The sequence below is a fragment of the Chaetodon trifascialis genome, chromosome 11, assembly GCF_039877785.1.
Source record: "Chaetodon trifascialis isolate fChaTrf1 chromosome 11, fChaTrf1.hap1, whole genome shotgun sequence".
In the NCBI taxonomy this organism is placed as follows: Eukaryota; Metazoa; Chordata; class Actinopteri; order Chaetodontiformes; family Chaetodontidae; genus Chaetodon; species Chaetodon trifascialis.
The window spans coordinates 7,778,806-8,030,000 of record NC_092066.1 but is presented as its reverse complement, the minus strand read 5'-3'; the positions used below and the strand labels follow the sequence as shown (position 1 = coordinate 8,030,000).

Sequence of the window (251,195 nt, the reverse complement as noted above, 5' to 3'; positions counted from 1 at the left end):
TACAATGAATTAAATGTTTACAGACTAATTTCCTGTCAATCGATGCTTCGAACTAATTGTTTTAGCTCTAAAATCATTCTGCATTTGTTGTCCTATCAAACTAGTTTTCGCTGTCTATCCCCATTTTAAAATGCTACTATGGCTACACAATTGACTAATATTATGCATCTACTTGCCATAATTATCATGGAGACGATTAGTACTGATTGATTAGCTGGTTGGCAGAGTATTAATCCATGACAGCTCTGATTATTAATCATTTAGGCCATTTATCAAGTAATATAAGCAAATTGTGGTTTCAGATTCTCAAATGTTGAAAATAATGCTTCTTTAAATATTTGAGCAGAAATTAAAAATGATTTGGTGTTTTGACTGTTTGAGAGACAAAGGAAGCTATTTTAAGACACTGACTTGTATCCTGGTAACTCCAGAAGAACATTTGTCATTTACAACATGATTAATTGATCAACAGTGCCAGACATAATTGGGACTTAATGAGACATTACTCAAATGCTTGCTGCAACAGTAAGTAGACCAGACATTGCATCAAGGCAAGAAGCACAATGAAATGATGTCACCATTCAAATCATCAACCTCAACGACTATGATTAAGTCAGGAACGGAGTTACGTTGCTACATACGATAATTTTAACCTTTATGAGAAAGCAAATAAGGTTCAGCCTAGTAAAAGACAGGCACCACAAGCAGGGTGAGAGATTTATATCAGAAATTTCCTGTTTGCCCTCCCAGCCACAGTAAAGAAAAAAGCAAGTGTATTCTCTTTCTAACCAGGTCATTTCGCTTTCAAAGCAATGTCACGACGGCATGAGGACTCTTGAAATCCATATATCTACTGTAGATTCGCTCTTCCCTCAGTTTCTGTCATTAGGTTTGACACGAAGCATTAAGAGGCCAGTATCAAACTGGGGATGTTCATCTGCTGTGCATGTGCACGTATGCACGAGGAAACGGGAGAGAGTTTGAGTCAGTGAAGGGCATTTAAAAATCATCCATGCGCAAGAGAGCATACTAGCTGCATATACATGTGCAGCTTACTGTCTCCAGCACAGCAGCTCAGCGTGTGTGTGCTCCACTTTCCTTCCCCAGTGCCCCCCAGAGCGTTAATTACCAAAGCTGTCGGGGCTCACCTATGTGAGTCAACCAGGCCATCACACACACACACACACACACACACACGCGTACATATGCACATGCAAGCGAACAGACATCCCATCAAACAACTGCTTCATCAAACAGCAGTGTAGGAGGATGAGGAGGATGACGTAGTTTACCGCAAGCAAACTGTCGTGTACACATACGCACACAGACACAAGCAGACACACTTCAGTCTCCCAGGAGGACACATTGACTGAGAATGAGGCCAGTGGGCTCTTGTCTTGTCTGCGGATGACTATACTCATCATTTGAGTTTCATCTGGGGCAATGTGTGTGTATGTGTGTGTATGTGTGTGTCCTTCACCATCTCTAAAAACGAAACAGAAAGTCTCCAGAGAAGCTTGCTGCCTTGAGATGCTGTTTGGAGGTGGGTTATTGGTTCAAATCCACAATTAGGGAGAGAAACACAGAGGCGCACACACAACCAAAACACAACTCGACCGCTTGGTTCCCTATATAAGGGAACTCGGCTCACTGTTCGGGTGGATGAAACAACCCAGAGTGCTTGGAGACAGAGGGGAGTGAGAGAGCTGCAGAGAGGACGAGCGTTGCTAAGCAGACTGAAAGCCGAGAGAGGCTGTCAGCAAGCCAGCAATGCACTGCTATCACTACTGAGAGAAACACAAAATGGAGACACTGCCCAACCCCCTGGCTTCGCAATAAATTACACAGCATCCACACTAATGCCTCAAAATACAGCCATTCAGTAGCTACATGTGCTTTATATTACCCAGTAGCAATAACCTCAGCATAATTTGGCCCTGTCGCCATCGTAAGACTAGTCTTACAACAATCAGGCACTAAGATTCATTCATTTCAGTGCTCCATCTCTGAAAACAAGTCTTAAGAACAACGGGCTGCACAGTTAAATACGTGAGTGTCTAGACGAGAGGTTTGAATGTTTTAATGCAAAAGTTGGAGTTGCCCCTGACTACAACACTTCTTTACTGGCTCTAGTATGCGGTCATATATTGATCGGTGGTTTGTTTACTTCTTCCTCAGCACAGGAGGCTGCTCTGCTGTAATGTGGGATACTGCAGTAGATGTCAACGTCCGCAACGAGGAGGAAGACGAGGACGGAGGAAGAAAAAGGGAAGGGTGGAGTAAGAGAAAAGAGAGAGAGAGAGAGAGAGAGAGAGGGGGGTGAGGGGGCTGACCCACGATACAGTCACAGCCCTACAAAGAGAAAGCTCCACCTGGCCGAAATGGCCTGCGGGGTAAAACCTATCACAGACACATGGAGAGAGAGACAGTTAAATCCAAACAGGCCCTGGGTCCTCTGACTGTTCTGCAGGGAGCTCCGATCTCATCCATATTACATGCAGGAGCTTGTTTGAAGCCTCTGCTGCTCGTCTCTGCATGGGCAGCTTGGCTTTGCTGTGCAGGCCCCTCGGGCTCGCCTGTCTCTCCCACACAAAAACACACACACACACACACACACACACACACACACACACACACACACACACACACACACACACACACACACACACACACACACACACACACACACACACACACACACACACACACACACACACACACAGCTCCCATAATGCAAATCCATCAGCTACCATGACCCTCCCTGTTCTCTCTGTCACAAGCTCTGCTTTTCAAAACAGACACTGAAACTACCAGCAACCAAGATGTGTATTCTGTGCCACCCCCCAGGTGGGAGGGGGGCGGCCGGGTAGATTTATACAGGCTCAATACAAGTCAAAAGGTGAACTGAATTCTGGGCTTCCTGGATAAAGCAGGTTACACTTCAGTGTTAAGATTGCTATTGTAATGACAAAAGACCAAAAGGGAGAGCAGCTGAGATTCTGGAGCAAGTTGGGTTCCTGCAATGGTTGAGGTGTGACTGACCTGGGCTCTCCACACAATATAAACAAAAGGTGTCACTCAGGGATCTGTTACTCAGTGTAAGGTAGTTTGTCTTTACTGCATATAGACAGGCAGGCAATTAAATCAGAATGCACAAACACAATATCAAATAAAAGTACAAGTATTTTTCTTCTACACTCTGAAGACCGTTCTCTGTGCTTCCACAGTGGCTGCAAAATGTACTTGACACATTTACTTTTAATCTGGCAAAATCGAAATTATTCAAAGAACTTCAAAACCTACACGCAGACATCTGCCAGCATTTGGTCAGTACAGGCAGGACGGATTCATTTTCATCCTGCCTGCACTGATATTAATGCACCAAACCTATAACAGGTGAACTCACAGTCCACACACTTGCTCACCAGACTTCCTTCATTAAAACAGTCAGTCGGAGGCAGGCTTGACAACAGTCCAAGAAACGCGTGGCGGGGTTTGGTAAATGTCATTACGGTTGAGTCAGAGCTCTAAGTGAACACACCTGGGTGTAGATCAAACAGACTGTGCGAGACCAGGATGGTGATAAATCTTTGTCCTGGCTCCACAGTGACGCTGATGAGTGGAGAGCAGACTGCAGCACTGATGGAGCACCGTGACTCACGCTGCAGGATAGGGTTGGCGTGGTGACGGGAGGAAGTGGCTGATGGTGTTTGTGTTTCGAGTGTCTGGCTGTGTTTCTGGCTGTGTTTGACCCTTTGACTTCCTTTAATCATGGACTGCGGACTGTGTCATCTGCACAGTGCCCCGTGCTACTGTGTGTATTTGTGTGTGTGTGTGTGTGTGTGTGTGTGTGTGTGTGTGTCATCTCTCTCTTAAGAGATGTCATCACATGAACACATTCAAAGCTCACATCAGCGTAAAGCCACAGTCTGGCTTTCTGTCATCCGCCTCTGATGAAACAAGGGCAAAAAGTTTGACTTTTGGATTTAAAATTTAAACAGCAACTTTCATTGCTGTTTGAGGCACGGAACAGAAAAGAAGGCTGCTTGGTTGTCTGCCAAAGCAGCTGACAGGAAAGGCAACCTCGCCAAAACTTACCATCATTTGGCTGGAGGCTAGACTTCTCCCCTCAACATGAGTCAGTCTTCCGAAGAACTACTGTACATATGGCCTCATCTGGGATCAGGATGTGTCTCAGCCAGTGAATTTTCAGAGTGATGACAAAGAAAATGTCTGGCATGACAAACTGCTCTTGTCATAGGAACCGGTTAAAATGCAGCCAGACTGTAAACCACAAGCCAACGCTCCACTCTTCAAAGGATAAAGTCAAGGGCAATAAGCCTCCACGCGGGCCAAGTCGCCCCAGCAGCAAGGCTGTTTTAATACGAGCCGCAGCAAGGCCAGAAAAAGAGCCGGACACGCGAGGAACGACAATCGGTGCCACATGCTCAACATGAGTCGCACACACACGAGCACACGCCACTGCTTGGGGACGGTTAAGGAGGACTTGACTATAAGCTTGCATGCAAGGATGCTGAAGTGCAGTTAAGGAGTCTCAAAACATGCAACCCTTAATTAGTCTTCCGCAGCTGAAGTGTGCTCAAATAAAAATACACCATATAGGTTTCATGAAAGCTATTAGGTAATTAATTGCATCTGGAGGTCAACGACCTCAAGGATTGTCTACTAAAAAGGTGCAGTGGGACTGTGAGGACCCGCAGGAAAACAGTCTTCTATTTCCAGATCTTGATGAGTTGGTATGGACCCCTGAGGTATATGAGGCAAAAAAGACTGCATGTTTGCATGTGTGTGTCTGCCCTAAGCAATATCAGGGAGACGGATGATTCCCACGAGCGGCATCACTGCAGGTGGGAATATCACGGAGATAAACACATCAGCATTTGGCAAGGCAGAGGCAGAAAGAGGTCTGAGCAAATCACAAAATGTCACTTGTTTCACCTTCACTAATGCGGTCTGTTTCCCAGTTGCTAACTTTATAGCCTTGCCCTGAGCAACATCAGTCAGGCCCCTGGTGAGATAAGGATTTACAGGGTACAGAGGCTGCGAGCGGCGGAAGGGAAACAAAGAGCGACAGGTATTCTGAAGAATGTCTGGTGGTTGTCGGTTTTCTTCAGATATCACAACTGACCTGTGATGTTACCCACTGATCCCTTTCTGCTCCTCCGCCTTTTCTTTGAAAATATTGTGCTTTATCCCTTGTACTGTCCACAGCTTATACATCAAAACATAAGATATCTTTCAGATGTGCTTATTTAAACGACAGAACATAGTTTTTGAAAGTTCAGCCTCAAAGCACCACACAATAATTATCATTATTATTATAGTATTATTAGCATTAACTACATCCTCTTAATGATCATACTGATTGATATGTGTGTCTCCAGTGAAGTCATGTCTTACATGCCTGCCTCCTCACATGAAAATATTATCTTGATTTACATGAATGCAAATTCTTCAAATAAACTGGCAGCTGAGTGTACGTACGTCAGTGCCTGCACACCGATTAGCAGAGCTATGAAAACGTAAAAACAGCATATGCTACGTTGCCCGTTGCTTTAATCTGGTGGAAAGGCTGAAGGTCAAAACTAGCATGGGCCACAGCAGCACTTAACTTGGCTGCCATTGTTGTGTGTAGCTAAGCACGTGGGTACCATTTGATAACCACTTTAAAGCACCTTAAACAGACAATGTAAGCAGACTCGCCTCCATATGGAAATGACAAGCCATTACCAAACGCGCAAATAGATTACTGGCAAAGTGGAGAGATGGGGATTCCTTTAATCGTACAAGCCGACTATTTCCCCTGATTTCTCTGTGTTTGCAACATGCATAATTGATCACTGTAGTGGCTGGGCTTAATGTGTTGTGGATGTGCCGTTTGGCAGCCCAGCGGGACTCATGACACGCCTTTGATATCCTGTGTTTATCTCCCTGTCTGGGAGACTGTGGCTGTGGGACAAAATATGAGAGAGGGAGTCCAAGTGCTTGTGCTGTGTATATGGTGCTCCTATGGAAAGTGCCGTCTCTGGGTCTCTCCATTTATATCTTCATTAATCACCGTTCCCACCGGGAAGGGGGCACAGAAGAGTCTTTCAAATGCAAACGCGTTCTCTCTGGTTGCACAAAACACGCACAGGCTGGCTGGCAGTCTCCCACATCCCTTTTACAGTATACCTCCCTTGCGTCCGACTCCCTTCCCCCAACACACACACCCCTCTCGTCTGACTGTCTCCCAGGGAGACCAGACAGTGGACAGTTAATCTTCTCATCAACACATCGATTAATTAATACCAAGACTCCTCATTATTCCGGTCTGATGGAAAACAACCCAGGCAAGCAGTCAGACTTGTTACGATCCAAGCCGCTGTCTCTTCTTACAGTCTTGTTTGAACTCGTAGCCCATTATATTCCCTTCTCTTTCACTTGCTCTTGCTCTCATTTTCCTTAGAAGCAACAAACTGGTCTGACGCCCTCAGGGGAGAGAGTCAGAGCGCAGTGAACATGCAAACAGGCTGTCAGTCCAGGACTCTTTTAAAGCCTGCAGGACATTTGGCTGGGAGGGGTTTAGCCAGTTTGTTTAGTCTATGAGACTGCTGGCAGACGTGGCAGAGGCTGCACTGTATCTGGACTGACCTATCTCCGCTGCCTGCTGCTGTGGCTGGTTCAGATCAGTCCCATAGCAGCGCATTATCTTCTTCTGGTGGCGAGGTGGGAAAAGAGTCCAAGCCAAGGAAACAGTCAAAAATAAAAGGCCACTGTTGGGGTGGGAAATTGCCACCAGCGAGCCAGTGGTACATTTTTAAAAGCGTGGTTGTAGTGCACAGGATAAGCAGTGAGTTGGCATACAAAAAATCCAAGTGGTGAATTGAACTGTGACTGCAGCCTGTGACCATTATCAAATGTTGGTTCTGAAATTAAAAAAGATTCTTATCTATTTAAGAAACAGACTCAGAAGTAATGACTTTGGCGTTCCTCCAGTAAGCTGCAGTACTGTTACAGAGCTGTGATACTGGCACTGACCTGATGGTGACATACCAGAGGCCCCTCGCCTCAGCCCCTCCTACCTTGTGGGGCCCCATTTAGCCCTTTTACAACAGGCAGCTAACACTGTCCCAGGCAGAGCCTGTTGTGCACAGGGAACACAGACAGTCCCACTCTGAACTACATACAGACGTGATAGACTGCACTTAGTCTGGGCCAACGTTCAAAGAAGCTGCTGTGTGTTAAGTGGATAATTGTTGTTTGGAAAATGCATAGACGTAGAAAAATAGAATAAAATATGTGTATGGGTGTCTTGGGGTGGGGTGGTGAGCAAAGGAGAGTGTTAGCTAGGGAAATGCGAGTTAGACAGCATGTGATTGGCCAACCAAGAGGGCTGTTCCAGGCTAGATTTGTGGTTCAGCTCAGGTCTTGGAGAGGTTAATTTTCAACTTGGGGAAAGAAGAGCTGGGGCCCAAGCCCCCTTTAACAACCTAGTGGCTGTGAACACGGCCAGTTAAATGGAAGACGACCAGTTTGTGACTGAGACAACAGCCAGACCCCCCTGTCCTGGCCTTCCCCTTACATTTTCTTCACTTCATACTCTTTACTTTACTTCTCTGCCCTTACCACATTTGCTCAAAAGCCTCCCGCTGTGGTAGTATGTTTTCTGACCGCAGATACCCTTTTAGTGTCTGTCTGATGCTGCTTCTGTCTGGCAGCCTGTCTGAGTTACAAAAATGAAAGCACGCGACAGCAGAGGCAGAGGTGAGGTTAACTTGGGACTGGTGCACATGTCTGAACACAGACAGGAACTTATGTAACACCAACTGCGGTCCCCATAACCAAGTCTCCTTATTTCACTCTTCTTCTCTTTCCCATTGCCTCCCTTTTGGTCTCCTCCTTTATTCAGTGTCCGTGTCACCCGACAACTCACCACATCCATCAAGGTCGGAGACCTGATCAATAGCCGCTGGCTTTCCTCTCATCCGCCTTGCAGATACACACAAGTGGTCTTATTGCTTATGTAACGATTGACTTATCGGGTCATTTGGTCGCTTATTTTGTTACTGTCCACTGATTGGGGCCCAGGGGGTATTGACTGTTTACAGCCACATGTGTGCAACAGCAGAACTGTCTGTGAAGACAGGAATAATGTTGAGTGAAGGATGGTAAAGTGAAGACCAGACCGAAGGCCACGAGTCTGGTGAGGACATGAACCCAAGAGAAGAAGGCAGATTGAAGACGGACGTCAAGACAGAGGGAGAGGGAGAGGTAGAGGAAGAGATAGCAAAGGCAGCACTGTGAGCGATTAGCATGCCTGCCAAAATCCAATTAGATACAGCCCAAGAGAATGACAGACAGACAGAGCAGACAGCCTCGGAGACAGCCAGAGAGTGCAGCTGCACTGGTCTGCGGTAATGAAGTCACTGGTTTCCAAATAGCAAATAGAGGAAGCCAGAGAGATGCAGCTGTCTGCCGTCTGTGCCGCAGCCACTGTGTCAGCCCAGCCAGGGAGACAGACAGAGGAAGGCTGTTCTCTCAGTCTGACACTTCTGACTCTGGGCCAGCATAACGCAACAAACAAGGCTGAGGCAAATAAGGAACACACAGCTATGTTCACTATGCTCTGCCATGTGGTTATGCTCAGTAGGGTGGGGAAATACCGCTATCGGGTCATCATGTTTTTTCTTATTTTGAAACAGCATACTTTTTCTACCTTAGACATAGTAAAGTTCAGGACTCAAGTAAACCAAACCAATCGAACCAATGACACCACACAAAGTCATACAGTGTCCTTTTTTTAGATGGTAAAAATTCCCTTTGCGTATCTTTTATGTTAAAATACACCTTGACCTAATGCAACTACAGGTGGGGATTTTGAAACTCGGATGTTTTGTAATACACTGCTTTGCTAGAGCCTGTCTGATGACATGCCATGTAAACAACTCAAAAAAAAAAACTTCTTCAGTGGAAGTTTCTGTTACTTCCCGTCTCAACCAATAAAAATGACGACACATGATCTTGTCTTGTCTCAGTGGAAAGTACAAGTGTCCGTCACAGCCCCTAAAGGCAAAACTAACTCATTGTCTGTGAGATACGCTTGAGATGAGGCTTTAGCTTGTTGCTGTCTGTTGGTGGCGTCTGTCTACCAAACTATTTACACAGCAGGGATCAGGAGACAGGCCAGCGGTGCCTTTGGGTACAAAGCGCCATTTATAGAGAGCAAGTCCTGGAGTTTTTAACTGCAACTTCTCAAACCAAACACTCCGAACAGGATATGGGACTAGTAGCCATTGGAGATGGTGGGGTGAAAAAAAACTTCCAGAAGGCTCCCTTGTTTGTGTCTCTTCTCTTTTAGCGGTCCCACAGCTCTCCGGGAAAGCCATGTAAATGTGCACATTGACACTGTGTGTAAATAAGGGCCGCTGGGAAAAGGGTCTGCAGCCGGGGTTAGACCAACACACCGAGGCAAGCCATCTTTCTAAGAAGCATGTGTGACTATAAGCTGCCTGACCGGCCTTCCACTAACATCCACTGGGATGTGGAAAGTATGAGTCACACAGCCAGTGCAGTGGAGGCGGCTGGACACGGAGAGTCTGGAGGATGTTCTGGGTGAGAGACATGTCCGTCTGCCTCACTTCCTGTTCAGTCAAACACACATTTTCATTACACAAACACACACACACAAACAGAGACTGGCTGGACATGGAAGGTAACCCCTGTGTCCTGACTGACTGAAGCAGGACACTGCCAGGTCACCTTGTTCTCTGGCCACTGACCTTTCGCACACCCTTACATCCGCTTAGTTGAAAGGGGGGGTGGGGGTGGGGGGGGCATCCTCTTTTCATGCCAAAATCACCTGCTTCCTGTAGACTCACAGGCAACTGTCTTTCCAGGAATTTGGATTTGTGACTGTGTCTCTGTAGACACGAACATATCTGCTTTTAATTCCACAATTAATTCATGTCCGATCAAGCCAAACTCTCATGAACAACAGAACAAGGGAAAACCTACTCACTGCCACCAAACAATACCTGCAAGTTACAAAAAAAGATACAACAACAGAGCAACAAAAAGGAAAAAAACAGACTGAGAAATCACCCCACAGAGAGACGACAGCACCTGAAACTGTGGTGAGACAGACGCTCCAGAGAGCCTGGCAAAGTGTGAGACAGAGAGAGACGAAGATGTGTCATACTAGCCTCCAGTCAGTAGCTCATTACACACACGTAGGTTGGCAATGTCTCCCACACGACGACACACAGAAAGACACAAAGATTGTAGGACACATCATCCACCTTGAGCACACAGTTTTGTACATGTCTGTTGTGTCTGTGGTGTGTGTACACTGCTGCTTGCGTGTGCCTGACACTGCATTTATGTTTCCTCTGTGCTATTACAATAAGAATGTCAATGTCCTCCAAGATGCATACCTTAAACCAAGGCAGAGGAAGAGGAGGAGGTCAGTTGGGAAGAGGCGAGACAGGAATGCAGTCGGGATCACTAGACGAGACAGCAGACGGTATTTCCGGCGCATTCACACACCGAGTTAACCAGACAGAGAAAAAGCAAAGCATCCCTCTGTCTGAGCTACACAAACAATATAAAATGTGTGTCTTGTGTTTCAGAAATGCACATATTCACACCTGCACACACTATAAATACATAATGCAGTCACTCACATTAACCTGCTGTGCAACTATCACTAATAAATCTTGCCAGCAAGAGCTGTGGTAAGGCCCTTTCCTGTTTAAAACACACGTTTGCTGGTTAAAGGCGGAAGATTTTTCTTTTTTCACACCAAAATCAGCCTAAAGAGGTGGATGTGAGTGTGAACAAACCACACCAAACACACAAAAGCACAACCCCACCTTTACCCACAAAACAATACAAAAAGGGCAGTCCACTGTGGTCAGAGGGAGGTCATGAGACATAAACCAGTCAATGGCAGGGAAACAATCTAGAGCTTTTCTCCCAACTGAATGCTGACTTTTCAAATAGGCTGGTTGCCGTTGTGGCTTAGATACTGCATTGACATGATTTTTTTTTTTTTTTTTACACAGCGAGGAAAAAGAGAATCGACGAAATCATTTGGAAGACTCTGCAGCATTCTGGCTTTCGGTGATAGCTGCTGGTAATGCAATGAAGCCATTTCACTTTCAGGTTTGCCTGAAGGTAGGGGGGTCACTAATGATGCCTATGTTCCAGTCCTGGAACTGTGGCGAACACTTCAGCTTGACATTTTCTTCAAAAAGCAACTCTATTTCATCCAAGTTGCTAAGCAACTCTTGACAGGATTTATAAAATAATTCCCGAGCTGAAGCCATACAACAAGACTTCCTTTGCATTTACTCAAATTGTGTAGGAATGTGCAAAAAGACAAATTCCAGTTACCCTGGGCAAAGTCCAAAATGATTTTTACTTGACAGTCAGATAAAAGGTCTAACAATTAACTGCTGACATGAAGTTTTAATACAGGAGTTAAAGAGGATTTTCCTGAGCCTCCTACATTGGCCTTTTGTTCAATGACATTTCCAGTGCCCTCCACGTGACCTGAGGGACAAATGATGCACTTCCCCTTCAGTTGTGGCCAGCTGGCCTAAACTTGTCTGACCAGACCTGGCCAGGCAGATGTCACCACCTGTCCCAGGCCTCTCTCACACAAAGTAGCTTAACACTGGTTAAAGAAAACACCAGCCGTTAGGTAGTCTAGTCAAAACCTGCTGAACACACAGAATGTGGGACTGGGCCGTTAAAGGGAAGAAGGGCCAACTAACCAGCTAATATCGCACACTTTAAATGCAAAACATCCAACAGAACCAATACTGTTTTAATTGGCTTCCTTTCCAGGATGACGAATGACATTTTATTGCATGCAAACAAGCGAAGACAACGGTATTATTGAGAACTGCACTTACTTTTTCTAGCGACCTCTTGAGCTTGTAGTGGAACTTCTCTTTGACCTCGTCCAGGAGCTGCTTGAGCTTTGGTTCCTCAGGCGTGCCCTGGTACTTCCTGGCAAGCTGCAGGTAGCAGGGCCACTTGGCTGAGTCAAAGCCCCAGTGGCAGGTCCTCTTATCAGGTGACTTGTGTGAATGCATGACAAACTTCTGTGGTGAAAAGAGCAACTGGCACTCAACACACTGGATGCAGGGCGCCTCAGGCTGGGTGTAGAACTGGGGCACAAAGAGACCCTGGCACTTCCCCAGACACTGGTGCTCCACCTGGAAACTGGCTTCACTCTCCTTCAGCAGGCCCTGGGTCGACAGCTTACCACTGGGGTCGGTAGGCAAGGCCGCCCCAGGACGCAGAAGAGCGTTGCACAACCGTTGTGCATCTGTCAGTGTAATGAGGCCACAGGAAGGTGCGTTGAACGGCAGAATGCCCAGCACCTTGAGGATGTGCAGCTGCTCAGCGTCGCAACGTGAGCAGTAGACATAGAGCTCGTCACACACAGTGTTGATCTGCTGCAGCGAGAAGTCGCGGAGCACGGAGTTGAGCACTTGAGGCAGGCAAAGCCGCTTCTCTCCCCCGACGACAAAGCAGGAGATAGATTCTCCTTCCAACAGCGAGTGGGTGAGTTCAGTGGAGCTGTCACAGGGAACCAGCAGAGGGCCCCCTCCCAGAACAGGAGGGGAGGGCAGGGGGGGCATGCCGGCTGGGGAATGTTCGTGGCCGGTGCGGGCTGAGAAGGCAGCTGGGCCCCCGAGGGAGCTCTGGCTGCTGAGGGTGAACTGGGCCAGTGTGTGTTTGAGCCCAGGGCTCAGGTCCAGGGCTTTAGCAGAGCCCACCACATGCAGTTCAGCCCGGCCCTCCACGTCCACGTCAGAGTCATGGCACAGATCCTCTATCTGCTCCCTCTTCACCTTGGGACTTTTGGGGAGGGAATCCAAGTTGCGGCGTTTCAGGTTGATCTCCGCCATCACTCGTTTCTTGATGGGAGCGTCCTCCAGTCGCTCTCTGTACAGCCGTTTCATGTTGCCCTTGAAAGAGGTCAAGTCTTTGAAAGGGGTTTTCAAACTGGTCTGGGTGCTGGCCATGTCTAAGCACTGGGTTATTGTCGTTTCTGTCTGCTGACTTGAGTTCTTGTCGTCCTCTGAGTCCTTTTTTCCTCCTTAAGTTGTTTCAAATGACACAAATCTTCTGGTAGTTGGACACATGCATGATGGTCAGTGAAGTTTTCTATGTTCTGATCCGCGTCCTGAGCATGAAAAAAGAGGAATTTAGAAAACAGAGAGGAGGCGTAAAAAAATAACCCAGTCACCGTTTCATCTATAGCTAATCAATGTCTTTGCTGTAGAGGAATAAACAAACCGAAAATGATCTCATAAAAAATGTTGTGGAGCATGAACATCCATGAGGAGCTTAAATGTTTTATGGCTGCTGTCCCGGCTGGGGGCCGAAGAGGTCAATGGCTGTTTGCATGGACCACTAAACCAAATGGTCATTACCATACTTCACACAAACACGAGGCTTTTTTTCAGCCCTTGTAATTGAACCCCAGGGGAAATCTGCATCAAGGTTTTCACCAGATGTTTTATGACAAACTTTCCAGCACAACGTGAGAATATTAACAAGCAAAACCAGTTGACCAGACATGAGGAGCCTGGCGAAACCCCCCTCCCCACCCTGCCCCTCTCCCATCACACTCTTAATGTAAGCCTATTACAATGGTCAAAAACATTTCAATTAGCAAATGAAAGTCCCCTTCCCAGCCATACTGTGCCTTCCCCGTTCCCCCACGCTGACCCCATCAACTCCATGAAAAACAATTGATAAAAGCGTTAACAGCGGTCGCCCCCTTCTCTCGGTCCTTTCACAGCTTGACATACAGCAGTGAGGAAAGCGGCGATCCCCCCCCTTTTTACTCTCAGACTTTACTGCGGAATTACTGAGTCGACTGTGATAAGAAAACAACACTTAGCTGGTATTAAAACGCAGTGTGGATCATAATGGCTCCTGCTGCAGTATGACACCAAGAGACAGCAGATTGAGTGCACTTCAGCTTGAAAGCGCAAAATTTACTGGATCATTTGCGCTTTCGTGAAATGCATTTTAATTGCACACCTACACTTAATGGTGGGTTCGGCTTGTCAAAAAGGCAAAAACGCACATTCGGTTAATTGACCACGGTGAATGGATTTGCATGCTTTTGCAAAAAATTTTTTTCCATCGAGTAAAAAATGCTGCGGCGGTGAAAACCTCAAGCTCGATTCCAGAGCGGGTTGACGTTTGTGGGCGTTTTAATGGCAAATATCACCGTGGGCCGACTGAGGAGGTGAAATAAACGCTGCGAAATCAAACCGGCGAGCAATAACGAATGAGGGTCTGCGGGGAGGCAGCTTCTACCCCGGTCTGCCCGGGACTCGGGTTTGCCTGCTAAAACCTCCAACCAGATCGGTTTATTTCCGTCAGAAATCACAACAGCCGCATTGCTTGGCTAAATAACATCGCGGTGGTATTTCTCCAACAACCTCGCAGCCATTAGGACATATTTCTTAATGTCACCCCCACGTCCGGTATCCTTTTTTTTTTGCTGCTGCAAGGACACCGCGTATAACAGCGCTCCCTGCTCTGCTCCATCCCCAGCTACCCCCCTCCTCCCTTACAGTCTGCAAACTGTACCTCGCCTCCTCTGCTGGCTCGCCACGACGGCACTGGTATGCAGACAGCGCTGATAATGACATTCACTGTCTACACTACAGTCTGGTCTGGGAAGGCACCGCGGTCGAGCGTTACGCACACACCGACTTGGTGAGCGCACGTTGGGGGTTTACAACCGCGGCTTGCCCTTCTGTCAAACACACAGGTAGCGTTCAAGTGCCCGTCCGATATAACGCTGCCTTAAATATTACTTAATGTTCATTCTTTTAAATCCTAACCACGATATTGACTTGACATCAGGCGTGTGCGCAAAGTGAAAGCGTAAAAATGTGCGCATCCGCCTGGAAATCAACTGAGAAATAACAGTTATCGTTAGCTGTCTTGCCTTGAAATGGGTAACGTCCGATACTAACCGTGCTAGCTAGCTTAGCTACCCCCATCTTAACGTTACCCAGGTGCAGTCGACTATGAAGCAGCTTAACCAGCACGGTGGGCTATGAAGCAGGCTAACCCAGCTCCGAAGAGCACAGACAGGCTAACTTAACCCGATTCGCCCCAGCAATGAGAGCAATAATAAAAAACAGACCAACTTGCCTCGGCTCGCCCAGCACATACAGCTATAAACAGCAGTGTCCCTTGCGACGAACAAGAATAACAATATTAGACAGGCTAACCCAGCACAGCAGGCTACGCGATGAGCGAGAGGACCGCAAGCGCTAACATTACAGCAGGCTAACCCCAGACAGAGAGGGGCACAGCAGGCTAAACAAGGGTTAGCTTCGCCTCCCCCTCCGTCGGCTGCGACTGAACTCGGGAATTCAAACTCAAGCATTAACCGTCACATGCCAGACTCCGCTATCAACAAACTGAACACACTAGCTACCGAAAAACGTCCGTTTAAAAGCCCCATATTTAAAAGAAATCACGTTAAACACTTGCCTGAACGCTGCGTGTGTGCCGTCCTCACTCGCCCGTGGTCTTCTCAGTACTGGAAAAGCCTGGCGGACCGTCAACAAGATGCACCTAGAGGTTCCACTACAGCCCCGCAACGTCACACTGCACACGGGCTGAGAGGCGGAGACGTCACCCGGCTGACGGAAACTATGCGGGGGTGTCTCTCGTGTGTCTGTCTGTCTGTCCGTCTGCCTGTCTGCCTGTCTGTCTGTCTGTCTGTCTCGCACCGCTCGAGAGAGATTTGTTCCTCCAGCAGCAGTTCTTTGAGCTGCGAGCAGAAGAAAGATGTCGACAGCAGGCAGTCAGTGGACCCGAAACTGGGGTCTTACAGAGGTCCTTAAAGGGGTCCAGCATTCGGTCATCACTGCCGTGGCTCTTGACTGCACATTTGATTTTATCTCAATCAAAAAACAGGACATGTTTGATGAGGAAATATGCTCTGCCATTTGATATGAAGCATGATAACATTTAATACATTTTTAGGTGGTATCTCCCTAAAGATCTGCATGTCCCTGGCTGTTTTCGGTTTGAATCATGTCATAATGTTGTCAGTTTTAATTACCTGTGTTTTATTAATGGTAGGTTGACATTTGCAGCTTTATCTCTCTACTTTGCTTTCCATCAAGTTTGTGAAAATGACAGGATAAAAGAGGAAAAGCTGGGCCTTTTTTATGGATATCCTTTGCAAAAGGTCAAGAGGTTAATCGGATGGTCTGCTGTCTCTTTAGTGATGGTGGGAGTTAATAAACACAGAGTATCAAGAGGTCAGGAATGAGATTTTATGAATTACATGTCATATATGTTCATTTCAAGGAGGCTGGATTCCCATAGCAGCTCCACTATCATCTCTAATTCTTGGCTGACATCCTAATCTATGAATGTCATCATGCTCTGTCGACATAATGCTGCGGTTTTTCTCGGCTGGAGTACACCCTGACTGACTGACTGACCCACAGTCTGATGTCACACGTCTGTGAGAGCAGGGAGGCTTGATAAAGCTTTGATAAACAACACCGTCGGCCGTTTCGCCGCAGCCTCTCTCACTGGCTCACTCTCTGGCAGCAAGGTCAGCAGTTGTATTATGAGAGCAGATGTGCGTACACCCTGTCCGGCCCTAGAGAACAACAAGAGGGACATTGATTTTCCTGTAATAACATCACTCCGTGTACTGCGGGGAGTAAATTAATCTCATATCTGCAATATTGTGACCAGCACTGATTGTTCATTGGAGTTAAAGCAAAAAGCTGAGGGATGAGGGGATGGTGGACGGTGGTGGGGCAGCTGGGACTCACAGACAGAGTGGAACAGACTAGCACACTGATAAGCCTGGAGACTGTCTAAATGTTATTGGACTTATTGCTAAGTGGACCCTGGGGGCAGACGCCTCACAGTCGTTTTCATACATCCTGTCTGGGATCAATGGGAGATATTGAAATATGTCCTGAGCTGCTGAGTAGATGTATCTGTAATTTGGGGTAATGATGCTTGTTGAAGTGCTGGTCTGAGGTCACACACCTTCACCACGGAGCCTGAGATGTCAGATGGCGTGAGGTGGAGATTCAGCACATTTTCCGCTCTCTGATGAGTGTGTGTCTAATTTGGTTTGTCATGTATTTGAAAGGGTAGTCATCATTTGGCCCTCATAATTACACTTGGTCTGAGCAGGAGGCAGACAGAATGATGCAATGAAATGATGTAAATTCCAGTGTAATCCCAGCACGGTTACAGGAAATGTTCAGATCCTTTCTTTAAAGTCCAAATACCATACTGTAAAATGACTCCATTATACATTAAGTTCCACATTCAATGCAGAAAAATGACCCCTGTGGATGTGAATAGTACATCTAATGATATCCTATACATGTATTATTTCTATTATTATATATATCATTAGATTATTATGACTCATGCATTAATTCTTGTGACACATTTTGTGCGGTGGGCTCAAGTGGAGCTCATTTTTATCTATTTTCTATAAGGCTGCAACAACTGATCATATGCCATTATGGATTAATCTACTGATTATTACCTTCAAATGTCTTTTGTTCAACAGTCCAAACTGTAAAATGGTTGCATTTGCTGTCATTAAAAGGAGCAAATCTTCATATTTCTGAAGCTGAAATCACAATTTTTTACAATTGATCAGTTACCAAATATATACTCTTAATTAGTTTAATATTATTACAGTTTAGAGGAAACTGAATATGCCACCTGGAGCACTCTGATAGAAACCAGGATGCTGTGACAGGTAAACACCTTATCTGGTTTCTAGTGCTTGCTGTTGGTACAGAGCATGGCGATAAATCAAGACACAGATGATCAGAAAGCTGGATACTGTTACAACACACACACACACACACACACACACACACACACACACACACACACACACACACACACACACACACACACACACACACAGGGATATGAATAAGCAGTTTTATTATGTTCCATGTAAACATCACATCCAGAAGAAGATCAAAGCCAGGACAAGATTCAAAACCGGGATATCAGTGCGCATGTAAACACACTAAATGCATTTGCAGGCTATTAAAGATGTCTGGTAAGTTGCATGAGACATCGATCCAATTCATGGGAAAAGAAATGGAACACTTCATGTTTTTACTGCTTTTCCATTCCAGAAAGATCAAACACACACACACACACACACACCATCCATCCATCCATTATCTATACCGCCTATCCCTTTCGGGGTTGCGGGGGGCTGGAGCCTATCCCAGCTACAATGGGCAAGAGGCGGGGTACACCCTGAACCGGTCGCCAGCCGATTGCAGGGCCACATGCAAGGACAAACAAACAATCACACTCACACTCACACCTACGGACAATTTAGAGTCATCAATTAACCTAATGAGCATGTTTTTGGTCTGTGGGAGGAAGCCGGAGTACCCGGAGAGAACCCACGCATGCACGGGAAGAACATGCAAACTTCACACAGAAAGGCCCCGCCTGACCCGGGGATCGAACCGGCAACCTTCTTGCTGTGAGGCACGCGCACTACCTGCTGCGCCACCGTGCAGCCCACACACACACACACAAAAGAAAAAAAGGAAAGGTGTGGATTGCAGTGTCTCCACCAAACCTATTTATTCCTGTGACATATTCAGTCGTTCATACTCTTATCTTGTCGCTGACATGTAAACATCGTCTATTTCTCCTGATGTTGTTCCTCTCGAGCTCTCATCCTATTTCCATATCATATATTTAATTCAGAAACTCCCTCTCTTACATAGTATCTCCAGTCATAATACCAAAGTACAATACTATACACCACAGCCCAGAATCCTGATACTAACTCATGGATATTTCGGGACAAAGCCAAAATGCATGTGAATGGTCTCCATTGATTGCCCCACGTTGCCTCATTGGAAGCATTTTTATGGAGGGTAACATGAGAGCAGAGCTTGCTGAGTCAGCGGTCCGCAGTGACTGAATAAATGCAACTGATAGCGGAAACACAGAGTTTTACTGTATGATGATAACACTCACAAAAATAAATACAAATACAGATTTATATAGCAAGCTCTAAGCGCTTCAGTCTCATGTTAGCTTCAGCTGAACCGGGCATGCAGTGGCCCCGTTGTTGGCAGGGTCCTTCTGATACTGGGTGCTGGTGAATGGTGTGTTTAGGTCCCTCTAAGTGGCCCCTAGCATGTCCTGCTTATGCATATTTTCTTATCATTTCACATGAGTTAAGCCTGCTCTGTGACTTCTGAGATGCATCTCCTTTTTGTGACAAGTCGTCAGTGTCTTTTCTGTCTTTTTCTCTTGACTTAATTGGGAGCTCACGTTTGCATGATAAGCATTATAAGAATATATCTACTTTCTTCTCTCTCTGTGTGTCTTTAATGCAATGTAAATGTGATTTTTGTGTGGCCGTCCCAGTACCTCAATGATTGGGTGTGTTCTTGCTATCATCCATTGTTCAATTCACAGATTATACACACTCTTATACACATGGTTGCCAGTTTATTAGGCACACCTGGCTAAAATGTATGCAGCCGATGCAACAGCCATGCAATAAATCCGACCTTCCTGGTGCAGTTTGTTGTGACTTACATTGTGCTATAATGACAGCTGCTTCTTTAATTTACTGAAGCCTCATTCATATAAATATGCCGATTGGATAAAAACTGTGCAAGAACAAAAAAACAGGAGCAAGACACTGCGACATGACAATCAACATAATACAAGCCACCTTCATATGTGAGATTGTAATTGTTAATTCAATTCAATTTTATTTAATTAAGGCCCATATAGTTTTTTATTCTCAATTTCATCTCCTAAAGTGTCATCTCTCTCCCACTGGTTTATGTTAGATGCATAAACAAATGTTTCTCTCTAGTTCTAATCAACGCATGTCATCACTCCATTATTCTACTGGTGAGTCTCATTAATTTGCACGCAGTATGAAGGTGTTTCTGAAGTCGTGGTCATGAGTAATCATCTCAAGAGTCCACTTATGAAACAAATGTTTATATGTCTCAAGATGCCTGCACTGTATCGCTACAGTCACTGAAGTAGCGCACACCAATTTGAAGGTACCTTACAGGAGAGTGGTGTAAGTATATTTGATTGTATAACAACTCATTATCTCACCACTACAGTCAAGAGCACTGGTATATGTAGTGTGACTGCATGCAGACTGAGCCAAGTAGAACAACTGTGCACCTTAAATTACAGTGTGTGTTTTACTAAAGGGTTGCATTTAGCACCGAGTATGATTCTTCTGCTGCTTAATTAATCCCTTCAGGGACGGAATAAAAAACCCAACAAGATAAAAGCAATTAAAACAGGATGTTTTTCAGATCCTCCTCCATTTTACATCATTAATTATACAAGGTTAGTTTTCCCTGTGTCTTCCACAAGGTGATGTGGAGCCACAGTGCCTGGGGAGGCTTACCCCCGTTCTCCACCGGAGAGGGCACAGGAACAATGTCAAACATACCATCATGGGAATACAGAATTATGCAAAGGCATTTATCCTCGTCCTGCGTGTGGCACTGCTGAATTTGTCTCGTGCAGTCGTACAAGGGGAGTAATTTTCCGCGAAATTTGCTTCAATTGAGACAATATATAATGGTTTAGTGGTGCAGGATGTGAAATAAGCCTCACACAATGGGTTTCTATCCACCATTGTGCCAGTTATTGCAGCACACAAATCAGTCGGTTTTATTATTTCTGACACATCATCATTTCCATGACCCCTTTTTTTCACCTCCCAACGCTCAGCACTGTGTGAGGGCAGAGGGGAGAGCAATGGTGTCAATGACCTTTTCACCTCTGGGGACGCCAAGGGCCTTCTAAAAGCCAGGCGGGAGTCACGTGGCCGGCGGAGACGCAGGCAGATGGAGTGGAAAAGCTCAAGCTTAACGACTCAAGCCTAATTCCCTTTGCTGGAGACAGCCATGTGGGTCTGAGAGCTCAGGTCTGCTCTCAGCTGTGAAACTCAAGGCTGATGGTGGGAGTTTGGTCAGAGAGGTGTGTGTTTTGCATGGTCTAATCAAGAGTGCACCATTTTTTGCCAACAACGTCCGCTTTCTAGTAGCGAGTGACTGCCTGTGGCACATTACAGCTGTTTTTTTTTTCTTGCATCTTAAAAGGTCGACTCTTTAAGCCCACTGCCAGCGGGGGTCCAGGGATGGAAATGTCTGTCTGAATCTTTGCAGATATTGGTGCCCTGTGGATGAACCCTTCTGATGTTGGCGATCTTCAGATTTTTGCTTCAGTGCTACCATGGGGTTGACATTTTTACATAACCGTCATGGTGCCCAGAGGATGAGTCCTGGTGCCTTTAGCGACCCTTTCAAGAGCAATCATCATGGCAAAACTTCAATTCATCCTATACTTTGGTTTATGATTAAATAACTAAAATTATGAACTTCAGGGTCAGGATCAGCTGTGTGGGCTAATTAGGAAGTGTTGGCATGCTGCTGAGATCGTGAGCACGATAGCATTGTCACTGTTAGCATGCTGACGTTAGCATCCAGCTCGATACGCCGCCGCACCTGAGTGCAGCCTCTCAGAGCTGCTAGCATGGCTGCTTGTTGCTAAAGAATTCCAGTTTGGAGTGGGACTGTAAAACTGCTCCAGTGGGGCATCTTCCCAGTTCACCAATGTCTCGTCACATTGGAAGGTTTTTCTTTTAACTGTGAAACTTGCTAAAACATAAATTCACACGACAAAACACCAAACCACTTTCTTTTTTTTCCTTTTCGGCAAACATGAAATACGCTGAACAGGATCTCGACCAGGAAGTTTCCATTTTGGTCAAAAGCATCAGGTTGGGTTTCATTTATGTAGTTTCCATAAACGGTAGTTATTCTCAGCATCTGCCTACAATGAATGGAAAATAACCACTTTCTCACTATAAAAAGATTTTATATCAGAGGAAAATGAATTTACTGAAAGTGAGTAAATTGTACTTTTTTCATTTTAATGAACAGACTCTATAGATTTAGTATTACACTTGCATAATGCACTGAGAATTGTGAGACTGAAATACAAACGGTCAAAATTGGAGCAGCAGAGCAGCTCAGTGATCCTCACTTTTAATCCTAAATGAGGGTCAACCTCCAAAAACAGTGGATCCTACACTTCCCACAATGCAAAGTAACAGCATCTTTTATTAGACCACTCCAGCCTGTTCAATGCCCCCAGTTTATACAGCAGGTTTCAAAGTCTAATTCAGTATAACCCTGATGGCATCACTATGACATCATCAGGGTTATTTTCTTCTTTGGCTCATCAGCACTCCTCACAATGAGTAAACTGACTTAAGTGTAAAACAGACACTGACACAAGCACATATTACCACAAGAAGAGAAATAAAATGTTTATTTTACCGTCTGTGTTTTTTTCTTTGCACACTAATAATAAAGTTCAGCAGAGTCCTCTGGGTGGTAAACACCCCCAAAACACAACAAGTACAACAAATAGTGTTTCCATTGGGTTCACCCAGTAACGTTTTGGAATCAATGTAGTGATAAAAAAAAAAAACAAATCAAAATTTATTCTGATTCACAAAAGAGAAACTATAAAACAAAAGTAACGCGTGTAACAGATGAACATGTTCTTCCGGTCACCATGTGAGCCCAAACACATTTTCCAAGTAGAGAGAAGCTTCGATTGGACGAGAGTCTAGAGGTTCATGCACCATCACTTAGTGTCAGGGGTAGAGAACGGCTCTACAGAGCCTCCATACGCTTTAAAGCAGTTTTACAAAATATATATAATTCAAAAAAATGAAGTGTGGGTTCAGTGTGGTAAAAATGGAGCACAGCAGACACAGTTCACAGTTTTCAAGCCACATTTTAGGACCAAACCCGAACTGTGTCACAGCTTTAGACTTCTAACCGAGCTCTCGTTTCAACAATCACTTAGTATTTTGATTCACAACAGAAGACAGACATGGAATGGAGAAAGTACAAAAAAAATCATAACAGACCATACGTTTCCAAAAGGCATAGTATTAAAAAATATCAAAAGAAAATCTGAATATAGAAATTCTATGACTCAGGACAGCACATCTTCCTTGTGTATACTGTACCTTCTAATTCGTACCAGCAAGACATATTTCAGAAAAATGTTTTTTTTGGTCCTCTGTGAATGTTTATTTCATGGATGGTCCGCACAGCAAAATGTAACCCGTGCTCCAGCGTTCAGGTATTATGTGCTTCTCTTCCAGCCCATTTCCCCGCACAGCGAGCTCTTTCATTCACAGTTTGAGAGCATTAACTCATTACTAGTGTTGGTTGGATGCTGCTGTATATGTTCCTTCATTCTGGGAGAAGGGACTTGAAGCTGACACCTTCGGTTTTCCAGATGTTGTGTATTCCTCTAAACAACAAAGCCTGAGCCAGTTTGGTTCTGTTACTCAGGCTGGACATTTAACACTCAGAACAACATATATAATGACTGCTGCTATGTTGTTAAATAAAAAAAAGAGAGAAAAATATATAGATTTTTATATTTTTGTGTTTTTTTTTAAAGGCTAGTGTTATGATTCTCTTTTTCTCTACAGTGGGGGCGTTGCCACAAAGCCAAATTCAAAATGACTTCAGGATGATTACATTGCCAGCTTTGTCCGACTGTGGCTTGAAGCTAAAAAGGCCTTTCTAACATTTTCCTCAAGAGTAGATTCATATATATACAAATAAAATATGCATTGAAAGCACCCCACCAGCTGGAAGGAGAGCCTGTTCAGTTCATGTGTCAGGGGCCGTGCCTCACCCCCTACCCGTCCCCGAGCACAGCAACCTTGGAAGAACTTTGTAGCCTTGCAGGCTACCGGTAAAGAGGCCCCGATGAGAAAATTGATATCAGTGCAGATTTACATGATATAAAAATAATTAAGAAAGAAGGTAGGCTTAAGGGCAAGTGGTTATAAATGGCTGAGTGTGAGACTGGTTTTGGCAAATAAGCGTTCTACTGTGCATGTGCGGCCCTCGAACAGAAGGTTGATGTCGTCAGGTTGTCTCGTAACCATGCATCTTGAGGACACTGGGACGCCACGTAACACGTGCATGAGTGTGTGTGTGTGGGTGGTGTGTATGTGAGCACAGGCGTCGCGTTTCTCACACACACTCCTCCGCCGACATCAGGAGTGGGTTGATGTACTCGAACCCTTCAAACTCAGACTGGTCGATCTTCTTCACCACATCACTACAGTGAAGGAAAGAAAAGTGTGTTTGTTTTACGTAGCTTCAATCGATGGAACAGTGACCTATAAATTATAACAAGATGGAAGAGAGACAGTAAAAATGGAGCTCACTCATCGTCAGGTGTGAGCTGGATGGGCTCGTTGGTGAACTGGGCGTCAAAGTTGTCCAATCCGAATTCTCCTGAGATGTTGGGCTTGAACGGAGGCACCACCTGCTTCTGCTCCAGCTGAAATAACAGAACAGGAATCAGGTGGGACCACAACAACAGGATCTGCCTTTACTGTCATTAAAAACATGCGATGACTCTCAGGATATCTAAACTGAAGAGTAAAATTCATTAACAATGATTATTCAATCAATCGAAAGACAATTAACCTGCAAGTACTCTGATATACGATTAAGAGTTTCAGTAATTTTCAAGCAAATGTTTTCTGCTTTCTGCTCCTCAAAAGTGAGGATTTGCTGCTTTTCCTTGTCACATGTTATCGTCAATGAAATATCTTTAGATTTTAGACCGTTGTTGCCCCGGAGGGTCACACTGTAATCTGGCCTGGTAGCCCGATCTGTCATCTGTGCAGACTGCACAGAAACGAACACAAGCACTATAATCTTTCATTAGCCATCCCATCACAGGTTTCCATGCATAAATGATAAATATCACGACTGAGTCACAAACACCACCTCCGTAAAAACGCTAAAACCTTGATCTACTTCCACTCCGTGCCTCTGAATGCATGCATCACAGTGCAGAGGTAACTCGCAGCGCCTCATCAGTTTTCACACGACCTGTCTGAAAACCCACACTGCCCCCCCTGCAGGCCGCTGGGCGCACTGCAGGGCAAACTTTCAGGTTAGTGTGTATGTGCGTGTGTGTGCACGTGTTGGGAGAGGGAGAGGGCTGGAGGGTGGGAGGGGTGTAAGCTGATCCCTCCAGACACTGTGACCGACTGCTGGGTCCCTGCTCCAGACCAAACAGGGAAAAAGAGGTCATGGTGATCCCTGGTGAGCTGCCCCGTCTGTCTGTCACGTCATCCACCGGTGCATGTCTGTTTGTCAGTTTGTTAAGGTCATGTCTGTCTGTCTGTCTGCCGAGGACATGAAATGTGCCTGATCATTTACATGTGTGCAGAGTTTCAGAAGTACACGCTGTTTCCTTCAGACTTTTGGCAATACCTTGATATCAAGCTGTCGATTCTATTTCTCTCAGTTTGAACTATAATAATCAAGATTAGACATTTGTTCCATGTTAACCCCTGCACACACTCTTAATCCCTAAAAACAATCATGCCAGACAGCAAAAAGTTAACTTCCTTTAAATATAATGTGAAAAACTGGCTTTAATCAGAGCAATACACAGCACTAGATCAACTTCAACTGGTGTCAGTCTTCACTGAGATCAAATGTACTTTGTCATTTTTTGCTGTTTTGGTCAAATATATTTTCAGCCATTATCTAATTTTTCATTTGAAAATCTCAGGTTGAGATGATCAGAAAATGAATTGTCAAATAGTTTGGTAATCCCTTCATTCTTGCTATTTTTAAAGCACAAAAGTCAAACATTTGCTGGTTCCAGTTTATAAAACGTGTGGATGTGCTGCTTTCTGTGTTTTATTTAATTACAAACTGAATATTTCTGTGTTTCTACCCTGATAGAAAACGCAATTTGCTGACGGCTTTGGGCTCTGGAAACTTGCAACGTGCATTTTTCACTATATTTCTGACATTTTATCATCTCAAAAAAAAAAAAAAAAAAAATCATCTACAGATTGATCAATAAGGAAAATGGCCGTTGGTTGCAAGCCCACAAAAATGATGACTGGATCAACCTGTCAGTCCTCTGAATGTGTTGACAGCTCGAAACAACTACTGAGAAAAACCATAGGACATCAGTTTCATTTTACAGCTCTGACATCCATCATAAAAGAGGAATGTCATTCACTCTTAAATTACAACGTCTACTCATCACTGAAACCGAGAACAGGAAGCTTCATAAATAACTCTAACTCGTATTTTTAGGCCTCGTTTAACTTTCAGCTGGATTCCTGTAAGTTACTCGGTGATGCTTAATATAGTCAAGCCAACCCAGTCTTATCTATAGTGTTTCACAGTCTGTGCGGAGAAGCTGCTGTAAATACAGCCCATATGTTCCTTTCCGACACCCTGCTCCACATTCATAATCACACTCACAGTTTTACAGCATTAACAATATACACAATTTACACTTAAACGCAAACACAAGCCACAGCAGAAGCCAAGAAAGTACTCAAACATATGAGATTTTCAATGCCAGTGACCAAAATTACCGGAGCTTCACTGAAGCTTGGTGTCGTTCAGCATTTCACAAGGACGTTGGAATAAAACAATTCCTTAACAATGAAGCTGAAATTAGATTTATCAGGGGCTTCCTTATGACAACGAACAGCTGTCTCACAATCCAATGGCTCAACAACATCCCTGTCAGACAAATGAAAAGGAAATGTACAGCCAGACCTCAACATGTCTATACACTTCCATCTTTGTCTCCCATCTTGGTTTGTCCATTTCTGCTGTGGTCAGTCTTCTTCGTGCTTTACACACATGATATGACCCTCATCCCATCAGTAATAACAGAGCTTCTACGCCCACAGGGCAGGAGAGAGAGGGTGCCCTCATGCACTTAGATTTGACCTTCCGCTATCTGGTAGCAGCTTCCTGTTTTTCCTTCTCTGCAGCATCACAATATTGATCGATTTTGACCTATCTGGCAACCAGCATGTACAGATTTCCTTTTTTTGAGGCTGTGATGAAAATTGCGATGAAATCAACGAAAGAGGCAAGAACAGAAGAAGAGAGAGAGACGCGCAGAAACACAGAGAGAATAAAAGTGAATGACTCACAAGTTCCCAGTCGACGTTTCGGAAGAATGGATGGCCCATGATGTCTGCAAAGCCTGTCTGAGGGTGGCAGCCTAGACGTTCCTTGGGATCCTGAGGGGGTGAGGATGAAAAGAGGTTGAGAGACGGTGAGGGACGGCGGTGGAACAGGCCAGCCAAAAAGTCAGATGACAGCCAAGAAAGGTGGAGAAGGTGAGAAAGGAGAGAGCTCACAAGAAAGGTGCAAAAGAGGTGAGGGGAGAAAGGAAAGTAGAAAGTATTACGGATAGGTGAAAAGGTGAGAGACACAGAGAGGGAAAGAAGAATGCAAGACAGTGAGAGACGGCAGCTGACTCAAACAGCCATAATAATGATATTCTCAGGGGCCGGCAGGAGCCAGCACTGTCTAAGACTGAGCCAGGCCTGTCTGACCCCTTCGTACCTTGTTGAGGAATCCCTTGAGGACACTGGCGGCTTTGACTGACAACGAGCGGGGGATTCTGATCTGTTTTTCCAATATTACTGCAGGGGGCGAGAGGAGGAGAGGAAAGGTGAGACAGATGGTCCCTTCAGGCTAAAGTAACAGTTATGAGTTCAGTCCTGTCGGGTGAACTTGTGTTCAACATACATACAGATGCCTTTAAATTAAGTGTCAATGCCTTTTGATAGGAGTGTATGGAAATATGGCTCTGTCTGTCAAGTGGCAACATTTTAATTCCCAACTATCCCAACACTTTCCAGGCAGTTATAAGGGCACACTGGCACATTTTGAAGGCGTATTTACGATGAAAAACAACAGGCAAAAACACACATGCATTCACACATCTCCCTGGAACAGATGGCAGGTGCCCGTTGGCCATTAGAAAGGTGTTAATTCAAAGGTGTTGCTTCCACTGGGTTATTTTTCCCTCCAGTTACAAACTTCATCAGTGTGTGTGTGTGTGTGTGTGTGTGTGTGCGCGCGCGTGCGCATGCGTGCATGCGTTACCTTGAAAGAGGTAGTCTTCTGTGTTCTGGTCTGGGTTGTCGGAGCTCCCGACGATGTCAAAGGGCGACCGGCCCGCCATCATCTCGAACATCAGCACACCCAGCGCCCACCAGTCCACACTGAACCCTGAAGAAACACACACAATGTCACTTACAAATCCTATTTCTGACTAGAAGATTTTAAAACAGCCCAAAATGAACAAAACTGCCATTTAATCTCATGAGCAAAGCAACCAAAACAAGATACAAAGAACCTTCAGAGCAAGTTTTTCCATTTTTAAGCACAATCTCATTAACTCATATACTTTAAATCACTGCTTACAACTGCACAAAAGCTTACCAGTATTTTAGGGCTACTATAGCAACCACTCCCACATACACCACTATTTCTGCATGCCCTGACCCCTTGACTATACATCCCATACTTTACTGCTCTGACTTAAAAATATACACTGATACATGATAACACTTCTATCATTTGACTAGACATGGGCAGCACTTGCAAGACAGAAATATGATTTATTTTTGCTCCAAATCATCTTCTTAAGATCAAAATAACACACGGGATGAGATTCAACAACATTTTCTCCAATTCAAATCCTTCATCGAATGTGAATCCTTTCAAATCCCTCATCAAATCTTATTAGGCTTACCTTTCAACGTGTGCACATAAACTGAGGCTAAAATAACTACAGCTCAGAGATGTCTAACGACCCTTTGTCAGCTGGGAAAAAGAATCACACAATCTGTAAAATGTTACAAAAAGAGTGAGGAGAGATAAAAGGTTTGATCAAAGATCTGTTAGCATCTGAGTTTAAGAAATATTTCACTGACACCAACCAGATCCTAAAATTTTTGCTCACCCTATTGCTGTTCCGCTCTTGCAGGCAGGACCCATGTGAAACCAGCAGCACACGTGGAATTCAATGAAGCGTAATTGTATTATTTGTCAGATAAACTAAACTGTTTGTCTCCAGCATCAGTCACCAAAAAGCAAACTTGGCCCGCTTCCCAACAGGAATAATGCTGCAGTGCTCCACCTGCCCAGACAGGGATCCTCGCAACTTTCATATTATTGTTCTCATTTGAGAGCAGCATCCCAGATATGATATCACCTCACAATGCCTCATATACTGTACGATAGCGAAGAAAAGGATAGCTTTTCTGCTAAGTGCTCGTGTGATGTAATTCTCACCGTAATCCTCTCCTCTGAGTATTTCTGGGGCGATGTAATTGGGGGTACCACAGAAAGTACTCGTTGTATCGCCTGGTCTCAAGCCCTCCTGCAAAGACAAAAACACCATCAGCTGTGAGATCATCTGAGAGGGCTGTAAACCGACACTTGCGCAGCTTTGCGGGCGCTTTTATCCAAAGTGCATTGTGGTATCAATCTTTCATGCGCAATAAAGTGCAAACCGCACCTTGCACATGCCGTAGTCTGTGAGTTTGATGTGGCCCTCAGAGTCCAGCAGCACGTTGTCCAGTTTGAGATCTCTGTAGATGATTCCCCGCTCGTGGAGGTAGTTGAGCGCCAGACTGATCTCTGCTGAGTAGAATCTGAAAAAGACATTCAGGTGTTTTCAAAATTACAAACGTCTACAAAAAGACATTAAGTGACATCAGCGTCACTCATTTTGATGAGGCAAACAGAGCGACGGAGAGCTTGGCTGTACCTGGCGTGTTCTTCCGGGAGTTTCCTTTGTCTCTGCATGTGGAACATGAGATCTCCACCGTTCACATATTCAATAACAAAGAAGAGTCTGTAAAAAGGAGCAAATGTTACAGAAATGTAATATCATGTACTTCCAAGCACCAATCAGGACTTAGAATCAAAACGCAGTGACATTTATGGGGTTGTTTGTGCACGTTAGGGCTCATCCCATAATGTTAATCATGTCCATGCTCTTTCTCTGTATTTTTCACTTCACTCATACAGATCATTTTGTCATGTTTTGCTGGCAAATGACCTTTTTTTTGTCATGTGGTATGACTTGGAATCCCAGAGTGTCACATGTAGCCGGTCACACTGCGCAACACGTGCCTAATTTTTACATTCATGACATATTTAACAGACACCAATATCTGACTATTTTTCCAATTTCTTGCAGCCTCTCCCCAGCCCTGAACCACCCGCGTGATGCTCTCACCTGCTTTCTGTCTGAAAACAGGAGTGGAGGCCGACGAGGAAGGGATGATTAGATGCCTGCTCAAATACGTGCTTTTCTGTTTGGACCCAATCGATGTCCTGGAAGAGAAACAAACAAAAACACACAAGTACATCAGAGATCATTCTGACATAGCACCCTTGAACTTATAAAAGCTGAATAAGCACAGCGCTTGATCGACCATCCTCCACGGATAGAGGTTCACTCCTGTGCACGGTGGGCAGGAGGAAAAGGGCTGAGCCAGTAGAAGCGGAAGCAGGTCTCTATCGACGCTCTGGATGATAATGTGTCTGGACACGGATGCTGCTCACGCCGACAGGACAGGGACAGCACAACACTTCACCATTGATCGAGAGGCACTTGTCAATTTGTCAATCACGCTAAGTGCGTCTAATCAAGGCTAACTACTCCCATCGCCTCTGGTTGTGCTGCTGCATGTGTGCGTCGAGATCAATTTTTGATGACATGATGGTTTATCTACACCTTCTCAGAAAGACGGATGGCTTGAAAGAGGTCTGTCAACTTAACTCAAAGTGTTTCGGACAAGATACACAAGATGGACGCTCAATCACATGAGACAAACACTCATTGTGCTGTGAATAACAGCTCCCATTGATTCTGCTAATTGCATTAATTATACACGGCGGTGACAAGAGACCAATGACTTCACTATTAACTAACCTTTTCACATCTCAATAGATGGAGGTGCGGTGTTACTGTCGCACCGTACAGACTTAAAGGGACAGTTTTGTTTTTGAGATCTTGCACATTTTTCCTTTGTGAGTAGATATCAGACTTATTTGCATCGTGAAATGCTTAAATTCACTTGTTTCACACTAAACAAAAAACTAAGATTATATGAAGCATCTGAAGCTGAAGCGATTAGTCGATTAATTGATAAGTTGATCATCATTAACAAACATTTTCATAACTGATCAATCGTTTAAGTTGTTTTTATAGAAAATCATTCTCTGGTTGCAGCCTCTTTGATGTGAGGATTTGCTGCTTTGCTCTATTTCATGTCACTGTAAACTGAGCATCCCCCCTTTGGGTGCTGGGAAACAAAGATTTCACTTTTCACTATTTTATAACAGTTTATAATAATGTTTAGAAGTTTATAAATGGTTGATTAATCAGTAATGAAAATAATTGTTAGTTGCAGCTCTAGAAGCGCCCTCATCACGTTCTTTTTGCTGTGGAAACTGGTTCAAATGCTAATCTTGTATGTCATCGTGAAAATCAAACTTCAGCACTGGAGAAGACTGTCAAGCTGATTTTTATCTTTGAATTTATATCAAGTAATGCAAATTCCACTCTTGAACACAGCCTCAAACTGCCCGTATAAATACAATTGATGGAGTAAATACATTAAAACCAGGGATGGGGTTTGATAGCATCTGATCAAACGAATGAATCCAGTTCAGAATCCTCTTATTGAATCTTTTTGGGTAGTTTGTTTATCATAGCTTTTAAAAATGTGCTGGTTTAATTTTACTGTAATGAAAGGCTGTTGGGCTCTGTGACATTCAGTAACCCTGTCCTGACTCACTTTCCTTTTGCTGTGAGGGAAAACAGCTGCGCCACAGCAGCACAAGCTGTAGACGCTACAGTGAAAGAAGACAGCAGCAATAATATTAATCCTTCTTTATCATTCAGCAAATATCAACCAAATGAACTGCAGATTTTTTTCTGCATGCTCAGTGCATTTCATGTGATCTAAGAGGCGAAGGAGCTGTTGGTGTGCTGCAGGTTACAGAATCTGACGGGTCACAGAATACAGCGTAACACTCGCGGTGGGCTGTCGGAGCACTCGTCATGTCATCACAGTTGTTTCGTTGACTTTGCTGAAGTGTATCCACACTTTGGAGCGGTTAAGTCATAACACATCTGTGGTTTAAGTTAAGGCGGTCTGCCATGTTCAGTCAGTCTTGTTAGCACGTGTTTTTATGCCTCACCAGTTTTTGTTTCTTTGCAGACGCCTGTAATGCCAGAAAGAGGCAAAAGAGACAATCCAAGAGAGATTGAGAATGAGTGATTTGTAAGGGATTCATAGATTGTGGAGCTTAATGAATTGGGGGATTTTACCCAGCTATCAGAACCCATCCCTGATTATAACTCTGTACAAAGTAATTGTGTCAGGTTAATCAAAATCCACTAACTGTGTCAGAGTCCAGGCAAAAGCTGACCTACAACTCAGCATAATACCAACATTCTGCTTCTGATGGCATCGGCGTTGTTTACCTCGTCGTCATTGACCAGCTCCTTCTTCACCACCTTCATGGCATAAATGCGCTCTGTCTTCTTCAGCTGCACCAACAGCACCTTGGCGTAGCTGCCTCGGCCGATCACCCTCAGCAGATCGAAGTCTGCCAGACCGAGGCTGGAAGGCGATTTTCCCGTATCTCTGCTGCTCCGCGCCTGGGGGGGGGGGGGGTGTGAGAGGACAAGCATGAGAGAGCATCATATAAACAACATAATGTGATGAACATACAGTCAATCTGTCATGCAACACAGTCCATCAACCTTTCTCAAGATTTTCGATGAACTATTGATTGAGCTGACGATTTGGTTGGTGCTCGAGTGTGATTTCCTTTGGGTGGTTTGTAAATGAAGTTTAAAGCAGCACCACCTTTTCACAGTAAATCTTGGTAATCGCTTTCTCATCTGTATTAAAATGTTGCCTCCATTAGATTAAGCACTTGCTGTATTAGTCCTACCTCTCTGTAAACCTGATCACCACCTCCAACATCTCCTCACCTATCTTCCTCTCTTTTCTCACCTGTAATCTGTTCTGTAGTGAACTGCTCCCGCTATCTATCCATCTAACCTCTATTCACATGACAACCTCCCTCCCCAGAGTGGGCCAGGGAACCTTAGATAAGATCATCTGGCTTGGCCTCTTTTATCTCTGTCTATCTGTGTCCAACTCGATCTATTCTTTTTCCCATCTTCAGCTCTCCTGCTCGTTCCAACAACCCCCCTTCAACCCCAGCCTACATCCCTGGCCATTAATCAGCCTGTGGTGTTAAGAGCTGTGATAAAAGGTTACTTTATTAGCTCCACCGAAGGAATCAATACCCACAGCACTGCAAGGGCGCCTACGTCTCTACAGACTACAAAACCTTGCCTCCAATTACAGGTGATCTTATTCTTTCTCCCTCACACATAAACAGAACCGATCCCTCTCTCTAATTATATGCACATACATGCACACATATCCATCCCGACAACATGACAGATTGACAGACTATGAGTCACACATCGACAGCGTCTGAAAAGATTTCTCTCTCACCTCTTTCTCCTCTCCATCGTAAGGCAAGCTTTCTCTGGAGTCTTTATTCTGGGGGCCTGTGAGAGAGGAGAACGTGACAGACAGACAGAAGGAGAGGGGGAGGAAGGAGAGGAAAAAAATAGGAGAGATGAAACAAGAAGGAGGAAAAAGTAGGTGAGAGACAGTCACATGCTTTGTTCACAGCCCTGCAGTTTGTTTAGAAGAGAAAATACCCTTTTGTATATTTAACAATACAATAAAAACCCGAATATTTAAAATAACAAGTATGAAAATAACTGTTTTCTACATATCTGCAGAGAAGAAACACATCTTCTCATGTCATCAAGTCATCATGGTCGATACAGATGCATTTCAAACATTGCTTCCATGGCTGCGCCCCACAACTTCCCAGGTGGCCAGTGAGTATTTTTAGCACAAGGAGTTTCAACTGCCTCACCAGCAATAGCAACAACGATCCTAAGCTCTCTCACACCAGTCAGCCTCTCAACCACCTGACTGGACTTAAGTCTGGTGCTGTGGGTAAACCCCAAATGCAAGTGACCAACTTGTAGTCTGGGTGGCCACTGCTACACCGATGCCACCAGGAATTATGGGTAGAGAGAGGGCTGGAATTGACCCAGGAATGATGCAGTTAATTGGTATGTGTGCTAACCGCTAGGCTACAAGGATTCTTCTGCTTTAGCCATTTTTTTTAGACATTTTTAGCAGCCTATGGTTTGCTTTTAAAGATTTACATCCAAACAGATGAAGTGGTGTGGGGGTTAGAGACATACAGAGTATCAGGAGACAGACTAACTAGCTAGCTAGCTTTTTTGTTTTTCTGGTTAATTGGATTAGTTGACAATTATAAAAATAAATCTTCTCTTTTGAGGCAATGGGTCAATATAAGCCCTCATGTCAAAAAGAACAGTGAAGTGAGAGAGTGAAATCAGGGAAGTTGAGAGCCTGATGTTTCAGAAATGCATAAATTAACAGCAACCTGTGATTTGATAAATAGAGTTTTGTGCTTTTTTTTTTTTAATTTATGAGCATCTAAACAAATACACCTTTATTTTGTGCAAGGAAAAACCTTTTAATGTTTCTGACTTCTGATGAGTGTGTGTGTGTGTGTGTGTTACCTGGCTGTTCAGTTGGGTCTAACGGACTCGATGGTGGGCCGGGCATCATTGGGTCCTACACAACATCAGTTGCCAGTATAAGTATAATCACAGAAACAGAATATGTGCATATGTATAAATCAGGGAAGGTAATGATTCACTTTATACCATCAAACTAATGACATTTGTCACCTGGATCATCGGCCTGCCACACTCCACTGTGACCAGTTTATGGCACTTCTTGTGCACCAGCAGTTTGCAGTTGATGCATTTGTAGCCTTGTCTTCCCAGGCCCCAGATACGGTCTGCGCAGATGGCACAGTGGGCTCGCTGTTCAGGAGGGCAGACGGAGACACATCATCATCGCAAACAAGCACAGATTATATTCCAGGAGATGACAGAGAGGCTGTGATGGCGTCTGAAACGTGTAGCCCTGCTAATCTACGATCAAATTCTAGCAGAGCCATCGTTCTGTGTCACCGCCATCCCTCTTACTCCATCAATCAATACAAAGACAAATTACTTTAGGAGTGGTGGATGTCTCACTCTCCTTTAAATACACATACAATAGGCAAGCTTTGACCTGTTCACTGTGTTTAGGATGGACTTAAAACAGCAGATATTTCCCTCATTACAATAATTCAAAAGTGATCATGTAAAATACGTCAAACATACATCTAAACATAAAGTAAAGAAACATTTAAAACCAAGAAAGCACATCAGTGAAGAGCATTCAGGCGCAAACAAAATTCAGTGTGATGTCTCACCCTGTTAAAGCGCTTGGCCTGAAAGGCGTGACCGCTGGCATAGTAAAGCTTCCTCCAGCGCCGGGCCCCACGCCGATATATAGACTCTGTGAAAAGATGAAAAGGGGGCTCCTGCGTTGGATGGCATCGATTTGAATCGTATATACACAAAGCTTGCATGGACTCATTTAAGATTTTGAGTTTGTGATGACGTCCAGAAATAATTTCAAAAGCTGTGGTTGTACAGAAGGAATTGGCTAGGTAAAACTAAAGAAGGAAAACGTTTAACTCACTGTCTTCTCCCGGACAGGGCATGCCAGGTTTCTCTGGTACACATGGGAACACTGGGAAGCAAAAAACAAACAAAAAGCAGATACATGTAGAAAATCAATTTCATCCACGGGAGGTGAGTCTGACATTATTCACGCGAGGCTGTTTTTCACTTCCTCTCATCATGACGACAATTAAGAACACCTGTAGCAAACCTGTCGCCTTCAGGAGTTCATGATCAAATTGACTCGTGCTGTTTTTATGAAGCGTTTCCGTGCGTGCAACATTCAGCAAAGTGGGCAGAGACACAATCTTAATGAGGCCGACAGATTATTTGTGCATGCATGTATGTATGTATGTAGGTATGAACGTGTGGAAGAGAGAGAGACAGATCGAGCTAGACGGGGGAAGCTTGAGTCAGAGGCGAGGCGTGGGCTACAGCCGACAAGCTCGTTAACGAGCAGACCTGGCGACCCCCCTGCGGCACTGTCACATCCTCTCCTCCACCCTCCACCCCCGTTCATTCTCTGTCGTCATGCTAACATCCAGTGTACTCTTGACCCCTCACCTCTGATTTGATTAAAACTTTACATTACCCATAGAGCCCCTGTCCCTGCTACCCCCAGGTTACAGGCTTCCACATCCAGAGCCTGCCAATCAAATGTTCAGTATAACTCCACATATACAACCCTCGCCCCTCACTCCAAACCCTGCGTCTGAGTTTAGCCCTGACCTCCAGATTTGTGAAGTTGCACAATTATTTGTCAAGAACGCCGATCTTAGATGGGGATGTGAACTAGCTCAAGGGCCCAGGGACAGACGTCAACAGCGGAAGTAATGTTGTTTTCACAGGTCAGTGCAGCATGAACCATATGTTTTGATGCTTTTTTTTGTTGTGTACAGTGTCGAGCCGTCTCTGCTCAGATTTAAGCAGAAATGCAAATGCACGGAGAAGATCTAAAAGAGAAAAATTAAAAGCTTGTCATCAGATTAAAACCATTTTCAGACAAATTAACAGTTCCAGACTCCAAGAAATCAAATCCAAAGGTCTATTGTGCATCATTGTTTGACTGTCCTGATCAGGTTTCCTATATTTGTACTATTATTCAATTCCAGAATGACCCTGTCAGCCATCTTTGGGCTCAGGTTCTCTGATATCACAAAGCTGGCTCATTTTTAACCAACGCAGATTAGCATGCTAAGCTACACTGCACGGCTAACCTGCTCCAGGGCAGGTTAACTTCAGACTATCAGATCAAATCCTGTCAACAGTCTGACTACTGACCAATCAGTCATCGCTCCTACAGGACATTTGTACAGCTCAGCGGAACGCATATGTTTTTATTTTTAGTAACTGAGCCTTTATCTAACCTGGTACAGTAAGTCTCACTGAGATCACAAAACACACGTGAACATTAAAAACAGAGACAACTTGGAACAGAGTGTTTCAAACCACCAACACACAGACGTTTAAAAAACCCAAAACATGGAGTATTACCTCACAGACTCGCATGCCTCAGAAGACAGACATTACAAAGCCTTGCTAAGGAAGTAATTACAAATTCCAGTCGAATCTGCCAACAAACAGTTCTCTACATTTTTTAAATGCCCTAATTAGGACCATCCTATCGAGCAGCAGATCTGTCTGCAAGTGGTTCCAGGCCGCAGAGGACATAAAAGCCTCTTTTGCAGTTCCAAGAAACGTGTCTAACAAACGGAGGGATATTTTACGACACTGACTACATCATGAAGATTATAGCTGCATTTTAACTGCACAAAGATTCTTTCATTCCCAAACCGTGTTGATGCTTTCACAATCTAGTTTAATTAATCAGCTCCCATCATTACTGATGCAACGTCAGACAGATGGCTCTGATCAATAGCTACTTTTCGTAAATTACTTTTAACTTTTTTCATGTGCATCACATATTTATAAGAGCTTGTTCATCATCCGACAATAATGTAACAGAATATTCAATTTTTAAGACGCATGCAGCACAGTATAATAATCCCTGCACTTATTTATAGCCCTGCTCTGATATTTGGAAATGATCTCTATTGTTTCTACTGTTCTGACTATGTTTCACCTTGTTGAGCATCACTTTTTGCCGTTACTGTGACAGAATTCTCCTGCAGGTATCACATTTCATCTCGAGTCAAATTAAGCACACCAGTCATGGTCCTGATGATGTCGCCTGCAATTAACAACTCCGCCTCTTCCTCGTGAACGTGCTCATCGCTGGATGTGAATGAGTTAATAGAGCCACCACTTAGCCTGGATCACCAGTGAGGGGCTCAGTGAAGTCATGGTACACGCCCCAGGTACCCACTGCTTTACTCACTGTTTTTATTTACGCCTACATGTTTGAAGTTATTATACTATATATGAAATTTAACTAAATTAATGTGAAAGATGAATTGTCTTAGACTTTGTAAGGAGAAGTTTTGAATCAAATGAAAACATTTTGCATGATTACTGCTAATATTAGGAGTAGAGACTAATTACTTGTACTGGCGAGCAGTTAACTACTTAACAGTCATGTTTTGTTCTTGCCAAACTGCTTGGATGATCTGTGGTTGGCACAGCCCGTCTGCAGCTCTGGGACCAGAAATGGAAGATGCTGTCCTGATTGGTCACAAAAATATCAACAGAAGCGAGCGGACCATTTGTAGGGCAGAAAGTCAAAAGACAGCAGGCTTCTCGTTTGGATCTCTTACCGACCGAACACCTGGTGCGAAGCCACATCTTCCTGGGCACAGGGCACCAGAACATCCTGTGACTTAAACCTTGAAACTGTCTGAATTATGTTAGAAATTCTGCCTGTGTGAGGAACAGGAAGGCTCACCGTGGATAATGAGCTCGGAGTCTTTGTTGAGCTCGTAGAGACGCAGAGCTTCTTCCAACTCCAGCTGAGATGACACGGTGCAGGGGTCACCTAACAGCACAGGAGACACCAGATGTCAGTCAGCACGTTGAAATGCACACAAGAAACCAGGCTACTGGAGGAAACCAGGTGGAGGACGGCAACCACTCAATGTTTCTGTAGAACCTACATTTACTTTGAATTAATTTTTTTCTCGATGATATAATTTTCTGAGGAACCAAAGCTGTTACACATTACGTACAGTAGCAATATACAACAATGCATCTTGAGGACAATATTTCACTTTTTTATGTTTGAGTATTATCCTGACTGTGTGAATAAGAAACTGTGTCTGCCATGGAAACAAACGTACATACCTACATACAAGTAGAACTGCAACAGTTACCAGCAGATTGACAGAAAATATATTTGAAATAATTTTGATCGTATAATGGTTTCATGGTTTTTCTTTGTCATTCATCATAGCAAATTAAATATTTTTGGGTTTCAGACTGTTGGTTGGATAAAAAAGACATCTGAGGATGTGTTTATCTAGTTTTTTGTGCTCCTCACTGGGCGACTGTACATGTTCTCACTCTTCTGCCTTTGATGGCTCAGATGAATATTTCTCTTCTTTGTTTAATCATTTTAACTTTCACATGTTAACATGTTAAAAGCCTGTTAGAAATCCGATGAGGGGAACCGGGTTTCTCATTTGCATGATATTTAAGAGATCGGGTGATTGCAGAAAATCAACAATAGCCAAGTTATTTTTTAATGCACAGAACAAGACCAGCACTAATGATGCAGAGACATACAGTAGCGCAGCATGTCATAAAAAAAAATAAAAAACCCCCTGTAACTTTAAGTAAACACTGAAAAAGTGTGTGGGTGTGAGTGAGAACATAGTCAGTGTTTTTATTTCACACAGTTTTTAAATTGTACAGGCCTGTTTGTACAGCGATCAATCTAAGTCAATAATTAAAACACCACTCAGACGCAGATCTAATTATTACTTATCATTAACAGGTAGCCAGGTGTTGGCGTGACACACCCAGAGAGGCATGTGTGAACCAACACTGAGGTCACCGACTCTATTCTTAGTGCTCTGCCTTAATAATCACAATCACAGACCGCTGCTTTTATAAATATCTTGATATAGAAACTATGACACACAGTACATATCTAAGATAACAGATCTAGATTACAGACAGAGGACGTGGGTGGACCGTGGCAACCGTCACATTAGAGGTAAAAGTAAAGTCTGCTTTTATCTTTACCCAAAAGTTTTGGTCATTAAGAGGTGTCATTAAGACCCCATCTACCCCTGGTATCACCATGTCATCTGTATGCACACATGCTCTCCGCCACCTGGAGGTGGTCTGGCTCGCATTGTGTTCAGATCTGAGGTAGATGTAAACGCAATCCGTACAACATGCTGGCATCTGTACACAACATCAGGCTGATACAGATATTTGTTTCTAGCTAACATTAAATACAGGTTGTTGTTCAAATTTAGAGGGCGAGGAAGCGAGACGGCTGAAAGAGACTCGCCTCTAATTACAGATTATGCATCTATTTGGTGGCCTCAAAGTGCAATAAGATGCATTATTCAACACAACTGTGTGAAAAAGGAGAGCGATACGGTTGGGAAATAAATGCCATACAGTAAGAAATGACTGTGTGTGCTGCACTCATCTGCTGTTAACAAAGCATTTTCACAGTCAGAGAAGCCTACACACCAGAGCTGAAACACACCGGGACAAACTGACACAATACTGACAGTGTTTCTCACAATTTCCTTTTTTTTTTTTTCTTTTTTTTCAAATTTCAAAGATTCCCCTGAACTCAAAAACTCACAAAAGTCAGATTTTTTAAGGTAGTATAGGGCTGATTTGCCACCACATCAAATTACTCACACAGGTCTTGCTCTGGAGGAGAGATTTGATCTCAATGAGGATAAAGAGAATGCATTAAAAATACCAGATGTAAGCACAAAGGATACAGATGCCATTATCATACCAGCTGTAAATTAGTGTGCGCACCCACTCATAGAGAAAATACAAACAGGAAGAGAGACAACTTATTTAAATTAGTATATTAGAAAAGGGATGAATCACTCAACTGTCCTCATGCCAGTAAGTTCAGTAAGCAAACGTTTTACAGCTGAAAAACTGCTCTCTGCTGGACAAACTATCTAATGATCACGTTTCTAAATGACCTCAAACATATCTTTCTTTTTCTGTCCTAAAGATGGCTAGATGATAGATAGACTGATTACTAATTGGACACATACCTAATGGATCTTTTTGTCTCCCTATGTGATATTTTTCCTTTTGTGTCAATGGATTGTGAATTGCTTTTGTAATATCTTATAATCATGGACGCTAAATATCAGTAGATTTCTTCTCTGTGCGATTACTTGATCTGGAATTAAGTACAATCGCATGACTGCTAGACATGTGAAAACGTGAGAACTAACATCTCTATTGTGTGCTGCAATTTCCTGCTACATATTGGGAACCATACATGCCAATTTTGATCTATATCGTATGCGTGAGAAGCCAATATTTGCCAATACACTAACAGTGGGACCGCAACTAACAATTCTTTTCATTAGTGATTAACCTGTCGATTATTCTCTCAATTAATGATTCTGGTCAATAAAATGACTGAAAATTGTCAAATATACAAGCTATGGTGATTTGAAGAGGAGAGAACAGACTATGGGAGAGAAAACCAATCAGTAATGTGAAGACATGCTGTCTGAAAAAACTGAAATAATTAATTTATTATCCAGAATAATTATCTGACTAATCGATTGATTGTTCCAGTTTTAACTGACAGGCTCTTTTTTGAACCTATGCCTGTTACTACTGGTCCACCTGTGGCTCCTACAGTTCAGATGTTCATTAAACATTCTTGTTTGTGTGCACATTAATTCTATTTAAACTTTTTCTAACATGTGAGATAAGCTACAGTAAGTGCAGCATCCTTTTTTTGTAAAAGTCAATTTTTAAAGTGTTTGATTCAAAGCAGATCACATGACGCACAGACCTGGTGGTGTTACTTGGTACCTTTGAACCAGGGTTACCAGATAATTAAACAGAGGTACATTTTCCAATTATTGTGATAATAATGTCAGTTCACCTTGCAGAGCTGTATGCATGTGGTTTCCATGGAGGGGGCATTAAGAGACACATCTACCACTGAACACAGTACTTCATTATGACCATCAAGCATTTTTCTTCCTCAGACAGACTAATGAGTCCTGTGATTGTATGTGGGAGGATACCAGTGCGAGCTGATCTGAGTCTAATGAGTCTGGGCAGGCTGACCTTTTCCTGAGCAGAGTGATGTGACAGATCCATCTTTCCTGTGACACTATTACTGCTGCCTGACTAACTGGCAGACAACAAAAAAGAACTGGATGGGGGGTGGGTGGGCTCTACCCTTTCTTGACTGACAAGAGACTGAGTCTTACAGTGAAGTGACGAGGCAGTGTGTACTCATGTGGGCATGTGTTCATATTAACACATGGCATCACCAAATGTTTGGAAATTTAGCCATGGCCTCTAATTTTGTTTAATCCACTTGATGATGTCATATGCAGCCATGACTGATTTTTGTTTTGCAAACAAATTTCTTCTGTCGGGCAAATTTTGACGCATCCCTGGCTGGTCTCTTAGGCCTCCTCTCAGAGTACAGATGGAGCGAAACAGTGAAGGATAGGGAGGAATGGGGAAGGGAGACGTACCTTCCTCGTCAATCCACTTCATGGTGAAGAGCTGGTCATTGTCCATGGAGCACATGTCCCTCACCTCCCCGTACAGGCCCTCGTATGAGATGGACGGCTCAAAATGTGTGATCATGATGTCCCTGCAGACAAGACAAATAGCACTTTATTGGACTTTTGTGATTCCACATTAAGTCTTTTCTTTGTCAGTGTCATTAAAAAATGTGAATGGTGTATCAGTTACATTCATTCAGCCACATTAGACTCAAACCATATCAATGTGTTACATATGAATGATTCTCATGAGTTCCACGTAATGAGGTTCACATATTTTAAATCTGGAAAAATGGCAGCACTGGTAATAAATCAATACAATCAATCGGCAGATAGCCACAGCTGAGGTATGGCAATCAGCAGAAAGAGAAAAAGTCGGATGATACAAGCATCACTAATGACAATAGTCCAAGGGCAAAACAAATGGTAATGAAAACACATGTAACAAATAGTACTACAGCACAAATTTGCTGTATTGATGTTAAAGCAAATACCATTAGAAACATTTAAATGTTTGTTTTCAGAAAGAGGATTCATAAATTAGCTTATGGAGTACTGAGCACTGACTGAGAGCTGTCACTGTGTTACGACACACCAAGGAACCAGAGAATATTTGGTAGTTTTGTTTGATAACTGACTGATTAATCTGCTGATCGTGTGAGCACTACTCATTTACTTCAGACATTAAGCTAAAACACTCCCTCCCTCTCTCTGATGCACTCCAAGGAAAACTCTAGAGAACGCCAGACTTTTGATGAGGAGGGAAAGAGGTGAGAGAGCGTCCTTTTTTTTCCGAGCGCTGCTGTGTGTGAGTCACAGTCTCGCAGTCTGTCACATTTGTGTGTGCATTCATCTGTACAGCATGGTTGTGGGTGGGAGAAAGAGAGCAAAAACAAGAGTGAGAAAGACCGCAAAATAGTGAGGGAGAGAGCCACAAAAGAAAGCAGAATGAATCACAGGCGATGGTGGTTGTAATTGTATTGTGACCGCTTTGGTTAAGGCTCGCTGTCCATCACTGCACTCCATCAATTACTAGAAAGCGGTCAAACCCCTATATTACTCTCTGTCTCTTCAGTTCACACAAATACTCAAACATTCCAGTGAGACACGGGATAAGGAGCGTAGTGGAGGGTGACCGAGAGCATCTATCCCCGTAGATGGGATCATTTGTCCGTCATCATTTCATGGAAGCCTTAGGATTGATGTCGCCAGCTTCGGTGGTGTTTACAGCCCCAAGATGGGGGATGGAGACGGTACACACATTAGCTTTTACAGGTCTGCAGGCGACAGCGGTCTGCACTCAGGCGTCTACATGTGTGGGATCAGCAAAGAGTGGGGAGACAGAATGAGTCAAAACAAGGGGATAAGTGTGGTAAAGAGGTGAAGTAAAAAGGAAAGTAAAGAGGACAGTAATGTGTAAAAGCCATCCCACCAGGCAGGGAGTGACCCGCAAGGACAAGGACCTCTTACTCCCTTTACTGCCGTCGTCAAAGATGGACCCCGTTTTTCATCAACTTGAGAGCTTTACAGCAGGATGATAAAATCCCAACACATGGAGTTAACAACACACACTTTCAAGGACATCTACTGTACAAGTCCAAGGACAGCATGGAGTGTGTAAGGTCACTGCGGGGTCTGTCCTTGCCAGGAGCAAACACAGACATTCCACCAGACCGTGATTTACTGGGTGATGCTTCAGTTTCACATTATTGTTGAGCATCCGCAGAGTGTGGCTCGAGATGGTGCAGCTTCCGTACAGCACGTATTAAAAGTGTCTTGTCTGAAAATCACACGTCAAGAATGAATAAAGCACTGTGAGGAAGAATAAACTGACGTAAACCTCCGACGCCTACTCCTCCCTCTCTTTTCTCACCCTCTTCCACCATCCTGCTGGTGTTAATGATTAGAAGGGGGAGGGAAAGACTGGCAGTTTCTCTCCCACAGTCTGTTCTCTCCTCCAGGACCAGCATGGCAGCCCTACTTCCTCCTAATGCCTTGATAACATCAGAGGATAGAGTGCATGAACATACACAGGAAACGATACGCTGAGGTTCCCACACTGCGACTGTAGACGATCCAGGCGGTGTGTTAATGCCAGCAGGTGACTTTAACTGTGTCACGTGTAACTGGACCTGAGCCGTGGGTGTTCATTAAACACTGTGAGTCTACACTGTAGTTAAAGTTTAGCCACGTCTCAGGTGCCTCAAACAACACCCTCTGTGACACAGAGACACGCTCAGCTAAGCTGCAGCAGGTACAGGAAAGTGGCAGAAACTACAAAGTGATAAAAAATATACTGCAAGCAGAAACACAAAATACTTCCACCCAGATTCTTTTGTTTTTTTGGATGGCTGTTTCATAGGTTCTTACTGCTGAAACAATTAGCTGATGAACAGAACATGATTTTAAAACCATTTTGATAATTAATCATTTCAGTCATTTTTCATGCCACACATTGACCATGACCAGCTGATCAACTGTGAGGATTTGCTGCTAGTCTTTGTCATATGACATGTCTCTGGGTTTGAATATCTCACTTTCAGCTCTGGGAAATTGTGATAGGCATTGTTAACTATTTTAAGACTATTTTATTGATCAATTGTCAGATTAACTGGCAATAAAAATAAACGTTAGTTGCAGCAATCGATTTATCACTTCAGCTCATTTCTTCTAGAAAAAAATTCTGAGGATTCTTTGGTTCAAGCTTCTCAAATGTGATATTTTGCTGGTTTTCTTAGAAAATATTCAGCAGATTAATTGATAAATTAATTGATGCAGCACTAATAATAACTGAGCTTGACAGTATTTTCCCAACCACGCTGATGAGCAGGCAGCCGTTTGATGACTTCTGATGCTTCCTTGAATTTGAAAAATGCATCATTACTAATGAGACATTAGCCAATAAATTCATTTGAATGAAAAATGTATAATTATGTTAAAAACAGAAAGGCGTTGTGTTAGACAAGGGAAACTGAGCCGTGTGATTCCTCGCGGTGACTAAGGCTGAAGAATTTCACAGTGACCAACTGGGAGCTCATCACTGGTGAGTAACTGGGAAGAGGTGGCATTCCACACAGACCTGGCATTCCTCTGCTCTGTATCGCCCTACAGTACAGCTAAATTAAAGAGGGAGGAGGAGGAGGAGGAGGAGGAGGAGGAGGAGTGCTGGCCTCTGCCCCTGGCATCTGAGCTGCCGTGAGTAGGACTCAGCAGCCCCATCTGCCCAGTGTGAAGCCATTCGTCACTGGTGAGCACTCAAGCAGGAAGAAGGGTCTGGGCGCCTCTCTAGGCTTCCTTGAGCACCTAAGACCATCCATCTCTCTGTCATCACTGCCTGCCACGCATGGGTATGGCTCCCGCAACACTTTCGCACAACCCACGAGCACGCACGCGGATCTCCAGAACTGCATGCTAGCACACATACGCTAATGTTTGAAGCAGCACACTGAAGCAAATACAGAAATGCACGTCAAGTTGAAGTTACCAAAACAGCCCCCTAGACACATCCAACATCCGGAACTATCCCACTGCACCCAAGTAAAACCAGGGTGAATGAAACGCAGACTGCAGGATGCTGTGGTCTCCGGGCAACAAGGCCCACCTGTGGTGCTTAACAGGAGGGAGCCTCGCTCCTCGCAGCCAACCAAACGCATTCCTGCTGAGCCTCAGACAAGGTCACCGGTAACAACAGACACATGCGTATGGAAATACCTGAGTTGTATTTCAAACAATCTGCAGGAAGTGTGGACGCTGCAACACACACAATTCTTCTCATACATGTTGGTAGCTGCTGAGAATCTGTGATACAATCATGAGCGAAGATGTGTGTCATTGGGTGGGTGGGTGAGGGTGTATGACTTTGTGGTTGAGTGCTTGAGGGGCTTTCAAAGCAAATGTAAATGGCAAGACAAGGAACGCTTGCCATATTTCAAACAAAGCCAAGCCTTGAAGCACTGATGCAGATGGCAGAGTCTTAGAAAAAGAAGAGCAACTCCTTTCAAAGGAGTAAAATAACTGAACTGCTCCGTCGAGCCGGTATAATCCCAGTTTCCTGCCAAACAACATGCCTTGCAAAGGAATCCTGAAGTTGATCTGGCACATAGGAAGCCCTGTGTTAGTTGGTGTTGGCAACTCTGCAAAACAATGTTTTTTCTGGCCTGACATGGTGACACACTGGCAGCGACATACAGAATTCTTTTCCCAAGAAAATCTGCTACAGTATAAACAGCTCAATATTTTGTAAACTACAACTCTGAGTTGCGTGTAAACTTTTTCTTTTAAAAATAGGCTGGCAAAAAAGTTTAAAACTTGATTGCCAAACAGGACCAAGACAGGCTGACAGGTAAACACAAAAAGAGGAAAGTGTCAGATGATTGGTCTCCTGAGTCCAGAGTCCTCCAAAAACCTGACCAGCTCACCAACAAACACAGGAGATGCATTTCACTCCTGCTTTGTCTTGTTTCTAGAAGGAATGGACCATTCAGGAAAATCAAAGTACGAATGCATGTATGAACCATCAATTCATACAACAAAAAAGTATTACTTAAGATTAATTACTTGCTCACATTACAATAACAAACATCTTGAGAAACGTGCTCTAACTTTACATCATGTAACTAAGCAGGGAGTTCCAGAGCCAACTTGCAGGATCAGGATCAAGCTTGATGCTGATTAACTGTATTGTCTATATAAAGCCCTGTCTGTTTTGCATTCCTTTGTTTGTCAGCTGTCAAAAACTCTCTCTTGGGCCCAATTAAAGACTTGAAATACATACAAAGACTACAGCAAGCCATAGATAGTGAGCCATCAAGGGAAATCTGTGATGCCAGTTATATATGTTCTTTAAGGAGAGCTATGAAACTGTGAAGCATTAGTTACTTTAATAACTGTAATGTACGCCTACAGAAATATAAGTGAGCAGCTGCCTTAGGTGGGAAAAATATTCTAAATTAAGAAAAAAAAGTGAACTATAATATCAGTGTAATGCAATGTACAGACTCCAACAGTGTAAGGTTTATGCAGAAGTCCCAACATGGCGACACCTTCTAGAGCTGAAAAGATAAGTCGATCAATCAATCAGTAAATCAAAACAAAGTTAACTGGTAACTATTCTGATAACTGATGAATTGTTTGAGTCTATTTCAAGCAAAAATGCAAATCTTTGCTCGTACCAGTTTCTTTACTGAGAGCACTTGCTGTTTTTCTCTCTCTCTGTGAATATTATATGAGGCAGGAAAACAACCCATTAAGATGTCACTTGGGGCTCTGAGAAACCAGGATGGACAATTCTCAGTTTTCAAAAAATTTCTAAACAAAACAATTGAGAAAATAATCAGGAGATTAATCGATAACAAAATCTAAAAAAAAAAAAAAAAAACGTTTGTTGTAGCTCAACTACGTCACGCTTTTATTTGCAGTCCATTCACTTCCATTGTGCAGCCTCACTGCCAGTCTCTAGTCATGTGGTCAGTGCATTTGCAGCCTTCTCCATTGACCATCAGCCTGAGTGAGAGCAAAATGAAGACGAGTCAGTGACAGGCTGAGGCTGCTACAGGCTGACACCAGTCTGCTGCTGCTGGCGCTGACTGACAACAGACATGCAGAAAGGAGAGAATGGACTCAAAAAGGACACTACACTGAAAAAAATATGGTGAAACAGTGCCACAGACTAAGGCCATTCAGAGGGTCAGCTTTCATTTGGTACATTTCTGGTTTAAAGGATGGACAAATAAAGTGAAACAGTCAACAAATCAGCTGATTTCATTGATTAGACACATAAAAACAGAACTCATCAGGATGACCGGGAAACCTGCAGAATCTTGAGAGCGCTTGATGTCACATGGTGGATAGTGGCGAGCATTACATGATTACTAAGGCTGCAACTAACGTTTACTTTCAGTATTGTGCTGATTAAACTGTCTTGTTTTTGTCAATTCATTGATTAATCAAGTTGAATAATTAATCCTGGTAGTCTTCAGTTTAAATGGATTGTACTGTCTTTCTCACCTTTTTTTAACTGAAAAATAACTATTAACTGATGGTAACATCTTTGCTGATTATTTTTCAAACAATCAATAAATCGTCTTACTGTTTCAGCTCTAATGATTACATCACGTATTAACTAGTAAGGGTGGAGATGCATTCATTCATTCTTTGAGGCTTGTGCACATTTTAATTATACTGTTTTAGAAGATTTACAAAGACTGTGTTGTTACAACACAATAAAAAAACAGGGAAATAATACTGAGGTGGCCAATACCTGACCTGTCAGTAGTATGAATGTGGTACATTGATTTGGTGCATTTCTAACTCCTCAATCTTCCACTCCTAACTGCTGAAGACAAATAAAAACAACACTTTTGAAACCCAGCTTAATGAATCTCTGGTGCCTAACAATGACACCATTTTACAGTATTCCCTCTTTGGTAGCATAGCTGGAATTCCTCAGCAGCAACCTCATAAAATACTTCACATGCTTTGTTCTGTGAGATGACACCTAATCATCAGCACACATTACAGCGCTCCTGAGGTGTGTCACACAGCCAGTCAGAAATACAACAGGTCTGGCTGAGGTGACTTGTCCTTCACGTTTTTCAAGTCTTGGCTGGGCTCCAATCACTGCCTCCATCAAACAGAGACAGTGGGGCAGGGAGTGTCGTGAAAACAACTGGATGACCAATGATTTCCATCATCATATCCAAGTGTGAAACTAAAACAGGTGAACTGTTGCTGCCAAGGTTGGTATGAGACAAACTCAAAGCACTGGCAGCTCCATAACCCGTGAAAGACGTTGTCAGTGATGGATAATACATTCACTGATATTTCTGTGTCTATAAACTACTGTTTGTCTTGTGTCCAAGCGCAATTTAATAAGGGCTTAATTTAGGTTAATATTAGGCACCACAGAGATTACGGATGAACTGATAATGACACTAACCACTAGTTGTAGGTCTAGTTGGAGTTCATTGTAGGTTCAGGTTACAGTAAGAGGAAACAGAAGAGGAAACACATACAAATGAGGAAACCGACGAAGTGTATTGTGAAGTTTTTTAGGATGTGTTGTGTTGTGTTGTGTCATTACATCATTATCTGTGAAAAATTAGCTGAAACTGACTGATCAGCTTGAGCTCACATTGTCAGGCAGTCCAACCTGATGAATATCAACCACAAAACCTTATTTTATTTGATTGTCTATATCTAAACAAACAGTGACAGTTTCGACATCGATACTCTAATGGGTTTGATTTCCTGTTGTCAATAACTACACATCATAACATTAATCTTTAATCGCCAATTAGCTTGTCAAAATTGTCAATGTGAAATTTATGTTAACCAATGTATATCAGCATTACAAGCTAGTTATAAACCTCATTAAACGGGCTAATGAAGTAGCAATCGGTATCATCTACCTGTGACAGTTAGCAACGATAGTACTAACAGCCGCTGCTAGCAACTGATAGCTAGCTGAGCTGACAGACTAGCTCCAAAGCTTTGAAACTGTGTCAGAAATCGGCTTTTAGTACGACAAACTACTTAGACTGAGTTCAAACCACCTGACAACTTCAACATACTGCTGGCACAATTCTTTAATAACAGAGAGCCGGCTTGTCACTGACAACGCGTCTGGACAGTTTCACCTGTCTGTCTGCCTGGTTAAGTTTACCTAAACCTGGACCCAACATTAGCAAGCCGTTAGCTGGGTTAGCTAATGTTAGCCAACTGGTTAGCTGCCTTTCAGAGTCTAAAATTGCTACTAGTTGGGTTGTAAAGGACATCGATGACATACCGGGAGAAACAGTGATTTCTTACCCTTTATAATAAGCTTTCACCCGGACTTGGTGGGAATTCTCGCCGGGGTGGGACATGGTGCTGTCCCGCAACGTCGGCATCATAAGCTCAGCTGTGGTCAGTCCGACTCACCGATGCCTTCCTTCCTTCTTTGGCTGTCTAGTTGTGTACCACACCCAAAACACTTTGACTTTATACTCCGTCGACACACCGAGTAAACAACGAGGCAAGTGATAATAAAAACGAAGAATTTGCCCTTCTTCAGTGAAACAAAAATAACATGCAAAGTAAAGAAAAACTTGCGGGATCCGCCAAACAACTCCCTACTGCAGAGGCCTAACGACGGATTAGTTCATTGTTGGAATGCCTGGGGTGGCGCATACAGACATGCAGGCATGTAAACCGACGTTCAACAAATAGTGCGTTAAAAACATGACACTACGCTATTTCATACGTATTTTAAGTTAACAACGTGTAAAAAATCAATAAAACGTGGTTAACATCTCTTAAAAGTTAAATATATCTCCTGCCACCATTCCGACTGTACCAACTGATGCGTTTTGTGTGGGTGCGTGCTGCTTTCATGTTCAAACATATGAGCTCGGACATCGTAGAAACCTTCAAGACATGCCGCGCATTCAAGTGCTTTCTTTCGGAAGTGACAACAAAATTGACCAGAAGCAGGTCTTTCCTCAATTTATAAAATGTGTGCGTGTGTGTGTGTGTGTGTGTGTGTGTGTGTGTGTGTGTGTGTGTGTGTGTGTGTGTGTGTGTGTGTGTGCTAGAATGAAGATCAAAAAAGAAAATAAAGGAAAAGACGCTGTGGTTCAAACATTGTGGCAATTGTGGCAACCCACTGAAATGGAAAATATGACCAACCAGAAAGAATTTTTCTTTCTTTCTTTCTTTCTTTCTTTCTTTCTTTCTTTCTTTCTTTCTTTCTTTCTTTCTTTCTTTCTTTCTTTCAGTAGCTTCAGTGGATAGACATAGATTCTAGTAATATATTTCCTAAAGATTGCTTAAATTGTCATTTTTATTCTAAATATGATATGCAGACTACGTGCAGATGTTCATGATACAGTTTGCAAACATACATCAAATTAAATCTGCAGAGCAACAATCTATTACAAAGCATTATTCACAGTCAAATATACTCATGAAATGGGATTTCTTCTTGTTTTGCAGGTAAGTGGTGAAACTGAAAGGTGTCTTCTGAGAAAACAAACCCACAGGAATGAATAACTTCTTTCACAGCAGCCCATCAGCGGCTTGTGTCTTGCATTTTGAAATAGTCTCCTGTCGCATCTTTTCCCTCACACAGCTTATGGAGCTCAGGTCCGTGTGCCTTTCCTCTTTTTTTGCGGGAATCTTTTAAAACTTCCAGACAAAAGCCATTTAAAGCGGTTAAAAACATTTTAACCCGTCAAACACCCCCGGCACCTCCATGCAGTGACTCCCCCGGCTGTGGAAGGTCCTCCCGCACTGCGAGCGGTGCTGTGTCAGGGCTGTTTTTGATCGCCTGCTATGAACCGTCTGATTTTTTTAATCTCCATTTTAGACAGCACTGACGCATCAGTAGACTTCATGACTGGGACAAAGTGCCGGCGTATGGTCAGTTCCTGATGGCCCATGTCTATCAATACCAGGCAGGTAACGCCGACAAGAGGTGACTGTTTGTGCATGCATAAAGCGCCGTCTGAGAAACGAGAGGCAGAGCGACAGGGAAAGACATCCCGATGTGTTGAATGTATTATCCGAAGGCTCCTTAATTATATACTGTGTATTTAGGCTGAGACTAATTTGTGATCGTTCAGGGTTTATCGAGATTATCCTGCCGGCGTTTAATTGGACAGAACCGGCTCTGCAGCAAAAAGCAATCAATATTCAAGATGCTACAGCAGTGGAGACCACCAGTGTCAAACCTTGTGAAATATGGCAAAGAGCATCACTATTTAAGGCTAGCTCTTTGAGATTATTAAATCAATCTCATGAAAATATGTTACTCACATTTAGCTGGTTTTATTAGCAGTTGAGAGGAAAATAAACCCTCCAGCACTGGAGCATCTTTGTCTGTTTGCCTCTTTACAGTAAAGTAACCTCTACACCCTTCTCTGAAAATCAATCAGTAATAAGGATGATTTACCTTTTTTATACATATTCATTAGTTCTTCATAGAGATGTTTTCACAGGTTACATGAAATAATCCCTCTCTGTTTTTCTTCATGTTGTGGTGTTATTGCTTATTCTAACTTGTGTGTAGAGCTACAGTATGATTTGATGATTCACTTATACTTTCTGCTTTAAGATGCTCTGAAAACCACAAAGTTTAGTTTGTTTAATTTTTTTTATATATATAACACACACTTTTCAAGAATATTGCTAAAAAGGGAAACAAACTGTACATTTTAAAATGTAATGACTTGATATGTATTTTATTTGTATGCTTTGTGGATTAATTTCCTTCAGGGCACAGCAGACTAAAACCAAACCGAACTGAACGAATGAAGCAACGAATGATTTGTCCCATTTCAGTCAGACATCAACATGTCTGTACTATACAATACCCCAAGATCAGAATGGGCAGATTTTACACTGCAGTAAACTCTGTCATATCAGTTAATATTTTCAAAACAAAATCACAGAAATATTGTTGAATAACAGGCAAAATTAAACATGAAGGTCGAGTTCAGTGTCCTCTGTGTGATGGATATTCTGTTGATGAATATGTGTGTAGATAATCTGGAAAGGAAAAACCACCTCTTCAATTTTGTGTTCGTGTAATATACTGTAGTTTAACCATTTGAAGCATTAACACTGGATGGGTTGGGTTTTTTTTTTAATTAAATTAACAGTTATTCAGTATGTAAATCTCCAACAGGTGTTTAAAATCTCTTTCTATTCTCTTTTTTCTACACTAAACTAAAAGCTTTTGCTGCAGACAGGCAGTTTAGAAAACTGTCAAACCACAAACGAGCTAAGCAGCACGGGTCCGACCAGCCAGTCAGAACTGTTTAACTACCTCCTTTTAATTAATGTCTATTTTACCTCCACAGTTTTCCCATTGCTGAATCTGTGTGTGACCTGGGAGATGGATAGGCAGAGCCCAGGAGAGAAGCAGGCAGACACTAATAGGACCCCCACCCCCACCACATCAGCTGCCGTCACCATGGCAACAGTCAGCCCCAGCAGCACCACGTGCACCCAGGCGCCCTCTACTTCCCTCAGCATCATCTCACCCGACAGACAGGCAGTTCAGGTAATAGACAGTAACAGGGACCTCTGCAGGTATTGTTTGACTTGACTGGGGGTCATGGTAATAGACTGTGCCTGCAACATCTGCATGCATTGTATACCGTCAGCCAGTCGAGGTAATAGACATAACTTTGGACCTCTGCATGCATTGTTTAATTTTACGGACAAGGAGTCCAGGTAATAGACAGCCCCAGGGACCTCTGCATGCATTGTTTGACCTGCCAAGCAGGCAGTCCAGGTAATAGACAGTACCTGGTACCTCTGCAGGTATTATTCAACTTGACCAGCAGGCAGGCAACAGATGAACTCCTCTAACTCTCACTAAGAATGAAAAATAGGCAGTACAGGAAATAGACTGTCCTTGGTACTATTGTGAAAGTTTAGGAAAGAGGCTACTCAAACACATATTACAATACAATTGAATCTCCCTGGCATGGGATAAATCAAGATGATGTGTCCATCGTGTGATGCAATAGGTGATCCAGCAGGCCATTCACAGACCTCAGAGCATGGCGGCCCAGTACCTGCATCAGATGTACGCAGCCCAGCAGCAGCACCTCATGCTGCAGACAGCAGCCCTGCAGCAGCACCAGCACACCCCCCATCTGCAGAGTCTGGCCACCATACAGCAGGTCAGATGGTGTCTCTGTCACGTGTTAGCGCGAGCAAGATGAGTCATTTTCACCTGATCTACAGACTGTGTGATATCTCTCAAATGCTTTTCAGGCTTCAGTCTGTCAGAGGCAGTCACCTTCGTCATCCAGCGGCAGTTTGGTTCATCAGCCTGCTGGTGTTTCCCAAAACTCAGTAGGTATCTTTGTTATTACTACCATCAATCTGAGCTGCTCTCAGCACAGATATTAACCTCGGCATCCTTCTTTTATCATTATTCATTATGCTGCATCGAATCCAGATTACTTTACCAGCATCTCCAGTCACAGCGCAGCTGATTGGCCGAAGCCAAACGTCCAGCTCCACCGGTTCTTCAACCACCATATCCCAGCAGGCCATGCTCCTCGGAAACAGACCAGCCAACTGTAACCAAGCTCAGATGTACCTTCGCACTCAGATGGTACACATCTTTTCACCTCAAGCTTTTTGTCATGCTGGTACTTTAAAACTGCATGACTGGTTTGCCCTATTTCTGTTTTTAATGAATGCATTTTCTGACAACATGGAATTTCTTTATTTTTAACCAACGAGCTACCTGTCTCTCCCTGCTTTTTGCTTTTCTTCTGTTAGCTCATTCTTACCCCTGCAGCCACGGTGGCTGCAGTTCAATCAGACCTCCCCGCTGTCACCTCCTGCTCCTCTTTACCTACCTCCTCTCAGGTACAAGCTTGGCCAGGCATCAAATTAGAATAAACCCATGCATGCCACAAGACTGTAACATTATAGAGTTCAGGATGCACTATGAGCATGAGCCGTGTTGCAATATTGAGAGATGTGGCCGCAATAGTGCGGCTTGGGATTTTGATGAATGTTGGAGGAAGCACTAATAAAGTTGAATTAAAGGCACTGAAGGACTGTCATCCCCACAGCCCATGGCATTTATAATCAGTGTAAAAATGACTTTCTGTTGCATATATTCATGTGCAGAATCTAGCTCTGCGTGCCCACTTGCCTGGAGCTCTGGCTACAGCCCACAGTGTGATTTTAAAGCCATCCACACAGTCCCAAACCCTGACTCCGGCTGCATCTTTATCAAAGACGTCAGTCTGTACGCTGAAGACCAGCCAGCTGACCGACAACTCAACAGAAACAGGTCCGGCTGACGTCAGCCGGCTGGCCTCAGGACCCCAGATAATAACCCCAGGTGAGCTAATGTGTTCAAGTACTGAAGTTTAAAGGAAAGATTACGAAAGCCCATGTTTCCAGATTAAGTGATGAGTCACAACGTAGTTCTGTTCTATGTCTGTCTATGCTTCGCTCTACTTGCAGCCTACTCTCCGGTGCAGACCCACGCTCTGGTAAAGCAGCAGTTGTCCTGTCCACCGGGCCAGCGGCTGGCCCACCACCAGCTCATCCTCCAGCAGGCTGCAGGAGGAGCTGCAAACCCCAGACAGCTCCAGCCCATCGCTCTAAGAGTAGCATCTCAAGAAACTAACTCCAAACCTCTTCCTCTCTCAGTTAAAAGACTGACCACTCCCTGCACCCAGTCACAAACCAACAATGAACCCCAAGCCCCTTCTTCTTCTTCCTCCTCCTCCTCCTCCTCCCCTCCTTCTTCATCTGTCACCACCGTGTTTGCATCATCAGCTCAGACCTCAATCACAGCTGCCACCGTTCAGCCTCAGCCTCCTCCTCTTGTGGCAGCTCCGCAGCGTCGGACCTCATTCCCACAAGTGCAGAACCAGCCTCCTCCTCCTCCTCCACCTCTGGTTCTCCCCAGGCTGCCCCAGAACCCCCCTGCCTCCCTCCAGAGGCTGTCCCTGCACTCGGTCCAGGCTTTGGCTGTCCAGTCGGGTCGGATGCTGCTGACAGAGCAGGAGCTACCTGTGGCGGAGGCACTGGTCCAGATGCCTTACCAGAACCTCCCACCTCCTCAGACGGTGGCTGTTGATCTGAAAGTGCATCCAGTCAGACGCAATGAAACTCCATCGGTGAGTCACCGTGTGCTGTGCAGATAAGATTAGATTAAGATTGGTCTGTTCTCAGTATGTGTTATTTTGATCAAGGGTTTGCTGTGATTGGAATTTCAGTCGGGGCAAACATGCAAAGTGAATGGATTGAGCTCAGAGGAGAGGAAAGATGAATGTTCTCCCAGTCCACAGAGAGACAGGACCACAACACCTATCACTGGGACCACTAAGCAGAATGGTGCAGGTAAGATATGATAATGCAAGAATAAAATATAGAGGAAAAGAATACAATACAATAAAACCTCTCTAACCCTGCAGACTCTCCTCAGTATCCAGAAGGGTGTTTCCTAAAGGTGGCTCAGAAAATCAAAGCCTATTGTGAAAAGCTTGTCTTGAATGAACCCAAAAAAATCTGAACCAGGATCAGTGTGATAAAGCTGGTGTTGCATAGCTAGTTCACACTATGTTCAGTTCACTCTAAGCCACTCACCATCAGGTAAATCTGTGTTTCTTAACTCAGGTGAGACTTATTTAAAGCTCCCTTATGAAACTGAATATCCTGAAATAAGCCTGGTTTAACTGTTGATCTTGCTTTATGAAACACGCCTCAGTTCTGTTATCTTTCATGCTCTCTTGCTCTGCAGTGATGAGTTCATCCCCCATCATTTCCAGTCGCTCGGTGATCAGGTCACCAGTTGTGGAAGAGCCGTCGCAGCTCACCAGCAGCAGCAGCAGCAGCAACAGCAACCCCCCTCCTCCATCTCCTCCTCTACCTCCTCCCATCCTGCCAGCAGCAGTAAGAGGTCCCAGCCAGCCTCCATCATCTCCAGCTAGCCTCCCAGGGAGCCCTGACCGGATACTTACAACCCACGTCCTTACGCACCTCATAGAGGGCTTTGTCATCCGAGAGGGCCTGGAGCCATTCCCGGTAATTTTGACTTGAAATTTTATCTTGAAACCCTCCAAACTGACACTGTGTCTTGCGGTTTGTTTCTTGGTGGTTAATATGAACATACACATACTGTTACAATGTTGTGGCTAGGCAAAAAACAAGAAAGCAGTTCCAGGGAAACACAGCAATTCTCTAAAAAATGGGGTAACCAGGGACTAGGCTAGAAATACTCACAGGAATCTCAGGGAACAAGGAAGGGAACACACTCGCTTAAATAGACAGGGTTAGGAGACTCATCGGACACAGGTGAACGCAATCATGCAACCACAAGGGCGAGAGGAAGTAAAGGAAGTAAAGTAAACTCTGACACATGAGGGATGGCTCCAAAATAAAACAGGAAATAGCAAAGCAGTCCAGATCCTAACACATATTCGCTATTAACTTGTTGCTTATTAGCATGCATATTAGTAGCATATTAGAGACACATAAGAGTTTTCCTCAATAACCTCCTAAATATTAATTGTAGGTATGGAATTTGTACATGAATTACAGTCTTGATAAGCCGAAGCCCCAGAATAATGCATGAATAAGTGCTTTATAGTGACTACTAAAGAGCCAATATGCTACTAATATACATGCTAATAAGTAACTTGTTAATGGTGAATATATGTAAAGTGTGACCCTATAATCTAATGAAAAATAACACCCTATCTGTATCTCCACAGAATTCATTTCTTTCCATGTCAGTGTGTGAGATTTTACTTTTATAATTGGTCCTCTTAATGCAGGTGGTCCCCTCATCGCTCTTAGCAGACCAGCAGGCTTCACTTCCTGAATCCCAGGAGATCCAAACCAATGGTGACGCAGCGGCAGAGGACAGTCCTCTGGATGCTGACCAGTCGGACTCAACAGACTCTGAGATGGAAAACGATGGCCCTGCAGCAGATGGTGAGGTGATGTGTGTGTGTGTGTGTGTGTGTGTGTGTGTGTAGATGTATGACTAACAGCTGGTCTTGTGAAGTTGCAGAGCTGGAGCAGAGTGTGGCAGGTGTGCTGCAGTGTGAGTTCTGTGGGAGCAGAGGTTACGCTCACACGTTTCTGCGCTCCAGACGCTTCTGCTCCATGACGTGTGTCAGACGGTAAATAAATCGCTCACGCATCCACATGTGATTGCCACGTTTCTGGTTTTCAGGTAGTGCACTAACAACAGCTCAATTAATAAGGACAAAGAACATCAAGCATCGCTCTGGTTCAGTCCAGTACTGAAAATGCATTTTGATATAGTAAAACTACATTTCACGTGATGAAAGCTGATGAAAACATGTAAATTGGATGATGTTCTTTATTACCATGGACGAACACACTGGAGTTTATTTAATTCAGAAATATTAATTAGAGTATTGAATGTCTATTAATCAACCGCTAAAAATAGTCCCCAACAAATCCACTAATTACTCCTGTTAGTGATGTTTGCTAAAAACTACAGTACCCAGCTGCTTTAGGAAATTAGTGAGCATGTTAAAAGATAAAGCTATGTATTTGTGATGTCCTCACTGATGTATGATCATGGACAGGGCAGGGAAGCCAGACATTATTTGGTCTTTTTATGTAAATATAGAATAACGCCACACTTATCATTTAAACAATGACTGATGATTTTAATGACTGATTAATTTCATAGTGTTGGATTAATATTATTTTAAAGAGCAGATGCTGAATTGGGTATTTCAGCTTTGTTTTAATGTAAGTTTGCTTCCCAGCTGCCTCGTCACACTGCCTGGTAAATTATGTGCAAATAATGAGTCTCATCCCGCAGCAGCTACATGTGCCCTTGAACAAAGCACTTTACTGTAGAATATAGTGCAGTGGAGCAGTTCAGAGGTCAACAAAACATGACTGCAAAAGGCTTTTACCACAGAAGAACACCCCACCTTGTATAAATAAAGATAAAAAAAATGCAGCATTATGTTTCCTCTACCGCACAAGACAAGTACATGAAAAGACATGTTGTTTGTCTCGGTGGTGGTGAGACACGTCATCTGTCATCTGGAATCCATTGCATTTGGGTAACAATAAAAAGTCTCAAGGGTATAATCACTCCCAGGTTTCCCTTTTCCATCCAGGCATCAAAGAGGGCAGCTTTGAGTCCAGATGCACACTATCAGCTCAGTGGCCAACAGCTAACGGCCTGTCTGCACTCAGCAGCACACACAGGAAAATAAAACCTCAGACGCGTTTGTGTTTCACAGATGATATCATGACTGCAGTGCCACCACGACACAGATGTGACCATCTGCAGCATATGAATCCAGTTTAAAGTGGCAGTTCAACCCAAAATCAATCTTTTTTCCTCTTACCTGTAGTGCCTTTTATCCATCTAGACTGTACTGGTGTGAGGTGCAGAGTTCTGGAGATATCGGCTGTAGAGACGTGTGTCTTCTCTTCAATATGATGGAAGTAGGTGGCACTCGGCTTGTGTTGCTGAAAGCACCAAAAACTCAACAGCAATGTCTAATTCCAGAAATCATGACCCGGTTAGTTAAGATAATCCACAGACCTTGTCTTTTGTCTACCGAACTACACCCACCAACTGTATCACTGTGCAGAAGGAAGCATCCATCCATCCATCATCTACTCATGTGACTCGAGCTCGTGGCAGCAGGGGATGTAATCATTAGTGGCATCCTCCTCAACTGAGCTTTAACTAATCTCCACAAGCCAGCACTGACAGGGGTTAGGGGAGTAGGTGATGGTTGGCGGATGTAGCCTACATCTCCACAACTCAGCAATTCACCCCAAAATCATCTAGATGGAAAGATAGCTCAGCAGGTGACAGGTAGAAAATGTATTTTTGATTTAGAGGCGGACTGTCCCTTTAATGTTTTGAGTCTGTCTGTGTTTAGGTTCAGTGTGAGCTGCACCAAGCGTATCACCATGCTGAGAGCAGGTCGCTGGGGTCGCAGGCCCATGGGCAGGAGAGGACGACCCCCCAGCAGAGTCAACGGAGCCTCCAGAGAACATTTTCTGAGACAGGTCAGTTAGCATCACTGACCTGGCGCACAGGGCAAAACGCTGCAGCGCTGCAGGGATCACTGGACCCACGAGACAAGCTGCTCTCTGGGGAGCAGCTGCATGTGACAGGAGCAAAGCGCTGAAGGAGACCCCTGGCTTGTGAGCATATTTTCAAAATTGTGCCGTTTCATGAAAAAAAAACAAAAAAAAACAGGAAGCCTGGGGTTCTTTCAACAACTGTTTTTTTCCTTCTTTTATTTGAGTCATATCAAGTGGCCTGAAGAGATAAAAACAATTTCCAGAAACCCACAAGAAAAAAATGGAAAGAGGAAAGTCTGAAAAAATAAACTTGTGTGGCAGAATTTATTTTTCTGCTCTCCGTATCCTGATAATCATCAGATTCATCTTTCAGTCCCTCATGGGGGTCCCGACCCCAAAGTTGGAAACCACTGGTCTATAGCTTAATAACAACTGTTGTCGATGAAGAAAACAAAAACAGAGTGGCTAAGTGTGTTACGGCCAAACTGCAGAATGAAACAATAAAATATACTAAAATGACAAAATAGCATGGCAGGACAAAAAAAGTGAGAGAAAAAGAAGCCTGTAAAACAATAAATCTGATCTTATCTGATCGTCTTTGTGCTCCACAGGCTCGGGGCTCGTTCGGCCGAGAGGAGGCCCAGGATGACCAGGAGGAAGAAGAGGAAGATGAGCCTCCGGTTCCCATGACAACCCGGCTCCGTAAACAGGCTGAGAGGGAGCGAGAGAGGGAGAGAGAGCAGGAGCGAGAGCAGGAGCAGAGGATGACAGAAACGAACAGCGTCTCCGATGGAGAGGACGACGTCGGCTGTCCGTCTCAGTGGAACGTAGAACAAGTGTGTTCTTACATCGGCTCCCTGCCAGGTACTGCTGCGACGTCGACACACCTGTGGTCACTGAAGCGCGTGGTCACTTATTGATTTCAGAATAGAAATGAAAGTACTATTTCATTTAAGCAGCTCTTAAAGATTTCTTGGTCAGGTGGTGCAATCGTGAACATTTTATTACTTTTAAAAGATTATTTTCTTTGGAAACATGGTTGATTTTCAGTGTCATCTCCAGCATGCTCATAAGCAGCCAAACAAGAAAAACTCCATGTCTGTCGCAAACAGGCTGCGATGAGCTGGGCTCCATTTCCTGCCTGTGACTATTTGCATCTTATAAATGCAAAACAAATGATGAACAGAATACAAACAACCATTGGGTTATTTCTTGCATTTGAATTTATATAGGTAGTTATGCAGCACACATGTTTTTTCCTCCTGCTAAGTGATGGTGCTGCTCGCAGAATAAACAGCTTATTCTTCATTTATATTGCAAACGCCGCTGCTGCCTTCAAGGACATAAAGCGAATCACCTCCCGTGTATCAAATTAATGCCACCAGATGTTCAAAGCAGCTAAGGTACCTTTGCTTAAACTGCCCCATAAAAGCTGCAGCAGGCCCCCGTTTTTGACATTGTGAGAATAAATATGTCATTGCATAAGCCTGATATTTGTGTTTAAGCTTGTGTAATCACGTAGAGATATGAACACACTCTGTCTCTCCGTCTTTTCTCCAGGTGGTCAGGATGTGGCCGATGTGTTTCGCTCCCAGGAAATAGACGGACAGGCTCTGCTGCTTCTGACAGAGGAGCACCTGGTCAGCACCATGAACCTTAAACTGGGACCTGCACTGAAGCTCTGTGCCCACATTAATTCTCTGAAAGATGCATAAACAGGGAACACTCCCACCCTCAAAGAAGGGATTCGTGTCCATCCGGATCAGGATGAAGAAGAACATCAAGCTGTTTCACCTGGACGTAGAGAGCCGATCATGAATGAACAGGCTGCAGTTTTTCCTGAGACCACTGCCAAGGACTTCACTCCCGAAGCCTCCAGCTGTTCCAGCTGTTCGTCTGTCACAGAGGGAAGTCCACCTCCCGTCGCAGCAGACTTTAACAGAGACGAGCCGCTCTTTCGCTCTCCTCTCGTCATTCATCGTAGTGATTGTAGCAGTTTGGCTCCGGTTATCCATTTGTTTCAAAATGGTTTTAAAAGCCCTTTGTATCATTTGTAAACAAAGAAAACAACTTTACACTGACACTATTACGCATAAAAGTTAAAAAGTACAATCTCAAAGTTTACAGAACAGATTATTGCCCACTATCTTACAGATGAAATTTGATATGCTGATCATCAGCAAGCAAACAGCTCTAATGACTTATGGAACCAAACAGACTTCAAGGTTGTTATTTATGAATTATTTATTATTGCCATAATTAATATTCAAATAAAACCATGCAAATAATCTGCTCTATTTTCTGGTTTTGTGAAACATTTCAAAAAAGGTGTTAAAACACCAAGAGACCCTCAGCGAGTCAGGATGCACTTTTGTTTCTGGACAGCAAAAGAAAACGTGACCTTGTCATTTATATAAAACTGAGTCAGCACGGCTCCATCAGAAATATTTGCAGGAAATAAGTGAGGTCTGCTGAGCAAAGCACAGATAAGAGTCAAGACTGCAGCAGATAAACACCTATCTTGATGACATATTTAAAACCATCCTTTAAAAGGCCTCATCAGGCAGGTTCAGACTCAGCTCCAGACAGGCTGTCTGTTTAAAGGTTGTCTGTTCATTTCAATTGTTCAGAAATAAGATGTCTATGCGTTTGGGCTAGTTAATCTTAAGGTTTGAAAAATCTCATCTATGTCAGTACACTGCCAGCAGAGGGCGTCTGCTACACAGTTACTGCTGCTGTAAAGAGTCCAGCACAATGAGACCCAGCTGCAGGCTGTGGGTGGCAGTTTGTTGCTAAATCTATAAAGAAGAAGAATCGGAAGGACACAACAACTACATCACACACACGCCATGCAGATTTTGGTGAAATTTGTCCTCCGCCTTAATCCCATCTTGGTCACCTTCCTCCACGGCAGACCAGGAGCGGTGGGCTGCCATCCGACCGGCGCCCGGGGACCCAATCTCTTTCGTCACCACTGGTCAGGTGGTGATCTTCTTGCATGTTTTTAGTGGGGGTATTTGAAGGAGGATACCCCAGGTGAACACGGGGAGAACATGCAAACTCCACACAGAAAGGCCCCTTTCCTCAAGCAGCAGGCATGGTGGAGGACACGCCCCGGTGCCACCTGGGAAAACTCATCCAGTGCCAAAAATTTTCATGCTGTCTCTACTGTACACAACATTTGACAGTAATTTTGTCACATTTACATACATTTCACATTTTTGGTCACTTTTTAATTCATAAATCTGCAATTAAATTTTACTTAATAGCAGCAAAATGTATTTTAATATAAGAAAAAGAAAAAAATATGTTTTATACGGAAGCCCTGAAAGGCCATGGATCAACATATTTTTTCACTCCGTTTTACCGTGATAATGAGATAATATTCCACTGTTTTATCGTTATAACGGGATAATATTCCACCGTTTTATCGTTATAACGACATAATATTCCACCGTTTTAAATTAACTTCACGGGAAGCATGGCGTGAAGCATGCAGTGTGCAACATGATGTCTGATGTGATAATAAAAAGTACAATTCTTCTTCTTTAATCACAACAATTACATCACATCATGGTGTCACAAACTCTCCATATTTCATATGTAAAATTTTAATCTGTAAAGCATATCTGTCAAATGTAGTGGAGTAAAAAGTGGCATCAAAGGGAAATATTTGAATACAAGTAGCTCAAAACTGTCCCTAACTGCAGTACTTGTGTGAATATTCTCCGCTGCTCTGCCTTACTGGAGAAAATGGGGCTTAGATGACAAACAGAAGCATATTCAAGCTTTAGGTGAGGATAAACTGCACTGTTAATCTTGTACAATGTGCTACAGCCTGAAAAATGTTGTACTGAACACACAGAGTAAAGGCAGAATGAAGTTCAGGTGAGATTAGTTCCCGCTCTCTCAATAACAACACATGAATACGACTCGCTAACAGCGATAACTCTGTTTATTTGAAACTAGCCAGTTCGGTTTTACAGCTCTTTCTGACACCTAAGAGACAGATTAAAAGAAACTTTGGAACACTGCTATAATCATTTAAGTGCAAACGATACGAGGATACATTTCTCTACTGAAAAATACTACAGACTATATAATACACTCTCTATGCTATACATGGGGAATGTGTTGCCTGGATGTGAAACGGATCGATGGAATGTTTCGAGTGTGCAGAGACGGTCAGAAGGAAAACAGAAACATAACAACAAGAGTTACAGCATATAGAGAAAGTTTCCATGCACACTATTTGGTTTACAAGGCTACTGTGCAAAAGTTGTTGCATTTAAGACATTGAGCGAATATCAATGTGATAGAAACATCATTGACTGGATGACAGATGAGTGCTCGCAGAGGCAATACGGTCGATCAGTTTACAGGCACTGAAAAGATGAGTTTATACATTCTGAATCCGGTAACGTTATATTCTACAGCTCTGTAACTTCACATTCATTTCCAAATAATGTCCTTGGAGGTTTCCTGGAAAGAACCATGTGATTTGGTGCCAATTACAGGTAGACTGTGATCAACGGTTACACTTCCCTGTAATTCCTAAACAATAGCTAAATGCTAAGCTAGTCAGAAGATTGCAAAATTCAGTATGCATAAAGAATAAAGTTTCAAATAATGACTGAATGATGAAAAGAGATTTACTGAGGTTTAAATGCGGCAATTTCATTCATAGAAAGTCCTCAGGAAGCTACACACGCCGTTTTCCCTGTAATCAGAACTAATCTACTTTGTTCTTCGCAGGAAGCTTTCAAGAAATCCTTGTGAAATTATACGATTATTACAATAATAACTTCAATGACAGAGCTGTGACAGAAAGCATTACCTTTCTTTTCTCTACGCTGAGGGTTTGTTTATTGCGTCCTTTATAGTCACCACTCTGTCCCAACACATGAGAGGACTTTAACATCAGCTGCAACTGAATCTAAAATGCAACCGGATCAATAAATACCCCGGATCTGTGCAAACCTCACACAATAAGCTGAATATTGTGAAGGTTTGTCACGTGACTGGCCAATAACCTGAGGCAAGAGCAAATGAGCAGACATCTAAACCTCTTACAGCACTGGGAAAATCAGACAGAATTAAGAAAATTAAGAGAAATGAATGAACATGTCTTCAATCTGCAATACTGACAGCCCCAAAAAAAAGCCAATATAAAAGTTTGCAAATAATTGTGTTCACTACGAAGCATGACGGACAAAAAAAACAGAACATAAAATCTCTAAAATTATAAATAAATGTATAAAACACAGGAATGAGCCTTGTCCTGGGGGAATGGGTTCAACGTTTTGCCTCTCTGCTTCTTGCTGGTTCTCTCAAGCGTGACATAAAAAGGGTGGAACATTTTTCCCGATGGGCAGCAGCAGCAGCAGCGTAGCTTATGATAACAACTGACCCACTCCACCTCCACCGTGCGGGACACGTGCAGAGAGGACGGGCAGGAAGATACTTGAGAAGGAAAGTGTCACTGCTGGACGGCAGCGTGGCTCAGGGCATGCTGCCGGAGCCGAGGACGCCCTTCTCTGCAGATATGGACTTGACCAGCTCCTCCACCCAACGCACCTCGGAGGCCACCTGCTCAGCCAGCGCCTCGTAGCGGTTTTCCAGGCGACCAAACTTGCGCTTGAGGATGTTGGCGGCCTGCATGGTGAGCCGGGTCTCCTCCTGGCTCTTCTTGCGCTGGGCTTGGGTGCGCTGCAGCTCCTGGCGGATGTGGCTCAGGTCGCTGGAGATGCTCTGGTTCTCCTCCTTGTACCAGCCCTCCTTCTCCTCATATATGGACAGCAGAGCTGCCACATCCTCCCGACACGAGCGCTGATTGCGCTCCAGATCCTTCAGGCCCTCCTCCGCTGCTGCGATCTCCTCGAGGACCTGGGAGAAGCGCTCGAAATTGACGTAAGTGTTGTTGGGTGGCATGCTGGAGTGGGACTTGATGGTGTACTCCTTCAGGCGAGTGGTCTTCAGGCGGCGGCGCTCGGGCTTGTGGTCTCTCTCCTCCGGGCGGACGTTTCGCCTCTTAATCACCTGGAGAGGGGAAAATGTAAAGGACCAATGTCGGATTTTTGAGGCAAATACAATACTGATATTTGAGAGCTTAAACATCTGATGATGACAAATCAGATGATTTACAGAAACATATATATATATACATACTTAATAAGTATTTCTGATAACTTCATTTCTTACAACAGTTGAACTGGATGATCTGTGAACTGTAAGAGCTAAACTTTTCCATGGTGTGGGAGCAAAGACAGCTCTGCATTTTAAGTCGAGCTCAGCAAACCTCAAGTAAACACTGGTTAACCGACCTCAGAGAGTTTATCTTATGGCACAACAATTCAGAAAAAGGGGCTTCACCACGTAGACCCTGATTAGTACATAATAACTGTAGAACTTTAAACCCTATCGGCAGCCAATGGAGAGAGGTCAACACTGGAGTGATGTGCTCTCTCTTTCTGTTAGACGATTGGCTGCAGCATTTTGAACTATATCTCCATGAGCTGCAATGTATACTGACTAATAATAATCTAGTCACCAAGGCACAAAGCAATTTTAATATCAACAGGTGCTCAGCAGCCGAGCACCTCACCTCAAGGTTCACGTGACCCTGAATGTTACACTACATCACGGGACGTTAATGCTGAATGAAACACTCACCTTAATCCAGGGGTGTTCGAGACTGTCATCGATGGTCATTCTCTTCCTGCAAAGGAAAATAATCCACCAGTGAGAAAACGACACTTCTGCGTGTCCACCCAACAGAGATTTCCTTCTTTACTTTTGGCATAAAATCTGAAAAGGTTCGTACTTGGGATCCTTGACCAGCAGGCGGCGTATGAAGTCCTTGGCCAGCTCGCTGGTGTTGCTGAAATACTCCTCATCAAAGTCATAGTTGACGGCTGAGATGTTTGTCAGGGTCTCCTGCTTGGTCTCGCCCAGAAACGGTGAAGCGCCGCTCAACCTACGGGGTGACAGATAAAAGCTTTTGCTTTATAAAACACGTGGATGAGGAGGGGGCTGATTAACGTTGCTACAGATGTGAACAGCCAGTCACAGCTGATGTGACACATCACTCACAGAATGTATGTGATCACTCCGATGCTCCTGCAGAGAAGAGAAGAACCAAACGTGAATGAAAACTGTCAGGTCAGTAAACAGCTTCAGAGGACTAAAACAAACATGTTGACATCTTACCACATGTCCGCCTCCAGTCCAAGCGGCTCATAGTTGACTATTTCAGGCGCTGTAAAGCACAGAGGAATGAACAGCTTAATTCAAACCAGATGTGGAGATCTGAATCGTCCGCTTAACTTGTTAGTGTGGGCGTGCGCCAGCGCAAAAACTGAACAATCTCACTCTGTGAAACGGACATTCAGGAGGGGAAAGAAAGACGAGCTCACCGACAAACTCCGGCGTTCCAAAAATGTTCTTGAACTCATTTCCCGCTTTAATCTGATGAGCAATCCCAAAATCAATCAGCTTGATCCTGGGGTTGGGGACGTTCTTATCCAGCAGCATGATATTCTCAGGCTGAAAGAGAACAACAAGATAGCAAGACATCCGTAAGAGAATCAGGTTCTGACACATTTATACATACATATGAAGTATACATGTACACAAAGTGCTAAGGAAGCTCCCAGGACACCAGCTGAGGTCTGCTTCTTTAGATCCACTTCAACAATATTAGTTGCTGTCTTGTTATCTCATCATGTTCTTGTGCAGCAGCTCAGAGACTGGACAGGTTATACTGATCTAATACAGCCCACAGCTGCGGTATAATCAGTGATACATGCTTATGGAGAGGGATATCTGCCAGTGGAGCATGCCACAAGTAACAGGCTGCTTCTAAGTGCTATATGCCAGGAAAGCAGCAACAACAGAAGCACAACACTCAGAAACCATCAGTCACTGCTCTATCGTGGCGTCACTGCACTGAGCTTTATCAACCTTCTCACTGACACGTCAACTACGACTGCTGGACCGGCGCCTCACAAACACGCTGTCTTAACCACACAGACCACTGACCTTGAGGTCAAAGTGCGCGATGCGTTTGGAGTGTAGATACTGAACACCGTCCAGGATCTGCTTGAGAAACTGGGTGGCCTCCTCCTCCGTCAGAGACTCCTTCTCAGCCAGGAAGTCAAACAGCTCTCCTCCGGACACCAGCTCCAGGATCAGGATCACGTCGGTCTTGTTTTCAAAGATGTCGTGGAGGGTGATGATGTTGCTGTGTTGGATCTCCCTCAGGATGTTGACCTCGCGCTCGATCTCTTCGCGGCTCACCCCCCGCCGGCTGGACGACAGCCGCCGCTTCTTGATGAACTTGGCGGCGTACTCCACACCTGTGCTCTTCTCCTTACACTTACGAACGATGGCAAACTGTCCGCTGCAGGGAGGGGAAGAGAAAGAGGGGTTAAAAAGAATAAAGATAACACCTTTTTTTTCCAGCTTTGTGTTATTAATAACAGAAATAATTATTTTTATCTATAATTCAATCAGAAAAAAACAAATTCAAACAAGTGAAAAAATCTGCCAGTACAGTGAGAACGTTTTCAACAGAAATCATTTTGCTTCAAGGTGTTTCTAGAAATGAGAGTCTGCGTCTTTAAAAACCACAGAAGAAGGCAGGTTGGTGCACAAGAACGATGAAAAATGACTTTGGAAAATACTTGAGACAAACTGATCTACATAGGAAACAAGTGGAAGTATCCCTGCTGCACTGGCAGTGATTTTTTCTCCCGTTTAAGGAAACTTTAAGGACTCAAGTTACAGAAATAAGTGTCTTGGCAAAAGGGAGATTTTGGCAGTGATCTTGTGACCCCTCAGATTTATCATGGGGACCCACTGGGGGATCCTGACCCACAGGTTGCAAAACACTAGACAAAGAAATGCATTAATAAAGTCATTGCAATGAAATTATTAATTCATTGTCTTAGTTGCAGGCAGGTAAGCTTGAAAACTGACATGTCACTGAAAGAGTACATGTGCACCATAGGACAGTCTTCACCATTGTCAACAAAAGTAATGAAATATATGTAATGCAGATTTTTTTGTATTATAGAATCTGGTTTTAAAGGAAACGAATAAACACCATCACTGACAAGAACAGCAAGACCAATGTGCACGTGGGGAGAAAGAATTTCATATTGCATGACTGTGCAGGGCGTTAAATGTTCGCACATTTAATGTCTGCCTACCTTTCTATCTCAGCACACACACACACACACACTCCCCTCTCCTTTAGAGCATCTACACCACAGCAGAGGTGGAAAGGCACACTGAGAGGCAGTGACGTCATACTTTTGCTGCATTACTGCAGAACACAGCAGCTCAGGTAAAGAAAGTTGCATTTGAACTACTAAAATTTGATGACTTGTTCACAAACTATGAAACAGCATAAAAAAGGTATTTAATACGCTGTTGACACATGCTTAAATATGTTGACCTTCGTTAGGTTTAATGTTTTGGATGGCTCATACTTGGCATCCAAATGCATCTCAAACACATCTCAAGTGTGTGAGATTTGATTATGTCTCGCTCACGTCTGCATTTATTTGTGACAAACTACAAAGGCTGGTAATCAGAAAATTGCACATTTGTGCTCAGCTGTGCAGCTTGAAAAAAGAACTGCTGCAGCTATCCAGCACCTTGTTTTAAAAGTTTATATGAGTGTTTCACAGATGGAAATTTACTGTCATGCTATGCACATACTAACAACTACCTACACAGTTTCTCAGTGCTATCAGGTGGGCATCTGTATTCACACAACTCTACCTCTCTGACGGCCTTCAAATGTGGCATAGATGAACAGATCCTAAATGCCATGAATGATAATAATGATGATCCTACCATGAATGTGTTTTGGATGCATTCACACTTGTATGAGATGTCCCCCACCCTGGACATGTTAGAGTCGAGTGTCAACAGTGTCTGACTACATTCGAGGTATGGGAAATGTGTTTTGTCAGAGAAGAAAAGACAATAAATACCTGCCCAGCTCCTCTCCCATCTCATAGTACAACTCAACATCCTCTTGCCTGAAGCCAGCCATGGTGAGCTGACTGTGATGATGGGAACAAGTGGTTTAAGATTCACTGCAAAGAAAGAGGAAAAGGTATAAACACATGAAGTACGGGCTGCGATTGTAGCGACAACACGGTAACCAAAGCAAAGGCATGTTGGCAGATCTAACCTGTGATAAAAGTCTTAGTTAAAAGCTACAATTATCATCTACCACCTACATTGCAATTCACCTCTGAGTACCTGGGCTCCTTCCTCCTTATTTGGCCACAGCTTCAGTTTTCAGAGACTTTCTGGCTGATGTCAGACCTCCGCATACCAGTCCTACTGACATCATCCCTGCCCCGGACCGGCTATCTCTGACTCAGTTAAAGGGACTGGGATCTAGCTACCCTAGCAAATATTTTTCACATTTAAGCCTGGTTTAATGTCGCTGGTGTATTAAAAACACGGTTACAATAAAGTCTATTTCTGATTGTGGCTTTTGACGCATGTGGTCAGCGCTGTAAAAGATGCTGAAGAGCGACTCCGTTTATGTTACGAGCAGGCAGCAGAGACATTTTCCCTCGGTGAATATCAGGGGAAACATCATAAAGGTCGAGCTTATTGCCACAAAAGCGAAAAGGAAACTCGTGCCATAGGTACAACCTATTAACTGACTGAACATGAAGGGAATACAGAATAACTCAAAGATAGAAATAAAGGGAATACCAGCGACGGAAGGTAGCTAGCTTAGCTGGCTAACTAGCTAACGTTAACGAACTGGGGTTATAAACACCGGCTTTCGCGGTTTGTGACAAGTACTACTTCAGTCAGGAAAACATACGATTAATAAAACTGATATGCCGACAGAAATGCATATATTTAACCAAATAAAATGTGAAGACATTGCTATAACGTATACTTACAGTGCGGTTGGCTACGAGTGCCGCATTCCCAACCAAAGTAGTTGTGTGTGAATTTCCAGACTCAATAGCGTCAAGGTAGCTATTATGAACAAGGAACTTCCGGATTTGTGGTTAAAAAATAAAAGCCTGGCCAATCGCGTGGTCACTTAAGCAGTCGGCCAATAGTGCTACTTCTTTGGATGTGTTCTAATAATACTAAAACGTTACTTGTATTGCATTTGTAACTGCTAATGACGAATAATGGGGGCCAAGCGATTGTATGTGTGCTAGTGTTCACTTAGTGTTGTGGCGTTGGTGGTATAGTGGTTAGCATAGCTGCCTTCCAAGCAGTTGACCCGGGTTCGATTCCCGGCCAACGCAGTGTCTTTTGGTGGAACAAGTGGTAACACTGTCGCCTCGCAGATAAAGGGTCCTGGGTTCGAATCTCGCTGTGGGCGAAGGGCGCGTGTCCTCCAGAATGCCCTCGGTGCCTGCTGCTCTAGGAAAGGGGCTTTTCTGTGTGGAGCTTGCATGTTCTCCCCGTTTTCATCTGGGGTTTCCTCCTAAAAAAAACAACAACAACTGACCAATGGTGACGAAGGAAACTGGGTCCCTGGTGGGATGGCAGCCCACCGCTCACCAATTTGCATGGCGTGTTCAGCGTGGCTGTAAAAATGTGTGACAAATAAAGGGAATTGTCCATCTGCTTCTTGTCCCTCTGCTTCTCTAAGACATCACCAAGAGTGGTGACTACTTGGTTGTCATTCAAAAGCTGCACAGGGGAATGGACTCTTGACTTCTAAATCCTGGATATGGCCCTGAAATGTGTTAATCCTGGATATGGCCCTGAAATGTGTTAATCCTGGATATGGCCCTGAAATGTGTTGAGAAGTGCTAGGTATACTGCTGAAGTTTATTTGCAATTTCAACTTAGGAAACAAAAAACAATGTTCACAGTTAATTGAAAGAATACTTTTTTATATGTATATGCCACAAATAAAACTTGCATCTAAGCCTTTTTTTTATTTTCGGACCACATAAATATTTACACTCAAGACAAGGACAGAAAATACTTGTGATATAGAAACCAGATCTTCACTGGTTTTCTTCCAGTGCAATGCTTTTTACAACCAGAGGACAACTGCAAAGTTGGGCAGGCTGTTAACGAGCACACTAAAAATCTCTCTTTTTATTCTGGAGGTGGTCTTCGCTTAAGTTCCGGTGTTGTGTCGCTTGATGCAGGTAAATAACCGGCAGAAGGAAGAACATATGGAATGACATCATGCTGAGTGAATCAACCCGCTGCAGTACGTCAATGATAACAAGATCGAGCATGCAAAGACCAAAGAGGGACTGAGGTCATTCAAATAACACTCGGTACCATTACGTGAAGTGGACACTAAATAAATAGGTAATAATAATAATATCAATAAGCTTATAAATCTTCACCAATTTTACTATTTTGACTTGTACAATAAGTGTGGTTATGATGCCAAATGACCCCAGCATGAATGGATGAATAGTAACACACAGTAACGCTTCTCTTATCTTTGGTTGACCATTTTCATTACACATTAATTTCATTTAGACCGAAATCAACGAGAAATACAAATTTTGCAAGAAGCCCGAGTCACTTAGTAACCGTTAATATAACATGAAACACAACCTTGAAAATGTATAATGAGCATATGAGAAGATGCTGAGAAGCAGTTATTCTGGAGACTGTCAGTAAACTGTAATTATAGTGAAAATACAGGGTTATGGATGGAAAGCATAGCTACCGCCTCACCAGCCGTGTTAGATCACGTCTGTCTTCAAGAGTCAAGTCATGTGTTCCGGGTCCACAAGACCTCTGTGTCTGTAATGTGCAGCACAGATGTGGAGCTGTAAGAGCTTTGACAGGATCTATTGCATGTAACATATACCAAACTCCTTTCAGCGTTAAAAAAAACAAAAAACAAAAACAAAAACAAAACTCTCGATGAATAGCAACAATAAATAATCAAATAAATACATTAAATCAAATAACAAAGCAACACACATATAAATACATAAATGAAAACGTCATTACGTCATATATTATGTTTTGAATATTCCCCGAAATTGTATTACTCGCTCAAGTCGTCAACGGCTACTTGTATGACATATATTATTTCTAAAATATTAAATGAATTATTATTAGGTAGATTGGTGTTTTGAAAGCGATGTTGGTCAGAAATTACATATACATACACAAGTTTACTTACTTACTGCTTACTTACTCTTTTAAAGCTCAACCACGTCTGTATTATTTTGAGCTACCATGTCAAACCCTGGTAAAGCAGACTAAAATGGTTCGTAAACCTCTGCTGTAACGTGAATGTAGATTAACATCCAGACTTTTTTTTTTATTTTGACTGACATACATTTAAATCAATCAGGGGCGTGTTTGCTGGCTCGTGACGGTCACAGCCAATTACAAATCCCACACAGCAATGTGGGCGTGACTTGCTAGAACAGCTGGTGGGGGGCTCGTGCGAGGGGCTCGAGCCGAGCGGTTGGTTGGTAGATGGGGGAAACAACAACAAGCTAGGCATCATGAGGGTCCCTGAAACACTGATTTGGGCCGCTTTTCTCATCCAGAAGGTGAGAGAGACCGAGTGTATTTCTTCCAGAACTGCGTATTTGTGCGTTTACTTCGTATTGCGGCACGTGGCTGACAAACAGTTTTTATCTAACCGTGTGTTCTGGGATTATTAGCTTGGATGCTATGACTGTTAGCTTGCGGAGATCACCGTGGGCCCTGGACACCCACACATCACTCATCTTTTTGATGTGGCGAGTTAACATTCACAAAGCAGGATTATTGCTGATTCACCACGACACTGAAACCACTTCAAGGTTCATGACAGACTTAATCTTCGTAGCGACTGGTAGATATCGGGTCGGTAAATGTTAGCTAACTCACATCACGCTAGTTCCAACGTAAAAATTTTAGTAACGCATCTGAAATTGGCGACTTATTGGTAAAATATTTCTCGGCCGATCGTAATGTCAAGCTGTGAATTATTGAAACCGACCAACCGTTGACCCGTTGAGTCAAACCATAACCTTCCTCTTTGGTGTATGTAACAGTAGAAAAAGACCGGTGTTACAAATAGAAACTTTGAGATCACAATTACTGAAGGCTTGAATAGTGCTAACGTAGGCCATCGTCCATTATCTTGCCAGTTTATTATGTCCACCGAACTAAAACCAATCCGTATAATAAAGTTAGAACAACCCTGCAACAGCTCCTTCCTCATTCAAATGTTCTGTTTGACTTGAAAATGTTTATAGAGGTGTTGATTCAACCTGATTGTAACCTCGGAGGCTGTACTATGTTGTTGAACTACATATACTGAAAGGTGTTCATAATATTTTGTCCACCTCAATTTAAGAGCACTTCAAATTCCAATGTATATACTAATATTCAGTCAATATGAAGAAATAAACAAAGAAGTGTTTTCTTCATCTGGAAGCATCATTAGTCTTCTACTCTGTTGCACCTGGGTTAGCAGTGTGTTCACAAATGTACATTTCATTTTGAGTTGCAAAATTCTGCCTTTAGTACATATATTTGATACTACATTGATAAATCAACATAAGGGATCAATGCTAACAATGATTGTATAATATCCTCAGGCTCATGTTGCTAGAGATGAATTCGGATGTGTGGCACTGCTACCTGTGCAGCTCAGGGTTGAACAACAACAACCCATTTTCTCTGCCCGAATTTATTTAATCCCAAATGTCAGCATTGTCTTCATCCCCAAAAAGTCCATGATGCTAGTCCACTTTTTCATTAATACTTTTTTATTTTATCTTGTTAAACTACTTCAAGTGAAACAGCAACAGCAGTTAATGTGCAGCTGGAAATAATGTCCAAGTCTATGATCCAAAAAGTCCAAAAGAAGCGTTTCACTGACACGTGGAGTGATACAGACGCTGTTGTCATGTTGACAGGTGGTGGGAGAGTACGGCATGGCCCATTTCAGTGACAAGGGCAAGAGCAAAGGGAAGGATTACTGCATCTTCTTCAACTCCCAGTGGGCACGTCTACCTCAGGACCTCAATAAGGCAGTAAGTCACGAGTGAGCAACGAGGTGTAGCCAAGTCAGTGTATTATCTCACAATAATGACACTTTCTTTCGAAAATGCTTCACAGCCGCACAGAACAGGGGATAAACTACAGTGGGCACTTATCTGATCAATAAAATGTTTTTCAGGAGGCCTCGTACAGGATGCTGAAATCTGATCAGCGCTCTTAGTGCCTGTTAGGACTCAGGCAGCTTCTTTCTGTTCCAGCGGCAAATGTCCGAGATCTTTGTGACTGATATCAGAATGTGATGAGCTGCAGTTATCCACTCTGCAGGAAATCAATGCACAGATTACAGTTTCTAGGTCACGAGCCAATAAATAGGCTTTCATTTTTTGGATATAATTGTATCATTAGAAAAAAAAGGAGCCTTGTGTAAGTCTTCAACACAAAGCTTTTTAGAATGCAGAAACAGACTCATACATCCATTATCAAGGAACAGACTGCATCTGTATTGACTGTAGTAGTGACAGGCGTGACCCAGCTTATTTCCACTGATTGTGTTTTTGCCCGTTAGATGCTTTTAATATGAAGCTGCAGCAGTAGGAAATTCTGCAATAATGTCATTTATTTAAATGAAAATCTTCCAGATTGTAACTTTAAGCGTTGAACCATAACAGGATTCCCTCCAGCTCTCGTTAATATTGCAAACCGTTTGTCTTGAAGTCACGTCTTCAGATCTACGACCTGACAACGTCAGTACTGTGCTCGCCCTCTGAGGTCCCAGAGGGAGGCTTCCCAAATCGCATTCCCATGGTGATGAGAGGCAACTGCACTTTCTATGAAAAAGTCCGACTGGCCCAGATTAACGGCGCCAAGGGCATCCTCATTGTCAGCAAGGACAGACTGGTAACCCTGCTTGGAGCTGTAAACATCTTAAGGCTGTTGCTCGTAGTCACAGAGCATCAAGATGAAATTGATTTTGTCACTTTTATTTCCACTACAGACACCACCAGCGGGAAACAAGACTCAGTATGAGGAGATTGATATTCCTGTCGCACTGCTCAGCTACTCTGACATGCTGGACATCAGCAAGGTGAGCACTGACACAGCAGACGAACACACCTCTGTCTGCCTGTAGGGTCAGTTTTTCTCTTCCTGGTCGCTCAGCATTATTGGACATTTCTCAGACTCCTACGCCTTCATCTGACTTAATGCTGTTTCTAACCCTTGCAGACCTTTGGCAAAGGAAGACTGGTTGCCATGTACGCACCCAATGAGCCGGTGTTGGACTACAACATGGTGATCATCTTTTTGATGGCGGTAGGAACAGTCGCCATTGGAGGTTACTGGGCCGGCAGCAGAGACAGCAAGAAGTAAGTGGGCACGATGGCGGGATAGAGCTGGAAAGGGATGTTTGATGTGGGCTGTTTCTCCACAGTTTTGAATGCTTAGTTGGGTTGAGTGTTACAGAAATACCTCATTACAGGCAGTGATGTGCTGGAGGGTAAATTCATTAAAGTCTTTTGTTTTCAGAACAGACGATGCCCCTATTAAAATTAATGTTTTTAAATCTGAACTGACAAGAAGTGCATGGAAAGTAGAACAGAAGTAGCTTAATTTATGTACAGATAAAGTCTTTTCAGGGACAAAAATGGTCATTTGTTGTCAGTGATGATACAGCTTGCAGTGAACAGTTTACCCGACTTTGCCACTACACAACATTATCACAGTATTCAGACTTTCCTTCTTCCTGTGCGCTGCACGCCATGCTTCCAGTCCTGACGGCTAAATTTAAATCAAAGCTCATTTGTCAGGGGAGTTATCTCCGGGGAAAATGAGTCATCCTTTTCTTGGCAAAGAAGTCAAAGGTGTTTGACTGCTCAGTCTCTCCTCGTCGAGGAGCGAGCGTTTGTCTCTTCTTTCCGATCCGCACAGCCTGCATTGTACCGCCGCAGCTCCACCAAAGGGCACTGTTGTTTATTTGAGGCCGAATGAGTGATTCACTCACTTCAGTTTAAGCCAATCCCTGTCTGTCCTTCCTGACGGAGTTGCCAAGGTGACTAAGGGCACAGTCAGACGGGGTCTCTGACGCACAGGACTGCGGGCAGAAACCATTTTGGAATATGAGTTCTGTGTTTTGAACTTGGGAAGGAAGCAACTGCGAGCCAGCCAGTGAAATGATGGCAAATATTGAGTGCGGATGGTGATGATCATCCTGGCTGCTTTGGCAAGTCACCAATAGAGTTGGGCCGTGTCCAAATTTTGAGACCGTCAAACCTTCCCCGCATTTTCCCGGGGTATACGGTATTACCGTGACTAATTAAAAATCACTTTGCAGGGCAGCATGATATGCGCTCAGTTCAAACGGTCAATGCTGACGCGAAGAAGCACCAGTCCTAACTTGTAGCATACCAGAATGACGAGGAGATACTCAGCTAAAAGCCTCTACCAAGCATTGCCACCCAAACGAAACATAATTCATACCCCAAGAAATTATATGCGTGTGTAACGAAAACACGGAAGTAGCGCACGTCAAAGGTACAGCATCTGCTGATCTCACCACTTCACGCACACCACAAAAGCCCGGTATCATATGAAAGCAGAGAATCTGATGATCACAAAGATGTCTGCCTCCTCACTGTGCGACAAAAACTCGGCAAGCTAGCAGCCAAAGAGTAGCAGAAAAAAACTTTGCTAAATGTCTTATCTTTGCTGTTTTGTGGTCAGAAGTTATTTTCCAGCTCGAAAAAAACGCTGCTAATTTCTCCTTCTATGACTCTGTGTTAGTTTGAGACCAATCGCGAAGGTCCTGGTTGTTTACATAAAGAGGAGGGGGTTTCTAGAGTGGAGGGAGCGCTCTTCGTGCAATAACCTATCTCTGGGGTTACTTTCTTCTGGATCGTCATTGGTGTTTCTATGGTGAATGTGGGCGGGTCGCTGAGCTATTGACCGGCGTAACTACGCAGTTAGTTTCACCGCTCCGTCTCATGAGTGAACAGAGCGCTTACAGAGGACTCAGCTGAACAGCCCGTAGTGCTATTTCACTGTAATTTCTTGCATTTCTTCCTTTTATGAGAGCTAAGAACAATAGCAAGCAGAAAGGCTGAAAAAGTGTTTTCAACAGAGGAGTTTTTCCGTGTGCTTGGACGAGATAACGGTACTCTGCTCAGATGCGCCTAAATGAGCGCCTGGACATACCTGTGTTAAAACATCTGTACGACTGCTCGGGTTCATTTTTTTTAGCATGTACTTTTGCACAGTCACCTTTTTCTCAAGTAAAAATTCAACCAGATACATTGAACGGAGTGGACTTCATTTTTGATAGACCTATACACGCAGCATTTTTTTTTTTTAATGACGGTAATGAAACTATTTTTAGATACTGCGGGATACCTTATTAACAGATTACCGCCCAACCCTAGTCACCAACGGTCAGCACTGTTTAATAAAAGAAGTGACTGACAGAACCCCAAAGGCTGGCTAGCTCTGTTGCCTAAGATTTTGCTTAATAAGCCGCCACAAGCAGATGAGTGCACGTCGCTGCTGATCATTAGCAGAGCCGTTGAGGTCACAAACAGGCCCTCCCAGGCCGACATGCCCCTCTGAATTTACATTTCTTCCGCAGACGCTACATGAAGCACAAGCGGGACGACGGCGCGGAGAAGCAGGACGAGGAGACGGTCGACGTCACCCCCATCATGATCTGCGTGTTCGTGGTCATGTGCTGCAGCATGCTGGTGCTACTCTACTTTTTCTATGACCGCCTGGGTATGACAGAGGCACTCACACACCATTGATCTGAACAAAATGTGTCACTCAATGTGTTGTTCTCAATCAAAGATTCTCATTCATGTGTTTCTTAGAAGAAGAAAAAAAAGCTCTTCGTCAGATGATTCACTTTATGTGACCAATAGATTAATAATGGTTTCAGTCCTGTCTGCCCAGCGTTTGTTGCTGTGTGGGGGATGCGTCTCAAAGCCAGTCTGGAATTCTTCCCTCATTCATTGTGGTCTGGCGTGGTTCAGTGAGGCGTTTGCTCGGTATACGTTCTGTGAGCAGTGATCGCCGGCGCTTTCCTCGGGTGGCAGATAATCTCAACTTCCACTTGGCTTTTTTTCTGAGCTTTCAGCTGCAGCTCACAGGCTTCCTTGTTTACCTTGACTTAGACATGAGAACGAACCCTTTCAACAAAGCCTTTATATAAGCACACCACTTACCAGGCTGTCATTTGCCTTTTGTTCTCATTTCTAAACTGGATAAATATAGTGGTTGTTTTGGAAACTTTGCTGAATTGCTTCTTAGAAATTGTCCCCCGATGCCAAGATATATTTAAAACGATCACTCACATGTCAATACTGCCCCACAGTGTATGGATAATATGGTTTTCAGCAGCTGAGAAGCAGGATTTGTAATCAGAAGATTGCTGATTCAATGCCTAGACCATCTGAGCAAATCTCAGACAACAAAATGAGTTAATGATCCCTTCATTTAGCTCCACTCTAAACTCTAGATTCCTCCAAGCTACTGGAGATACAGCAGACTCTTTATCCTCATTTCCTCTGGCAGAGCTGCTCAGTGTCCAGCTTTATGAGGCAGTAGATCACAATCTGGGAACTTCTTGAGCGTAAAGGCTGGCTGTGATGTGAAAGGGCGTAATGGCTCAGATCACATTTCTCCAACAAACAGATAAAAAGTGGCAGCTGCTGACAGACCATCGTTTGGCATCTTTGAAAAGCTGTTGCACGGTCTCCCAGCAGGCTTAACACTGGACACACAGCGGTGAAACCGATGCCACTATTCAGATATTTAAAGACTAGCTTTGTCAGAGCACAAAAAGTGCATTTCCTCAATTGAATGAGTGGATGTCATGTGATAATATGCACTAATCTCCCTCTGGCCTGCTGTTTCCTCACTGTTTAGCCATTTGGGTCATTGCCATCTTCTGTGTGGCGTCCTCTGTCGGCCTCCACAGCTGTCTGTGGCCTTTTGTCAGGAGACTCCCGTTCTGCAAGTGCAGGTGAGATACATCAGTATGATTTGCAACTCTAGCTGCCCAGAAGTCAACCGTCAACACGTGTTGTATTGTTTTCTGAATCTTTGTACAGTTTCATAAGTTTTGTAAGCTTTGTCCCGAGTTCAGATTTTGGACAAGCCTCTGTTTATGTTACGACCAGCTCTCCTGGGCAAAAACAGGAGACATGACAGAAAGTTAGGTTGGTAGGAAGCAAACTTAGATAGAACAAAAGGAGCTGAACTACAAAAGAAAAGGGCCTTAGGGGAACAAGGGCCTCAGGTGTCTATTCACTCAAATAGATTAGATTTAACAAGGTCCACCAGACTCTAAATAAAGCAAACCACAAAAAACACCTCAGCTACCTGGCCTGCCCCGCTCTTGCCTGTCCAAAACCAAAAGCATCTAAAGCAGCGTCCCTGCTCTCAGCGTTTCTAAACTAAGGGACTTGTGAGTGTGTGCTCAATGAAAAGCTAACTCCAGGCAGGTTAGTAAACGACTCAGTTTCACATTAAAACAAACGGCTGACCTCCTCAGCATTTCAACACAAGCTGGAAACAAAACACACTTGATAATCCTGATCGGCTTTGTGTAAAATGATTGTAAACTCTGCGAAAAGATGAACCTCGGACAGGCTCTTCTTTGTTTCTTCTAGACATTTTGATGATGTGAATTATAAATGAGGAGCTTACTCTGAAGAGATAGTCAATGGGAGGAGGTAGGATGAAGGTCATTCCAGTAGGCCTGGTCTGTTAATCCATCAAAAATCTCGTTGACCGAGCTGGTTCCTGCCTCTCACTTGTGAGGATTTGAACCTTTTCTATGTCATCCATGAAAGTAAGCCGAGTATATTTGGGGTTTGAACTGTTGCTAGTTTGGGCTCTAAAAAACAGGCATTTTCACTATTTTCTGGCATTTTAGAGACAGAATGAGTAATGGGGAATCTGCAATCATGTGATCATCAGCTCAGTCGATAATGGAAATGGCCATTAGTTGCAACCTTACAGGTGTTTTGAGTCAGCTGTGTCCTGTTGGCGAATAATCTTGCTAACTGAGATCTCATTTTCCTCCTTGGATGACTCTTAATCATTCCTGACAACCAAATGTCAGTGGGGAGTTACAGTAAAGATAAAATAGAAACAACATCAAGGAACTCATCACTAGATATTTAAGTCAAAACTGTTCATATGCTTCTAAAATATATTTAAATAGTCCAGAAAAAAACATAAATATGATAAGAATGGCTTGTGGTCAAGGACCATGCTGCTGACAGGAAAGAGAAATTGCAGTTTGAGTGCAGGGCTGCTCACATCAAATCACAGCCAAGTTGACCGGGAATACGAAGACATTGCATCCTCTTGATTGGCCCGGCCTGGGCACCTCTCCAGTCAGGGTCTGCAGGATAGCAGCGTGTCGGCATCGAGACCAATCACGGCTAAACAAACTACTGTATAATTTTAGATGTATTATTATTGTGAGTGAATGTTGAATGAAAAAAAAAAACCCTGTCCACTGCTGACATGAGATGTCTTTATTTGGGTTATTTTATTGATTTGTGGACCATCTTCTGACCACAGGGTCCCAGAGAACAACTTGCCGTACTTGCACAAACGGCCGCAGATCCGCATGCTGCTACTATCAGCCCTCTGCATCGGTGTCAGCATCACCTGGATGGTGTTTCGCAACGAAGACCAGTAAGTGCAGAGAGAATATGTGTCAAGAAAAGCAGCCAGCTGCTGCATTCAAGTCTTTCTTGAATCTTTGTTTCGGGATATGTTGGGTTACGTGTTTCCTACAGCCAGTCGAACTTTGATTCAAATAAAGCTGATGGATATAGAGAATCATTAAGGCTGTATGTGCCATTTCTATTAACAGGACTCATATTTGTGACTGTAGGGAAAGCGTTTTCTGCCTGTGCGTGAGAGCATGTTGGAGGCACATCATGATGTTGGCGTGGGCTGACTCAGTCTTGTTTTGTACCCTCCAGGTGGGCGTGGGTGTTACAGGACGCTCTGGGGATCGCCTTCTGTCTCTACATGCTGAAAACAGTCAGACTCCCCACATTTAAGGTCGGTCAGCGCTCTAGTAAACAAGTGTAGGAGTGTGTTTTTAAGGTTTTAATTGTATTTTGCTGAATAATATTTGGAGCTTATGCAGTGTGTTAGCTGTAAACTCACCTGATGTGTTTCTGTCTCTGCAGGCTTGCACCTTACTACTGACAGTCCTTTTTGTCTACGACGTCTTCTTCGTATTTATTACACCCTTCTTAACAAACGTACGTCAAGACTGCTTTCACATGTATGTCTGCTGTCCCTGTGACTGTGCGTCATGCTTACGTCACCCCTGGCCTTCTGTCCACAGAGCGGGGAAAGTATAATGGTGGAGGTTGCGGCTGGTCCCTCGGACTCCTCCACACATGAAAAGGTGAGCTTGTTTTCAAACTCTGCAGCTCCGCTCGGCCCAGAGGAACAGCGGTCCATCTAACGTTTGTGTTTCCTCCAGCTTCCCATGGTGCTCAAAGTGCCACGGTTAAACTCCTCTCCCCTGGCTCTCTGTGACCGGCCCTTCTCCCTCCTGGGCTTCGGCGATATCTTGGTACCAGGTGATTAACTGTGACATCATACCACGGGGAGCTGAAAGTGCTTAAAGCTCATTATGTGTTTTTTTTTTGTGTGGTCACAACCAGAAAATGATTTAACCACAGGCGGCCCATTTAGACTGTCCTTGTTGCCAGCGTGTAAACACAGAACTACTCAACAGCCACACTGTTTATGGCTGCTTATTTAAGGTCACTGTTCCCTCCAATAAGATGAATTGTGTCTGACGTCTGAATGTGATGAAATGCCTCGTTGTCTTTCTTCCGTCAGGTCTGCTGGTGGCGTACTGTCACAGGTTTGACATTCTAACACAATCTTCCAGGATCTACTTTGTGGCCTGTACGATCGGTACGTACGCAGGGCGGGGGGCGGTTGGGAGGGTTGTAGCTGGTGACATGTTGCTGTACTGTTCTGATGAGCCCCATTTGGACGGGATTAACGTTACAGGGGGAGTCGGGGGATCGAGCATTGCAGGACGTGGTCTGTAATAGACCAGTGCTGACCTGTAGCAGACATCAAATTACAGGGTCTTACTCAACTGCTTTTCTTTATTCTGTTGTAATTGGTTCTCCAGCTAAGCCCACGTTGGTATTCATGTTTCCATCCATCAGATTGGCAAAAAAACATTCTTGACTTCCTGTTTTACATACAAGTCAAATTTCACACTGAGCTGATGAAAAAAAAGTAGGACTAGCAGCTCTTCATGCAGGAAAGAAGCCAGAAATTGACTTTAAAATACAAGGATGTCGCTCTGGAGGAGATTTAAATCACAGGAGGACCCAGGAGTTCATGAAAGACAGTAGGAAGATTCACCCACATCCCCATAAATCCAGTCCTAATGGACCTTCAGAGCGAAAACCTGCTTTGTGTTAAGTGTTGGCTCTTCACGGCTGGACTTTGAAAGTGTTGACCCTGCGTGTCCCGTCTCTCTCCCGCCAGCCTACGGCATCGGCCTGCTGATCACCTTCGTGGCGCTGGCCGTGATGCAGATGGGTCAGCCGGCCTTGCTCTACCTGGTGCCTTGCACTCTGCTCACCAGCCTCGCTGTAGCGCTGTGGCGCAGGGAATTGCCCCAGTTCTGGACTGGAAGTGGATTTGTGGTGAATACCAGTTTGATATGACTGCCTACCGCCGAAGAACACAAAGACTTACAAAAAAAAAAAAAAAACAACAAAAGAAAACACAAAAACATCTAGTTAAATAACATGCCGAGTAACGTAGAGTTTTAAGTTGAGTAATCCCTTTAAATAATTCCATCCGTTCCAACTGCCTCTTTCTGTTTCACTGTCCCCCTCCTTCCTCCATCGCTGCTCCTTGCCCTTTATTTTACTGTGGGTGTGCTCTAGTCTGCTGCTGAGGGCTCAGCTGTCTGTGAATGTCACTGCAGGTATTCTTTCTGGGCTTGCTCTTCTACACTCTACCATTAAAACATCCTGATCTTACTTAAGCTTCCTTTTTTTTGGTCGTTTTTCCCTTTCCGGTAGTCTGTTTCCATTTCTCTGCATTCACACCTGTGGTAGAGTCATACTGGAGCTATTATTAGTGGTGCTGTTGATGTAGATTAGCTCATGTGTTTTCTTAGATAATGATGGTTAGCATGTGTGTGCTTTAGCGCCCCCTGTGGCGTTTTCTTTGATATGTTTCTCCTTTCTTTGTACATATGTGGGCCTTTTTAATCTTTGTGTACAGGAATACCTCTGACAACATTAAGCCTCCTTTAAATGGGGTTGAAATGGTAAAGCAGGATCCATTCAGCCTCAGATCCACCTGTGGACAGAGGAATGACTGTATATTCTTTGGTTTTGTCTTCTCTCCAGCTGTCCTGTCTTCTGCTATCATCATTACATTTTCTTGACTGCTTGGCACAATTCAGCCATCTCATATCGACACTTCTTTTTGTCCCCTACAGCCTGCCATAGCGCTCGCACCCATCAACTGTACACAAACTGCAGCGCCGCAGATAGAGGGGCCCTCGACGAAACCGGAGCCACAAACCACAGAAGCCACCAATCAGAGCGAAGACTCAGCCCAGCACCCGCCTCAGGAAACGCCCCCCGCTGAGAAAGAGGAGGAGGGAAACAAATCTGACTGAAAGGACGTCCAGTACGGCATTTAACATCTTACTTCCTGTTTTATTTGTTGAGAGTTTTTTTTTCTACATTGTGTCTTAGTCATTGGACATTAAGTACGGACGTTTATTTGCACTTGGTGCGAAGGGAAGAGCAGTGGAGATCTGTGTTTTCTGAGTGGCTGGCTCAGCGGGGCACCGGGATTGGACACACGAGGTCGAGATGTGAAACACCTCACACCTTCTTCTACCAACACAGTCTGTACCACCTCTGAGGGGAACGGAAAGCCAAATCTGGAAGCAACACAAGCTGTTGAACACTGTAAACTCCCATAAGCTGAAACTCTGCGCAGCCCAAAGGCCCTGTCACACCAGCAGAGAAATTATTTTGTGGCAAGAAAAAAAAATTAAAAAAAATTTCATGTTCATTTCAATGAAATCTCTGAATAGTTGATTCATTCAGGCTAGATAAATTCAAAGAAATTGACGATTTGCCAACAGTTATGAGGTGCTGCAACGATAAGTTGATAAATTTAAATCTGTTTTGATAATCAGATAATTATTATTTTTTAAGCAAAAATGCTGAAGATCTGCTGGTTCCTGCCTCTCACTTGTGAGGATTTGAACCTTTTCTATGTCATCCATGAAAGTAAGCCGAGTATATTTGGGGTTTGAACTGTTGCTAGTTTGGGCTCTAAAAAACAGGCATTTTCACTATTTTCTGGCATTTTAGAGACAGAATGAGTAATGGGGAATCTGCAATCATGTGATCATCAGCTCAGTCGATAATGGAAATGGCCATTAGTTGCAACCTTACAGATGTTTTGAGTCAGCTGTGTCCTGTTGGTGAATAATCTTGCTGAGATCTTATTTTCCTCCTTCGATGACTCTTAATCATTCCTGACAACCAAATGTCAGTGGGGAGTTACAGTAAAGATAAAATAGAGACAAGCTCGGGGATTAATCGTGACTGACTGGTGCTAATGTGTGTTGAGCTGGCTAATGTGTTAGCGGTTAGCTCATCAGCTACCATAGTTCAGTCACCAAATCTCTCAGTATGCCACTTTCTGGTGTGACAGGGCCTTAAAGGTCTTGGTATGCTTGACGTGAACTTGTTTGAACAAGATGGGTTGTATGACTACGTTTGAAGGCAGATGTGTTGAAATAGCTGCGTGCGAAGGCAGAGTTAAAAGACTGCTGTCAGAGATGCAATGCACAAATGGAGATCACGCGGCCGGACGAGCTCTCCTCGAAGGCGTTTTAAGTTGTTGCACTTCGTTGTACAACACGTGTGATTGTCTGTTGTCTGACTGTCGGCTGCAGCCCCCCAGTCCGGTGTCAGAGAGGTGTAGAGGAAGGCAGGTTTAAGACACCGTTGAGCACTTCATTTCAAGCATAGCGAGACCTTTTTTGTCCTCAAAAGCACACTAATCCCATGTTTCCACCGAACACACGGCTCAACTCGGCCGTGTCATACAGTGGAAACATGGCAGAATACATACACACTACATAACAAGCCATTTCTGCTGTCTTCATCACTCCATCTCAGTACAAAGGACACCAGAGTCAGAGTCACTTTAAAATGTGGTTCTATCATGGTTGTTGACTGAGCCAAAGCAATTTGATCGACTTAATTTTTTTAAACTGAAGGACTTGTCGATGTCATTGAATTATAAAAAACGAATAGTTTCTGCAACTGTCATGTTTCAAATATTTTCCTTTGGTTTCACCAGCGCCAACATGTTCCTACCAGGCACCGGTAAAACTTGTGTGGCACATTCACTCGGGCTCTTTTCCACACGAGGGCAGTTACAGTATTTGCAAAAGTGCTGCGAGATGGGCTAGATGCTACTGTACAAACAGGAGAAACTCCAGCCAGCAGAGGGCAGGGACCCTTCCCCAGCTCAGCACTCTGACTAGCAGTGTCACCAACGTAAGTTTACTGGTAGAGGTGCAGAACAAACAGCAGCCCTCATCTCAAACATGACAGCTGGAGACAGGCTTCCCAACAGCTCTGTCAAAGGCGAGGGACTGACGGCATTTGTTGAGCCCGAGTTCACGTTCCCATTAAGAAAACCAATCGCCACCATTGTTTGTGTGCGTGCACGGTGGATCTTGATGAATGGTCCAATAGCTACCAGTAATTATCGAATAGTATTTTTGCCTGAAACGCCCACTCCTACTTTTGATATATTTTATTTTGCATGCTATGATTTTGATTTTTACCCTTTATATAAAACCAGTGTATAATCTATAGCACAGACTTTGTATTCACTGTCGGTGGTGTGACAGTTGGCCACCATAGATTTGTCCCCCACCAGTAGTTACTCATATTGTCTTAATAATTGGTTTTGGCCTTAAATGTGTCCACGTTGGGAGCCACAGCAGAATGTGTCACGTGTAAAAGTCGCTTTATGAAACACGAGTACTGTAAACGATGACGTGCTGCAGTTTCATGTATGAGCTGAGGCGTGAGTGACGGGTTGCGTTACCAATATTCATAGTTTGTATGAAGCATTTGCACAATATTTTTGAAATCGTGGGCCGACAGATGTTGGCTCATGTCTGTGTATGTTTATGTGTACTCAAAGAGGCGGAAACCAGGGTGTCAATGCGTCAAATATTCATCCTGCTTTTGTTTTGCAAGTCCATCTCTTACTCATTTTTGATGCCCATTAACCAAGTTCGACATTTCTTTGTAGAAGTTGAGGTGAAAGGTGAAAATAATTTGGTTGGAGGTCCAATGAGAGCAGTTTAGTTGGATGTGTGCCCTCGCTGATTTCCAGGACATGAGATTATTCATTCACCAGTATAGTTTGATGTCACCAAGTGGTTTTTAATACCTCTGTTGAGGAATACATGTAATAAAGAAACATTGTCTCTGATATTTGGTGTTTTGTTTGTTTGCATAACATTACATAAAACTCCAGTTTACAGGTTTTGAGGTCTGTGATGTGTCTGAATGGCTCTTAGTGAGACGTCTCAGCAGCTTCGCTCAGGATGCTGTCTCTTGGATGTGTTGATGCTGAGCAGAACTCAGCCCCTCGCAGTGGTCTCTCAGTCTGAATGCGTCTTTTCATCGTGGCCCTCCAGCTGTGAAAAAGGTTGCTGCTGTTCAGGCTCTGCAGAGATGAACAGCAGTCCGACAAAGAGGCTCTTTGTCGCTTCGGCTCAGTCACTCAAAGCGGAGGGCTGTTCACACTGGATCACTATCTGATCGACTAATGGGCTGTTCAGTGGATTGGTTTGCACACAGCACCGTGTGTGTCTGCGCTTATTATTGTAAGATTTGACCTGAATCAGTTTTTGAGGGTTTATGGAGGTGGTTTGTATTGAAGCTACTGAAAAAGCCACTATATTAAACACCTGTACAATTAACAAGGGAGACAAAGACATAGACATTTAAATGAAAAAGTTTGTGTCGATGTTTGTTTAATGAGCAGAAATCTCCTTTGTGTTTGCTGAATGAAGTACAACATGTTTGATATTTAAAGGCTAATAACAGCTGGGTGCAGCAGTCTCACAGAGCCCCTTTATGTCCTGAATGATAATATCTTGTGAACACAACATGATGTGTGCAAAAGCTCTTATCTTGTGTGCACAAAATTATATAAGATGATCATTGTGCTCGAGTGTTCGAAGGAGAAGTTCACATTTCTTTAAGCCCGTGTTGAAACAACACTGGCATGCCCAGCGTATCCACTGAAACAGTATTTGCTTGCTCCTCTTGTTCATACTGGCCATTAAATGATCCCTTACACCCAGTGTAAGAGCCGGGGGACAAAAGCTACAAGCTAACTAAGATCACAAGTTCATCTGAAGTTAATATGAGGCCTCAGCAGTATGAGTTAATCGAATCAAGTGGACATCATCCAGAGTTACAGTCCTGCTCGTACAAAATCTCCCATTTTTGTTTCTCTGTAGTGTCCCTGCTGAGCTGCAGAGAGACGGTAGTAAAAAGAGGGAAACTGTCCTAGATTTAGACTCTAACTTTTGAAGATATTCACATGATTTGTCACACTCAGACTGCTGAAGCCTCATGTTAGCGTCAGACGAACTTGAGGACTGTACATTCTGTCATCACTTCAACAACAAACTTGTTTTAAAGCAGACTCAGAAAAAGTGAACTTATCTTTAACTTACAAGTTCTGCATTCACTTGATTTTTTTAGCTTCTATCAGGCAAAGTGAGATCATTCAGTTCAATGAAAAAGCAGCCTGTGCGCTGCATTTAGATGTCATACTGGATTAAAGGAAATGATCGGAGCAGCTCAAGGTGTATATATAAGGCCACGAAATCCAAAGCCAAGACCTGAATTCACCATGAAATCACTTCTTATTTTAATTTTTATCTTATCTTTAAAAACCGTTTTAGGTTTTCTCCAGCCTCATGAAGTCAGTCCACAAAGCGCTCAGTGTCATGTCCACCATCTTTTTATTCCATGACCCAGCGGCTGGGATTTGGAAGATAATTCACATGGAACCAAACAGGTGACGCCGGTCATTGTGTGCGATGCTAAACATTAAGTTATTCCACATTATTTAGCAGTGAACGACAATTCTGCTACATTCTTACAAATGCTGTGTCTCCAGTCAGAAAGTGCACAAAACAGCTGATAGTATTTACAACCAAAATGTAGTTTCTTCCACATACCCCATTAATTCTGATTTGATTACAGCGCATACTGAGGAGCAGGACCACAGAACAAATCATAAAGTTATCTGATTCCTTCTGGAATAAAAATGTTGGGCTTTGCAGCTCATATCCAAACAGATGTAAACTTTGCAAACCTACAGCTTCCTCACACCATTCATTAAATTAAAAACAAAGCTCAAGAGTTAAGACATGAGTGCTGAATGGTTAAAGACAACCTACATTCATTTAAAATAAAAATGTTAAAAGAACTTCTCATTGGCAAGTCTTTGGCATCATCTTCATTAAAAACATCTTTTCCAATGAACAAATAGGCAAAGATTTTGATATTTTTTGACCCATTTGTACCCCAAATACGACTTTGCGTTTTTTCAAGTTCAGCTAATTTGAAGGCAAAAAGCTCCACGAGAGTGACGGTCCTCCTCATACTGGACACACATGGACGTCATGAAGTCCTGTCCAATGTCTTTCAACAGTTTTTCCGTGTGATAGCCAAGGCCTCATCCAAACTCCAGTCTGAAGTTCAGGATTAAAGGAAGATTACCTTCTCTTTGCCCTTTTCGAGAATTTCTTTGGGAAAAGGAGGCGGAGCTGGCGGTGGAGCCTCGCTGCTGCCTCTGTTGGATGTGCTGAAGGACTGAGACATTTTCACACTGCGGACAGATCCTGGTGGGATGAAGGTACCTGAAGGGAGATTGAAAAAAAAGTAAAGATTGCTGAAGTGTTTAAGTGACTTGCCCTGTTTTTTGGTTGGCACCATTTCATAAAAGTAGCCTGTACTCACAAACCTCTTCACTCATGTACGGGAGGTAGCAGATTCTCCACAAGGGGGAGTTGTTCAGTCACTAACCAGCTCTACAAATGCCGGCCTGCACCTCTCACAGGAAAGGAGCAGCTCAGACCTGCAGATGCAAACTGCCAGCAGGCATACAAAGTACCAGCTGCTGCTATTTTAATCCTCGTCCTACCTGCAGGCGATGAGGTGCAGCAGTTTCCAAGGCTCTAATTAAACTTCTTAAGACACTTAAATGTCAGACAGATGCAACACCAAAGTTTATGGTTCAATTATCCAACATTAAAACAGACCTTTGATCAACCTACATTCTAGTATCGCTGTTTTTCCTTTGCCAATTTTTTTTATTTAATGCCAAATTGGCTTCACTTCTTTTCTCTGAAGAAGAAGACCGCACACCTTTAGAGCAGCCTTGTAAGTCTACAGGGGACGGTGAGTGTTTGTCCATCAAATCAAATGTGGATTTTTGTCTTTATGCCTGAGTGAGAAGCCATTTCTCTTGGTCCGTACCTGGCTGGAAGATTCTCTGAGGACTGCCGTCCCTTTTGGCTCTCAGGCTGCCTCCTTCTTTGCCCGTCACTCGGATGGGCAGCACCTGGTTCACGTCTATAGAGGCTGGATGTAGACGGACAGTTTTAAATTAGGGCTGTCAGTTTAACGCGTTAATTAGATTAATTAATTACGCTGCAAATTAACGCGCTATAAAAATTAACGCAATTAATCATGAGTGGCAAGTCAATGCGCAAGCATTTTAAATTTGGCCCTTTGAGTGACCCGTAGGCTGCATCCTACCTGCGCTACTAGTCAAAAGCAGGGTGACAACAGACGTGGATGCGACACCAGAGAGCGAGGCAAGCCTACTTGGACCTTTGAACGGCAAGTTTATTTATAAAACGAACAAAGACGGGACTATTAACAAGAACGCAGTGATTTGTACTTTGTGTAAAAAAGAATTTTCCTATCACCGTAGCAGCTCCAGCCTGAATTATCATTTAAACGCTAAACATGTAGTTGCTGCTAGTGCCGCTAGTGCTACCGTGAGCTCACTCCGCCAACCCACACTTGCTGAGTTAGGAAAACGAATGAGCAAAGCCACGACAGAAAAACTGACAAACTCAATCGCAAAGTGGGTTGCTGCTGATTGCAGGCCGATTTCAATCGTGGAAGACGAGGGCCTAAAAGAGGCGTTTCAGATAGCGTCATCTGACTCTAATTTCCAGCTACCGTCGAGAACTACAGTGATGAAAAGAATTCACCAGCTGTAATGTGAATGTCAGCGAATTGTAATGTCCTAGAATTCAAAATCTTTATTTGGGGACCTTTAGCAGATATGAGATTAAAATGCGATTAATTAGATTAATTAATTACAAATCCTGTAATTAATTAGATTATTTTTTTTAATCGCCTGACAGCACTATTTTAAATACAAAGGTTTAAAACACAAGAGCATCAGAACCCAGGTTAATCCAACAGGCCTGTATCCTGACCTGCACTGTGCGTTCTCTGGTGGGACGCCTTCGTCTTGAAGCCTTTGTCCTTTCCTTTGGGCAGAGTGGCCAGCTTGGTGGGGATCTGCTGCTGCACGGCCGCGGGCTTGTACACCTGGTTGGTGGTGCTGATCAGCTGGATGGGCAGCTCGGGCTTGGCCGGCTGGGGGCTGATGCTCTCCCTGCGCGGTGGAACCTTTGGAGGAATTTCCAAGGTTTCGGCGACGTGGAGCTGTGGAGGTAAGGTCAGATTCCCACTTCCGTTCACTATGCTTCCCCTGAACGACGGGTAACTGGAGAGACTCCAGTACTGGGGAGAAAGAGGAAAGCCTTAACTCAAACTCTGTTATGTAAATAAAGTGATCTCACCTTTGACTTCTACCTCTGATTATGTATTTTACTGCAACATTCTAATACTTTTTGTATTTTTTTTTTCTTTTAATATTCTCACATAAGAATATTTGTAGATATTTACATTTTAAATTTCAGTCACCCTAGACAGCATATGTACATGAACAGACAGTGCTTTTCCTCACTTGTGCAGGGTCATCATAGTTGGAGAGTCCTGGGTTTGGCATGCACTTCTTCAGTTTCTCCTGCAGCTGCTCGAGACGCCCCTTCTCCTGAGTTAGACGCTCCTTCTCCTTGTCGACTGATTTGGTGGACTCCCTCAGCCTCTCCAGGCGCTCCTGGTAGTCTTCCCTCTGCTTCTCTAGCTCGGCCTTCTCCTCGCCGAGCTTCTCCTCCCACTTTCGGCAGTCCTCCTCCCTCTGTTGCAGCTGAGCCTCCAGAGCCTCGATCTGTATCCTCTGCCGCTCCCTGTCCTTCTCCCAGTGCTGCTGCTCCTCTCGATGCTGGGCCTGCAGCTTGTGCAAGTTAGCAAGTTCCTCCTTGTGCTTCTCCAAGTTGCGCTGCTTCTCCTGCTCAAGGAGCACGCTGCTGTAATGACGAGCGGGCTGCTTGGTCTTTGACTGAAAAGTGTGCTGCAGCTCAATCAGGCTGTCCTGCTTGGCAACGATGGCCTGCAGGAGGAGGAATTTAATATAAACGTCTGACAGTGACAATGAAATATACCGCAGGCAAACTCAATTTACTGCTACAGTAGAAAACTGAAGGTGCACTTGGCTTCATAAATTTAACAAAAAGCAAAAAATTAAAAGACATCTTTGCAAGAGACTTGTAGAAGTGAGATGCCTGCTGAATAAAATGCAGATTTCAGAGTAATTTAAATGTCTTACTTGTAAACTGTAAAGCCTCTGTGCGAGCAGTATCACCCGGTCACACATCTACAGAGAAAAAGAATTCCAGCAAGAGATACCAATACGTCTGCATGAATGAAAACAGATGGAAAAAACAGGAAAATAATTAACAAAACAAGTATCAGAAGGGTTACCTCTGCCTCAGGGAAATAACCGGAGCTTAAATTGCTGTCTGGCACGTCTCCGTCGTCATCAGCCTTCAAGCAAAACAGCACAAACAATGTAAATGCTTCATATTTCAATCAACAGCATGGAGGTGAGGTTTAGATCCTCCACATCGGTCTCACTCACAGACTGTTCCAGACTCTCAGAGCTGCACATTTTGTGGAGCTGAGGGTCACAAGTGGTGTGACTGCTGTAGACTAGACTGCCCTCGCTGCTGTCTGGCCTCGTAGCTGCTTCACCATCTGAGAAAATGATGGTGATAACATTTACTGTAGACGTACACACAGCAGGATGGAGCTACAGTCACTACCTGGTCTTCAGTTCAGAAAGCTATGTTTTTTAAAAACAAATACTTAAATACAGTATTATGTACGGTATATATTATATATAAACCTCTGATGTGTGATCTAAAGAATGTTTTCCGCTGCCTCTGTTTAAATGCACGCCATAATTTCATGATATAGATCCTGGAAGTTGTACATAAATAAATACGTAAATGAAAAACATACTTTTGTTTGATGGTAAATAAATATTAGTCGTTTATTGTCTTTCTGCTGTCCTCACTGTCAACACACTAACATTAACGTGTGTAAAAAGAGGTAATGTCGTGACCATGTTCGCTTTAAGCCAGCTTACTTCTCATGGTGCTTGCAGCAGAGTTACTATCAGCCACTCCAAACGTCTCGGCCCTCCTGAGCAGCCGCCCCTGCATGTTGCTCTCATCCTTAAGCGAGTTTGGGTCTCTTATCCTTGAGAACAGCAGGTTCTGCAGGTTCTCCACTGCAGACAAAAGACAATAACCTCCTTAATCTCCTCCTTACAAGACACCATCAGTGCTCTCTGAGTCATGACTTGGCAGTAGTATATTTACTTCAAACCTGGACTCATGACAATGTTTTCAAAGCTAACTAATACAGAAATCACTGCCAGTACTGAATACTGCTTCATCATTCCACCCATGATAAACAAGACTGACTCACAAAACCGAGGCCAACTCTTGAAAACTGATGTGGACGTCTCAGCTCTTACCCTCATCAATGGCTCCTTTGAGCAGTGTCTCCCCCTGCTGGAGGTCGGAGGCATCTCCTCGGAGCAGCAGCCCTTTGTGGGGGGTTTCCTGCTCCATCACGGTCTCGTACAGAGCAGCGAAGATTTGCTGTTTCTCAGTCAGATTTTGAATTATAAGGTCATCCCTCATCTTTAGCACATCTAAAAGGGAAATAGTATCACATAAACATCATGTTTGTCGGGTTAATGCAGAGGCGAGTTGACTGAGCATGGCTGCTCTTTTCCAGTGATTGCTTTATGTAGAGGAGAGAACCACCACCGATCATGTCGATCATCTTGGCTTTCTTACCTTGATACTGTTGCAGTTTAGTGGTCAGTTCGCGGTACAGCTCCTCTTCTGGATAGCTGAATCACATAGATATCTTACTCAGTGCTGTCAATGTCATATTTATGTAATATTAAATATGTCATTTTTAAGTTTTGACCAGTTATTTATCTACTTAGAATACTTGAACGATGTACTGCCCTTACACAGAAGTCAATTACGATGCTCTTACTTCAGTCCTTTTTCAATTATCTTCAGTGTTATAAACAAAGGCTGTTCTATCAAACATAAACCATTCTCCTCCTAGAAGTCCTCAGCTTACTGGTTCACAGCCTCCCGAATCATCGCCGTCCATGTGATGCGCTCCTCTCTGGAGCCCGTGTGGATCTCGTACATCTCCGGCATGCTGGTGGTGCATGCACAGATGAGGTACATGGCTTTGTCCTCATGAGCCACTTCCCTCACTATCAGCCTTTGAAGGGAGATGACTGGTGGTTTGTTATCCTGCGAGAGCCACAATAACAGGCAAAATGTTACCATGTGTGGTCCTGGATTATTACATCATGTCATGTAAGAAACAAGCATATCCTGATGGAACAATTTAAAGAGGTCTGTGTCTCAGACTTTATATTGTCCATGTAGAAGAACTGATGCATTAATTATGCAGAACTCACCATAGCAGCAAAGACAAGCTTCTGATCTTTCTCTTGTAAGAGGAGGAGCACGTCTGACAGCAGCACAGCGTGGATGTCTGCAGGGAGACAAATGCTGCTCATTATCAAAACAAACAAAGTCCTTCATGTTTTTGACTCAAGACATTTCTACTGCACCTTCCCTCATGTGTGACTGTTAATCTTTGACGCCCGGGACACACCGTCTACCTCAGTTATGTACCTCGTAGAACCTCTTAGTCTTCATTACGGGGCCCATGTTAGCAGGTTAGAAGACCCACAGCCTGCATGAACAGCGTGATTCGCGAGATTCAGTGTGTTGCCTATTTTTTGACCACATGGTGTGTGCGGTTCTCAGCAAAAACAGTGTGAAAACTGTCTGTTGATAGTCATAGTGACACCTTTTACTACAGTTTCAATGCCTCTAAATTTTTTTTTTTTTTTAAACTCAAACTCTATTCTGTATCCCTTTGTTTTATGAAATTTCTAAAGACATGACACACTCGATGATTGATGGCCATTATCAAAGTCAGCGTACAAAGGCTCACAGTAGCATTGCTGGCTCTGTGAACACACGCAGCTCAGTGAGGCGGGCGTCACAGGCAGCGTGTCCAGGGCATAAATAATGACATATAAATATGCTGCTACACTAGTTCTCTTAATCTTTCGGCATTCACAAAACAACGTTGCCCCGAAGTTGAACCTTATAAACTAGAATCATCACATCAAGGTTGTTTGCTCCTGCCAACAAGTCAAGTTGCATTTGCATCCATGTTTGTCCAGATTGATAAAACATATGTAGAGAAGACTTTGAAACAATTCAATAAAAAGGTATCAGGTATATTTTTGGGGGGAAATTGAAGCCATCACTCTATTGACATGTATGAATGCATGAATGTTGACCTTTGACCTTTTGGATATAAAATGTCATCACTTCATTATTTTATCCAATGAGACATTTGTGTGAAATATTGTCATAATAACTACATGAATTCTTGAGTTACAGTCAAATTTTGTGTAGCCACAGAGACCTTTGGCCACCAAATTTAAATCAGTTCACCCTTGAGTTTAAGTGAAAATTTGTCTCATATTTTAAGACATTCCCTCATGTGTTCCTGAGTTCATGAGAGTGGGATGGACAGCCCCTGAACATAATGCTGGCATGCCCAGATAACTCATCTGGTAGAGCCTGAGCCCCAAGCACTATGTCCTTACTGCAGCGGCCCAGGATTTATTCATAAGACAAAAATAATTTGATCTTTGACGACATTAAGGAAATATGAAAGGATAGCTGGAGAAGAACCTGACTGAGTAAAGAACTACAAAAATGGATGTTTCCGTCTCAGTCCATTTTTAACTTGAGAATGTCCAGGGAAATGTTTAACATACGCACGTGAGCAGTGGTCACTGACTAAGACAGCCACAGCGTCTATAAAGTCGTCACAAACCTTTTTGTCTACCAGAGGACTTCCAGGTGACGGCGCCTTCGTGCAGCAGCGTCCTGTTTCCCTGGATCAGATCCTCCCTGCGGAACAGGTGACCCTCCTTCAGCCGGCCCTGAGATTTCGGCTCCAGGCGCAGGGCGATCTCTCTCAGACGAGCAGCTTTCTCATATTCACTGACATTATCGTTGACCTGAGAGATGACCTCTTTGATCAGCCCCAAGCCCTTTACCAGAGATGCGTACTCATCTGTGTCAGCTGAAAGGAGCACGATAAATATTAATCCACCTTGTCTTTGTCTCTATATATGAAAACAGTTTCCAGCCTTCATTTGTGTTAGCAAAGAAGGTAGCCAACTGGATGTCAGTAATTTCAGTTTGAGATGCAGGTGAGTGATGAGGTTTTACCTTCAGTGTTCTGAATGAGTCGCTCCACCAGGGTGGGATATTTTGTGATGCGTTGAGTCACCAACAGAAAACACTCAGGGATTCCTAACCTTCGCACTATGGACAGCTGACCTATTTTCTGTTATAAAAGGAAAGGTTTTGTTTTCAAGACTTACGTCATTCCTGCTATTCTCCTCTCAACAGTAAACTGTCTTCGGCTAAGCAGACATTCTCTTTTTCTGAGAGGCATCACTTTCGCTTGTGAAAAGGCTTGTCTCTTAGCTACTGGTACTGATACTCCAGGCATGCATCTAATTCACTTCAGTTTCTAGTTTCCATTTCCAGTGCACTTTCTCTGTCACAAACTACAACCACAGGCCTTGAAGAAAATCACATCCATGTAGATAAACTGACCAATGACCGTGGATTGCTTACCCTGTTGAGCAGCTGCAGTTTCTTGTTGTTCTGTAGCTGCTCTTTGTAGAAGCTGATGGCTTCGATGTGACGACTGCAGAAAACACTGTACCACTCCACCATTCCTTCTCCCAGTGCACCTGAAAACTAACAAGAAAGGAAAAAACATGATATTGAAGTTTTTAAGAAGGATACAATTTAATAGCAACACAGGTGCATGTTACTAATAATGTATAACTGAAATAATTAAAATATGGACATTGTATTTATTTCAGGAAGGGGAACAATGGAACAAAGACAGGAGAGGATCACAAAGGTCATAAATTAGATTTGTACACAGGATATTGAGGCTTTATTGCCCTCACAATAGAACACACACCCACCATGCCGAGAAGCATCGCATCATATGACAGGCTTGTCACACAAACTGGACAAGGCATACAGACAGATGAAACAGTATGGTAGTAAAATAAATGCCAAATGAGAGAGCATATTTATAAAGATGCAGCTTTCTGCAAGAGTGATGATGTGTATCAACCTTCAATGATGCACATCATGATGCTGCCCGTGAGTGGGTTGACATAAAAAACAACAGGAGCTGGTCTCCATTATTTAAAAATACTGTCATTATTAAAAGTACATAAATCAGGTGGAAACCCTAGCATACTTCATATGACTGTGTTTCACAGTGGTATTTCACATGTGAATGTGCATACAGCATGTTAACAAATATAAATACAGCTACAACTACTGTATGATCTTGTTATGATTTACAGTTTGTCTTGCAGCCCAGCCCAAATACCAACCTAACACGCAAGACACTTTGGATGAACTTTAACACCTCCTGCAGTTTTTGCAACCATGGAAATCATCTGACACTAACGGATGGTGAAAATGGTAAATTTGATCCTCTTTTTGCATAGCTCACACAAAGCTCTGGTATATCTGTGCTTCTGTTATTCCTCAATCAGCAAAATGATTGACCACAAAAGCAAAAACGCTTCTCCACGAATGCGATCCCAGTGAGCCAGCATCATTCCTGAGCTCATGGAACAAACACAGTTCCTTACAGTGCATTTCAGACATACCAACCATTCCTACGGGCGTCTGTACACTGTACAGGTGTAGCTAAACAGGAACAACGTGGGTGCAGTATAAATATAATTACTTACTCCTAAATAAGGCCAATAACATTGCCAATGCTGCACGGGCTGGGCATGACACCATGATCCTGGGATCAATGGTCGCAACTTATGTGCATCTTATTTTCAAACTGTGAAAAAGGTCGTCAAAATATGAAAATGATACCACTTAATCCCACTTTTGAAAGCTGACTTGCTAGTTAGAATAGCTAACAATGCTCCGTGTCAGACTGTTTGTTGTAGAGCTCTGTAGAAATGTAAACATAGGATGTTTTTGAAAGCAACAGTTTTAGTTCAAATGTGCAGTAATAAAACAGGGAAATACAGTATATTTGGTAATAAAATAATGATTTGTCTTGTCTTAACTTTTGGATAATGTTGAACAGTCTGCTTAAAGTAAACCTGTGATCCTTTTCAGCCTTTCTGGAACTCTACAGAAAAGCTTCCATCTCCCCTCAGCTGTTTTGAAGACATGAAGACATGCATGGAAAAGTACCTCTACCTCACTTGGTTATGTTGACATACAAACAATACTGTTCATTTTGACCTGAAGGTGACTAAAGAGGGTCCAAAATTAACACCCACCAAGAATAAATTTTGGGTTTGGTGGGAAAAATAAATTGGCGTCGCCAGCCAGGTGACCGGTAAATAATTTGGAAAGACAGCAAAGTGCCAAGTTCTCATCCCTGTGTTTTTTATGTGACTAATGTAACCCTAACTGTCCACCTTACCTGTTGTGATGCACGTTTTGCTTAGCATTGACTGCACACTGACGGCAGCATGACCCTCAACATATGACCATCAACAATTATATCGCAATTTTTAGTGGACCCTCACTATTTCACACAGCTCTGCTGTGAAGAATGCAGGGAGACACTGCAGCAACACTGCATGGACAGGGACTTCTTATTTGTCCTCTGTGACAGTGAAGACAATACACAGCCTTTCAGTGACTATTATTACATGCTTAACTAGCCACGTGATGGCTGAAGAAAGCAACTTAAAAGTATGCACTTTTAGGCAATGTGCTGGTACTCTCACACACCAGGTGACACTCACTGCCCACAACAAACCCGCCAGTCTACAGTATGTCACATACACAGGTTATCCACAAGGTCACCTTCCTTAAAGGGGAGGGCTCAACCGGTAACACATAGCTGCACCTAGGCTGTGGGCGAGCTAACCAAACTTGTTAAAAACACAAACATTGTAAATAATCCAGTCAGATAATCATTCCGTATTTGTTTACCTTCACAGAAAGAAAGGAGTGGTGGTGGAGGAAGTACTCAGATCAAGTAGTGATAGCACACTGTAGAAATCCTCTGTTACAAGTTAAAGTCCTGCATTGAAAATGTTACTTATGTAAAACTTAATGAGTATAATCAGGAAACTTTGCTTAGAGTATTAAAAGTGAAAGTACTCAATGCAGAAAAATACCCCCTCTGACTGTCATAACACTACATTTAGTGTTTGTATTCTTATAATCTTTACAAATGTACATATACATAGCTGTTTTTCTATTCTGTATACTGCACACTTTTTTTATCTTGACCCTTTTATGCCACTGTGTTTGCTCTTTGTAATACCTGCTGGCTGTAATGACTGAATTTCACTGGTGTGGGATCAATAAAGTCTTGTCTTAACTTATCTCATCTTATCACTAAAAATCGTGAGAAATGCTTTTACAATTACCCAGAGTCCAAAGCGAGACCTTCACACTGTTTTGTTTTTTTGTCCAACCAACGGTACAAACCTCAAAATTATTAGGAATAAATTAAAATGATTCAAGTAATTAAAGGAAAGAGCAACAAATCCTCACATTCATAAAGCTGCAGTTTCATGGGCCGGTTGAAAAATATTTTGGTCGGTACATTTTCCCCATTTACAGGCCATTGCCAGATAAACAAGAATCCAGCCTGCCATGGCTTTAATATTAATGTGCCCTACCTGAGAGATGAGAATGTCCCCCAGCTGCGTGATCTGGTACTTGTTTGGGCTTCCTTCCTCCTGACTATCAGTTTGGCGCAATTTGAGGCAGTTAAGGAAGTGCTGGTGGAGGCTGAGCAGGGCTTCCACCCCAAAGAAGAGCCGCTCCAGTCTGGACTCCTCTATCAGAAAAGACTGCCTCAACTCATGCATGTAGACATGGAGAAGGATTTTTAAGGTCCGTACATGATGCATCTCCGTCTGGATCAACTCTAGGAAATGATAAAGAGGGATTTCTTGATTAATACCTCTGAATGTCTGATGTCCAGGTTGAGTGCTTGAAACATATGGAAAGACTTATATGGGGTACAATGACAGTAACATCTGTATACTTCTTTCTCAACAACTAACAGAGGGGTTCCCTTGAGCAAAACATTTAGCTCTAAATTGGACCAATGAAGCTGCTTTACTGGCAACACAAAAAGACCTGCTGCTGTACGTGTGAAAGCAGACAAAGTCATGCAAGTAGACAAAAGCAGTCCACCAGCAGTCACAAAGCTGTGACAAATGATTCTTTAAGTATTATGGTCATTATGCCTATTATCATAGCAGACGTGTTAACCATCAAAAGAATACTCTGAATTAAAGAAAACATCAATCATCACCATCGTCATAATTATAGGCACTGTCATCTCTCCCTCAACGCTGCAATTACTACATTCTCTGTCTTCGGTGATCAACGACTCCTCTTCGAAACAGGTGAATGACATGAGAAACTTCTGTCTGAATATACCCACATACTTTAAAACATTATATAAGATGTTTTTGGATTTGGGGTGCTTAATTTTTAAAGATAATACATTTACAGACCTGGATGGTTCAGCTTACCGTACATAATGTCCTGTCTCTTAACAGCCTCTTTGTTCAGGGCCTTCAGGTAGTTCTGGTCCACAGCCACGCTCCATGACTCTGCCTCCAGGTTCTGGGCGTTGAACTCCAGATCGCCTCGCAGTACAGCATAATGGGAATCTGGATGACACACAGAAAGTCATACTGGGACGAGTATCACCCAAACAAGGCTTGTGCTTTGTGGTCAGACGACTGGATCTCTGTGATTCATTACTGGTCACGTGCAGGTTATTTTTAATCATTTTCAAATGTAGCGGAGCTGCTTCTAACTGTGGATATTTTGAAAATGTTACACAGTGTTGTACAATAATGCCAATGCTGCATTACACACTGATGCACCTTCTCTCCATTGATGAAATCATTGATGAAAATATGATGAAATGAAAAGCATTGATTATTTCTGTCTGCTGAATTTTATATATCTTAAATATCTTCGATGACAATATTAACTATTTAATAAATTATCAAAAACTTATCAGTCCTATTTTGAATTCCTGGGTCAAAATGATCTGTCAAATTCTTGTCACCAGATCAAAATCATTCATTCAGCAGCCCAGTTACAAAAGGTCTAATTAACAGGTGCATTGGATCAAAAACTTCTGACTGTGACAAAGTTAATTTCACAGTCAATCACTTGTACTGACTTTATTAACTATATGAATATTACCAGATGAAGGTCTGAGGACCAAAATGACATTAATAATGCGAGTGAAAGTGGTCAACAGTGTGTGGGATTCCCTGTACTTCATAGCGGAGGATTCAACTTCACAAAAATAATAAAGCCAAATTCAAATTAAAACTATATACAAGCTTCCATAAGCTCTTTTTCACTTTTAAGTTACACCGTGCTGCTGTGACAAAGGTAGAGGGAGCTGTCAGCAGCTTCTCATCCCGCTGACAGTGACCAGCTGACCTTCTACGTTGATGGCCTCGGGCAGTGTGGAAGCCAGCGACACGGCGTCCTCAGAGGAGAGCTTCAAACGCAGGCCTTCGATCTCATCCATTTGCACCAGACCAGATCTAGTTGGTATGTGATGAGATAAAGTTCTACAGGTAAAAGTGATGTCAGTGCACAAACATGCATACACCCAAAAAAAACAAAAAAAAAAACAAAAAAAAAACCACACACACACACACACACACACACACTAATGGCTGTAAGCCTTCAGTGCTGTTGCTTAGTTCATTGATGGATCAGACTTGGGTGGCTGATTTTTCCCATCCAATGCCAAGTATTACACAACCTTTCTGTTGTGAGGAGAAATGTCGGCAAAAACAACGACAGACATCACATGACTCTGAATCAGGTTTTGCACCACATATCTCTATCAGGCTGACAATTAACCTGGAAAAACATGTGTCAAACTCTTGACTGGAAAACAGTCTCTCATATATGAGGAAAAACTAATTTAGAACAATGCATAAGACACAAAGGCACAGGATGGAAATGAGTACTTAAATAAGTGTGCACCAACCTGGGACTTGTGTCGTAAGAGGAGGAACCAGACTGAGCACTGTGTGTTTTAGGGGTGATAGTCATGCCTGGACTGAGGAAGCAGGCAGGGAGGCCATAGGAGGCCGGGGGAGAAACTCTCTCCCCAGAGCTAAGAGAGGGAGGAAGCAACAAACAGAGAGGCAAAATACTGTGTGAGAGAAGTGTGGAGAGGACAAGTGCTGAGGAATGAAGTGAAGTATCTGTGTAGGTGTGCTCCTTCATCTTTTCACTCATGGACAAAAGCAGAAGATTTCAAGATATGTTACAAAGACCGCCACTGGTTTACAAATGTGCACACCATGACAGCAAATGAGCAGTTAGCTACAATTGTCTTTTGTAAAACATTAACAAAATATGATCACACAATATGATCAAACCACCACAATACAAAACCACCCAGGGCAATGTTAAAAGCAAGGAGGATTTCATGGTTTAAGAGGTTATCGTTCAACAGGAAAAGCAAATAAACGTACCTTTATTGTTTTGTTTCTGAGAACACTGTGCTGACTCACAAACCCTCAAACAGTTGGGCTGTCTAAAAAAGGAAAAGGACTGTAAGTAGAGCATTTCATGGTGCTGAATCCAAACAACAGGCTGTTGCAAAACTAATCTAGCCCTATGGAGAAGAAACTGGTTTGACAAACTGCGACAGCGCAGCTCAAGTCAGACCAGCTCACAGGCAAAGACGCAAACAAAAAACAGCTGCATTACAGTAACAGCAGCTACAAATGGCATGATTTATTACATTGACACAGATACAGCACATGCACCTGGATAACCACTTTCTATTCTACTTTAAAGAGACATTACATGAGATGTACAGTACCACCAAGCCATTATCTACTCAGCATTTTCCTCTTTACTCTGTGATACACATCTGTGTTGATAGATGCCATAATAATCCTGTGACTGACACATCCTTTCAAATCCAGCTTTGAAATGACAAATGTTCAGCATTTCTGGTTTTAAATGATTTAAAAGTCAATTATCTCCATGTCTGTGACCAAGAATGAATCACCTTGTTCATATATACTTCTGCTTACTGTGGTCTATGTTGTGACTTCCACAGTTTCCTTGTTATGACACTGGAAAAAATACACAGGGGAAAAAAATCTGGTTAAACCAGTGAATAAAAACAAAAGCTGAAGATAAAACCTCATGGGTCATGTTCTGATTGAATATAGTGCAAACCCCATCAGAAAGCGGACCATGTCCCAATTTTAAAGCAGCGGCCCCCAGTGACCACACCGAGAGTGTTCAGGTTTTGAGACTAATTGCAGTGTTTACCATATTCAGGATATGGCGTTTGCATGAGTAAACATGTACTTCAAAAAACAGATCAAAACCGGGATACTTGTGCTCATGTAAATGTACTCTATGAGTGTCTGTACTGTATGAGTGCACGTGCTAATGGGCCTTGAGGGACAATAAGACTGATCCACTATTGTGCACAAAGGCCTCCACCTTGTTCAAAGGCAGCTCTGGCAAAGCTTTTGGCAGATCGGGAAGTAAAAACTCTCTAATGTAGGTGGTGACATAAACCAGTCTAAAAAAATAAACTTGAACAATACATAAAATAAATGTTACAAGAAAAAGAGACACAAACATGAGAGGCGACGACTATTGCTAAAGAAACTTCCACTTCTTTCCAGCTACAAACTGCACTGAATTAAAACAAATAAATTTAAACAGCGAGAGGTTTAGAAGAAAAGGAGCAGTTGTCCGACATCAGACACACCTAAAGCATACACATTACTGTTTGACTAAAGGAGTTGTGACACAAAGTCACACCGAGCTCTCTCGCTAACTTCTGGCTCACCTGTCTGACACACACTGCAGAGCACGAGCAGCATCACCTGTCTGCAGCTCACTACTTAGATATGTGGAAAACATCTCACAGCAATGAGGACTTTAACTCACGTTGAAACAAAACTCTCCCAAACTGCTAGAGGTGGGAGTCATCCTAAAAATATATCCTATTGATTTTTCGCTATTCTCTTGGCACATGTGATATGGAAGCTGAGAAAAAACAGGTAACTGCCGCCGTTAACACTAAAAACAGACATTTATCATGATATATGATCATGATGATAAAAAGTCAAGATCGTCACACTGTCTAGGGCCTTGGCTCACATCTCAATATCTTTGAGATCTAACTATGTTTTTTTGAACCCTGAAGACAAAATTACAGAGAATGATGATTCACAATGTCCAAATTGATATTAAAATATTCAGTCAAAGGATCCACAACTGTCCCCCAACTATCAACTAGTGGAACATGCAAAAGGTAGACCAACTGAAAGACAGACAGTGCCGTTCTCACGGCAGACATTTGATGGTTCATTCTTCACAAGTGAGGAAGTGTGGCAGTTTTCTGCCATTTTACAGAACTGCTTTTTGTAAAGCTTAGTAAAGAATTTTTGGTTGCAATCCCAGTTTAGACACAAATCTCATTCCTGCTTAGATTGTCCTGCTCTACCTCCTGCTCGACCACTTCTTGTTGTGTCCTGAAAAGAAAACTGTGGAAGAGAATAATCTGTATTACAATACTTTGGGAGAGAAACCACATGATATAAAATTACTTGTTTCTGGGGTAAAAACTTGACTGATCATAGAAAACTACTTTCTATAGATGACTGTTAAGGTCAAGCACTTTTTCTCAGGCACTTGTATCATATTACTTTCTTTAAAGACCTGTTTCTAAGCCTCATGGTATGTTATTAGCTATATTGTGGTTGTATTGTTAAGCCCCTTGTTGTGAGTGACAGCCACACCTCAAATGATTCACCCACACTGGCCGAGAACAGAGGAGCATGAAATACATTCCCTGCAAGAGACAAAACAAGACCAGCAAGTCTGCCAAGTATCCTGCAGAGGAAAGAAAGACTGGGGAAAAACTGCTAAATGCTGTGTTTGTGGAAAGTAGTGTCACTTTGAAGACACTGGGTCCTAATCACCTGAACCTCACAACAAGACCATTACAACAAGTCAGAGTTACTAATGTTCTGTCACGACAAGACCAGTGAAACCAGGCCACTGATGGTTAACAGCTGCGAAACTATACCCATTAGCCCAAGGAGGACATAAAAGCGAGTGACACAATGAAACCAGTGATCCTGTTGCTCTTGTTCCTACTAACCCTTGGAGGCTGTATTTGTTTCACATTATCACACAGGTATAATTTGTCAAAAATAGGAACACCAGATGACTGTGAACTCGCTCCTTCCTCACAGCAACAGGTTTTGCTTGCACTCTCCACATTACCTTCATGTCATCCAGCCTTGACAGTTTACTCATTAACTTCCAGATACTGGCTGTGCACACCTTTAGTGTAGCGTGCTGTCAACACATGCCAATGTGTTTCTGTCAGCAAATGCAGGTGAATCCTACCCGTACCATGCCCTAAATCTGAAGAGAGAGTGACAGGTGTGTATGCAATGCAGTTTGAGCTTTGAGTAACCTACAGCGCTTCCTAACTATAAATATATGAGAATGGCAAGAAACTGTATTCACTTCAATGACTGGCCATCTTCAGGGCCTTTACCCTGCATTTAGGACCATGTCAGATTGCACAGCATCAAGTCAGTGCTGTGCAATCTGACTTGATGCAATTAATTAATTGCACCAATTAATTGCTGTAGAATATAAACATAATTTAGTAAACTCTTTGAACTTGAATTAAACTATACTGCAATACTAATGTAATTTTGCCATAAAGACATACAGACATGTACGAAACATACAAAACACCCTGCTATGGCACTAGATACCCAAAAGAACTTCACTATATAATACTGTATGCATGTCAATGTATTAGATTACATATTAGATCAGCAGTTTTCTTGTTTAAGGGGTCAGCATCCAATTCTGTGGTTAGCAGCGAGATTTATTTTTATGTTTTTACTGTACACGTTCAACTATCACAGCGCTCTATTGTGTGAAATCTTGTGCTTTACGGTTGGTCTTCGAATCCAAATGGAAAGATGCCTGGAAATGTGAAGGTTCATCCCATCATCTCTCATTTGGGGAGTTTCCTAAGCCGTTCATTAAAGAAAGAAAGTGGGTCTGGGTGTAACGACATCACGGTTGTGTTATCGAGCAGAGGGGGAATGTGAGGAATGCCAAGGTGCTAGCTGAGAGAAACTGACCAGGATTCAAAGAGTCGATTTACCCACTGAAAAAGTGGAGGATTATATCAGCAGAGACAGGCGCATTGTGGTTTCAGGGGACAAAACAAGCAGGTGAAACATCAAGGGTCGAGACGGGAGTGGCAGCAGGCTAGCTGCCTTAACATGCAGCTTATCCCAATGTTTGTGCTTCTGGTTTACATCTGGAGATGTGTGTTAACTGATACGCTAACTTAGGCCAATACTAATCAAACTGACAGCGAAAGGAACGTGAAGTTACACTGGCATTATCGATTACCTCAGCAATTCAAAGTCAAAACTAACACGTAAAAGAAGAAATTAGTGTTAGTTTCCCGGGTGATATCGAGTTAAAAAGCAAGAGGTCACCGCTGTTGAAATAACTGCTGTTTTCATGGTCGTGACGTATGTTTTATTAAGTTAGTTAGCGTTAACTGCTAGCTAGTTTCGCTAGCTAACGTTAACGTTTGCCTAGTAAAACTGCGTACAATATATTAGAATTATTAAAGTCCCCCAATGGCCGTTTATCAACTTGTTTGCCGCGTCCGTCCTGTTCATTTACTAACATGAACAATTGTTAAACAGCCCAACAAGTTTCACCTTACCCGGTGTTGAAATGAAGCAGCCTCTGTAGTGCGCACCGGCGACAACACACACCTGTTAATTTCCAGGCTAAAGCAAGAGAGGGAAATAATCTCTCTCAACAGCTTCCACTAAAGGTAAGCCGCAGCGAGGATGTCTCAGGAGAAACAAGTGTACGAGTAAGAAAAACATAGGTTGAGCTGGAGGGGTTGTTTAAAGAAAAATCCCAGCCTCCTGTGTGAACCCTCCTTCCCTCTCTAAGCATTGTGGGAATCTGTTTCACATTCCGCGAGCTCGTTCAGCAGATTGCCCGCTGCTGCACGGCTTCACGTGCATGCAGGCGTGAGGCGTTCACGGCACCACCTGAGTGACCCCGCACGCACTTCTGTACGCTGACATTAGATGGCATTAAAAAAAATGGCCAGACTGGTTCTTGAAGCGACTTCTGCTTTAAGAGAGAGACAGCCACCGGTCCAGCAAGGTGGAAAACCAGTTGAGGTGCTTTTTATTTTGGCAAATATGAGCAGGCTTATCTTTATGTAGGCAACTCCAGGGAATGCAGGTAGGAGCTCAGGTAAATGTTCATTTTACTCTCACCAAGAACTTCCTGCACAAACTGAGCTATCGTAAGGCTGTGTTTTTGGTATAGCCACTATTAACAGATATAGTCCTATGTGAAAATAATGAATGGATTCATCAATGTACTGTAATAATGACTTTTACCTTTTGCACTTGAACTGTTCTGTAGTCAGAGTGTTTTGTTATCAGACTGAGAGGGGAAGCATCTTCAGCAGGTCTTGACTACAGATGTGGTCAATCCTCAGGAAGAGAATTGACAAATTTCTATAATCCCATAACAACTGTACTGGTGACTCCACCTGCTGGAGAAGATTGTGTGATACAGTCAAAAGCTCCAGAACGGCCACTGAGCCACATTAGTAAGGGATCTTTTCACAGCTTGTAAGGACTGGAGGAATTATTACAGCTGCCAATAAGGCTTTCAGTGTACACATGAGCGGTGTACTAAAACGTGAACCTACCCTTTAATACCATTTGCAAGCTCCTGCAGCTTTATGGGAGATACTAAGAGGGTCACAGTTGTGCATGAGTTAGAATACACGATGACCGTGTCTACACTGCCTTTACATGACAGTGTTGAAACACTTTACCTTTATAGCTAATTTATTTTTTTGTTATTTAACATCCAGCTTCATCAATAAGATGCACATGGTAAAAATATTGTGCAGAAACAAGTGTGAACCTTGGCCTTTTCAATGGTAATTTCCATTCCATTGTTGTCCAGCAGGTGGCATCATTGCACTAGAAAACACCTCAGGAGCTCAGTTGAGTCAAACTTAGAAAACTGGGCCCTGAACTGTGACACAGCTATCCAGCATTGGACCCACTTACAGATGATGCCCTCATTATGGCACATAATATTTAAAAATATGCAATTTGATAAATGCTTTTGATAAATGCCTGACAGATATAGGATTAGTCACAACTGTGATTTACACATCAACAGATGCACAGATGGAAAATTGCTGTATATGAACATTTCATAGCCTGCCTTGTAATTTATGTAGACTTGTATTTTTCTTACTTTAGGATTATTGGTGGTGTCTTCATTTCTAGATCTTTATCACATTTATAATGCAAGCAATTTTGGTAAAATTCAGAATCTAAAAGGCAGAATGAGTAGGACTTTCCTAAAAACTATGTACAGACTCATACAAAAATATTTCCTCTTTATCAGTCTGTCTGCAGACACCCTGTCCTCTGCCTGTATTTTCTTATTTTGCTGTGTTTGGGACATTTCTGGGCGTCAACCTTTGGGCAGTGGGTGTGCAACCCCCAGCCAATGACAGCTTGCTGGGTCTGAGGGCAGGACTCACAGGGACCAGGTGCCATCCAAGTGGAAGCTATGAACATGGGAGGAGCGACCAACTTTGAATGTTGTGTTTACAAACCACGACTGAAAAATCCTACTCATTCTGCCTTTAATGTCATCACCATCTGTGGAATATCTGTAGAGAAATGTTGCTTCAGTAGAACCTTTATCAAAAGTGGGGGAAAAAACAAAGGGGGTTATTAATGGGGTTATTGGCAAAAGTTTCTGATCACATGGTGTTAAAGGAGCACCTACCAATATATTGTTAAAGATTTCTCACAAATATCAACATCTTCACGTCTGTAAATTGAGTTGAATTTGTGTACATCGTATGGGCTGGCGCTGCTGGAAATAAACCCGACCTTTCCATGCTTTACTCACTTAGTTAAAACCACAACTTCCCTTTATATACACATGAAGAAACACATCGCCGACTGGAAAAACATATGAATTCAGAGAATGGAAAATAACTGAAGCACTGCCAGAGCCTGGTCATGAATGCACCTTGCTGCATTATTTACAGCACTATTTATTTGATCTTGATATGATGGGCAGACATCTTAAGCTGAAGACGCCAAACACTCTTTTTCCGGGGCATCGCGTAGCAAAAAGACCAAGTGCTGTTGGTTGATCATGAGTCCAAAAAGCTAATTAGTATGATTTTCTGGATTAGAAAAAATAAACATAAGAGACTAACATGTAAAAACATTTTCTATGACCAGAAAATACCTCAAGAATGACAACATATCAACTATGTACAAAAACATCAATAATATATTTATATATATATATATATTTATATATTTTTATCATCTATACCCACTAAAATATACCAAAGAAGCAGCTATTGGTCAATCTGAGGAACTCGTTCACCAACATGTTTTTGAAAATGGTTTAAATATCCTTCAGCTGTAAATGTGAAAACTCAAAAAGGGGGAAAAAAAGGGAAAAGAAAAGACACGTAAATAAATTTAAAAAACATAACCTGACAAAAAGTCCTGTGTTCATCCTGTGTGCCATTTTGGAATACTGCAGAGTGTGAGGAGGTAAGCCACTTCAACCAGCTTCTCCAGTGGATAAGAGTTTGTTCGAGGATGGACCGTCTTCGCCCGTCCAACAGAGAGTTCCCAAAGTCATTTTCAGTTCGTCATCCACTTACGTACGAAGATTCAGACACGGTTCCATGACAACTGATGTAGGCCACAGACAAAATAGAAGGGCACTTTTTTCATATCTTAGCAATCCGGGGATGAACCCTTTTTGATGAGTGAGGGGGGAGGGACACAGTCTGGACTCGGGAGGGGGGCAGTGGGTTTAGCAGCCTTCTTGTTTGTCAAGAGTTTGTTTCACAGTTGAATCCATTATCCACCCAGTCTAGCACACACTTGACAATAATATACACAGTATATAAACTACAATCATGAACAAGAGAGACGCAGGAGATTCATCCTTAAATACAAAAAGTGTCGTCTGGCATCCATACGCGGACTTGCTGTAGTGTGTGTTTGTGGCATCTGAGGAGAAAAATAAGGTCCTGAGATATGCACTGATGGGCTTCTGAAGAGAGAGTGATAAAAGTGTGATCTATATAAAATGACAACAAAAAACAAAAATATATTTAAATCTATAGCATCGACATGTTTGCGGGGGTGTGTACAGTATGTTAGGAGGGGCTGGACCGCGGTAGGGCCAGTATTCGTCCGTTGGTCTTTCCCCCGTTCATGTGTGTGAACGGGATGTGGTGCTCCTCGTAACTGCCCCTCAGGCCCATGGAGGAGGCCTCGTCCCTGTCCAAACACTGCTCCCTCTGGGAGTAGGACGACGGGTCCAGCGGGATGCTCTCCATGTTTTCCATGTCCAGGTCAAAGTCTTCGCTCTCCGGCGGCTTGTTCTCCTCACTGTAGAAGAAGGAGACCTCCTGGAAGGTGGGATGCAGGTCCTCGCGTAGCATCTCGATGATCTCCTGGAAGGTGGGACGCATCTTGGGGTTGTACTGCCAAGACATCTGCATGAGGTTGTGTCTGGGTGAGGAGAGAGAGAGAGAGAGAGAGAGAGAGAGAGAGAGAGAGAGAGAGAGATCATGGTTACATGATACTGATGTCTGACGTTTAGTTTGGTCATACTTATGTCTTTCTCTCATGAAGTCTGTATTTTTAAGTAACAGTGGTCTGATGTAGCTTATTCCTCTGTGCCATAGAGCTCCACTGCTTGTCCAGAAACTATTAAACACACATCAGTGAGCCACACTGAGTGGCATGTCCCTTCACTGCAATGAACATGGGAACTGTAGTTTATTTTGAGCCAAAGATATTCAGTTTACAATGATGATATATTAGAATATGAAGGAGAATGAAATAGGTGCTAATGTTTTGTCGATGAACTAATTGATTTATTGAATATTGTTGCAGCTCTAACGCAGCCTGTAAGACCCTCTGAGGAAAATTTGGGATTTTGAGCTACGTAAATAAACTGACTTGTCTCAGTTAGTCTGAAGTAGGTAAACAATTACAATACAACTCTTGTTTTCCTCAGTCCATATTTAACCTTGGCCCTTGTCTTGTACTCACAGTCTGTCTGCGCAGTTGTCCGGCCGGTCCAGGTAGCCTCCGTCCATGACGAACTTGAGGACCTGCTCGTTGGACAGGCCCTGGTATGGCTGCTCGGCCAGCGTGCTGATCTCCCACAGTACGACCCCAAATGACCTGGCAAACAGGCAGGAGAGAGACAACAACAGCGACACAGGGAGAATGAGGACAGGCCAATTAGACACCCGACAGAGTAAATCTGTCTGTAAACACTTGAAGCAGTGAACAGGTAGACTGAGGGCAGAGGCGCAGGCTTGTAAACAACGTCGGATGAAAACAGGTTAGCTCCACACACGGGTTCTGATCTTATATTCTAATAAATGTAATGTGTTTACTTTTGTTATTCTGGTCTGCTTTTATGGCCTGTGTTGCTCTAAAAATGAACTCAACAGGAAATGATTAGCTTTTGGCACAAACAAAAACACATAAAAAAAAAACAGCGTAACACAATTCAGTAAAATAACGTCTTTGTAAAGAAGAAAAAAATGCTGTTTTATCAAGAACAAGCTGCTACTGATGAGCTGGCTCTTGTTTTTTTTTTTGCTTGCAGAATCTCTAAATATGCTGAACGAACCCTGATTTCTTCCCATTTTAGATCTGCTCCATGCTCATTTTCTCCTCTTTAAGATGCTGCATGACACCAGCTGTCACTCAACACCATATTATGCTAAATGCAGCACCTCCACCTACACACAAACCCAAAATGAGAGGCGTCACTGACCAGCAGTCTGAATGTGCAGTGAAGACTCCGTCCTTCAGGGACTCAGGAGCCATCCACCTGACGGGCAGCAGGCCCTTCCCTCCCTTCCTGTAGTAGTCCGTCTCGTAGATGTCTCTGGTCATACCAAAGTCTGGGAAGGAAACATGATTTTCATTAGTTGTGGTCAAACCCACACTGATGTCATCTGCTGCACACTGTTTAATGTTGAAGAGAAGTCATAAATTCTAGTATGTCATCTGCTTTTCAAACATATCCAGTCTTTTTTCATTGAGGTTGCAATCTGTTGGAATCTGTTTTAACATTGTGAAGCACTCTTTTATTCCAAAATGCTGAATAAATACATCCAATTAGACTTATATGGTGTTGCTGAGGTAATGTTGGCCCTGCCCTAGAGGGATAACTGGGCAGATTCTGGGTCTAATTCCCAATTTGAGGCTGGTCTGCACAGATTATCTGCTCACACTGTAGTGTGAGGGGTTTCACAGACATAAGCTTAATGTTGGTGACTCGATTTTAAAAAATGACTCTTACGTGAGTAAACAAAGTTCAAATACAATCTACTGTCACAGTCATGCAAGTAGCAGCATGTTTTTTTCTACCATCGGGGGTAGTCAAAGTAAGAAAATGTCCAATTTTCTTCCATTTTACACACAGGCCCCCACCCCGTGCTGCGACTTACCTCCTATTTTGACGGTGAGATCGTGAGCCACCATGCAGTTTCTGGCTGCCAGGTCTCTGTGGACAAACTTCTTGGCGTTAAGGTAAGCCATGCCGTCTGCAATCTCAGCGGCCATTTGGATCATCTCCTTCAGAGTTGGCGGTGGACGCCCGGGGTTGTTCTGAAGGACACAAGACAGATTTTCAATTTCTGATCTGCAAACAAAGATTCAGGTGTCCTTTTTTCATGCCAGCGACTCACAATCTTGTGTTAACTTTGATATCAAGATTTGATATTTAAAAACTTCTTCGATCCCACCGGCATAAAAATGCTCAGGTTTATTATTACCAACAGTTCATTACGACACTTAGCAGCAACAGTTCTCTTAGTCAGTTTTGAGGCCTGGTGTTCATCTCAAAATAAGCCCATCTGAGGCGACTGCCATGTTTTCCACTGACTTTAGTGCCGACTGCTCAAGTCCTCTGTCAACATCCATCCTCCTCATCCCAATCCAAGTGCCATCTGTATGTTGACACACTTCAGAGGATGACACACAAGTCATCTGTACACATATCAAAAGTAAATTCAATGTGGGATTAAACACTGCACAACGCTAACTGAAAAGGTACAGCAGTTTCCGTTCCTGTGATACCACCGCACAGATAGATCCATATCAGGCCACACAGGCCCTCGTCTAATCAAATTACATTTGCTAATTTGGTTTCAACAATCTGGCTGGCAAGAAAACAGCAGATGGAGTGAAATGTGTTGGAAAAGTCAATTTACTTATTGTGTTAACTGCTGGTTAATTTAAACACTGATGGATTTGAATTGTTCTGTATTTGTACAGTCTGTGTCTGAGTCCTCAGCCCTGCTAGAAGTTGAGGAGCCACTGTGCTTGTACATGTAAAGTTAAGTGCATTCATATAGCACTTCTCAAGATGAGGCATCACAAGGTGCCAAAGTAGATCCTTATTTTGCAGATAAGAGCAGTACAGGATGAAGGGATAAGTATAAATCAATATAGCAAAACAGTATATCTGTGTAAACCATCGGCTGTTGAGTCGCCCTGTCTGTTATGCCCTTTATTGCAAAAGTGAAATTTCCCATGCAGAGATGAAAAAGAAGCCATCAGAAATTTGCATACTGATAAGAAAAATGCAGCAAAGGATTAGTGTACCATTTATCTCCTTAAAATGCAGAAGTGAAAAGAAGAAGTTCATGACAGAAGCATTTCTACATGTGTACTGTCGCAAGTCCACCAAACTAAGAGTTCAATCCAGCCTAAAACAAACATGAGCGTAACTCAAACACTTCATTTCTGGCTCTTGATTCAAGGGTCAGTGTTGCAATCTCGTTACCTCAGCGTCAGGTCGCAGAGAGCGCAGGTAGCTCTTCAGGTCTCCGTGGGTCATCAACTCCATCACCACCAGGGTGGGCTGGCCTTTAGACACGACGCCCAGCAGACGCACCTGGGGGGGCGAGAGCGAGGGTGCTTTCATTTCCATATAGTCTGATTTAAATGCAGTATGACAACTGGTCTGGCAACAGCAGGTGATACTGCTGCCCTTCACACAGCTAAATGTAGGAGCGGGCTGGTATTTGCACGTGATGGGACATTTAGTACCGACTATTCTAGATCAGTAACGCGTCTAATTATTGACAGTTAAAGTATATTAGTGGGGTTCACTGATTCATGCCCTCCCTGGCACTTGTCGGCAACCAAACAATACAACTATACAAGTTTCTCTCTCTCAAAAGATGTGGCCAGCTCCTTACCACATGATGGCAGCTGAAGGCCTTCATGACCGAGGCCTCGTTCAGGAACTCGATTCTCTCTCTGAGGCTGGCCGACTCGTTCACCGTCTTCACTGCTACACGTGTGTCCCCCTCGCCCTTGATGATGTCCTTGGCGATGCCCTCGTAGACCATGCCGAAGGAGCCCTGACCCAGTTCTCTCAGAATGTTGATCTTGTCTCTGGCCACCTCCCACTCATCCTCCTCATACACTGCCGGCACATTTCCAGGAACACGTTACACATGCAGCTCTATAGCGTATGACTGTGTGCTTCCATGCACACAGGAAGCAGGTTTGGGAAGTTGGCATATCAGGAGGAAGATTTCTCCATTATGCTCGACCATCTTTCCAAAACTGATCTTATGTTATATGAATTAAATGTTAAATTCTGAAAGAAACCGGTTAGTGTTTTAAGATGCTGCAGCTTAGAGATTTTGGGCATGTTTCATTGCTTTGGAGCATTTGAACTAATTGAATGAGCAAGAACAGAGCAGAGCAAAGTTGATTAAGGCGTGTCACAGATTTCATACATGAAACAGACACAAAAACATATTATCCCATTTTCCTGGATAATCCAGCAAAGGCCATGAAGTTACCTTTAGTTACGTGTTTGCTGCAGGCGGTGATTGTTTAATGCACGCTTAATGAGCTGTCAAACAAACTGAGGTCTGAAGAGTGCATTTCAGGTTTGATGAATAATTCTGTAAGACGGCTGAGGCTCACATCATCTGCACTGCAAACTGTATTCTACTGGTATCCAAGTAACACAGAATTGCACAAACTGTCATCTCCGGTGTTACTGGACTGTTTCAATTTGTTTTTGAGCTGACTGAATCCTTATTAAATGAGCACCATCAAAACCTGGATTAAAAGTTCATTATCATTCTGTTACCTGAAGCACATTACTGACTGACTGTTGGTTTTAGTGGCTTTGGAGTCCTCTCACTCGACTGCTTCTCACTACTCTCAGACTTAGGACCGACAGTACTTTGAGTTAAAATTGCATTTTGAAGTAAGGTGCCATAATCTTTAAAGTGAAGTCTAAAGTGAAAAAACTCAGCATCTGTGTCACTGATCAAATGGCTTAAACTGTTTGCTCACCGTCATTAGCACTGAGATACTCTGGGTTTGAGGAGGCGTAGATGGGACCACTCGGCCCTTGAGTTTGACTAAAAGGAAAACAAGAAAAACATTTCATGAGAACACAAACAAAATATGAAATACTAAGAACAGGAATGACTGAGCAGGATGTCATTATTGCGTACTTCTTCTTGAATATGACGAATCCCGCCACGGCCACAAACAGCAGCAGGACAAAGCAGATGACTGGTCCGATGATGATCTTCACGATGTAGAGAGGATCGCCTGTTCAACACATCCGCCCGAACAGTGAGTCACATTTCAGGTGAAGCACAAAAACAAGCTCTTATGAAAGCCATTATGCTGCTCTGTGAACATGATCTGCTTCAAGTAGCATCTTTTGATCTTGTGAAAATGCTCAAGAGGACTAAGTCAAATGAAGCTTGTGCGTGTTTTTCATGTAAATATTCTGCTTTTATGTATGTTTACACTCATTTCCTGTCTGGATTTAATGATTTTGACAGCAGTAGATTACTGTTCAGATCAGAAGACAAGAAATATTTTAAGGTAAAATAATAGCAGATTTACATCCATGCACTAGGGCTCAAAATGAAAATCGCTGCTCCTGTCCTTTCTGCAACTGATTAATGTTTTCCAGAATATGAACATTATCAAATTCATTTCAGATTAAACATACACCAAGTCCCAAATCCACACTACTGATTCTATGCAGGTTTTGAGTATGTAATGTGTTCACTCTAGAAGAGTGACAAAATAACGTGTACTTGAACCAGCCAGCATACAAACTAAGTGCTGTCGATTTTTGAGTGTGCTATCTATCTATCTATCTATCTATCTATCTATCTATCTATCTATCTATCTATCTATCTATCTATCTATCTATCTATCTATCTATCTATCTATAAACGTGCAAGGCACAGCTCACTGCTGGGGAAACTGAAATAAATTGTGTGAGTAAAACTAAAATTAAGTGTTAAATCTTAAGGAAAACATTCTGATGTCTCTGTGAAGTTTAATCTGCAGTTGCTCGGTACACTTTGATGATTAGTGTGTAGTACATATTGCATAGAACTGGTATGCTGTCTGGATTTGGGACGCAGCCTCAGTCTTCACTTGGTTTGCCTTTGTGGCAGATGGAGACTTACTTGCATCCTGGACGTAGAAGTATGTGGGCTCGGTCCAGGATCCGTTCCCAGCCAGCGAGGTGGCCCGGATCCTCACCGTGTAATTCCCAGGATGCATCACCTTCAGCTTGCAGCCACGGGTCACCTTGTACATGTTCCTCGAGACGCAGTAGTGCAGCTCCTGCGGAGGAACAACACTGAGGTTCAGGCAGTGGACAACAAACAAAGAAGCAGCATCATATGGTAAACAGCTGCGTCATCATTTCCCCGTTTAAAATAGCGTTTTGACTCATTGTATAGGATACACTGTTTCCTCTGCCTTGTTAAAAGTGTTTCATGTCTTTTATGTTTCCAATGTAGAGACATCTGAGCAAATAACAGCCAGATGTTTTGTAAATCAGTCTCCACAGCAACTAAAACATGGCGTAACGCTAAAGTAACTTTTCCATTAAGTTAATCAACCACATTACAGTAGCGAGACCACAAGGCCAAATTTCAAAATACGAGTCAAGTAATGAGTATTGCCTCTCTTATTTGCCTGTGCGGCATGGCTTGTTTTAAGATGGATAAATTCAATTTGATTCTCAGTTAAATTGCCATTAGTATTCATTCATTAGTAGCCTGAGCCATTATGTTTAATGAGAAAGGGGAATAGAAAAAGTGCCTTCTGAGGAAGAATGAGGGCATGTGTTTACGTGTAGTGGTGAACTCGGCGGTGAACTCATGTACTCGGTGACCCAACAACTCAAATCACTACAAACACTAAAGCCATAAAGGCATGACAGATGTGTGTGTGTGTGTGTGTGTGTGTGTGTGTGTGTGTGTGTGTGTGTGTGTGTGTGTGTGTGTGTGTGTTGTGTTTCTTCACCTCGGTGTCTCCCAGTCTCTTGTAGTTGACCTCGTACAGGATGATCATACCATTAGGGGCCACTGGCTCCTGCCATGTAATATGCACTGTATTTTCTGTCACGTCGTAACTGATGGGACCCTCGACGTCATCCGCTTTGTCTGCGGAAAACAAAGTCACATGGTTTCATGAATGATATTTCTATTAAAACTGCATTAAAATAGAAGATGAGATGCATGTCTAAGAGCCTCCACACCTTCAGGCATCGTGCGGGCGCTGACGTACGCTGCCATGCTGCAGCGGGCCGGGTCGGTGGGGTGGTTGCAGGCGTGGATCTCAATCTGGTAGCTGGTGAAGTGGCGCAGGTTGGAGATGACAGTGGACTCCTTGGCGTGGACGGTGACCACAGTCTTTGTGCTTTCAAAGGTGTCCTCGTCCTCGGGGATGTCTGTGCCCTGTGGCGGGCTCGGGGCGGTGGTGAGGAAGGGGTGTGTTCGGTTGGCGATACCCATCACGGACCGTCGCTGTCTTGAGCGTCTGGGCGAGGAGGAAGTGATTTACAGAATGGACAAAGACATCAACTTTGAAAAATAAAGCATTAGACTTTTAGAGGATAGAAGGAAAATCTAAAAGAAGTGAAAAAGACTGCTTTTAAACTCCATCAGAACTGCTTGTCAGATGGTGGAAGAGCTTCAGAAACCCCCTCCTGCGTCTGGCAGTTTCTGTAACTTTACGAATTCAACTACGCAACATTTACACCCACTTTACGACATGATTGGCCAGCTGTGCCGCATGAGCAAGGAGCCAGGGTTTGAACTTCTCTCTCCAGCTCTCTTTTTCATTTGTTACACAACTATTTCTGTAACTTTTAGCATGTAATGAGTGCAACATCATGAATGTTTACCAGGAGAGATATTTAATTGATATTGCCTCTCACCCCTCGCTGTGACAGCTGGTTTTCCACTCTGCCTTCCAGTGCGGCCATTCAGTTCAACTATAAACATGATTTTCAATGGGGTAGGACAACACGTCGTACGAACCACTCAACCAAACCCTGCGCTTATACAGTGTCCCATTCTGAATTTTGTTTTTTCTCTTTGACCTTCCAGCAGAAGGGTGGATGGTCCTGAAAGACAGTTTAAGATGAACCCCTCATACTCCAGTGACATTTAAATAAAACATAACTGGGCAGAATGAAGTGAGACAATTTGATTTAGTCTTAACGCTCAAACTGCTCCTTTATGAGGGTGATTTGCATAATCCAAATACCAAACACAAGATGGTGCATGAGGACTTTGATTTGTTGTGTAGGAGGCTAAACAATGTCGAACCGGATTGAGTTTGTCAACATGAAGACAAAGAAGAGAAAAGCCTTTCTGATTTAGTCCAACTTGACTCAAACCTCAACATTTGTGCGCAATAAAGCTAATAAGTTTTCTTACATGTAATTCATAAACAGACAACTCTGTTGTCAGTTGTCTTACTTGATCTCAAAGACTTCATTGTGGATGTAATTCTCAAAGGTTTTGCGGTACTCTGAGTCTTCTTTCTCCTTCTTCAGCTCCTTGTCGGTCTTTGGGCAGGCACAGCATCGAGTCCCCTGGCCCTGCTCCTCCGTCTGGTTCCACTTCTGCTCCTCGTCACTGTCCACCTGAGTGGGCACTCGTGACGGAAGCTTCATCCCTGGTGAAACAGAGTCCGAGAAAAAGTGAGAGGAAAAAACACACAATCAGACAGAGTGGGATGACAGGTGCAATAACACGGACACATAACACAGTCTGAAGCACAAATATCCACGCACACATCCTCCCACACACATGCCTGAGGGCCATGTCTGTCATTGTCATCCCCAGGTCCTCACCCTCTCTAGTGGAGATAAATTACCAGTGACACGACCTCCCCGCAGACTCCCATCTCTCTGATGTGTGGGAGTTATGGGAGTTCAAAAGAGGAAAGTTTGGGCTTGGTTGTGTGCTAACATGGAAGGGCAGTGACGGCAGGGCATCGACGTAGGTCAGGCTGTGACAGGAATAATTCAACCAAGATAAATGTCTGAACTTTGCCTGAACCCGAGGCGGAGTGAGAGGAAGATCGTGATTGTCCCAGTGTCTGGTTTCACATAGTTTAAGATACATAATACCACCCAAATAAAAGATTCACCTTCACCGCAATTGATTTTCTTGCTCACTGGGTCCAGGGTAGCATTTTCCCTCTTAAGGGCAACGGTTCAATTCAGAAAGCGGTCACTATGCGGAGAATGCACTCAAAGATAAAACCATTCCACAAATTGCTTTCCCGTTGCACTTTTCTGTCCAAAATCTCGTCCTGCTGCGACTCCATGAACACCGTGCCTCAGACATACTGCTGTCGCCATGTTTTTATTTAATGAAAAAAATGTGTGGGTTGAGGAAATTCTGTCAGAGCTTCTGCAGCTAATAAAACCTTTTTGTAAAACATGTCATAAAATTAACGACAAGGCTCTTGTTCCTGGTCCTAGAAAAAATGAGTTATATCAGACTCTGTTATGTTTCATGTACAAGAGGTTAGCTAACAAAATCTATCAAGAGAACAAGGTTTCGATCGTCGTGTCGGGTGCTTTATTGTTATTGTTTTGTAGTTTTGTGGTGGAGGTCATCGTTAAGATTGTGATTGTGCTGATTTGTATATAATGAGGGTTGATGTATACTTGAATTATCTAAATAAAATCGACCCAGCGAGGAGGATCAGATCACGAGGACACCACATCCTGATAGCAGACTCGAAGTGATCAAGAGCCTTTGACTGAGGAGTTTCTCTACTAATATAAAGGTGGCAAAAGACATTCGCTCGCTATCTCTTTCGCTTTCAGACAGTCAAACACACAAAACCACAACAACAGAAGCAGATACTAAAACAGGACAACCACAAACAATGTGGCTCACCCTTCTGGCAGTAGTCAAACTTGTAGAGCTCACTGGCTTCAGGCTGGCGCTGGCAGAAGACCAGGTAGTGAGTTATGTTGCCGTTGGGGTCATTTGGAGGTTTCCACTTGAGGATGATCTGTGAGGAAGAGTTGGACGAGGAAATGGGGTCCAGCGGGACCGAGGGTTCTGGGGAGACATCACAGACAGAAGATAGGTTTAATAAATGGGAAAGGTTAATGCTTTTAGGACCTCACTTACGTTTGTTTATCCACCCAGTTTATATCATTGGGTTAAATAACAAAAACACGTCAGTATGAGGAAATACTCTCAGACAACAGTTTCAACTAAAACAGATCATTATAACCTTCATGCAAGTACAGTTTACTGCAGGGCTGTTGTCTTAGACTGCATTAGCTTTAGCCAGCTGTATCTAATAAATTGGCCATTGAGTGTCAAGTCACAATGTAGGAACTAAATTTACATAACAGGTATGCCTGGAGGCATTTTAATGACCCTGTAATAACACTGTGAATTGTCAGAGGTCTCAACTACGGCCTCAAAGTGTTAACAAGCTCATTTTCTGTGATAAAAGGTATTATTTTTTATAAACACTGCGCTGCCTGCGCGGCTAAGCAATTCAAAACAATGAATGTAATTCCACTGGTCATGATACTGCAGTTTAGTGAGTCTCCAGCCGGTGTTTCTGCAATGTACAAGAAATTCTCATCCAGAGAAAACAACTATTAGTCTTAAAGACATTCAGTGTGTAATAAGTGTATGATTATCGGTGACTTTTCCAGTAAATGTCTGCAAATGAATCATTGGGATTCATCAAAGATAACAGAGGAGAAGTGCTGTTTCAATCTGATTTGCATTTCATGTAACAGTACAAGTCATGAAACACACTTACTGGCAGGGCGTTGCTCTGTGACCAGCAGCTGCCTGCTCTGGGCAGTTTTGGTTTTGGTTTATGGCACAACTTGATGTGTGTGTTTGGCTCATTTTAGAGAGCCATGTGTAATGTTCCCACTGTGCTGGACATTCCCATTTACATTCAGATGTTGTGTTAAAGTTGATGAAGACCACATAAGAAAGTAGTCATTTTAGTACTTCTTGTGAAACTCTGGGCAACACATAAAAGATAACTTTTGTTTGTTGTAATTTGCACATTTTGACACATATTTTAATACCATTTTTAATACCGATTATATGTTTTAAAGACTGATGCTTATTGACTCTACATCATGGTTTCCAATGTTGCTTTGGAAGCGTTAGTTTAGTTCTTTTAAGTGTTCTTTTAAGCTGTGGTTTAGATGTTTGGTTTCAGTTCTAGTTTACAGTTTTGGCAGGTGTGGTATTTTGTATATTTCAAAATTTCGAATTATTTACATCCATTTATTAAAATGTTTTCATGTAAGTTTTGCATTCTCATGAGAAACTGTAGCTAAAAGCAGTTATGCTGTCTTTTTTTAAACCTTATTTTCAAGATTGATCAATTTTGAAAACTGTCTTATTTCCAACGCAGTTTTAGTTCTCACACTACTCAGTTGTTTATGTAAACTTTACATGATATGCATCCTATGCGGTATGTGGTGCACGAGTGAAATTACAGTATCAGTTCATCTAAGACACGGCATGGCTGCAGAGCTGCATGTATTTTCAAATTGCGAAACAAACTGCAATGTGACGCACATTATTCTATTCTTAATTCGATCCTACTTAGTGAAAACAGATTATCAGCACTAATGCAAGAGGAATAACAAACATGAGTCAGTGTGTGATTTGCAAAAGCAGGACGGGGACTCTGGCACCAGCCACAAGTGCTTGTTGTTGGTGAGAATTAAACACAGCTAAAACGTCTTTGGCAGCTACAGAATCATTGTTTCAGAACAGATTGTTTTTTTTAATCAAACTGTACATCGAAATGTGTTTTGAGATCTTTGGTTTGCATCAACTGCAGCAAGCTGAATCTGCCTCCTGTGCCGCAAGTGCAAAAAGAGGTTACCAGCTGCATGTGGCGTGAACGCCGATCTCTGTGCATCATATCTGATTGTCTGGTGGGTCGTCTTTTTAGCGTATTCTCAAAATAAGACACACTAGTGCTGGCCTGAAGTGGAGCAGGAACTCTGAGAAAACAGTAACAAATATAACTGAACAAAGGTTTACGTGTCGACATTAATACTTCATAAGAAGAGTGTGTGATGGGGAGAACAGATGTGAGAAAATAGTGGCGCGAGGGGAAGTCGGACTGAACCCTGAGGAGACACAGACACCAGAGCTTCGCTGTTGCAGTGTGATTATGTTGTCCCCGTTCCATGACGGTGCAGCACACTGGTCCGACCGCATTGTCAGACTGAGTTTCATCAGCAACAGCTCATCTGTAATGACAGCTTTGCCCTCTGACGAGGTATGCTGGTTAAAGATGACACAGACCAGGAACCCGGAGCGGTTGCCAGACGGATAGAAAACAACCCTGGTTGACTGAATGATGCCTTACTGCTGGAAGCCAGTTTCGTGTGAGTGAGGGATGTCATGTTTGATGCGGTTTATCAGGAAGGAAACATACATTGTGCAAAAGGAAGCCAGTTAGACAGGACATCATGGCAACGACGAATCCAAAGTGCACACGACACACACTGTGGGTGGCAGAGTACAATTAAGTGCTGGGGAAGAGATTTATGATTGCTGCATGGCCGACTGATGCAGACACCTTGCACGCGGCGGCGCCCTGTCGGTCGGAGGCCCCCCAGGCGAATCATCCCATCTGTCTTCCTCTTCCCTGTTCTTGTGCCAAGGACATTTTGGCAGCAGCCAAACTGACACACACAAGACTAAATCCACCAGTCAATGATAGTAACACCACAAGAAATGTGGATTCAAGACGACCCTAAAAATAGTTGAACTCTGGTACAGGAGAAGAAAATAGGCCTTTCCCACTATGGGAACTTAACGACCCAGTTTAGTGTGAGGTCCTACCTTGTGTTTCCACTGTGTTTCACAAACTAGAACATTTTTTTATTCAAAAATGGCAAAACCTCAGGATAGATTTTGCCATTTTCATGGGTGTTAGCCAGGCATGTGCAGCTGTGGAACAGGCAGTGGAATGTAATGGAAAATGTCGCATGTATACTGAAACACACTTCCATACAGTGCTTAGCCTTTTAGCTAACATTCATTTATTCCATTTAATGCCCCTGAGAGTACTTGGAATTTGGATTTAGCTCCGCCTCCTCAGAAATGCTGAAATGTAGGTTACAAAACTTGTAACAGTGCAGTGGAAACAAAAGCAGAGCCAGTGCGAATGGCTACACGTTGAGCTACAGGTTGTTATGTTCTGAATCAGTCTTACTGGTGGCGTTGGTGCGAACATAAATGATCTCGCTCTTGGCTCCGTGGACCTGATGCTCATCAGAGGCTGACAGCTGGGTCTTCACCAGTATGGCGTACTGTGTCCAGGGCTTCAGCGGCAGGATGAGATGTCCTGGTTCAAACTGCTCTTTATCCCCTTCTGTGGCTCGACGTGGAGGGTCAACGTCAGCTATCACCCAACTGTTGGAGCCACAGGCGTCCTGCCCATCAAACTCTGTTACGTTCTGAAAAGGTCTATTGTGAGGAAAAACAATAACAGTACAAGTCGTTATATATAGGCAGAAATTGCACTTCAGTTGAGAAAAAATTTACAAAATTGTATTTATCTGACAACTCAGCGAAAGAAAAGCCTTGAATGACATCACTGCGGTCAGAGAGACCGTCAAAACAAGGCTGGATATTCCAGGATATCAGGGCTGACACTTTTTCAAAGACACCAGCAACGTCACCGAAGATGCGCCCCAGTTTTATCGACTGCTGAATCAGTTTAAATTTATCTGATCAATCCACATCAAGACGCATTGTTTTCAGATGTTTATACGTTATCACAATTTGTAATGCGAGCGTTTTAAATGAGTCACTGAAGCAGGAAATAACACCACCATCAACCACTAGATCTAACTGATCTGTTTTTTCTATGATGTTCTTAAGCAGCTCATAAAAGAACTTGTCTGACAGAGATTCAGGTCTGGTTGTGACTTACGCTTCTTTGTAGAGCACCATGAAGCCAAGCAGATCTCTGAAGTCTGGAGGCCAGAAGGGTTCCCACTTGACCATTATTTTATCGCTCATTGTTCGAATCTGTGTAAACTTCAACACGTGGTTCTCACCTGAGAAAAGACATTCATCAATTAAAAGCAACCAACGGCTGAAAAAGTTCAAAGTAAAGTGAGAAATATAGAGAGACATTAGTGAAAAAACATCTGGCTTTGTTGATTCAGTATGAAAACATCCCAGTGTCCTGGAGCAGCCGCCCACCTTCACCTACTCAATCATTTAAAGCAGATTAAAAATGGATAAGACCATGGGGCCCCCCCTCAGACTAAACTGAGACAACTGCACTCCCCCAACGCTGCAAAACTCTGGGGCGCAATTTCATATTCATATTTCATTTTGGTCTGTGTGTTTTAGGGGTTTCTTTTTTCAGTATTTTTAGAAAGAGATGCAAAAAAGCCCCCCTCCAGGACATGAACAGGGAAGTTGCGGTTCATGGTCTGCGTCTTAAGCCCTAAGTACAGTGCCACCCCAGTTTTTGGAGTTTCTACAACACCTTCTACTTAACAAAAACCGAACCTCTGTGACTTGATTTGCTCAGCCACCATACACCATCCAGCTGCAATGTCCTGACCTTCAGCTCTGGCCGGGGGCCCCTGTAGTAGAGATCTTTACGGTGCGAAAAGAACCAGAGGAAAGAACTACGCAAACCCAACATGGAGTCAGTCAGTCAGAAGTCAGAAATATACCCGAGGACTAGAATCAATCCAAAACGCAGTCAACCCCAACAGAGACAGAACAATACTGGCAGCAGCCATCAATAAATGAGCATCTGTGGTTGAAAAGAATAGATTTATATGTCATTTTCCCTCAACTTCACACATTTTGCCTCAAAAACACATTCTTCTCCCATGACATCTGGGACATAATCACATCTGACAGGGGCTCCACTACGATCCACTTGGGAGACCCAAGATCTGCAGCAACAGAACACGAACCCTTCTCGACCCACCCCCCTGCATTTTCCTCTCCTTCCTGCCTCTTTTTTATGTCAAGTTAAGAAGGAAACGTCAAAAAATGAGATTACACCCCTGTCTTCATGTATATAAAAGCACCATGAACTCATCCTGACACCCTGTCTCTGAGGATGCAAACAGAACACCTGTATCGCTGTTATCATGTTGAAGTTGTTGGTGCTTTGCTCTGTTGGTTGTTCCTATTTTTACCGTGTTAGCAAAGGTCTGCAGGAAGGCAATTGCAGACAGAGGGGAACAAGAAATGACCATCATAACAATGACCGCGTCTGCATCTGCACCGACTCTGTGTTTTCTGTTACCAAAGTAACTCCTGCAACAACTGGCATGTCTTCAGAGCCGAGGTCCTTACATGAGGCCTGGTCTCCGTTGGTCTTTGAGGCGATGTCGTTCTTGACTTGCCGCTCCTTGGTCCCCGTCACCTCCTCCATCTTGCGGATCTCAGACATGCAGAGTTTGGAATTGTAGTGGAAAAACATGCGTCCCTGCAGGATGGTCAGCTTGTGTTTGGACCAATCCCACAGCTGCCGCAGGTTCTGGTTGTCCAGGGCATAGAATGAGTAATTCCTGGAAAAGAACACACAAAATTGCATGAACATATTTTTCATGATACACGATGCCATTTAGCTGAGGATATTATCACAGAGCTTCTTGAATAACATGAGTAGAAAAGTATTTCTGCATGGTTAGCCTACAATTTGCAGCATCATCGTCCTTTGCCATTTCTACTGTAAGTGTAGCTCACTGTGCTACAAGCCTCTTCCACCTCGTCCGAATGAAGCCTCGTATATGATTTGGGAAAGTCTAACCAAAAACAGTTACCACAGAAAGACATTTTGAAAAGGTCAGTCCTTCCTCTTTTAACTCATAATTACAGGAGGAGGCTCTGACATGGCGAGGACAAGATGGGCTCGGTAGGAGTCTCACCCGATTTCCTGTTCCACCCCACGAATAACATGAAGTTTGCGGAAAAACGAGAGGGATACGAGGGCGTAGGAACGTCGCACTGTCAGGTAGCCAGTGATCTCCTCCAGCTGGCCGAGGCTGGCCTCCAGTTCGGCTGCTATGTTGTCTGCAGGAAAGCAAAAGACACAAGCCTTCAAGTGACATCTGGGTCTACGTTGTGCTTACTACAAATGACAGATGTTCTTTGGCAGCAATTATTTTCTATGTAAAAGCTAAATAATATGATCCCCCTATTTAGGCTGTGCCGACACAAAAATAATTGTTTTTATTATTATGCAAACCTCTATTTTTTTTTGATAGCGAAATTTACGCAAACTGCGATTCAATGTTGAATGTGTTGAAATAAAAAAAACATTAAAAAAAGAATAAATTCTCTAAAACTTCACCAAGTTCGCTGCTTTTTCTCATACAAATTATGCTTCTCTTGCATTCTTTAAGGTACATGAATCAATCAATCAAACTTTATTTGAAAAGCACGACCAAAGATCCTTGTCGTAGATGGTATCGTTACAGGATTTTGTCTTAGAGGTGTTCAGTTATAATCCTACATATGGCAGCTTTTTATCATTCCCTCCTAAAGAAAGCATATAAACCAATGAGTGTGGGCACAGTCTAATGCTTGGTGACTTCTGATGATAGGAATGATAGGAAGAGCCGACAGTGAAGGACCAGGAAGTTATGTCGGTATGAACGCTTGGTTGCCACAAGCCAGCTATCCTGCTTAAAACCCAAAAAAGTCAACACACAGCAGTGACTCATGAAACCTTTAGTGTTTGTTTGCATTGTCTCAGCCATTCTTATTTGTTGCTAAATTTTGAACTTTATCTTATTTTCTTTCATTTTAAATCCAGTCTGTCGTTTTTAGGTACTTTCTCTTTGTTGTTGTCGATTCAACCAAACACACCACAGTTACTCACTTCCTCCACGGAGGTTGATGACCAGGCTCCCGTTGAGAACAGTGCAGCCTCTCAAAGCCTGGGCAGCCGTGACAGAGTCCACAGTTTTCAGACCCATACATACCTTGGGACAAAGTCCTGCACAGGGAGTGCAGTTGAGCCTACAGCACAAAGGAAAAAAACGAAAAGCGTGATTAGAAAAATATTTCAGAGGAACATGTGCATAACAGCAAAACATGATTAAGCATTAATAATGCAATCCCTGTAATTTCCCACCTTCCCTCAATTCACGTCAACACAAATACTAGAACAATAAGCCTGGAATGACATTTTTGGGGGCATTTTTGAACGATAAATCCACACATTTTAAGTCGATATGGAAAACAGGTTAGGCTCATTCACGTATCCAAACGATACATAGCAACATTAGCATTAGCATTCATGAGTCATGCTGTGTCACTTGTTGAAATTAACTCAAAAATTCACCCTCCTCTTAGCTCTGTTTCACCCTCCACCATCTCCTTAGGGAAACGTGTGTTCACTTGCTCAGCACTAACGATATCTGTCTGCTGTGGTGCTGAGCAGCTAGTTCACAGACTTGTGTAGAGTTTTCTGGCTGAAAGGAGCTGCCTGCTGCGGCCGAATACGCTCATGAGATTGAATTGAAACAATCATTTTGGTGGCCAGACAGCTAAAAGGTGAGCTGAAATGCTCCGTAGAGCTGAGGTGAACGACAGAGTTGAGTGGTAGCTTTTGTTTTCACTGCTCATAACAAAAGGACTGAAAATGAAGCCTCGACTCAACTTCTGGTTTGAATGAACTGAAAATGAACTGACCCCTACCTTTCACATCAACAACTGACTTTTACAACCTAGCTTACATAACGTTTTCATAACCAGTCTCTTCTCATAACAGATATATGGTCACGGCTTTGTGTGCCGATCATATTAACCCATTTCCTGAACAGCCATCTGTACAATCCCCACACTCATAATGCGACAAGTGCAAACTTTGATGAAGTAAAACCCAAAGTACACAGCGACCTCTGCATCCTCTCGGTGTTACACAGCAAAGCGAACATCAGTGCTGCGGGGAACATTTTTTGAGGGGGATTAAGGCACGATTAGAGAGTGATGGGGCTGTTTGCATGGGGCCATTGTCCTGAGTGTGTTAAAGTATTTTTTGCTGCTAGCTGGTTCATGAGGTGAAAAAGCCTTTGTTTGGCAACAGTTGAGTAAGCTTGCAGGACAATTACAGATGAATGTAGCATTTCTTTTGTGAATGGCAAATAATGAGAGCAGGTGGTAGCTAATGTGCTACGGATTTTAAGGTATTGCATGTCTACTCTGCAAATTATAAATACACGAGAAATATAAAACAAGGGGTACGCATTGTGGTCTGTGATCACGCGGCATTTGAGATTAATGCCAGCTTTCAACAACAAAGCAAGCCACCCATATGACACAAAGGCTAAGGAAAAAATAGCTGAAAAGTGTGGCTGTGTTTTGCAAACGGTTAAGGGAATTGTTCCTGTATCTGGCTCATAACTTTCCTGATCCATCTTGACCCTTTCCCCTCTCTCGTGCCACGTTCGCTCTTTCAGCCCAGACACTCATAACGCCTTTGAATATACCGCTTATCCACAAAGCACTTTCATTTCCACAGCTTAGTCTAAAGCCAACGACGGGAGAGAGATGCCGAAGAGAGGAGATGGGCCATAAGGGGAACAGAGAGGGAGTCAAAACAAAGAAGCTGAGAGGAGTACGGCAGGGTTCACCGCAGGTCAACAGTAGCCTAAAGGTGGAGATGAGCAGGATTTTTGATGCAAATACCTGGCAGGATGTGATCCAATCTGCACACTGAGAGGCTGCTTTTAACTAAATTTGTTCAAGCATTATTCTGAAGATGTGAGTTCATGAGCTTTATCAGACAATACCAACTCCACTTCAGCTACACCTGTGAGGTACAGGACAAAGGAAATTCTAAAAGCATGCAAAACTTTTAGTTACGCTATCTAATTGATCAGCTGATCCCAGATGGTGACAAACCACCTCATCCTGTATGTGTTTGTGTGAACACCAAACAACAACAGAAACCTAAGAAACATGTCAATAATGTTTTGTTTTTTGTAACACAGCTTGGAACATTTTATTAATAATAAATCACATTGAACGGAGATTTTTGCTGAACGCCTGAGCACATCCGGCATATTCTAAATATTCTAGCATACACCAACCTGTGGACCAACCGGGAAAATCTTGACAGTGAAAGAAAAATACCTGTGTTCTTTTCTTTTTCTAAAATGGTCGGGGTACACTTGAGCAAGGCACTTCACCCTCATCTGCTCCAGTGGAGCCGGATCTGCTCAGAGAGTCCCACTAGAAACCTCTCAGGTGTGAATGTACAGTATGTAACTCCATGAATGTGAAGCTGTGTGTTATTCAACCCGAGATTAGGTGCTTGGCAAATCCTCCGTGGATAAATAAAGGTTAAATACACATGACAACGCAAACACCGCAAGCAGTCGCACAACCACTTTTCCTTGTCATCACCATCGTCAGTGACAGACTGCCTGGACTACGCTGCTGCAGCCACTTGCCACATAGAGCCTCTATCTCTTCGCAGCCAGCCAGGGGAGTCGAGCCCCATCACCCCCAGGGCACGGACACAGTCTGTCCTGAATGCCTCTGACTCCCCTGGTGTTTAACTACCACCCAGTCAACCAGCCAGTCATGTTGTAACAAAAGACTGCAAGTCTTGAAAGATCCAGCCGCGTTTTCAGCCTCTGCCAGTGCAGAACGATTAGGGATGTCTGGAGTGTCTGTGCTTGCTAGGCACGCCCACACTAATCAACAGCCTTGTCACGGTCAATGAAGGTGTCAAAGAGGGAGGCAATAAAGGTCACTAGCAGGTCAGCACAAGTACACCCTTCTTTATAGAGGGAAGTCTGCTCAGATGCAGCTACAAAGATACACGCATGACAGGTTGTAATTTACAGATGAAGAGAAAAGGGAAAAAACACTTCACGTCAGTCTGCAACTGCCTATAGCTTGCACGCCGCAATGCAGACACCAGCGGTTGGTAAACAACCATCAATTTTGTGCAGCGTGTGAGCCACAAAAAAAATGCGGCGGACGGATACTGACTCAAAAGCAGAAACATAGATGTGCCAGCCTTCCTACTGCGCTGCACCACTTTGACCTAGCTGTCTGCAGTCTCACACACATACACACACAAAAGAGGCGCGTGTGTGTGCACATATACAGAGTGCCGTCTAAGCTCAGATGGAGGACCTTCAGTTCCTGTTCGTTCTGTGCTACAAACACACTGACAAGAGTCAGACCAAAGCAGAAGTGTATGCAGGATCTCACAGATACGATTATTTTCTATTTGAAATTTACTGCTTTCTTTCTTTTAAATTGGTGTCTGTTGTTTCTACTGCTGTCGAGATTTTCACTGTTGAATCATTTTTTTCTTATTGGACAGCTAAATGAGCCCTTTTGTGTGCGAAAATCAGAAAGTACTGCATACCCTCTTCCTATTTGTTGCATTTCTGTTTATTCTTCCTACTTTTACTTTTACTGATCGCAACCCTGAAGCAACTTACTTTCCCCATTTTGAGTGTCCGGGTCAAAAGCCCCAATCAAGTGATTACACCTTTGTCATAATAATCTCTACTGACCCAAAATGCATTTGTCAATTAAGCCACTATTTTCATTTTCAGCAATGTGCAGCAATGCAACAGAATTAGATGGGTTTTTAGGGATATTGTACAAAAGTAGGAGAATCAACAAGTCTCCTATGTAAAGGCCCAGGATTAAATCTCAAGTGTGAATGAGCATTTTCGTGTAAGCATGCATGCAGAATATCAAGCCAGCTTCACTGATCACACACTGTTCCATCAGACCATCAAGAGCCCATCAGACCGACATGAGCATCCACTTACGAGGAAGAGTTGACGGTCGTGTAGCCGGAGGGACACTCAGGGATGCAGGCACCGTTGTGGATGACGTACTCGTGGCAGTCGGGGCTCTTGTTGTGCTCCTTCTCCCGCTTGCATTTGTTGTGGAGCTCCTGGCAGAAGGCGAAGGAGACGCAGCGCCAGCCCTTGTAGGTGAAGTGGTTTTCGGGGCAGCGCTCCACACAGTTGCCCTCGTGCTGGAGGCCGCGGCAGGCCACGCAGTGACTGGCTGAGTTGGGCTTCAGGCAGCCGCCCAGGCACTGGTCGTGGCAGCACTGGTCGTCCTTGGTGCAGGCTCGATGTTTACACTGAACGGGGCACACTGCAGGTGAGAGAGGAACAACAAAGGCATGTTAATAAAAGAAAGGTGAGATAAGTTAAAGAAAAGGTTACTTGGTTCATCTCAAATGTATAAGTGCTAAGGACTGAATGTGAGCTGCAGGATGCTCAAAGTGTCAGGGGTGATTTTAATCAGTCTGCGATGACAGTATATCTTTATATCTCTAACGCCACAGAAATCTCATATGGTCAGATCAGCAGGGGAGAAATCCCTCCTCACTGCACTCGCCAGCAGCCCAGAGGGCCATCTGCCGTTGGCCAACAAGCGTTCTGAATACAAACAGTGGGGATCCAGCACTAGTTGACAAAAGACAGACACTTATCCAGAAGGCTTGGTGAAAGTGAGGCAGAGGGGAAAAAACTGGCATTTGAGGCATACACTATTTTGCAAGCGAGACACATGCAAGATGTCTTTGCTTGGTTCCTTTTTTCATCTCATTTCATCAGTGACTACAACAGTAGAGTTAAACAAGTGCTTGGAAATGAAGACAAATCTAATGAAAAGACCTGATTGATCAGTGGTTTCCAAACTTTACAGAGAGTGCATCCTGTGCTGACATGTATCAGCGTTTCTTTAAAGTCTACTTACAGTGACTTGCTGACTGTATTTCTCTATTTCTGATTTCTGTGCACATGCAATGTAATTAATGAAAATATCATCTCCTTCTTATTAGTGTAGGGTTATTAAAAATCTATATCCCAGAGAGCTGCGTAGATAGATATATACATATCACAACACCTGTCTCTGATTAATCAGTTATGCCATTTATCAAGCAAAAATGGCACTGGTTTCTCATTGAAAATATACTTCTTTTGGGTTAAAGTAAAGTAAAGATACTGTTCACTATTTTCTGATTTTCTAATAATCAATAGAATATTCAAAAAGACTTAGTTGAAGCCCTGCAGTTGATATAGTTGTTGCACAACACTGTCTTCACTGACATCATTACAATAATACATGATATATTATAAATATTCATGTATTGCTAAGCACTTAGCTGCAATGGCCACAGAAAAAACAAACCCTAAATCATCTAAAGTAGCTGAACTAAACTTGAGCACAGGCCTCTTTTTAGCAACATGACCTACACAAGCTCTTTGTGAGCAAGCAGGAGAAATAAACACAGAAAGATAGTGACAGTCTCGCACACTCACACACACACACACACACACACACACACACACACACTGAAGCTCAGTCATGTTTCTGTAGTGTAAAAAACAATCAAATAAAGGACAGAGACACAAGTCCGTAGTTTGGCTGTTCATGCATACGTCTGCAAATGTGCATGCGTGTGCGTGTGTGTGTGTGTGTGTGTGTGTGTGTGTGTGTGTGTGTGTGTGTGTGTGTGTGTGTAAAGCAGCCCGTTACGTAACATTAAACATTAGACTCCCAGGACTGGCAGGTGTGTGTGTGTGCAAGTTAAGTGTACCAGAGTTTGTTTGTGTGTATGGACAGTGAGGACAAGTGTGCAAGGATGGATGGAGGCTTCTCAGAGGTAAATACAGCTGACTGACCTGCCTGCTGAGATTAGCTTCTCATCCACGAGAGCCATATTAAGACCGCTCAACAGCAGGGGAGATAATGAGCCGCTGAGGTTAGGGGCAGGTCACAGGTCAGGCCGTAAAGATGCGAGTGTGTGTGTCTTTAACAAGTCTGAACTAATATTCAAGATGGGAAAGGGGACTCAAATTCGAATTACAGGAGGCAATGAACCTGAATAATCTTTGTGGTTGTTTCAAATGATGAAGTCCAAAACTTGGCTTCATCAGTGCCATGAGGTCAGCCTTTAAATGAAAAAAACAACAACATGGACCCCCCCCCGTGCCCTTACATTCACAGAGGTAAGCTCTTCAAGTGCGTGAAGAGCGTGTGTTTGGGGCGGGCGGTAGCAATATGAGAATGGCAGGCTGAGGGGGAAGCGAAAGGGGGCACAGTGCTTGAAAAACAAATGATATAACCACCTTTTATCTACGTCAGCCTGCTAGTCTAAATAATCTGCTCCACGGTGGGATTTACACAGAGCACTGAAGATGATTTCCACACGGACAAACAGAAATGTCCTCTTGTTTTCCAGTTTATTTCAAAAGCTGCCCTTCAACTTTTCCTCAAATGCATGTACACACACACACACACACACATGCACGCGTGCACACACACAAAAGCTTTGCTGTGTGCTCACACTGACTCCTGATCCTCGAGCAAGACTCCATGTCGGAGCACAGGCCCAGCAGCAGATCCACCCTCAGCCTTAGCCAATGTGTTGGCTAGCCGTAGAAGCTAGCCATTCAAATGGCCTCTCCCATCTCCAAGGAAGACAGGCGCACAGTTTAACCCTTTGTGTCCCCCTCTCCTCCCTCCCAGCCAGTCAGACAGCAGCAGCAATGGGAGGTGCGCAAAAAAAAAAAAAAAGACAGGAGAGCCACATAGTAACAGGCCAGAGCTGCAGAAAAAAGAGCTGCACCGCTCCACTCTACAGCAAATCAGCTGCTTTTATACTAATGAAAAGCAGAAGCAGTTTTTATTAAGTACTTTTGATTTATTTTGGCATGCACATAAATCTGCAGAAGGACGAACGCAGGGCTGCAGCAAAATCTTTTCGATTCAGAAGTCCTTGCTGAGAGAAACGTGGTGCTTTCTGTAGTAAATTAGTTCAAAGTCATGCTGACACAATCACGTTAGTTTGGTGCTGAACAGCCTCCGGTGATGCATCATGTCTCATCATGTCCACAACTCATTAGGAGTTTTTACAGACCCTGGAACAACAGAAGAAATTCCATCCAGATGGAGATATCTGTTCAAACAACCATCTACAAACTGACTGCAATCACTTCAAAGAGACACTTTCTGTTAATCTTTATATTTTTGAATGATGTCTGATGGAAACGTTTTCTTTCTGGATCCATATCCATATATACTACAGGCACAGAGTTCTGCTGACATATGAAACACTGCATTAAAGCTGAAACAATTAGTCAATTAACTGATTAGTTGATCAACATACAATCTCAGACATTTCAGGTGTATAATCAAAAAATTCTAAATATTCACTGGTTCAAATTTGAGGATTTGCTGCTTTTCTCCAACATGTTAAATGAAATATCTTGGACACAACAAGATAATTGAAGATATCAACTTGAACTGTCAGAGATTGTGATGAGAATCTTTTCAGTTTTTTGACCTTAAAAGGACTTTAAATGAATTTTATTGATTCATCAAAATATACACAGATCAACAGGTACTGAAAATAACTGCTAGTTGCAGCCCAACATTGCATCTTCTGTAGGTTTAAATTGCTGAGAATGATTGAACTGATTAAGCAAAAGACAAGAAATTAGTTTGCAACTATTTTGATAATCACTTTTTTCAAGAAAAAATAGGAAACATGATCTACCTTTTCTGCTTTATGTTATTATTTTAAATTGAATCTTTAGAGTTTGAATAATAAAATAAAAAGACTTTTGAAGACGTCACTTTGGGCTCTCAGAGCTTGCGACAGGCATTTTTCACTTATTTTGATATTTCAGCCTGAGCAGATCAGAATGGAAATACAGCCAGCAACGCAAGTGTCACATGTCTGGTGTTTTTTTTGTGAGTGCAAAAAAACACAAGGGTTAGTGTGGGTCAGTCAATTTCAGGGACTGATGTCGAGCTCCAGGCATGCACTGAGTGCCACCTGAGAGAACAAGCAGGCAGCCACTTTCATGAAGCACCAAAACAAACCACTCACTGTCCAAAAGATTTGTACAGTTCACTTTGCCAGCTGCTGACTTGGCTGTGTCTGCTGAGTCGCAATCAATGCTGGTAGCTGATCCTAAATTAGCGGCATTATTCACCATCAGACATCGTAAGAGGCTTTTATAGTATCAACAACAGTGACCACACTGAAGGAGATAGACTTGTTTCTTGTGTGCTTGTCAGAAACGCTTTCAAGGTTGAGACCCTGAGGACCTTTGAGAGTGGGGCCACCCCAAGCCATCTTTGATCTCCCAGAGTGAGAAAGACGCAGAGGAGACTGTTTGTCATTCTTTCCTTAAAACATGCAAATCTCTTAATGCAGACCCAGTTTTCTTTATTACCAGTATAAACCCTGCAGGCAGCACTGTTCATGAAGAGCATAGGTCAATTAGTTATGCTTAGCTTGAGTTTGGTCTTGTCAGCATCTCCACTACTTATCTTCCATTTGGACAGAGTAAAATCACTTGACAACAATAAATCAATGGGGATTTGGGGGGGCAAGTGCTGGGTCGGCAGTTGGACTTAGGCCTGTTTACGACCGGCTACATCTTCTTAAAAAAAAGTCTCGGGGGCTGAATGTGTGTATCGCCTCCCGTCTCTGAACTCCTTATCCTTATTACTCTGGTTCCTCTGGCATGCTGGTCAGGGCCTGTCTGATCTCTTGTCATGCGGTTTGTGCAAAGTACAGCAGGATCACATGAAGGCCGGGGTATAATGCTGCCGAAATGCCTGGCTCTTTATCTCATCAGCAGAGGTTTTACTTGGATGTGGGGGGTGCTCAATCCCCGAAGCCTGAATTGGACATCAAGAAAACAAACCAACACAACTCCAGACCCCTGTGTGACAGATGAATACACCCTGAGAGGGCGATGCCAACTTGGAAACGAGAGGTGAAGAAACAGATTTGCGCAGCCTGCCAGGCAAGCGAGCTTCAGCAGCGTGGGGTGTCGAAAAGGCAGAAAGAATCCACATGGCTTGCACAGAATGACTCATACAGTTCAAAACGGTTCCTTGTCTGCTGTCTGCAACCAATGCACACACTCTGTATGAAGAGTTCCCTATCTTTGCTTCCAGCAGCATCGAAATGCACACCGCACACTTCACCATACCCTAAACTCTGGGATTTCTGCCTAAAATTAAGAGCCTCAGTACTTGTCATTAACCACAATCGCCCCTAAAATCATTGTGGTGAGTTTTTCCACGTTCCCTTTTATGGCAGTGATGAAACAGCAGCTTATTCTGGCCTTTTTTGCATTGAGATGATATTAGAACCCAGAAAATGCCAAATGGGAATGCGGTGGTGCGCTGCTTGGTAATTAAAATGCCATGTCCATGACGAGGGTAGTATTTAGTTTCTTATGAAAGAAAGTTTTTTGCTGAAGGCCCAGAAGAGAATAATCTAAAGGAGAACAAATAATGTGCTTTTCTTTCAATGTTTCCACGCTTCTGACAGTTTAAAATAAACTGACAGAATAACAGCGCAGCAGCTTGAGTACGGAAGAAACTGCCAAAACTGAACTTTGAAGACGGATTCCTGTTTCACATACAGTATGACATGAATCGCCTGGCACTCGCTGCTTGTACAGCGAAACAGCTGACTAGATATTTAGGGATGATGAGGCCATACAAAAAATATGAGAAAGGCAAAAAGACAAGAAACAGATTTATTAGTCTTGTAAACGCATAAAGAGTTCAACTAGTTACTATTTTCATTGAACTCACTGACATTTAACTCACTGTTTGTAACATCCACTGGTCATTAGTCCATGCAGCTGGTATTCCCACACAGGGATTTTTTTCCTAACCAAAGCTACCTAATTCAAGCTTGTATAATAATAACATTCCCTACCAGCTAATTCACTTGTTTTTGTTGGTCACAAAAGGGTTTGTTAGAGCGGACTTGCTGGTGCAAGTTCAACAAGCTTTGCAGGGCTGAGCTGGTGCTCGATTCACTGCAACAATAAGAGTTAATGCATGCAGTAAACCATCAGCAGAGATTGCTCAGAGTCCTTTACTCTGCTTGCTACAATCCTATTTTCCTGTCAAGTGATTTTGGGATTTTTTTTGTCACCATCTTTTTAATCCCCCCCCATTCAATATTTTCCATTTTAACTTTTATGATTTACGTGCATTTTGTCATCAGAAAAAGGGTCTTATCAATCCCAAGATATTCAAAATGAAAGGAATATCGATGAATTTGATGTTACATAACACTGCACTATTTTTTGTAATACAGATCTCGTGCAGGACAGCCTCCACATGCAGCTCGAACACACCAGGTGAGTGGGTCTGACCGAGGCTACGCTCAGGTTGAGGAAACACTCCTCCTTGTTTACGACGCTTCACCAGAAACGGACGCAGCTTTTTCATTTGTTCCATCAGAATATCTGACTCAGCGCATGCAGCCACAAAGTCTTCAACAAACTCGGGTCTTGCGTCTGCTGATGTGATTGCACTTTTGAGAGTTTGATGACATGATGAGTTCTCGCTAATGTGCTGTGTGTCTCTCTCAGAGGACCTCTTTGACAAGACTGTGTGTGTGTGTGTGTGTGTGTGTGTGTGTGTGTGTGTGTGTGTGTGTGTGTGTGTGTGTGTGTGTGTGTGTGCGTGTGACAGAGACACACACACCAAAACATTAGAGTTCATTTGAATTTGGATGCTTATAAATTGCATCCACATTCTGACAATCTGCAATATTCTGCATTCAGTTTTTCTTATCAAAATTTGCAGTTTTATCCGTTTCTTCTACACCGTGGAAGACAGGGTAACGTGTTCACTGATGTTACTTCAAGGTGTATATTGGTCGATGGACACAGTCCACAGTGGACAGTGCATGATACAGGCCATCAAAAGGCCAACGTTTTTGTCTATCTAGGCTCCATCAGGCTGGTGTATGAGGCTGTTTTTGGTCATTTAATATGACAGAAGGCCTTCAGAGCAGTTTGTTGAATACTGTCAGTTCCATGACCTCCACATTTATCCATATACAGCAACCAGAGACATCAGAAAAACTGTCCTCAAAAACATAATGTTATAACTTTACAGCAGCTGAGGAATACAGAGTGTAAAAACACAGAGTGTCCTCAAAGCAATGGATGCAAATAAGAGTCCGAGATCTGAGCCCCTTTTCCTTTGTTCCTTTGTCCAATTTGAATCTAATGAATAACATCAGTCTCCACCATCCTTGACATTTCTCGTTCCATGACAGAATTAAAATCCTTGACAGTGCCCTTGGCACATTAAATTTATGATTTCAGCTTGCCTCAGGCAGTGATGACCAGTGTCTCTGCCCTTAAACTCACTGACGTCTGTCATTAATACAGAGCTGCCTGGTTTCCTCTCCACTAGTGAGAAACAGATGTTATATAGTCCCCACATCTATTTCCAAACATGTCTCTGCCAACTGCAGCTCCCTCTATAGCTTTAATAAGAATGAGATGGTGGCAAATGAAGACGGATGGATGGCGGGACATAAAATCAACAATGAATGAATTCATGGAGTACATGACATCTGAGTCGAGATGTTGACTTTGTAAAGAGTCGCGTATGGACGGGAACAGCGTGCAAACGCTCCAATGTTAAACTCTCTACAAAAGCAAATCATTGACAATGGCCAATGAAATTTAACGAATTACTTTATTATGACTCAAACAGCCCCAGGCTTTGTTGACTGAAGACAACTGAAATTAACATCTCACATTTCTGAGTTTAGGGTTTGTAAGAGTTGAGGGTAATTACTTATCATCAAAAATGCATCAGTTAAAATGATCAAATTATGCAAATGACCAGAGGAAAACTGCAGTTGTTTGGAGGGCCTGCAGATGTGAAGGAAAGGCATTTATTAAGATGTGGAAATGAAGATAAAGCAGAGCTGAAAGGACTGACATCACCTCTGAAACATTCTGTTTTAAGCATCTCAGATGTGAACATTTGCTCCTTTTCTTTGTTTTAGATCACTGTAGAGCTGAAACGACTGGGAAATGTATCAAAAAATGTAATCACTGATTAACTGTTTGAGTACTTTTTTCAAGTAAAAATGCAAAAGATTTGCTTTTTCCAGTTTCCCCAATGTGAGTATTTGCTGCTTTTCTTTGGTTTATAAAATAGTAAATATAACATCTTCAGATATTGGACTGTTGCTTGGACACTAAATATGTTACTTTTGGCATTTTTGTACTATTTTGTGATATTTTACATACAAAAAAAATATCTGTAAGGTTAATTTATAATGAAAATATTTATTAATTGTAAACCTACAAAACTGTAAATTGAATATAATTGGGTTTTAGACTGTTGGTCAGATAAACAATTACAAGACACCACCTTGTGCCCCAGGAAAATTGTGATGGGTGTCTGTTACTGGTTTTGGATTTTTGGGGGGGATTTTATATACTAAACAATTCATCTAATCACCCGAAAAACATGACTATCATGGGCTGAGATTCACCTTGTCCGAGCTGTGCCACATTTCTTTTTTATTCTTTTTTAAAGCAAAACAGATGGCAAGCACAAGACAGACATCAGTCAGGAACATCAATAATTATCATTCTGAGGTCTAAATATTCAATCACGCATCATTAACGATGAATCTAATTTAAATTAAGATAAAACTAAGTACGTCACAGAAAGAGATCAACGCGTTGCCTGAACGTGACCTTATAGAAAGCAATGGCTAATGACGTCGGTTTATTTGTCTCATTTTTTCTCGGTAACCACTTGTCAGCTGGTCTGACTCAGCAGCAGCAGCAGGGCTCGTTCGAGACGACTCTGGAAACAACAGGAACCGTAAACAATTTCATTAACCAGCCCTGGCCTCCGTTAATAGAACAAAAACACACAAACAACATGGAAAAGCACTTTTTGTTTTTAATGTCGCCCTGCTGCCACGGTCATCTGAAGGCAGGATATCCAGTTTGTCCGTGACTGGAATAGAAATGATAAACACTGTGCACTCATTGATGGGCAATTACACTGCCTGCTTGACAGGCAAATGACGCACGCCACGGCCTTGAATCTTCATTTCCTTCCAGGGCTCAGTGTCAGGCTAAAATAATGACTGCCTCTGTGGCTGACTTTGACTACCTGTTATGACACCGAAAGCATTTATGTCACGTTAATGTCATTAATGCGACATCACACAACCCTTTGTCTTTTCTAAAAATTCTAATTTTAACAAATGCGGCGGATCTCGTGTTGAGTGCAGCACTCCAAGGCAGAACGAAATAAGGAACAAAAGCAGGAAGAAACAAGTCGCCAGAAAAGGATTAAGAGTCAATGAGAAATTTGTTTCTTCAATCTAACCGACGGTTTAGATTGCCTTGTTGTTTTTGTCTCTGCATTAACTTTATTTATGGTTTATTTATTCATTAGGAGTCATGAGGGCACAGTAGTTCATGGTTTTTATATATTTGAGCATTTGTATTTTTTTCCAGCAGTGTCAACAGCAGATCGTGAGGGATGAAAAAAATTGTTTAATTCTGTGGAATTAAAAAAGAAAAGAACACGACCAGAGACAGAGACTGAGACACGAGCTCCTCTTACAGAAACTGTAACTTCAAGGAAAGAACAGCTGATTAGTGTGTTATTTCTGATCTGTGTCCAAAATATCGCAAGACAAAGCCAGCAATACTGAGGTTAAATACTTTAAAATATTTAGCAAGATGTTGCTTCAGTTGCGTTTTAAGGATAGATAGATAGATAGATAGATAGATAGATAGATAGATAGATAGATAGATAGATAGATAGATAGATAGATAGATAGATAGATAGATAGATAGATAGATGTAACAGTCAAAGCAATTGGTACTCCTTCAATAATGGATTAATTGAGTCATTTTTCAAGCAAAAATGCTAAACAGCCTCTGACTCCAGCTTGTCAAATGTGAGGATTTTCTGTTTAATATCATCACGAAGTATTCAACCCTTAGACAAAACAAGTTTAATTAGTTTGTATGCAAAACAACAACAATAACAGAGAAAATAACGATTACCTGATAATGAAAATAGTCATTAATTGCGGTCCTATTCAACACCGATGACTTGATTTTTGTGTTGTGTGCACAATACTGTTGCCATTTTCTACTTGATAGACTTTCCATTTTTCTTTTCTCGGATTGCAATAAAAACACTCAAAACCTTTCAGGCACTAAGAAGCCAAAATCAATTACATCTAGTCCCTAAATCAACTCCCTTTCACAAAACACCCTTTTCAGGGACAGCATTACCTAATGTTTTTTTTCTCCATTCATTATCAGCCTTGAGTAGACAAAATAAAATATGAAGGTTTGGTGTTATGATATTAGACAATGGTGATATTTTGGCACGCCGCACAGAAAAGAAAAACAATTTGGTACACGTGCAACAGACTGCGATGACAGCACAAAAACAATGTCCCCAAATAGCACGAATTTGCTTATTTAACGAAAAATTTACCAAATAAATGAATAAAACATCTGGAGGTCACATGTAACTTGCGAGAGTAGATAAAAAGAAACATTTTCCTGCGGGTCTGATTAAACCAGCAGTAAAACAGCAGCGAGCTGTTGTAAATCGAACGGTTGTGGTGAGTGTGAGCGTGTACAGCGCTGAAGAAACGCTTGTCGGCCCGGCTTTAACAAATGCCTGAAATGTCTGGGATTCCATGGGAATGGCTCCAGTAGCTGAACGGCGAGGGTTCGCAGGGTGCAGCTCCACAAGACTGAGTGCCAGAGCAGTTAAGTCAGCTCAAAGGAAAGGACTCATGGTGTGTGTGTGTGTGTGTGTGTGTGTGTGTGTGTGTGTGTATGTGCGTGCGTGCGTGCGTGCGTGTGTGTGTGTGTGTAGGGGTGTCTGAGAGCATTCTGGATTTGGGCTAGTAGAATAGCAGTCTGCATACTGAAGCATGAAAAGAGTAGACCGGGGAAAAAGGGGTAGTTTTTTATGACATACGCATCTGTGTGATCTCATGCGATTACTTTTTTCCTTTTTGTGACCGATTCTGAGCCAAAGTTTCCCGACAGAAATCGGGTCAAAAAAGCCAGAATTTACACAACAAAATAATGGCGCATTTCCATTACACAGTTCCAGCTCTACTCGACTCGGTTCTACTTTACTCTACTTGGTTTGGTTGAGTTTCCATTACAATTGAGTACTTCATAGTACCTCCTCAACGTAGGCGGGGTCTTCATACCACGGCTGCGCAAAACTGCCATGACGTCAATTTGTATGCGACGCAAACAGAGCCAACAAACAATGGAGGACATCGAGGCGATGTTGTATTTGCTGCTCGGTTTGTGGCTTTTTGTCACACACAAAGCAATAAAGCAGAATAAAGTCAGCGGTTGCTGTTGCCCGGCGTTACAATGGAGGGGGCGGGATTGTTTTTCCAGTGTTGGACGTCGCAGACCAGTGACGACACTCTCCGGCCAATCAGTGGCCGACAGGCTGTTGATGTCACACATATAGTATTGCTTCTACTAGCTTGGAACCTCGCCAGAGCAGGTACTAAAAATAGTATCGGGTACCAGGTACTATCCCTAATGGAAACACAAAACAACCGGGTAGAGTAGAGTCGAGTCGAGCCACGCTAGTGGAAATGTGGCATAAGTTCACTAATTGGATTATAAAGGTTCATTTGTTGCTTCGTATACTTCATAATACACATAGCCGGTGTGGATTTCTAGGTTTGCTACGGAAAAGTCAAACAAACACCTGTTTCAGCACAGCAGGTTTATTTTCTTCTTCTTTTTGGGGGGCTTGAACGCAAATCCGTTGAGTGTTTAAAGGAAGAATCAATTATCTGATGCAAGCAAAGAAGCAAAAAAATCAAAGACAAATAGCTCACGGGCAAGTTGAATATTGGTTTAGAAGCTTTTTCAGAGCGGAAACCAATAAAGGAATTCAAACATGACGCCAGGGTTGTGTTGTTTCCTTTGGACGTATAATCTACTAACCCATAAGAAAATCTATGGTCTCTACCTTCCAAACTCGCTGGCCATATGTGCATGAACAGTACAGTTTATTATATTTGGATGACGTTGGTCTAATGCTATGTGAGATCACCGAACAGCAGTTGCAGGCCGCTAATAAAATCCCAGCAGTCTGTATTGAGGAGCAAATATATTTAGCACATTGCGAGGTAAGGCAAAGTAAGTTCATCCTCACTGGTGAATTGAGGACATTTTCATTCATTTCGTAACTGTTTATCCTCAGCAAGCTTCTAATGTCTTTATCAAGAACAAATATCGATATCCTGTCAGATTTGTCTTCGTTTTAAAGCAATTTCATTTACTCCTCACTGCAGTGGAGGGCAACAGCGTGCAGGAAGCTACAGATTGAAGCTTTAAGGTTTAATATTATATAGAGGAAACCGAATGAATAGGGGCCATGACAAAAATAGAAACAGAAGGAATGATTCATGTGATGGGAGGAGGACAAGGCTGTCTTGGCTGTCAAACACAGTTCATGTTTTTAAGGCAGTGTTACAGGCAATGAAGATATAAGCCCCACCAGACTGTTAAAATTGGCCCTCGCCATGGCAAAGCGACATCAAAGAGCACTGTCCTCACACCGTTGGCAGGTGAAAAGTGACACACAGTCGAAGATTTCAGTGCCAATAGTGACCACAAGTCAAGACAGTATAACACAGCCACAGTTCCTTCTGGTTTTATCACAGCAGGGGTCACTTCCATCTCGAAATAATAAAGCTTAGCAACAATATCCTCCAATTTCCCCACAGACAGCTTTACTAGCAGCTAAGTTTGTCCTCTTTCCTGCCTCGCTGACCTCCACAGGTCACCCATCAGTATTTTGGTCTCATAAAAGTGTCGACTGCTACCGAGGCGGCACCCCAGGCCCCTGTGTCCATTCATAACCTCAGAGAGGAAGCAGACCAACAAAGACAGGAAACAATTGGGAAGAACGCTCCGTGAACTTCTAGGACTACTGTTGTTCACAGTGGAAAAGGATCGTGGCGCCAGCGCTGGCCGTTGCGTGTGGGAGCTGCGACAAGGTCAGCGCAGAGGAGAGCTGAGGGTCAACGGTGAGGCGGGACCCATCCCCCAGACCCACTCCCCCCCAACCCGCCGTAGTGACCAGTGACCTCGCTTTTCCTTCTGATACAGCCTGGGTGAATGACTGATGTGTTCATATCCACGATTACACCACAGTGTTACTCTCCTGTTTCCTAGCAGCAAGACTAAACAATAGCCGTCCACTCTGTCTACACACGCGCACCCACGCACACACACAGAGGTTATGTCTCTGTGTGATTTATAACCCATGTCTGTGTTGCCGTTACACACACACTGACCCTGACAAATCTCTAAGTCCATCTTGTGATTGGTGGACGGACGTACACGATGTGAGCCAAGATTAAATTTGGAACATCCATATCAAGAGAGGTCTGGCACCCCACCTGACCTGACTCAAAAGTGCTTCACATCAATACTCCCAATTGTGACAGCCTGACAGTACGTTCCCTCTGCCCACAGGCTACAGAGGCACACATGCTGTAAGTGTGGAAAGTGCCAAACCAATCAGAGGTTGAGGCGTCTGCTGAGAGCTGCTCTCCACCTTATGGGAGCTTATTAAATATGTAACAGATCCTGCAAACCCAAACACTGGTGAAAGCTGCTGCGGCTGCGGAGGAGGAGGAGGAGGGCAGGCCCCCGCCCTGGGTGTCTCATCACTGGCAGAGGATAGATAATTAAGATCACTCTTAATAATGTGTGTAAAATACTAGCCACCAGGGAAATACATGCTCTTTCATATATCTCTCTGAGCTCGGTGAAAGGCCTGCAAGAGAAACCGCTCCGCCAAGAGAACAAACAAAAGCTGCACTTGATTACAACAAAGATATTAAAAGACCCTTTGAAGATGAAGATGACACTTCTACTGCGACAAACACAATGTGCTTTTAATTACTATGCAAAAAACATCTAGTAATCATAATATAATGATAATTCTTCATGATACAGAAAATGGATGAAAGGATTAAAAATGAAATATGATTCATCCATTCAAGTTCCTTTAGCTCACACTGACACTTTCCCATGATGAGCTTTGGACCCTCCTAGCTGCTGTAGCTCACAGTCGTGGCCGCAACAATCCCACTTTTAGTTTATAATGTCTCCAGACACCCCATGATACAAAAACAGTTAAAAACTAACATTACTGTCGACAGCAGACAGGAGAAAATATTTAAATCTTTTGGGAAATTAAATTTAAAAAAGACCTTTAAATACCTTCTAAAGGCTTGTTCTGAGGAAACTAAATTCAAAACTTCAACAGAACACTTTTCACAGGTTTGAATATGTACAAAGCATTCATTAATCATAAGTTCAAATGGGTTCATCGTCTCCATCACCTCAAATGCTCGTCAATCCAGGACCAAGTTGGAAAAATTACTGTAAAAGCATCTTAACAAATGTCGTTTTATGACAGGAAGTGCCACTTTTGCAGTTATCCAACTTAGGTACACGGACATGACTCATACTTTAATACTTCTACTGCCATTTTCCCCAAATTTGAATAAAGAGAAGACCATTAGATATGCAAGATTAGGGGCACCCTTCAAGGCCTGGGTTATTTTTTTAGTACGACCAGGCTCGATTGTTGCATGTCCTTCCCCGTCTCTCTCCCCTCATTTCCTGTCAATTTTTTACTGTCAACTCTCTAATAAAGACATAAAATGTCCAAAAACATTTGAAAGAAAAAAAAATTTAAGAAAAAATGATGGACAGATGGTCAACCTGCCAGTGCAGTTCAGCAGAGGGAAAAAAAATAATAATATCCCAACAGGAAGCCCCTGATTTCTTATTGAGTCATGGCCAATATTTTCAGCTGCCAGCCCTTTTCAGGGCTCAAGCTAAGCTGACGTCCTAACAGCCAAAAAAGCTGTGCCACATAACAGCCATTACCAAAACATAATCAAATGCCCATTATCTTCAAATGAGTGTTGGCGAGAAATAGTAATTCATTACAAGTAAATAGACTCAACAGTAATATTTCTCTTCACGCAAGCTTGTAATTTCAAATCAATTTTTTAAAGGAAATAAAGGTCTGCTTTGTTGTGCAACATATTGGATATCAAAAACTAGACACTAGACACATTAAGGGTTTCTCAACTATTGATTATTGCCAGTTACACAGTTTTCATACTTTCTTTTTTGGAATAGCGACCAGATGAACTCCAAAACCACTGCAGACATGAACAACAGGTCAGGCAGCAGAGTGCACGCAATTTCGTTCATTGCATTAGGTGCTATGCAGACACACTCACACATGTGACGCATGCAGTCCATACGGTCATAAATTATGGGCTGCATGTGGACGTCTGCAAAGACCCTCACAGACATGGGCTGTCGGCCAAAATTACCTTGTACTGACTCTCTCAACTACATACGATGCAGAAACTAGTCGGTGCTTGATTTTTAATAACATTAAAATTTTTCTCCATCCGCGGTTGATGGCAGCCATGTTTTTCAACCACTCTTGCTCATTTCTAATAGAAACGTGTATCTCAGTCCTGCAGTGGTGTATACCCATTTTGGTATTGAGGCAAGGGGTGTGGCCTTTCCAAAACTGCATTTCTGGGCCTTAATTACAGCGCCTGCCCCTTCATGGCTTGAACCCTAATAATTTGTGACTCTGGAAAACAACACAACCTCTAAAATGCACAGTAATATGTTAAGTGTTCAAGCTCTGTGTGTTTGTCCGGCATTTAACTTCAGTAAAACTCTATAACATATAAAATATAATTAGGCCCAAATTTGAACATCATTTCAAAGAGTTCATTGCAAAGATGAGAAAGATGTTTTACAGGACGATGTCTTGTATCTCCTACTATTACAGCTGTTGCGTCTGTTTGTGTGTGCCTGTAGCCAAATCTAATCAGCTTTAGTAATGAGCATCTCCTGCAGCCTTGTTTTGCCACTTTGCTGAATGGACGCGCCCAGTTTGGTGTAAAAAGGAGGGGGAAATTAGTAGTGGCTGCTTTGGGAGAGGCTCAAATGACCGCTGTTTTAGAAGCAGGGAAGGGAAATGGGTTGTGACTCCAAACACGGGAGCTAAGCCAAGCCTCGTGGTCCTGCAGCTTTGTTTTCTGTTGGTGTGCAGACTACAGAAAGTGTGTATGACCTGCAGTCACCTCTGGCACTTACAGCTCTTAACCACTGCTTATACTTTGCATTACAAAACTTTTTCAAGGCCACAATAATGTAATTTTTCATTTGTTCTGTTAAATTAAGACAGCTAAAAGACACTTTTTGGAACAAAAAATAATCACAATTGTCTATTTGAGTGAGATCTACGCTATTGTGCATGAAAAAAGTGATAAAGGTCATTTTACTTTTTCTAGAATGCCTTTTTTGGTATCAGATCCAATCTGTGTTTGTTTATACATACATGTTTTTGTGCATAAACAACAGCAGACCTGAGACCAGCAGATGATAGAAATAGAAGTTTGGGCTTACATTAAGTACAGTAGGTCTATAAGAGGGTACATCTGAAGAGGACACCGAATGCCATGCACTCTGTCCTGTGGTTCTAGCTAGGGCTTAACGGATCTTTTCATGCTTTAGTGAAAGTAGGCAAAAAACCGCAGGGCTCAGACCACAAGACCACAGGCCCTGCCCTGCCGAATGCAGACCCATGACTGGAGATCAGAGCTTGCCAGTCAACGCCTGGTCTTCATTCATTGTCATCGGCCACAATTAGGAAATAATCTCTGTTGTGAGACTTTTTAGACAACACTTCTGCCTGGACTTTCACCACATCACCGCAGTTTGACAAAAGGCCTTCTGGGCCTGTTCTGTAAATGTGTTTGCGATGACTACGAGCAATCACCTCAAGCACAAAGTCATCAGTGGAAATCCATAAAAACACTCTGCAGTGGCAATCAGCTCAAAACTGCATGCAGCCGCCATACCAAACAAACATGAAAAAGAGGCTGAAAAAGCAGACGTGCAGATAAACTTGTTCAAAAGAACTGTTAAACCAGTGCGCGCAGTGTTGCGTAATGGTGTGAGCCAAGGTGTTCAGACAGCACCCATGCGCAAAATTCTTCTCGGCACTTGAACTTGAACTCTTTGGCAGTGTGAAATGGGTGGGCTTGTCATTTTACAGTCAAATCCAGAACACAGAGGGGACAGCCCATGTCGCAGGAGCTCTGCTTAAAGGGCACAATGAGAAATACGCCGTGATGTCTAATATCTTCTTTGCCTAATCCACACAACATGAACAATGACAACGCTGGAGTCTACTGAGAGTAAACATTCACTGGTGAGGTGTTGCGTCACATCAGTGAGGTTCAAGCTGCGCTGACAAAGAACTCGGCCTATTTAACTAAACCTGAGCAAATGACACAGCTCTGACATTTCAACACTAAAGAGAGACACTACTAACAAGGAACAGAGAACTATTTTTGTTCTAAATAGTGAACCTCGTGTGCTTTTATTTGGTCCAAATGGAGAGTTGAATTTGGTAAATGTTAGACGTTGTTGGACGTGGACCAAAAGCCGAGGGAAATGGAAATAATGATGTGTGGATGGAAAGTAGCTGAGGTCTGCACAAGGAGATCCTACAGGTCATTGGCAAAACTTCATATGAAAATAATATAATAGTAGAGAATTACAAAAGATGAATCTAATCATAGTTGTCAGATACAGTAAATGCTTTAGATGTGATGACTTTTCAGCATTACAACAACGTAGAAACCAAACTGAGACAAATATGGACGAAACTGTCCATGCTGATTAAGACTGTGAGGTGGAGCTGAAAGCGGCCTTTGATATAAGATTGACAGAAAACAACTTTATTATTTACCTGAAATATTACCTTAATGCTATGAATTTCAAGGGTTTTATAATGTAACATTACAGCTGAGACTAATAATTGTTTTTTGATTAATCTAACCAAACATGGTTTATTGATCCCATTTAGACAACAAAACATAAGAAAACTCAGAAATACAATGAATTATAATCATTCAAACCTGACTCCTAAAATGTTGGGATGCTATGTTATATGTTATATAAATAATAACAGCACGCTGATAGCTAATTTACTAATCCTATCAGATAGATGCTCAATTCAAAACATGAATTGAGCATTTTGTACCTCATCAGCTTCATTGATTTTTGTAAATATATCCTTATTATGAATTTGATCCCAGCAACAGGCCAGTAGGACCTGCTGATCAATGATAGGATCATATATTGACAACTGTAGGGATGATCAATGATTGTTTTTCCTACACCGTCATGAAGGCGATTTTAACTAACGTACTATCAAGTAGCATTGCTGTTTGTTTGCAGGTTGCACGACTCAAGTTCTGCCATGAAGAGTCACAGAGATCAAATACATTACATTAGAGTTAGAGAAGTATAACAAAAGACTGCTTACTTCTTTGACAGTGGTTCTGAGTCCAGCAGCGCTCGCTAAAGTGCCCGTTGATGGTGGTCGTCTGGCAGGTGGTCTTTCCGATGGCCGCCCCTGGGCACACGTCTCCACACTCTCTGTCGTTCTTGTTAGCCATGATGTAGTTGTCCTCCACTGAGTCGAGGATTTTGGACCAGTCCAGAGTGGAGAGATAGCAGAGATCTGGGTTCTTCTCGATTCTCACGGCTCCTCGGGTGATGTTCATCAAGCTATGGAGGCCGATCTCTCGCAGCTGGAGCATCTCGAACATCACTAGAGCGTAGTTGAAGAACAGATTGTTGCCTCTGATCACAGTTAGGTTGGGGAAGAGGTCGCTCAGGCTCTCCAGGCCGTAAACTCTGAAGAGCAACAGGTAGTCGGTGATCACTATCAGTTTAGGGAAACTGAGGCCTCGGAAATCCTCTGGCTTGGTCCTGAACATGAGTAAGATCTTCAGGTGGCCTTCAATCACAGTGCAGTTCTCAAGTGTCTGCAGGTTGGTCACATTGTTCCGGATGTCCTTGCTAGGACAAACTGAGAAGACAAAGAAAGAAAGACAGATTCTTTAAAAACCAAATACGTTCATGTATGACAAAAAAAAAAAATCAAGTAAAAAGAAGGCTTGAACAATGCTGTGTGGAAAGGCAGAGATGTACAGTACAGTCTTTGGGCTAAACGGACAGTATTTCCTTTTGAAAAGGAAATGTTATGACTCTGGGATGGATTACAACTGCTGAACATGACTGATGTGTTAGGCAAGACGTCTGCTCTGTAAACTGGAAAAACAGGGTTGAAGAAGTCAGACATGGTCTCAAGGAGGAAAAAAATAGCTCTCTTGGTAATTAGAGGGGATATTTTACTGAAAAATATACGGCCATGTCTCTGGCTTTGATGAAGAGCAGACCATCTTCACTGACATTTTGTTTAGCAACCACATATCTGGCCGTGAGCCACTGTCAAATATGGAGTGCTGTCATCAGAGTGAGGCTGTGCTCATCCTTGGTTATGCTGAGTTGATTTGTGGAGCTTCTGTAACTCAAGACCATAAAAAACATTAGCTAATGCATTAAAAATATTTGTCTGTGAGGGGAACTGTGGCACTAATGGCCGTGTATTGCACTAGTTGTAGATTTGTGGCTTTGTCGGTCCTCACCCAGACACATGATCCTGTTTGATGAGAAATTCCTCAACTATGCAATTGCACAGACGGACTACATTTTTACTGTCTCAATCACTTCAAATTCTACTACACAAGGACACAGTGCAAGAGATTATGTAGGGCTGCAACTAACTTATTTATCTGTCAATTAACTTTTCAATTAATGATTTAGTACAATGCCAATTCAAAAAACAGTACAATTGTGCTTTAATGTCTGACCTCTTCAGCTTCAGTGATTTTTGTGAATATATGCTTATTCTGAATTTGACGCCAGCAACAAGTTTCAACTAAGTTGGGACAGGAGCAACAAAAGACTGGGGACGTTGTGGAATGCTCTAAAAACACCTGTTTGTCTGTTCTTTTGTATATAACGCACATATTTCATTTTGTATCTCCTCTCCTTGTACCTCTTTCATTCTTAATGCCTGTAACAAGTAAATTTCCCTGGCGTGGGATCAATTAAGTTTCATCTTATCTTCTCTATCTTATTTGGGAAGCTAGATGTAGCAGATTTTTGGCCGTTTTGCCTGAAAAAAACATAACTGAATCAATGCACTTGATGAATAATTCTCTTTAAATCGACAAACCAACTAATTGTTTCAGCTCTAAATGACTGTTATGAAGTACTAAAACTCCAGACAATGCAGAACAGTGATCTTGATATCTCCTGCAAAATATATCAAACACATGGAGAGAGCTGACCAAAATAAGGATTTCCTCAACTCTCTTTACGGGAAATCAGCCAAAGTCTCAAGGATGTGCTTTGTGTGACATAACACAAGTAATGACGGTCGTCAAGACATTTTCCTTCGCAGGTGCAATGTGGGACATTCCAGGCCCCATTTTACAGTTCACAAGTCATGGCTGCAAGCTGGAGGTGTGCTGCCTGGTGAGAGGACTGTATTTGTTTACCAACCGACCCACCATTGAGCTGGGCACATCAGGCCAACTGGTCAGCCATGTGGGGAAGTGGTATAACAGCTAGGCGTGCACCTCTTTATGGCAGCAGCTCATTTTACACCTTCTGTTGCATAACAGTACAAGAGAACCAGCACACACACAGAGTGTCCAATTACTGAGTGTCCAAACAACGAGTTTTTCCCTCCATGACCTTAACCAGTGTGCTCACTCTGCAGCAATTATCTAAAGTTCAGCCTACAACTCTGAGGCCTGTTTAAAGTACACACAAAATGTCCTAACATGGGTTTAAACTGCAAGCCATTAAAGGCAACTTGGCATGTTGAAAGTACATTTCTCTTTTCAAACTACATTTAGATCCGCAGCTCTCTTTGTGGTCTTGGGAGCGTAGCCGAATTGTAAGCATGAATGGCATGCCACAAGGCTGTAATTTCAACACATCCACCTCCAAATGATACATTTCCTATCAAACTGACAGTAACTGCCAGATGAGTCTGCAGCAAATGTAGCTTACTGTAGATCCATCAAGGAACACATTTACAACTACAAAGAGCCTCGCTCGCTCTCACACAACATCCCACACACAGTCAAACAAAACAGTTCAACAGACAACGGCACCGGCGGTGTACAAAACAAAGGGACGGTGGTTCTGTAGTGGCACTTAAGTCAGCCAGCAGAGGACTGAGTGACCCTGTAAAGAAGGCGAATCATCGCAGGGCGGTGAGTCCAGGCTCCTATCAGTGTACACTTTCAGCCAGGCCAGTATTTTTAGCACCGCATTCCCAATAGAGAATCTAATACACTCCAGCCGTACCGATAGTGGCTCACATTGGAAACTGGAACATGGCAGCCCTGGTGTGTAAGTGAGGAATTTTAGAGCAGCGGCGGAGGAAGAACTGGCCGAGCTGACTTCTCCATGTGTGACCACTTAGTTTAGAAACAAAACTTTGGCAGAAGGAGGAACTTTAAAAAAAAAAAAAGTTGTTTTACAGAAGAGGACTGAAGCTCAGTCAGTGACGACATGACATAGCTCAAGCGAAGCAAACCAGGTGCATCCCAGAATTTTAATGCTCCCCGTTTTGTTGGGAAAGAGAAAAAAACTGGGAGGCATCACAAAGGTTACTATGGTGACTGGGCCAGCTCCAGCTCTCAATACATCACCTACTCTGAGCCAGACGGGACTGAAAAACACAGCCGTGGTGCGCTGAATCGTCAATTAGAGTCATTAGAGAGGCAGATTTTCATTGACCGTTGCCATCGGAGGTCTCTTGCTGTCTGAACCTCTGAGACAGATGAACTTCTAAGGTTAATTAAAAAGCAGCGGTACAATGATTCCCCATTTCAGAAACACCTAAACCTATTAATAACGACAACAGGGATTGATAGCCACACTAGAGAGATCTTAAAATCAAAGTTTAAAGGTTTATCTTTTTCTCAATAAAGTGCCTTACCTGAGGCACAGGGATGTAATATAATGGCAACTGAAAACACAGCGAATGAAAATACAATCAACTTAAGTAAAGCACAAAAGTTAACTCTGAAGTTAAGTGATAATTCTAAACTTAAAGCCAACACGGACAGGCTGTCCTACAAGTGAAGGACAAGGACCGTTTCTTTCTCTCCACCATCACTCCTTGCTATAAGGTTTCTAGCAGGGTAGCCAGATGAGTCTGAAGTAACTGTTTTATAAAGTGCAACTATCGGAAAAACATGCTAGTATCACATAAAAGGAAATTCTGATGTGACATAATTTATTCTGATTTAAGGATTCTTACGCAGAGTTTGTTGCCAGTGAGCGACATGCAGGCTCTGCATAGACAGAAACCCTTAGCGTGTGTTTTTTGGTCAGTGGAGGAGAGACACGCCAGCTAAACCCTCAGCATCACATCACATCGTAAAGTCCACGTCACTGTAGCCAGCTCATGGTAAAGCACAAGCCTCGTCTCTGGGGTCTGTGCTGCGAGGACGAATAATCCGGTGGATGTGTGTATTTCCCAGCCGGAGTTTCTCAAGGAGTTGTGGGGATCCGCGGTAAAACCCAGAGTTTCAAGTTGTCTTTCTTTTTGTGGTTGTGAACTGGACTGGAACTGAACTGTTTTGGGATTGTGGGGAAAACAAAACAAACCCTTTGCCAAGTGGACTGAACTCTGGGAGTGTGGGATGAGTCTTTCACCGTCACGCACACACTGACACCGACCTGAATATTGCTTGATTTAATGCACCTTTTGAAAACTGAATTGAGCTGCAGTCTATTTGGTTTTGCGGTGCTACTTTTTGGTGCCATATATTTCATCGCCACTTGCTACGTGCTTAACTGTTTTGTATGACTTGACAGAGCTCTTTTACTTCGATTTTTACATTATTATTTAGTCAGATGTGACCGACGGGCACCCATCTTGATTGAAAAGTGTCAAATTGCTGCAAAAAAAATTCCATGTCACCATTCAATACAACAATGCAGAGAAGGTACCCACAAGACAATTAATTCCCAGTGTAAATGATGGTATGACAGCGTCCTCGCAATAAACCCCCATAGATACCACTGTGAATCCCCGATGTATATTGCATCTAGGTCACGAGATGGTCCTAAATTTAAATCAAAATGTGCTGAACCATAAATCTGAAGTGTGAACACAAATACTGTACATATCATATCACTGTGCGCTCAGCGGCACAATGTGTTCAAACCTACAATCCTTTCGCTACAGCTGCAAGCATCGACAGGCACTGACGCTTCTCATCTTGTATGGGGGGGGGCAACAGGTTGTTAGACTGATGGCATATATTATCGGTGGGCCTCTGAGAGAACTGAGACCTCAGTAAGCATGCAGAAACACAAACACTCAGCGATTGCAACACTTCCCTTTTCAAGGTTTCGCTGTTCTGTTGTTTTCCAAGCTAAGCTAAATCTAACCACAAAATGCCGAGGTCACCGAGATACACGTTCACTGTGTCCAAACTGACATGTGATGTAATCCACTTTAAGAAGGGCTGTAAAACCTAATCATCCGTCAGTTTTAAGGTATGCCGTAAACACAGAAAACATCTTTCAGCAACTTTTGCCTTCCTTCTCTCTTCTGAACTGATAAATAATGACATCTAATCTGTTTTAGCTGAAGGCCATCTTTAATAACTCAGCTTACAACCATTTACGGAACTTTGAAAGGCTCTCAGCTGCAACTGCAGTTAATGAAGAGAGGTTTGTCATCTCTTCAGCTGCACAGGATTAAATATTACAGCAGTTAGAAAGTGACAATACTACAACTCTGAAAGATACAACCCTCTTGCTATTCATCCTCAAAAGAGCCGGCTCTCATATAAATGTCTTGTAAGCAGGGCTTGGGGGTAAAGTGGGTTATCAAATGTGCCAGCTGTTTGGTAGGGGTGACATGGCCAGCGCAGCACACTGACAATACGATTCAGTCCGGGGAATAAAATTAAACTGAAGCAATTCAGGCCCTGGTCTTTAAATAGAGTGAAATGGACTAAAAGAGTGAGCCCATAAAACCACAAAGTTCCCTCTTGGGATTACTTGCTGTGTATCCTGTTGAAAAATGGCTCTGGACCAAAGATCATTTGGTGATTCAATTGCCCACCAGCTGCCCTTGCTTTCAAACTTTTCTGCCACAGTCGGCAGTGAGGTAATTATTACCTCTGAAGTGTGAGAGGACAATAACAAGCACACTTCCTTTGAACCGGGTCACAGTGTCAAGGTTAAAGATCTGACACAACACGGTTTCCTTGTCAGACGTCTGTGTGGGCAAAGTGAAAGATTGAAGGTGTGCCCACTTTCAGACTGTATATAATTTTCCAGTGTGAACCTGTCACTCAGGATTAGACAGCCATTGTTGAAGTGCAAAAATCATTCTATTGTACACATGTCAAACAAGTGATGACGTCGATACTCTAGGCAGCAGTGGCAGTTGCGTAGTGTTTTTTTGGAGAGGTGGCAGGGCGGGTGACAGTTTCATCACCTTCCAATTGCTCTCCTCATCGGGAGGTGTAAATCAAGGGTGCCAGGTCGCTGATTGCTGCCCCCCGACTCTTGCGAGACCTGCTCTGAGCAGATCAGTGCTCAACAGCAGGCTGCCTGCGGCTTCATGGCGAGCCGCCACTTTTGACAAAGTGACGCGTTATCATGGCACAACAATACGCTGCAGTCTGACAACCCGAGCACCTGAGACCTCAACACATAACATGAGGTGAACCAGTCTGTGCCTCTTACGTATTACCATCACATGAGTCACGTTTCCTAAACACTGATTTGTGGTGGCCCACCACAATTAGGGCCTTATGAAATGGTTTCAGTAGGAAAACATTCAAAAAGTAATGAATGTCAGTGAATTTGATGTAACACACTGTACTGTTCTTTATCAAATGGATCTTGTGCAGGACAGCCTCCACACGCTGCACGAACACAGCGGGTAAGTGGGTCTGACCGAGGCGACGCTCAAGTTAGGGCAACGCTCCTCCCTGCTTACAATGCCTGACCAGAAACGGACGTATCTTTTTCATTTGTTCCAACAGAATATCTGACTCAGCGCTTGCAGCCACAAACTCTTCGAGGAACTTGCATGTGCTTATGTGGTTGCATTTCTGAGAGCTCGTTGAAGTGATGAGCTCGTGCGCTGCATCGCTCTCAGACGCCCTCTTTGACATCGTGTGTGTGTGTCTGCCACATACTGATTTTTATTTCTATTTCCTTATCATTTAAGAGGATAAAATCTTATTTAACTCCAGACCTGCTCAGGGGAGACATCATTTGCAAAAAATCCAGTCATGAAGCTGCTACGATTTTAAAGTGAGTCTATTCACGCTGTTAGAGAAACGGTGTTTGGAGAGGCCAAAAAGGTCAAAAGATTTGCAGTTATTTGGCATAACGTTGAGCAATGGAGCTGTGTAGTGTTGGTTATTTATTAGTCACAAAGCACATGCCATTTAAAATATTTGTAGTAGAGCACCTTATATACAGTATTATGTGCCTCCTTCCACACATGCATCCCGTATAGTACAACATACAGTTATTTCATAACTGTAAAACACTAACTAAACTTTGAGTTACAAATCTTTTTCATTGTGACGCAGACACAATATTTTTGCACCAAGACTGTTAGAGGAGTCTGTGGATTTTGGAGATGCCTTCAGAACAGCAGTAAGCCTTGTTAAACGGCAGAGAAACGGGCGCATCGCTCGGCGACTACAATGTAACGTTACTCCATGAGAGGTCCAAACGTGGGCCAGCTGAAAGTATGAAATATGCAATAAGCAACAACACAAATGACACATTTCCAGTTTTATGGCAAAATTGGGACTCCAATTTTCAACTGCCAGCCGATGTTCAATAAATCAAATCAATTCACACTGCCGCTAAATATAAGCTTCCATTATTAAGTGAATTTTTCCATCAAGCTGAGCTGGACAGCGACCAACAAGTAGCTCACAAGATTTCCTGACTGGTCAGTCCAGCTTATGAAATCAGCCAGTGTGAGGCCCAGGTTTCACTCTTCCCTTCTGTGGTTCACTCTCAAGTCAAGAGTGTGTGTGCATGTGTGTGTGCATGTGTGTGTGTGTGTGTGTGTGTGTGTGTGTGTGTGTGTGTGTGTGTGTGTGTGTGCGTGTGCGTGTGTTTGGGGGGGGTGCACTGCTGCAGTGCAATTACACAACTTGCTTTTGAATTATGTCTTCAAATTCTTGCTCAAACTGGTTTGATGACATCGCTCCTTCGCTAAAATCTGACGAAAGGTGAGAGTCTGTGCTCTTCTTCTCGTTCAGAGCGCCTCTTGAATCGGACTACTGCCGTGTGCTGCAGCAGTGTCAGTTTTAAAGCTACCTGGGGCTACATGCTGTGTGTACATGCAGTGGGCAAACTGCTTATTTTGAACAAAGGCGGAGTGTGTGTTCCTGTTTACGGACTCGTGTCAAGATTACTATAACAAACAAACCTAGAGGCATTTTTTTCCCCCTCACAGACCAGCAAGAAAAGAAATGAACAGATTATGAAATGCAATATATTAGACAGACTGAAGGTAGTTATCCAGTGACAATTATAAAAATCTGTCTTTTGTATACATGTCAATCACACTACGGCACATTACTTAACATTGCACAATATATTTTAATTCCCCACTGTGGAGCTTTTAAGCATTATAATTTTTACTGAATTTTCCTTTTGTTTAACTGCCTATTGGGGCTGAACAATTCAATGAAATAATTTTTTTGATAAAGGTAAAATGTGTGATAAAAATAACTTTAGAATGAAGTACTGCAGAGACACCCTGATCTACAAATCTCATTCTCCAGATGTAAAACATATTTGTTTGGTACAAACCCCCAAAAACGTCACATTATCATGATTTTCATCATTTTTTCAGTGAAAATGAAAATTGAGATGCAATTATAATCCTCCCCATTTATCATGAATCATATTGCAATCGCAGTATCTGTCAAAATTGATTTTTTTTTAACCATATCAAGCAGCCCTTGTGTCTGCCATCTATCTTAACAATATTCTGTCAGTTAATAACAAGACAAAGCAGTGACACACGGACTGCACACAGGTTTCTTCTAACTATGCAAAGCCAAGATTATTTTGCTGTTACAGAGAAACCACATGAAGAGTTTTTAATAGATCACATTAGAAATTTAAATCTCACTTATAAATCACCAGTAACCTCCATCTGAATGATCAAAAACTCTAACATTCTGGACAACATCGACCAATGAGTGAACCGCATCGCGTTCACCAGGTTGGTCTGTGTCATTTTAAGAGTGCACGCTCACTGTGCAGCAGTTTAAACCAGCAAGCAGTCACACAGGTTTGTTTTACATTTCCTCACAAGCATAACCAATATTTGCTGTTAGTCACAAATTTCAACAGAGTAAAACAGCCAGTGCGTACAGTCGTTTTGGCGTTTGGGAAATGTGAAAATGTCTCAGGGTGATTGCAAATGTGTTCATTCATTCTTATCACCCGGGCTTGTTGGCTGCTGAATATAAAGGGATTGTCAGGAGCTGTAAAGAGGGCTTATTGTTACATTCCTGCACCGACCGCAGCAACAAGCCAAGGCTTTCCATTCTACAATAACAGCCAATTAATTCTCCTAAATTCTCAGACTTACTTACTTACTTACTTACGTGTGACAAAACATTTTGTTTACAGTTCTTGCAGACTCAAATAGCCGATAAGTGTTAACCTTTGTCCCTTCAATGCAGTGACTGTCTATAAAACCACTGTGGCAGCTGACCTGCCTTCATCAAATCCCCATTATTAACAAAACTAAAAAAATCTATATGACAGTATTACATTGGGGACTTACAGGGTGTCTGCACTGCTCACAGGTATGTTTACAGCATGTTATTCTTTCCAAATTTTGTTCTGTCTGTTCAATGTAATTGCTCTGACTACTGCATATAGTTTGTAATTTGCATGCACAGCCCCATCATAAATAATACCACAATTATTTGGGTTGTCCCTGTACACACTCATGGATCTCCAAATTATAAAGGGGTGAAATAAATCATTTAACCCCACACAATTAAGGAATTTGTAGCGATTTTGAGATTTCTGTGTTAATCCCTTCACCTGCAATAGTCAGAAAATCGCACATATTTTTTTTTTTTATCAAATGCGAGTCTGTATCTGTAAATGTTCATTTCTGGTTCCTTAGTGCGTTAGATAATTTGCATTTTCTTAACACTCAAGCAGATCTACAAGAGCCACCGCCACTTTTTCCAACACATTTGTACATAATTCAAAGACGTCACATTAAGAATGAAAAGTGTGATAATCGTTGAAACCTACCCTCTCCACTCGCTCGATGACAGCTCATCACAAAGCAGCCAGCGGTCAAAACAAAACCCAAACACAAAGTCCGGAGCCACATAACTGACTCGGGATAAGAGACCATCCAGCACTATTCCCGGTCAAATGTAGAATAATCCTTGGCGAGGAGGACTGTTCAAACTGGAGGAGAAAAACCTTCAGGAAACTGGTTTTGTTTTGCGGCGTGGGCCAACAGGTAAACAAAAATAAATAAAAGACATCCCGGAAGATGGGCGGAGGAACGAGTCCAACGTGTTCAGTCAAACACAAGCTAATGCTGCTGCTGCTGCTGCTGCTGCTAAAGTTAGCCACCTCAAGGAAAAGCACCGTTAACACACATCAACACGGGACATGAGGGCACTTCTCGTGTGTTTAACTGCATTAGTTAGTTAAACTGGCCCAGTTCTGCTTGTCCGTGTTGAGGGGGAAAAAGGGGCAAAAGCAGACTTGATGGCCGAGCAGAAGCTAACGTTAATGCTAGCAAACGGCAGTTAAGCTAGCTAGCTAGCTAGCTGCCTAGCCTGGCTCCGCCACTCTAGTCCAGGCCACAAGGGAAGTTTGTGGTGCTTTTCAGCAACCCTGTCAATTAATTTTTAACTTAAAGAAATCTCACGACATAGCCACACAGCTGCGCGGCAGATTATTTATATAAACACACACGCTGCATGCATAAACATCACAGCAAAAGCTACCCTTAACTTAATTTAGAAGGATTTTGGAGCCGTTTGCTGCTAACTCGATCGTTGCGGCATGCGTGGCGTAACGTTAACGTGTCTTTCGTGGAAAAAAAAAAAAAAAATCCCCTCAAATCCTCGGGCGAGCACAAAACATTACAGCTGGCTCGTTTTTGCTCGTGAAATGAGGCGTTTTTATCGGGCAGCTGGCTCGCTCCAAAGCGACAACTCCTCTTCAGTCAGTGCAGAGATTTGAGTGGGACCTCCACTCTCTGAGCGGCTGACAGACGGACTTCGTCGTGGCTCCGCAGCACTCCTCTCTTTTTGTTGTTTGGGGAAAAAAAAAAAGCTCCAAGTTTTTCACGCCCCGCACAGCTGACTGCTCCCACGGCCCCGCGTGGATCTGAGGAGCAAAGTGGGCGAAGTAAAGTTTTCGACTGCTGTTTTCCTTTTCTTCTTCCACACACAGAGGTAGATTGTACAGCCTCGCAGGTCCTGTAGGATCCCCTTCTTCCCAGCCTCTCCGCCAGTAAACAAACCCTGCCAGTGAGCCAGATGGGCTTGAGGGGAAATACGGACTGGAGCTTATTGGATTACACAACAAACTGATCCAACTGTCAGGTGGTAACGCGTTACAGTAGGTAATGCCGTTACTTTTGACGGTACCTCCACCTCAGATCCTTTACTTTGGTACATACAGTAACGCCATCGGGGGGAAATACTCCGTTACTTGTCCGAGTCGTGCATTTAAGAACAGAAGTATTAACATCAACAGTGTAATTAGAGTAGCCTAACAAGAGTAAAAATGCTCACATCATTGGAATATGATAATTGGTGCATAAATGTGTGCACTGCAAACAAATATACTTATATTCCTTTAATAATATCCTAATTTATTTTGCCGACTATATTTTGTATTTTTAATCAGTTAATTAGTGGAGTAGAAGAGCAAAGCAGCAGAGAATGGGCATGCAAGTACCTGCATGTAATAAGTGAAATGTTTATTTACTTTGTACCAGTGAGCGTAAACGACTTAATATATAAATTACAGTCTGCTATGGATTTATTTCCATTTAAATTAAGATTACCGTGAGATAGATAGAGAGATAGAAAATGTATATTATCATGTACATATGATTAAAAAAAGAAAAACAGATACTAGTGCAGTGCAGTAGTGCAGAGAAAATGTGATTAATTGATTCATATAGAAAATATTTGGCAGAATGGTGGATAATGAAAATCATCATTTTTGCAGTCTGAAAATTCATTTAAATAAATAATGTTTAATAACAGTAACAACAATAATAATACATTAGCAGCTGTTCTTCTTTTATTCAAGCTAAGCAGGCTGTTTGGGGATTATTAACATATTAATCTAATTATTCATAAACCACTATTGTGATTGGCTAGCAGTGCCGTTGGCCTTGCCCCCCTCCCCTGACAGGAACAAATACTGGCCAGCAAGAGACAAGCCCACGTGCAGCATAGCAGAACTCAGAATTAGCTCCAATAAGTTTTCAGTGTGAAAGTTCACTCTGCATTTTGGAAACAATACCCTGAAGTCAAGTATTTGCTCTGTGCAGACCTTTAAACCTCATCTCACAGTCTTTCTCCGTGGATGGAGTTTGCTCCACTGTCATGGAGACAGTTCAGTTGTTGTTGATCTCCAGTGAGATTCATTCACACTGCGACATCACACAGAGGAGCAGCTTTTCAACCGTTTCATTACATAAAAACTGTGACTCATTCAGGAAAGCCTTGTGTTTTTACTGTAAAGTAACAGACCTCAGCCCAGGTCTCATAACCTCCCTAATTAGATATTAATCTGACAGTCATTACTCAGAATCACGTGTCAGTATGTACAGTAGAAAATGCCAGAACTGGTTATAGTTAGGTGCACAAACATTTAACAGGATTGCTAAGAAGTACAGTATAGTCCTCCACTACCAACAGCACTGACACTGCCACACAGGTTTTCTAACAGCTTTTAATGAGGTGGTGAAGTGATTACTAATCATGCTGCCATTGTGCTCACCTAATTTTAAAGTAACAAGACAGCAAGTCTGCAAACACATGCTGAGCTGAATGCTGTTTGTCCAGGAATAAGCGCTGAAGCACTGTGAGTTGGTGGTATTCTGAGAATTGAGAACGTGATTTAGGGCTTTGCATTTCGTTTGTAAGTGCAGTGTTTTGTGTTCAGAGGTAAAGATGCAATAATTAAGTTTGAGTGTTTGCATTAAGCGCTTTGACTGATGTGAAAACCAAGTCCACGCAGGCGTTCTGCCAAACGTCAAATCCCTGGTTAAGAAAAGGTTTTGACACTTGTACATGAACTATTATCCCCTTTTCAGCTTAATTCAAGACCACATGCTAATGAGGAGCAAGGATCCAACCAAATAAATCAATCCTTCATTTTCAACCTCGCAAAGAGGAGGTCAGACTCGATCCTTCGGTGCGTGTTTGAAATTGAAGGAGATCCTCTCTTATTTTAGAAAAAAAGACGAGGAAGGAAAATCCTCGTGTGATTCAGCCATTGTTTAAATACAGAACTTGATTCTCCTTCTGGTCCTGTTCTCACACTCAGACAGGCCAATGGGAAAAAAATAAAGCATTTCACACTGAGCTCTCCAAGGCTGAAAATATCTGACATTGTTCACATTTGTGTGAGCTGTAATTGTGCCACAATGCCACCTCCATCACCACTGCTAATTCACTACCTGTTTACATCCTCCGTCAAAGCGGCAGCTTGTTTGGTGCGAGATAATCACATCCTGTTGTTTATTGTGCTGAAATAGATTTTACCAGAATACTAAAAAAAGCCGTGCTGTATCACAGCTGCATTTCTGTTGCAGCTACAACACTTTTAATCATCAGCTCATTGTGAATCTTCTCTGGCTGAGATTCATTGTGAAGCAGGCAGGTGCGGCGAACGAACACCAGGCGCTGTCCTGCGTGGACGCAGGCGTTGATTCAGCGGGACGTGACACAGGGGAGCAGCTCATTAGTAATATCAGCGCTTGGTAATCAGAGCTATTTGCCGCGAGAGGAGAACTCAGAAGCTGTCACATGTTCACAACAGCATGTCTGAAATGGTGGGGGGAAAACCGAAGCAACGGGGTCAAGAGGTGACGCTCGCTGAGGCCTTTCAACAAGCGCCACTTATTGGGCAACAAGAGGGAGAGAAAGGTTACCACAGCCACAGGAGGAATCGGCCACTGAGCTGACTGGACCCTCACGCAGAGCAGGCACATCTTGCTTCATAGAGGATGCAGAGCTAAATTGCACCGCTGTGAATTCTATATCTTAAACATAATCCCATATTGAGTGTGCAGTCTGTAGGAGTGAGGTGTCTTAATGAGATTAAAGTCTAGTGATTGACTGGTTAAAGCCGCGTTCCACTTCCCATTCACGACCTCCCCTCTGTCTGAAAGAAACCGTTTTATTTTTGACTCTGGCAACAAACATGGGAGGCGAGGAGTTCAGGTTTTGTCTGATTTTCTGGTTTTCGTCAGTAGTATGTATTCTGTAGAAGACGGCATGTTTTGTATGTGGTGTTATTAGCATGTAAGACCTGGGGACATGCTATCATACAACAATGATGAAGTGCTTTACCTGAGAAAGCTGTTTTCGATATGTGTAATGCCCAGCTGCTCGGACATTTATACTTCCTAACCTCCTTTAAAACATCAATTTTTTTTATATCTGTTAACCGTCTTCCTTCAGCTTGAGCTGAAGTCGATATTTTTCCCCAATGCAGAATTAACTAATTTTCAGTGCAACTTGTGTCTAATCTTTGGTTTCAACCAGGTAGCCAAAGCAGAGCACGTACCCTACTGTGCTATTTTGACCAGATTAGGGTGATTATGGCTCAGAACTATTGATGTGTTATTGAGGCTGTGATGGACAAAAAAACAGATGACTCATAAACACATGATGTGAATGCTGGCAGCCTGTTGCTCGAGACTAAAAAGAGGTTGTTTTTTGAGCTGTGACTCCTAATCCCGATGACCTCCTAAGCCTGATCTCTGCTGGGGTCGTGTCAGACTGTCGAGGTGGAGCAGTCCCGCTGAACTGGAGGGGGTCAGGCTGGCTGCTTGAGCATGCAGGTGGTGTTTGAAATGAACTTGAGGTGCACACACAAGGAGAGTTTATTAGATCTGAGGTGGGGATCACCACTCAGCAGTCATGTAACTGACAAATATGACAGATGTGATGTTTGGGGTCAGGGCTTACAGAGCTCAAACAAGGCTCATTCAGCACAAGAATAAATGGAAACCAGCGGCTGCCATGGAGAGCACAGAAAACACAACACAAATCCTCTAAAAACCGACATCTCTGCTTTAGAAAGTCAGGAAAGTTTATATGATTTTCAATTCAGGAGGCCAAGCTTGTGAACACATGGTCTTGCAGCCATCAACAAATTACATACTGAATACTTCAAATCATTGGTTACCATTTTCTAAAGCATACCGAGTGTTTAGCCTGATTTATTCGAACAGGCATTGTTCCATTCATTTTTACTCAAGTATGACATTTTTCTTGGTCAGAGTTGAACTTCCTCGAACGTTTCTCTGCCATTTGGTTTCCTGTCAGAGTGACGTGCTGCTACGCTGTGTGGTAATGCTGCTTGGAGCAGGAACTCTTCCTTTGTGGTGCCTTCAAGGAAGCTTCAACTTCCAATATTTACATGCTGGCTGTCAAAAAGCATTGCTTTCACAACCTATGTTGTCGGGAAATCAGACCAGGAAGACGAACAATAAGCAAACATGGATGTCCTGGAAATGACAGTGAATTTGGCACGGGCATCAAAAAGGTTACTGTTCGGCAGCCGATTCATAAGTGGTTTACAAGGTGAAAACAGAGTGAAAAAAAACAGACATGACAACAGAAAAAATAATTTAAAAATAATAAAAGCAAACAGTTTTAATACTTGTGATAAATTGACCAAAGTTCTTGGGTCTCCACTACACCTTCTCATTACTGAAGTAAAGCTCAGAGATATGGCTGAAAGCTCTGGAAAAGGTAGTAAATGACCCTTGAGTTGAGAATATTTAATCACAGATATGTTTAATTATAATTCAAGTGGCACATTAAAGGTCCAGCCTGTAGGCTTTAGCGGCATCTAGTGGTGACGTACAGACTGAAAACAGCTGAATACCCCTCACCTCATCTTCCCCTGCGGTAGCCATTAAAAGCCGCTCCCTAAAGTCAGTGTTTGGTTTGTCCTTTCTAGGCTACCGTAGAAACATGGCGGTGCAACATGGCAGACTCTGTGGAGGAGGACCTGCTCCCTCTGTAGACATGAAGAGCTCATTCTAAAGTAATAAAAACACAAATTCAGCTGAGTAGACATGAATTGAATCATAACTATGAATATTGTATTTGACACCCTAAAATATTATTGCGTTGCTAAGGCTAACACATTAGCTTCTTAGTCATGCAACAAACACAGAACGACATTATAATCTCATTGAAGTCTTGTCACTTTGTTTGTTTTTGCTAAAAACTGCTTCCTGCTTTTGCTGGAAATGAAGCTGATGAGAGTTGCAGCACTGAACCAAGCAGTGGATGTGCTATAAAATGACAACAATGAGCTAAAAGAAGCTAAAAAGCACCATAGAGCTGCGAACGTGGGTTGTAATTCTTAGTGGTACAAGTGAAAAAGATGTAAGTCTGATCTCTGCAGGAAGAGTTCTGGAGCTTTAAAACACAGATCTGCTAACCCTCAGGTTTGAAACTGACTTGGGTGCAGCTAAAAGGCAATGACGCGAGTTAAGGGAGGTTTAATACAGCATTGTGGTACACTGTGGAAAATGGTGGGAAGCAGTCATGATGATTGATAAAGTAGTCATGATTTCAAGTGATTAACCTCAAATCTGAACAGTGGGGTATTCAGTCACTCAGCACAGGTGCATTAGTTTATATTGTGTCTCTCTTGATAATGACATTAATCTGCTTGAAGTGCTCTTACATAAAAGCCCGAAGCTGCACTTTCTGACACTCTTAAGGTGTGTGCTGCCTGCAGCTGCATTAATAACAACCACACACCACAGCGTAACCTTTACCATATTCCAACTCACAGGTATGTCGGTAACACCCTGTTTGAATTTGACAGCAAAAACAACAGGGTCAAGGTTCATAGTGATCAGGCTGACTCACTCTGTTATTATGAACATGCTGTGACATTCTTGGCTCATTTGTGTCAGTCTGCAGCGTCTGTAAGAGGTGCATGAGACATCTGAGAGACAAATGCAAGGAGTTTTTGAAAAATGTGGCCCTGGAGGAAAGAAGTTTAGTATCCAGAGATGTTGGGGCCTTGTGTGTGAAACAGCCCGCACCCGGGGGGCCCACACCTATCCCTGAGTTAATCGTCAACCACAGGGGGAAGTCACATGAGGAAACACTGGCGGCCTGCATAGAGAACATGGGAAAGCAGGCATTGTGGCAGAGGTTAGTGACAAACCCAGGTTCACACAGACCTGTTTGACTGGAAGAACAATGAGGTTCACACATGATTCATCCCGGGGCTCTTCCTAGACGCCAGCGCACTACACTTCTCCACCACAGGAAAGAGGTGCTGGCGTGTGTCAGGGCCGACTGGGACATCCACCACTGGGCCCGCTTCCCCTTCCCAGTGCGTCTGCGGGGCTCGAGGTGTACGGCTCCAAAGAAAGATTTCTTCCTGCTGACATTTACAGTGTTTGCAAAGACAATACTTCAAGTTTTGAGGCAGGGCTTGATGGATGCGCTGCCTCTCTGGGGTTAATGGACGCTCACATTTATAGTAACGGCGCTGTGGACAGTGTGTGGCCTCCAGCCAAGTCCAGGAGGCCAGCTTTCAAACATGTGAGCACTCTTCCACTCTCATGCACCTAATTGAAGCCTGGAAAGTAAATGTGCTATGACAGCGACTCTGCATCACAATACATTCCAGCAGCTCCCCCAAATAGTCACATGGCCCCTTTTTATCCCCAACATGAGCACAAATAAACGACGGGGCAAACACTGGAGGGGCTCCTGCACTCACACTTGCGCCTTGGAAGTGATCTGAGCAGCTACCCTCTCTAAAGCACTCCAAAAAGTTGCTCTTGTTAAAACATGCCCAATCCTTTCCCTGCCAGAGAGCTGTTAATCCTGACAAGGCTGCGTGCCCCTAATTCCCGGAAAGCTGAGAACCTGCCGTTTGTTGATGTGTTGTGTAGCTACAAGCACTGGAGGCAGCAAAGTTAAAGCGTTCCTCCTTCCTTTAAGTGCCACAAGAAAAAATATATATATCAAACATGTGTCTGCAAGTCTTCATGTGTAGAGAAAAAACTAATCAAAGTGTGATATAAAACAGTAGCAAGATGGTCATCTTTCTGACACGACCCGCTGGATTTCTGAAGGCCACATGCTCCAGTATGTTCAGCAGTTGGTGATTATGGATGCTCCATAAGAAACCCCACTGTGCTGATGAGTCCATCGTAATTAAATCCACCTCAGTGCCCAGCGCTGTTAGAGGGCTCGTCAGGAAACAATGGGCATGGATTACAGTTAAGACTCTTATTATTATCTCCTCTATCCGAGGTTAAGACCACAGAACACCTGCTGCTCCATGTGGACACTTTGCCTACATCATCATATTGCAGCAGATAAAAGGAAACAGCAGTGTGCTCAGGCATGCAGAGATTATCCTGGAAATGCAGACGGAAATGTGCCACTGGAGCGACAGTGGCCGACGAGCCTTCACTTCTTAGTCTTCAGGTCAACAAATCTCTCAAAAGCAAAAGCGAGAGTGATGCGAAACAGCATTAATCTGGTGTAGGACCGTGTGAGGAGGGAAGCAAAGCGCTGGGATTCACGGGAAGGATATTTTGTGATAGAAAAAAGCCCTCATTTACATTCATATTAAACTGTTGATTTCTGTATGGAACAGGAGACCTCTCAGTTTAATAGAAGCACACACACAGATGAAATAAATCCTTGATGAATGTATTAGAATTAAAAATGAAGGATTTCACACTCAGATTCAGCCGGGAAGCTTTCCAATTAACAGGTGACAGTTTCTAAAAAAAAGAAGAAGCAATATTTCAAAGAGGGGATGGAATAAAAACTATTTAAGTCTTGATGTACAAGCAAACGTTTATGATCATGTGGTGCACACTTAAGGTAAGCAGATCAATCCCTCAGTCAATCCCTAAAGTATCCGTCAATTGGTCCCAAATCCCCTCCCAAAAGGATCTTTCTCATCACTTTTGATCATGTTTTGGGCACACAGATGCTCTAATATGCTTTTGTGTACATGTGTGCTTATCAATTTCTTTATTAGTTTGGAGCACTCGCATAATAAACATTTATTTACCATACAAGAACGCTACAAACAAATACTTAATTTTGGTCTAATGATTAGCTGATAATGAAAATATATTTAGAACTATTATTAAACAAATTTCTCTCCTCTTCGTGATATTACAGTAGCTGCTTTTAATAGTAAAAATTATATTTCTCTGAGCCTGGAATTACTTGATATTGCATTGAAAACAATTTTTGTGGTTTCGTCCAGCCCTGGTAGACGCTCGTTCGAGGAAAGTCGGGCCTTGTTAAGGATTTCTGCCAGACTTTGCTACTGCCTCCATGTGGCTTTAATAAAGAAAGGCTCAGACCACAGAAAGTAAATGAGCTTAGATCTGTGCATTAATAACAGCGGAGGATATACTGGAGTGTGAAGGTGGAGGAAAGCATTAGAGGAGCGCAATCAAACTCTGAAGGGTCGGATTACTCAACAAACAACCACCAAAGTTAGAGCATTAAACAAAACGTCTGGTATTAGGAATACCAACTGTTTGTAATGGGATCTAATGGGATTTAGCTGCCATTTAATTTAGGATCTGCAAACATGACGCTGAAAGAATTATTGGTTGCCTGCTTGCAGAGGCTCCTTCTGATCACTCAATTAGCTTTTGGCATGAAGACGATGCTCGCCCCAAAACCCACAGAGGCAAACGCACACATTTCATTGTACAATAAACCTTTAATAAATAGTTTGTCATTAGTTTCCCATATTTACATAATAACCACCATTTACTTATGTTGCCATACTCATTTCTTGGCTAATTTTAGGCACACAGAGAGGGGGTTCAGGCCACAAACCACATTGTACTAAAAACAGGAGTGGCTAGCAGGTAAGTCTTGAGAAATATATAATAATAATTGCACCATACAACCAAATAGACCAAGAGGTGGCCGTCTCCTTGAGCAATAAATATATACATTTGCTGTACGTACAGGTGATTTTTGTACATTTACAGTCGTTGCTTGGAAGCTGTACGAGTGCACATGGGGCTGGTGCAGAATCTTACCAATTTAAGTAGGATCTGAATTTATGGGTTTACCAATGCGTTGGTCCGATAAATGAGTAATTAAAACAAACAAAACAAAACGACAGTATGATATTCAGAGATTAAAGCAACAGCAATGGCCTCCTGTCTAGTAGTACCCCCCCTCCCCTGAAATAATAAAAACTGACAGGTTAAGTCAAAACGTTGAGGGTATGGTGTGGTCAACATGTACAGCTTGGCTGGGGACATTCACTGACTTCTGTTATGCTCTACTGATAAATCAGGGAAAAGTAAGCTTATCAAATGTAACTCACCACGTTGAAATGCTTGTTATCAACTGAAGACCGAGACTGAAAACACACAGATGGACATTCGATAATTTACCACGCAGCCACGGCGCTGAAAAGATTCCTAAAAACTGGACGAAGATTTAAAAAGCTACAAAAAAAATAGCATTAAAACTTAAATCTTCAGCCAAAGAAATTAAGACACGAGAAAACAAAATATCCAAATCACTCAAGTTCGCACACATACACACACATTATGAAAAAGCAAACCAAAAAAAATTAATTTGGCACAAAATATGAGACGTACATTTCTCTTCAGATACAGTAGATGTTAAACAGCATGAAACCCACCGTTAGTTACTATTCCTTATTGAAATTTGGCTATTTAAATGCACTTGAGGCATTTACAAATGAACTGTTAACAGCTGCTGACAGTACGAGAACAAACAGCGTCACTGATGCCAAGCACCAAAACCAGGCGCAGCCAGAGTTAGCCAATCGTAAACCTGCAGTTCAAGGTCAACCTACGCCACCGACTGACAAAGAAAGGTAACAGCAGCGGTTCAGACCTGCAGACAGATGCGCTGATATGCACCCCCTACAGGCAAGGCAAACTCACTGAAGATTTTACATTTCTGGATCATATTTACTGATGAATGCTGGGATGACGACAGTTCACAATCCACTCAGTGTCATTGTGTAACCTCTGACCTCAACCACTGTCCTCCTGTTTCATTTGTAGATTTCTATTAGAAGACTGAATATCCGCTGGAGGACACATGGGGGGATAATTACTGCATGGGTGCGCTGTTATTTCCATGTTTTCATGACTCTGTAAATCTAATCTTGGACTTTGAGTGCCAATGACCTATATTCTTACTTTATCGTAGCTAGTTTGTGGAAAGCGTAAAACCTTAAAAACACTCAAATACATGAGCTTTTATTCAGAAGAATGTGCTAAAATGGGAGCAGCGTTCACCTTCATTGCCTATAGGGGGCGACAGACATCTTTTTCTATCTATAAGTTTAAGCTACTTGTAGAACTACCTTTTTTCCTATAGGTGGCGCAAGTTGGCATGTGCAGAACTGATCTGACAATGACCAAACAGCTCCCCCTTGTGGGGAATCTGAGGCCTGTTTTAATGTCAGCTCCATGAGCTGCCTACCATCTGTTGTCAGTTACAGTTTGAGAAATGTGCAGTGGCTGTTAACCGTTTGTACGGAAGCTTAAACGTCAAGCATTCAGTGAAACTGTTTCATAATTCATATCCGATTACCACTGTAGAGATCTTCATCCACCACATGACATCACACTTTGAATTATCTACTGCAGCAGCACGAGTGATATCCTGTTGAACCTAATGATATTAATTCAAAGACTCCGTATTAAAAAGTCAGTGCCAACACTGGCATGCTGATAGCGACGCTCTAGCTCCAAATGGTCCAGAGGCTTTCAAAATAAAACCACGGTTCTGTAAGCCTTAACCCTGATGGTGATAAATGTCAGGAAACAAAGCAACAGGAAGGGCATGAAAACAAAAGGAATAAAAAGTGTGTAACGGCTCCGATGGGAGCGATAGCGTAAGATTACAGAGCCTTCTCAGACCTCGGTCTTCATACAGGTTACGTAATTAATATATATATACATATATATATTAAGTCACTTCGAGGCAACATTTGTTTCTTGAATAAGAACTTGAAGCACAACTAGCCTTCAGTTTGAACAGAGAAAAATATACAACCCAAACTGTACTACTTATCTAGAGAATGGCAAGTAAACATTGAAAAACAGTTTCAGCTAATAAAGTGGTCTCTCTTGCACACTTCCCTCTGTACGAAGTGTGTTGTTTCAACAAAGTGTGGTCTTGCCAAGCTTTTTATATCTGAACTGATTGACCCATCCTGGCCCAGATGAGGCAGCGCCTCTCCTCTCCCCTCACAGGTATCCAGTTGCTGCGCTTCCCCGCTGAGCAGACAGAGGAAGAACTGTGTTCCCTTCTCGGATGCTCAGACTGAGCTGTGGCGGCGGCGGCAGGCCTCTGAACAGATGTTAGACAAGTGCTCCACTAACTGTTTGTTACACCGTCGCTGGACAAACAGACGAAGCTGCCACTTCACTGGCTACAGAGGAATATGAAGAACCACACAGGAATTTAGTGACACTGGAGATAAACCCTACTCACGCTCTAAACCAATCACTTCTGTTTTGTCCTGCACTGTGACAGGGGGGCGGGGGCAAGCTCCACTCTGCTTTATCGAAACCAATGATTAGAGTCCAGCTCAGCCAAGTCACACACACACCTTTCCACTGCAGCCCGAAAAATACTCAACACACTCTCTTTACACAGGGTCTTCAGAGAGTCCTCACGATACCCTGCTTTAAAAAAAGAAACGAAAAGGGCTGCTAAGGAAGGAGTGCCCACGTTTTGTGCTGTGGACACGAACACCTCTTCATGGCACAGGAGCCTGATGCGTGCCTGAGGTGACAGTGTGTCGTCCATGTGGTAAAATGTGTGTATCTGTCCATGTGTGCGGGGGGGTAGGGGAGGTGTTTGGTTGGAGCGAGGGTGTCTGCCCCCCTTAGCTGAGGTTATACGCTGCTGTCCTCCAGCAGCGGCTCCTTGCCCTCGGCCCCGCTGCCTTGAGGGCTGTGGGAGTGACTCTGTGCCCCGTTGCTGTGCTTCTTATAGGCGCCGGGTCTCATGCCGGGCCCCGTGTGCTCCGGGATAAACAGGGCCACCAGCAGAGACAGCAGCACTGAGCATGCACCAAACAGGAAGGGAGGACCTGGGATGATGGCACTCTGAGGAGACGACAGGAAAAAAAAAAAAAAAAAAAAAAAGTTCACATACTGCTAAAATATGTGTAGCTGATTATTTGTGCTGTGTAAAAAAACAAAACAAAAAGAATTTATTGATCATGCTCACCTCATCAGTGGGGTTAGCCATGTTGGATTTGGCACCTTTCTCAGAGCCGTCCTGGTCGGACAGCTCCACGTGGAACAAGTAAAAGACAAAACCGTAGAGAGCAGGGCCCAAACCGTTACAGAGCCCCCGGATTCCAGTAATCATCCCCTGGACAACACCTAAAGGCATGAACAGAACAACGTGAGCAAAATCTCTGATAGATGCCACATTTCAGTGGACAATCAGAATGGGAGTTTCTGTTATGTGTTATTGGCATATACAAGACAAAGCATGCAACATCACCTGAATGTGTTATTTATCTGTCAGCTCACACATGTTCCAAACATTGAATCAATGGAGAGATATTTCAGCTGGATACCCACCTGACAACATGAGACCACCTTTGCTATGAGCAGACATGTGTACCCGTGTTAACAGCTGAGAAACTCACCTTGTTGGTCGGGGTCTGCGTTACGCGACACGATGGCGCTGATGGCAGGGAAAGTGATGCTGGACATGGCGGCAACAGCCCCGGCAGCCCACATCATCCTACAACCAGCAACACATGTTTGTAATGACGCCAACAGAATTCTATTTAACCTTTCAAAAATTAGATAAATACATGTCCTTGAAGGGGAGTTAAAGGCCATACTCTGGTTAAAACCTCGTAACTATCTGTAAGCAAACAGCAGCTATACAACAAACAGCGACCGAGTCTTTAAAGTCCAAAATGTCAAAGCTAATTTTAGATACAGCTGTTCTTCTTTTATGGAAAACTAAAACCATAACCATGATAACCAGTTGGATGTTTTCCATCATCAATTGACTGCTTTTGTGAACATGGAAAGGCCTCTTACCTTAATATATAATCAGGGTAACTTGACCTTTATTTAACTTAATTTACTGGGTACTGACCAAAGTAGACAGGAGAAACAAGGAGGCATATTGTCAATGTTTTCTTTCAGAATCAATAGATATTATGCTCGCTCTGCCTTCCTCCTCCAGGCAAAAACAACAAGAGAAACCGGTTGTTTATGATCTCATCTCCCGAGAAATGAAACTGATAGTGTGACCTGTGTATATGGCTGGTGGCTGTTGGTAAAAAGCCCCTGTCTTCTTATTCACAGGTCTCAGGTGAATGAACATGCAAACCCAGTGAGCCGTACTACTGTTTCTGCTTTTAAAAACATGCTTTGAAAGGCACCGAATCTCAAACTGAAATGTCTAAGAGAGTAAAATACGTGTTCACATGTTGCTCATAGGACCTCATTTTAACATTTACATTCGTCAACCAAAATCTTTCAAGTTAAAACACTTTATGGAAGCCTTTAAAGAGACTCAGTTATCAGATTAGTGTCACTTCTGAGCTGGTGACAGTGCCATTGCTCAAGGCAATGCTCCCCTCTGGTGGTTTGCTGTGGTATTACAACAACAGACAATAAGATTCTAAGACCCCTTTTACACATAGGGAATCGCATATGTTTTCATGTAGTTTGGCGTCTCGTTTACACACAAACAGAGTTTTTTTTTCACGGAAAACAATCATTTTTAAGATTTCTGAGATTTCTGAAAACGCCTTTTATTGTTTTATGTTTTATGTTCTGAAACGTCACAACATGCGACTGAATACTTAATGTCATGTGAGCGACCTGTGTTTACACTTGCGCCCATAGGCTTGGCATAGTTATGATGCGCTCGACGGCGTATTTATCCAGGTTCATGTAAACGACAACATTTTTGAAAACAATGCTGTATGCATGATGTTATTTTTGAAAAGGGAGGGGCCAAAATATCTGTTTTCCAAAATACCCTGCTACGTGTAAACTTAGGCTAATTCTAATGAGAAAGAAAGGCTCAATGCCTGGGTGAGCAGTGTCGACTGGGGGTTGGTCATAAAACACAAAGGGTTTATAGATTCTGGTTATTTGACTGTGCTTCAGGTTCTTGGAATATCATTTGATTAGTAAAAGCAAACCAAAGTACAGTAAGTAAAGCCTATTTTCAGGGGATTTGACCTCCACATAAGTACTTGGTGTTATATTTGAAAGGTCAAATGAAAAGGAAAAATAAAAATGATTTCCATCTTGTCATGCAAGTTAAATATCTGTCATTTCACTGTGGCTGAATGAGGCCCCATTAACTGATTCACAGGCATTGTGACTTCGACTGTGGTTTTTCACCATGCTGCAGGAAATGCTTAGTCATCTTCCTTCCTTGCATGAATTATATTCACTGAGTGATTACATTTCACTGTATCACAACTATCTTTTGTGAAGCTTGCCCACTGAGCTCCATGGATACATGCATAACAAGTGATGCAGATGGAAACACGGATGGTCTGAAGCCTTCTTTCAAGAATTGATAAGGGGAAATGAACATGGAATTTCTTAATGAATCTCTGGTTTTTGTTGTTCCTTTGAATGAATGTAGTAGAAATGTGTGTGTGTGTGTGTAGGGTGGAGGTTACTGACCAGGGCTGCGAGCCGAAGCCGTACCACGCCAGCTGGAGGATCTGGAAGCCGAGCCCGAGCAGGATCGTGTTTTTATTCCCTATGGAACGCATCAGGATCCCCAACACCACCGTCTGTAAAAACACAGCACGGAGGTCACACAAGACATAAAGTCTGCAGCAAATAGTTTTTCACATCACTCTCGAGGTTTGACTGGTGTAGAGCTGAAATGATTAGTTGATTAACTGACGGAGAGAAAATGTATCTGCAGCAATATCTAAAGTATTTGTTCCACATGTGAAGGACTGCTGCTTTTCTCTGGCGATAATCTGAAAAATCAGGGGGTTGGGGGCATTTTTGGATCTAAGGACGGAGGGTATGGTGTGCTGCAAATTTTTCAGTACCTGAGCGAGTATTGAGAGGATCCCAACAACAGCGATGAAGGCAGCCACTGTCTCTGAAGAGAAGCCTATGACCTGAGGGTGAGAGAGCATTCAGATAGCACAGGTTAGGACAAGCCCAGAGACGAGCACAAATCTCAAACACAGACCTCCACCCGTTTTTCACCTTACACCACAGAGGACATCTGTTTGTTTGTGGCCTTTTGTAAACACATGCTGTTTACTACTGCACCTTTAAACAACAGAAAGTGCCTCTCTTTTAACTTGTTTTCTCTGGTGTATTTAGGTCATATATGCAGCATCAGGAGTAAGGCAGCTGGTACGAGGTGTGTATAATTCATGACACTGAATGTGGGAAAGATATACGATAAAGCAACTTCTGCATAGAGGAGAGAAGTAGGAAGTTGTGTATAGCTATGTTCGCCCTCATGCTGCAGACCTACTTTGCTGTCTTTTTCAAGATGGTCACAGATAAGTGACACTGAGTGTGTCGGACTTGCTCGACTGGTTCATCTGACACTGTTTACACAAACTTAACAGTCCTTTTTCGAGCAGTTTCGAAAAAGATCTCATCTCTTGCCAGTTCATGTCAAAGCTGGCAGCTGCTTCCAGATGCTACTGTAGCACTGCATCGTGGCTAAAGCTGTCCATTTCTGTCTACTTGTGCTTTAAAATAAATTAGCTTTCCTGTGTTAGCATTTTGCTGAGACACACAGAAACAGGCTGCACGGCAGACCTGCTCATCCCATCTTAAAGCAATGTAGGTTAAAGTGTGTGTTGGGTACATTTCCCTGAGCTTTGCAGTCATACTTTTAGCTGAAGTATGATGGCGTCATATTGAACATGCACTCTCACTATTTATAGCAAATTGGCCTTCTTAACAAACTGCAACTTAACCTACCACAGAGAAAGAAATTAAATCCTTAAATAACATCTCAGCGTCACACTGGGATGAGTAGGTGTGTACACGATGTGTCTAAACAATATTTGTGTGTATAATCCAGTCATTTTCGTGGCCTTTCTGCAAATGTGTAAGCAGGGAGAGCAGAGCGTTACCTGTCTGAGATAGAGGAAGAAGCTGGAGTACTGGCCAGCCTCGGGGAGGTAGGAGAGAAACACTGTGATACAGATGAGGAGCACCGTGGAGTCCTGGCCCACCTTACGCAGAGACTGGCCAAGAAAACATCAAGAAACAATTTAACAACTGCATGATTTATTTTTAAAACGTGAGCAATGTCAGCAGCGCCTCTGCTGCCCAGTGTCCATAATCACCACAGATATTTTAACTGATGATGTTATGTAAGAAAACTAGAGCTTTAAAATGTATATAATCAAAGCACCATGGGTGGTGCGGATATGAACTGTGCATTCGAAGGTCAGGTTGGCTTTTTGTTTTTAAACTGTCTTAAAACAGTATCTATACATCAATATGTACATTGAAACAGGTTTTGCTTGCTGTAATCATTCCTTCTTTTCACACTGGCTAGTAAAAGATTCCTTCTTAACTTACATTAAATGTACCCTCACTCCTTGTTTTGTGAGTTCATCAAGTCAACTGAGTGTCACATACACTTTTTAAAGTCAGTTTCTTTTTTTAGTACAAATTTCCTTCATGTTTTTGGGGGCATTGTTTCTGTGCTGAGCTGCAGTGGAGAGACAGGAACAAGAAAGGGGACATTTGTCCTAAAAAGGCTGTAACTTTGCTCACTGGGTTTGTCACACTCAGACTGCTGACTGTTACCTTTAGATTAACTGTGGAGTTTATCTTTTCACAGAAGGGGGGCTATGAATTTTGCCCTCCTTCACTTAAGTTGGAAGTGAGGTGTGGTCACAGGTGACACAGGTTACTCTTTAAGTATTTTGACAATTATATTATTTATTACAAATAAGGGAATCTGGTTATGCATCAGTGTACTGCTCTGCATCAATGAAATGTTTTTCTGAGAAAGAATTTAAATGAGCGACCTGCCCTTACAGATAATTTACAGCACCATCAAGTGCACTTTGCTACAGATCCATTTTTCTGTGAAGCAAAAGCTTCCACTCCGTGGCTTAACCTTAAATCACTATCTAGACAAACCTGCCTTTATAACAAAGAATATTATCTGTTACTCACAGCGAAGGGGTCTGCCTGCTCCCAGGAGATGGGTGCTCCCCACGACGCTGGCCTCATCTTCTCCGGCAGCGACTCTGGTACGGCCACCAGGATGAAGCAGATGTCGAGCAGGGCGATGGCTGTGGCCAGGATCACCACCAACGTGTCACCGTAGGCCACAGACAGGTAGGCTCCGATGGCCGGGCTGGTAACCAGGCTGGCAGCAAAGGTCGCTGATACCTGGAGGGAGAAGCAGAGCTGAGGTGAGCAAGACAGAAGTGACTGATACTGAGAACCTGGAAGACAGGCATGACTCTTCACAGATAAATACTTCTTTGGATTATACAATCATTCTGCAGGTGTTTAAAGACACGTATTCTGGTCAACCATCTCCTTACCAAACCATAGGCTGTGCTCCTCTCATGCTCCTGCGTGATATCTGCCACGTAGGCAAAGATCACAGAGAAGGTGACGGCAAAGACGCCGGACATGGAGATGACTGCGAAGTACCACCTGAAAGAAGGAAAGAGTTTAGTTTGTTTGCTCAGATAAAATAAAATGACTAAAATTCTGTACTTTTCACATTGTTCACCTTTGTGAAAGTAAGAATGTCAGTAGCTCATTTTAGATCTGAAGTTTATTCTGTGGTTGCGTTAAATTGTATAGTGTTTCAGCAAAACAAGACTGAATAACTGTGTAGTTGTCTGTGCTTTGCACTCACCATGGGCTGATCTTCATCAGTGGAATGGGCGCGCACGTGAAGAAGACCGTAAGCAGCAAGAAGGACTTGCGTCCCCATACGTCTGACAGCGCTCCAATCAGGGGAGCACTGAGAAATGATAATAGGCCCTGCAGAGGACGGAGAGAAACGGGGTGGACGTGGGACAGACAGGGTGGTGGGTGTATCAGAAAAGTGCTTTGAATGGATAACTGGAGTGAAGTTACCACTTACAGACTCACAGGCATTATGATTACAAGTGCAAAACGTGACTTTAATCTATGCATGAAACTGCATTTTTGACCAACTCAAAAAATTATCAACTAGAAAATTAACACCAGGCACACATTTAAGCCTTTTGTCTATAGCCACACTGACACAAAAGCAACCAATATCTCTATTAATAAAAGATATTAGAATTATTTCTATTGTTTGGGCAATCTTGACTCCTAATTATGGACTGTGAAGTCCGGTATCATCGAGCTCTTGTAGCTGGCAGACTGGCAAGAAAAGCTTTTCCCACTCTGAGTAAAGACATGAAGCCAGAGAAAACAATAACAAAGCACCTAAGGCCTGTCGGAGTGAGCGCTGGTTTGAAGTGAAATCACTGGGGACATACAGACTGACACATGATGAAGGCCAGAGAGCACAGAAATCTATAAAACGGTCTTATCTTGCTCATAAAAATATCTAACGTAATATATTCTGTGGCCGGCTGGGGAACCAGCAATGGTTACTGGACAGCTTGAAGGTGTTAACATGTCACTGAATTAGTGTCAAGCAGCAGTGCCTCGCTGAACAAGAGCACACGTGCACAGAAAATCTTACATCTCAAGACGAACATGAAGCGCTGGCGAAGGATGTGACATAACAGCAGCAGTGGTACATAGTGCAGGCATGGCTTACTGTACAGCTTCATGTGACCAAGAACTACATACATTTAATATTTGCTTAATCCACAAAAACTGCATAATTACAAAGGGGGCAAAAATTAGATTATTGCTTAATTCTTACAAATCAACTCCCTATCATTCACGTACAGTCAATGCATATCAGACAACACAAAGTTTGCTATTGAGATATTGCCAGTAAAAACAGATAACTCGCTCACATACAAGCAGGACTGTGTTTCTGTCAACTTCCGCGTGTCACTGTTAAACTGCCATCATGAGAGAGAGAATATTGAACTGAGTTATTCTGTTTGGGTGTACTGAAGTCTCACCTTGACACCATGGATAAGCCCATTCATCAGGAATGTGTGTTGGGGGAATGTCTGGTGTAATACCTGGAAAACAAACACAGATAACGGCACATGAAACCACTTAATCTACGTAGTTTGCAACGATGACCTGCAGTGGCTTATGTGCTTTGCAGGGTTTCACTACAGCTAGAGAGAAAAACCAGTGTGACACCATTGGATAAATACAAAATTGTACAGATTTACTAAAATATGTAATTTCCATTCCATTAAATAAAACGTTTTTATACCTGTTTCGTAATAGATTCTCACTTTATCTGGTAAACTGTTCCAATGTACTGACATTCAAAAAATTTTGATCCAAAAGCACCAAGTCTTTGAACTGAACTATGCCTGTACTGGTCTCCAGTACGCTCACACCTGTAACCAGTCTGGTGCCGGAGTTAAAAGCCAGGCTTAAATAGTTTTACAAAGTTTTGGTCTGAATCGTCATTTCGCTGCTGTCATGGATGTAAACGACATTCATGGTTATTGCTACACTGAATGATGGAGCACTTTTACATGTTACAAACTGCTCACTGCCCTCTTCTCTGTTGAGGGTGAACATTTATTTATTTAGAAAGTATTAGGGCCAGTCTGAAGTATGGCCACAGAGACAGAGCTTTCCAGGTTCGTTCTGATGGAAGAACTTAGCAATAAGGGCTGTGCGATCTCACCTCTGTCAAAAATCCATGACATCATGTTACAATATTTGACTTTTTTAGATGATTAACCTTTTTGCTGGAAAACCACTCTGTTATCAAACTATCACTGTAAACTAGGAAGTACCCACAGAGTGCATCCCCCCCCCGGCTCCTTTAAATTTGATTTGAATTGTAGAAAATGATCAGCATTTTCTTAATTTGTCATGTGTCAGTTAGATACTCATTTATATAAAAAATATTAAATCATAAAACATGAGTAGAACTTTTTTGAACATGCTTGGTTTACAGCTGCTGTCCCACAAAATAAAAACAACCACAGTAAAACATGTCAGGATACATGCAGCCAGACACTATTCCTAAAACCTTTGTGGGAGCATAGGTAAAAGGAGTGTTCACATAGTTAAAATCCATGAGCTATTCAGATCAAAGTCCATGATATCTGCGTGCGGCAAGTATGGAGTGGAGATGTCACTGACACTGATGTGGAAACATAAAACCTTCGTTTAGTTCAGGGCATGTGACGGTTGACAGAGGCTGAACAACAGGATGTGGTTATTGTTAAGGGGTACAGAGGGAAAGCTAACGGCATGGCTAAGAATCCCCTCTCTTCCTCTGGGAGTCAGTTGCCCAACACACACAGACTGTGAATGCTCAGTGAAGACTGTTGCTGCTGGATACTAATGAAGCAGCGCGCTCATTGGGAGCAGTGAAGCAGTCCCTCTCATCTTCAAGCGCCCTCTGATTAGTCCAAAATGCAAATCCTGCCTCTGCCCGGGGATCTTGAGGGCAACAAACCCCAAGTAATTAATGCTTCACAGTTACACATACAACAACCTCTTCAAACAACAGACTGCTGGAAAGCATGCGTTGCATAAGCTGGTCTGGTTTACATCATGTGGCTCACATATGTTTGCACATCATTTGTTTGAGATACCAGTTTCTACGAAACAAAATTCACCTTGGTAGAGGAAAACATGCGGGTTAAAAAACTGGACAGGAATTCAATAAATGCAGACCTTGGCAGAAAAATGTAATGTCAGAAAAAGGAAACCTATTAATACACAATCCCTGCTGGTATGAAATAAAGCACTTCATCAATATGAGTCATCTTCGCACTTTCCTTACAAATTAGATCTGTTTTTGAGGAAACTATCATCTCTGTTTTTTTTTAATTGTTGACCAATGATTTGCCAACATTTTTCAAGAGCAGAGGTTACATATTGGAAAGAACATCCTCTTAAAAAAATGCTATTTGGGGTGCTCGTAGCACATACTTAACCCACACTACTCTGCAGCGCACTGAGGTGAATGTGTGGTGTTTGCCTGGCAGGCATCTGTGCTCTGGCCTGACAACACGAACCAGTGACCCCCTGATAAGCCTTTTCAACAAAGACCTGGTGCTTAGACAATACGATTGTTTGATGCCCTTTTCATATTTCTCAGTCCATTAGCGCTTGGCATAACATCTGCCAACACATATGCACAAAAAACAAAACTGCGTCAGACAGGGCCTCGCTCATTTGATTAGGAATTCAATCGTTTACGGACACTGATGGGCCTTGTGTGATTCCAGTCAATGGGAAATGCCACTCTTTGAGTAGATTTCCAGAGAACAGAGGTGTAGGCGTATGAATACATTACAAACTGTCATGTCGGTTTACATAACAGTGTGTCTTGTGCGTTAGGGTTGCGTGATATGTTTAAATTTTTCCAACCAGCAGCTCAACATCCAGAGATTGCTAATATATTGGTGCAAGTGTGTGAGAAATACAACCGTACACCTTCTTAATTCAGGCTCCTTTCTTTTACCAAACTAAGACAGGCTTAGCTGCCTTAACTCATCATAAAACACTTCATTCAAACTCAACATGAAACTGAAAGAAACTCACCAAAGCTGTCTTAGTTGGTCCACTATTCCAAAAATCACCAGTTCTGGTTTGGTCAAAATAAACCCTTAATTCATTGAGTTGAATGTGAAAATATCTGGCTGTACAAGCCATTTTCCCCCAGTGCTCTCTCTGAGCTACTGGCTTAGCTCTCTTAACTCTGTCTGAGCAGTGGCTCTCACTTGTTCTTTAGAGGCAGACTCCATTAGCAAATGAGTTAGCAAAATGAAATGACAAAAAATCAAAATCAAAAAGAATCCCCCCCAAAACGGGGGCTAATTCAAAGCCACTCACAAATATACTCATCCAATCAGCCAATGCTAACATGAGTGTGTGTATGCATCCAGGCTTACCGTGAGCATCGGGGTGGTGAGGAGACCCCATGCAAAAAACTCCAGGAAGATGACCACCACAGCATGGTAAACACTTGGCTCACCGATTCCCTGAGGCTGGATGGAGACAGAGGGAGACAAACAAACAGAAAGGTGACTATCCGAGAAGCAACAAACAGTTTAGCAAAGTGCATGTTAATGGTAACACATTAACAGATCGACTGTAAACTGGAATTTATTTCAAGTCAACATCTGTCTAATGATACAAAGACTCTACATATAATAATATCATGAAAATTGTAGAATTTTCTACAATGATAAACTTCTACACAACCTCATCACCAAAATAGAACAGAATATAACTATACACTGTATATCAGCTGCCAAAATGAAGCGGTTTTATTTTTGCACAGCCACAAGCCAGTCTGCTATTTTTTCTCAAACACACAGCTTTGTATCTAGTCTACAACATGAGCTTCGCTGTGCCTGCACAGTATCAAAATTGCAAATCCCAAAACAAAACCACTAAGCTGCAAACACGTCAAGGCTAATTTGAAAGCAGGCAAACACCACGGCTCTATTACTGCAGTCATACTTATTCTCTAATTACGCAATTAATGTGAGTGAGACAACACGGTTAAGCTGTTTACATGACATATGCAGTATTAGTTATATTGCCTTACTCTGATTACAAATGAATTTCGTTGAGTACAAGTAAATGCAAAGACTAAAGCGAGAGAAGAGGATCCACTGAATTTCACATTCACAGTGTCATCAGCGATTGTGTTGCCTGTTTACACGCACAATATTTCATTAGATTTTTGAAATTCATTATTAACAAAACGCTTCAATATTCAGGTAAAGTGTATCTTCATTTAATTTTCTCAACCATGTTCAATATAACAGGCAAATATTCTGTGCTATTGTTTACTGTGTCACTGTGAATACAGACCTATATCTGTAATGACTGAAATAAAAATAGGCATCCTTTCAATTTGCATAAAATCCACTCCTGGAAGAAGAAGTCACTTCATTACAGCACAGCACAGTAAAATCTATCCAAGTCTGTAAGGTGAAGAGAAAGTAAAATGGCATGAGGATGGATGCTGAGCTTTGGCAGGAAACAGTGAGGTGTGATAACTGTGGAGACTGCAAAGTAGGGCAGGGCCAACTTAACAAAGACACTTGCTGCTAGTAAGTCCCTCGAGTGGTTTGTCATTTCCCCACGTGGAGAGACTGAAAGCATCATAGAAAACCAGTCTACAGGTCTGAGAGTCACTGACTGGGGTGCAAGAAGCGAATAAGAAGAAACTATGATCACACCACCTGCTCAACTGAGAAAATGAGGAACAATCTGTAACTGTCTCATTATATGGATGTGGCAACTTCCTCTCCATTGAAATAACGACCAGCTACCGCTCACATTTTGCTTCTGACTTGTGAGTGTCTAAGCTGAGTAGATGCTATGGTTGGATCAAGGACTGGATGTGGAAAGTGTAATCTTAATGGCTGAGTGGTCAGACCTAGCTGTGGTAATACAGTAAGGCAACAACAATCATCTGAACTAAAGACTGCATTGGAGTAGAGAAACATCATGTCAGGTGTTTAAAAACATGTGCAGCAGCCATTGGGATGACAGGGCTGCTACTGAGGGAAAACAACAGTTTCTGGTTTTCTTCATTGTGATTACAACTATGTGCCTTCATATAAATATCCAGCATGTTTGGCATAGCTGTCCGCTGTCTGATTACATAACTGATGCTTCACAGTATTTATAACAATCCTGCCATACTCACTCTTTGGCAGTAGCCTAATTTGGGACAATCATCACTTACACCATCTTAATAATCCAGTTAACTAGAATTACTGATATGATAGTTAGTTAACAATTTCATCTGCTTAGTGAGGAAGTTTGATGCTTCCGGTTAGGACCATCGTATCACTTGACGGGCTCATCATACCTAGACTCCAGGTGTCACTGACCGATACAAGGGAGTAAGAATTTATCAGAAACAACAAACCCAGACGGATATTTACCCAATCATTAGCACCATACTGTGTCTATTCTAAAAGCCGTCGTTGATCTTAAAAGCTATGTTACGTTACACAGCTGATGTCAGCCTCGGTAGTAGTAGCTTTCCTGGAATGATGACTTTACTGTTGTATTTTATTATTTTCAACCAACGTTACCAAACCCAGGGGCGAAATGTCTTGCCCTGGCCCGTTTATAAACCACATCGTCGTTTAAGTATCTCTTACGTTGTCTGACAAAGTACCTTACTTTGTCTCTTAAACAATTAGCTAAGTAGTACAAAAGGTAGCTAAAAGCTAGCTAAATATATTAACTGTATGTTGCAGCAGGGTAAAAATAACCCCACTTTAACACATATGCTAGTGAGCTAATGTTAACCTAGCCCCAGTTTGTGCTTCTTAATGATGCACTGACACGAGTAATTTCAACAAGCTTTGAACAAACGTGAGGTGACGCTAACATTAAGTGCTGGTTTAAGCTAGATAAGCTAATATTGCAGGTTAACTGAATTACTGTGGAAAGATGAAGAAAAACAAAGCTAACGCTGACATTAGCCAGCTAGCGTTACCTGAGCTGACGTGTAAACGACTACAAACGCAGGCCGCTAACATTCGCGGTAGCTAATACTAGTTCATAGCTAGCTGTGCTAGCCAGTTAGCGAGGCGGACCAAGCTAACGGTTAACATTATCCGCTGGAGCAAACAATCGACCACAGAAAACCACGGACAAATATGGTATGCTACGTTTTCATCAAATAAACAAGGTTGCTAACTTCAGCGACTGAGAGCCAGTTTGGCTCAGTGGCAAGCTAAGTTAACGAAGATAAATAAATATTTAACTCACACTTCCTCCATCTTTTATTATAATTTTCTTTGCAAGAAGAATGCTGCGGTTCAGCCGCTTTTTCTTCTTTTTCTCCCCCGTCATTGTTAACTTATGTCCATTCTTGATGTCAGAGGGCCATCGTTCCACCTATCGAAAGTAAAATAATCTAGAGATTTCGGCTACTATGCTCATAACGCCCCAGGAGTCGGCTTCAGGCAGCTAGCAACGAGCTAACTGATGATTTCTCATCCCCACCTCACTTCATCCCGTCTTCCTGAACTACACATCGACCCGCCCTCCAATGCAACACCGTTCTACGATTGGCTACCCGTTAAAGCCACAAACCCAACCTATGCATCTGATTGGTTTAGAAAAACGTTGGGTGCTACTGATCCTCAAATGGTGATTTGTGAATATCACACCGCGGGTTTGGTGTACAAAGAGGAAATCCCTTATATGGCGAATTGCTGTGTTTACGGAGAAAGTGCACAAGATGTTCAACGGAACTTCCCAGAACCCAGTAAAAACAATTCAGTAATAGCATACACATACGGTTGATAAAAAAAATGTTCCCATTCTACAAGATATTTGAAATTCATTGCTCAATCTCTTAAAAACCTGATAATCCCCCGAAAAACAAACAAACAAACAAACAAACAAACAAACAAACAAACAAACAAACAAACAAACAAACAATCAATCAATCAATCAAACAAACAATCAAACAAACAAACAAACAAACAAACAATCAAACAAACAAAAAACTACTGTCATCAATCAAGTAAATTCAAATATAACCAGTTTAATTGATCTAAGTTTATTTATGGGTATAAAATACCACATGCATTGCTGTGGATGGAATGGAAGTTCTACAATCTCTCTTTCTTTCACATTTATTTTCACATTTGTCTAAAAAGTCTAAAAGTCCTTACATTGAATAGACGAATGTCCTTTTCTGGTATATATATATACTATAATACTTTTATACCTGCACTCTTTGTTGCTATTATATCTTTCTAGATTGTACTATAACAGACTTTCATACACTACAATTAAACACAAAACTAGGACACAATAACAAATGATTAATATCTGCTTGGTAATGTTACAACAGATTCAAAGCATCTCAAAAAAATGGTGGACAGGTAGACTTTCTTTCCATTTATACATATTAGGTTTTGTCCATAGATAAAGAAATTAACTGAAAATATTTAAATTCATGTAAAAGAGCACATCAGTGCATTCTGACACAATATCCATAATTTGAAAGGATAACCAAGAACTACAGAAAACAGACTCCATGAAATATGTTTCAGAATAGATAGGCGTGGTGCTCACTAAGTTTAGATTCCTGGCAAAAGTATGTGGAGGGAAATCATTCAAAATGAAACCTTTTGGGCTGGAAATCTGCCACAGGGCGTGTGCAGCCGCATGAATTCATAGGAAGTCACTAAAAAGAACTGGATGATTGGAGGCCTGAAACGCCGGCTTTAGTACAGCTCAGACTGGGGATGTCGAATCAAAATGAAAACCTAATTTAAAAATTTCTTATCTAGAGAGAATAATTTTACCAAGAGCAGAAAGGGTTTCTGAAGCAGCCTGTAGCTGAAAAGGTTTGCTTACATTAGTTTGAGTTTGGAGTTCATATTTAATCAGGATTCATGACTCAAGATTAACATTGACAAGTTATTACATTTTTGAAATATATTTACATTTTATTGCAGTTACACTACAATGACATGTCAGTTACATGAAATAGAAAATGGTTTGCTAAAGGTATTTTCATTTATGATCTCATTGACACAGGAAGCATTTTTTTTTCCCCTTTACAACTTCAAGCACAATTTTAGCTTCATCACATCTTACAGTGTAGAAGTTCCCATAGTGAATCCAGACGTGATATAATCATCTAATTCCTTATTCAAAATAAATATTGCGCAGTATCAAAATGTAGCAAACCATGGAACAAATGTAATGAAGTATTTCAAAATACTAATATAAAATTTGATTTTTTTTTAATGATTTCTAAAATAGGGGCTGCACGGTGGCGCAGCAGGTAGTGCGCGTGCCTCACAGCAAGAAGGTTGCCAGTTCGATCCCCGGGTCAGGCGGGGCCTTTCTGTGTGAAGTTTGCATGTTCTTCCCGTGCATGCGTGGGTTCTCTCTGGGTACTCCGGCTTCCTCCCACAGACCAAAAACATGCTCATTAGGTTAATTGATGACTCTAAATTGTCCGTAGGTGTGAGTGTGAGTGTGAATGGTTGTTTGTCCTTGAATGTGGCCCTGCAATCGGCTGGCGACCGGCTCAGGGTGTACCCTGCCTCTCGCCCACTGTAGCTGGGATAGGCTCCAGCCCCCCGCAACCCCGAAAGGGATAGGCGGTATAGATAATGGATGGATGGATGGATTTCTAAAATAACATAAACCCATCTATTCAAGCTTTCTTGTCTTTTTCACTATTGTCCAGATTTTTCACAATAATATGCTGTATACTGTTAAGACACTTATTAGTCAAAGCTGCAGTATCGGCTTTAGGCACTTTACAAGTGTAGCCGTCTGTATTACAGCAGAAAACACTGGAAAATTGTCAGTTTATTTCAGGTGGTGACAAAATTCAGACTTGGAAGATGTTCACCCCAGTATGCATTATTCCTACCCCTTACAGAATGGACAGGCGTGCATATTTTTTAAAACTTATATGCATAGACTCAAGAAACGGCATAACCTTGCACTGACATTGAAAGTGACAGAGGGAAGTATTTTCAGTCAGTCTACACTGCAGCAACATGACCGCTCTCTTTAGAGGTATACTGAGTCAGTGGTCAGTCACAGCAGCTATATACCAGAGGAAAAAGAAAAACAGAAAAACACAGCTGAGACATTTCAGATACACAACAATGCACTCAATGAGAGCCCAAAATGCAACGTCAATCTGTACAACAGAGAATCTGATTCTCCTATAAGCTTTTCTTGTACACTTCACTTACTGTACAAGACATTTTGCCCACAAAACACCATAAACTGCCATTAGTACCACAGTGTTCGAGCTCACAATAATGTCCATTAGTGAAGAATCTCGTATCCTCAAATGCTCCTCATCACAACGCAGCTGGTCACACAACTTTACAGAACTGGTCCAAATACCTACCTTTTATAAAATGTGTTCTGTACAATTCTGAAACATGTTTAAAATAACAAACAGTGTCTGGCATAAAGAGGCTGAGTAGTCCTTGCTCTTGGGTCTTTCTCCAGATCTGTTATAAAAGTGATGAAGGGACTGTCCGTACGATCTCCCATGAAAATACATATAAATTCTCAAAGCACTTCGTTTCAATAGCAGCACTGACAAATGGGAATGTCTATAAAACAAAGTGCACAGTTCCTTGTTGACATAACACAAGCCTTCTAGTAACACATACTCAAGAATATTCCAATTATTACAACTTGTGGTGTTCTACTAGATCTTCATCCTCATCAATGTAAGGGATGTCGAGGTCGTCAAAGCTCCCGTTCATAGTCTCGCCAGTGATCTGGGGCTTGTTGGTTGGGGACGCGTCTTGGCTGGGCAGGAAGCACATGGATTGGGTAACATCTGTCTTTAGTCCTGGTAAAAACAACCTCTGTTCATCATCTGTCTGAGCCATCAGACTTCTGACTCTCTGCGCCAGGTCAGGAGGTTTCGGCGGGCATTTGGGTTTCTGGGTTTTCAATCGCATGGTCACCTTTCCTGGAAATCCAAACATCAGAAAACATGTGCTATGAGCTTGTAGTACACAGACAGTCAACCCCAAGTTCTCGTGTTGGTCTGATATTGTAGGTGGAGGAGTTTCAATGCCTAATCAGATCATCGGCTCTGTGACTATTTTCTCGGGGCGTCAGGAGACTTCAAACAAAGAGCTTGTTGGATAATCTAAAGGCATCAGTATGCTCTAAATAAAGTATTTCACATACACTAGAGGTGCTGTGTTCTGCAGACAATCTGAGAATGACTCCTAGATACTGGCCACACTGTGCAGTGGAGTGAACATGAGACAGGGTTTGAACTTCTCTCTCAAGCTCTATTTCTTCTTAACATAATTAATTCCATGAATTGTCATGTGAACGACCAAGAGCAACAAAACGAGTGTCTTTGAGGATTTGCCAAAGGCACAAAAGAGTTCTATGGCACAGGAGGGTTTTTGTCCTTCTTTCACACCGACTTTGCCTGATAAAACCTGTTGGATGACACATTATAGGACCCACGGTGGAAGAGGAAGGTAAAGGTACCTTACCTCCCTACTGACCTTCCGAGTCCAGGCTCCCGAGGCGGTCCTCCAGGCTCTCTGAGCTCATCGATGACGATGAGTCCAGGTTGTCATTGTCAGAGTTCTCCTGCTCAAGTTCGGGTAACCTGCAGGCCAAGTCCACCCTGAAAATAACATAAGATTTTATTACTCAAGCTCATTTAAACAGTGCATTTAGCTCCAATGAAAAAAGTCTCAGCTCACTTTTCTTGCTTGATGGACTTGATCCGATCGATGAGGGTCCTCTCGGTTTCATCGTCTGTCTGTGTTTGCTCTGGAATGTCCAGCTCTGAGGGCTTTTCGACAATCTGCAGAGATCAGAGCAGTGCTTGGCTGTCAGCTGATAAATGAAGGCAATGGCTCCAAATCATTTGAATTCTATTTAAAAAATGAGCAACTCTCTGACTTCTGTAGTCCACTCTAGTAGTCCACGGTAGTTCCAGAAGTTTAGCTCGAGTCATTTAGCTCCGTAAAGCTGAAGATTTTGAGTTTCTTTAATATCAATGTAAACGTTGGGATGTTAATTTCCTGAATGTTACTTTCCTCAGACTTATATAAAGTTAAAAATAACTGCTGGCAGACACAGACAATCAAGAAGGCGCCTGACAGTGAATTTAATACCGTGTTTTGTCTCCTCAGTTTGAGCTGATTGACAGCCAGGGCCTCTGCGTACTCCAGCTCCTGGATATTCTGCATCTTCTCATTGTAGCGCCTGAGCTGCTCAGAGATGAGGATCTCCACACACCTGCAGACAACACGGTCAAAATGAATACACCCACACAAAAAGGAATTTCATCTCAAGAGGAACAGACAGCGCATCTAACAAGAACACGTGCAGGAGTTTGACTTCACTGAAAATAAATATCAAATCAAACTTGGTGAAGAGAGTGGAGTGTTATGGGAGTGTGCAGTTTGACTCACATTGTAGTCTTGGACACATCCTTCATACCAAGGAAGGGGTCCTCCATATCAGGTGAACGCAGGATGCAGGGGGCAAACACAATAGCAAGAGAGTTTGGTGACATCTTATTGTGCTCCTCTTCCTTTGAAACCCTAAAAAGACACACAGATCAAGATCTCACAGGGCTTTTATCACACAAAGATAGCACAGCACGATCAAATAGTCAGCATAGAATATACTGGGGACCTTTCTGTTTTGCTGGCGCACAAGACATGAGCATTACACGTGTCAAAGAGTAGAAGCAGTAGAAGGGAATATTAGAGATCTTCTTACCGGACAAGGTGAAAGACGAGCCGCTCTAACGTGTTGTAATTAGCAGGAGGAAGTTCGTCAATCTTTTGGTATACGGCCCGTATTCTCTCAGCTCTCTCTGGAAGCTCTGGGGGCAAACAAATATGGAGATCAATAAACTTTAAAAAGTTATCAGAGTAAGCGTCCATATCTGGAGTTTTATCAATGCTAATCAGACCTTTCTGGTTTAAACTCCAAAATTAAAATACTATCAATGTTTACTCACCCACAGCGTGCAGGAAGTCACTGTAGAGGGAAAAGGTCATGAGGGGGTCCGGCAGCTCTCTGAGCCAGCGTTTAACCAGACCTGTGATGGTGTGGATGGGGTAGTTGTCTAAAGATGTTGCCTCAGGATCTGATGACACAACACAGAACACAAGCACAAAAAATGCACATTAGCAGTGAAATGGTGATGTGGAGGTCTAACCTGTCAAGGGGAGTGTGGCTGACTGGATCTGATGGTAACATGATAACATTTTGTGCATTTCAAGTTTCAGCTGGCGCGCAAAACTTTTCTTACTAGTCTGCAGAATCTGGTGGAGCTCCCTCGCTCGACAGGCCGAGCCCGACTTGCGGTAAATGCCCTCCGTGTAGAGGCCGTTCATCTCCACGTGCATCAGCAACAACTCCACCACTTTGGGCACGGGGGTGGTTTTACTTGTGAGGACACACACATGCACCCCAAAGTGAAGGGAACCTGGCATACTGTCATCCTATCACAGGCAAAAAACAGAGGGGTATTCATTCGGGATTAATGGACAGGGAGTCTTGAGAAACTGATGTGTATATTTTAGGGTTACTCAGTCATACTGTAGTATTTGTAGGAGTACTTAAAATGTCGGTTCCTACCTGCCTGGCACACCGTGTTGAGCAGTCTGTGATGATTTTGCTCAGGCATTTCTTATGACATATTAACTTGCAAGCTAAAATGAAAGACAAAAGAAAAGAAAGCTCAATTTAATTGTGTCCCTCTATTATTTATTCTAAAATGCTGCTACATTTTGTGGTTTTGCAGCTCTCTGAACTCACCACTGCACATGTAGGCTTTCTCCATTCCCCAGATGTAGGAGCCACACAAGTCACATGACTGCATAATGTTCACCTGGTATGTGCTAAACAGGTGATCCAGAGGACTATTAGGCTGTAGGGAGATGAACAAAGAATGCATTGGGATGATCTACCTGGATGTATAGTGGAAAAACATAACAATTCAGGATATTAAACTTACACATTTGTCCTTCTTCCTCCTCTTCTTTGTCGTCTTGGTGGCCTGACAGGTGCCAGAGGTGAGACATATGAGTGAGTGATCAGAGTTTAGAGACTGACGATTGAAATAAAATTCTCAAACCCACCTTGGCTGGCTCCGACTCCACTCGTTTTATCTCGCCCCTGATAAAGCCGTCCAGCACAGACTGAAACAAGTTGACCACCAGCGAGACTTCTGTCTTATTCTTGGACCCCGCTAACATGCTCACTTTGTTCTGGTAGCCCTTCATCAGATATTTGTAGCTGATCTGAGGCTTCTGTTGGTCACAAAATGTACATGGAAAATACTGTTAACGACCACTTTCCAACATTTATAAAAATGTTCCTATACGATCATGAAAGGTAGAGATGTGCTATTAAAAGGTCGTTCCCCTTACTAGATTAAACTTTATATAGTACAGAGGAAGATGCTGGACTGACCTTCACAGAGTACATGCCTTTAATGGTCTCCCTGAACTGCATGGTGGCTGTGAGGAAGATGTTCTCTGTTGGCGACAGCTCTTTTATTCTACTTCGCAGCTCATTCACCTGAGGATAAAGATAAAGAAATAATGAACACATAGAAAACTGGGTTTTTCTTTTTTTTTGCATTTTTGCTTTCACTGGATGGGGGAGAGAGTGGTATGACGAGCATCAAATGTCCCCGGGTGGAATCAAACAGGGAACAGTCATTTGGAACGTGCCTTAACTTTCCAGCTGCTAAACTCAATAAATACAAGATTATTAAAAAGAAATATCCAATATTTATTGTCCATCCTGTACAACTTGCTTGAGATGGTTTCCAAAATGCTGGAACTTAATTGGAGATTGGACAATTCTTCTAAAATAATTTCTATGTAGGAAAAAACAACTATTCCACTATGAAATGGTACAAAACTGGACAAGATAAAATTTAACACATAGATAAGGTATTATAAAATACAAATATAAAATATATATCTACGCATGGGTAGACAAAAATGTATAAAAGGGACCTCTCAATGGTTTCACTAGATTTTCTTTAGTAATTAGTAATATGGTTTTGAGATTGCGTAACATAACTGGGCTGCAGTATGAAGCAAAAGTCCAGTAAAAAGAAGTGAGCCATATGTGTGTCAACACTTCAAAGTGGCATAAATACAACCAGCACTGTAAACCTGCTGTGTTTCAGCTGGTGATCTCACCTGATTGCCGAGGAATTCGTCCAGGTTCCGCAGCTCTTTGGGGTCGGTGAGCTCACGGTCCAGAGAAGCATTCCACTGCATGACCCGCGTCGCCCGGCTGATTCGGATGGTGGGGTTTCTATTGACCCTGCCACTGTCCTGGTTTGGCATGTGGTAGGGATGCGGAGTGTAGCTGGGCAAGGTGACTGTACACAGACAAGGGAGATACGGCATCATTAGTCATAGACATGACTATCAACGATTTAAACACTAAAGCTACACTCTACAATCTACTAGTGATGTTGAGGGTGCTTTCAGGAAACATTTAAATATATTTCTGTGGTCAGTGGAGCCTCTTCAAACTCCCCAAAACTGTGTTATGTTATGATATAAAGATGTTTTACACCTGTTGCTCATCTGCAAAGAGCCTGCAGATGGCAGTAAGTAGAGAAATGTGTTAATCAATGACGTATGATGGTAAACCATGACCTCCACTTGTAATCAAATGAAAGCTGCGACATGCTTATTCTTTTCTCTTCCCTTTAGGTCTTGCCCTTAAGTAATTCCCATTTTGGTTATACTATTATACACAAATGAACTACATGTGCAAATACAAAATGTGCATTGTAGAAATAAATACATTAAGGTTGCTGCTTTGGGGAATAAGTCTTTGAAAACTTTTGGTTACCTGCTTTATCTGATGGAGAGTCATTGTTTGGGGAATTTTTAAGCGCCCGCTTTTTCAGGAATCTACTGAGAAACCAAATCCTGTAGAAAAAAACAGTCTATCAATATCATGCAGCAACATATCAAATACTTTACGTATCATTCAAAACAAAGTTTGGTTCTGAAAACTCAAAACCTTGAGAGCTTCCTTAAAACTGTGCAAAGAGTTTTACTTCTCAGGGGTTGTGAGCTGAGATTGGTTCGATCCCTGTTGTCCTGAGTCCTCATTGGAGCTCCTCGCTGGAAGACTGAACCTGGACCCATCAGGCTCTGATGGTATCTGCAACAGTACCAAAACACAAACATGCTCTTTGTCAAAGTGTAAAACTGGCAAACAAACAGCTCAGTCAACAGTTGGTCCTCCTTCCCCACCATGTTCCCCTGCAGCAGCTGCACCACAGCTCCCCCACCACCAAACCAGACTGCATTCACATAATAAAATATTAGCGCGGCAGTTGTAGTCCTTCACCATTTTTGCTCATCATGCAAAGCTTCACTGTCTCCTGCCACCTACTGAGCATTTAACTTAGTCTGCTTTAGTTAGTGTGAACAAAGTTAGTTCATATATTAATAAAACCGTGTCAGTGTGTTATGAACGTTTATTATTTAAACACATACGTGAGATTTAAAATACAAATTCACAGTAGTCAAATCTTATTCCCATGTTAGATTCATTATGTGATGTGGTGTGTGTGGCTCGGTGCCCTGATTGTCTGAATGCTTTCACTTTTGAACCTGATTTTCAAAGCGATCAGTGATGTCCCAGTGATTTTTACATTACAGTATAATGATTATTGCTATAACCTGAAGAATGTGGGTTCATATGAATGCTGCCATATAGTTTAGTTGCTACGTATGGTTAAAAAAGCCTTAAAGTGGCGAGAAAACACTGACATGAAAGCAATTTGTAATAGTCTATAATGAGTCTGAACTGTACCTGCTGACCTACGGCTCATTTGCGCAAAGAGACAAAATTTAGATAATTTTGTTTTTTGGAAGCAAGAGCTCATTCTTTATTGTCCTGGGCTGCAGGGCAGAAATATGAAGCCCCAGAGCAATGCAACCTTCCATAAATTTGGGGCATACACATGCAAGGCCTGCATGCAGAGGAGAGTCGCGGTCAGTCAAGCGTCTCTTCGGTCAGTACCTTGACCGCGGATTTGAGAGCCCGGACATCCACGCTACTGGCCGAGTTCTTCAGGATGGGCACATGGGGGCTGATGGGAGGCAGCGGAAAGCTCCAGTACTCGCTCTCCTTGGAGCTCCCAAAGTTAATCATCAAACCGCTGCGGGCGTAGGCTAAGCGCCGCTTGCGTTTGGGCTGCTTGCGGTAACGCACCCTGACCTAATTGGGCCAGGAAAGGTGATGAGGCACAGACTGGGAGGCCTTCGCTAATTCATGTGTAGGGAGCCTCCATTCACGTGTTTGTCAGGTTACAACACACATACAGTACCCACAGTGTTTTGAAAAGCCAACAACATCGTTATTGTTGTGCAAGACACTAACAACTATATGAGAAGCAAACGATACAGTGTTTTGGATTACGCAGTAACATATGACCAAAGCTTACCTCACTGGTAGAGGGTGAACTATCAGAGCCTGATGAGCTGATCCTGGACAGTTCATCAACAGACATGGACTTTGCCTTAAGCCTGTGTTGCAGAAGGAAATAAGAGCACAGCTGTGTGGTCTATTGTGGAACGAAAATACCAGCATCATTTTGAGAAATCACTGCCACAAAAAAAAACAAAACACGTGTTTGAATGCTTACTGAACATCATCTTTCCTATTGTCCAATCGTCGCCGTATTTCTGGACTTGAATCATCGCTCTGCCTTTCTCTCCACCTCTCGGCCTTCTCCTTGATGCCCCCCATGTCTCTGTAGCGCTGAAGCGGGCTCTTAGAGGGGCTGGTGGAGCGATCATCGCGGCCAACTTTAGGGTCCAGTGGGAGGGAGAGGGGTCTGTTGAGAGGGGGAGGGGATCCTCTGCCCTCTCGCTTCTCCCGGCTCCTGGTGCTCTGTGCAGACTGGCCGTTGACTGGGTCAGGCTGCTCGGTCCTGCTGGGGCTGTGCTCCACTTTGTGCTGCCTCCTCAGCTCTTTTTTCTTCAAGCTGTTATGTAACAAGTGCTAAATCAGACTGGCAATGCAACAACCGTATCCATAATAGAAATGCTGATGGTTTATCATCTGTAAAACCTGGGCAGACACTAACCCATCATATAGCTTGTCACAGATACATTAGTATCAAGATGTACAGTATGTTGGCCTGTAAGTAACAAGAAATGTTGATGGTTTAAAGATCTTTTTGATGACTTCTGTGTTTCAAAACAGAAGCACACCCTTTAAGGTGGTTATTGAATAAACACTGAGTCAACCTGTGCTTATAAAGTCTTGCATTTCAGTTGGGAAGGATGGTGCATGGTGTACTGACATGCAGCACCTTACCCCAGTACACCTGTCACGTTATGTTCACAAAATAAACCTAATATTTACACTTTGAATTTTCAAGAATCTCTGGAAACCTGCATTAACACAGGGCACGTGTTGTAATCATGCAGTTTCCTTTTTACATCTGTTAAAACAGGTTGTACTCGACTGAGGAGAGCTTATCATATCCAAACAATGCGAGCAGCGCAGGTTGAGTGGCAGGCATACCTGTCCCGTCCAGACCAGGGTTTGGACGTCTTCTCCTCGTCCTCCTCCTCATGCTCATGCTCTGACCTCTTCAGGGAAGTCCTCCATGCTGTCTGGATCACTGTAGCAGCTCGGTTCTGTTTCTCATAAAACTCACGCCAGCTCCTCTGAAAAAACATCAGAAACCCTCTTGTCAAACTGAGTCTGTTGTTGTGTTCTTTATTTGAGACTAGCTATCCACAACATCCCTGGAAACCTGTGATTGGGTGAGTGTTTTTATTGGCTAGAAGACTTCCTGAAGAGATTTCCAATTGTCCTATATTGTGCAGTATTCTACATTATTAATGGTACCTGTATAATCATGGTGGCATCTTTCCTTTGCAGGAAGTGCAACCTCATCAGACAGGCACGGAACCAGCGCTGCAGGACGATGATGTGACGCATCACTTCTTTGTTCAGTGTGTCTTGGAGCAGTTGCCTCTCCTTCTCTTTGAGGAACACCTGAGTAGATGAAAGAGAGGCATGATGGGACAACCGGTACTGGGTCATGTGAGGTACATTTCAGTAGATGCATCACTGCTTAAGTCACTTTCAAGCATTTTTATGACTTTATGTAAATCATGAAGTCTTTTTCATCCTCTGGACATTATGACACACATGACAAAGGTGAGTTAAGATCAGAATGAGTTACAGATATGATAAAGAATATTCACCTGTGTTTTTCCTATTTGATAGGTGGTCTTATCCAGCTCCATCCTCTCAAACAGTTCAGTTATGTGCTCTGGAGTTCCTGTAGCTCCCTTTGGAAGCAAAATTCTGAACTTCTCGACGAATTCCTGTCATCAAGAAATCAGATGTGCAAATTAACTTTCATCTCATTGACATGTCCAGAAGTGATACATCAGTAATGAGAGATGTGTTTTTTGACTTTCTCGCTTGCTTGATTTCTAAATTTGACAAACAACCTGCATTTTATGCTAGCTTAAAACAAATATCTGTATCGATGTCATGTTGTGTTTGGATGCCAGCATGTTGTCCGGATTGCATTTACACCTACTAAAAATACAAACACAATGCGAGCCAGACAACCTCCGAATGTGGCTTGGCAGATTCAATCACACTCTGATCATGATGCATTTACACTGAACATTAATGTGCCCTTTTCTTTACCCAGATAATGTGTCCAGATACAGATCACAATTCAAAACCAGATGCAAACGTGGCAACCATTAAATCATCTGTTGAATAATTCGAATGGTCACTGCAACCTTTATGACCTTTGATGTGAGTGGAGGTTCAGACTGTCTAGCTGTACTGATTAGAAGACCTTGGGGCGTCTAAATTTCTCAGATACGCTTGTTAGATACTGGCTCTGGCTGGAGCCTCTCTTTTTAACCTTGGATGCACGGGTATAACTATGCTACTGGAAGAATTGTTTGTCAAACAAACCCTTTGCTGAATCTGTACGTAGAGTTTTGCTTCCTGGTGCCAGTACTTGTAATACAAAACATTCATGCAACTGTTGAACAGAGGGTGTTTCTTCTTTATCAGCTGCCCACCTTAAACGTGTATTTGGCACTGTAGCCAGACTTCTGGATGTGAACCATCTGCAGTATGCCCATGTACTTGATTTGCTGAAGCACAAGCTCATCATCAAAATGCAGCTCTTTCTGTAAAAAAAACAAAATATTTCCCCAAATGATGATCTGTGGTTATACAGCGTAAGTTTACCAGGATGATGTTGCAGATTCACAGATGTTACCTTCTCAGCATTGGAGCGAATGCAGAAAATAAAGAACGGCTCGGCTTTTTCAATCGTCTCCATCAGTTTTCTGAGTGAAGCCTGTGAGACATGGAAGTGCAATGAGTGATGGTTGATGCTGAATTCTTATGATAGTAGATTAAAAAACAGGCGGTCAACATGTTAGAGACAAACATGCACTGGTGTTTTGCTATATTGTGCCACAATTATGCACTGCACAAAAAAGCAGACACTACAGCTATAGCTCAAGTAACATTTGTAAATGTTTTATTCCAGAACAACATTCTGTGTATCCCTTATTTACTGAAAAGAAAAATGCCTGAAATTCAGTTAAAATGTAGAAGTGACTCAGAGCTTTAAAAGCCTCCCATAAAGCCTGACATTTATCCAAGTAATAAGCTGATAAAAGTGAGCATCACTACATCAAATAGTGGATATTTCATTCTCAGATGACACAATGGCACCTTCCCTCCATGTACATGTACGTCAAGTTGGACTTTATGATAGAACTGCAGAGAGGACAAACCTGAAACTGAGTGCTAACTGTAGCCGGCTTTGTCTTCCGATGAGGGTGGAAGATGAATTTACTGGTCCGGTCGTGCGCAGTGAGACCAACAATATGTTGGAGTGAGTGCAAATCCATGAGGTTCTGTTTAATTAAAGACGATAAAGGGAAAACAAAAGGATAGACACATGGATGAATGAACAGACTGACAGCCAGATGAGCTGATCAAATGGAATTAATTGATTATTGCACAGATGTACAAACATCTATGTGGAAGTTCTGCTTCTGAAATGACTTAAAAAGCTTCATCAGCACACTTCACCTTTGGAATGAGCTGCTTCTGTCGACCGCTTCTACTTTTCCTGCAGAAGATACAAACAACATGAGGCTCCGTTTAACATACGTGAGAAGGGGAAGCTTAGCATATCATGTTATGTTTAAACTAAGGCCATATGCTCCACTTACTTTCTCTTTTCGTAATTGGCAAAGATGTCTTCAAACACGTCAAGAGGCAGTTCATCAGAGCGATCGAAGGAGAAATCCAGAGTCAGGCTGTTGCTGTGAATGTCAGAGAGGTACTTCATCAGCTAATAGTTCATAGTAAGTCACATTTCTCTTGCGTACACAGAGGGAATATTAGTTGTGTTCTGGGACCCTTTCATATATGTGAGTTTTTTAAGTGATGGACTGAAACCATGATGGTGTTTCTTCCTAGAGTTCCTCATACCAACTCTGAACTGGGTGAGACTGGTTTGTTTCCAGTGCTATGCATCTTACTACTGGAATGAACTGTGACACAGCAAGACAATTTACAGCTTTACTAGCTTATTCTTCTAATAATACCTGTGATGGTTAGAACCCATGTGGAAAAACATTTTCTTGTTATGATGATCCATGTGTGTATGTCATTTGTTCTCAGGTCTCTTTTGCAAAAAGATCTTGATCTCAATGAGATTTCCTGAATAAAAAAGCTTAACTAACTAAGACTGAATGACACAATGAATGAATAAATGAAAAAACAGAAAATGCCAGCCCGATTCAAGACCAGTGGTCAGTTTGAATACATTCAGTTGTATCACAATGAAAATCAAGTGCAAGACAGACATGTCAGCGGCAGTAAAACTCACTATAAATGCACCAGTGTAGAAACCTTTACCTTGACAGTCTGTCCACAGTACTGCTGCGCTGTTTCAAGTCTTTAAGGGACTTACGGGAGTCTTTTCTGGTAGCAACTGTGGTGACAACACAAGTCAGTTGTACAGTATATTATCAACAGAACATCACTACAGAATAAAAAACATGCCTGAGAGATGAAGGGTGACTGAGATGTTCAGAAAAAGTCAGTTAAACAAACATAATTCCTGACAAGCTGTGACTAGTTTGTCCTGCAAGACACATCCAGTGTTTTTTGCTGGATGCAGCTGAAAAAGCAGCTGGATGAGTAACCAAAGCGACCTACTCAATTCTGCCCGCTTGCGTCCCATGTTCTTGAATACTGCGAGGATGCGGATGGTGGCTCGGAGGACCCCCCATCTGAACTGTGCTTCTGGGCTGGATGCCACCAAGTGATGCAGGAACGCCCGCTCGCTGCTTCGCAGAAGTGATACGACCTCAGGAAGCATGTGCTCGGTGTTTTTCTGCCGAAAGTCCTGAAGAAGCAGAAGAATCATGATTACGGCGCTGAATGCTTTTATCCTTGCTGTATTCACACAGGAGGGAATCTGTGGCGCTCCACTATCACTGCATGTATTCACATCTTTAAACTTCACAGGGTAACAACAGTGTTCTTGGGGGAGGGAGCAGCATTAATCATTCACTTAGTCCACAAAGATATTCAAGGATTTTCCCAGAGTGGCTTATCTACCAAGGCTACTGGAGACCCTCACTATGTTACAGCGGTCGAGCTGAATGATGGAATGTACATGAACTGAATCTCAAATGTAAAATTACTCAAACTACTTTGTAGAACAAAACTGTTTACAGTGTGGGAAACATACTCCACCTTGATATGATATTTAACTCTCCCAGCAAAGTGTTGAATGACAAAAGTCAGCTCTGTATTTGAAGAGGGTACAAAGAATGGATTGTCCTGATGCTGCAGCTTTAACTTGTCCAACAGGGTTTCATCTGTGGCCTGAGGGAGGCTGAAGAAACACAAAGAGGACAGAATATCAATAAAAGCATGTAATATCTGGGAAACAAAACAAGACTGACTTCAGTAAAGAAATAGTAGGTCAGCAGCAACAGAAATGACTGCATCTGTCAACTGGGGGGCCAGAAAGTCCACTTAATAACTCAACATCACATGCTGATATGATGATATTATGATATGCAAGAATGAATGAGTTTTGTTTGATAGTAATTTGAAATACTCATGTATGACACGTAGATGTTACATAAAGAAATAGATCATCATGATTCAACTGTATCATCCAGCAACACTTCTAGCCTCCATGACGTCACTCATAGGTTTCTGAAGGGCCATTGTGAAGCTCAGTGACAGCCGCTCTGGCCGTCGGCATCTTGGTAATGCCTGACTCTGCCTCACTCCCAGTTTATCCAAAAACGGAGGTGGAACGTGGGTGGAGGTGAGGCGGAACGAATGAAGCCTGGTTGCTGAAACTGATTGGCTAGCTGTCACTCACATCTATTGTTCAATAAAGGAATTATTCCTTGGACCTTTTATAAAAGATTACAGCTAAGACCAGTCAGAGAGGCCAGTCTGCCATGACACTGTGTTTGAATGTCTTTCGCCTGGATGTTCAGTGTGAGAAATAACAGTGGGGGAGTTAACCTACTTGCTCTCCTTATCGAGCAGGTCAAAGAGTCCGGTTGACTTCTCGCTGATCAGCTGAATGCAGCCACTGTTGTCAGAGCAGTCGATGTTTTGCCAGGTGAGGCCCTCTGACATGTAATCTTCCTGGAATGTATTTTAATTAGATATTGAGGTTACTCAGCTGAAGTAAATATAGATTGGCTTGTCTCAGAACAGAAGTGGGGACATAGAGAAACATGCAGGACCATCAGATAAAATAGCCGCAATTTTAAGACTCTTTAAAGCCAAAAATAATCCACAAACTGGAAACTGAAAACAAATGAAAGCACCATGAAACACGACAGCATATCTGAGACCATATCAGCCCTAAACTTTGATAGCATAATTTCAGATATTTTAAGACTTTTTCAGAGCGGTAACTGAGGGAACACCTACTTGCTCAAGCTTGAAGATGTGCTGGTTGATGTAATACTGCATTTTCTCATTGGTATAATTGATGCACAGCTGCTCGAAGCTGTTTGTCTGGAGGTTCTCGAATCCAAACATATCAAGGACGCCGATGGACAAACACTACAAACACAACAGCAAACAGGACAGTTCTTAACCAGCACACAAAAAGACAGCACTGGAAACTTGATAATGTACTTAATTAGCGACATTAAAGCGGCATATTTCCTGCTGAAACGACAGTATATTTTTGATGAATAATACAACTATGATCTGACTTCAGATACACGTGCTCACACATTTCCCTTTTCAGCACTTCAAGAAAGCATGTCAGAGTTGCAGTAGAAAAATAACGAGCAATTGATGATAAATTGTTATATTTAAATAGAATTTAACTTTTAAATTTAAATTCTAAGTAACTTTGAAGTCAAAATCCTGCTGATCTTTTTTTTCACCCTCTCATTTGACTCAAACTGTCGGCCTCCTGCAGTCAATATTTCACTTTTTTGTCCTTAATAGTGCAGCACCTAAATTACACAACGTGACTTACCGAGACCGACTCCTCCATGTCTCGTCTATTGAGCATCGCATGGTTGATGTGGAGGATGATCCAGTCAAACAGAGCACTGTACAAAGACTTGGCCATGGAGTCCCGCACTGTGGAGGCCTGAACGCACACAAACATCAAACACAGCCAATTACAACTTCAACTCACATGAAAACAAAAAAGGGTGGTAACAACTTTAAATTTCATGCTGACCATAATACCAAACAAAACTGAGCGTTATGCAATGTGATGATTCGTCAGAGTCATTATACATAATGACATAATAATTCATCTTAGGGGGCCAGCCCAAATACTAAATACTACCTCTTGTAGTGTGTACTGTGAATCCGCGCTGGCGTTGGCAGTCACTACTCTCCTCTTGGTCAAAGTCTTCACTAGTAGCTCCTTTTTTACCTACAAACAATAAAAAAAATACTGTTAAGACATCTCTACGATACAGTAAGATTTTTAATCCACAAGAAAATCACTACCAACTTCTGTATTGACAAACAGAGCAGGCTGAAACATGTTCGCTCTTAAACAATACACACAGCTATTTTAGGCGCAGCGATGACGCACTGCACAAGTTGTTCTGCTCACTGAGTCAAAATATTTTGTAGCTAATATGATTTTCATTCCAAGTGTAGGGTTTTGTTGAACTGGCACAACACTAGAAATCAACTGGAGACTGATTTAGCAGCATGTATCTTAGCTATCAACTGTTGAACTTTAGGAACGTACTTTGAGCATGACGGACAGCGTGGACAGAACTTCAGCAGGTCCGACCTCCAGGACTTCAGCGTCCTCTGACAGTGTGTATGTCAGGTTGCCCAGGAGCAGGATGGCAGAGAGGATGGAAAATATGCTACACAGTGGAAATACACACACATACATAGATGGCATTAGGTGGGCTTAACACACCTGGCAACCACAATGGAGGCCCTCAGTTGTAGAATAACAGGTGAACAATTAACTGCGACACTAAATGTTTAACTTGGCCGTCCCACCAGAATCCAATGAAACTTTCAATCGAACCTTTTCTCAACGATCAAACTGAATTTGTGTTCAAGTATTTCATCCACACTAATCTGACGGACTTGTTTCACATATTAACTATCTGTCCTTCAAATCAGCCTTCAGTTTCAACTCACTCCAACTTTATCTAAAAACTTTTCTCACACTGAATATTGACACTGTATGTCGGCTCTTGCGCGCATGTAGTCAACCAACAGTGCCTGGCAGGCTAAACATTGCTGTGTTTATGTAAACATATCAGTGTTGCTTTCTAGCATGCACATCTAGTGCTGTAGAAACTGTAGATGATAGTAACATTATCTATTTCCTGGTATTATCAGCTAGAAAGACGAGCTGTGCATGTAGGTCAAGAGTTACAGAGTAACTTCATGCACTTTACTTTGTGCACAACCAAATCTGCACCTGACCTCTGTGACTGCTCGAGTGGCTTGTTAAGGAATGTACGCACCCTTTACCAAAGACAAGATAACTTCTACTTTCTGCCTGTTATCTTTGTAATGTTACTGTACACCGCTCTGTGGACTGATTCACTGTCACGGTTACTGTGTCCTCAGTGTGGTTATGCACCAGGGAAGCAACCTGAACAGGTTATAAACTATGCTGCCAGTGCCTTTATGTATACGCTGTGTCTCGAGGCTGTCGGGCGCTTGTCAACATGCTTGCTGCATATTTTTCCCTGCTTGACTTGACAAGCTCTGACCTGTTACTGACACCAGTGCAGACAGCAGAAACTCTTCGACAGTGAACACTTGCATTACAAAGTACTTCGCCTACCTGGATCGTTTTTAGATCGGTGCAGCTTACTGAGAGTTGTGCAGCGTCACTGTAAACACTGTGAAAGCAGTGAAATGTTGCATGGCCGTGCACAGCAAACATTTCCGTAAATCCCTCCTCTTAGAAGACTGAGTGCTCTCCTTTAATAATATACGTTCCTGAGACGGTCTAAACCTTCAGGCATGTACTGTTGTGTCCCTGATAACAAGTCCCACGTTACTGACAGACATGTTTGGCCTTACATAATGAAGATTTCCAAGTCATGTTGTTTTTTTTTAGATCAAAGGGTTTTGCAGGCACATTTTACACTGATCCTTTTTTACTGACCTTCCCTAAAGGTTTAGTATGGCTACACTAGCTAGTTTGACCCTGGCCTGCAGCATTCCAGTTGTGTTACTCATTATTAAACTCGTACATACTGTTTCTTAGTGGAGGCCAAGAAGCCAACCATCTCCATAGCTTGATGAAGTCGCTTGTACTCCTGCCCAAGTTTGTCCTCATCGTCTAAATGGAGGTCTTCCTGCAGGACAACCGGACGAGACATGGAGAGAAAGAGGTGGTGAATATTAAGCACGGCGACAGCGTCAATCTAGTAGTTGGTCCATATTGCATTGACTCCACATATAAAATGCACCAGGTTGGTTGAAACTGTAGAGACAAACTTTTTTAGGTGGCGCGAGTGCATTTTCAGTTCGGTTCAATCAAACAACAGCATTTTCAAAAGGTATAAATAAACACAACTACACAGACAAAGATATCAGTGTGCGTACAAGGTCTTAAATTCTAAATATAATCAAACGATTTTGAGGGAAAGCAGGTGTGCGGTAAGCTCAGATAAGCGAGGTAGGTTTACAGTTTCATGTGAGTGTCTGTTTATTCACCGCGCAGTGAAAACTTTGACGGGCTACAATTTACTCTTGAGAAGTTTCTAGATATTGTGGGCCTGTTTCTATAAACATCTACCACTGCTTCACCCCACCTGACACCATCAGTCACACATTATGCCCTCCTGCTGCTCCTCCCCTTTCTCTATGACTGCCTCTGTAAAGTGAGTGGATCAGACGTACCTGCTTGAGGTAGAGATAATCGTGCGGCTTTAATAGATGGAACTCCTCCTGCTCGTCTTTGGACGCACCCATCAGCAGATAGTAGAACACGTGGTAGTTCCTGCGGGTCACAGAGTGCCGATACAATCAATCAGCGCTCAGGCTGCTTTCATTTTATCTGTTACTTCCACAGTAATGCACAGGCTGTTTGAGCCTCCACCAATGTGTGGCAAGTGTTAACTGTTTTTATTCGAGGTCAAGGTTCAGAAACAAATTGGAGATAATGAGAGCAAAGTTTGTATCAGTGAAGCAATCATTTGTCTTATTTATACCTTTCACTCTTATCTCTGGATACCAGGCGGGACTTTTCCAGCAGGTACTTCTCAATAACTGCCCTGCATGAAACGCACAAGAAGTGAATGTCAACAAAACCTGTGAAGTTTGACTTGGTTGCCAACAGAAAGCAAGAAAAAGAAACTGTCCTCAATCATCAAATGAGCACAGAAGGTTGCTGAGAAAAATGAAAGGCCATGTCTTACCCTCTGATGACACCGCTCTCCAGATAGTTGAGCTGGATGAACTTCCCAAAGCGACTGGAGTTGTTATTCTCTGAAGTCCTCGCGTTGCCAAAGGCCTGTTTAAAACAGGAAACATAAGTTTTCGCAAAAAAAAAAAACAGACAAATTTCTCACAGACACTGGCACCCAGACCTAAACACTTTTAATGTTTGCAGAGCAGATATCAAAATAAATCACTCTGGTTTGTGGGTGGCAGGAGAGTGTTTTTGTTAGCAACCTTATGCAACATTGAAGATCAAGCTGGTTTAACTCCGAACTGGAGCTGCAACTAACATCGATTTTCATTATTGGTTATTTATTTCAGCGTCCATAGCAGCATGGATTCTCCTCAGCCCCTCCATCACACTTTTGATGACTTTCTCAAAACAATAAGTCAATTATCCATCCATCCATTTTCTATACCGCCTATCCCTTTCGGGGTTGCGGGGGGGCTGGAGCCTATCCCAGCTGTCAACGGGCAAGAGGCTGGACCGGTCGCCAGTCGATCGTAGGGCAACACACAAGACAAACAACCGTTCACACTCACACTCACACCTAGGGACAATTTTAGAGTCACCAATTAACCTAATGAGCATGTTTTTGGGCTGTGGGAGGAAGCCGGAGTACCCTGCACGGGAAGCTTCGCACAGAAAGGCCCCGCCCTGGCATCGAACCGGCAACCTTCTTGCTGTGAGGCACACGCACTACCTGCTGCGCCACTGTGCTACCCCTAAATCAATTATCAAAATATTGAAAATCTAAATCGACTAATCGCTTCATCGAATTGTTGCAGTTTTACTATGAACTAATTTAGAAGAGGCAAAGCCACTCAGTATTACGACAAATGAGTCAAAAACTGAAAATACAACAAAGTACTATCTAACTGATGTACAGTAAGTACTTTGAGTATAAAACAATGTGAAGGAGTTGTATAAAACTGAACAGCATAGATGCATTAGGTCTCAGTGTTTTCATCAATAATGCAGTTGAACCCGGACACTCACATGTATTATGCACATGGTTAAGTGGCAACAGGCATTGAAAATAAAAGTGTTATCGAGCAGCCTTTTGTTAAGTTATCAATAAGGTTCCCGCGTAAACAGAGAGTTTCATTCTCACTTAAAACATGGTTCTTTCTTTAGAGGTTTATCTCTGTGTAGTCTATTACCAGTGGAAAATTTCATTCTCTACTGCAGAGCGGACAAAGCTGGAAAACTACTACTCCATTCATCTGGTGACCAATAAGTTAATCAGCAGTTCAGAAGGAAATATTAGTTGTCTGATTGATTAGTCAACCAACAGAGAAAACTGACAGCTATCTTAACTGATTAATTTATCATTTGAAATGATTTGTTGCGTAAGAAATGCCCAACATTAACTGATGAGCATTTCTAATGACCTTCTAGCCTAAACAATTAATTGAAAAACAAACTGTTAGAACTGATGACGAACATTATTGTTGACTGCAGCCTGAGAGGAAACGTAACACTGATGTCACAGTTTGTTATTCTGTGACTGGAGACAGTAACTAAGGTTCACTAACCACAACACAACAGACTCCACCCAGGCAAAGTCACTGGGAAAAATGCCGCTCATTAGCTGCAGCTGACTCTGGATCAGCTTCTACTTCCCAACAATTAAGCTGTAACAACGGCAAAGAAAAAGGCATCGTTCTCCTTCATTCCACTGTGAGCTGCTGAGGGTCGTGTCTAAACAGGTCAGAGTAACGCTCATGCAGACAGCGAGCGAGACCTGCATACTGTACGGATCGCACTCTGGCAGATAAAGGGTTGATACAGAGGAATGTTCGAACCCAGCAAACCTTCGTAAATACAGAGAGGCACGCATGGTTTTCATTTTCAAACAGATCAGACTTATGTACAGATGTCGAATATGGCGGGGAAAGGGAGGAAAGGCATGTGGGGAGATCAGTGAAGTTGGTATGAGGAAGAGGGAGAGAAACAGGTGTCTGCCAGATCCCAGCTGAGGGGCCGGATCCTCTGGAGGACACCATCATGAAGAGGGCCAGGCTGAACTCGCTCTTTCCCGACAGAGACAAAAACTATTCATTCAGGGAGACCCGGCCTGTAAAATCAACAAAATTCCACGTTTATCACCGGGAATTTGGCCGCAAAAAAGCAACCAAAACCCAAAGTTTCATGATACCCAAGTGGCCAACAACTTATTTTTTTTTAAACTGTTTAACTGATTTAGTAAGTGATTGTGCCAAATATTCTCTGGTTCCCAGTTTGATGTCAGCTTAGAGTCTTGATAACTGTGATGGGCATTTTTCAATATTGTATGGACTTAATTCAACAAATAATCTATAATTTTGCTGATAAAGAAAAGATCCAGTAGAATCAGCTATAATCCATTCAGCAACCCTTTATATGTAATGTTGTCTGATAAAAAGTCAGTCAGGCTGCTAAAAAGAACAAACAATGTCGACTGTGAAACATCATCACCAGTTACATATGATGACGGGTTTTGACTGGATGACCCAAAGAGTGATTTTTACCCTTTTATATTACAGACATTGTTTGAGGCCTTAAGGTTTAAAAAATAATCTTGCGTATCATGAATGCTTCTTCTGCTTCTTCTTATTCTGGGAAATGTCTTTTGACCCTTCAGAGTGATCCTGCAACCCCTTGAGCTGGTCTTAAGCCCCACTTTGGGAACCACTGGTCTAGCTGATTTAATACATTTCCTGGTGATAAGTGACGATTCATGACTGATGCAACTGAGGTGAAATGGATCGTGTGATCCTGAGGGTTGTACGTACCAGCTGTGTCCTAAAAATTCATAAAGAAGAAGGCGACATTAGGACAGAAAGTGGTCCCAAATATGAAAAATGGGACAAAATTCTTGAAACGCAAACCTCAGAGAATCCATGATCCCTGACTTGAAACTCAGCTGAGGGAAGGGGAAGGAGAGGAAGAGTGCAGGGTTTAAGCAGAGACAGAGATTTCTGCGATTTACACTTTGTTGTGTCGGTTTGCCAGCAGACCTGGCTGAGCCTGTTCTGACACGTTCCAGTTTCTCTCCTCTCTCTGGTGCTCCCTCAAAGACAACGCCCTGCACATTCCCCCCGTGGAGCTCAGCTCTCTGCTTCCTGATCACCAACCCCCAACACAGACCTGGAGCAACAACCACCCAGTCAGTCAGGTAACCGCTACACCTGATGAACGCAGGGTGCCATCACCTGCTGCAGATCTCTCCCAGATTTTAAAACAACTTACAGTTCACTTTCCATTATTCATCATGCATGTTTTAAAAAGGCACTCAAAACATGAGTCAGGAGGTGTTACTTTGCACCAGGGTGTTTAAAATCACGTGTAGTTTCTGTAACGTACTGATGTGAGATAACATTGAATTACAACTTGGAGGGAAAGATAGTGGTCATGATGTTCTGATTTCCGACAAAGAAGGAAGTATCTTAGGGTGTGACTCATGCATACAAAGGAAATCTCAAGATGGTAACAGGCATTTTGCAAAACAGCCAAACTACAGAACCATAAAACCCACAAAAAACAAATTCATTCAAATTAATGACTGTCATTACTCAAGTAGAAATCTTGTCTATATATCTTGGCCTCTATTGATATTCACCTTTGCTGTAAACACGCTAAACAAGGCCTCCTCTGGTTTAACCCAAGGCTAAATGTTGTGTCATGACCTCTGTCTTCAGTAAGCTTGTTTCTTCACAGATAAAAAAAAAATGTAATCGCACCAAGATCAATCACAACAAACCACTTTCTGTCTTCAAGCTAACTCTCTCTGAATGTCTCCTGAGACAAAAGCACAAAACAACAAAATGCCAGAAAGCTGAAATGACAGGAAAAATACTTCAACTGATGCTTCTTTCAAGGAGGAACTTGTCGGACTTGTTCAGAAAAAGGAAGAATCCATATTTAGACGCTGGCTAAAGAAAAGGCTGGCCCCTTTGGGATTGTGTATGTGCGTGTGGGCTTGTGATCAGTAACAAAGTGGGCCACGATCCTTTGTGTGAAAGGTTAGATGGTCTATTGATGGATAGATAAACCGTGCAGTGGTGCACCGATCTGAAAAAGGATAATCTCCACACCTACTGTTCCTCCAGAATTTCCAGTTATTGGTAGCTGGAACAGATTTGAATGGTGCCAAAAGCTGCACTTTGGAAAACAACGTGAATAAAACAAGTTTTTTGTTTTGCAAAGGGTGCAATGCGTAAGAGTCAGTCACCTGCAGAAGGTCACGCAGCAAATCACCAGAGGAACTGCTAACTGCTGCTCACTGTAGTCTTTGCTGGAGTTGTCTATGGGTGTAGCTACTAGCTGTCATTAGCTAGTTAGCTGTGCAGCTAGTGGCCCTATTAGCTGACTTGAGTCTGCCCGGACTGGACTTTGCTTCTGTTCAGTCTGAATGAAGTGTGTTTTACGATGAGTTAACAAGACAATTAAGCTAATCTTAGTTCAGTACGAGACAAAAATTTGAATTCAGATGGGGCAAGTTAATTTTGTTTCTTTATGAGACTATAGAAGTTAAGAGAGCTTGTGAAACATAGCAAACTCGCTGCCTGCATACATCCTCAATCCGATGCTAGCTAGTTAGCATGCTAACTTCAGCAGATATCTCTAGGAGACACACAGACGTCTTTGACATAAAGTCAGAACTGTTACTTTACATTCTGTTGATAATGTTCATTTTTTGAATGTTTTAAATGACGTACATTTTACATATTGCACCCTTGAATGAACTGAAACCAACTAAAGCTTTCCTCCAGGTTCCTGGAAAAGAAATAACAGTGTTTGTCCTGTAAAACACAAAGTCTGTTAAGTCCCAGGGAGGCAGGCATTTCCCTAAAAAGACATTTGGCCTAGTTTAAAGTCAGTTATCATTTAAACACATTGTGTAATCTAACAGTCAATCGAAATAGAAAGCGGATTTCACAGGAAAGTGTGGGCAAGAGTTGCTGGGTCGCTCACTGACGCGGTTAATGAAACGCAATGCTGATGTGAAGGCCAACAAAGAAACCTCTTAATGTGTGAGACTGAAGCTGAAGTAACGTGGCAACAAAGTGGGAATTCCCAGTGGACAGACAGTTTCACTCTTTGGTGCTTTCCAATTTGATGAAACGACCAAGTGGGTGAAGAATATTGCAAAACAAACTGATGATCAAAATTCAGCACAAAACTGATTTCCTGCCTTCGTACTCAAACTGCTGAATGTTTGATGGTTTGATGGTTTCCTTCATGTTCTGTATTTGTTGCATTTCCTCTGACTAACAAAATACCGTAGAGTCCCTTATGGTTTATATCATGCAGCTGTTTTGTGGTTATTGTTGATTACACTGATGTTTTTGTTGCAGGAAGTGCAAAACAAAGGGAGGGGCTTCTTCTTTTTTTATACACCAATTTCTATTTGTGAAAAGAAGAGATATCTAAAAGGGATAAGAGACTAAAGATGGCACTGTGTATGACGCAAATGAAGTTTCATTTAGACTGACTAGAGCCACAAAACAAGAAAGATAAAAACCCATCCAAATTAATCTGGTGTTCGGCAAACTCATATCATCACCATGATTGTGTGAAGTCCCGGTTCAAGGCTCATCACCGTCTGCATTCTGCAGCAAAGGCAAATGATTAGCTGGTTTAAGTGACTGGTTTTGTCAGCTGAACTGAAAACACCCCCACCATTTGGGGCTTCTTAAACCATGCATGCAAGTTAGTGGGTTCTAGTGAGGTGAAAGATTGGAAAAGACTCAAAAAATGTTTTCAATTAAAAAAAATGGAGGGTCAGATCAGCTTTTCATTGCATAGATAAAAATATCAACCAAGAGTACAAAAATCATAAATTTATACTAATATCAAGCAGTATACTTAGATTCGAGAAGCAACAGCTAGAAAATGCTGGAATATTTGCTTGATAATTGTTCATACAGAACGTGAAAATTAATGAATCCTTCTTGACATAAACTCTGACTGAAAACAGCACAAAGACGATATAAAATGTTTGACCTGATCGGCTTTGTTGATTTTTGGAAATATGTGCTTAGTCAGCAGTTTCAGTTTAGTTTCAAACAAGTTGGGACAGGAGCAACAAAAGACTGGGAAAGATGTGGAATGCTCCAAAAACACCTGTTTGGATCATTCCACAGGTAAACAGGTTGATTGGTAACAGGTGATCATCATGATTGGGTATGAAAGGGGCATCCTGGAAACGCTCAGTCGTTCACAAGCGAGGATGGAGCGAGGTTCACCACTTTGTGAACACATGATTGTATTAATGATATTACTACGTGGGCTCAGGAGCACTTTGGTAAACACAGTTCGCTTGCACATGATTGCATTTTGTCATTTATTTAACACAGCGTCCCCACGTTTTTTGGAATCGGGGTTGTAGTTGCAGCTCTGGTTTAAAAACGGAACGACCTGACCTCTCTAAGGGGTATAACCTTGCAATGAGATATTAAGTAGTAAATCCTGAAACCAGAAAACATTTGACAGTTACTTAAATCTACAAGTTAACACTGTGGACTGCTACAACAGACCTGGCGTCAGTGGTTTGAGCAGGCGGCCAGCCTTCCGTCACAGTGACCTACCTCTAGCACCGGGCCAGCCCCGAGGATGGTCCGTTTCAGCCCGCTGGAGTACGTCTTCTGGCTGAGGGCGGTCAGGCAGTGGATGAGATAGCTGCTGCTTTCAGTTTTCCCTGAGCCGCTCTCACCAGATATCACAATGCACTGGTTCACCTGCCTGCTCAGCATGGCACGGAAGGCCACGTCTGCTAAGGCAAATATATGAGGGCTCAGTTTGGCCAGCGGCTGGTTCTCGTACATCTTGACGTACTTGGGATTGTAGTAAACAGGCAGGAACTTATTAGGGTTGATGGCAATGAGGATGTTGCTGGCGTAGGTGTAGATTTTGAGCCTGTAGAAGCGCTGGCGTAAAACCTCCACGATACTCTCCTCAGTCATAGTCTGGAGGTTGCAGAGGTCATCACAGTCCTCTTTGCTAGCTTCTACTTGGTTGCCTCCAGCGTTGGCTCGCTGCAGGATGAAGTAGTACCCATGTGTCTGATGGTGCCACTTCTGTGTCTCTGGTGGCCACTGCAGGACTCGGTCCAAAAGGCAGTCCCCTGCCTCCAGCAGCATCTCCTCTCCGCCGCTCTTCCTGACCTCCAGCAGGCTGTACGTCCAGCTGGTATCCAGGCCCAGAGTGACCACGGCATTGTGGACGACCATCCTCGCTGTGTCCTCGCTGTTGATCTGCAGGGGACAGTAGGCAGCTGTGTCCTGAGACAGCCTGGGGTAGATCTGCACAACACGGGTCTCTTCATTCTGTTCAGGGGCCCTGGCTCCATCTGTAGTGCTCATCCTGATACGCAGATATACAGGCGGGCTTCAGCATAACTCACTGCCCCAACCCGCTGCCAGCATCCACTGCAGAAACACATATAATGTGACCAAATGTCAGCTTAAAATGCAGAATGGAAAGAAGGCATTTAGATAAAAGTACAGGTTAATTTAAGCTTAAACCCATTTACATTTAAATACAGTAAAGTACATTATTTCTTGTATAAAAACGTCCTTGTTTGCCTTATTTCTACCTACCGTATTAACACGTTAATTCCTACTGTTACTATAATCGCCATTTCCTCTTATGCCTAACCAGATTCCCACACAAACATCCTCCCAGGTGACAAATGACACACGGCACCAAGTGACAAACAGGACTAAAATGTCAAAATAAGTTTCACCTTTAGAGGAAAACCACTCATTTCATCTTTAGGAGCCGAATAACTCCAGAAAACGACGAGAAGACAAAGATCGCCGCACCTCCGGTTAGCGCTGACGAACTCCAATCACAACCTCAGGGGGAAAAAAAAGTTTCTTCACCTGAGCTTCCCAAAGAAGGTGAGGCAACAAACTGCTTATTCACAGTTTGAAACGACGGAAAAGCAATTTCCCAGCAGCTCGGCAACCTTATTGCTCGTATAAATCACAGTTTCTTATGGAAATTGGGGATTGACGTCTCCCCGTCGTCCTGGTCGAGAAGTTTGGCGAACGTTACTTCCTAGATTTCTCCACACGCGCACGCACACACCTTCCGTCGACGAGGTGGAAATAAATGGATGGGGTTTCCCTTCGCTGACCTGAAAGATGTCACCTTTTTGCCAACACGAGATAAATCTGCTGAGGAAAAAACACCACATGGCCTTAAAACAGACAGAGAGGAGGTGACACGGTCGTGTTTCAGAGGAGAAGTTAATAGAAAACGATACGAATGACCAGTTTAATTGACTTCGTTTATTAATACAAGCAAGCTGTGTGGCTTGAGCACCACCTAGTGGACGTTTTGAGGTGTTACAACCACGTCGTAGCATACAGTGAAGAGTTCATTTGGAGAAAAACACATAAAAGCCATTCTTACAATGAATAAAGCAATAGCAGTTAAAAATATGGAAATTTATGGATTTAAGAAAATAAATCAAAACGGAAGTACTGGTTCGTGCAAATGAACCCTTTGGCAATGGTGTAATGTAACTGATTACATTTACTCAGTGGTGATAGAAAGTAACAATAAAAGACCTGCATTCAAGTATTCGCTTCAAAATGTGCTTAAAGTAAAACAAAAATACTCATTATGCAGAATTGCTCATTTCAGCATATGTGTATTATAATTAGCGATGGATTAATGTGTTCATTGCTTTAATGTTGCAGCTGGTAAAGGTGGAGCTTTTTAATATTAATTACTTCACACTCTGCAGGGCAGCTTGTGAATTTACCCCCACGGGATCTTAACCTTTGATAATACATGGTCATTTATTTGTTATCTAGTGTAGTACTTGTGTAAATGTACTTAGTTACTTTCCACCAATGTATTTACTGCAGAACTATACTTAAGTACAATTTCAATAAACTTATACTTGAGAAGATTTTTTTTTTTGCTTTACACCTCACTGAAATTCAGAGGAAAATACTGTACTTTTTACTCATCTTACATTAATTTGACAGCTATTGTACAGGAAGTAGTTACTTTTCAGATTGAGATTTAACATAAACACAAACACGTGAAACACTGTTGTTCAAGATTAAACCTCCTAGTTTGGAAACCACTGGACTGAACTACCTAACTGTATATAAAATGAATACTAGCTCCACCCCGACTGGCTATAGCAGTAACATGCTGCTTATACAATGATGCATTGCTGTTAATGATCTAATAATGCCATTTTTATGCTCTTAAACTAAGAAATAATGATTTTTCTTTCACAGACCTGAACAGAATGGAAAAGGGCAGGAAGTCTGCTTTTTTGTCACCCAAACATACAATAAACACAGTCAAACCAATCACTACACTACAAGATAAAGACAATTAAGACAACAGTCACACTCAAAATCATCAGCTGTACAGCAATATATGTGCAAACGCTGATGTTATTGATCGAAATATCCTGGCAGGGGGATATGTTAATGCTGCGTGTTCATTATATTGAGTGCACGTGGTACAAAAGACCACTTAGTTTTCTTCAAATGTACCTTTGGTGATCCATAGTGTTGTCCAGAAGGTGTTGTTTCAAATTCAGAGTGGAGAAGATGGTCAGTGCCATGAAGTGTCACAGCTGATGTGCAGGGAAAGAGGAATACAGGGGGAGGATCCAACTGCAGACAACCGAGGCAGATCTGGTGCAGTTCAGTGATTTACTTATAAACTGAGATACACAGTTCAGGGGGGTCAAAACCAGAGGGCAGTACAACAACAGCAAACAAGTCCAATAAGGAGCAGGCGGGAATCCAAAGTCCGATAAACTTGCCAAAGGTCAAGCACACAGGTCAGGCAGGCAGAAACAGGTTCCAGATACAAATCCCAGGGTAACAGATAAAGAGGATACCAGCACAGAGGCTAAAGAGCAAAGATGCACATGGTAACATGACCTAACAGTCTTACGGGGAACAAAGCAACTGAACTGGCATGTGAGGAAAATGTTGAGTAGAGAGTGAGGTGCAGGTGAGGAGCCGGTGGAGTCGGCCAGCTAACCGCAGGACTGGCCAGAAGTGGGACAGGCGTGTGGACGGGAGGAGGGGAAGTCCGAGGGCATCTGGTGGAGAGCAGGAGAATGACAGGAGCCGAGAGCAGGACAAAAGGTTGAAAAGTTGAACTGAGGAGCGTACAGTGACATTAGCGACAGACAGAGCTTTAGGTGATGAATTTTTAGCAGCAGGTTTTAATGGCCTGTGTGATGTCCCTGTGTCCTGAAAGGAGAAGAAATGGTCAGCGCTCCTAAAGCCGCTCCAGAGGCTACAAATCCTTCCGACACTTTTAATTAACATTTTGGCCTCAAACCATCTTGTGAAAGTAGCTTGGTCTTGAAAAATAGTGTAACATTTATTTATAAGGGGTTATGTAAGGTTATTTTAAGGTTATGTTTGGCAGAATGTGGGTTGTAGAGCTGCTCCAGGTGATGACAAATCCCAACAACGTATTTAAAATAATGAATATAATCCTGTTGATGCTCAACAGGGACTGAAACTGTGCCTACGGTTTTTGTGCTTTTCACTATAATTTTGTTTTTCTCATTGGATACCGTATTTAGTTAAGACAAGTGATAGATACAAGAAAATCAGTATCGGCTCAATATAATGCAAATCAATGCAAATCTCAGCTGAACCCTTTGTGATGTGTATCATGTTGCTACTATTTGCATGTAAGGTTCATCAGTTAAGGTAATGTTCTTATAAATAAATATATGCCATTTAAACAAACAAACAAACAAACAAACAAACAAACAAACACGCACACACACACACACACACACACACACACACGCACACACATTCCCTTTTAAGAGGGAATATAGCATCAAACATTCAAATCCAGCTGAAGTAAACAAGACAAAAAGGTTCAAGGTTTCTTTATTAGTGTGTTGTACACGAGATTCAGCATTCACAGCAAGGCTCAGTTTTTGACATATTTAAACCCAAAAAGCAGAATCTGTGCACTTCTTACCTCCACTCTGCACCTTAAAGTGAGGAAAGATAATCATAAGAGCACAGTCCAGTCTGTGCTTCATGCTTTCTCAGCATGGTTTTAGAGCTGGGTGCCACAGATATGCAGCGTAATTACAGGGTAAGAAAAAAATCAATATGAAATTCTGGATGAATTTTCTTTCTCTTTTCAGGCAAGCCCATATTAGTATTTTTTGCATGTCTGCAGATTTTTCAGCTAAATGAGTCCACGAGAAGATGGCCCAAGGTGATTGTTCACACAGCACCCTGACAGCGGAGGACATGCAAAATCAATAACATGTCCTATGATGACCAGTTTTGCTTATGCTAATGCAGCGCCTGTCCACTCAGGTGTGTAATGACTGCAGAGGTGTTGAGCCCGTGTATCCCAATTTAGCGAGGAAGCTCGCAGACACAATGACAGCTTATTATGGTGTGAGGAATGAAGAGCGGCGACGTAAAGTGTTACTCAGCACAAATCAGCTGCTGTTGATAACGACTACCTGCAGAGGCAGCCAGATTCGCCCACACAGGAAGGCAAATTAAGACACACACACACTCACACACACGTCTTTGTGCCAGAATTGCAAATTCATCACTCCTGACAAAACACCTTCAGCCGTGATAAACATGTTTGTGGTCGTTTACGGTGTGCTCCTTCTGATTATTTTAATGGGATCATGGCGGCCTCGTTAGCGCCGTTGGTGTCATATTAGGTGTCACTCTTGTTCCTGCTGGACTGAGCCAGTTCTGCAAAGACACACTGAATCCAGTTCAGTAGGCACAGGAGTACACAACCCGGAAAAGTCCACATTATCACACAACCGCAAAATGATTGAGAGCACAGAATTTAACAAGCCCTGGTTCTATTTTAAACTGTGAGGCAAAGCAGTCCATTGTTCGAGCACTGACATTGTTTTTTTTTTTTTTTACTGAAATCAGCTTTATCCTGGAAAATCTGCAGCTTTTTGTTATTATCCTTTCCAAAAATGGAAATATAGTGTGGAAAACGAGTACATAAATCACACTGATTTGACCTTCTTTCATCCATTGGGAGCCTTTCTTCTTCTCCGTAAACCCCCATAAATCAGGAGGAGCTGACTACTGTACTGTGTGTCTGGACATGCAAAAGCTTTTCCAGCATTCCTCTTTTTTACTGTACAGGTGGCCTGGCTTTTTCCCTCTCCTGTGCATCCCTCTCCCCTCACCTCTCCGTTTGGGGACAGCTGGGGGCTCTCAGGTATGTGGGAGCTCATTCTTTCATGTCAGACACTGAACTTAGCCACTGTGAACAATTCCAGTTTGGTTCAATGCTCACTAATGAGCTAAGTTCTGCATCTTCAGAGAAGTCACTCCGGAGTGGCGTTCGCAGCAGGAAATCTGAGAGCTCTGTGCGTGTCTCGCTCTGCAAGAAAGAAGTCTCTGTACAACTTGTAAAATTATTCGGATTTGAATGGAGATTGAAGTGATGTTAAAATCACACTCAGTCCTGTAAAAGTAATAACATCTGCCGCTTTCATGCTGTGACTTATTCAAATGAGAAGTCCAGGTCCACTGCAGGCAAAGAAGTTATTAGATATAGAGAGAAACAGGAAATTTGCTCATAAAAACAAACTGCGTTAGTCTGATATATTACACTGACCACTAATACGACTGTAGAATGTGTGGAGACATAGGATGAGTGGTTGGCCAAAGAGTCGGACCGCAGTTTATTACCTTCAAATGCAATAACTGAATGGGCTCTTTTCATGACATGCATGTTAATAAAGCAAACTGCATCTCATCACTCTGGTGGAAGAAGTATTTAGATCATTTACTTAAGTACAAGTAAACACATTCCAGTACAACTAACAGTCCTATATTCAAAATATTGTGTTAATAGCAAAGTTTGCTTAGAATATGAAAAGTAACGACACCTTTCAGTGTTATATTATTACATCTGAGACAGACGATGATATCAGTTTATTAGAACTGATGCATTAAACTTGCGAGCTCCATGTTAACTCTGCAGCTGGTCAACATTTGTTTCTTTATTTGCTTCAACATTTCTTGAACAATTCATCATATTTTCTAAAGCGTTTTATAAGTAATAAATAACTATAGCTTTGATATTTTCCTCTGAAATGTGATGGAGTAGAAGTATAAAGTGGAAACAATCAAGTGAAGTACCTCTATATTGTACTTAAGCACAGAACGTGAGTAAATATAACATGATGCAATGTGATAAGAATGTGTATAGTTACTTTCCACCGTGGCTCAGATGTCAAACCAGGCCCAGATGCAGACCCCAGCTTTGGGCTACATGTCTAAACTACATGATCTCTAGATGTTTTATAAGCTTTAAATGCAGATATCGACTGTCTCTGTTCACACAGTGGGTGTGATGCTCTCCCTCCCCGCTTGTGACGAGTCTCTGCCTTCATCGTTTGTACTCAGATAGTTTGTCTGAGCCTCAGGACATGGGCTCAGTTTTCAGAATAAACTGTTAGTCCGCCCAAACAGCGGTGCCATGACATCACTGCTCGGTGGAAAACAACTTGCTCTCATGTTCATGCTGCCTCGATTTGCAGCTTTACAAGCAAACTTGCTGCACACAGAGGCTTCAACTATGTCTCGATATTCTACAATTTACTCCTTTTTGGTCATTAAGGTGTCAAAATTCGACTGCAAGGGTCACAGGATCATGTTTAGACTCTTCCCACCTCTGAGCTGCACCGGTTTAATGTCAGCAAACAAGAACAGGACTACAAAACACAGTTTTGATCAGAGCATTCTCTAATTTCCTCATCACTTCTTTATTGTCGTTCCCCACTTGGATTGACTTTCACACTCTCGCAGCGATGCAAATCTTGTAAACACAACCCAAGAGTTGGATTAGTTTCAGGGGTATCAGTGTCCAAGTGAAGTTACCTGAGCTCGACAGCCATTATGTCATTTTTCACCCTGCTTAAGGAGAAGAAAAGGCAGCTGCAGCCTTTGTCATCCCGCCACCTCCTTCTTTCCTGTGGAGAAAACAGTGTGACGATCCATCTTGGGATTAAACAAGCAGGATAACAAAGCCTCCGCTCTCACTGCCACACATGACTTTTTTAAACCTTGCAGGGCTTGTTCAGCTCAGGTTAATGGTCGCTTCTGGTGGGGAGACGCAAGCAAAACATTTCAGAGCTGGTGGAGTTGTTAAAAGAAAAAGTGGAATGGGAGGACATAGAAAGGCAAAAAGAAGGGCACAGAGGGAAAGAGTGGCACTCTAAAAAAGTCTATACAAGCAATTAGGCAGCGGTGCATTCAGCAAAACTGTTCCCAAATAATAAAAGATGCACTTAAATGCATCACAGCAAGATTCCAACACATGCTATTGTTTCCACCCTCCATTCCTCTTCTGCTGAACAGCTTTGGTACCAGCCTTCATGCATCTGGTCCTAAAAGTGCCTGCAAAGGTTGTGAATCTCAGCTTACCTGTTTGAAATGAAGAAAGCGGGACGGCAGGACGGAGAGAGGCCTTCGGTGTCGTCAACCCTGAACACTCTCTGCCGGTTCCTCTGGGTTCTGTTGCGCGTTCTTAGCGAGGCAGCGCCGCTTTCTGCTCCTCAAGCTGTTCAGTGCGAGGTGTGGGTGAGCGAGGGGGGGGAGCGTGTGTGAAAAGAGAGAAGGCACAAAAGGGGAGGGGAGAGGAGGGAGGGGAGGGGAGAGGATGATGGGACAGGTGTGGAATTTACACACCCTGCTGGTAGCGCACACTATTGGCATATTTGCCTCAGCGTGATGAGTCACCCTTCTTGTGGTGGAGAAGAATGTGGGCTCCCGAGTGAGAAGGAGACACAAATATAAAGGAATACGTTGTCTGCAGGATGAATTGTTGTTTCACTCAGGAACAGCCCAAGAGTTTAGTTTTAAAGATCCCCGCCAGACATGTTTTAAGATGCATATAAAAGACTCTGCCTTGAATTACAGTTTGTGTCTGGAATGGTTTTTCCACAAAAAAAGTTCAATTGTCTTGTTAAAATCCTGAAAATGGCATCTCCCCCTCCTCCCTAATTTGAAACTATAAATATGTAATTATTTTTCATTTCCCAAGTTTAACCGCTGGACACAAGATCTCTCCTGCTTCACTGAAAAGTCAGTGTTTGTGCACTGGAGGCTTCACGTTTCCACATCACACTTGTGCAATGAATACTGGACCAGAACGGGCTTCCAAAATAGTTGTGACGCCACAGATCGAGCTCGTAGGCCCACTCGTTTAAAACTGGATTTTCAGTGAGCACAGAGAAACTTTCCACTTTCAGCTCATGAATGTGAAAACAGCCTACAAGTGTCAAACTCTGCACTGTGAAGCTCAAACACTCAACTGGAGGAACGAGAAGAAAATGGCTTTTTCGAGTAGAGGGGGACTTTAAGTTTTGAGATAAAAAACATATTTTATCAGTACTTAGAATAAGCATATCTGTGCATAATAAACACAACAAAGCAAGAAGTGAAAAGGGGAGGAAGAAAGCCCCAAAAGGCCTTTTAGTGACCGCTATCAAACTACATATCTACAGTCAGTAGTGTGTAATGTCAAAGCCGTAGGTGGCTTATGATGTAAAAAGTAGTAAAACAGAATTCAGAGTATTTGTCAACAGGTTCTACTTTAATGGCTGAATCTGGTGCTGTTCTATATTTTTCTCATTGTCAACAACATGTGCTGAGCCAAACCAACAACAACAAACAACAATGAAATGTTCCCATGAGCAAGTATTGTCTGTGTGGTGAAAGCCTGATATAGATTATTCCTCTGTGCTCCCTTATTGTCTTCAAAACACATAAATTAACCACACGGTTACACTGAGTGACATGTTCCTTCTTTATAACAAGCGTGGCCACTGTAGTTTGCTTTGAGTCAATCCCACACACACTTTCCTGCTGCCAGAAATGCTCAATAGAGAACCAAGTGTGTGTTAATCCGCAGCAAAAAGGCGGACTAACACATATTCAAAGATGATCAGTTTAAAATGCACAACAATGTCAAAACTACATGATTCCTTGTTTCTTGTCATCGCTCCTCCCTGTGATACAAGCTGAGAGATGTTTGCCCAGAGACAATGATTTAGGAAATAAACCTAAAATTCACTTTTTGTTTCCTGTATGGCATGCGTGTCTGGCAGTTTTCCCCCTCCGTCACATGAGGGCCCTCATGTCAGTCACCATACCCTCCATGTACATTCTGCCCTCTCTCCATCGGGATGATTGTTTTGATTTGACGGCTGCAACCCGATACGCGGCGCTTCCATACATGGCTGGTACCTGTCACTGTCCCTCCACAGCGGGGCAGCGGGGCTGAACAAAAAACAGGGAGGCTGTCTCAAGTTGTTTTTCTCCCCTCGCCTTTTAAGAGCACTCTGCAGCGCGCTCCTCTCTGGCCCCTAATGCACCTGGTCCATTTAGCAAGGCAGAGCTGTGAAACCCAAGATCACAGGCATGGTCAAAAACAATTTCACCCTCTGATTGAGCCAATATCCACTTTACATTTTGAGGAGAAACAGGAATTTGATATGTGTTACTGCACATGTACAATATACAACTGTGACCATCTGTTATTATATATTATACAGAAGATATTTGCCTGTTAAACCTCAGAAATGTTAATCTTAAGCTTAAAATATCCTCTCTTTGACCTCACAACCTCAGCTACTTAATCCACAAACATAGTATGAGGGGGAAAAGGCACATTTTCTTAGCAACTGTTCCTCAGGGGTCACTGGTTTGGAGCGAGCATCACACCGAGCACAAAGAGATGAGGCGGCTTCTGTGTGAAACTATATCCAGTCTCGAGTGATGGGCAGTGCATGGCAGGGAGTCCTGGATGCATTAGCCCAGGCTAATGGGCTAGCTGGCTCCGGGAGGCCTGACTGTCCATTATGTGCGGCTATACGGCTGGAAGAGTTTGACGGTAAAACTGCTTTCGACTTCCCCCGATGTCCAACAAGCCCCTTAACTCTCATCTCATTATGTTTAGCTGATGTCTTGTATTTTGCCTTTTGTAAATATTCCATTTCTCCCTTAATTTTTCTTATTCTGTTGTGCTGTGTGGGATGGCAACGTGGGTCTGTCAGTCAGTCTTTGGTCCAAACTGAAATATCTGAACAATTAGTAGATGAATTTCCATGACATTTTATACAGATATTGATAGATCCCAGAGGATTAAATCACCTGTCTTTGGTGATCCTCTGACTTTTCCTCTAGCACCACTAAGAGGTTCACCACTTTCAACTGACTGCCATGAACTTTGCTACGTACATTTGTGTTTCCCTCAAGATGAATTCAACTTTTTAATTAATACCATCTGGTAAGAATATCTGCAAAACTCGGTCTATGACCTAATACCTACAAAACCAATGACATTCCCATCAGCACCAGCTGCTGCACTTTATGATTAGTGCTGATTAGCAAATGTTAGCATCCTAACAAGCTATACCTGCCAAACAGACATGATGAGAGTGAAAAAGTGACTGTTAAGCTTGATTGAAGGTGGATAATGAGGGACTTGTGGGTTGTCTGTTCTTTCAGTGGGGTTCAAGACATTTGGCATCAGCAGAGAGCAAAGCTGATGATAGTTAAAAAGGCCACAGAGATGGGAAGGAGCAGCTCTCTAAGTAGAGACAAGTGGATTGATCTGTATCCTTTACTGCATGCAAAGCCAACAGGCAGTTTGGGCAGAGTGAGTAATGTAATAGAGCAGGAGAGAGAGAGAGAGAGAGAGAGAGAGAGAGAGAGAGAGAGAGAGAGAGAGCACTCAGGCTGCAGGGTTTTGGATGCACTGCAGGACTTTGGAGGATGTGCCATAGAGGGTGCTGTTGCATTAATCAAATCTGGAGGTGATAAATGCCTGAATAAGAGTTTCAGCAGCCAAGAATGCGAATGAAGGACGGAGATGGGCAGTGTTGTCGTGGCAGATAAGGTTATTACACTCAGCAGGATTATTCCGGATAACATCCATGAAAAGGCTGAGCGACATAGTTTCTATGTTCGATTAAAGTCAGATTTAACGATTTTCATACAGCTTTGAAAAACACAGAGGGAGAGACTAAGGATCCTCTACATGGGGAAACACAAATAGAAAGCTTAGTCATAGATGGTAAAAAAAAAAAAAAGGAAGACTAAGAAAAAGTCAACTGAGTGAAATAATGAAACGTTAGGAATACACGAAGCAATTAAAATTTAAAGCAGATGAATCAACTGAAACAAGAGCAGCTGGAAGTGAAACAGGATTAAAAATTTAAATGAAGCATTTTAATTGCACTAAGGAGAAAAAAATAAGGTTGATCGTTCTGCATGTTATTTCCAGGTTGCAGGTGCACAATAAGAAAAACTCAATTTTAGGATTTAACAGATTTTAAAAACACATTTTCACATGAAACAGGACAAAAAAACATGTGGAAACTAGCGAATAAAAAAAGTTTATTTGTAACTGACTTGATGTTTATGGCTCTAATTTATTGCTGTAAAAAGATGACTTAGCAAAAGTGTCAAGGATCATCAGTGCCACCTATTGATCATGTTGAGAAATTTAACCTATTCCAGAGGTGCAGGAGATCATTTCAATCAAATTCACGCCTGCTTGGTTAAATAATGAAGGCGAAGAAAAACAATTTAGCAATGTTCTACATGCAAGATCATTTACTGTGTGAGCAGCTGCACAATGTGTGACACATTCATCCTGATATCCCGGACCCTCACTGGGATCAGTAGATATCCAGTTGCTGACAGAAAGGAAAACAACATCTGCGAAAATGGCTGGGCGACCTTTGACCCCCTCGGGGATTGGCTGGAGTCAGCGACACTTGTGCATTCCAGGCTGTCAGGTCGGCGGCTCGGCCTCTCCCTACGCGTCTGTGGTGCGAGTGGTATCACACAGGAAACGCAGAGGAGCTAATTATGTTGAGTAAGTGTCTCACTCCAAAACAAGCACTTCAGTTTGCGAAGATATAAATAATCATCCAGAAATTAGGTCACAGTATGTTTTTTTTCCCCCAAATGGTGGATATCTCACTCTTTTATGAAAGAGGAGAGTTTTTGTCAAAACTAACACTTAAGTATGTTTCACTGACATTTAATTTCATAATCATTTAATTATTTAGTTTATTGACTAATCAATTAATCGACCAATTGTTCCTGCTCTAAATTCAATGCTACATAGTCACTGCATACGATACATAATATATGCTAATCTGTATAAGTTTTTGCTGTTAGCATAGACAGGAAATCAACTTTTACCATTTTATGCTTACAGGAAGTGATGCAAACGGCCAATTCCATCCATCCATCCATCCATTTTCTATGCCACTTATCCCTTTCAGGGTCACGGGGGGCCGGAGCCTATCTCGGCTGTCGACGGGCGAGAGGCGGGGTACACCCTAGACTGGTCGCCAGCCGATCGCAGGGCACATACACACACCATTCACACTCACACTCACACCTAGGGGCAATTTAGAGTCACCAATCAACCTAATGAGCATGTTTTTGGTCTGTGGGAGGAAGCCGGGGTGCCCGATGAGAACCCACGCATGCACGGGAAGAACATGCAAACTTCACACAGAAAGGCCCGACCCGGGAATCGAACCTGCGACCTTCTTGCTGTGAGGCATGCGCACTACCTGCTGCGCCACCGTGCAGCAACGGCCAATTCATCCTCACAAATAAAAGCAAAACGGTCTTCAAAGGTTTTAGTTTTAGTTTTCTGAAATCTTTCTGAGATGTTGCACCATTTGCAATTTCTTTGAATGTTTTGCAGCTGTGAGTGCCACCTCCAAACCTGACCTCCATTTCCCTTATGCATCGATGAAAGTGTACAGCAACACGTGAAAAGCGTTTTGAATTTTTTAAGTGCACTTAATTTGTGCCGCTTTCACCGTGAACACACAAACATGACATATTTTGATTAGAATGATTTCCACTCTCACAGTTCTTTTCCTGAGGAAATGTAAGTAATCATCGTCCTAAAAGTCACTCAAGATGTTGTCGACGCTCACCGAAATGGCTAATTTCCAAATGTTCAGTGAATGTTCATCATTCAGAAGGTCTGTCAGGGAAAGCGTTGTGCGACTGACGGCAGCTGCTGGTGGGCAACGGCAGAAAAAGGGAGAATTTCAGGCCCACAGTGAGGTTTTCCTGTTGTTGTGGTGTAGGTGGCTGTGAAACAATGCTCTCAGATGACACATAAACACCACATCCACTCTTTTTAATATTCTACTTTTGAATGTGTCAAATAATTTCCAGCATACTCTTTTTCTCATTGCCCTTTTTGTTGAGATACTAAATTTGCTTTATTATATATTGCCTCTGATCTACCAACAGCAGAATTTCTTTCCTGCTTTAGTTCTTTCATCCCTGTATCGTCAGTGCATTGCAGTGTTGTTGGTTTCTAGTTAATTGCTACTGGAGATATTAAAGATGCCCTGCGATCGACTGGCGACCGGTCCAGGGTGTACCCCGCCTCTCGCCCGTTGACAGCTGGGATAGGTTCCAGCCCCCCCGCAACCCCGAAAGTGATATGCGGCATAGAAAATGGATGGATGGATGGAGATATTAAAGATTTCACACCAATCAAATGGTCAAAAAAATGCAAATCAGCAATCAGCTTGTGCAGAATAACATGTAACCATTGAGAAAAATGAACAATGGGGCACTTGCAGGTGAATCCTTGCCTCTGAGTACCCGTTTCTGCTACGTCTTACAGTTAAAATCCAGAAACAGAAGAAGAGTTCAAGCATCTTTCTCAGTTTGATCTTCAGACCATGGCTGAGGACAACACAATTCATAAGACAGTGACAAATATCAGAATAAATACTAATTAAATAATGCATCTTGCCTCATTTTCCAGACAAAGTTAGCAAACTTGAACATTTCCTGATTTTGCTCACCTGTACATCTGAACATTTCAGCGTTCTGGCTCTCATAAATCTTCATAACTTGTGCAGCATGGTGTAATTTCTAAAAGTTTGATAAATGAGGCCCCGGTCTCTGAGTTTGAAAGCTGCTTCAGACGGTCTTCACTACAGTTTGAACGATGGTTTGGAGGACAGAAAAAGACTCAGTTCACACAGACAATGCAATATGAGAGCTGCGGCACTAAATAAGACACTGCCACTTAGGAAAATAAGAGAGGTCGCAAAGCTGCAGCCAAGATTGAACGTTGTGTCAGCACAGTGTGTTAAACCACACTCCCAGGCTTGGCTCTCGGTGGAGCTGGTTCAACCAAGGTCTTGCAGGACTGCCCATCTTTCTTTAATGGCTGTTTACGAAGCATAAAACTTTCTCTCGACACCTCCACTGACCATCAGGAGCCCTTCTAACGCTGAGGCTGCATGAGGACATCTTTGGAAACTTTCTATAATTGAGGCCACACAGCCCCTTTAATGATGTTTGATCTATGTTGGCACATTTCTCCTCAGATTAGATGTGAAACAAGTAATGGTCTCACCAGCAAGAAACTATTGCTCGCAAGCGTCTCCACAGTACATCAGAAAATGATTTATCTTTGCCATCTGCTGTACATTTCCATTATCTCTACACAATGAAAGACAATGCGAGCTGCTTAAAAAGGCCACAGAAGAGCAGCGCTTATATTCTTTCAGAGCAGGCTTTTGTTTGAGGCTGGTTTAAAGTCACTATTTGAAGCGGGTGTGAAGCAAATGATGATTTTGACATTAACTGGCTACCTTGGAGGCTTTTGCACATTATCATAACGGATGTGCAGTTAAACACAATAGATGGTGAGCGGCTGTCAAGTTGAGTAAGGCTTTGATTTGTCCCTCAGCGCACCGTTTTAAGAGCATTGCTAGTCATCTACAGTGGGAAAACATGAAGGCTGGAGGCTTCACAGTTAGTGCCGAAATGCAGTGGTGGACAATAAATGATTCAGCTGTTGTTTGGGGGATAAACATGCGAGATTACTCTGAACAAACGGGCGGCTGTGATCTTGAAGGTCAGGGGAACATTGAGAGGATCGCTTGCTCTGTCCCGGTGAACTGAAGCAAGCTTGGAAAGAAGCAAGAAAAAAGCTAGAATGGACCTAATAATTTGTGCTTAATATGTATTAAAGCAGGGATGTGTGCACTATTTATACCTCACCTGCATCTGAGAATAAGTTCATCAAATCTTAACTGGGATTAATGAATAGAGAATCTAATATCCTGAAATGTATGTGATCAGTTTTGAGTAGCTGAGTATCTTATCATGTAAATATATGGATGCCTCACAGCAGTTACTCCCAACCTTTTGGCTTGTGAAGCACAAAAATAAAATAAAACATTGTCTACTTGTAGACCATTGTCAGGGGTTGCATAGCCATGTCTGTGGGTTATGATCGGATCAACAAAAGAGGGATTTACTGATGTTTTGTTTTTAACAATTTTTAGAAGCTTGGAAGTAAAACTAGTAATTCATAAGGAAAAAAACAAAGAATGGAGAAATGTCAGAAACAATATGTAAAATTTTATGAGGCATAAATGTTTTTTTAGCCGTGCATTCTGGTGACACGGCTCTGAGGATAGCTGTGTTGTTTGGTCGGGTCCAGACTGAAATATCGCAACAGCTATGAAATAGGGTATCATAAAATTCTGCTGTGCAAACATTCATGGCTCCCAGATGACGAACCCTTAATGCTTTTAGTGGCTGCCTGCTTTTCCTCTTGTGCCACCACGAGGTTGGCATTTTTGGTTTGGAGTGAAGTGTCTCAACAACCATCAAAAGGAGAAAAGAAACCTGCAGCGTTTTGTAACCTGCTTAACATCAGCATGTTAGCATTGTTATTGTGAGCATGTTAGCATGCTGACATTAGCATTTAGCTCAACGCACCTTTGTTCCATAAGTACAGCCTCATAGCTATTAGCAGGCTGCAGGTTCTTTTGTTTCTGCTTTAACTGTCTCGTAATCCCTCAGATTTTTCTAGTGACCCCGTTAGAGCTGTGAGCATTGCCTCATAATATATGGCAACACTTGCAAAGCTGATTTATGTGTTTCTTATCCCCAGAGCATATTATGTCAGGATTTGCAATATTATCAGTCTTTAGCTGTTCTGCAGGTTACATATATATTAAAAAGCATTGCTGTGCTGTTCCCTTCCTTCACTCACTCATGGAAAAGAACATAAACTACTTCAACTTGCTGTAAATGTGAAATACATTTTGCATTTTCATTTTCAAAGGTCTTTGTGTTTTTTTTTTTTTTTTTTTTTTTTTTGTGCAAGTCCTCTTGCTTCTCTGTTAGATGCTGACCTTCACACTGTTGCCTCAAACACAGTGTTTTTCCAAATATCAAAGTGAGAATATCTGCTCTGGTCAGTCGTCACAAAATCTTCAAAAAAAAAAAAAGCTCAGAAATTTACATTTTTACATTCAAAACTGGACAGCAACTGCGATTCATAAGCAACAGAAATAGTCTATTATAGATTAAAAAAGACAGATTGAAGTAATAAGCCATACATGTAATACTTAATAATATTATACTCAGGGAGCAGTGCTATCTTTGACACTTTAAGTGCAGGACTTTTCATTGTAGCTGTGTATTTTTACATTATCTCAAGTAAAAGATCTGAATACTTCTTCCACCGTTGCGGCACAACTCAATGGACTTTGGCAGTGGTCATTTCAGAGTTTCTGCAGCGGACTAATGACCGAAGGCCCTGGCATTGAGCTGTTTAATGAACAATGTGATGTGGGCTTATCTGGGTCAGTGCATGTTACTGCTGCAGGTCAGATGTGAGCGAAAAGAAGTCTGTCTGTTCCCGTTTTAGACCCCGTGTCCCAGGCTGGGAGACGACGCCAGGCCGGACTTTCATGTCCCAGACTGATGAGCTCATGGTGCCACAGCATTTAGTTGGCAGCTAAAACAAAAGGTAAGAGCCTGACTTTAGAGTTCAAAAGGATGTTTTTATTTATATCCTTCATGTCATTTTGTAGACGCTGGCGGCGTTTGTAGTGTTTGAGTCTCGTAAACACTTTCTTGACATCTCTGCCTTGTATCTGTCAGACAGTATCTCGACCTCTGGACGTTTCCTTGTCAGGGGATCTTGTCGTGGCTTTTTAGCAATGTGGCTCTGTGGATGACAGTGTGTGTTTTGTGGTGCACCACTTTTGTCCAGTCTGAAATATCTCCGCAACTACAGGATGAACTACCATGAAATGTGGCTCACGCAGTCATGTGCCCCCCTGATGAATTATACTTGGTGACTTAACTTTCTGTCTGTTGCAGGGCTTGTTGGACTGCCATAAGGTCTGTTCGGCCCATCAGATGTTTCTAGTAGAAAAAGAAATTCATAAAAATATATAACATAAATCTCTGTGCTGAGATATTTTCTCTGAGGTAAAAATGCTTTCTAAATATGCTGGATCTTTAATCATTTAATAAAGTTGTGTTTTTCTCCAGCTGGTCCATTAAATCAAATTATTATTATTATCAAATGTCCTCCTCAGCCCTGCAAGCAATTTTAGTTGTTACACCTATGTAACGGTCTCATGAGCACTGATTTATCAAAACTTAATAATTTAGAGCAAAGCTTCTGATTGATCTCCATCTCCTCTCATCCATCATCATGCCTGGAAAGACATTTATCATTTCACTTCGGTCGTCTCTTCAGCACACACAGATCTGGTCCGTATGAACTGACTTCCACTCGTCTGAGGCGCTCTTAACTGCTAACATGCCCTTGCATTTGCTGTGACGTGTCCTTTTGTGCTGTCAGTGCAGAGCTGATAAAACCCCTCTCCCATGCCCGCCATCTATCTCCTCCTTCCCCCTTGTCACCACCGAAGAGCCAAACAAGGTGAACAAGAGCACTTCTTTTTCCCTCTCCGCACTTTGCCCCCACGGCAAGCGCAATCTCACGCCAGCAGGGCAAAATGAATCATTTCATTCCCATTTTCTTACTGTCAGCCATGGCAACAGCTTTCTGCAAGCCATCTCAACTGTGCTTCTCAAGGCAGTGCTCACTCTCCCCCTGTCATTATCCTGTCCATTAGTGCTTTTTGCCATTGTCATTTGGATTCCAGGCCAGCTGACTCCCGTGTGGTGTCCTTGATGCTTGCCACATACAGACAAATTAGCTCATTGTATGCGGATTCGCTGTCTGTACAATGTACTGTGTGAGATAAGTTGCATGTAATAATGACTGACCATGTGAATTAGTCTCAAGGACTAAAAGCTGTAGATTTAATTTTGATTCTAATAATGAAAATGAAGATGTATTGACTCTTTTGACAGTAATTATCCGACCTTGCACAAAGAATGAAGGAATAAACGCAGTAATTTGCTTGATAGTCTACTTTTGTTCCCTTTAACACAAGAACACGTTCAGCCTCTCAGCTTCTAACGTCAAACTAAAACCTTTGTGCTCTCTCAGGGACCAACTTATCTTATGAATTGAATGACGCAGCGTTCTTGTGGCACCATGATGCAATTGGGTTTCCTGGCTCGGAAATAGGGATTGTTTTATAATCCTCTTCGGAACAACCTAACCATTGTGTTTCCTTTAAAGCAGGACGTGCACCGACACACCGAGCACTGATATGAGATATGACCTCACTGGGTGTTAGATCCAACATGTTAAAAACGCTCGACACTGTCACTAGTCACAATCCCACGGTGGAGAAATCATTTCTGGCTTCCTCAGTGAGTCCTGTCTGACTGAGGTAAGGTTTTTGGACATTAAACACCTTTAAAATATGATTTTTGACACTTGAAATACATCATTGGTCAGCATTATATCTCCTATCTCCTCTTTCTTTAAAAAGAATATAATATCATTTTAGGGCTAGATGGAAATTTACTTGCTTCTTGGTGATGGTGACTCCTCAGGAAATAGAATAATTTGCTCACAATAGAAGATCGTTTGGGAGTAAAATGACACTGACCTCATCTACAGATGCAGAAACTGTTCAGTCTCATTAAGGAACCCAGTGTGCACCGACTGTGCCAACGATCAGGGAAACTGACTCATTTTTATTCTTGTCGAATGTCATGAAAGCAGGTAAAAGACATGGATTTCCTTCATGACCGCAGTTTTTAAGGAAAAGTTGTAGATGTACATTAAAGCACTGATGCATGAAAAGGCTCCTTTTTGGCTCATTGATGTCGATCAAATAGTTCCAGGTTTAAATTAAAAACCTGGCAGTTTTACACTGTAAGCCCTTGTACAGTTGCTTGTGTTCATACAGCCTTTAACTCTTGAGAACTTTGACTTATTTTATTAACAAGAAAAGGGTTTTGTTGATGTTTATATTTCTGGAAAAAGTATAGCTTGGGTGTCAGTAGTGAAACTCAAATATTGCATCAGTGGTGCACAAACGACACACAGCCCTAGTGACAATATTCCAGGATATATGCCTGTTTTACACAGTGAGTCATATAAAAACACTGTCTGGTCTGACAACACTGTCCATGCCTTTATCCCCGAAGGTAAAAATACAGTAAATAATAATACACTGCATATATTTTTTGGCATTTTGCCTTCATTTCACAGAAATGAGAGATAAGAAATATGGTGAGAAAGCAAAGAGGGCTGACTTGCAAAAAAGCCTCTCAGCTGAAATTGAATGTATTATTATATTTGAGAACATATATTGAGATATATTACTTTTAGACCACTTTCAAAGACAAAATCTTGACAAAAATGTCAACAAAAGGGAAAAAAGATATAGTATATTTGAAAGAACAATAAAACAATGGTCATTGATTAAAGTGCTAAAAGGGATTGAGAGTTTTTAAAAGTTTTAAGTGTGATTTGAACATTTTGGCTATTCAAGCACGATCTGACAAGCTGTTCCATAAAGTTTGTTAAACTTTGTTGTTGTTGTTGTTGTTGACTGAGGGAAGTGCCCTTTAGGTAATAAAAATGAATTTAAAATCAATATACACACTGGGAGCCAGTTTGATGAGGCTAAAACTAGCTAACTAGACAAAACATCGTACCACTGCAGTATTTCTTGCAAACTAATGCATTACAAACAGTTTCCATATTGTGTGATGTGGGACACTCGAGTCTGGATCAGTAAATATCTGGGTCCGTGCATCAGCAGGAGGGTAAACAGGCCACACGCCATCTGACGCATCCCTGATACCACACTGAGCTCTTGCTGTAGACTCGTTTAGACGTATCCATATGTGCTAATTAGGTCGTCTTGATCCTGGCGAGGACAGGAGAGCGCAGAGTGGTGAAGTATGGCTCCCATTCTCTTCTCCATGGGTGCCCTCCAGTCGTGCAGCCAAGCGGGAGGTGGGCAAGCCAACACAAAAAAGCGTGATGTAAGAGCTGCACAAGCTGCGAACTTTCTGAGGCAACACACACACATAGAAGAGCCATCTATATGTATGGGTGCAGACAGTATGACAGCTGCAACCTTTGATATTCCTTTTGTAGCTCGTGGATAAGGATCTGCCAGAGGAATCCCTACTGCGAACTGAAATACTGATGACAGGCTGAGGTGTTGCTCTGTCTCCTCTTATCGACTTTCTCATCCTTCTGTCTGGATTGTATGTATGCATACAGTATATATGAGATAGATAGATTCGGAGTGCAGTACTTAGATCGAGGGGTGGAAAATATCCCAAAACGTCTTACTCAGGTGGAAATTTTGTGACTTTAATATTTTGCCCAAGTCAAGGGAAACTTTAAAAAGAGCAAAAAAGAGTTTGCTTTCAGCAGTGAACAATGACGCAATTCCCAAGATGCTGAAAGGACACAGTCGACTAAAAATAAATAGATAAATAATAAAGTAGAGCCAGATTGCTCCTTTTTCTTGGTTGAGTGATCGTTGTGGGTGGCTCATCCACCGGCCATTTCACAATGGGCTCAGTTTCAGGTTCTGTGCTTGTTGGGAGACTACGAATGTTTGTGTAGTAGCAGTCAAAATGTAGTGAGACTGCTTGTGACATCAGTTTATTGCACATTGTTGATCAGTGATATATTGTATTCTGTGATACAAATCAAGCATCTGAGATTATGTCATGTGTTTTATACTGACTGACTCTGCAGGTTCTTTCAGATTTATACCAGGATCAGACTACAAGATATTTTTGTCCATGACAATGGCCCATACGCGGGCATAGACGTCCGATTGTTGTTCTTAATTGGCCATGATGCTGGTAATTCGTTGGCCACAATAAAATTAGGGTTAGTTTGTACAGTCTGATCCTGGCATTACAGAGTTTTCTCCTTTCAGCTCTTTGTTTTGGCTTTATGGTCAACAGAATAACTTTTTCGGTTCAGTGCTCTCATAGTGCTCTAAAGCAGACACAACCTGCCCAGCATCAAACAGCTGACAGACACAGTTAGCAAGTAGCTGGTGAACATAACGGAGCAGCTAGAGTCAGATATATACCAAAAACAGACTAACAGAGGCTGAACACTCACCAGGTGGACAGAAACACAATAATGATAATGATTGTGATAATGTCACTCAGTGTGTGCTGGATGTGCTCACAAGCAGCTATTTGCTAACATGTTAGCCTCCGCTTGTTTCTGCTGGCCCCACATGGCCAAAAACCCCATTAACTGTACATTTAACCTATTCATAATTCCTTAATTACTCTTGCATAAAATGTATTATCATCACAATAAACAACAACGTCACTAAATAGGATTTTATCCATATCTCCCAGCACTGTGGATATTGCATATTCTTGCCCTCCTGTGAGATGATAAACTCTATATGTTACGGTAAAGTCACTCCAGCTGCTGCTTCATCTACAGCAACGGTCATTCCCAGCAGCTGGGACAAAACTGCTCATCCTCCTGTTGGGATGGACGGATCCCCTTCATCCTCCTCTGCTGTTATTCTCAGTAGTTTCTTTTTTTTTTAACAGCCCATTGTTTTTAAAGCTCCAGTTATTTTCTTTGAAAATAAACTCATCGCTGTCTTCAGTCGCTGTGGATTAAGAGCCACAACACAGGCGCGTCACGCTATTTTGGAAAGAGAGATAGATCTTGATTGCTCATCCTGCTTTTCTAGTTTTGTATGAAGGAGGGTTTTTTTCCCCAATCTGGAGATTATGCCATCTATAATGAGCAGAGATTGATTTATAATGAAAAGCATGATGGATTTAACATGGCTTGAACACACGGTTCGACTTATCTGACAGTGAGCTGTTTAAGCAGCATTTAAACTCTATTGTGTGGAGTTGAGAGGGAGAAGAGTGCATATTTTTCTATACAGTGCTGCTATAATGCCTGTGCTTGCCTCAGCAAAGTGAAGTTTTGCCCAACTGTTGAGGTGAAAACAGTTGAACCGGGACAATGATAAAGCAGAAATGACGGGAGAGTCAAAAGACAAAGAGGGGAGATACAGGATGGTGAAAAAAATGTTCCCCTTGTACAAAGGCAGTGGCTCTGTCTCCTTGACTCACAGTGCTGTCTACTCACTCGTCTGTGTATGTTAGAAACCCCACCTCCCCCAGTGCTTTTCTCCTCCCCTCCCCTCCCCTCCTCTCTCAGTCTTCGGCCAAGGAATCCCAGGCAGCGTTTAATTGCAGATTGCAAAGGCTTTAGTTGGGCTAATGAGCTCAGCACCGGAGCTGGGACTCTTTCACGCACTCCCTGACAGACAGAAACCCATATGGAGTCCTTTACCCGAGGAGCCTCACAAGGCGGCTGGATTCTAGGTGGAGGGGAAAGGAGGAATGCATAAATTCAGGTACAGCCGACTATGTGAGAGAATATACCAGAGGCAAGAGACGGACTAAGAGGTGGAGAAAGAGAGGAGAGCGGGAGAGGGGAGGGGAGGAAACGGGAAATACACAGCCAGAGAGAGAGAGAGAGAGAGAGAGAGAGAGAGAGAGAGAGAGAGAGAGACTAGAAGCCTGCAGCAGCAAATGAGACAGAACAACGAGGCGGGAGAGGTAGAAAGAGAGACAGAGAGGGAGGGAGGTGGAGAGGGGCCCCGTGTAGGAGAGAGGGCTACAGGGTGAGGAAGAAGAAGGAGCAGAGAAAAAGTTAGAAGCAGGAGAACGAGGGTCCAGGGTAAGAAAAGAACAGAGATTAACAGCTACAGGAGAGAAGAAGAAGGGAAACAACAGGCAGGAAGGAAGGGGAGGGAGAAGTCTTGGGTAGAGAGGAAAAAAAAAAGAGCTGAAGAAAAGTTTTCTTGTGGGAAGACGCAGATGAGGAAAACAGAGCGAGTGAATGACTGGGCTGGAGAGAGCAGGGACGGGAGGAAACCAGTTGTTTTCTAAGGCGTTTTCCACACAAGCCTCTGGACTTCTTTGGAGATGTACACAGAAGGCGCACAAACAACGGGACACCACCGATTTCTTCAGCACATCAACGCCTCCACCCCCTGCCCCTGCCAGCACTGCGTCCACTATGAGCAGCCAGCGTACGGCCATCACGGTGGGCCGGGATACCAACCAGCATCAGCCAGACAGACAGACCACCCATCTCTGGACTGCAGGAGAGACATACAGGCTCCTCGGGTTAAAGACGTAGGAGGGAGAGCTTTCGCAGTGGACAGAGTAGAGAGAAGCGGTCATCGCAGCCCACAGAGGAGGCCTGTGTTCGCAGGGCCGGGCCCTTACAGCCTTTCAGATGACTTGAGCCAAGTTTGCCCCTGGGAGCTGAACCCTGCCCAGTGGAGCTACCCGCCGGAGCCTGGGGTGAGACACTACCCATCTGTCAGAGAACAGTGTGGCTGTGTGGTGCGCAGCGACACCAGGGCACACCCCTTTAACGCTGGGATACCACATCCTCTCCCGCATCTTCAGGTCAAAGGTCAAGGGTACAGGCACAGGAGGACTGTCAGGTATTTTTCAGTGGATGAGGAGGAGGAGGGCTGTGGATACACCTCCGAGCACTATCATTTAGAGTCCCACAATCCCCATCTGAGTCATTTAGACAAGCCAAATGGCCACTGTGGACCGAGGCCTGGTTTCTTTGAGGAGGGGGAGGAAAGAGATAGCCATCAGGACCGGGGCAGGCTGAAGGGTGGATCAGAGGAGGGCTGTAATGGACGCACTGGCTCTCACAAAGGTTTCTTTCCTACTGAAGTCCCACAAAAACACTTGAACCAAAGCAGACAGAAGGGGCCCTTCGTCCCTCCCTCTTGCATCACCAGTCCAGAGCCCTCAAAATCGACAACCAACGACGACAACCGGCGTCAGGGTTTGGAGGTGGTGAAGCAGAAGAGGAGGCAGGATTTAGTGAGGGATCAAATCCGACAAGTGGTGACAGATCTGGAGGATGTGTTAGGTGGTTTGAAGCAAGTTCACGTGGAGATGAAAGAGGTAGGTGGGTCCATTATTATAGATGTTTACCCTTTATGTGTACATCAGACGTCTGAATACAGTATGAAGGTCTGCATAAGGTGCAGATGTCCCAGCCTTTCATCGATGCTCCGCTTGATGTTGTGACATTTTAAGTGATTAACACAAAGCTCCGACGCTGACAAAAGTGCAGATCAGATTGGCACAGGTCGTTTATCTGCAGGCGTACGTTCATGAGAGCATATCAATATGTGTGTGTGTGCAGGCCGACTACATTGTTTGTGACTCACTCATCATCTCTTCCCGAAGCAGTGATTGAGAACGATTTGCACTGACCTTTTGCAGAACGCTGCTGAAATTGGCAGCGTTCCGGCCAGCACATTAAAAAGCCTGGCTTCAAACTGTTACTAAATTATGCCTTGCTCTTACAGTATCCATTTTGCATGCAGCTGTAAAATAGCATTGTTTCACAGCTGAATGCATCCGTGCAAAGCCTTTGCACTGTGCTGAAACAGTAAAACTAAAAAAATCATCACGATTGGGAACCGAAAGACATCAAGATAAACCACGAAAGCAGCAATTCAGTCATTTGAGTGAATGACTAAATTGTTGATAAGTGCTTCAGAGACACTTGTGCAATGTACATAAATCCTATTTCAAGTCAAAGTACTGCATTTAAATCCCACTTAGGAAAAGAACAAGTGTTCTGAAAGTGTTAAAAATGGAAGTACTCATTCATGAAAAATGGCTCCTATTACTGACATATTCAATTCAATTCAGTTCAATTCAATTCAATTCAATTCAATTCAATTCAATTCAATTCAATTCAATTCAATTCAATTCAATTCAATTCAATTCAATTCAATTCAATTCAATTCAATTCAATTCAGTTCAGTTCAATTCAATTCAATTCAATTCAATTCAATTCAATTCAATTCAGTTCAGTTCAATTCAATTCAGTTCAATTCAATTCAATTCAATTCAATTCAATTCAATTCAATTCAATTCAATTCAATATTCCTTTATTAGTCCCACGAGGGGAAATTCCAATATACAGCAGCATCAATAAAGTATATATATATATAAAATATATAATACAATATAATCATACATGATATCAGCTGACTTAGTACTGATGTGTCAATGCATTGTCTGCATTGTAGCTGGTTGAGATGGAGGTAGCTTATCTACTTTATAAACAGCTAGAAAGTCGAGTCCAGTGGTTCCCAACCAGGGGGCCGCACCAAAGGGTCACAAGATAGATCTGAGGTGTTGGGAGATGATTAACATAGTTTCTTTCCACCACTGCAGTCAGGACAAGTACCGACTCTCTTTATTGTCATTCAGGTGGTCGAGCAGATCGATCGTCTCACAGCCAGTATCGACCTCAGTGAGGAGGCGTCCTGCATCACTGAGGGGTCGCTCAGTAACTTTCACAGTTCAATTCATCCGGGTGACCTCAGGTTGGTCCCGCTGCCCAATCACAAGCCCGCGCCAGTCCAGGCACCGCAACACATCGATGAAGACCGCATCATCTTAAGAACTAACTCTCCCTCCCCTGTTCACATGGCGTCAGTCGTCAAAACCAGCCGCTTCACCCCACCCAACCACAGTAAGGACATCAACCACGAAAGGTCAGGTGTGAACGGCCACCCGCCTCACCTGTATCCCACCAGAGACTCCAACCACATTGGTAAAACTCACCCTGAGCCCCACCCACAGAGCCTAGACCCGAAGGTCATTATTGGTAACAGCACCTCCAATTCAAGAACTCAGAAGCCTCCTCTGTACCCCCAAAACGGGCGGTGTGGGAAGGGCCCGTACCCGCCCCCCAAGCCTGTGAGGACCCCTGCCTACCCCGGGAGAGGCCGCCAGAACTCCAGCATGGTGTGAAGGAGGGGGGTGGTCTGCCCCAGTGCCATGGAGGCCTGAAACATGAGACCCTGCTGCAGCGAGTGGAGGTCAGAGTGGGACCAGGCAGGGGAACAACTCATGGTAGGTTCAGACACAGGAGGACTTTTTTTTCCCTCTTTTACTGTGTTGATGTTTCCGTCAGCGCTCGCAGCTGATGACGTTTGCTATGTTTACTGGCAGCGTAGTTTTCAAAGTCAGTAAATGAATTGCAGTGTTCCTCCCTACTACAAAAAAGGATTTATGTGTGTGTTTGATGTGTGTGTGATGTCTGTGTGTGGGCGGCGGCGGAGGTGGGCGTAATGCGTCTGCTTTTGTTGATGTCACATGATTTCCCAGTCTTTGCCACACTGCAAAACGTGTCCGTCTTGGCAAGTGAATTGAGAAATGAGTGTTTACGCTAGAGTTTGGTTACACATGTGGTCAGAATTAGGCAGCAGGGTGAGACAATTTCACTTGCTGGAGTAAAATTTTCCTTTTTTTTGAATAGATCTGAGGTATTTGTGATCTTGCAAAGCAAGATCAACCACTGGATATCACATATTTCGAAACACAATTCTCAAGCAACAGCTTAAAACTCTTTGTTTTTCTCACTTTCACTGCTGAATATGAAGGCAAGCTGGTGGATAAAATCTTACAGACGTCTTTTTGCAGTGTACGTTAGTCACAACTTCGAGGGAACTGAGAGTTGGCAGGAGCTCAGATGTTTTTGGCTTAGGAAGACCCCACAGCCGCTTGACTCCAATCATGTGACACAAAAGAGGCGTCATTATATTTACAGGATGAAGATAGCTCTGACTCAGAATTGGCATGATTTACTGCTCGGGGTTGATGAGGAGGAACTAAACCTTTCTTCTGGTGCCACAGTCAGATGTATCATTACTGACTGTGAAGTAGAAGCAGACTTAATAACAAGATGACATCTGTGAAAAAGTCCCTCCAGCAGAGGGGAAAATTAGACACATACAGTTTAGTATTCCTCCAAGAAGTCCACCTTTACAGATGCTGCAGAGGCAGGCGTGCACGTTTCTGCACTTCCCTCTTGTGCAGACTATGCGTAACTGCAATCTATTTTTCTGGCCTCTCCGAGTTTGGAAAGCACAGTCTGGTTTTAATCATAAAACCCCTCGGCCACGTGCCAGAATGGAGTGAGGCAAACTCTTGGTATATTTGTGACGTCCATATAAACATAAGCAAAGCGCCTCCCCACATCGCGCTGCAGAGACAGACGCGCTTCCAAGGCTGGGGCTTCAGGTCGAGGCTGGCAGCCGGAGAAACGCGTCAAAAAAGTGGATGTGCTCGAGCTGTGATTTCAATAGCGCGATAAACGTTTAATTAATTTAATATTAGAAGTTTAATTAAAGTGAAACGCAGCTTTTTTATTCAACACCGTCCTTTCTTTTCACTTTCGAAGTCTTTCAAAGCACCAATGCTGGTGACATTTTAAAGGCCTGAATCATCTGAATTAGTCACCCAGAGCAGGTTCAATGTTAAAATGGCTAGCACAACAGATTGGGTGCTAAGCAACCCAGCCGTGCACACACACATTTAGACTTCTATGCTTGTGAGGACCCTCATTGACATACTGCATACTTATCCGAACTAATCTGATCTTAACCGTAAAACCAAGACTTCTATGAAACACTCTTTTTGTTTTTTGCTCAGCAGATTCTCTTTAATTTCCTCCAACGTGGCTGCTAGTCACAACAGAGCCATGAATACACTCGTATAACAACAAGGGACGACAATCTGGACATCAGCGTCAACATTAATAAAAAGTACAAGAAAAAAGGAACGTGAATTCACAGAAGGGATGTGAAATGCATCCAAAATAAAAGACATGATTAAAATTTTAAGACTGTATTTCTACATAACCCAGAGAGAAATAAACTTTATTTTCAAGCAAACATTTCTCCTTCTGTGCTTGTGAGGATTCTGATTGACAGGATACATTTCCTAACCCTCACTCTGCTCTTAATCCTCAAACAGCCCTTAATTTATTCTGAATTTTTCATTGATGGTTGTACAACACATGGTAAAACTAATTAGCTTCAATCACACTTCTGCATAACCCAGAGGAGAATAGAAAAGACGTATCTATAAAGATGATTAGCAGTTTGGATGTTTGTATGAGAACCAAGGCTGGATTACTCACCATCCTCTAATAAAAACTGCGCAACTGCCCCATCTGCCCGCCCCAGGCCCCCGGGGCCCCAAAAAGCTGCAAGTGTGTGTGTGGTTTCTGGTGATTTATGTATTTATATTAACTGAAATGATAATGAGACCTGTGTCAAAATCAGTTTATGTGCACATTCCTAAATGAGTATGTGTTTAATTAAATTACCACAAACTGATTGGAACACAGCAAACTTGTGGTCAGGTAGTATTCCTGCGTAGGAGGAGTACTGACTTCTGCAGCTCTGGGCAAAATTTAACTGGCATCTCACGTCTGTTTTCATGTCTTTACTTGATGAAGAGGAAACGTGTTAAGTACACAATGAGAGTCTAGATATTTTAGATTTATACTATTATTCAAGTAATTTAACTTCTAGTATTTGATTACTTTCTGCTTTATAGTCACATGATGTATTTATACAGTATGCTTTTGTCTGCTCTGAGGCTTCTGTTGCTGCACAAACCTTGTGATTGAAGAATGGGGCAGTCAAACGGGGGCCAGAGCTCTTTTTTTTTGGCCTTCTGGGTTAATCAGGCCATGATTACAAGTGTATTTCCTTCGCAAAGACACTTCCCATAATGCCCTCACTGTCAAGGTCTAAAGCTAACAGTGATCTTCACTATGACAGAAGTACATTAGCAAACACTCACACACACTCACACAGAGAGCTCTTGCAACAGCAAAACTTAATAAAAACCTGCTTTACAGAGCTCCTCCACAAGCAGGGCTACATTATTCACAAGGATGCAACCACGCACACGCACACACACACTGGCACACTTTCAGTAAAGTCAAGATTAACACTCTGTTTCTGTGGTTCCATCAATGAATGACATTATAAGAGAAGTCTTGAGAAGAGGCGCAGTTTGTACATACAGTATTGGTTCGGGGAGCAGCGGTGAGTCACAGAGCTGCCGAGTCCTGAATTTAAATTATTTTTCATTTCTTTCTTGTTATGATGTTTCCAGCAGGAGCTGATGCCACTGAGACAAGCTGTCAGCCGGTGGAAAGAGAGCGCGGCCTGAAGGTGGGGGTATTTCCAAAGGGAAAACTCCCCCAAGAGTCGACCCACGACTGTATGTCATGCAAGCACAGAAGCATGGAGGAGTGGCAGTGAAACCTTTTGCTGTTACTGGCGATGTAGTTGCAAACAATGAGAAGGATAAACTGTGAACCGCTACTCAACAACCACACGTAGAAACATGAGGGTATCTTTTCATGACAGTGTTAATTTATTTGTACTATTTTTTTATTGTAAAGAAATCTATTTTCAGGCAGCTTACTCCAGTTTGGATACCACCTTATCTACTGTATGCTATATTAAGATTTATATCATCTAAGCTATTGTACAGATGTTTTACAAATAGACTTTAGACTGTTTCTCTCACTGCTACATGGTTGGTACAGTATGTAAAAGTAATAATCTGTAAGGAGGCAGGAAAGCTGGAAAGGCAGAGCTGAGATTAAATTGCAATACAATAAACTCTTCTGCACTTTTCTCATGCAAATCAGTCTGACATCTCAGTTATCTAACTCCAGAAATGTTGCATTGGTTGCTTCATTGGAATATGAAATAAAAGAAAAGACGTAAGCATTTCATTGCCCCTGACTCTGGGAAAGGATTTATGCATATGCGCTGAGTCTGATAGACGTATCCCAAAGGGTTGTGGAAGTTGTAGAGCTACTTCTGAGGCTGATCTGGAGATGGCAGTGGGTGATCTGTCATGGCCTTATTCTGTCAGGACGTCCCGGGCCAGTCAGGCCAGCATCTGTGTCTCTGTTTGTTTAAATCTTGTCTGAGATTTTCATCACTCTGCTCTCACAAGCTCCTGCTGCTACCAGAACGCACCGCTTCCCCCTGACAACGAGTATAATCCATCCACCTCACAAAGCATCCCTCACTCCCTGTATGGCTTTCTGTCTGCATCGATGGTGACAGATGGAGGACAGCACACGCAAGCTGTGAACTGTCCTGACCACTTTGTCACCCGCTGTCTGTGTGCGCAACCTATCGCAGTTAGAGTAATTGTGTTACAATGGAAAGAGTCGATAAGGAGCTGAAGGTTAGATCGATGGGTGAGGTCAAGTGCCAAGGGCCATTATTATGGCATCAAACGCATGGCAGGCATAGTTAGAAACCAGCTGGGGAGCACAGTGGAGCATTTAGCAGCTAAAGAGCTGGATATTTCCCACAGGGGTTGAAACTGAAAAGTTAAAAGAGAGCGAACGTTGGCCTTCCGTTTGCCAAAAATATGGATGATTCTGCTCTGTAGCTGCTGGATGTGTGGCTATATAAGCAAGAGTTCACCATATCAACTTAAATGATGATGATGTATGTCAATATTCTGCTCACGGCTTGTTTCCAGCTCTGTTATCGGAGGTTCAAATATGCATTTCTGCTATATCGTGCTTAAAAACTGATGCTAAAGCTGCAGTCAATATTTGGCAATGAGGACAAACCAATATGTCTGACAAACGGTATCTCAGGTGAAGTGTCGGAGCTGGAGATGTTATCTTGTCCAAATAAGGACAAGAACAAAGCTGCTGTGTTACCCTCAACCGTGATGCTAAGCTAGTTAGCCGGGCATACTAGCCTAACGCAGGTTACACAGTTTAATCCTTTCCTCACACTTCTGCTCTTGTGCTTTTCGTTTTGCAGAGGCTAAAATAAGACACCACATTACAAACTCTCTATATGCAACATATCGCTTTACATCCCCATGCACACCGCTTCAACACGTGGAGGTGTCTCAATTTTGACATATGGTCACTTCGTCCATATGTACAGAAAAAGCATAAAAAGCAATGCATTGATTAAGGGCCTGTTTATTCTGTCATGTACTTGATGAAATAAAGCTGATTTTGATTTTCAAACTGTTTCTTTCTCTTCCTTCTTTCTTCAGAATCAGCTATCAGTTTGAACATTTACAGCTGAATTACTGTTTATATTACAACCATTGTGTGGCATACTGTGGCTAGCAAAACAGAAAACAGAGAGTTTGTGTTTTTGATGGGCAGGGTCGAAGATTAACAGGTACGCTTGAGCTACAGGTGAGCGATGGAGGGGCGGGTGGAGATAGAGTGTTTATCATAATGCCTGTTTATGCCTCTTGTTTGTTTGGACACTATAGCATCGAACATAATGAGCTTCAAGCTCCATGTGGAATCAGGACGCGTTCACAGATGGATTTCTTACTTTGGGCAACACCGTTTTAGGCAAAAAAGATATTGGAGATTTATCACAGGTTGCAGGACTTCCTGCAGGATTTTCGGCCACTGAATCATGCTTTCACTTTCACTTTTTTCAGCACGGCGCAGTTTCATGGTAGTCAGATACAGTGTGACGTTCTGACAAAAAGCAGCGATGCTGTGGACAAAGCCATCGTCAAGAGACTGAAAAGTTGAGGCTAACTGAAAATAACAAGCAACATTCCTGGACTGATTCCTGTCGGCTGCCTTTGTTTCATTTCCAAAAAATAATGAGCTGCACGGGTTGTCCATCTCTACCAGCTGCCAGCTATGTATCTCTACCAGCTATCTCACCTACTCATATTATGGAACACAGTTCAACATGATTGTATTGTAAGATATGGAAATTTTCAGTGAAGAAAGAGAAAGAGATTCAGTAGCCTTTAGACAGATGAATCAATGTTACATGCCTACAGCTCCTGAAGGTCCAGTGGGAGGGTGACCAGACAGGTGGAACTGCTCTGGAAGACGATTTGGAGGCCGGTGACATAGGTGTGACTGGTCAGGAGGCGGATCAGATGCCAGGACACATAGGCAGAACTGCTTAGGAGGTTGGGCAGGATGACCAGACAGTCCAGACAACTAAGAAAATGAGCAGGAGGGTGAGACCGGCAGCAAAGGCAGGACCTCTTTGGGCTGAGCAGGAGGCCGGTGGCGAAGACAGAACTCTTCCAGAAGTCATGCTGAAAGCTGGTATCATAAGCAGGACCTCTCTGGAGGACAGCAATGAGGCTGGACGTCAGGGCCAGCGCCTGGCGGCTGGAGATCTGAGCTGTAGGCCAGCAACAGGTCTGCAAGACTGGAGGCCGGCAGCTGGGAGACAGGGGGTTGCTGAAACACAGCCACAGATGACTGTTGCAGGAGAGGATCTGGTGACCACTGCAGTTCGGGAATGGGGATTACTGCAGGTCAGGAGGAGGTGTGGGCCAGATCACCGACTGCTAATCAGAAGTAGGTTTGACTGGTCCACCAACAGGAAACCAAGAACAAGGGTTGGCAGGGCTGCTGACTCTGGAGCATATGAGTTGTAGCCCGACTCAGAGACAGATGTGGCATTGGCCGACCCAGGCACAGGGGAGACATCAACCGGGGCACTCGCCAAAGGGACCTTCATGGCACAGGGCAGGTGTGAGGACACTTCCCTCTTGAGGACTTTCCAGAAAGTAGCCCCAGAGCAGGACCAGGCAGGAAACTCACTGGATTTGTGCTGGTGGACTGGTCACCTGACTCAAGGCTAGGTGGCTTGTCAGTCTCCACAGGGCTCATGACTGGTCGATTCGTACTGTCACAAAAAGAGCAGAGCAGGTGCAGCCAAACGCAGGAGATGACAGGCAGACAGGATCAAAAGCAAAACTGTTTATTGAAAATTAGCAGAAACTGAGACACAGGAAGTGAGCAGATGATTGGACAAAGACAACTGAAAACTGGATGGTGGATGGTGAGGTGCAGGAACAGAGAAAACAAAACAAGCACAAACAGAGAACAAAACCCCCCAAAACAACAAAAACAGACAGGAACAGGACATACTTATTGTCTCAATATAGATCCTATATTTAGTTTTTACTCTTTCTGACAAAAAACATTAAAGAAAAGGTGGATGCTGAATTTCTTCATCAGAATTATACCCCAGAGATTTGCATAGTATATTATAAAAACAGTTAAATGAATGTATAATATGAGAAAATTCAACAGACTTTACTCAGGTTGAGGATGCACTTATTTCAGTGTTTTCTTGCAGGAGCAAAGACTAAATATCTTTATAGCTTCGTCATGAACCGTGTCAGAATATTTTCCATATTCCAGATACAGCACCACTCTGCTTGCTATTCATGGGAGAGGTCTGTTTTGGCAGGGAGATAAAAGTATGATTTGAAAAGACTTTTCTTTCAACTCTTCTATTTGACTCCAATCTAACTTTTAAAAACAAGTGTCTCATGATAAGACGCTGGGTGAATACCAAGTTGAAGTCGGGAAAAAGAAACAATCATCAATCCTCTCAGCGATCGCGTAAAGGTCTGCAGGCCTGGATCTCAGATAATGTCTGCCGCACCTAAAGCCTGGTGGGCTTTGAGAAAGGCCACGTCCCGGCCTGCTGTCTGAGTCTATGAATCTTGTCAGGCAGAAGGCACACACCGGCTGAGCCGCTGGCTGTGCAGCCTTTGCAAATACTGGAGTGACTCTGGAATGTCAGACTGAGATTCAGACCAAGAACAACACGGACTCTTTGTACTACCACCTCCTGTTTGTCCCATCTACCCAGAAATAACACCAGTAGGATGCTGTTAATACCACAGAAGTTCTGTCCAATGGAGAATTGTTTCCTGGTTCCTGTTAAAGTTCTGGATGGGAAGCTGCAGCATAATGAACAACTGCAGTCTCAGACCTGATCCTGAACATGATAGATCCAACCAGCCTCTGAAAACACAGAGCCAGGCGGGAGAGACAGTAGCAGCTTTAAAGTAATGAAATGTAGTTCTCATAAATGACATAAAAATTAACTACACTGTGATTTAGTGACCGGAAAAGCAGCATTTTACTGTCCTGTGGTTTACAGTTTCAGGTATGTTTCGGTCAGAAGTGTGAACTGCAACCACACTCAAACGTGACTAAATTTACATGCACAAAATGTTGCAGGTTTTTCACAATATTCCCACTAAGCTGGTTACATAGCTGATGAGTGCAAATATTCCATTAATATTCCCGTTTATGTGCAGCCATGCATACTCACTTTAACAAACACGGCCTCCCTCTTTCCTTCTTGAAAAGAAAAGCTCTTCATATCCAAGTCTTTCATGTTTAAAAGTCAGTGTGTTTCTCCTTCTGACCAGAAATGTGGCTTTCCTTTTTTTTTTTTGCATACATTTGTACCCCAGTCATGCAAACTGTTGGGCAATGCACAGAGCTGAATGTAAACAGGCAAGAAGCTGTGTGTTGCAAACTGTGGTAAAAACCCCAACCGAGCTGCATATTCTGAATGTGCCGTATGCATGACCAAAGAATGCCCCTAAAACCCAAATAATGTCGACATATCCCACATCGCTTAATCAGAAAATTCACTCGGTTGCTGCAACCTCACCGCTAATGCCAATACAATCTACACACTGGACCTTTAAATAAGTTGTCTAACACCATTTTAGTCCAAGTAACACAAGTTAAACTCGCTGATTATGATTTTGGGATTTTCAGGTTTATCTTTGCAGTTAACAAAACAACCATTTTTCAAAGACAGCCAAGAGAGGGATTCATTTTATTGTTTGTTGCCGCAGAATGAGAAGCCTCACAATCAGAGAGCTTTGCCATGTCCGTTATGACTGGAGGCTTCGCTTGGACGTTTCAAAGTGAACAAAACAGATTGGCCCAGAGAAAAATTAATAGGAGTGTTTGAAGTAAGAGATGAGGAGCTTACAGAAAGACAATACAGTGGATCAGCAATCAAAGAATAGCAAATCCTTTGAGCCATCCCTCCAAATACCACCCAAGTCACAATACCACCCAGCTTGAAAGAGAAACAGAATTCATCATCAGTCCCACTCGACGAGGACTCCTCTGTGTTTTGTCTCGGTGCACTATGTAGTTTTCACTCTGTACATTTACGACGCTGTGCCTGCTGGTTGTGTAAGCGAAGTGAGGAGTGAGGAAGTAGCCCAGCACGTCTGCCCTGCACGCCCTCGCTGGTCTGTGGCTGACCTCAGCGCTGTTCTTAATCTCAACAGGATGACAGAAGTGCTGAGGAATTTCTCTGCTCTGTGCCTAAACCAACCTGTCGAAACGCTCCCTTCAGGCTGAGCACGTTCCTCCGTTACGTCCCCGCCGGCTCTCACGTGGCTCCGCTTTGTTGAAATATGACCTGCAAATACCAAACTCTGGCCTTAGTAACCTCTCCAAACACTGCCCACCTACGTGCAGATGCATCCGGAAAATGTCTCTCCTGGCCACAGTATGTTCAGTGTAGGCTGCAGGCAGATGGCAAAAAACCCATCCCCTCCTCACCTTACCTACCTGCACGCTGGATTGTGTTTGTTGAGGCCAAATGAGAGGTGCCAACCTTCTTTTTTCTTGGCTTATTCTGTGCTTGTGCAAGGCTAACGAGACACTGCATCCAGATGTTGGTGTGAAGCTCCACAGCTGAGCAAACAGTCACTGTCTTCTCTACGGCATGACATGTTTAAAATGTCATGCTGGTCCAAAAAGGAGGAGACCAGCTGAGCTCTGGGGAACACAGTTGGCCAAACACTCATCACCTTATTGCACAGCTTAAAGTTCAACATCCCTTGAATTTGTGTTGGCTCCGGGGAAGGCAGCGCTGGTTTGACTTATAAGTGAGTTCAAAAACAATCAAGTTAAGGGAATGCAAAGTCAGCGCAAATCAAAAGATTAAAACCAAATGATAGAAATTCTGCAGCATCTTTGAATTTATATGGTGGGAATTGATTTCAGTGGGAGAGCTGAAATCAAGATTTAACTCACTGAGCAAAAAGGAAAAAGACAGAAGAGAACAAAAACTAAATATTCACTTATACTCACAGGTAGCGCTGATAAACAGCCAACTATACCACTAAGCAGCAGAAACAGCCTGGCCTCAAGCGCTCTGCAGTCCACAGTCTTTATGCTGTGCTTGATTGTGATGAGTCCCAGCTGTGTCAGAACCAGCTCCCAGCCACCTGGAGAACCACGCCCAGCCTCTGCCCAAAAAAGGAAACACAGGAAACAGAGCCCCACACCTCTCCACAGTACACAACCTTACCATAATTAGATGGATCGTCATAAAATTAGGTACACGTATAAATGTCCTCCTTATGATGAAGAGTTACGACTTCTGCTTTTCAGCCTTTCATCCAGCTCCATCATCATGTCAAATTTCATTTGTGCAACACTTTGGTTTATGATCAAATACCTGCAAAACTAATGACATTCCCATCTTACTTTGCTTTTACAGCTAATTGGCTTATGCTAGCATAGCATCAGCATGTTAACAATGTCACTGTGAGCCTGCGAGCTAATGTTGGCATTCAGCTCAAAGCACTCGCAGAGCTTTGTGCATGGCTGCAGTCTATTTGCCTCTGGTAAGATCTAGACTTTATCCCTCCGCTGAAATAGTCACTGTCTGTAAATATTGTCCTGAAAATTCCAACACAGACAGGAATGGAGTCGACTGAACGGGAGTTGGGGGGATTTTCCAGACACTCTCAATAACATAGACAATCTATTCTGGCAGGGAAGCACCTTGGCAACTTCCAAGGTAAACCATTTGAATTGAGCTTAATCTCCCCGGTTCGCTGCTTTCTTAAGCTGAGACTGAGCTCTGTTTCGTCGTAAATACCCGACATCTGTGCATTTAACAGTGCATACATTGTCTGGAGCCTGCGTGTTTTCCAGCACATCAGTCAAAACTGCCTCATGATATATATTTGAGTGATTTGTTCAAGGGAAAAACATCTTTGCATCAGGTGAGGCATTACCCACTCCAGACTGAATAGAGTCTGCGCAGGTTTAGCATTTAGCTCCTGTCAGTCTTTTGCTGTTTGAAACAGTCTAGTGCTTGCTGTAAAAACACATTTGTCCTTGGTGAAAACATCTTTGAATGACTCTCAGGCGGGTTGTGTCAGTCCTCCCACACAGACAAAATATCCCAGTGCTGTTAACATGCCTGTCGCCTTAGACAGTCCCCAATGGACCTGAATGAAGCCACGATGTGATGAATTCTGAGCCAGGAAGGAGTCTTTTACAGCAGCTGAGACACCTCTCTGTCCACGCACACAGGAGGAGACAGCGAGAAAAGGCCTCCATTCA

General features: G+C 42.8%; 10 protein-coding genes and 1 non-coding gene across 16 annotated transcripts in view; 4 read left to right on the top strand and 7 right to left on the bottom strand.

Moving 5' to 3' along the window:
- Positions 1 to 15,643, bottom strand: part of skila (SKI-like proto-oncogene a) — a 31,785-nt gene extending 16,142 nt beyond the window's left edge. Inside the window, exons 1-2 of the mRNA XM_070973256.1 lie at positions 15,547 to 15,643; positions 11,922 to 13,204 (exon numbers count right to left, since the gene is read on the bottom strand). Of these exons, the coding sequence (XP_070829357.1) occupies positions 11,922 to 13,043 (1,122 nt within the window). The 5' untranslated portion in view covers positions 13,044 to 13,204; positions 15,547 to 15,643. The remainder of the gene's footprint in view (positions 1 to 11,921; positions 13,205 to 15,546) is intronic.
- Positions 15,644 to 22,404: 6,761 nt separating this feature from the next.
- Positions 22,405 to 50,648, bottom strand: prkci (protein kinase C, iota). The gene is made up of 18 exons (XM_070973919.1): positions 50,118 to 50,648; positions 42,276 to 42,397; positions 38,501 to 38,590; positions 35,678 to 35,728; positions 35,406 to 35,491; positions 34,831 to 34,968; positions 34,660 to 34,714; positions 33,542 to 33,597; positions 32,491 to 32,667; positions 30,232 to 30,329; positions 29,758 to 29,844; positions 29,506 to 29,641; positions 29,280 to 29,367; positions 28,086 to 28,211; positions 27,540 to 27,619; positions 27,122 to 27,211; positions 24,356 to 24,471; positions 22,405 to 24,246 (listed from the first exon to the last, which is right to left on the bottom strand). Exons 1-18 carry the CDS (start codon positions 50,198 to 50,200, stop codon positions 24,159 to 24,161), a joined length of 1,767 nt encoding a protein of 588 aa, XP_070830020.1. The 5' UTR covers positions 50,201 to 50,648; the 3' UTR covers positions 22,405 to 24,158.
- Positions 50,649 to 51,545: 897 nt separating this feature from the next.
- phc3 (polyhomeotic homolog 3 (Drosophila)) lies at positions 51,546 to 62,161 on the top strand. Of its 3 annotated transcripts, none has more exons than XM_070975046.1 (15): positions 51,546 to 51,742; positions 53,150 to 53,352; positions 53,825 to 53,980; positions 54,075 to 54,155; positions 54,262 to 54,420; positions 54,591 to 54,680; positions 54,948 to 55,164; positions 55,290 to 55,951; positions 56,051 to 56,174; positions 56,575 to 56,858; positions 57,611 to 57,770; positions 57,844 to 57,961; positions 59,726 to 59,855; positions 60,485 to 60,737; positions 61,434 to 62,161. In XM_070975046.1, the coding sequence occupies exons 2-15, from the start codon at positions 53,185 to 53,187 to the stop codon at positions 61,586 to 61,588; spliced, it is 2,757 nt and encodes a 918-aa protein (XP_070831147.1). In that variant the 5' UTR covers positions 51,546 to 51,742; positions 53,150 to 53,184; the 3' UTR covers positions 61,589 to 62,161. The 3 variants fall into 3 exon arrangements, with proteins under 3 accessions (XP_070831147.1, XP_070831148.1, XP_070831149.1); XM_070975047.1 differs by having other exon boundaries at positions 51,641 to 51,742; positions 57,850 to 57,961; XM_070975048.1 differs by lacking the exons at positions 51,546 to 51,742; positions 54,591 to 54,680 and having other exon boundaries at positions 53,153 to 53,352.
- A 1,649-nt stretch (positions 62,162 to 63,810) lies between these two features.
- On the bottom strand, positions 63,811 to 70,879 carry dapk3 (death-associated protein kinase 3). The gene is made up of 9 exons (XM_070974820.1): positions 70,817 to 70,879; positions 69,878 to 69,982; positions 67,914 to 68,274; positions 67,289 to 67,418; positions 67,083 to 67,131; positions 66,966 to 66,992; positions 66,697 to 66,849; positions 66,546 to 66,591; positions 63,811 to 65,912 (listed from the first exon to the last, which is right to left on the bottom strand). Exons 2-9 carry the CDS (start codon positions 69,937 to 69,939, stop codon positions 65,376 to 65,378), a joined length of 1,365 nt encoding a protein of 454 aa, XP_070830921.1. The 5' UTR covers positions 69,940 to 69,982; positions 70,817 to 70,879; the 3' UTR covers positions 63,811 to 65,375.
- A 225-nt stretch (positions 70,880 to 71,104) lies between these two features.
- On the top strand, positions 71,105 to 71,176 carry trnag-ucc (transfer RNA glycine (anticodon UCC)). The gene has a single exon. It is a non-coding gene; the product is annotated as a tRNA-Gly (tRNA).
- Positions 71,177 to 73,285: 2,109 nt separating this feature from the next.
- On the top strand, positions 73,286 to 87,416 carry sppl2 (signal peptide peptidase-like 2). Of its 2 annotated transcripts, XM_070973903.1 has the most exons (16): positions 73,286 to 73,420; positions 74,780 to 74,896; positions 75,579 to 75,761; positions 75,859 to 75,948; positions 76,089 to 76,228; positions 78,481 to 78,623; positions 79,776 to 79,872; positions 81,444 to 81,560; positions 81,854 to 81,935; positions 82,067 to 82,141; positions 82,228 to 82,290; positions 82,369 to 82,468; positions 82,734 to 82,811; positions 83,403 to 83,563; positions 83,810 to 83,850; positions 84,373 to 84,926. In XM_070973903.1, the coding sequence occupies exons 1-16, from the start codon at positions 73,373 to 73,375 to the stop codon at positions 84,380 to 84,382; spliced, it is 1,545 nt and encodes a 514-aa protein (XP_070830004.1). In that variant the 5' UTR covers positions 73,286 to 73,372; the 3' UTR covers positions 84,383 to 84,926. The 2 variants fall into 2 exon arrangements, with proteins under 2 accessions (XP_070830004.1, XP_070830003.1); XM_070973902.1 differs by lacking the exon at positions 83,810 to 83,850 and having other exon boundaries at positions 73,294 to 73,420; positions 84,373 to 87,416.
- Positions 87,417 to 87,956: 540 nt separating this feature from the next.
- Positions 87,957 to 103,652, bottom strand: arhgef18a (rho/rac guanine nucleotide exchange factor (GEF) 18a). 2 transcript variants are annotated; one of them, XM_070974386.1, is made up of 21 exons: positions 103,625 to 103,652; positions 103,080 to 103,141; positions 102,587 to 102,715; positions 102,025 to 102,131; positions 101,091 to 101,231; positions 100,224 to 100,474; positions 97,156 to 97,281; positions 96,742 to 96,859; positions 96,341 to 96,592; positions 94,896 to 94,972; positions 94,544 to 94,725; positions 94,246 to 94,301; positions 93,918 to 94,097; positions 93,525 to 93,668; positions 93,015 to 93,130; positions 92,858 to 92,920; positions 92,703 to 92,750; positions 92,001 to 92,486; positions 91,465 to 91,774; positions 90,488 to 90,592; positions 87,957 to 89,868 (listed from the first exon to the last, which is right to left on the bottom strand). In XM_070974386.1, the coding sequence occupies exons 3-21, from the start codon at positions 102,649 to 102,651 to the stop codon at positions 89,714 to 89,716; spliced, it is 2,982 nt and encodes a 993-aa protein (XP_070830487.1). In that variant the 5' UTR covers positions 102,652 to 102,715; positions 103,080 to 103,141; positions 103,625 to 103,652; the 3' UTR covers positions 87,957 to 89,713. The 2 variants fall into 2 exon arrangements, with proteins under 2 accessions (XP_070830487.1, XP_070830485.1); XM_070974384.1 differs by having other exon boundaries at positions 102,587 to 102,703.
- Positions 103,653 to 109,711: 6,059 nt separating this feature from the next.
- insra (insulin receptor a) lies at positions 109,712 to 161,502 on the bottom strand. Its single transcript, XM_070973458.1, has 21 exons — positions 160,255 to 161,502; positions 150,362 to 150,910; positions 131,887 to 132,223; positions 127,962 to 128,101; positions 127,006 to 127,150; positions 126,431 to 126,645; positions 125,034 to 125,160; positions 124,311 to 124,564; positions 120,980 to 121,147; positions 119,543 to 119,741; positions 118,315 to 118,595; positions 118,080 to 118,219; positions 117,233 to 117,392; positions 116,252 to 116,351; positions 116,088 to 116,155; positions 114,968 to 115,197; positions 114,550 to 114,660; positions 113,210 to 113,369; positions 112,531 to 112,660; positions 111,792 to 111,926; positions 109,712 to 111,245 (listed from the first exon to the last, which is right to left on the bottom strand). The coding sequence occupies exons 1-21, from the start codon at positions 160,358 to 160,360 to the stop codon at positions 110,888 to 110,890; spliced, it is 4,113 nt and encodes a 1,370-aa protein (XP_070829559.1). The 5' UTR covers positions 160,361 to 161,502; the 3' UTR covers positions 109,712 to 110,887.
- An 8,437-nt stretch (positions 161,503 to 169,939) lies between these two features.
- mfsd14a2 (major facilitator superfamily domain containing 14A2) lies at positions 169,940 to 186,383 on the bottom strand. Its single transcript, XM_070974523.1, has 12 exons — positions 186,119 to 186,383; positions 183,265 to 183,360; positions 180,346 to 180,408; positions 179,127 to 179,254; positions 178,804 to 178,918; positions 178,427 to 178,645; positions 177,367 to 177,480; positions 176,314 to 176,385; positions 175,931 to 176,043; positions 173,911 to 174,008; positions 173,481 to 173,638; positions 169,940 to 173,356 (listed from the first exon to the last, which is right to left on the bottom strand). Exons 1-12 carry the CDS (start codon positions 186,200 to 186,202, stop codon positions 173,144 to 173,146), a joined length of 1,473 nt encoding a protein of 490 aa, XP_070830624.1. The 5' UTR covers positions 186,203 to 186,383; the 3' UTR covers positions 169,940 to 173,143.
- Positions 186,384 to 188,837: 2,454 nt separating this feature from the next.
- LOC139338675 (myosin IXb) lies at positions 188,838 to 214,887 on the bottom strand. Its single transcript, XM_070973906.1, has 41 exons — positions 214,594 to 214,887; positions 213,437 to 214,276; positions 206,839 to 206,933; positions 206,632 to 206,694; positions 206,321 to 206,420; positions 205,673 to 205,773; positions 204,186 to 204,309; positions 203,769 to 203,858; positions 203,448 to 203,564; positions 202,886 to 203,020; positions 202,473 to 202,594; positions 201,677 to 201,818; positions 201,134 to 201,323; positions 200,831 to 200,906; positions 200,140 to 200,232; positions 199,997 to 200,036; positions 199,696 to 199,818; positions 199,170 to 199,250; positions 198,967 to 199,077; positions 198,121 to 198,243; positions 197,759 to 197,908; positions 197,429 to 197,574; positions 196,542 to 196,883; positions 196,341 to 196,422; positions 195,917 to 196,114; positions 194,943 to 195,049; positions 194,732 to 194,811; positions 194,065 to 194,249; positions 193,322 to 193,429; positions 192,988 to 193,158; positions 192,864 to 192,905; positions 192,665 to 192,776; positions 192,485 to 192,558; positions 192,156 to 192,348; positions 191,862 to 191,990; positions 191,618 to 191,723; positions 191,305 to 191,436; positions 191,005 to 191,128; positions 190,588 to 190,691; positions 190,384 to 190,508; positions 188,838 to 189,827 (listed from the first exon to the last, which is right to left on the bottom strand). Exons 2-41 carry the CDS (start codon positions 214,208 to 214,210, stop codon positions 189,538 to 189,540), a joined length of 5,700 nt encoding a protein of 1,899 aa, XP_070830007.1. The 5' UTR covers positions 214,211 to 214,276; positions 214,594 to 214,887; the 3' UTR covers positions 188,838 to 189,537.
- Positions 214,888 to 236,324: 21,437 nt separating this feature from the next.
- On the top strand, positions 236,325 to 243,401 carry LOC139338674 (uncharacterized). Of its 2 annotated transcripts, none has more exons than XM_070973905.1 (3): positions 236,325 to 238,090; positions 239,417 to 240,064; positions 243,128 to 243,401. In XM_070973905.1, the coding sequence occupies exons 1-2, from the start codon at positions 237,080 to 237,082 to the stop codon at positions 239,960 to 239,962; spliced, it is 1,557 nt and encodes a 518-aa protein (XP_070830006.1). In that variant the 5' UTR covers positions 236,325 to 237,079; the 3' UTR covers positions 239,963 to 240,064; positions 243,128 to 243,401. The 2 variants fall into 2 exon arrangements, with proteins under 2 accessions (XP_070830006.1, XP_070830005.1); XM_070973904.1 differs by having other exon boundaries at positions 243,125 to 243,401.
- Positions 243,402 to 251,195: the final 7,794 nt, after the last annotated feature.

Coding starts and splice junctions, on each gene's coding strand:
- LOC139338675 (XM_070973906.1), bottom strand. CDS start 214,210: ATGAGCACTACAGATGGAGCCAGGGCCCCTGAACAGAATGAAGAGACC. Junction 199,078..199,169: donor TTCGCTCCAATGCTGAGAAG/GTAACATCTGTG, acceptor TTTTTTTTACAG/AAAGAGCTGCATTTTGATGA. Junction 194,250..194,731: donor CTCTCCATCAGATAAAGCAG/GTAACCAAAAGT, acceptor GTCTGTGTACAG/TCACCTTGCCCAGCTACACT.
- mfsd14a2 (XM_070974523.1), bottom strand. CDS start 186,202: ATGACGGGGGAGAAAAAGAAGAAAAAGCGGCTGAACCGCAGCATTCTT. Junction 183,361..186,118: donor TAATAAAAGATGGAGGAAGT/GTGAGTTAAATA, acceptor GTCTCCATCCAG/CCTCAGGGAATCGGTGAGCC. Junction 180,409..183,264: donor TCACCACCCCGATGCTCACG/GTAAGCCTGGAT, acceptor TTTGTTTTCCAG/GTATTACACCAGACATTCCC.
- phc3 (XM_070975046.1), top strand. CDS start 53,185: ATGGATAGGCAGAGCCCAGGAGAGAAGCAGGCAGACACTAATAGGACC. Junction 54,156..54,261: donor CTGGTGTTTCCCAAAACTCA/GTAGGTATCTTT, acceptor CATCGAATCCAG/ATTACTTTACCAGCATCTCC. Junction 59,856..60,484: donor GAGAACATTTTCTGAGACAG/GTCAGTTAGCAT, acceptor TGTGCTCCACAG/GCTCGGGGCTCGTTCGGCCG.
- dapk3 (XM_070974820.1), bottom strand. CDS start 69,939: ATGGCTGGCTTCAGGCAAGAGGATGTTGAGTTGTACTATGAGATGGGA. Junction 67,419..67,913: donor TCGCGCACTTTGACCTCAAG/GTCAGTGGTCTG, acceptor GTTCTCTTTCAG/CCTGAGAATATCATGCTGCT. Junction 66,993..67,082: donor GGACTGGAGGCGGACATGTG/GTAAGATGTCAA, acceptor TCTTCTCTGCAG/GAGCATCGGAGTGATCACAT.
- insra (XM_070973458.1), bottom strand. CDS start 160,360: ATGGTCTCTTATCCCGAGTCAGTTATGTGGCTCCGGACTTTGTGTTTG. Junction 118,220..118,314: donor CGCCCGCACGATGCCTGAAG/GTGTGGAGGCTC, acceptor TGTTTTCCGCAG/ACAAAGCGGATGACGTCGAG. Junction 116,352..117,232: donor CTTCTACGTCCAGGATGCAA/GTAAGTCTCCAT, acceptor TGTGTTGAACAG/GCGATCCTCTCTACATCGTG.
- sppl2 (XM_070973902.1), top strand. CDS start 73,373: ATGAGGGTCCCTGAAACACTGATTTGGGCCGCTTTTCTCATCCAGAAG. Junction 75,762..75,858: donor TTGTCAGCAAGGACAGACTG/GTAACCCTGCTT, acceptor TTTCCACTACAG/ACACCACCAGCGGGAAACAA. Junction 83,564..84,372: donor GGACTGGAAGTGGATTTGTG/GTGAATACCAGT, acceptor TGTCCCCTACAG/CCTGCCATAGCGCTCGCACC.
- prkci (XM_070973919.1), bottom strand. CDS start 50,200: ATGATGCCGACGTTGCGGGACAGCACCATGTCCCACCCCGGCGAGAAT. Junction 30,330..32,490: donor AGCTGGTCAATGACGACGAG/GTAAACAACGCC, acceptor TTTCTCTTCCAG/GACATCGATTGGGTCCAAAC. Junction 24,472..27,121: donor GAAACGTCGACTGGGAACTT/GTGAGTCATTCA, acceptor CTGTTATTTCAG/CTGGAGCAGAAGCAGGTGGT.
- arhgef18a (XM_070974386.1), bottom strand. CDS start 102,651: ATGACTATCACCCCTAAAACACACAGTGCTCAGTCTGGTTCCTCCTCT. Junction 96,860..97,155: donor AACTGCAGCTGCTCAACAGG/GTAAGCAATCCA, acceptor CTTTTATAACAG/AAAATAGGTCAGCTGTCCAT. Junction 94,973..96,340: donor GTCCTCTGGTAGACAAAAAG/GTTTGTGACGAC, acceptor GTCTCCCTGCAG/ACATCCACGCTGTGCTGCTG.
- LOC139338674 (XM_070973905.1), top strand. CDS start 237,080: ATGTACACAGAAGGCGCACAAACAACGGGACACCACCGATTTCTTCAG. Junction 238,091..239,416: donor TTCACGTGGAGATGAAAGAG/GTAGGTGGGTCC, acceptor ATTGTCATTCAG/GTGGTCGAGCAGATCGATCG.